The sequence below is a fragment of the Acomys minous genome (assembly GCF_964271855.1).
Source record: "Acomys minous genome assembly, chromosome: 12".
In the NCBI taxonomy this organism is placed as follows: domain Eukaryota; kingdom Metazoa; phylum Chordata; class Mammalia; order Rodentia; family Muridae; genus Acomys; species Acomys minous.
In genome coordinates this window covers 28,165,255-28,453,612 of record NC_140493.1, presented here as the reverse complement: position 1 = coordinate 28,453,612, position 288,358 = coordinate 28,165,255, and the positions used below count along the sequence as shown (strand labels likewise).

The window sequence follows — 288,358 nt, the reverse complement described above, 5'->3', positions numbered from 1 at the left end:
CCCTTCTCTTTCCTCAGTGGTAGAAGACATGCTTAGTCCTGCTGTGACTTGATGTGCCAAGATAATGTGCTACCAAAAAGAGGGGGGCCCTCCCCCTTCTCCAAGGAGAAAGCGATGTGGGAATGGGGGGGGAGGGGGTGTGAGGTTGGGACTGGGAGGGAAGGATGGAGGAGGCTGTCATCAGACTGTCAAATGAGTAAATAAACAAATCAGTGGGGAAAATGTTTCTAAAAAGAAATAGAAACCTAGCACAAAGCAACATACACAGATTTCCTAGGACAGCAGATAATAACATCAGTCAATTATGTTTTCTGTAGATAGAGATCAAAGTAGTGAATTTTGATAACTGTCACATCTGACATTTTACTTTACTATAGTCCACAACAAATTTAAGATCCTTGGCATAAATTGATAACCAAGTCTGTTGTCTCTCACCAAACTCTCACTTTAAGACAGGACTCTAAAAAATAAAATAAAATAAAATAAAAATTAAAAAAAAAAAGACAGGACTCTAGATCATCAAATTATTAGAAGACTATCCCACACCTCTCATTAAGAACAAAAAGTCTGTAGCTTATGGCTGTATTTTTCTCTCTCCTTTGAACACATTCATGATGATTACATTTTGAATTATGTAAGTTAAACAAAGCTTCTCTGTATATGTTATATAAAGCAAAGATCTATGAAATAAAAAGTTCATCTGTGATATTGTGAGCAGTTTGTATATTCTTTTGTCACTGAGCACTAATGTATGGGTGGAAAACTGAACTGACTTAAAATTTGTCCAAGTATGTTATGAAACTTTGATATATCCTCAGTTCCTTTCAGTCTCAGGAACAATTTATAACCATGTTCAAAAGGCATATGAAGCTCTATTTATAACAGCTGTTGTTTTTCCTATTAATGCATTTTAAATTGGCTTCTTTCTCTAGACTGACAACTTCATTACAGATCAGATTGTTGGGGATTTGACTACAAAAGGAACTCTGAATAATTATCATACTATACTACCTCTGAGAAAAGGTTACACTTCTCATAAACCCTTCTAAGCACAGGTAGTGTATAGTTCCTACGTGTTTTCGACTATATTGAAAATTCACTCACATCATGGGCAATCCAGCGATTAAGGATTTTGTTTTGTCAGATACATTCTTGCTAGCAAGTAGCTCTTTGTCCCTTAAACCTTGAGATGCCCATTCAGAAATAAAGAGACTACAGTAGCATAATATTATACATATATTAGATTATATATAAAAATGTAATCTTCTATATAACTGATTACCTTGGAACTATTACATGTACAGAAATCATTTTTTGGCACGCACATAGCTGCAATAAGACTAGGCACCTCCCCTCCTATTAAGGCTGGACAAGGCAACCCAGTATGAGGAAAAAGGTCCCAGAAACAGGCAAAAGAGTCAGAGACAGCCCTTGCTCGCTATATCAGGAGTCCCACAAGAAGATCAAGCTACACAACCAGAACATATCTGCAGCAGGCCTAGGTCAGACCCATGCAGTGTCTCTCTGTGAGCCCCTATGAGCCCTGGTTAGTTGGTTCTGTGGTTTTGTTGTGGTGTCCTTGACCCCTCTGGAGCCTACAATCCTTTCTCCTCCTCTTACGCAGGATTCTTTGAGCTCTGCCTAACCTTTGACTGTGGGTCTCTTCATGTGTTTCCATAGTTGTTGGATGATGCCTCTGTTATGACGATCAGAATGTCCTGTTTTAAAACCTCCAACTTAACAAGTGAGGCATGTAAAATGGTGTTTGGCCTAATGGAGACCAAAAGAAAATATCAAGCTGTTGGAATTAATCAGTAAAGAACATGGATTCAGAAGAGCTGTAAAAAGGAAACAGCTCCTCCAAGCTAAACCTGGAAGACACTCACGTAACAATGAAAAAAATTAAAGCTCATTTGTGAACAGCTTACTATCCATATGCATAATCAGTATGTAATGACTTTAGCTATATTGGCAGTCTAGTCTAGGACACAGCCTAACGTGGAAGGGTAGGAAGAATTCAGGGGCTGGAAAGTGAATCAGGGGTGTGTGTGTATGTGTGTGTGTGTTGTATGCTGGGGGCACACTTGCACACTTTCAGGTGTACATGCATATACGTGTGGAGGCCAAAGGAGCCTCTGGGCTCATCCTCATGTGCACTATCCACCTCCTTTACACAAAGTATTTCTGTGCCTTACACTTCACACATTAGGCTGGATGGCCCGTGACCCCAAGGATCTTCCTCTTGCCTCTTCCTTAGCAGTAGAACTGCAGACACAAACCAATGTGTCCAACATCATGCTTTCCATTTTTAATAAGTCTTTATATAGTCCCTACTAGCCAAGTCCTGAAATATTAGTGCCTACCATTATCATCCTAAAGTTAGTCTCTGCACCACTATTGCATTACTCTCCCATGCTGTAAGACAAAAAATAATAATAATAAAAGTTCAATTTCCTATATCGTGTCCCTTCCTTTCCAAGTACCAACTCAGACAACTTAGAATGGAGAAAGCACTGGATATAGAAATTCAATATGTTTGCTGCTGTATTCCCAGCACCTAGCACAGTGTTTGTGATATGGCAGATGTGAGATACTTGTTACAATTTAATTTTCTGATTTTAAAATGATTTTTGTGTAAGAATATCCTACTAATTGCCATTCCTTCCAAGCCAAATGTAAAATTGCTTCCAGAAAGGAGGTGATGGATTATCAATAATAAGCAAGACTTGAATTACATTCTTGTTTCTTGAGCTTATTTCACAGAGGAGGTGCCAGGAAGCAAAAACAAAACAAAACAAAACAAAGAAAAAAAAGAAAAGGCTTACATGCTGTGAAAATTCCCTGAGCTGTTAAAAGAAGGACCAGGCCACAGGCAGTCCCAGGCTTTCAAATCCCTGGATAAAGGGCTTTCCTCTTGCCTCATTAAATTTCCCTTTGTTAAGTTACCTGACCTACTGAATAAACAATCCCATTTATTGTTCCTAATCATTTCTGAATTTAAAGAGTATTTCCATCATCTTGACCTTTTCTAACTTGCAGCTGAAATATTATATAAATCTTCACTTGCCGCAAACACTGGGAAGGAACAATTTTAAAGCTAAGACAGCTGACTTTTCCCCAAGAAATGCAAATTTCATCCCAGGTTATTAATGTTGAAGATGAAAAATACAATTCAATTCCATTTTCTATGTACTCAATTTTCTGAGGTGACCTAGAAAAAATGAGAAATTATTAAACTCTGGAGGAAACTCCAGAAGAGAAACTTATACCAAGATAATTTGTCTTCCAAATGCAAACATCACACTATTACTCTCTTAAAAGATTTCCTTTTGAATACAGCATTTTGATTGCAGTAGGAAAAGGCATCTGAAACTCATTAGAGTAGTTTTCTAACTTCTGAATGTTTGGTTCATTCCCAATGTAAAACGTATTACTGTGGCAAAGCGTTTGTCTTACTGAGAAAATTCCCCAAGAGAAAACTTACTTGGCCAGTACTGCTCTGGCCACTTAGTGTTTCCAGAGTCACTGTACTATATACATAAACCCTGACACGTCATGTGTAGATCTGACGTTTCTTTGACATTTTAAGATGGGAAGCTATTGTGTGACTGGCGTGGCTTTTCTCACTTCTCTCCATGCAATCTTCTGATGCCAATCATTGAACCTCACAATAATAATGATGCAATGGTTTTTTTTTTTTTCATTTCTTGTTGTTGTGTTACCTGCTAGCGATCAACTAGGTTCAAGTTGAGTGTCAGATGTCTTGTCAATGGAGGAAATAAAGTATGGCTTTGCCAATCTTGAGAAATCAGACCCTGGAATGTCCTCAAGTTCAACCTCTCCAATTCTCGTTGTAGACTTAGGGAAACTGAATTAGATGTCCAAAACCTTAAGGGAACTTTCTTCCCAATGGTGAAAATATTCCTTTTGGGTTTTGTTTTGTTTTGTTTTGTTTTTTGTTTGTTTGTTTGTTTGATTGATTGATTGATTGATTGATTTTTTTCAAGACAGGGTTTCTCTGTAGCCTTAGCTATCCTGGACTTGCTTTGTAGACCAGGCTGGCCTCGAACTCACAGAGATCCATCCATGACTGCCTCTGCCTCCCTGAATGTTGGGATTAAAGGTGAGTGTTACCATGCCCAGCTGAAAAATAATCTTTTTTTACATATACATTCATATTATTACACATATATACAATAAACTACCTATTAGCAAGAAGAACCATGACACAATCAGGAATTATATAAATGTTACATTCTTAGCGTTTTTGGCTATTTATATTTGACAGCCTTGAAGAAAACATCTTTCCTACCTTGGTGCATCTAAAATTCTGAATGTAGATCAATCTCCATTACATCTTGTCATTATCAACTTAAAACATCTATCTAGACCTAAAAGCATCTTAACCCCTAAACAACTAAGCTTCATTGTAAAACTAAGCTAGTTGAAAAAAAATCTTTAAGCAACACCTAATGATTCAAACAGCAAATAGTGATTCCTAAACCAACTTTCTGTCTCCTAGTAAGTTTTAAAATGATGACTTTTATTTCCTCATACATTTAATATATGGAAAGTATCTCCACAACAAGAAATGTGTGCAAACACAACAGGAACTGCTTGGTTTTATTTCATTAAATCACGATTGACACATTTCTCAATAATTTACATTAAACACAACTGTTTAGTTTCCAGGTCAACTGTGGCAGTTCTAGCACACCAGCAAGCGGTGGTTCTGATCTTGTCAGTATTCTAAGTTGGGCTGGGAGGACAAATGAAGTCTCAGAACTGAATGTTTGGAGATTTCTCCAAATAATCTCCAACAGTGCTATGGAAGAGAGGTTGTACAGAAAGTTAATAAACAAATAATGTCTCGGTGATATTTCTCTTACATAACATATAAACAGAAATGATTAAGATAAAAATACAGCTAATCTTTGTCACTGAATTGTCTCTTAGCCTGAATTATCAGTAATGGCTCATCTTTTCTAGAGCTCAGGAAAACTTGAGCCCACACAGCCCTTGGATACTTGACTGACTTGCATATCTGTGCAACACACACACACACACACACACACACACACACACACACACACACACACACATGCATGCACATACACAAACACACAAAACTAGTCCAAGGCATTATGAGATAGGAACTCAGATAATGCTGAAGAGCAATGGGTCCTTCACTCATCCATCACTCTTCATATTCACGGCATGCATGTTCAGTATTTATTGCACAACAATACAGTAGGAAATACATGGTCTTAAGGAGGATTGTTTCTCTGCCTTTAGAAAGTTCAAGGCATGAATGCATAAAATGCAAACATGGAAAAGCAACATGAGTGAAAATCACCTGTGGTAGCAAAGTGAGAGAGAACAGCAACTATTCCTGAGGAAGCCGCAAAGGGCAGCAGGAAGGAGACAAGCTCTACATTCTGAGGTTAATATTGAAAAGAACTTCCTCCAGAAAAGAAAGACAGTACAGAGTAATTACTCAGTAGATGGTTTTTTTTTTAACTCAGTAAGATAATGTTGTGAAGGGCATTAATTTGAATAGGGATAAAAACTAAATTGAAAATATAGGTTAAAGATAACTTGGAAAACATTTTATTAACATATTTAGGGATGATTTTTCTTTCAAATCTGCTCTCGTATATTCAGGTGGGGAAGAAATCAACTAAAAAAGAAAGGCAGGTGCCTTTCAAGATGTCATTTTTAGGGCTTATTGGGGCCTTTAACCCCTTTCCTTCCTTCACAGTGACCGCTACCAACACACTGACTAGGGCCTTGAAAGAACTTTCTTTTTTTTTTTTTTTTTTTTATTCTTTTTTTTTTTTACATTTTTTTCTCCTTTATTAATTTATTCTTGTTACATCTCAATGGTTATCCCATCCCTTGTATCCTCCTATTCTTCCCTCCCTCCCATTTTCCCCTTATTCCCCTCCCCTATGACTGTTCCTTTCACACTGACTGGGGCCTTGAAACCTCTCTCAACACATTGATTAGACCTTGAAATTAGCCTCATCAAGTTGCAAGATGGTTATACTTACTCTGGATACAGCATTTTCACACAACAGAGCTAAAAAAACACAAGAATATCTTTTCTTTCTTTGCTTTATAAAAAGTGAAAAAATTCCATAACCTCGCAGTAAATATTTGTCATTTCTCATGACTTAGATCTTAGCTATGTGATTATTATTTCTAATTAATAGTGAAAGGAAGTAGAATCTGCATGATTAGAGTGGGCTAATTAAGACTTATCTATTTGGCATTGAAAAACATTGCCTCCAAAGACCAAACCAAAATCTGGAGTTTGCTCATTAATAAGAAAGACAAAGGAAGAAGACTATAAGGTGATTAACAGAGAGTATTTGTAAGGCAATTTGAATTTTTTTAATTAAATAACAGTATGATAATGAGAAATATTTCAGAGGACAGACTGTCCCTAGAATGTGTGGTGATAAAATGAGCAGATAGGAGATTTCTCCATTGATTTTTCGCTGAACTAAAATTTTCCCTTTTCAATAAGTCTTCAAATTAAAAATTGAAAAGTAGGAATCATACCTGGATGCACTTTATTGAGAAGCCACTTTGTATAAAAGTTAATTTCCTTGATACAATTTATCTAATTCTGTTATGTTGCAAGCCCCTGTGAGTGTGTATGAGTGTGTTGTGTCTGTGTGTGTGTGTATGAGAGAGAGAGAGAGAGAGAGAGAGAGAGAGAGAGAGAAATATTCAACACATACATCTACTTGCCCCAGATAGGAAGCCCACAGCCGACCAACGTATGAATACCACCGAAATCCAACTTGGAGAATCAATGAGTTTCATTGTGGTTACTTACAAGAGCAGAAATGACTCAGAGACAGCTGCATTACCAAAGCCCACCCCAGCAAGGTGACTGGACACTTGAAGTACACAGCACACCCTGCAGGTAGCTCAACGGACTGGAGACTGTCCTTTCCAGAAGTCCCAGTTGCCCTAAATATATTCCAAGCCGTCTATCTGCTCATAGAGACCTCTTTACAGACAACTTGGGTAATCTCTGCTTCTTGTTTGCAGTTTGGCTTTTTTGAGAGTAATTCTCATCCATCTTTATTGTTTACTCTTAGGAGGGAGGGACCCAGCGAATCTATTTTAAGTTTTTTTACACTCTGTCTCTTTTTTTAATTCACTTTACATCCTAATTGTAGCCCCCTCCCTCCTCTCCTCCAAGTCCGGCCCTCCCTCCCTCTTCCCCCTAACAACACCCTCAGAAAAGGAGAGGCCCCCCCCCTCCGCCAACCCATCCCAGTACATCAAGTCACATCAGGACTGAGCACATCCTCTTCTTTGGGCCTGGCAAGGCAGCCCTGCCAGGGGGAAGTGACCGAAAAGCATCCAATAGAGTCCTTGTCAGAGACAGCTCCCACTCCCCTTGCTTCCCATTGGCTACATCTATGTAGTAGGCCTAGTTCAAGATTATGCATGGTCCTTGGTTGGAGCTTCACTGGTCCCAGGTGAGTTGGCTATGCTGGTCTTCTTGCGGAGCTCCTGTCCCCTCCAGGTCCTTCTATTGTAGGTTTTGAACTTTTTTCAAACCTACTTTACTTGGTGTTCTTTAATGCTTATGCCTCCCTTCCAACGCACTTCCCTTAGATAGGAGAGAAAAGAGGTTAATGGGAGAAAGAGAAGTAGACCTTTTTAGACTCAGTTCCATGGTGTGATTCCACTGTTGTCGACAGGATTCCAGTGGACCCATTAAACAGCAAACCAGCAACTCAACAAAAGTGACTGCAACCACAGCTGCGGGAACCCGGAACCTCGGAGCGTTCACTGAAGCAATTCTCTCTACGAGCATCTCAAAATAGAGTGATGAACAGCAAGACCAAATAAAAGAAACAACTACTTCTTGTTTAGGATATATATATATATATCCTCTCAGAGTTTGTAGTAGGATGTTAGGATGTTTATCAGCTGGCAGAGACCATGCCTCATCAAGAGGTGGTTCATTTTCCAGTGGACAAACATCACCTGTTTTCTCACAAGTCTGTTTTCAGTGGAAAAACACCACACAACCTTACACAAGTCTGCTTCGCATCCCATACTTGGGATCAAAACCCTTGCCTGTCTCTTTGGTTCTGCACAGCATGAAGTAAAAATTGGTTCAGCTGTATCTTTCCACGATCACATTCTTTCTCATCACTTCAAAGAAACAGTGAAGCCAACTGGTCATGGCCTAAGAGTTCTGAAGCCTTGAGCCAAAATAAGTCTTTCCTCTTTCTAAATTATTTACCTTTTGTTTTGTCACAGTGACAAAAAGTCTAACCAATTGGATACAATAAATATAAAGATTTAATGTATATAATTTAAGGAATTTGATGTCTATACAGAGCTTTGAATTGACCCTGATTTTCCCAGAAGTTTTGTGGGATTTGTTTTATGCCTAAGTCTGTGATCAATGCTCTAGGTTTCTGTTTATAGAAAAAAAAAATACAAACCAAAAATCCCTTCTTTTCTACATAGGCAGCCAGTTATCTTCCCACTGTCTTTACATCTACTAATAATCATTTTCCTAAGTATTTTTAACACATTTTTATTGAAAATTAAAAATAATTCCTATTACATCTCATTTTCTATCCCATCCCATGCATCCTCCCATTCCTCCCTCCCTCCCACTTTCACCCCAATCCCCCTTCCCTATGACTGTGGCTGTGGGGGACCTCCTCCCCCTGAATATGGTGCTAGGGTATCAAGTCTTTTCTTGGTAGTCCTCTATCCTTCTTCCGAGTGCCATTGGGCCTCCCCCACAAAGGGACATGGCCAAATATGGGGCACCAGAGATCCTGTGAAAGTCAGTCCCCAGTCTCCACTTAGCTGTGGAGAATGTTCTGTCCCTTGGCTAGATCTGGGTAGGGGTTTGATGATGACTGCCCGTTTTGTCCATGGTTGGTGCCTTAGATCAAGCAGAATCCCTGGGCTCAGATCTAGCCATCATAATGTTCTTCTTGTAGGTTTCTAGGACCCTCTGGGTCCCCCTACTTGCCTATCCTCTATATTTTCCTCATCTAGAGTCTCAATAGGATGTCCTCACCTCCATCCCCATTTCCTGGTAGGTGCAGACTTTCATGGGACCTGTCCCTTGGGCTAGTGTCCGGTAATAAGTGAGTATATACCATTTGACTCTTTCTGCTTCTGGGTTAGCTCACTCATTATGATCATTTCTAGTTCAATCCATTTGTCCACAAATTTTGGAAAATCCTTGTTTTTAATAGCTGAGTAATATTCCATCATGTATATGTACCACAGTTTCTTTATCCATTCTTCTACTGAGGGGCACTTAGGCTGTTTCCATGTTCTGGCGATTATGAATAAGGCTGCTATGAACATGGTTGAGCAAATTTTCTTGTTGTGTGCTGGAGCATCTTCTGGGTATACTCCTAGGAGTGGAATAGCTGGGTCTTGAGGAAGCCCTATTCCCATTTTTCTGAGATAGCACCAGATAGATTTCCAAAGTGGCTGTACTAGTTTGCATTCCCACCAGCAATGAAGGAGTGTTCCTCTCTCTCCACATCCTCGCCAGCATGTGTTGTCACTTGAATGTTTGATTTTAGCCATTCTAATGGGTGTAAGATGGCATTTTCCTAAGTATTTAATCAACTTTTAATGATATCTAGCGTACCTTTCATGTTAGACATTATATCTTTATTTATAGCTCAATCAGGTTTCTTCTTACATTTTTTTTTAGTTTTTACTGATCATTATTAGTTTTCCTGAGTTTATATCTTCACTAGTTCCAAAATCTCTTGTTTGAGAGACTTTACTGATAATTTTCTTCTGTCCTTTAGAAGTTATACTTTCAATTTGTTCACACAGTAGGTAAAAATTTTAATGCCAGGTGTTTTAGGTTTTTTGGTTGGTTGGTTGGTTGGTTGGTTGGTGGGTGGGTGGGTGGGTTGGTGGGTTGGTTGGTTTGGTTTTTTGAAACAGGGTTTCTCTGTGTAGCCTTGGCTGTCCTGGACATGATCACAGCTCAAATCAGGTTCCTGCAGCCACAGTACATTGCCTTCAACAATCTAGTTCTGCTGTGCAACCAAGTGTAGTAGTTGTAGCCTGGGTGTTTTGCTAATCCCTAGGACCATTCATTACCACTGACTCATAATAAGACAGCTTACATCTGCTGTTGGGAATTGCATTTTACTGTTTCAGGTGTTTCTCATTGCTGGTCATCATTCAGGGCCAATTTTGGCTCAGTTCATCTGGGAGGTTGTTAAGATAACTCTCTTATCTACTGTTCTGTTTCTGCCTCAAAGTCCCACACTAGTATCAAAACAGTTATTCTAAACCAAGTTTGATCTCCTTAGTCTTATATGGAGTCATAGGCAAATCAATAATTATTTTTCATTTTTTAATACAGGGTTTCTCTGGGTAGCCCTGGCTGTCCTGGGCTCACCTGCTTCTACCTGCCAAGTGCTGGGGCTAAAGGTGTGCGGCACCATACCCAGCCAAAGCAATAATTTTTAAGCCTTCTTATTTAAGTCCCTACTGCCCTTCATCTTTCTTTTTTTATCATTATTTTCAATACAAAGCCTAAATATTATGCAGGGAAAAATAAGCAGTAGAGATAGAAGAAATATATAAAAGCCCTAGAATAAAAAGCAAAGCAGTAAACTCCTGAGCACTGTATTTGCTTATAGAATCTTTCCAGGAAGGACCCAAGAAGAGAGAAAACAAGAGCTAAGAATAGTGATTGGCCACCTCGCTCTCATGCCTGTGTATGTAAGTGGCTGGGCTGTCCACACCTGCCCTGACTGTTGATAAAAATGGGTCTGAGAAATACTGCTTTTGTCAAGAGTTGAAAAACTGAAGGAAAAAAAGTTCCTTAATCTCTCAATAATCCTCTGTGCCCTGCTGTTAAAGAAGATGCCAAGGAAAAGAATGCTTCTAAAAATGATTTCAAGATTAGAAAGGACTTTTCAGGAGCACATGTGATGTTCTCAGGAGAACGTGGGGAGTCGTGTTGTATCTTTTTTTTTTTTAAGGATAAGTAAGAAGAATCTGGCTGAGATGAAAAGACAATTGAATCAGAGTCAAAGAAAAATGAGCTATGAAATAGTCTCAAATATAGTGATGAGCTACACTGGAAAATATTGCTATTAATCAATTCATCCTTGCATATTCCTGTAATCACTTCTTACCCAGAATATACTATTCTTCTGTTATGCAATATTTGATAGCAATATTTCTAGTGTTTTATTAGGATTTTACAGTTATGATCTTTTCATTTGATAGGGCTTTGTTTCCCTTCTTGTGCAAGTTTCTGGTTTGGATATAGTTATGCAGATTTAGAAAAGAATTATAATTTTTTTTACATTTCCTGCACATTGTAACAGTTTAAATAGCATAGAAATCATTCCTTGATGTAACAGAATTTGGAAATGTTTTATCTGCAGATTGTGGAAACTGGGGTTTTTGTCATTTTCTCAATTCTCTTCTTAGTTTTATGCTTCATACTTTTATTATTGCTTTGGCTAAGCCTTGGGTAACTATTTTCCCTGAAATTCATTCATTTAGTCAAATTAACAAAACTTTCAGCACAGAGCTATGAAAACTATTTTCTTATCATTTGAATTTTTAACACAGTCTGAGATTATTTTCTCCTTTCTTTTTCAGGATATTGTGTATTATTTTTCTTCTTTCTATAGGAAGCAGAGCAGTTTGATTAAATCTAGTTTTATATAGCACTACCCCCCCCCCTTTAAAACCCCTCAGTCAAGCCAGACATCTACATTTACTCTCCAGTTGTGGGCAAAATATTTCAAAATATGAACACAATTCAAACAAGAAAATATCTTCATTCTCTACGTAATTAGGAATTTCAGCTCCTAGCCTCTGGTGTTTTATAGGGAAAGAAAATCAACCATCAGTATAGAGAAAGCACTTTCTACTTGAAAAGAATCATCAAGTCTCCATACTTCTTACTTTAATGTTCTCCCAGGAATGGAAATGTATTGGGGACTTTCCAAAACCCCACTTAGCTGACAGTCAGTACAAATCTGCTCTCTTAAGTAGAGATTCAGGATATGAGCTTTTATAATTGAAGTTCTATAACTAAGGAATATGAAGAAAGGACATATGTTTGATGATACAATATTATACTCACCAAGAAAAAGATATTTCTATTTAGGAATTTTCTAACTAAACCAAATGTAATAAAAGTGGGAGGGTTCTAATAATTCTGAATTGTGCTCTTTTGTGATATTTTGGGGTAAAACTGCTTTTCTAATAGCAGTTCATATAGTCTTATTTGGTTTAACTATGACAGCATCAGCTTTACCTCACCATCTAGCCAATACTAGAAACAAGTCAATTTATGAAGAGAAAAGGTATTTTTTGGCTCATGGCTATGGAAGTTTCAGTTTGGATTACAGTGGTTCTCAACCTTCCTAATGCTGTGACCTTTAATACAGTTCTTCATGTCGTGATGACTGCATTATAAAAATTATTTCATTGTAACTTCTTAACTGCAATTTTGCTACCATTATGAATTATAATGTAAATACCTGATATGCAAGATATCTGATATGCGACCCCTGAAGGAGTTGTGACCCATGTGTTGAGAAACGCTGGGCTAAGGCTTGGCTTAGGGCCTATGGCAAGACAGCATACAACCGAGATAACACGGTGTGGCAAACCTCCTCACCTTAAAGCTCAGGGGCAGTGAGAAGCAAGAGGCTGGAGCCCCACAGTCCACTTCAGGAGGATGCCAATGGCCTAAAGACCTCCCACTGGCCTCGGGCTATTCTACCTCCCCATAGCACCAAGTTGGATCTCAAGTGGTTTTGCTCATGAATCTTTGAATTACATCTTTTCAAACCACAGCAACGAATAGACAGTCTTACTTATAAGCATGTTTAAATGGTGTTTGCGTGTGTACAAAGTTGATTTTAGTACGAGCTAACACTTCTTTTTTTTTTAATATTTTGTTAATTTATTCATATTACATCTCAATGGTTATCCCGTCCCCTGTATCCTCTCATTCCTCCCTCCCTCCCATTTTCCCCTTACTCCCCTCCCCTGGTGGTACTCAGAGGAAGGATAGCAGGCTACCAAGAAGAGACTTGATACCCTATGAGCTGACACTTCTTTACACCAAACTTATCAACAAAAGTAGAGAAACTTCTATCTTTTTTAAGTTTTATTTATATTATTTAAGAATATGAAGTTTTCAATAGTTAAAGCAGCTCTCTTGAGGCTTCTGTTGGCCCAGTGTAACAAGTTCCCTATCTCAAACTAATGAAATTTATTATCCCTAAAGAGTTTTTCCCAGTAATTTTTCAGAGAAGAATCTGAGATCCCCAGCTCTAGAATGGAAGGAGCAGACTGTTTCTGGAACTTCTCCATCTTCTTCTCATTATACAATCAATTCTCTACATGATTCTGCTTTTATTTAATTTTTTTAACTTAAAATAGATTCTTCTCCCCAGCAATACATCCCAAGATAGTTTCCCCTTCCAACGTGCCTCTCACTCACACCCACCCACACTGACACTCACCCACCCACCCACACCCACCCACACACACCCACACACCCACACACTCACACACATACACACACCGACACTCACCCACCCACCCACACCCACACCCACCCCATCTCCATTCCCCTGGAGAAACACTGGACAAGGCAACCCAATAGGAGGAAAAGAAAGCCATGAGCAGGCAAAAAAAAAAAAAAAAAAAAAAAAAAAAAAAAAACTCAGAGAAACCCCCACTCCCACAGTTAGGAGTCTAACAAAAGCACTAAGCTAACCACCATAACATATAAGCAGAGGACCCAGTACAGACCATATAGGTCCCATGTTTGTCATACCAGTCTCTACAAGCCCAAATGAGGCCTGCTTAGTTGATTCAGTGGGTCGTGTTCTCCTAGTGTCCTCCGTCCCCTCTAACTCCTACAATACTTCCTCCCCCCTCTTCTACAGGATTTCCCCAAGCTCTGAGGGGAGGGACCTGATAGAGATATCCAGTTTAGACTCGATCTGGCTGTGGGTCTCTGGCTGTGGGTCTCTGCACTCACTCACCTCTGCTGCTAGGGGAAGCCTCTCTGGTAATGACTGGACAAGGCACTAATCTATAGATATAGCAGAATACGATTAGGAATTATTTCACTCATTTTTTTTTTTTTGCCAGTCCTATTTGGTTTTACCCTAGGTCTCTGAGCCACACAGTGCCTGGTTCCTGACCATCCAGGCAGGTATCGTAGGGCATGGGTCTCAAGTTAAACCGGACAATGCTTGGTCACTCCCACAAGTTCTGCCCTACCATTGTCCTAGCACATCTCGCAGGACGATGGTTTTGTAGCTGGGTTGGTACTCATATTTTCCTCCCAGTAGACCGCATAATACCTTCAGGCATCAAAAAAGCTAGAACGTAGGGGGACGAAGGCTCCATGCAGACACCAGCTGGACATCCCTGTGAGCTCTGTGGATATTGCCCTTGGCAATGGGGCCCTGTTGTGAGTTTTCTGAGAGTGATCTTCTGTCCTGGCATCAGTCTGGGTGATGTGTGGATCCCCATGGGACCCGCATCAGCCAAGAACTAGAATGAATGCAACCCTGGCACACCACCGGAAGTCTTGTCTGCCTACAAAAATGGGTAGTCCAGATTCCGCATCCTCCATTACTAGAGGTTATCCTCATAGATTCCAATATGTTTTTAACCTCATACCAATTATCTCCTTCCATTTGATCCTTCATCTTTCCTTCAAAATCCCATGATCAGAGAGAGTGCTTCAAATTTGTTTAAGTCCCCAAGTGAGGTTTTTGTTGTTGTTGTTGTTGTTGTTGTTGTTACATCACTTCCAGACATATGCTGTTGTGTTGCATTTTAAAGACAGATGGCAAAAATCATAAGAGCACACCATGTTCCTAGCTCTGCCTCCCTCTGAAGCATCAGTTCTCACTGATGGGCAAAAGGAAAAGCATTAAATGAAGAAAGCTAAAATGTTTCGTGCGTGGAAAAAAAATGTCTTGATATGCTCTCACATCAAGGAAGTTCTCCTAACGACCGTGGTATAAAGCAGAGACACAACTACAGTGTTCTAAATAGAGTTGGCCTATTTCTTCAGAATAGAAATTTCAACTAGTTGCCGTGAATCTATGGAGCCATCTTAGTTAATCTGGCTGCCCACTAGCACTGCTTATGGAACATGGCTCCTAAAGTGACAGATTTAGACTTAGAGCATCACCTGTGATCACTCCCTCTTAACTTCTCTCACCTCCACCTTAAAGCCATTACAGCTATTGGGTAAGTACCCTCTCCCCTCCAAAGCTTCCAAAACTCTCCCTGTGAGACTTATCAAGCTTCACTTGATCCCCAGAGCCCTGTGGTGCTATATAGTCTTTTTAACTGCAAGAAATTTTTCTTCAACAAATCCCTTTGCTGCATCTACTTACAACCTTTGCAAGGACACATACGTCATTGGCATCTTCAGCGTTTATTCTTTTGTAAAGACTTATTTATTTATTATATATACAGTATTCTTTTTTGCAGGTCAGAAAAGGGCACCAGATCTCATTATAGATGGTTGTGAGCCACCATGTGGTGGCTGGGAATTGAACTTGGGACCTTGGAAAGAGCATCTAACCTCTCAGCCAGCGCTCCAGCACTTCAGCATTTATTCTAACCAGGACCCATTTTTATCTTGACTCCTCCATCTCAGAGTAAAAGAAGACATTTACCCCAACCACACAAGGCCAAGGCCATCAAAGTGTACTACACTAACTTGTACAGAGACATATGAGCATGAATTTACAGAGACATACATAAATATACCATGTATGTGTGCATATATGCTGATGAGTGAAAGTAATAGTACTGGAAGGATAGTATAATTAGGCATGAGAAGCAAATATTGAATGAAAGTTGAAATTGCAAGACGAAATAAAAAACCAACTAAAGAAAAGTCATTAAATGAATAAGAAAAAAGTGGAGGAGATGGAGAGCTGAGAAAATAATAGAAGCAAGAATATAGAGTATATAGAGTGGAAGCAAAAATATTGATCCTGTGACCACAAGAGTATTAGAATATACTAATAGCCAGTCATCTTTAATGTTTTATTGTCTGATGTTCCACGTTCTTGAACCTGTTGTATTACTAGGGATCTTTAGACAAAGTTTCCAGCTGTTTCTTGAAAAATCATATATAATATGTAGAACAGAGAAATTAAGAACTCAGAAGCATTACACACAAGCCAAATCAAACTTTCTTTTAAATTGCTTCTTTTTTGTTTGTTGGTTTTTTGTTTTGGGGGGAGGTTTGTTTGTTTTGGGGGTTGGGGGTTTTTTTTTGTTTTGATTTTTTTGTTTTTGTTTTTGTTTTGTTTTATTTTGTTTTGAAACAGGGTTTCTTTGTATAACACCGTGACTGGACTTGCTTTGTAGACCAGGCTGGCCTTGAACCCACAGAGATCCACTTGCCTCTGCCTCCCAAGCACTGGGATTAAAGTCATGCGCCTCTTATGTACCTCTTTTGTTTTCTCAAATCAAAAGAATCTTCTCTGCAGTTTACTAACTCTGCATTTTTGCTTGCCAAAGTGCTCTCATTTTCATGTTCAGTGTGAAACAGAGTCATCTCAAAATCTTACAAATGTAACAAAAGAAATAATTGACAGTAAGTAAGCATATACTCCATAACAAAATCTTAGGTGGGAAGATAGAATTTAAATCACAGATAGACACGTTCTCTTGTGGCCCCAAATCAGTTCCCTTCAGGCTATGTGGTCCTCTCTATTTATGCAGCTTTCTTCCCTTGGGTGTAGACAGGCCTTTGGCCTTGTGGGATATGGTAAAGCTGGCAGGCTACCATTCTCTTAATGAGGTTACATTAAATGACAAAAGGGGATGGGATATCACATCCATGATACTTCTCTTAGTTAACTGGGACAAGTCTCTAGGTAAGCTAACAACCCCAGAAACAAATTGACTTAAGCCTCTTTAGACTCTAGACAAGGAACCAAGAAATCTCCTCCTCCTCAAGTCTAAAGTCCTAATTCAGAAATTATGGGTTAATAACATGTGTTGTGCTACTGTAGTTTCATGCACCTCCAGAGCCTGAGGCTGGAGCATCATGTCAGGGCAGTGCTGTGTGACACAGTGAGATTCTTCCCTAAGAAGCTATTTCCCATTTCTGCTGGAGTTGGGTAAAGCATTTAGTAAAATTGGGTTGAGAAAAAAAAAATTGTCCTTATTGTCTGACTTTCTGTGAGTCTCTTGCTTACAGCCCTGATGGTTTTATATTCCTACTAGTTGAGTCATGTATCTGCTCAAAAGCTAGAAGGCTGGGTATCGCATGTCCTTCCATTCTCTGAGAAATGACTGGCTGGGCTGCCATTTTTCCTGGAAATGACTTCTCGGACCAAGCTGTATCTTTTCAGAGGCCTGAACAGTATTTCTGTTTTCTGAGAACTTACTTGGTAGCAGGAAGATTTTATTTCTTTTTTTCCTGAGGAACAAAACTTACGATGGTCCCAAGCACTACCTTTGGTGTGGAAGCCCAAGGTTGTTCAAGGCTGGTAACTTTCTAATGGTTTTGTTTGTTCTGATATGAAGCATCGGCTTCCAAATACTCCAGTCAAGATCTTACTGTTAATTATTTTTATCAGCTTTGTATGATACACATTTCCTCAATCAAGCAACCACCTGGGACTTTCCACTTTCCTAGCATTGGGATCACTGATAGCCCAGCTTTTCTGAGTCCTGGGCATCAGACTCAGGTTAGCATGCTTGCTCAGCAAGAACTTTACTGACTGAGACATGTCTCCATTCTCTTGGATCTTACTTCTTTTATACAGTGCCTGTGATGTTAGAAGCAAAGGGACCTTTTTAAGGATGGTCCCCATGTACCAAAAGTAGTGGAAATTGAACATTTCCATTCAAACAGAAAGATCCTTCAGTGAGTGTTAACATTTGCATATCACAGACAGGAGTAGAAAAAGCAACTGAAGTACAACTGGAAGGAACAAATCTTTACTAGAAAGTGTTAGAAAGGATTTGCTGCATTCTAAAACAGGATGGCTGGGATGCTTCTCCATATGTCATTAAGAGGAATGCACATATCCCCAGTATTACATCAAGTCACATATGGAGACAGGCCTTGAAATAATTCTTGGCAGTAAAAGCAAGATATAGCAAAATTCACTCACCAAGTTGTCAACCAAAGATTTAAATAATAAATGCTTTAAACATCTCACTGTAATTGTATATGTCCTTCATAAAAGTTAAATGTCTTATTATATCAAAATGTTTGGTGTTTTTATAACACCAGCATTGTCACTATTATACTACAATTTGTATTAAAATACTGTATAATGAAATGGTTAATCACCTTGAGTATTTAGAGCCCTACAAATCTGTAATGGAATTCAGTACACCCATTTTATTAGCAAGAGAGTTATGAGATGAATCACATGGTGCTCAAAATACATGCAGCGCACAAGAAGGAAAAAAGTTAAGAAGCTAAGAAGAGAGAGAAAGAGAGCCATCTGATGATGCAGTTAAATATGTATCAAGATGGCATTGGAAAGTCAAATGTAGATCATTAAGCCATACATATTTCACTAGATATAAGCCATGAGATTCAGGCAGACCTACCTAGAGGCTAATATGAGACCAGGCTTAGGTATTACTTTAAAATTCCTACTCAAAAGAAATCCTGGTATCCTGGGGGCAATGTATCATTTCTAAACATTCATGAAAAGGAGAGAACATGGGTTTCTTATTACTTAGAAACAAATGTAGAAAAATCCTCTTTAAAAGAAATCCTGGTATCCTAAAAATAAAATGTACCTTCTTTAAATACTCATGGAAAGGATCCTATGTGAGTTATAAACAATTCTTTCAATTATTTTTCTACAGCAAATTCAATAGAAAACAACTTCATTATCTTATATTATTCTTTAAATTCAGCTAATAGACTAACATCAAAATACAGTACAGTAAAATTAATTTTAAGGTAGTAATTATGGGGTTGTGGCTCTAGGGTGAGAAACAACACACATGTAAATAAATTCTAACTTTGTGTAACACTTTTAAGTCCACGGATATTCTTACTACCAAGGCTAGGTCAAGGAAGACTATTCCTCCTCATTTCAGAAAGTGGGGACTTTTAATAGACTCAGTTACTTCCCAGCACAGTGTAGACGGGAAGTGAGGCTGGAACTCTGCTCTCTGTTGACTCAGTGCCCTTTTTACAGCACAACTATGAAATGCACTGAATATCAAAGACTCAGAGAACCAGGAAAGCGCTCCAGCCCCTACCATTCTCATGCTTAGAAACCATTTCCCACAACCTTAGTTTGATACACGTTAAATCAGAATGGGAAGTGCTGACCAAGCTGTCTCCCTGTGCGCTAATAACTTGGACACTTTATACCAAATATAATTCTTAAAACGCAGCTCACCTATCCATCATAAAACTAACAATAATGCTTTTATTTTCACAGCACTTTATATTTCTCAAAGGTTTTATATATATGATAGTTTCTAGGTCCCTGAAGAAATCTGCCCAGAAAAGCAAAACAATTTGCTTATGCAAATGAGATGCTAATAAAGTATTCCCTTTGCAAGAACTGCAGATAAATAGGAGACAACAAAAATCTCACCATGTGTGCTCTAAAACAAGACCTTGCACAAAAACAACCTTAATGTGGTGGACTTTTATAAATTTATCCACATCACGTGGAAATTAGGCTTCTATGAGAGAATATCATGACATCCTATATGACAAAGGTCACCATTTTGCAAACTGGCATTTCATACACATAACAGGAGAAATGGTAAAGGTGAGCCAAATTAACAGGGAAAGGGGCTAAATAAACTATGTTCCAACCTCAAAAAGAATAAATTGTCCTTCCAGTTTCATAATTCTATATTGCTATTTTTAAATGCAGCCCACAAGTAACTGCAAAAAAAAATCTGGTTTTAAGGAAAATATGTGTTCTGTTTTTAAATTATAGAATGTTCTGGTTTCCAGAAGATGCAAATATTTAGCCTGTTAATAATTAAGTTTCTGTGCTTCCTGTGGGAAGTTAATATAGGAATAAGAGGTGATGGTATGAAATTCAACAGTTACTTAAATTGAGCAGCTCAGCATGAAAATTACCTTTTTACATTTTATTATCTAATATAGCTCTGGATATAGTAATGACTTTAGGATGAATATAGAAAACATCTCATTTGAATCTAATATTTTGATCCTAGCACCTCAGCTCCAACCAAGAAAATAATATGATCACCCTCAGAGAGTTCATGCAGAGCAAAACTTAGCCAATCTTAACTAATGTTTTCTGGAAATGGTGCGTGGGGCGCAGCCCCTCTTCCGTTATTCGGGCAGTCTGCATCTCGTGACAGTACTCTGCTTTTCCTCCAGACAAGGCAAAGGATGCTTCTTCAGCGTCTGGCCCAACATACAGCCATGTCTTTACAGCAATCACTCTGCTAAAACCATGACCTCCCACACGAAACAAGATAAATAATTTCTTTTTTGATAAATCAGGACAGCAATAAGGCTTGTTTTTAAACTAATTATTCTCGGAGGGGGAAAGATGGCTCAGTGGTTAAGGACACTGACTGCTCCTCCAGAGATCCTGAGTTCAATTCCCAGCTACCACATGGTCACTCACAACCATCCATAATGTGATCTGATGCCTTCTTCTGACCTACAGGTGTATGTGCAGACAGAGCACTGTATACATAATAAGTAAATAAATAAAATCTTTTTTTTAAAAAAACTAATTATTCTCTGCAGTGGAAACGGAAGTGTTATTCATTTGCTATTCAGAAGATAGGCTCATTTTATTAGGCTAGAATAATGGCTTCGTGCTTAAACATCTGAGGGGAAAGGGGAGGAGAACGGGGAGGAGCAGAGGACAGAAAGCTGTGGTCAGGATGTGTTGTATGTGAGAAGGATTTATTTTCAATTTAAAAAAAAAACCTTGTAGAGTGAATCTCTAACTGCCAGCAAGGATTCATGACCATACCATCAATACTCCCCGGAGATGGGGGCCTAACCAGACACAAATATCGCTGGATTCTCTTCTTGTTATCTCTTCCTGCTTTATTCCACAAACACTGAAAAACAACTATGTAATTAAAGGACACCTTGATGGAAAATTCAATAGGTTTTAGGAATAACAGAAATATTTGTATTATCATTTTGAGATTATAATTACATAATTTTTCCCTTTCTTTTCCCCTTCCAAACCCTCCCATGTACCACTCCTGTTTATCTCTCAAACTCACGGCCTATTTTTTTTTTCATTAATTGTTGTTATGTACATATTTTTATAGGCATATTTATCCCTAAATACATAAATACAACCTGTTCACTGTGCTTAATTTTACATTTTTGTGTTTTCAGGGATAACCCAGCTGGTTATTCAATAACAAATCTAATATGTTTATTTCAGTGTCTGAGAACATAAACAAAAGCTTATAGAAATACACTTGACTCATTTTCTACGCCAGATAGTGTGGTGACATACGCTGCCACCGCTCAATCTAAATGCAGATTGTGCTTCTATGGTAACCTAAAAATGAATGCTTTTGCTTCTGTTGCTCCTGGGATAGGTGATGAGGACCCAGGGCCAGACAGAGCATCACTGTTTACATGGCTCCCTGGTGGAAATACTTGAATCACAATAACAACAAGGCTAGTAACAATTGCTTAGACTTTGTTCTTTTTCAAATTTGAATTTAGAAATGTATCCGCATCTTTTGAATTATAATGGTGTATATAAGTCTTCCAAGTATTCCCTTATAACATTCTGAATTCCTTCGTCCCTTGTAATGTTTCCCTGTTCACCTCTGATTCGGTTAATTTAGCTCATCTGTTTCTTCCTTTTGGTTAATTAGGCCAAGTGTGTGTTGATTTTATTCATTTTCTCAAAGAGCCAGCTTCTAGATTCACTGATTGCGTTGTTTCCTTTATTTCTATCTCATTAATTTCTGCTTTGTTATTTCTTTCTGTCTACTGTATTTGGGTTTATTTTTTCTGAATTTTCCAATTTCATAAATTGCACCATTAGCTCATTTGTTTGTGTTCTTTCTTATTTTAATGTAAAAAACTTAGCACTATAAATTTCCCTAATAGGACTGCCTTTATTGTGTACCAGAGGTTGTGTTGTGCTGTGTTTTCATTTTCATTTAGTTCTGGAAATTTTTATTTATTTATTTATTTATTTTACTTTTTCTTTGACTCTTTTTACATGGAGTCTTGTTGTTGTTGTTGTGGTTGTGGTTGTTGTTGTTGTTTTAAAGAAAGAATCAGACCCTGAAAAACAGGTTTGTCCTTGAAATATTAATATTTTAGGAGGCAGATTAGCAAACAAACTAGGAAGTTTCCTGATTCCTAAGTACTAGAGTGGAATTTGACAAAGAAGTGCCTGAGAACTACCCTCTCCTCTCAAGCGAAGAGGACAGCAACTAAAGATAACAGAGAAAGGGCCCAAGGATGTGCTTCAGTCAGTAAAGCACCTGCCTTGCAAGCACATGGACCTGAGTTCAATTCCCCAGAGCACAAGTGAAAAGGCAAGATGCTAATTCCCAGCAGCTAAACCCATCTGCCTGAACCTGCATGATCCATGTTTATTGATAAATTCTGTCTCATAAAAAGAAGTTGAGAGCAATTGAGGAAAACGTTTCGTATCAACTTCTGCCCTCTGAAGACACGCGTGAGTGAGCACCCACACAAAGATAATAAAGAAATGCTTGTCGCATGTTTATCTTATGCTCTTTTTTGAGAGTTCCAGGGTCTCTGACCTAATGGAAAATAGAGGCGAGCTGGGTATGGCTGCTCACGTGTCTTTCATGGCATGTTTCTTTTAGTTGCTGGGCAGCATAATGCCCAGTGGGAATCCCTCACACTAGAAATATGTTTATACTGGCAGATGCCTTTGTGACGACTGACTAATTCATCGCCATTTTATCTCACTACTCTGACCCTGGGAGCCTGGTCTTATGCTTTCTGTAGCATCCTAAGAGGACCCCAGCTTGGGCCAGCCCCTCATTCTTCAGGTAGAATACACAGTTTCAATATACCACTCATGGTAAGAAACAAGTCCAAAGGGTTGCTTATAGATCCAGAGCAAGAAGAATATTACGCCTCTGCTCCTGGGCATGATAAAAATAGAACATGAACTACTTTAAGTTCACAGACAAATGCCCAAGTGATTCACGGGAAGGAAGCCGTGGGAGAGGAAGGAGCTCTGTCTGCCTCAGTTTTTGATCTCTGGCCATAAGTCTGAGGTATTTTGGAATTGTACCAGAGCTGAAAAATTGTATCAGTGATAACTGTGCCTTGCTCCCGGTACAGGAAGGTAAGGCTTATATTCCAGATTCCCAGGAATGAGTTTCGTTGTAACTGAAGGTCTATCTTTAAAGTGCCTCTTCTCTCCCACCTCTTTTTAAATTACATTTATGCGTTGTGTGTTTGCTTGGGTGGGTGTAGGTGTGTGTGGGTATGGATGCGGGTGCCAGGATGTACCTGTGGAGATCAGAGGACAAGTTGAGGAGGCTGGGTCCTCTCCTTCTACCCTGCGGGTGTCCAGAATAGTGTTCAGTAGGCGTGGCAGGTCAGTCTACCCAACGAGCCATCACTCCAGTCCTGCCTCTTCATTTTCGTTCATTCCTGACGTATTTTTCACATGACTGGAAGATGCGCTGAGTCACTCTATGAAAGTAACTGCCACCTCCAATCCATAGTCTTTAAACACAGGGGACTCTTAAGCTATTAGAGACTCTAATATGTTGGTTTTAGAACTGAGGTTAGAGTACTAGGCAAGACTTGTCTGAAATTTTACAAATCAAGGTTAAATAGAGCCTTGATCCATATTTATAGTAATCTGCCATCCTGGAGCTACTTTCTAGTCCCAGTCTTTTCCTAAAACTGGTTCTTTTCTAACATTTAAAAAACACATATTCAGGGGGAGGAGGTCCCCCTCAGACACAGACTTAGGGGAGGGGAGTAGGGGGGAAGTGGGAGGAAGGGAGGAGTGGGAGGATACATGGGATGGGCTAACAACTGAGATGTAATATGTATAAATTAATAAAAATGTATTTAAAAAAAACACATATTTAATATAATTTTCAAAAAATATATATGGACAATTTGCTAGCATTTATTTATACATTTTATTATAGACATAATCAAACATGTGTGCATATATAAATATTTAATTTTTTTCTAAATGTTTCTTTTTGGATTTTTCTTTTTAAAACCGATTTTGGAATTTGTTATTTTAATTTCCTGTATGTGAGAGTTTTGATGCAAGTATCATGTGAACCATGTACATGCCTGGTCCCTGTGGAAGTCAGATGGAAACATTAGATCCTCTGGAATTAGAGTTGCATATGGTTATGAACCACTTTGTCAGTGCTGGGAATGTAACCCAGGTCTTCTTCAAGAGTAGTAAGGGCTCTTAAGCACTGAGCCACTACTCCAGTACCCGCCTGTGGAGTTCCTAAGGAAATAATAAAAGTATTTTATTTTAAATACTTTTATTTAAAGCATTTAAATTTAAAAGCATAAATTTACAAGCTTAGAATTTTTTAACTTAGAATTTTTGATCATATTGATCATTGTTTAATATAGGTTAAGAGAAAATTTGACAGTGGAGGTTGAAAATATTTGAATCAGTCTTTAATCATTTCAGACATGATTTCAAGAGTCATGGAAGAATGAATTTGCCCACCCTGGCTACAGAGAGTATAGGCACTGGTAGTGCACATCTGAGTCAACACAATTCTTTCTATAGGACTTCGTGTTTGCTGAATTTATGGTCGAGACTGTAGAAAAAAGAGAATGAAGCGCCCTTTATAATCCACCTCCCCTAGCCATCATCTGTTAAGTCACTAAAGACCCACCCAGCACTGTTAGAAACAAACCTGATGGCCAAATCTAATCACTTATCCATACAAGGAAGGCAAAGTGACTTATCTAAGGGCCTCAGTAAGGAAAGAAGCTAGAACAAAATTCAGTGCCTCTCTCTCTAATCAAGGACCATGACCCATGTAATCGCTCTTACTGCAACGTCCTATAAAAGGGGAGAATGAAGGAAGATGTGCTGTGTGCATCATTACCCAGTTTATTTTGCTTAAGTTCAAATTATTTCAAACAAGTCTCAATCACTTTGCCTGTTAGTTAACTTTACATCACTGTGACAAGTAACCTACTGAAAAACTAACGTAAGGAAAGATTTATTTTGGCCAATGGTAAAAGGCAATAGTTCTCAATCTGGAGGTTGTTAACGTCTTTGCGGGTAGAATGACCCTTTCACAGGGGTTGCCTAAGACCATCGGAAAACACAGATATTTACATTATGATTTGTAACAGAAGCAAAATTAGGGTTAGGAAGTAGCAACAAAAATGATTGTATGGATATGGGTCATCGGAACGTGAGGAACTGTATTAAAGGGTTACAGCATAAGGAAAGTTGCGAACCACTGGTGTAAAAAGACTTCAGAATATGACGGCAAGCAAGCATGGCAGCACAGCTCCCTGGGGAAGGGCAGCGGTGTGGGGGAGAGCCGGACTTGGTGCACCGGGAAACAACCAACTCTTATTCCTTTAAAATACAAAGTTGAAAATAGATTCTACTTTCATACAATGCATCGCAACCATAGTTCCCCTCCCTCCGTTCCTCCCAGCTCCTCTTCACCTCCTATCTCCCTCGGATCCAGTCCGCTTCTTTTTCCCTTCAGAAAGGAGTGGGCCTCCAAGAGGCAATAAGCAAACATGACAAAATGAGATAAAATAAGACAAGGCAAAAGCGTTCATATCGAGGCTGAACAAGACAACCCAAACAGGAGAAAAAAGAGTCCCAAGAGCAGGCAGAAAAGTTAGAGAACCCCCGTCTCCAACTGTTAGTCTCCAACTACAAAAACACTAAGCTAATAGCCAGAAGGCATACTCAGAGGGCCCGGTGCAGGCCCATACAGGCCCCGTGCTTGCTGCTTCAGTCTCCATCGGCCCAGGTAAGCCCTGCTTAGAGAATTCAGTGGGCCGTGTTCTGCTGGTGTCCGCCTAAAGCACGTCCTTTTTGTCTGTTTGTTCGTTTTTTGTTTTTCAAGTCAGGGTTTCTCTGTGCAGCCTTGGCTGTCCTGGACTCGCTTTGTAGACCAGGCTGGCCGCGAACTCACAGCCATCCACCTGCCTCTGCCTCCCAAGTGCTAGGATTAAAGGCATGCGCCACCACGCCTGGCTCTAAAGGAAGTTCTTATCACTGGATGCGGACTGTGACCATCTTCCCTTTGACAAAGTCCCAGTTATTCTATCCAAATGGAATGGAAGCACTTGCTGTCCATTTTCATCTTCTCAGGTCAAATACTTAGGATCACCATGTGTTGTACTTATTAGACTCACAAATCTTTTCATTTTTAAATATCCATGCATGTGGGTATGCATGTTCTTCAGGTTTGTGAAGATATGATTACTAATGATCTCAGAAACAGAAGTGGCCCAAAGAACAAAATATAATAATATTAATAATACATACAGATATGTATATGTAGAACATATACACATCAAATGCCTGTGTTATTAGCATTTGGGAGGCTGAGGAAAATTTGAGGACAAGTTTATCAACACAGTAAAACTTTATCTTAAAAAGTGACAGGTACTAGCCAAGTGTGGTGATGCACATCCTTAATCCCAGCATTTGGGAGGAGGTGCAAGTGGACCTCTGTGAGTTCGATGCTAACCGTCTACAAAGGAAGTTCCAGCACAGTCAGCGGTATACACAGAAGCCCTGTCTCAAAACACGCAAACAAACAAAAGTAACAGGAACTATCCAGAGAAGCAAGGATGACAAATGTTGTCTCGTTGAAACTTTTGTTTCTTGTATATTTACCATTATTCAGTAAATTCTGACATTGTAGAAAAAATGACAGCAATGACAAAAAATTTTAAAATCATTTAGTTTATGTAAATTCCTTGTATAAAACAATGGCAAATCTGTGTTGAATGAATCAATCTGTTCAATTGAAAATTTTTATTGGGTTACTATTTTTGGCCAGTATTGCAGATGTATCATTTAATAACAAAAACATTTCTTTCCTCATGGATGTAGATAATGCTGTAGATCATAAATAAACAGGAAAGAGGATAAGAATAAAGGGTAGAAGATACAACCTGGTGACTTATGCTTTAGTGAATATATTATATTATATTATATTATATTATATTATATTATATTATATTATATTATATTATATTATAATAATGCCCCTGTGTTAAAGTGTAGGTCCCCAGCATAGAACTATCCAGAGGTGGTAAGCTCTTTAGAAATGAGACTCAGTACAAGCTCTTTAGGTCACTGAGTCAATGGTTTTATTTCATACCCTTGAAGGACAATGGTAAGATCTCATTTTCTTCTTTCTTTCTTTCTCCCTCCCTCCCTTCCTTTATTTCTTTCATTTACTCCTTAGTTTTTGGTTTTGCTTCCTGGCTTATGAGGCAAGCAGTTTGATCCTGTCTCCTCTTTATCATTATCACCTGGAAATCTTAGAAACTGGACTGAGACCTCCAAAACCATGAGTCTGAGTAAAGCTTTTCTCTTTATAAGCTAATCATGTTAAGTATTTCATTGTAGTAACATAAATCTAACTGTTCAGTAAGCTTATGGTGTTTCTCCCAAATTTTCCCAATAAAACCTACTGCAAATCTTCAAATGAGAGTAAATTGCAGGGGAAAGGGTATAAGGAGGAAGGTGTGGCTATAAAATATTCCGTTTTCATTATGTACAAGCTGAATATAAACACAGTATATAATCACTGCTGAAAAACCATTGTGTGGTTAAAGTGCATAGACTGAGCTCAAGAAACAGATGAAGAAAGATCAAGAAAATCCTCATCCATTTCTCAGCTTCTCTGTTATAAAGTAATAGAATAATTGAATATATATGCAATTTGAATTGTGATGACTGAATGTAATTGAGGAAAGACAGAATTGGGGTGAATGCAAGACACTGATCACAGTGGTGCGCCGTAGCTACTCAGCTGGGTAAGGTAGGAAGTACGCACGAGAGCACTGGGCTTGCAATGAGAGTGAGGACAGTTAGCACGCTTTTCCGAGAGGTTGTAGAATCGCCTGAGTCATTTTCAGGAGCAGCACATTCCTCAGGAATAACAAGATCAATGACAAAAATGGATATGGAAGCTGTGAGTATGAAAGATTCCAGGAAAAGAGTGCTGGAGAGGACAAGGTCAGGATGTGTAGAGAAAAGTGTAACACACATTTTTAAAATTGTATGCCTCAAACCTCCAGCTACAGGGATCATAACTGACAGACTAACCCAGATACTATTTGTCAAGGCATATTACTACAACGTATGAAAGCCGTATTTCTATGGGCTTCTTCTGGTCAATGACTGCGCACAGGAGGGATATTAAGGCAGGAAGATATAATCAGTCTTGTGGTCCTCACACTCTCTTGGTTCCCTCTACATTGTTTCCTCGTGGCTATTCATATTAAGTCCTGGCTTTGCTTCTTTTGTGAGGACCCAGATCAGCACAGCAAAGTGTCAGCCGTGAAAATCCTCACCTGGGTTTTAAAACAGTAGTAGAGAAGGCTAAATACTTAACTACTAAGCAGACTTTTTTTTAAGTCCTTGTAAGCATGTTAAGTCTCTCTTGCAAGGTTTCTAACAAACCTGGATGTACAAAATGTCTCAGGTATTCCAGGAGCAGTACACATATTAACTAGCATAACCCTCTCTACATCCCTGAATAAGTAGCATCGCCTCTCGAATTTGGAAAACTGAGCTCTCACAAGATAGAAAATGAACAAGGCCAAGTGAATGGTGAATGTCAATTAGACTTGAAGTCTAAGGTTGTCAAGCTCCGAAATCCTGTGCATTTTTAATCATTAACATGTGATGGAAAGCACATATAGAACATTTGAATGCCTAAAATGACACACATATGTGTTCTGTGAAAGACTCTGGGGATCAGAAAACATATCTCTTCAGGGATAAGAAGAAAACCTAAATCTTTGAAGTTTTTGAATAACTTTTGGAGCAGGGCAAGAAGAAATAATATTTCTGTATTAGAATATTATCGTGTAATGGTCAAATGGGGTTTTATAAATTTTGCTACTCACACAAGGCTGCCATTAGCAAAGCTTCAGTTCCCTGTTTAATGTAATCAGATCAAGGCCAGTAATAGAACTAACGTGATGTAAAATTAAATATACCAGTAGGAGCTAGGTTTTTAGTTAAGCTGAATTATGGAAATAAAATAATTTTTATTTTAATTGGAACTTTCTTTAATTGGAAGAAAATCTAGGGGAATGTTCAATAATTGATACTGAGGATCCATTGAGAACAATCATCCTGCTAGATTAAATACATAAAAGAAAAATTTGGCTTTGGAAATTGACATGACAGTGCACATACATTTAAACCTTCTATATAGACTCAAAAATATATTCTATTCATGTCTAGAAGCTAACTTTGTATGGTCAACAGCAATTTCTATAATAAATGTTAGAGTATTTATTTTTATTATCTTTTTACTCAGCAGATTATTGGAAGCTTATAACATGTTAAGTACTATAATACTGTCAGTTGTTCAGGCATTAGGCCCATGAAAGCTACAACCCTGGATTTGTGACTTGTTGGTACATGCTACACAACAATGGGATATGGTGAGTATGTCACAGCATATGTTGAAAACAGGAAAATCTCTCCTATTTTCTGCTCTTGGATAGATAACAAGGCCCAGTATCTCAAAGAATAATAACCTAATCATTTGAACAAAAACTGCCCCATTCAAATTAGAATTACCGCACAGCTCACCCACAATAAGCATCACTGAATATCTGCTGTAGACAAATGTCTTTTAAACCATTAATATAATGTAAAACACACATTGAAAACTAGATAGCAGTAATCCCTTCAGAGAGAAAGAAATAGAAAGCAACAGCCCAGGAATCATTACCCGCATATCAGATTATTACAGTTTCTCAAAATCCATAGGTAAGACAGAGGAAGCTGGTGGGGAGGGGGTGTCTTATATAAGCTACCTGTTTACACAGGGCCCTGTGAAAACCATTTCAGGTTCTATGAGAAAGTTTTTTCACAACAAGTTATGCAGGGTCTTACTACCTTCAGCAGCTGGAACAGATACAGGCCAGGGGTTACTATATTAATACCAAAGCTGAAATGGATACATTTAAAAGCACTTTTATATTCCCCTCCAGAAATATTCACAATGCTCAAATTTTAAGTGAGACTTTGTTTTTGCCTCACTCAAATACAAAAAAAAAAAAATGACATTGGAAATGTAAAGCTAGCACTTGTAAATGCTCTGTTACTCAGTCAGTGAAACAGACTGTGGGCTCAAAGCTACAAGAGGAGGTTAAGAGTCTTCCCTGGGAAGTCAAGTTCAAAAGCCACACCCATGTGCCATGCTCCTGACTCAGTGCAGTCGTCAGTAGCTGTCCATTTCTGGGGATGCTCCCTGGCTTCTGTCTTGCCTAAATAGGATATATGTCTTTAGGGCATTATTATGCTATTTTAGTTTTTTTTTTTTTTAATCACATCGTCTTTCTTCTATAGAAGAAAAGTCTTGCTGACATAAATGTTTGATTAGAAGCTTTCATACACTGCAGTATGGCGTGTTCCCTCTCAGCTGGATCTCATGAAATATACATCAAACAGGTTCTTTGTGCAGCACAAAGCAAATTTCAAAACCTCTCTCCAAATACAATAGTAACAACTTTAGACTTTTACTAATTCCTGTAATGAGCTACAGAAGGCAGTTGTGACAGCCCATGGATGTGTATATGAAAAGTTAGTGTTTGCAATAAATCTATTCTGCAGTCTTGTCCCTTCCAAAGGAAAAAAAAAAGTCATAAATTGTCGGCCTTTTCCCAACTAGCCAAATAACAGACATATAATTGGGGCAATTTTCAATCATTTAACTTGTAAGAATTGGTTAAGCAGTTCTTTGTAAAAAGTATTTTGTCAATTCTTTGAGAATTCCACACATTGTATTTTAATCACATAATATCCTCCTCTTTCTTCGTCCCACAGATCCACCCTTCCTCATTCATACCCACCTAACTTTGTCATCTTCACTCATTTTTTAAACCATTGAGTCCAATTAGTGGTATCTATATACTCGTGAGTGTGTGGTCATCTCCTGGAACTTGTTAGACCTGCCAGGGCCAAATGCTTAAAATAAGTTAACTCTCTCTCTCTCATTTGGAAGCTGTCCATTACCAACATGCCATTTCTTCAGCTAGGAATGGGATCTGGTACGTACTTCACCCTCCATACTGGAATTTTATCCGGCTTGAGTTCACACAGATCTTGCTCCTACTGTCACAACCACTGTGACATGATACATTCAACTGCCATATTAGGTCTGAAAAAATACTGTTCCCTTGTGGTCATAAACCTCTCTGTCTTCTCCCCCTTCCACAATGATCTCCGAGCCTTTGGAGGAGAGGGCATAATATAGATGCCCCATTTATTGCTGAGTACTTCAAGTCACATGTTCTCTGCTCCTTAAAAAGCTTTTGGTCACTGTATTAATGCAGAAAGAAGCATTATGATGAGGGCTGAGGGATCTATTAGTGTATAAATATAACGAGAGGTTCCTAGGAGTCAGTCCAATACTATGTTCTATTTGCAGAGTACTAGTAGTAGGTTTCCTGAGGACCTATGACTCTTCTATTTATAATAGCCAGGAAATGAAATCAGCCTAAATGTCCATCAATAAATGACTGGATTATAAAATGGGGTAAATTTACATAATGTAATATCATTCAGCTCTTAAGAAAAATGTAATTCGTGGAGCTAGAAATAACCATTGTGAGTAGAGAAACCCAAGAAGACGGATGTTACAGATTTTCTCTCATTTTTGTATGTTAGCTTTGAATCTTTGGGTATTTCTGTTTTGCTTGAAATATCCGTAAGGTCTGGAAGTTAGTAAAGGAGCTTTCAAGGGAAGAAAGAAACAGAGCCATGATACAGAGGGAAAGGAGAGAATAACTGAACAGGAAGAGTTAAGCGTGAGGAATAATAAGAGGATTGGGTAGAAGAGAGATTACAAGGAGGGGCAACTGAAATTAAAAGTCTTCTGGAAAAGTCATACGAACGACTACTACTTCTGAACTTCCTAAATTATAAGCATGTGCATATATGAAGAGTTTCAACAAGATTTTACTATAATGGGGCAACAGTACCTCTTATAGATACCACAGGCTAACAAATAAAAGCCCAAGGTCAGAAATGTGTTAACTTTATTAGACTGTTTGCTGGTGAGACCCCTCAACAATACAAGTGTTAGGGTCCTGGTGATCTGCTGAAGAAATGGCCCCAAGGCAGTAGGCGGAAACAAAGAGCCTTTTTATTCTAGCGTGCTAGGATCGCCTCTCTCCTCTAGAGGGCGACCCTGAAATGAGCATGCAGGCTCAATTATAGACAGTTGGAGGGATGTACGACAAGCTTTAATTGATTGGTCAGAACTGAGTCAGATTATAAGAGGGGATTCAGGATTGGCTGTTTGGTTACTGGGGACTTTTTTAAGTCACTGAGGTTTTGGCTCTTACTTAAGAGTTGGCCTTTAATTTGATTGGATGAGGCCAGTTATTTTCTTTACCAAGGCCATGAAGTAATAAAAACATGATATCTAGTCATTTTGTTCTGTAAGCTGATTAGCTACTCATGAGCTGTCCATAACTTGCGGTTTTTCAAGGAATTGTTAGGAACTTGGCCTAGTTAGGCAGAGTGAAAACACTGAAGCTTGTCATGGCATTGGTCTAGTCAAACAAACTGGGGTCTTTGGGGGAGGGGGTTGGGGTCCCTGAGGGAGGGTCCCTTGACAAGCTTTTTACAGTATTTTTGGTATCCCTTAAAAATATGAGTTCACATTAGGAAAGGGAAATAAAGTGGATAGTTATCGATGGGAAGGCTGGAATGGAAGGATCAAGTGGGGGAGGGAATGGGTTGTTGTGGGAATACAGGAAAAGACAGCTAAAATTAAGGGCCAGTTGAGTAGTATAGAAACCTAATAGAGTAGAAATTTTCTAAAATATATACACATATGAATACAATATAAATGAAATTGTCAAATAATAGAGGAAACAAAGTCCAAACTGGCCTACTTTTGCTACCAAAGTTTCCAGTATCAGGAAGTTGTTGGCCAAGGAGGCCCCACTGGGATTCCCAATCAACCCAGGCTATTGCCAAGACTATAGGTTGTTCTCCACAGACACACAGGAAGGCCCTATTGCTGAAGGTAACACCCACACAACTCATTGAAGATAAAGATGTCCAATTGTGACTACATAAAGCCTTCACCCCTTTGTTCCAGTGTCTCTGGTAAAAGAACATACTCTTCATGCTTTCAAAAGAGAAATGTAAGCACCAGTCCAGCCACAAATCCTTTTTCTACAATGATGTACTGCCTGCAAGATATGATAAGGCAATGGTGAGACAAAACCTGTGCATGTAACCAACCAGTAAGTGATTTGACTTGATTAAAGACTAATCCACAAGATGGAGCCCATACCTGACACTGCTTTGGTAACCAAGAGCCTAAGACTAGATAACCCATGGACCTAACATAAAACAAATTAATACTGGTCTAAAATCAAGAAACCAATGTAATGATAAAAATGACTCCTAATAATATTCTGCTGTACTCATGGATGACTACCTTGTTCAGCTATCGTCAGAGAATCCTCCTCCTACAGCACATGGGAACAAAATAGAAACCCACAGCCAGACATTATGAAGAGAGTGGAACACTCAGCCCTAAGTGGGATGTCTCTATCACGTTCCTCCTCTTGGATCTCAGGGAACATGTGGAAGAGGAGGCAGAAAGTGTAAGAGCCGGAAGGAACGGAGGACACCAAGGAAACAAGACCATCTATCAACATGAGCAAAGCCCATATGAACTCACAGAGACTGAAGCACCATGCACAGGGCCTGAATAGATATAGATATAGATATAGATATAGATATAGATATAGATATAGATATAGATATAGAGTGGCTTCTAGTTCAGTGTTTTTATGGGATTCCTGAGTGTGCACACCACTGGGTCTACGGTTCTTGTACCTTCTCTTGGGCTCTTACTTCTGTTGATTTATCTTGTCAAACTTCGGTATGATAGGCTTTGGGGGGAGGGGATTGTTATATTTTATTTTGCTAATTTTTAAATAAATAAAAACCTAGCCATTAGGGTAAATATTAACAACTGAACTGTTACTTAGATGTGCTGGGAGTACAAAAATCAGTTTTCTCCAGTAGAGTGACAGTAGGTATTACAACCACTCCAGGACAGGTTTTGTGTTCAGGAGTAGTTAACCAATATAGAACAGAATCCACATTTGTTGTGTGCTATTATTTGCTTACAGTTTGGTGGGGCTTTTGTTTGTTTGGTTGGTTTCTGGGAGTGATTTTATTTTGTTTTATTGGTTTGAGGGGTTTGTTGTTGTATTGGGAGTTTGTTTGTTTGTTTTTGTGTACTTGTTGTTCTCTTGTTTTTTGAGACAGAACTGGTGAATAAGGTGAATTTCTTGTTTTTTGAGACAGAATTGGGTGCATAGGGGAGGATAGAGTACCTGAAAGGACTTAGGAAAGGAAAAGAATGTGATGAAAATATATTTAAGCTTATTGTTTTAAATAATAAAATATAATGACAAAGAACATGAATGTAAGACCCTATTGGTGAAGACTTCATATACTTAAATTATAAAAACAACCAGAAATTTAGCTTGCATTAACCTAGAAGCTTTATCTCCACTGAAAAGCTTTCATTGTGCTAGAAGGTGTTGTGCACACTACCAAAGAAGAAAAGAAATCATCAGTCTTATCCAGATGTGAATCCTTTGAACTATAATAATGATCTTCCTGGCAAGGTATGTTCATTGGTGCAGTAGTGGCATGAAGCAGAATCTCACTCAAGGGTTAAGACCAAAAAATAACTTGACATAACATGAAGACAGAGATGCCAACCATTTTATCCCAGTTAGTTATTATGTATGCTTATTTGGCTGACCAGTCGTAGGCTCCATTGAAGACTCGATGTTTCAGCCAAAGCTACAAGTTTCTTCAAAAACATCCTAGGGAACTGTTGTCATAATCTCCAGAGGTGTTATCTCCAGTAACCTAGTGGAAATCTAACAACGTATTGATCAGGCATATGACCTCCAAAATTAGTGATTTTTATGTTAATTAGAAAAAATGTTGATTTTGTTCTGACAGATTGTCCAATACCATAGTTGATTTTGAAAGGCTTACCAAGGACAGTTTGCAGCATGATATCTATTTCCTCAGCTACAAATCTCTTTTGGCATTGATATTTGTATAGGCATTTTAAACACTAGTTTCAGCTTCCTTCTCAGTGTAAGGACCCTGAACTCTAAAAACACTCTGGCCTGAGAGCTACTGTAATATTATGACAAATCTGCTGAGCATGTGCTTTCAATGGTGACAGATTATGGACTGAGACTTTCTGGGCTGTCTCAGAAGTTATTTCATCTGAGATCTGCTCTTAATCTAACTGCTTCTACTCATCATCATTTTCACTAACCTATGCATTGACTTCCCCCTTCTTCACTGACGAAACCAAGCAGCATCGCATTTCTTATAGTCACAATTCTAGCCTTATTTTATTGAATTAACAAAAACAATCCCAACGGATTCACACTACAGTCACATTTATTCATATTATTTGGGGGAAACTAATTCTCAGATCTCACTTGGAAAGCCAGGAACATGTGATTTAATAAATTCTGTAGGTGATTTTGATACATGTTAGTTTGATAACTGTCCCAATGCCTGGAGGCATTATAGACTGACACAATATAGCAGAGAAAAGGGTGTGCTGTTAGTATCTGGTAGGAAGGGGTCATAGATTCTGACAAACAGCATATAATGCAGACCATCCTTCAAAGCACAGACTACAGAGCACAAAATTTCAATAATGTTGAGTTTAAGGATGCCTGTTTGAGTTGGTGGTGGTGGCGCACACCTTTAATCCCAGCACTCGGGAGGCAGAGGCAGGCAGATCTCTGTGAGTTCGAGGCCAGCCTGGTCTATAAAGTGAGTCCAGGACAGCCAGGGCTACACAGAGAAACCCTGTCTTGAAAAAAGGAAAGAAAAAAAGAAAACAAAAGAATGCCTGCTTGAGTTCAGCTGACATGTTTCCATCCTAATAATTTGTTGTCTTTGTCTGCTTTTTGTTGTTTTCTTTTGTTATATTTGTTTGTTTGTTTTCTTGATAAACATTATAACTAAAACAGGCTTGAGAAAGGAAAAAGGTTATTTCTGCTTATAGGCTACAAAAAGGTGTGTTTCTGCTTATGGAAGGGAACCAGGTTGGGAGCAGAAGACAAGAACCTGGAAACAGGAACTGAGGTGAGACCATGGAGTCCCTAAGACTGTCTCAGCTTGCTTTCTTCTGCATCCAGGGTTAGCACTGCCTACAACGGGCTTGGCCCTCCCACTTCACTCATTCATCAACAAAATGTTTCACAGATGTGCCTTCGGGTTTATCCAATGAAGACAGTTCCTTAATTGAGGCGCCCTCTCCTTAGCTGACTCTAATTTGTATCAAACTGACAAAAAGAAACCATCCTGATTATCAACTATGTAAGAAATCATAGACATGTGTCTTGTCAATCACCTTCTTAATATATAATATTATCTATCTTACTTATTATATTTTGTTTATGAATATATAGATACAAATATTATCATAGATATATTTTTATGTTTTGTTGCCCTTTGGAGAAGTACAAACCATCACAATATGAACTATCTGTGTTCCAAATGACTATTTAAATTTCAGTTCAAAAAACACAGTTTAGGATCATATATCAGCATAGCTGGAGGAGAAAGGTCGTACATTAAGAAACTGTTTATTTTTTTTTTAAAAATCTGGTAAGTGGGCTTACATAGAGTATAGGATTGGATAAGGACTAAGAATTCTTAAAGTGTCAGTTTTCTGTAAATATTATGATATTCTTACAGATTGGACATACTGATGTTCTCTGGTAATCAAAATCGAAATACGTAAGAGCCATTACAGAATGATGAACAAAAGATTAGGAATTAAAAAAGATATGTGATGTTCCCAGAATCCCATCATAGAAGATGTGGAGGAGAAAAGATGGTAGATCCAGGGACCAGAAATTCTGCTGTAATACTGTATTTCCTAGGAATAAAAGAGATTGCTACAGCCATGGTACCGTATCAATATGGCTGCTGAAACAAGACCTGAATAATAATAAAATCAAGACCATGTTAAGACAAAAGGGCAAACAGTCTCATAAAGACCCACCTCTAGACCAAAAACAAAAAACAAAACCAAACAAAACCTACAAGAGCTAATGACTGCTGAGAGAGAGAGAATTAGCCTCTTCCAGGGATGAGCCCCCTAACTGGGGAATCCAATACAAAGTTATGTACATGAGCCACACTGGATGGACTCAGAAAATTGTAGTTATATATATACAATACAATACAATATATATACAATACAATATATATATATATATATAGTGACAATATATATATATATATATATATATATATATATATATATATAGTAACAATAATGATCAAAAGAGGCCATCAATTTGAGCGGGATACGTAGAGATGGGAGGATTTAGAGGGCAGATAAAGGATGAAGTGATGTAATTATATTTTAATTTGAATTTTTAATTAAAATATACACAGATACGTTAAAAAAAAGAATGAAGTCAGAAACCTTCCAGTTATCTATGTTTTGGGGGGGCTAAGGGACATTCCTTTTCACTAAAATAGTAAGGAACACACTCTAGTGTTGGGACTATCAATGTTGCTAAGAAGTTCCATCATTTTCCATAGGTCTATAAGATAGTAGGAAGTGTTTCATGGAAACTGACTCCTTAGTGTCAGTTTGAGAAACAGGGCCATAATACAGTATATAAAACTGTGACAAAAATAAACAGCAAGGATGACAGCCAAGAAGACATGACTGCAAGAGTTGTGATAGTGGCTGATACACTATGGTGACCTTGGATACACGATAAATAAATAAGGGTCCAACAAGAATACTTCTTAACACCAGCAACAGAAATCAAAGCTTCTCAAGGATATTGCTACTATAATGCTGTTATTATTATGCCGTGCCAGTGTCCAAATCTGAGCTGTTTCTCAACTCTATCACTTTGAAGGCTATCTTCCTAATCTTTCTCCAAGAGTAATTTATGCATATATAGTTATATATTTATTATACATAGAAAATGGGAAATACCTAGATAATCTTTAAAGAGGGGCATCTGAGAATGTGATGGTGCAACAGACCTTAGAGATGCTATACTCAGACCGAAACCTCCTGGTCCATGCTGTCATCCCCTCCAAATGCTGTGGGGCTGGTGTTTGGAATCAACAGCTTCCCCCCACTCAAAGTGCAGATCCCTTAGGCTGGGCCTTGAACTCCTGGTACCTTCTAGGATTTCCCAAAACCCTAGGACATAAATAAATAATGCTGCTTCCTCCATTGTTGAGGTAATACTGAGGCCATTCCTCACAGTTCTTTTTAAAAAACTCCCCAAAGATTTAAGCCTTAATCATTTATACATCACAGGTAATCCATTATTTCCTTCCCTTTTTGGCTTTTTCTCCTTTCTCAATTTCCATAGCTTCTGTAGAAATCTGTGGAACCACTTCCTAAGATAAAACATGTGTCCGTATATCACTGTTTCAATATCTGTTGTTGGGTTTAAAAAAAAAGATCCTTCCTTGAAGAAAAAAAAAACTTCTGCATTGTGTAATATAAAAGATGTCTCATTTTTTTAAAGGAAAGTTTCCTGGAACATAATCAGAAATACATGGAACCATTTCAAGGTCTAAAAGCAAAGATTTTAGGTGAAAATCTCATAGGCTACGTAGACATTGTATCAAACATTTACAAGATTAGTTATAGTTAAATATAGGGATCTCAGTCTCTTTTCACCTTTGAAATTGTCAAATTGCAGTGCTGTTTAGCACAGGAAAATCAGAAAGCATTCCAGGAACTATTCTGAATTTGAACGGGCTTTTTTGGGGGGAGCAGGAGGATCGCTGTGCTTCCTGCAAGTGTTACCTTCAATTATCTTAGGGGGTATGTCATTATCTGTGGAAAGTGTCATTGTTCTGATGGGCTTTTTCCAGCCAACGGAGAATGGAGGTGACTTTAAATTTTCATTAGCTTCATCATGCCTCGCCCAGCTTGTCATCCTACTTGCCTGCTATTAGAGAGCAATTACTTGATGAGCTCCTTTAGAGAAGAGAAAATGCTAAAACGATGCTCATTTAGAGGCAACTGAAAATCTGATCTCATTTCAGAGGCAGGGTTTCTGCTCTGCAGAAGAAACCACTATTTTCAGGAGAACACCAGAGAAAGATGGAGCCACTCCATGTAAATGGGAAGAAGCCAGCTGCTGCAGGATCAAACAATGTAAAAACATGCCTCGATGGCAATTTCCCTCAAAACATCTCGTATCTGCCGTCCCATAGTTAACATGAATAATTCTTTCATTGATTTTTAGAGAATTTTTAACTACCTTAAACATTAAAATGACAAGACCACATTTGATGAATAAAAATAATTAAATCATGCCTTTGACCTGAACCTACTTAAAACAGACTTATTTAAGTTAGTAACACTCTGTTTAAAATTATTGTTATTGTTGTTGTTGTTGTTGTTGTTGTTGTTATTTTAGTTTTAAATCTCTTTCTGTTGTTCCTGGAGAATGTAACTCAATGATTTATTACTGAATTTTGTACATAGCATAATAAGTGAGAACAGATAATCCAAATAACTGTAGAGACCAAAACCAAAACCTGTAAAGGAGACACCACAGCATCTGCACAGGTGACAAAATATTCCTCCACCAAGTGGCTCAAACTTCAGGGAAATCCGTCTAAGCATTTGCTGTTTGTTTCATCTTTCCTGGGAGACTCAGAATTAAATCATACTAGAATGCAGTGAATCATCACCAAAATTTGGAGATTCTAAACCAGAGAAGAGAATGAAAAGGGAGCTGAGCTAGAGACACAGAATAAGTAATGTGAACACAGTATTTACCATTGGTGGGCAGCTAGAGTCTAAATTCTCACGCCATTAAAAAAAAATTCCACTACAATGTGATCACACAGTCTGTCTTCTCCCAATACTTATATTCAACCAGAGGCAAGAAGGGCCTTTCCACTTAGTATAGGATTTCTGAGACAATGTCTCATTCTAAATGTTGCTTTTTTGAGGCAGTGTTCCAAAACCTCAGTGTTAGTATAGACTGCTAATTTTATCGATAGCTTTAGGCAAGCTGGAGGGAAGGAAGTGACTGCACATCTGTTCCCACTACAATGCCAGCTTTCCTTCCTGACACTGAGTTGTCAGTGAGCAGAGAGTGGGAGTGCTTAAATAGGGTACCATGCAGACGAATCAAAGATAGCTGCTTACAAATAAATGCACCCCTTCTCATATAGCCTCATTTTATTAGAAAATACAGTGAATTGCCTGTGGTATTCTGCTTTATTTTTTTAAAAAACTTTTTTTTCCTTATGATCCATGTATATACTTACTTTTTGTTTGTACTTGACACAAAACATTGTACATATTTATGAGACAGAGAATTACTTGCTCCATATACAATGTATAACATGATTGAATCAGTGTGATCAGTATGTTCATCTCTTTCAAGCATGTACAATTTCCTTGAGCTGGAAATAAGTGACTAATTCTAGCTATTTTGTACTATATAGTAAATTGCTGTAGACTATGGTTACCTCGGTCTGCAGTCAAACTAATTGTTTATCCTTGAAATAAACAAGCAGTTCTATCTGGTACCAATTTATTTTTATTTCACACTGGCTTCAGAAATGGACATCTGTAATTGATTATCTATTTTTCTTTGAGATTAAACATAAGCATAAGCTGAGTAGAAAAGATCGAACGCCACCATTGTGAAGAGTAACCTTGATTTTTTTTTAACATGACAGATCCAGAATGACCCAGGAGCTAAAACTCTGGAAGAAATTGTGAAGGAGTTTCTAGGTTGACTTAGATAAGAAGGAGCAAGCTAAGCTAAATGCAGGCAGTGCTATTTTATGGGCTCTGGTCCTTGGATGAATTAAGAGGACAAACATGACAGGGTACTCAACTCTGCTCCCTGACCACAGACACAACGTGACCTAAATAAACCTCCTGCCCAATCTCTATCTCAATGGATTGTGCCTTCAACTGTGAGCCAAAATAAGCCCTCCTTCCTTAAATTACATCACTGACTATTTTGTTGCAGCAGCAGGGAAGTAAGTAAAGCAACCACCATCAACGTATTCCTGGGCCACTTGAAGCAAGAGGACTAACTTATTTTTACAGATAAAATTTAATTTGAAGCCTTTGAGATCAAAGAGGATGATGGGCATCAGAGAACCTCCTTATGGAGATTACTTCAAATGTGGCAAACAAGCCACTGGGCAAAATGTCCTTGTTTCTACCACAGACAGAATTCTGCCTTAAAAAAGGCAAGCTTGGATGCAGGCAGAGATGATGGCCAAACTCTGCTAACACAGGATAAATAAGTCCTCAACAGTTCCTGCCTCACAAATATGTCTGTCAGATATTTTGGGCCAGAAGGCTGAAGAAAATGTTCCAATGTTATAGAGAGTTTTGGGTGACTATTCAGGTAGAAAACTGTCTCTGTCATCTTCTTATTTGGAAAGCTACTAACCTGCACTCCTGGAATACTCAGATAATCAAGTTTATTCCTTCTCAAGTCACTCATGGAGTTGAAAACCAGGTAATTTGGTTTTACAATGAAGCTTAGTTGTTTAGGGGTTAAGATGCTTTTAGATATAGATAGATGTTTAAAGTTGATAGTGATGAGATATGATAGATATTGATTTACATTCATAATTTTAGACACACCAAGATAGGAAAGATGTTTTTTTCAAGACTGTCAAATACAAATATCCAAAATACTGGGAATGTAACAATTATAAAATTCCTGATTGTGTCATGGTTATTCTTGCTACAGGTAGTTTATTGTATATATGTGGAATAATATAAATTACATGTAAAAAATGTTTTTAGAAAATAAATATATATGAAGTTTAAAAATAAATAAAATAAAAATATAAAAAATTTAATTTGGAAGTTATAGATTTTATTACTTTCCTTTAAAGTTGTTTTAAATTGACACTACTATTGCCCTTAGTAAAGATATTTTAAAATATCACAATGCTAACTTGTCATGCAATGTTTCCTATTTACATATATCTAATCAATAACAATACACACACATATATATGTGTATATGGGTATATATGTATATACATATATATCTTTTGGCATTTGTCACTAAGTGGTCATATTGTTCCTACTGTATACTATTTCAACACAACATTTTTCTATAAGCTACGTATGACTATCATATTTTTCTCTCTGTATACAACAAAACTAAATTATTTAAGGATCTTATTTCATGTACCTCTAAGAAGTAAAGCTCAGTGACACTAACAGTCAAAGCAATTCCGGCTGTCATCTAAACCTCAATCTCTGATGCACATAAGGACAAACATGAGAAAGGACCATGGAATGAAATGCCTAATAGAAAGCTGTCAGATTTTATATACTTTGGCCTTGATTCGACAAATTAAACAAGAAAAAAATTTTTCTTTAGTCTATAAGCAAAGGAATATTTCTTCTTTTACTCAGAGCCCAAAAGAAAAGGAAGAAAACTCCACAGAATGATATAAATATGATTTTAGAAGAGAATGAGTCATGTCTTCCATGGACAAAGGGACTATAGGGTACACACATAGGAAGAGAGCCAAAAATAGCACTGAATTTTGCACTTATTTATGAAGCGTCCATATTGTTCTATTTGACTTCCTTTATACTTTGAAATAAATAATATCCGAAGAAACCAAACTCAAAAAATATGAACTAACTTAATTCAGTAAAGGGTCTGGAGAGATGGTTCCGAGGTAAGAGCACTTACTACTCTTGTAGAAAACCCAGGTTGAGTTCCTAGAACCCACATTGTAGCTCAGGACTACCCAGTTCCAGGGGGCCTGATATTGACTGTAAACGCTTGGATGTGAAAAAAAAGGAAATGTAAATAATAGTATAGATAAGTGGAGCTATCTGGTATGGCTAGAAAATGAAGTATATATTAGAAGAAAAAAGAAATAATGGCTGGAGCTAGGAAAATTCACTACAACCATCTAGCCATGAACTGTTTACATAATACATATGGACTTCATGCGTGTGCACTGAGCCATTTTTGCACTTTAACTGAGAACGGCAAGCTGAGGAGCAGAAGGAAGCAATGATGAAGGAAATAACGTGAAGGCCAAATAGACAGAGTACGGGCAAAGAGATGAGTTGGAAAAAATGCAGCAATTTGTCAAGTTGTGCTGAGGAGGACTTGGATTAGAGGGACAGCGGCTTGAAGTGATCGCTCAGAGGAACTTTGGATAAAGATATTCACTCTAGGCTGCACTACAGGCGTTATCAATCTCTCCTCTCCCATCCTACAACACTTTGTTTATATCAAAATGTGTTTTGATCTATCTGGAGGGCTGAGATTTCTTTTCATGGATCCACTTCAGTAATCATAATATCTGGTACTGATATTTTTTTTAAAAATCATCTCTTAGATGTTATAGTTAGTTACTTTTATACTCCAGACATTAAGATATTTCTATTGGCTTCTCTCACCAGGCATCCTCATTAGAGTGACATTGTCTTTAAGCCCTGTGTGGCAATCCCTGATGCACCTCTGTGGTACCCAGGGAAGACAGGGTAGCTGCTTCCTTAAGATCATCCAACTTTTGGATGATTACCCCAAATGCTTCTTTGTGGGAACAGACAATGTGGGCTCCGAGCAGACGCAGCAGATCCGCATGTTCCTGCGAGGGAAAGTCGTGGTGCTGATGACCAAGAATACCATCCTGCACAAAGGCCATCGTGGGCCACCTGGAAAACTAACCCAGCTCTGGAGAAACTGCTACATCATATCCGGGGGAATGTGGGCTTTGTGTTCTCCAAGGAGGATCTCACCGAAATTAGGGACATGCTGCTAGCTGATGAGGTACCGGCTGCTGCCCGTGCTGGTGCCATCTACCCTTGTGAGGTCACTGTCTCAGGTCAGAACATGGGTCTGGGGCCCAAGAAGACCTTGTTGTCCCAGGCTTTGGGCATCACCACTAGAATCTCCAGAGGTACTGGAGCTGAAATTCTGAGCGATGTGCCACTGATAAAAACTGGGGACAAAGTAGGAGCCAGCGAAGCCACGGGGCTGAACATGCTGAGCATCTCCCTCTTCCCCCTTCTCCTTTGGGCCGATCATCCAGCAGGTGTCTGACAATGGCAGCATTTATATAAGCCTGAAGTGCTTGACATCACCAAGCAGACTCTGCACTCTGGCTTCCTAGAGGGTGTTCAAAATGTCGCCAGCGTCTGTCTGCAGATTGGTTATCCGACTGTCACCTCTCAGTGACACGCTCTACTGTCAATGGGTATAAGAGGTCCTGGCTTTCTCTGTGGAGACTGACTATACCTTCCCTCTTGCTGAGAAGATCAAGCTCTTTTTTTTTTTTTTTTTTTTTTTTTGCTGATCCATCTGCACTTGGATCTGCCCCTGTGGCTGCAGCCACCATTGCTTCTCCTGCAGCCGCTGTAGGCCCAGCCACAGCTGAAGCCAAGGAAGAGTTGGAGAAATCAAATAAGGATATGGGATTTGGTCTCTTTGACTAATAACCTCTCAAAGCAACCAATTCAGCCAGATTAATTTGGGAAACATGAAAATAAAGGCTTACTTCTCTCTCTCTCTCTTTTAAAGATACTGCTATCGAAGTATAATGCTTACTTTTACATATTAAGTTAGTTAAGCTATAGTAAAATTTTTTAACTAAACATTAAAATTGTTGTGAGGATAATTTTACATGATTAACATTTATGGGCAGATAACATTATGAAAGGGAAATTATTACTTCAACAGAAAAAATGGGCCTCAGTCACTTGAAAGACTATAAAGGCACCAAGCACAGAATTGTGATGTCTCCAAGGAAAAATAATTCTGACTCAAGACTGAAGCATCAGCTTCTGCTCAAGACTTTATGTCCTAAAGATCTTATATTTGTCAGCTTTTAGCTGATTCCTTGAGAGGAATATGTATGTTTTGTCTTTCTATATATATGTGTGTACTTATTTATAAGTTGTTTTCATTGAAGGACAGTAGAAAAATGGGATGAATGTTCAACAGATAAGAATTAACAGATAAAGTCATTTACAAAGACTACAGAGGAAATGGGATAATATAGGTTAAAAAAATGGCTTTATTTCACAACATATTAAATTCAGATATATGGGAAAGTCCAGCAGAGATGCAGAGAAAACAAAAATAAAAGACTTAAATTCATAAGAGAAATTATCAGTCCAAATATATGACTGAATCATAATATAGCTTCTCTGTTCCTATAAAATACATATTGTATAAATATATATGTTAAAAAATAAATAAAATAAAATACATACTGTAGTAAAGCAGAGATTTATACCCTATAGCCCATATATAAAAGCTATCTAGCTGTAGTTATTGTCTAAACATAACTTACCTTCAAAGTTATTCCAACCAAAACATAAAATTTCTCTTGTAAAGACAACCCAGTGTCTTCATATCTAATGCAATTTCTCCTTAGGTAAATAACATCTCAGGGTAGAGACGCAAATCTCCTGTCAGGGTTCCAGTAATTCTGCCTGCCCTGCGACAGAGTAGATACAAGGTGGGACAATAGGCTGTGGACAGAGGGCAGTTGTTTTCAGTTCTGCACAAGTTGACCTCTCAGCTTTGCCTGACACCCACAGAGACACAGAAGGCACCATTGACTATGATGAGCTTTTTGGTGCTGATAAGTGACCTAGACCTGCTTATGACGGATATATCTAAAATGGAGTAAGAGTGAAATGACTCAGTAGCTGTAGGGCTCTTCACTTATTTCACGTTACTTATTTATATAAACGTGATGCCTTCGGACAGGCTAGAGTCAGAAGAAAGATCGGAAACAGTCATCTCACAAAGGGTCATCCTCCAGGACCTTCAAAGCAGAAGCTTTGTCTGATGACAATTTTTTTTTTCACCCACTGAACAGTCCTAGCTCCTTCAGAAAACCATGCCATGGCTTTTCAACCACAGGGGGGTGGCAAACCTGTCACCGCCATGATGTTCTGCCCAAGCACCAGGCACAAAGCCACCACGGACTGACCCCTCTGAAGCTGAACGTAATCTCTGAATGAGTCAAAAGAGCCTTCTTCTGAAAGGCAATGGATTTCTGAGCCCCCAAGCCTGTGCTTCTTTTTGGGAAAGATGCTAAACTGGGAGTGAAATGTCTATCAAACAACACTGATGAGAAGAGGAAATTGGGGGCAATGTTAGAGGAACAAAAATAGTGAGCTTGATTCTTCCTCCTTTGAAGGGTTTCCAGATTGACTAATGGAAAACTTCCGCTGAGGATTAAACCTAGTGCTCATGAATGAGAATTAAGCATTCTAGCACTATTATCCCCACCCATATAAAAAATTTAAATCCAGCAGCTGTTCTGCATAGGACTCATCTTGGTGAGGGCATTTCCAACAGAGCCATGGATACAGAAGCCAGAATAGAGGGGTTAAAAGACATCTAAGAAGAAAGTGTAAGTGTTAGATGTGGCTTACTGGATTAATGTTTGTTGGAGAAACAGAGACTTTAAGGGAGGTAAAGTCCAAAGAAAAGGTATGTATGGGTGTTTGAAATATTTGAAGCCTTTTAAAAATACTGCATGCTTGAGCTTATTGGTAGTTCAGGAAGAAGCCAGTTTTGTTTTTGTTGTTGTTGTTTTGTTTTGTTTTTAATATCTAAAAGCAGCCATAACATGTAAAAACAGAGGACAGAAGAGATGAAGCACAGTAATCTGTAGTTCATAGTCTGAAGAAAAGAAAGAAAATATAGTTTACCAAGATGAGAGATGCATGTAATCCCAACACTCAGGAGGCCGAGGAAGGAGGGCTGAGTTTGAGGTCAACCTGTCCTATGGTGGGGATCAGAGGAAGCTGTTGACATGGGCACAGCCTCAGACCTAGGGAGTGGCAAAGCCATTTTTGGTCAGGCTCAGAATGGCAAAGCCTATATCTGGTCCAAGAATAATTATGTACAAGTGATTGGCCAGTTTGTGCAAAAACTAGCAATTACAGCTTCCTCTTTCAGGATGTTTGTTTACAGCCTGAGATTGCTCCTGAAAAACCTCCCACTGAGATTATCTATCCCTCCTCACTGTGTCTGAGGTGGCCAGGTGCACAGATAGCTAATCCCTTCATCAGAGTGTACACAGCCCACCTGATCCTAGCTTTTCCATGCATGCCTTTGTCCTTTCTTCCTGCCGTCACCGCCCACAATCAGGTCAAGGTGCAAAGCTTTGCATGACACAGCACTGTGGAGAGGCCCCGCCTAGGCTACACAGAGAGGCACTGTATCAACAAACATGATGTTTGAGGTCATTTTTGTGTGTATGGCATTTCTCTGCTTTGTTTTTCTAAGGTCTTCTTGTGCCTTGAAGAAGGGTGCTGAGCTCAGAGCAAACTGGAGAGACAACCGATCCAAAATGAACACATGACTTCCTGACAAGGAGCCTCTGCTCCAGTTATTGAAAGAAAGGTAAATGAGTTAGAAAATGGCCGCACGTGCGGTATACTTGTTGGAATCACATAGGTAACTGTGGGGCTCATAGTCTATGCCTCGAGGGGAGTTGGCATGGAACCAGCAAGAGGATGGAAATCTCAAACTTGAGACTTAAAATCTCATCCCCAGAACAGAAGGTGTGGGACAAAGCTCTCCTGTCTTTGTGCCTGCCTCAGGAACACATGACACAACCTCGGGTTGGTTACAGGTGGTCGGTCACTTGGAGTTTGTCACCTGTTAACCCTTTCCCCATGTAAATAGGGCATCACCAGCATCCTAGTCGCAGCCAATGAAAGGGATTCATCTTCAAAGCCCCCTCCCCACTGCCCAAGGTGTATAAGTCCCTGTTTCACATGGAATAAAGAGAGTGTGTGTGTGTGTGTGCGCGCGCGCACACACACACACACACACACACGAGCATACCATCTGCTTCCAAAAAGATCATTTGAGACTGGCTATTTACTATGAGCTGTAGCACTGGGGAAAGAAAGGTCCCCTTCCACCACCACCACCACCACCACCACCACCACCACCACCATCATCCCAAGAATTCATCGCTGGACTTCTGGGCTTGCCTGCTGGTCAGGCAGTTGCTGAGGAACTACCATGGCCACCATTGGATCTTGCCTGCGCCCTGCCCCCTAACCGCCACTCCCCCACCTACCCCAAGCCCCCACATTTCTCTGCCTTTTGTCAGTGGTTTATAGCAAGCCTCGGCTGCTGCTGTTTGTGCCATTTGTGTCCATCTACTGCAGTGAGCTGTTGCTGTTCCTAACAAGTAGGTTCCAGGTGTAAAGCAAGTGCTTAGCCTAAGAGCCTAACAGCAGCAAGTCTGCTCCTACAGCAGCTCGACTTGCCTGAGTCAGGCCATTGGTGCCCAGCTCTGTTTTGAAGCCCTGAGGTCCCCTGAGGTCCCCTCTGCCACCTGGCCCGGGGGCCAGCAGGCCAGCTAAAAGAGCAATAACACTTACTGCGGAGAAAATCTTCTTTTCCTGGCTGGACAGGAAATCCTGTGACACAGACCTCCTTTGTTCTGTGCTCCACCCATTCCCAGGCGGAGCCCAATATTCCTGAAAGAAGGGGAACTTGGGACACTGAGGCCAGAGACTCATAGGACTGGGGCCTTGCATTGGAGATGTGTGCTCTTCCACCTAGGTGCCCTGCGGCCTCCCGGGAGACGCAGAACCACAGATAGATAACATGTGCTGAAGGAGTTGCCTTCAAGGCTGTATCTGAAAATTTGAAATTTATTGGCTTGGAAGGAAAACATATTTCCTGAATATGTGCAGCACTATAGGTTCAACTTCCTTTGTCTGTAATGCTACCTCTAGGAACTCATTGTGATGAAATATGTAATGTTTGTTTATATTATTTGTAATGGGACAAAAAAATCTTTAAAAACAACTATTAAGACCTGGAGAATTATGTAAGTATTACATTCCCATATGATGGTCATTTTTAATATAATAGATAAGAAAGTTATCCTTATATACTTGGTGAGAAATGTAGGCTATAAAACTTTATAAAATGTTTTCTCTTTGAAGGTAGACAATTTTTAGACAGTGAATTCTAAAAGCTTGATACATGTACATGTAAATCATTAGTGTTTATTTAATTTTTGTTTCGAGGCAGCATGTTGATATGTACCTCAGACTGTCCTTCTACATGTCATCTTCCTGCCTCTGCCTCACACGTGCTGGTACTGAAAGCACACCTACCATATGTATATATTTCACTTACTAAAAAAAAAAAAAAACTCATCTATCATGAAAATAATTTACCAAGTAACAAAAATCTTTATCATACAACTAACAATTTAATACTAAAGAGTTGGAAAGAAAAAAATACTTAAACAAAAACTGAGAGCACTTATGCAAGGAGACAAACAAGTAAGTATAAAAATACAAAATGTAACTTGAAATAGGCTAGAAATATGCTAATCTAGGCCTAGAGAGACATTTTGATAGATATTGGATCCCCAGAACCCACTTAAAGTTGCATGCAAACACTACATCAGATGGGAGGAAGAAACAGGAAAATTTCTGGACACTTATTGGCCAGTTAACCTGGGATAACACAAGACCCCATCTTAAGGTCAACAAAGGTTGGGAAACCAGCAGATGTCATCCCTGGCCACCACACATGTACATGCAATTGCATACCCCTACACACACATGGATATGCACACACACATAAACAACTCTTATCCAATATTAATTATGTGGGTTTTTAAAAATTATGTATTCAGGAGAAGCATGAGAGAATAAATAAAATATCAGAAGTGGTAAGGTTAGGGTAAAACATTTGAGTTTTTCTTCTAATTTGCTAAAAAAAAAAACTGTCTGATGAATATAATAAAATAGCAAAGCAGTTTAAAACTTGAGATGGGGGAAAAAAACAGAAGGGTGATTAAGATATTGAACTACAGAGAAATCTAAGAACCAAGGAATGATGGGTAAGGTTAAGGATGAGCCTTCTCTGCACACGAGGAGAACAACTGACTGAGGCTGAGGCCCATAAGACAAAGAGGGCAGGATGACCTCCATAATGGGGGATCCTGGGAGAATACCCAAGTTGTTTCCTGGATTCCAAGGGAAACAGGAGATTGAGAACAGCTCCCAAAAGATACCGTGGAGCCAGGAAAAGGCAAGGGACAATTCCACAGCAACAAAAGTTGAAAATGTTTCAGCAGATGTGGGTTAAAAGGCTTAAAATCATTGTGTGTGATGTGTATTCCCAACTTACCCAAAGCAGAATAGAATCTGCCAATCCTGGAAGCTATTCCATGACCAGGAATGTCAATAAAACTCATCACCATCATTGTGAAAGTTTAGCTTTATATTTATTGAGTTTCATAAGTAGTAGAGGCACACCTTCAATAATAGAGCTGGCCCCACCAAATTAAAACAGTATACATAAACATTGCATGTCACAAAACAGAGCTAAGTAAATCACAGAAAGTCCTTAAAGCTGTATTCAGACACAGAAGTGATGTTCGAATTTGGTGCTTTGCCATAAAATCACTAAACAATGACTTAATCTTGAGATCTTTTTTTCCCCCAGAGGAAGCATAATACAGAGCTAAGACGGCCAAGAAGGAAACAGGAAGGCCTCTGCGAGCTGGCACATTACAGTTCTACTTACTGGTTGACATAAATACTCATGTACACGGTGCCTGCCTCCGTGTTTGGGGCTTATGAGAGAGATACACACTGAATCTGAGTGACGAGCACTAAAGGACAAGGACCGGGAAAATGTGAGCGATCGTGTCAACTAATCACCTTCCATTCTTTGTGGAAACGCAGGACGTTCTTGATTTCCACACCAGCTTCAGTTGCCATCCCCAGCACCAACTGCAATGGGTATGAGAAATTTCTAGGGTGTTCCAAACAGACGCCAGTAATGATAGTCACCATGCTGCTGGGCTCCAGTATCCCTGGTCTGGATGAGTCCAGCAGACTTTTGCAGAACTCAAGAATATTGTAGAGGTCCCAGGCATCAGAGTCTGGTCTAGTCATCCTGGGCCTCACCAACCTTTTGGACACAAAGGACTGGCAGAGAATATACTGGTTCCTCCTCTTTAGCTCATCCTCTAGAAAAGTGATGGCTGCCAAGGCCCTGTGGTCTTCCCATTTTAGGATGTACAGTGTGTCGACCACAATCTTGGGTATGATAAGAAAAAACTTAGCACTCGTGGCTAGTTTCTGTATGACTGAAAGATGTTCACAGAGGGCCCTGGGGTCAGGGAACAGGTAAGGGGTCAACACTGACCGAGTCTGGGGGCCTCGGAGGGTCTTCTCGAGCAACGCCACTTCACGCTGAAGCCAGAGCTGGACTATGTCTTTGGAAAACCTGATTCTTGCCGTCGCTCTTGGAAGCTGCTGAGATGCATTTTCTGACCTCTCAACGGTACTGCTCACAAAGACACGCAGCTTGGAATCAAACCTCAAAAACTGTCCCGGGAGTCTGGTGGCAAAGTGACCAAAACTTCTGAGGAAACAGATACGCACAATGACTTCCTCCAGGCTAGTGAGTGGAGGCGGATCCTGTCCTATGCCTGCACTATCCTGGGACGCCTTAGAAGGACACTGCTGGAACAGGGCAATGTCTTCCGGGAGCTGAAGGTACGTGGGGGACTGTGGCCACTGGCAGCTCTGCAGCAAGTCCTGGAGATGGTGAGACAGGCCGAGGCCTGGATGCTGAAGGTCTCCCACTGAGGGCAGCAGGTTCAGCAGCACACAGAGGTGGTCCCACAAGCTAAAGACACTCCTCCAGTGTGACAAGAGGAGGCTGTGATTGCTGCGGAGCCAGCTCAGGATCACCTTGATGGTAGGCAACAGTCCCTCTGCAGAAAGAATGTCCAGTTTCCATTGAGTGGTCCGGAGATTGTTCTGGCCAATGGAGGGTTTCTGCTCCCAAGAGGAACCTATGTGGAACTCTGTCTCAGGAAAGCTGCTCATCTCACCTTCGGTGCCCAGAGAATTGCTGACAGAAGGGTTTGGCTCAGTCTGATGTGTCGGAACATTGTGACTAACAACAGGAGCCAAGGACAAGCCATGATTCCCTTGGAGTTTTTGGCCCAAAGGAGCCTGCAGGCTAGAAGAAATGGTTGTTTTCAAGAGATCAAGGAAGCTGCCTGGGGCTACATAGGCCTTCAGCTTCTTTCTAGAACAAGAAGCTTTAGGTTTGGATGTACCTCCACTTTTCTGAATTGCATCTGAACTCAAAGAGCCACTACCTTCTTCGTCGGTTCCATCTGACTGGGATGTTTCACTGCTGGCGTCCGATTGGACCCGGGAACTCAAGGATGAGTTTTCCTCTTCTTCCGTCTCATCTGAGTCACAGCAGGAGTGAAAACTGGCCTCACTCTCTCCAGAAATACCAGACCACCTGTGGCTTTTCTGAGAGTTGCTGTTCTGGAGGCCAGGAGATGGAAAATCTGGATATGCCTTTCCAGGCTCTTTCTCCCAGCAAGCACCACCGGGAGAAACCTCTTCCGGAGTCAACTTCCTCTTCTGCAGCTCAGCCTGGATTCGTGCGTTCACGTGCTGGACTAGATACGAGAAAAGCGTCAAGGTGAAGACGACAGCCGGCTTTTGCTGTTTCGAGCCTGACTTTCTCAGACTGTGCACGTTCATGAGGCAAAGAACCACCATGTGGAAGATGAGGAAATCCGGGAGAAACAGGTAGCCCTTAGGAGGCTTGTCTTCCGTGGGAGCCTGGGACAGGCCAGATTGATACGGCCGATAGGAAAGACAGAGACGGAAGTCCTCCAGAACCAGTTGGCACAAGGCTATCAGCCTTGCAGCTTTGAATTTTCTCTTAGGCTGCAGGAGGCTCTGAAGGTAGAGGAAACTAACCAGAAGCCGTTTGTTGTCCCAACACTGTCTCTGGCTATGGGACAGTTTCCTTCCCTGGTACCTCTTCAAACAGCTGTACCTCTTTCCTGCATGATCATAGAGCCTTTTGAGGTTCCACGCTGCTCCTTTAAAAGGCACTTCAGAATGGAGGCAACGCTGATAATAGTATGTAGCTTCAAGGTCATAATACTTGCTCCCCACGAGAGCGCCCAGTTGGTTGAAGGGCATTCCCATATGCGGGGCCACTGACAAGGCTCTGTAGTAGCATCTCTCAGCCAGGCTCTTGGTGGCCAGGTCTAGGAACTCATGCTGATAGCGGAACAAATCTCCCAGGTAGAGTAGACAGCGATGACAGGCCATGCGGGCCCATGAAGCCTCTTCTGTTGACGTGGGTCCCACTTTCTTACAGCCAATCAAATGGACGGCACTGTGAGGCCAGTCTATGTAGCCCTGTAACCTCAGCTCATAGTGGCCCTGAAGGAACAGGAAGAGATGCTCGTAGAACTTGAGGCCAGCCTTCAAGTGAGCCTGCAGGGGCCCCGCCCAGTGTTGGAAAGTGTCCACTTGTTTCCTATTGGTCCTCATGAGCAGCATGACAACATCCGAGTAGATTTTCCTCCATAAGAGCTCTTCTGCCTTCCTACCATAAACCACCGGATGCAGGAACATAAGTTTAATGCAGGCTTGCTGAACCATCTCTCTGAGAGCCAGGATGTGTGGCTTGAACACCTCTTTGTGAGCATTTTCTTTTTGAAGGAAAAAATCAAGCCGCTGAGCTGCCAAGCAGACTTCCTCGTAGAGGAGTCTGGCCCTCAGGGTTTCGTCCTGGTCTTTCTCCATGAGGCTGGATTCTTTTTGGGGTGATGCTTATAGGGTTTCCTGAGAAAAGATTAAAAACTACCTATTAGTATTCACCAACACAGATGGAAATTACTGCCCACCAAAGCAATGAAGTCGAAGGGGATGCTTTCATTCTCTTGCTTATAAAAACATTGAGTTTCATGTTCTTTACCTGGAAACCCTCTGCATAATTATATTTCCTTGGAAGTTATTCTTCTCAACACTCAGCCTACATGAAGAAGGGGTCCCTTCCAAACGTATCTCTAATAAAGGAAAGTCAGAAGCATGTGTATCGATATTAACCTAAACAATCTCAGATTAATGAATTGCTTATGTGCATGTCTATATGAGGGATGTTGGGTTTAGAAAATTATAATTACATAGACTTAGAGAAATAAGAATAACTTGAAAAAAGTGGAATGCAAAATAATATAACCATAACTTACAAATATAAAATATTGATCAGATCCCACTGAAACGCCTTAGTTTATGTAACTTAAAAATATTACCTTTGGACAGCCCATGAGAGGATGCTTAAGTCTTGCTCAGAAGGGGAAATAGAATAGACAGCAGGAGTGGTTGGAGAAAGATAACAAGAGGAGTGGGAGCATAGAGAGAAATGGGGGGGGGGGGTGGAGAACACACCCAGGGAGCATGGGGAAGGGAGGACAGAGGACCAAAAGAGGGAATAAAAACCATGGATGGTGGCATCTCTGTGACAAGCTGAAGACCTAAGACAGGACTTCTTCTGGAAGGACACAGGGGTGACTCTAGCTGAGGCTCCTAGATTCAGGTGTCATGGAGACTGTAGAGAACACTAGACAGGACTCCTAGTGGAGGGAGGGGGAAACCAACCCACACACAAAGAAAAATCAACCCAAAATTTACCCTGCCTACAAGTAGTGCAGGGATACAGATAGAGCAGAGATTGAGAGAATGTCTAACGAATGCCTGCCCCAACCTGAAACCCACTCCGTAGAAAAGAGCCAACCCCTGACACCATTGAAAATACTCTGCTAGGTTACCAAGAAGAGACTTGATACCCTATGAACATATACAGGGGGAGGTAATCCCCCTCAGTCACAGTCATAGGAGAGGGGAATAAGGGGGAAATGGGAGGGAGGGAAGAATGGGAGGATACAAGGGATGGGATAACCATTGAGATGTAACAAGAATAAATAAAAAAAATTTTAAAAAGAAAAAAATAAATAAAAGTAAAGAAAAAAAAGAAAATACTCTGCTATGCTCACAGGCAGAAGCCTAGCATAACTGTCCTCTGAGAGGCTCCACCAGCAGCAGATTAAAATGGGTGCTGACACTCACAGCCAAACATTGGGTCAAGCACAGGGGGTGGAGTGAAAAAGTGGGGGGGATGAATAGAAAGGACCTGGAGGTGACAGGAGCGCCACCGGAAGGCCACAGAGCCAACTAACCAGGGTCCAGAGTGGCTTGCGGAGACTGAATCACCAATCAAGGACCATACATAGACTGGACCTATATGCCCTCGACAGATGTAGCAGATGGGTAGCTCAGGCTTCATGTAGGTCCCCTAGTAAGCGGAGCAGGAGCTGACTCTATCTTGGACTCTGTTGCCTGCTTTTTGATCATTTCCTCCTGGTGGGATGCCTCGGCAGGCCACAGGGGAAAAGGATAAAAGGATACCCTCAGCCCTAATGCAACTTGATGAGCTGGGGTGGGTTGGTGGAGGGGTGCTCTTTTTGAGGAATAAGGGAAGGGGGTGGATGAAGAGGAGGGAAGGGGCTATAATTGGGATGTAAATTGAATGAATAAATAAATAAATTTTAAAACTATTACCTTTGAATGACTGACGTAGAGAAGCATTCGTGATTAAACACATGTTCTTAATCTAAAGCTATGAGGGCTGGGCTGATGATGCACACCTGTGATCCCAGCGCCCTTGGAGCCTGCGGTATAGGCATAGCACTCACAAGAGCAGCCTGGCAAGCTTAGCAAGGCCCTGACTCAGAATAAGAAGAAACAAAGGGCACTAGGTACATAGCTCAGTTCTTACCCTATTGTGTACAAGGCACTACATCCAATCCTCAGAAGTGCAGGGGGGGAGGGGAAGGAGGGGGAGAGCGAGAGAGGGGGTGGGAAGGAAGGGGGGAAGGGAAGGAGAGGGAGCGAGAGAAACAAAGAAGAAAAGAGCTAACTGGGCAACATGTTTAACTGCGTAACTAAATAACTTTGGATGTCAAGCAAACCAGATTGATTGGATGCATGCACTATACTGTCCACACAGAAGGATAGAGCCAGGACAGCACACGGAAGGATTTTTGTGTCTATGAGAGGAAGGTGCAATGTGGACAAATAAGAGAAAATGATTGTGTAGAAATGCAATAAAGAGGCCAGAAATTGACCAAGCAGCACCACAGCCTGGCAAAACATCCAGAGCCGCACAGACGCTTTCCCTGGGTAGGGAAATAAGGGCTCTTTTGTTTTTTCCCCCATTCTGACCCAAGGGCTGGGAGCAGGGGGAGGGGGTTGAGGTGAGGAATCTAGAGAAAACAGACCTACAATCTGCAATAGATTACTGTCTCTCCCTCCCTCTCTACCACCTCCCTCCCTCCCTCCCTCCCCGATTTCTCTACCTTCCTCTTTTCTTCCTGCAAAACATAATTTGGCTAAAAAATTATATTAAACTATTTTTTTAAAAAACAGTTCTAAGATATCTTCAAGATTTTACCTAAATAAGTTGCTCTGTTAGGAAGGTAAAGAAGCCATGAATAAAATATCAATGGACAACAAAGAAAGTAAGTTTTCTAAACATGAGGGTCCCTAATTTAATTTAGGAAAACTGTACTTCAGCATGTCCAGACAAGGAAGAAAAGTCATCAGCTTTAGTCTAGTTTTTCAGTTTTAAGAAAGTTGAAATAATACTTACAGACACTGCTTTTTCTGCTAAATTCTGCAAACCACAGCATAACGCCTTGCCCGTGGATCACTGCAGACATTGAGTTCCTCACCCATATGGTGCACAGAAACACTAGCGCTCCACGCAGGCAGGTATGAATCCTTGGAACTCAACTATAATTTCTCTCAAATATTTCCAAGCCAAGTAATTACTGAGGGTTGCTCCTTTTCACCTGGGTGGGTGTGAATCAAACCTGTCTGCTACACCACTCACTCTCACCCTGAAGGTTACGTCTGACTCTTCCTTGCAGAACCTTTCCTCCTTTGCAGACTTCAAGAACAGTTTCCCAGCAGGCATACTAACAGGAGGCAATGGGACACAGCTGTTCCTCCTAAAGCCACGGGCAGTGATAATTGCCCAAAGCTGATGTCTCCTCATCTAAAACTTGTGAAGTCCCAGGGTCTTCATTATAAAATGAATAAAAATTAAATGCCTTCAGTAAAATGAATCGAGACAAGACTCTCATAACCCACCTTTGAGCTCACCAGTAGGCTGAACTAGAGTGGATATCTGCTCAGCCTTCTGGCTTCCTAGGCCTCAATTTCACCCATAAGGCTCCCGGTCTCTTTTAGATACAGAACGTAGCATAGACCCCATATTATCTCTGCGTAGCTGGCATAGGCTGGATTCACAGGAGGTCTGACTTAGGATGCCTACTTGGGTAGGTAAGGCAGGATCAGAAATGACCCAGACAACAGAAAGACAGCAGGACAGACAGAAAATAGAAATTAAGTTAGAAAAGTATCATATAGCCAGGCATGATGATGCACAGCTATAATCACAGTACTAGGGAAACTGAGGCAAAACAACTGACAGACAGAGGCCAGCCTGATCTGTATAGCGACCTCAAGGCTAACCTGGGTTATGTGGTGAGAACTTGTCTTAGAAAATCTATTATACTTCCATAAACTAACAATGAAAAATACAAAAATGAGGTTAGGAAAATATTCTATGTATATCCTGAAGGAGAGATAAACCTGTTTTTTAGGATCCCAAGTGTGGGATGATGAACAGTCTTGTGAAAGGACAGGTGAGGTTAATCCACTAGAAGACTGACCACCTCATGTGGGGAGCTTGATTGTTGCCAGCTGAAAAGATCCCGTGAACAGACTCTGGGAGGAGATATATAAATGAGCCCAGAACTGGAGGCGGGGCCTTTGGAGACTTGGGATAGTTTTGGCTGTTCATCGCTGCACTTCGAGACACTCCTAGAGAGAACCACTCGAGGGAAGGCTTCGGGGCTCCGGCTCCTGCTGAGGTTCTGGGTTCTGGTTACTCCAGGTTCCAACAGAAGAAATCCTGCAGATTGTGCCAGGAGAATCGTTCCTTGGAACTGATATCCTTACGGTTTTGTTATTGTGTTCCTTAATCCTCTTTCCCTATTGTTTTGGTTATAAGTGACATATGCTTGGTTAATAAGTTGTAATAAAATATATTGGATAAGAAAACTGAGCCTACAATATCCAGCATGGTAACTCACGTCTGTATTCCTTGTACTTGGGAGGAGATGGAAATGTCAGTAGTTTAAGACCAGTTTCAGCTACATACCCTAATTCAAGGACATTCTGTGACACTTGAAAGAAAAAAAGCCAAATACTTCTGTTTATAATAGATTGCCAAGAAATGAAACAATTGTGAAAACATTAACAGAAAATAAATACAAATTTATATCCGAAGAGCTATAAAATGTTGAAATGAATTAAAGAATTATATAAATGGAAATAAACTCATCTTATTAATCATGAGGTTTAATATTATAAGAAGGCGATAATCTACAAATTGTTTTCTAGATCTCATACAATCCCTATTAAAAATCCTTGCTAATATTCCTGCAATAATTCTAAGGCACACTACTATCAATATGAAAGGGGTCACTATATATGGTTATGGATATAGTACACTGATAGAGCACTCGCCTAGCATGGCAAAACCCTGAGATCTCCAGCGTCTCCTCCTCTGCCTCTCAAGAGGAAGGAAGAGGAGAGAAACTAAGAAAATAGTGAGCTTACAATTACTATTTTAAAACTTGCAAAAAATGCTATAGTAATTAATGAAAAAGAAAAGTGAAGAAATAAAAGCTTATATTTAAAAATCTGTTGATTTCAGCAAGAATGTCAGATAAATCAGTGACGAAAGAACCGTCTTTTCAACAAATGGCCCTGGAATAACTGGGTATCCGCTTTCACAAGGATGGAGCTGGGCACCACGTCTTAGATCCTACGCAAAAAGAATCAAAATGGATCACAGACTCACATACGGGATGAAACTTTAAAACTGTGTGAGTGAAGCTGAGGAGAAAATATGTCACGCTGAGTTAGGCAGAGTCTTCTTGGACATGCCAAGAGATGAGATCATACCCAGCTCTCCCAAGGATGCTCCCATGAAACTAAACACCCCACACTCTGTCCTCAGGGAAGAGGGTTTATCGTCACCTTGATAGAAAGACTACAGTTAATCGCTGCCAGGTGTTCTGTATTTCAGTGTGGCCGCAAGAAGTGTGTACCTGACTTAGGGATGTGTAAATGTCCTGGATACTTCAGGAAAGCCACTCTGGTCACTTGAAATGTCCTTCTCTAGCACTGCAGAGACTACTTAGTCCTACAGAGAGTGCAAATGTTTTCTTTGTTTGTAGGCATTTAAAATAACACAGAAAACAACAAGCTGGAGCCAGGCCAGAGAGATCACTTAGCAGGTGAAAGTACTTAATACACAAGCTTGGAAGCCCAACTTTGATCCACAGAATGCACTAAGGGACTGATTCCACAGAGTGGTCATATGATCTGCACATAAGCATGGTGGGACATGTGCACCTGCACACACATATCACATACACATACACAATGATGATAAATAAAATAAAATTTAAAAGAATAAAGTTTTTAAGTGCCTGGAAACCTCACACATATATTATACATTTATAATACATTGTAATTTCTATATAGTTTTAAACACTATACCAAAAAGTCTTTTCCACAAATACCAGATATCTTGTTTTTTAAATTTTGAATATTTTGTTTTAATATTTAAATTTTCCTACATATAATACATATAACTTTTAAAGCCATTTGTAATTGAGGGCAAAGCAGTTATAAGCCTTTTCAAAAATATTAGAAAAGAATATGTTTCACGCCTTTAGAGTAAAGAAGATATTGTTAAATAAGATCCAATATTCCAAATGCGCTGACTGAAAACAAAAAAAATTGATGTATTTCATTACACTAAAATCAAGAACATATTTTACAAAAGCATTAAGTTAAAAATGTGTTAATAAAAATATTTGTAATATTTTAATAAAATCCCAACATCAAGAATATTAATTGGGGAGCGGAATGGAGATATTGTTCAGTGGTTAAGAGCAATGGCTGTTCTTCAGAGGACCTGGGTTCGATTCCCAGTACCTTAATGGAACCTCACACCCGTCTGGAAGTCCAGTTCCAGGATATGTTCTGTCCTCTTCTGGCCTCCAGGAGCCCTGCATATATACACACATGTGGTGCACAGAGACATATATGCATGCAAAACACCCATACACACACACAAAAAAAATAGACAAATCTGAAAATTAACTCTAAAGCCAAAAGCAGCAGTGCATGTCTGTAATCCAGAAGTCAGAGCATAGAGAGAAAAGAGTCAGCTGTTCAAGGTCAGCTTCCCCTATGCAGTGAGCTTGAGGCAAACCTGGCTTACCTGAGACCCTGTCTCAAAAAGAGGAGGAGGAGGAGGAGGAAGGAACAAATGTCAGCAAATAATTGGAAATGTTCAGTCTTTAGTAGCTGGATTTGCAAATTAAAAATGCCATGAAGTACAAGGCGTCTCATCCAGCTGTAAAGCACGAAACAGCTGCCAAAAGGAGAGCATTTGTGTGTTATGGATATAATCTATTTCAAGATGTTTGGGCTTAACTCACTCTGTGTACCTTACTAGGCAGCATCTTCAGGTTTGGACTCACACAGAAGGCTCCTGCAGCTGCACACCGTTTAACAAGAGAAAAAAAAAAATATCCCTAGCAGCACTCACTGTCTGTAATAGATGAGAGCAAAACAAACAAAAAGTCCAAAACTAGAAACAATCTAATTGTGTATCAACAGTGAACTGAATAAATTATAATATATGCACACATTACCTTGTAAACATAAATGAGCCAGCCACACTACACCCACTCACATGGACGTAGCACACAAAGATAACATTGGGCAGAAGCAGCCATCCATAGAACACAGAAAAATATAATAGTATGAGACTAAGACCCAAATGGGCAATACTGAAAAACATATTTCTTATGGATACCCACTCTACCAAATCAGAAAAAAATACGGAAGTACATTGTCCACTTTAGAAAGCATGTATGTATAGTGTATGGCTTTGTACATTTTGTATGCAGATTTGATCACATAAAATCTAAAGTTTATATAAAAGACCAAATACCAAGTATATAACATGCTTTATGGGTGTGTGTGTGTGTTTGTGTGTGTGTGTGTGTATGTGTGTGTGAGCAAACACACACTCATGCATCCATGGGTGTGAATACAGGTGCACACATGCCATAGTAAGTTTGTGTAGATCATTGGACAAACTCAGGTTTTGGTTCTTTGTTTCCTATCTTGTTTTAAACGGCCTCTTTGCTAGTTTTCTGATGCACACACCCACAGGCTTCCAGAAACTCTGACGTCTTTGTCTCCAGTCTCCCCTAGGAGGAGCACTAAGGCTCTTACTCTACAGGTTCAGCTTTCCATGAGTACTGGGGATTTGAACTCGTGTCATCATGCATGTTTAGCAATCACTTTTTTACCCACTGAGCCATCTCTGTGGTCGATGGATCTTGTATCCTTAGAAGATGGCTACATTTACTATAGATAACTTGAATAAGATTGAATACTAAGAAATGGTTTTCTATTTTAAACAATCAATTGTGTTCACTAAAAATGACCAAAATTATCAAAAACAATTTTCTTTATTGAGTTAGCAATAGCAAAGGTAAAAGAAAAATTAAAAATAATCTTTCTCAAATAATCTTTCAAATTATGCTCAATGGTGCCCAGATGATGCAAATGAGATAGACATGGTCAGCCAGCTGTCCATAAAGGAAGTATAAAAGCCTCGGGCCCACTGCTGCCTTTTGTTCTGTGAATAGTATATAAAAACATTTTTTCTAATTTATTTTTCTCCGAATTTCATTGCCAATATTCATGCTGTAGTCATGATTCACTCTTATATGAATTTTAAGTTTCTGTCTTTTTTTTTATAAAGTATATTTCTGTTAAATGGACATCGCCTATGACAAAAATCTAATAAAATGACCAATTTAAATGAAACTCTCATAAATGATGGCACAATATTTCAGCAACTGAGCTCTAGAATAAGACTTTAGACTAAAACCAACCCCTCCTTTTCCCCCATGATGACTCACTAACCTATTCTCAGAGGCTGCTTACCAGACTGCTAATTCTATCACAGAGAAACCTCACACACTAGTATACTTTGATTCCCAAAGAAGCCGATTAGGAGCTGGCGAGATGGCCCAGTGGTTAAGACCCACATGACAACTCACAACTATCTGTAACTCCATCCAGTTCCACAGGGTCTGACATTCTCACAGAGACATACAGACAGGCAAACCACCCATGCACATGAAAATTAAAAAAAATAATAAACTAAAGAAGCCAGTAAAACCAGGTATGAATTCAAGAAAAGCTAAGAAGGGATTTTGTTTTTAAACACAGAGCCTTGTATATAGCCCAGCCTGGTCTTGAATTAGTGATCTTTCTGCCTCCTGAGTGCAAGAATTAGATATGTCCACAAGCACATCCAATAAAATACTTCATTATAAGACTCTAAGAATAAGTCAGCTGTCTGATCAAATAAAGATCTTCCAGCTGTGGACAGGGTTCAAGCAGAGATTATCCCCTTTTGCACACCATAGATGAGTTTGGCTTGTGGGTGGGAGGCTGACTTAAATGAACGCTAATATTCTTTTTTTTGGCCATTTAACTGTTTTTATTCATAGAGATTATTTATAAGAACCAGCCTTTACATAACTGTGAGGAAGTCCACGTATGGTTCTTGTCTCTATAACTTGTATTTTTCCCAGAATTTGTCACTTGGCAGAGTGAACAGTTGGGAAGGACAGCTGGACATGAAGTATACAGAGGGAAAGGAAAGTCTGAAACTACACCATACACAAAGACACACAGGAACAGAAAGGCAAGGTGTAACACGCTTCTGCCTTTCACTCCCTCCCTACAGGGAAAGCAGGCATCCTTCCCCAGCCAGCAGCCTCCTTTAAGACCAAACCTTCCTTTTTTTCCCATGATGACTCATTAAACCTATTCTCAGACACTGCTTACCAAACTGCTATCAGTGTACCAGTGTATCTAAAACTAAAATTGCCTTTTCTCTGTCTTCATTTTGGTCAAATAATAAGACAAATATTTTCCTTCATTACATCCCTTCTGTTGCACTGGATGATAGAACAACCACAGTCAAACCTGGACAGGATGGATCTGGAGCACACATGCCATCTAAATAAACTCTGCCTTTGTTTTAAAACAGCCTGGATGAGGAAAGGAAATTGCAAGTTGAGTCCAAGGCAGGAATGGCACCATCAAGCAACAGCGTGTTGACAGAGGAGCGTATATGATCATTGTCTGACGGCTTTGCTTCAGTCACGGCAAGCTTCAAGGACAGGCATCTTCTGTGCAGTATGAGACAAGTCTGAACTTTGCTGTCAGTGACAAGGTTAGAACAGCGCGCCTCCCACACACGAAATGAATCAGACACAGGGAGCCTGGTTACCCCAGAACTCAAAGTACTTCAGGAAGCTGCAGTAACTCTTTCAAATACAGGGAGAAATTTTTAAAAGAGGAGGACTGGGAAAGAAGCAGCTAATAATATATCTACAGCAGTGAAAACTCTTGATGTTTACTTTAATGCATTTAATGCCATTGATAATGTTGCAACAATGGCGAGAACTTCAAATGCCTGAGAGGAGGAAAAAATTGAGTTAATTACAGTTTGTGTCAGAAATACTGTCATATGCTGCAATTGTTATGCCTGGCATGCATCAAAATTTCAAAGTGTAAGACTCAGTGACAAGTGTGAAACAAATAATACAACAAATTGAAAAATTGAAGTGAGCACTGATAACAAAAACTGAAACTGAAAACTCTTGTAGGGTGTACGGCACGATGCCAAACTCCCCGGAGATGCTAGCATTGCCGGTGTGCCTGGCATTGTCTGCGCAAACAGTCGAGAACGGTTGACTTCGTAGAATGAAACTGTCAAAAGCTCAGAGGAAACAGGAGCAGATTGGATAAGGACAGAAGACAGTCCAAAATCATGATCTTGGAGAACTTTCTTTTTTATCTTATATCACCTGGTTCTAGGTTACAATTCACACAGTTACCAACTTTGGAAAGCAAAAGGACTAGGCATGGTCTCTAAAGTAGCCTTTGACTTCAGGGTACTATCCAAGCAAGGGTAAGCCCTGCAACCAATTAGGGGGCCCAAAAATAATGGGTGCAGGTAAATGAAACAACTACTGGTTACTTTCTCATCTTTGGTCACATTCTGAAAATGAGCAGCTCTCCCTGATCATCATCATCATCATCATCATCATCATCATCATCGTTATCACTCAATAACATAGCAACAGCAGAAGCAGCAGTGGCCACAGCTGGTTATAAATATGTGGTTTTCCCCTCCCAACATTAATGTATCAAAAACTCAGCCAGTGTGGGAGTTGTGGTAAAAAACCCTCTGCATTTTTTTCGAGCAAGGCTGGTAATTTTAATGCAAAACAAGTCTAGGTGATATAATACAAAGAAAGCAGTTTTGAAAAAAGGAGGGGTAGAGGGCTGCCTGCAAGAGATAAATAATATGTTACTGAGAAGCAATGCCATGAGGAGTGAAGAACAGAGGATGGAAAGGGCAGTGGTGTAGCCCACACGGCAACAGTGACATCTCCACTCAGAGTTAACGCTTCCTTCAATCCCGAAATTTAACAGGAGAAACATAAGACTTATAAAAATGGAGTTGCCAGCTTACACCGCAGAGGGAAGCTGAGTAAATGAGCTGAATTAAGTAAGAATTTGAAGTAAAAAAAAAAAAAAAAAAAAAAAAGGAAAATTAAACAATATATTTAAATCCTCAGAGAAAGGAGGAAATTAGGAACAAGAAGCAAGAACAGTCTCAGCAGGCAACATCTGGAGACACTGGACATGAAAATGTAGTGTTTGAAATAAACACTTCTACAGGGATTTGGCCCCAGGACAAGATGGCACTATAAAAGAGGTACTTCAGCAGTGGTGAGATGCTGTGGCAGGTGAAAGTACTTGTCAACAAGCCTAATGGCCTGAGTTTGATCCCTGGGCCCCACATGATGGAAGGAGAGAACCAAGTCATACAAGTTGTCTGCTGACCTCCACACACAAGCCATGACACATGTATGCCTACACACACACACACACACACACACACACACACACACACACACAACGATAAATGTAACTTTTAAAATTTCTTAAAAGATGGACTTCAGAAATACAGAGTGGAGTGAATGAGATCTGTCTAATACCATTTCTACAAGTGAGAAGCAATGATTAGTGAAACAGCACTACATCTTCGCCAGAAGTTTGTGTGCATATAATTCGCTGAGCATAAGTTAAACAGTAGTGCTGAATGGAGGTAGGGGGCGGGGAACACACAGATAAAGGTCTCGCAGAGAACGAGGATGCGCTCTGCTGTGAAAAAGGGCGTCGTGATCTCAGTTCTCTGCCTCAGGGGTCCAAAGTCGAGTTTTGGGAGGAAAAAAATCTATTTAAAAGAACTGCAAAGAAGGAAAGAAGGAACCACACAAAATAATAATTGTCTTCGTGCTGGGTACATTTTGATATGCTTTCCCATAATTTTAGAATTTGCTGTAAATTGGTATTTATAATACTCAAGTTAAAAAAAGAAAAAAAGGAATACCTCCCTCTTGAAAGCAGTGGACCTACTGAGATAATCTGACCTTAATCCTTTATTCATTTACAGTATTAGACAGATTTTTTCCTAGCTATGAGTTAGATGACACAAAGGACATCTGACATGGTGCCATTTGAAGACATTCATCCTTAAGATAACAATACAGGCCTGCCAGTCAGTAAATGTCATCAGGAAGAAAAGAAAAAAGGTTATCTTCAGTTAAATTATCTACACTTTTAGAATTTGATGTATCCATGGCTGAATTAACTTGTCAACAATTCCTTACAAATCCCTATTGCTTTTTCAATCAGGCTAATGATGACTCACCTTTGATTACTGAATCAAGTTCCCTAATATTTATTCTCTAGACATAAATGAAAATTAGAAAAACCCTAATCTGCATTTTGACACATGCAAAACTGTTAAATGTTGTATTTTAAATTTGTAAGACTTAAAGTTAAAACATCACCCTGCCTTTCAAAAGCTCCCATGTGAAACTTTTTCTGAGGCTCTTCCGTCCTCACACTCTCCCTGCACCTGGAACATAAATCTGTGGTTGTACATACCGTGCTACACCACGAAATGTTTGTGCATACGTTCTGTAGTATTGAATATCCACAACCCTAGTGTTTGGCACAATGCCTGTCTATAAGAAATCAACAAATTGTTGAATACATAAAAATGGGAAATGTCCACAAATATTCTGTGAACCACAGTTAGCTACACTTGGATAATAGTGGAACTCAAAACACCATTAGCACTAGCATAGACAACCTCAAAACTTGATCAACAGGTGAGATCTTGGCCCCAGCTCAAGACCTACTGAGTCAGAGACCACAAAGAGGGGTGCCATCAATCCATTGTTAGCAAGTTCCCCCTGGACTCTGATACACACAACTTATACACATTGGCCAGAAAAAAAAAAATCATGAAGAAAGGGACAGATGTCTTAATGCAGCCCTTAAAAAGCCACACATGGGATCCTGAGATGATAGTTCAGAAGGTAAAACCACTCCCCACCAAGGCCTATGACCTGAGATGAATCCCTGAGACCCACAGGGTAGGAGGTAGACTACACACTCACACACACACACACACACACACACACACACACACACACACACACACTAATAAAATTAAGTTCAAATCCTAATCTATTTTTTCAGAAGTCATGCTTTCTGGTTTTCTGTGTTCATATGTTAGTCATTCCTAGCAGCCTGGAGGACTGCTTTTTCTTCTTCCCTACACCTCCATGCTGAAGTCTCTGGAATCACGTCTCTAGTCTCAAATCTCTATTCACTCTGTGTCCTAGGTATTGTTTGTATGATAGCAACCCCATTTATTTCTCCAGTGCTTACTTATCTGAAAGCACCTTGTGTCAATCTGCCTTCTCGGTACCTCTACTTAAACGCCTATTACAATATCACTTATCTTTACCACCCAACTGACCACTCTGTATTTGGCACCATCTGGGTCACTTTATCTGCTACTACATAACATTTATCCTCAAATTCAGCGGCTTTAAAAATGCATGCATTCATTTTCTCACAGTTCTGTGGGCCAGGAATCTGGGCTAGCTAAAATGGGGGGGACCTCCCTCAGTGCTGTGATCAAGACTCAACTGAAAAAGAATTGCCTCCAAAACTCTTTGAGCTGTCAACACATTTCCTTGACGAGTGTTGGGGTGAGGGCTTGAATTCCTTGCCATTTGAAGCTGTCCCCCAAAACCAGCAAGAGAAACAGTCTTGTAGGAAGGTGGAAGTCAGTCTGTTCTGCAAGCTACTCACAGGCCAGGCATCTCATCACTTTTTCTCTCATCTACCCATTGGAAGTTAACCCCTTAGTGGGTGTCACCATTAAGAAGCTTTCAGATTCAAGGACATTAGAACTGCTCAATACGTTTTACAGCCTACCTATCAACTGCCTTAAGAATGTTCCATAGGGGTAGATACAGAGCTATGAATGAATTATCTTTTCTACTTTAAGGCAAGCCTGCTAAAAGAGGTGAGGCTACTAACTTTTGTCAAATGAGCCTAACTAGTCAGAGACTCATTTAAATTTGAACTTATTGGCTCCAAACTATTCCTCCAGATCTGTGATCTTTGCATCTGTATGATTGAAATCTTACGCTGAATTTACCATGTGTCTCCTTAATCTCCACTTTTTCCTGATATTGCTTACACTTTTGTGACTAAACCCATTATGTTGTTATTTTTCAATAGCTAGTAGTGTCTATGGTCTCAGATATAATAGACCTAGGTGTTCGCAAACCACAGTTACTCACTTTTAACGTAGCAGTAACTCGATGTTAGTGATTGTCACTGTTGACATGGTAAAACGGCACTCAAGTGAATTAACAAACATCTGCTTTTGTCGCAGATCCTGGCTCCTCCAGGCCTCGTTGCGTTCCTCCATTAAATAAGATTGCTGAAGTAGAAGCCTCTAGGAGGCTCTTTGCCTTGTATAGCACTGTGAGGTGCTGAGAGTGGAAATGGACAGGAAATTCCACTAAGACCCTTTGCTCTTCACACTCCCTCTTCTGGTGAGGTAGCCAGCATAGTTAGGGAGATTCACCCCCAAGGCTTTCTAAAGTTATTTACTGAATCAACAGAATTTCAGGCAGATGTTTCCTATGTCCTTATGCCCTTTAGAAGAAAAGAAAAAAGTCTGGCATGTGAACTGAACAGGGAGATGAACATCAAGCTCTCTCCTTTCTCATTGTTTCCAGTTCTCCCTTTCATCTCCTCCCTGCCTCTCAATTTACTAAAGCTGTGAACTGAGAGATCAACATGACTCAGGCCTGCCCTCACCGCCACTTTGAACTATTCTTCTCTGAAATGCATATAAGTCAAATAAAAAAAAATGAATTATAAAATGAAAGGACTGCTACTGCATTTATCCCTCTAGTATTTCCCCTATTTAATCTTTTAAAATATTTGTCACAGAAACCTTACATGTTATCGGTCCAAGCTGGCCGTTTGTAGTTAAAATAAAATCCAGTTTTAATAGACTCAATTCAGCCTCACTGAAAGGGATATTAATTTTGGATTTTCCAAACTGATTGAGGGCTTTTTTTTAATTTGATCAGCTATTATACGTAGTTTATTTTTTTTAAAAGATTTATTAAAGAAAGATATATTTATGAAGCTAAACTACTGCGATATAAATTAAGCTCTGGAAGTGATGTTCACGCGAGAGTGTTTCCATTCAACTCAATATTATATAACATCACACAAGCAGGGGATTCTCATGCTTGAGTCGTTACCCACCCAGGCAGTCCAGGAAAACAAGTATCAAAGTACAGTCTGGCTAGGGCTGTGTGAACATCCAAGTGAAGCCCAGGGTCAGTAATTAGAGTTTTCTTCATACAGCAGATGCTCAATGATCACTGAATATCTGAAAAACAAAAAGATGAGAGAAGCCAGACATCAAGGGATTTACAGTCTAGAGAACTGAGAGTATTATGTCTTATTTCCATATGTTTTCCTAGAGTGGCTATGCAGCAAGCTATGAGAAACAAAGAAACTGAGAGAATGTCTGTAAGACAAGGGCTTTTCATTCAAATAAATTAGCTGTATGCTGTGCCATGTGGAATACAATGGAAGTTCATAGCAGAGATAGTTTTTCCTGAGCTCAGATGCCACTGGATCTTGATGTCGGAAGTAGGAGGCAGGGAGTGAAAGCATGAAATCACTGTGTACAAGCTTAAAGACTTGAGTTCAGTCCTCAGGACCCACTTCTGCAAGTAGTCTTATGATCTTCACGTACTTACTACAGTATGAGCGCACATGCACGCACACACATATATGCACACAGGCATGCATGCATGCATGCAGATGCAGAGGCACACATGCACACATATATACACTTGCATGCACATGCATGCATGCACACAGACATACACTTGCACATGCACACACGCATATGCACACACACGCACATGCACACATGCATGAACTCATGCATACACACACTCACAGATACACAGATGCACACACATGCCCTGCACCCACACACACATGCACACACACACATGCACACACACACACAACGTCCACACACATGCACCTATGCACACACAAATAAAAAGTAAATAACTATAATTATTATAAGCAGAAAAGTGGAAAGACAGAATCCACAAACACAGAATCTCATTGGCAAAGTCAGGGAGGGTGATTGATCAAAAATAGGATGTAAGGGATAAATAAATGAGGCATAAGAAGTACAAATAAACACGATATAAGAGATGAAAGTCTTTACCAAATTCCACTCAAATGTTTGGAGGGGTTTTCCCCCTACCTGTAGGATGTATAAAATGTTCCCTTGAAACCGGGCATGGTAGTGTATGCCTATAGTCCCAGTACTCGGGAGGTAGAGGCAGGCAGATCCCTGTGAGTTCAAAGCCAGACTGGTCTACAAAGTGAGCCCAGGACATCCAAGGCTGTCCTGTCTCAAAAAAACGCTGCCTCAAAAACAACAACAAAAAAAAATACAATAAACACAAACAAAGTGTCCGTTGAATAAAAAACATTCAGGGAAAGGTCTCCATTCTAGGCAATTCTGGAAAAGTATATGAAGACTAGTGTTCTAAGTAACACGTTTGCCAGGGCTGCAATAATTAAGAGGCCCAGACTCAGTGGGTTTAGCAACAGAAGTAAATTCCTCTCACTTCTAGTGATGGCACAGCTGAGAATAGAGGCTGGGATTTCTTCTAGGGCTCTTCTTTTCGTTTCCTTGTGTCCCCTGGGCCATGTTTCCCTGCATCGTCACATAATCTTCCTTCAGGGTCACCTGGCCTCTTTTTAAACATGGGACCTTTGATTATGGATTATGTCTATGATAATCTTTATCAATATTGTTAAAGATTCTGTCTTAAAATGGAGTCACATTCTGAGATAACGCAGGTCAGGGATTCAGCACATGAACTAGAGGAAGGAGACACAATTTAGGAGACACAGACATGTTAACACTGAGCTAAGAGCAGAACACCGTAATCATACAACAAGATAGTATGCAAAAAGGTCATTCAAGAGATTTACAGGTATGAGGTAATTTCACAGATATAATAATGGAAAATTTTAAAGTAAAAATGGCGCATGCAAAGAAAACCCTGCAAAGGTAAAATGCAGTGTTAGAAAAGTATAGCCCTGATTTCTCTGTGTTCTTCACTCTAGTAACTGTAAATGGTCACATGCTAGACTTGGTGGCTATTATGGATATTTACACCAAATTGGAACATCCCATACTGTAGGGGAGAGAAGAGCTCATAAGGCCCAGGAATCTTACAAAACTTTAAAAAGTTAAGGAAGGTCAGAAAATTGCAAGATTTGCAGGGCCTCTCCCCTATCCCCATGCTAAAAGAACAGTAAACAACTTCTGAGGAGAAGAGACCCCCTTCAGTGCAGCTGCCTACAGACTGTGCAATGAGCTTCTCAGGACGAATTCAGGTGATGCAGCCACCCTCAGGACAAAGGAGCCCCAGTAAACTCGCTGGTTCACCAAGCTGGTGAATCGAATTGTTCTTCATCTACCATCAGAGGCCTATCTGGGATGGATGGACATTTCATTCACTTTTCCCCAGGGAAGGTCACAGAGGAAAGCAAGTGTCTTCTCCAAAGAGAGCTCGTATAATTGGTGACCAAGCCCGATCCGCACTCAGTGTTATCTCCACCATCACGCTCTGCACAAAACAATCACCATTTCAGTGATCACGTTTGTTTGTTTCTTTCTTTTAACCTTTACTTTTGTACAAGACTTCGAAATTTGCATCACTTTGAGACAGATAAACTCTATGATTACAGGTAAAAGTCTGAATGTACTGTCTAGACCGGCATAGTATGATTTATATCTTCTAGCCACGTGTGCCTAAATAAATTTAACTTACTAAGTTTTAACCAACCTAAAAAGTCTAGCCCTTCGGTATCACTGGCTGCATTCCAAATACTTGACTGCCTACAGGTGGCTAGAAGCTACCACGGTAGACGGTGTAGCCAGAGAATAGATTGCCATCCTGCAATTCCTCTTGGGCAATCCCAGTCCAGCATATTAGAGAAGACATATATACATTTCTTCTAGAAAGTCTGGTGAAGCTTAGCCGTGAAGCTGTTTTCAAACAACAGGTGATGGCTCGTTTCTACTACAAATGCACATATTCATGGCAAAAAGAAAAAAAAAAGTCTCTCTCAAAAATACTTGTTGTAAATCTCAACTTTGCACTAAACTTTATTCAGATAAGGCTCAAGGTTTGTGGAGAGTCAAAAGGTATAAAGACACATTGCTGATACTAATTAATATGAATTATGTTGAGTAATCTCAAATGATCCAGTTTTAATTATCGATTATCCCCAAAACTCTCCCTTTCTGAAGAAACTCTGAATTTTCTCCCACATCTAAGATACTGTGGACATGCCTGAATATTTCATCTCAGTGTTTAAACATTGATGAGGAATTCGTCTGCCCATATGTAAATCTTAAGACAAGAATTCACAACAGCAAAAAAAAAAAAAGCAGCTTTCCCTAAATTCACAAAGAACTGCATTATAATATGCAAACTACAAAATTGCTCGCCTTTTTATTTTAGCAATGACAAAACTTGATGAGGTTCTGTTTGTAGAGAATAGGTATCCTGAGAGCTTTTAAGGCACACAGGAGCAGAGAGCTCTGAGTGGCATGGGCCTCGAGAACAAGCCCACAATCCCAGGTAGAATACATCTCAGTGGTAACCCCGGAAGCCGCAGAGAGGGTTTTCTAAACTACAGGACTCCATAACTTCTCCTCAAAACTATTAAGTCGGAATATCTGCTGGCAGAATATCGGTCTCCCCATTTTTATAAGTTCCTGGGATTCTTCTTCTCCTACTAAAATTTAAGGCAAACATAAGCTATGAGATAAAATGTAAAGCCCATGTGCTTGGTGTATAGTCTGTAGGGAGCGACTATTAGTCATTCTGGCTAGAACAGTTCCATACAAGGCAAGGAAGAGCATCATTTACAAAACAGATAGCATGAAGTATTTTGTGGCTACTTTCTCTTATTCTGAAAGTGGAATGCTGACAGCATTTTCAATTACAATTAGGACGTCAGAAAGTTCCTCACTCTGAAGAGTTACCTAACCTACACACACAAGTACGTGCTCTTCCTGAACACATAGGATGAAGGAAAACAACTTCTGACAGCAATATTTTAAGTCTTCTGATTTTAGAGCCTGCGCTTTACTATCTTGCATTTTCCCCCACTATAAAAACCAGATGGTACCATAGTTTGAGCAGGACCCCAGGACCCAGATTCGCCCGTCCTAATGTTCTTCTTGTAGGTTTCCAGGACCCTCTGGATCCTTCTATTTCCCCATTCTCTCATGCTTCTTTCATCTATGGCAGCAGCCAAGGAAAATATAGGCAGTAAACTTCGAACCCCTACTCAGACCTAGCCGATGGACAGGACATTCTCCACCGCTGAGTGGAGAGTGAGGTCTGACTTTCATACAAACTCTGGTGCCCCATTTTTGGCCACGTCCCCTTGATGGGGAGGCCTGGTGACACTCAGAGGAAGGATAACATGTCACCAAAAAGAGACTCGATACCCTATGAGCATATACAGGGGGAGGAGGTCCCCCTCAGTCACAGACATAGGGGAGGGGAGTACGGGGGAAGCGAGAAGGAGGGAGGAATGGGAGGATACAAGGGATGGGCTAACAATTGAGATGTAATATGAATAAATTAATAAAATATTAATTTTTTTAAAAACCAGATGGTAAAGAAGTGTGACCTAAAACCATATCTAAGGAATTGAAGCTACAAGTGAAAGGCTAACAATTAGTAAAAGGCATTAGAATTTGAAAACATTAGTCTATTCTTTTCAAAAGGAAAACAAGGTGGACACTCTGGTTCAGTCCTAGAATCCCAGCAGTTCGGAAGCAGAGACAGGAAGATCACCATAAATTCAAGCCCCATTTGGCATATATAGTGATTTCCAGGTCTGCCTATGCTCCACAGTGAGACTCTACCAAAAAAAAAAAAAAAAAAAAAAAAAAAAAAGAGTGACACTTAGGAAGGAGAATAGTAGTAGGAAGTAGCCCATGTACCAAGCGAATCTGTTGGTTTTATTTAATATTTGACAAATTTATTTAATTAATTACATTGATCTTGCCCATTGATTATAATGTGCAGAATGCCCTGGAATTGAGGGGGAAATGACATATACGTCTTTGTACATCATCAAGAGTTTAAAGGAATGTGAACGAAGAGCGACTTCCCATACTGAGCATCTACCGTGTGACCTACTGTGTGCTGGGCACTCACCTGTACCTCTTTTACAGACTTCAAGCACTTCATAAGCCTGGTGAATGCAAAAACTGAGCCTGCCTTGCGCCAACGCCAAGGAGTCAACTCAGAAGCAAACCCCAGAGAATCTCTATTACACCTTGAGATACTGCTGGGTCTGAGTCACCATTTCCTTTCCTCCAGGGAGGGATGGAAAAAGTGCTTAGAAACGAACTACTTTCCAGCCGCTAGATCATTTTACGTGGCAAGTGCCCGCAGTGTTGCTGACACAGCCTGGAGCCCTGTGTGTGATAAAGCAGCGTGTTTTGTTCCCCCGTTTTAGGAAGCAGCAGCCCCTCTCCGTCGGCCCATCGCTGTCTAAGTCAAGTGAACCGATGACAGGTGTAGGCTGTGGGACTCATTCTCCTCTTTTTTAATCCTGGCAAGAGGATCTATCGCCCATCCAAAAAGATATTCAGTCCCTGAAAACACGATTTTAACGCTTCATCAAAGCTCGCGGAAGCCTGAGGATGTTCTGGACGTTAGCCAATTAGGTGCGTCTGCAGGATGTCTGCGCTCCCTTTCAGTCAGCTAGCCTTCACTGTCTAGGTTCTTTCATCTCTTGCTAAACAGGAGCAGATGAGCCTGGGGCAGCAAATAGGATCTAAAAAGAACAGGCTTTGCATCCTCTGAAAGCCAACTGCTTTAACAGACACGGCACATCAGAGAGGCTGTCCCACTCTGGACAGTTTATACTGAATGCTATTAAGCACAGCCCAGCATAAAACAATGGGGATAACCAGAGAAAATTACCCATGAGGGAGAAAATAACATCTTCTTCTTTCTCTTATTCCGTGTCTTTTTTAAGTAGGTTATTTTCTCAAATAATATATCCTGAGTATGGTTTCCTCTCCCTCTACTTCTCCTTCCCACCTCCTCTCCCATCCAGATCCACTCCCTCTGTCTCTCATTAGAAAAAGACTTCTAAAGGATAATAATAAAATATAATAATATAAAAGAAACACTATCACATTGGAGTTGGACAAGACAAACCTTAGAGCACCAAAGACGGCGTAAGAATCAGAGGTCCATTTGTTCACACACTTAGGAATCCCTTAAAATCACTGAGCTGGAACGCATAACATATATGCAGAGGCCCTGGCACAGACCTGTGCAGGCTCTCGGTATGCTGCCTCAGTTTCTGTGAGTTCATCTGAGCCTTGCTCATGTCAATTTAGAGGGCCTTATTTTCTCGGTGTCCTCCTTCCCCTCTGGCTCTTACAATCTTTCTGCCTCCTCTTCCAAGGGGTTTTCTGAGCCCTGAGGGGAGGATTTTTAGCCTGTCCTTTTAATAAGTACAATAACCATTGAGTTACTTTTTTAACATCACCCCCTCTTAGACCATGAAACCCACAAAGATCACAAAAAAAAAATCACATTCATTTCTCATACTTTGGTCGATATCTGGCCTAGCACATGGTAGAAGTTTTTAAAAGTCCAGTGCATAAATGAGAGTGAATCAATGTTCCTGCTCGCTTTCTGTACATCCCGGTTTGGGTTTACTTTGTTTGATTTTCAGAATGTCAGCTTTATCTTTCAGGAACTGTCCCCTATAAACACTTCTAGAGTTTTCTCTCTTCAGTATTATTCTCTGGCTCTCAGAGTTATAAGCTTCCTTTAATGCCTGGCAGAGAAAGCCCTTATATAGCTCCTCACTCACCAGGGAATGAATTCGTCCTTGCATTAATGCACCTATCCAGCCCAGTCTCTGGTCTGACCTTCCTGTCTGTCTTTAGCCAGTATATCCTTCCAGGCACAGAAGCAGACTCTAGATCAGTGAGTCTGTAAATACCCCTGATGTGTCTGATCCCCCGTATTTCCCTTTTCCTCCAGGCCCTTTTCTGCCATCTCATCATTGAAGTGCTGGCTCAGGAATCAGCCCAAACAAAATCTCTCTCCACTCATTAAAAAGACTGCACTTGCAACCTTCTCACGGTGCTCACACCACACACTGCTAAGCTGAATTACCGTCGAAGCCAAAATGGAGATAGACCTTGGAATCATATCCGTAGCACCCCTAAGATAAATTCCCACAGCAGTTTGAACAAGAGTGTCCATCTGGGGTCTCTGAGTATTTAGACACCATTGAGTGGAACAATTTGAACAATTTGAAAAGAATACAAAGATTAGATGTGTGGCCTTGTCGGAGAAGGTGGAGCCCTTTTTTGCGGAAGTGTGTCACTGGGGGTGGGCTTTGAGATTTCTCTCTCTCTCTCTCTCTCTCTCTCTCTCTCTCTCTCTCTCTCTCTTCTCTCCTCTCCTCTTCTCCCCCCATCGCCTGTGGGTCTGGATGTAGAACTCCACTACCTCTCAGCACCATTCCCTCTACGCCTCTTACCAGGCTTTTTGCCATGATGATAATAAATTAAGCCTCTGAAACTGTAAGCAAGCCCCCAGTTAAATGTTTTATTTTATAAGAGTTGCTTTGACCTTGGTGTCTCTTCTTCATAATAGAACAATGACTAAGATACTGTCCTACCATGGCATCACACACATACACACACATACACACACACACACACACACACACACACACACACACACACACTCATACCAACTGTTTTGGATGAAGGGCTAAATAAAAAGAATTTTACAGAAGTTCAAAATACTGCACTTCCTACTTTTCCTGCCATCCTACACTGAGCACAAGACAGGTGTTGCTTTTTAAGCATGCGTTAAAAGTGAAAAAAAGAAAGAAATAGTTGTCCAAGAAGTAGATAAAGAAAAGAGACCACCAAGGCAAATAAACATTGAGGACTGAGGAACAGATGCTAAGACTCAAAACAGATTGAAGAAAAAGATAGTCCATATTATCATCAAAAAAAAATACAATTTTAAGGTGACTGATGGTTTGCAAGGACTTAGTGATTTTTTTTCTCACTTATTCAGTAAGTATTTGTTGTAGGTTACTAGACACACACACACAAAAAAAAATTCTAAGTTCCAGTTTCAGACAGGTCACATTTTTCTCTCGGCACACTACACTAAACAATTAGATGTAAAATACAGTGAAAACCCTTTTTTTTTTTTTTGTAAGCTAATTCTTAAAACTAATAAAAGCACACAATTGTTGAAAGGAATTTTTCCCTAATTTTTTCCAGTCTTAACAAAATCCTCAGCTGTCTGGGCAATTCTTTACTAAAAAAAATTGCTTTAAGGCCAGACATGATGGTGCATGCCATTATTCCCAGCACTTGGGAAGCCGAGAGGCAGGGGGGCTCTCTATGAGTTCAAGGACAGCCTGGCCTATATGGGGAATTCTAAGATATCCAGCTCTACATAATTAAAAAACTTTGCCTCAAAAAAAGAAAGAAAGAAAGAGAAGGGGAGGGAGGGAAGAAAAGGAAGGGAAGGGAAGGGAAGGGAAGGGAAGGGAAGGGAAGGGAAGGGAAGGGAAGGGAGAGAAGTCTTTTAAAATAACCATTTCTGCTTAAGAACAGGTCCATTGAAGTCATATGGATTTGCATCAGACACTACTATTAAATATACACAACAAAATACTATTCACCTATGAGAAACAAGGAAATCTTGAAGTTTGCAGGCAAATGGATGAAACTAAAAAAAAAAAATAATCCTAAATGAGGTAACCCAGACCCAGTGATATATACTCACTTATAAGCGGATATTAGCCCAACATAGATGACCTCTGAGAGACTCCACACAGTGGGCGATCAGGACAGATACTGGGACATGCAGCTAGACTCAGGCTGAAGAACTGTGAATTGTATGAAAGAGTTTGGGGATAGAAAGGGGGAGTTATCAGGAGCTCCACAAGGAAACAATCAAGGCTGGTAGATCTGGACCCAGGGGACCTGAACAAACTGAGGAACCAACAAAGGGCATTGCAAGCAGGGGACCTAGACCCCCATTCAGATATAGCCAACAGACAGCTCATTCTCCATGAGAGGCAAGGGGCACAGGACTACCTCTGACAAGAACTCTGGTGCCTGAGATTTGATCTCTGCCCCTTAAGGGAGAGGTCCTGTGTGAACACAGAGGAAATAATACAGGCTATCCAGATGGGACATGATAAGCTGTGGTCAGACTCTGGGGAAGAAGAACCCCATCTGTCCGAGGTCTAAGGGAGGGGAATATAGCAGAAAAGGGAGAGAGGGTGGGAACAGGAAGATGGGAAGGGGATTATAATCAGGATGTAATGTGAATAAATTATAATAGTAAAAAAATCAGTGTAATTGTTTTTATTTCCTCTGATGAGGGGATGAGGTGAGAGTCATACCCAAGCTTTACAAATACATGACTTGGGCTGAGCCCAGAGTGTTTCTGTCTAACTATCCCTAGGCCTAGGCCTGGAAGCTTCTAGCCTCCATACAATCTACTCTTCTGTAAGACCAGACTTTGAAGGCTTCAACTTCCAGCCTCCGTCTGCTAACCTAAGCCTAGAATGTTTTCAGCCTCTGAGACTTATAGCTGAATAATCTTACACTAATTAGTTCTTTCTGGACTCTGGCTGGTGGGTTTAACTTAGCTGTTATGGATCAAAACTCCTTTCCAAGCTGAATGATTCCAACTGGCTTCTCTTGGCCTTATGCTGAATTACTCTGCTTTGGAAAACTGCCTCTGAACTCCACAAACTGAACTGCATGAACGCAACTGCATTCAAATGAACGGCACTGAACTGTACTGTACTCCTGAACTCTACCGTACTGTCTGTAACGAATTCCCCTGCTTTCTCTTCGCACTGCTCTTAAGTAGCTTTTCTTTCCTGTCCGTTTTCCTGAGAGGTAGGCATATTCTACCTCTGACTCATTCTGTCAAATCTTTTTCTGATTCATCGCTTTGTCTGCCCCTCAATTAGATGTCATTGTTTGGGATTAAAGGTGTGTATTAAATTTCAGCCAGAGTGGCTAATGGTGTCCATTCCAGTCAGAGGAATTAAAGGAGTGCGCTAAGGATATGTTTATAATCCAGCTGGATCACACAGACATAGGCCTTTGGATGTGATCCCTTGCCAGAACAGCCATGTTACTGGATTAAAATTTCTCTGCAATGGATAGGGGAAAGACCACAAGGCCTAAACCCTACACAAAGAACTACAGGCAACTGAGAAAGTCTGAGAGTGGGAAAAAAAATGATCTTCCCCAGGGAAAAGCATACCGATTGGTTATCTGATACCGAGTGATCAGCCCTGAAAACACACAAGGATAACGCATTATACAGCCTGAGCAGGTTATATTTAGGAATATATATAATATATATATATATGCATGTAGCAAAAATTAATTTTAAAAAAGATGTCATGAATTTGAAAGAGAGAAGGAAGGGGTATATGTGAGAGACTGGGGAGGAGGAAAGAAAGGGAGAAAATAATGTCATTATAATATCAGAAGTAAAAGAAATTATGTTTTTAACTAAAAACAAACATTTAGTCCTTCGTTTTCAATTGCAGAGGCAAGTAAGATATTGAGCATGTATATCAGAGATGTCTATGAAGGGAAAATTAGAGCAAGCATGAGCTTATGCAAAATAGCATGGCCATGTTTGAACTCAGCGCACTAGTGCTCTAGAGAGCACACTCACTGCGGTGTGGTCAGTGCTCTTCTTAGATCCACCTGCTCCTACTCATTTTATCTGCCCAGCTAAAAGTGTCTCTGTTTAGCACCAAAGTTTGCAGTAAGTTAACATCCTCAGAGGCCTCCAAATGAAACTGTTTTCATTGGTGAAATATGATAGCAGTCTCTAATTCCATTTTGTTTTAAAGGAGTCTATACTGAATCTCACTACAAGCAAACGGTTCCTTCTGAACTCATTGCCCCATGTATTTGTCTCTGGCTTCATTTCTTGCTGGATGTCTCTGCTGTAGAAAAGGCCTTGTGAGATGACTTTCATGTGTCCAAGTTGGTAGAAAATTGGATTGGTTTTCATGCTGGAAACCAGCTGTGAACCAATAAAAATGGAAATCTACACAGCATAGAGAAAATGGGGACTCCAAAGACAAGGGATAGAAATGAATGTACGGTATTAGGTTTCACGGTTTGCAAGACTAAATACCAAATGTAAAAAGCACAGTGTCAGAAATAAAGACCTTTATCACTGCTCAGCAAGTAGGGGGAATGTCCAATATTGACTCAGAATGTTACAATAAATATAAGACAAATCATATACAAGTTAAAAAAGTGAGTATCTTATTTTTTTTAACTTTTACTTGTAGATCTACTAAAAAGTAAAGTAAGGGTATGTCTTGGGAATAATTAAGGATGCTGCAGTTACAGTCATTGTCAGTAACAGCAGTAGTTCCTATTGAGGAGAAACAGGAACACCAATGGCTTTGCTTGACAACACCTTCGTTTTTAAATGAGCAGGTTTTGTGGACCTTTGTAACTATTCTAAAACCTCTGTGTATATGGATCTTTTTTTAAACTATTGACAGTGTTGCCCAGAATTGTTAGAGATTTAATACTGACCTTGCTGAGTTTCACAAGGCTCTAAAGAGGTGCTTTTTCTGTCTAACTCATTGAGCAAATATTTAAAACCGATTACATGCAGGCATTACACTGGCACACAGTTTCCAGTTCCAAAGTGCTATTGTCACATGTGATAATTACAAAGTGATGAGACAGTGACTGCTCAGATTTGTGCTTCTGTCACTCGAGAAATACCTGGGCCTCACAGCACTTGGACAAAAGCATTGGGATCTTACTTCACCACAGAGACCTGGAAAAGAACCTCTTCCTTATTGTAAAAGCCGAGAAAGCCACGTATTGCCCCCATCCGTTGAATTCCTCCACTGAGACACACACAGAAATTAGGATGCTTACCTTGTTTTTTGGACGAGGTGTGTTTTCCGGTTAAAGTAATTGTTCTGTAGGTGACTGTGGCTGTTGGTGACAGAAGCAAAGCTAGCAATGCTGCAGGCTGCAGGACTGCAGAGAAGCAGGGCCCCCTGAAGACTACATGGGAGTTTACATAGCTAAAGAGAGAAGGGAAAGTATGTTTGATAAAAAAGAACAGCAAGTAAAAAGGGCTCTGAAAAGGTATTTATTTACAAAAAGAATCTGTACTTTTTTAATGAGATACCGACTCGGCCAGGGATCAGGAGACAGGGTTGTAAAAATTTAAGTTAGTGCACTCTGTCTACTCAGTGGCAAGTGGGACTCCTATGTGTCAGAGTAAGGAAATACTAGGGCCTGGAGACATTTCCAAGCTCACACACAAACACAGAGACTTTATTTATGTGGGGAAACCATGTTATCAAGTCTGTTCCACTAGGGTTGAATACCCTACAGGCAAGGGGAAGCATTTCCTTTGAAATAATGAAAATCTGTTCAGTCTCAACATCAACATTTTCTTTCTCTTTCTTTCTATTTCTTTTCTTAGAAATGCTATCCTTGCTGACAAGAGACAAAAAAAAAATACAAACAAGCTTAGTTCTGCGTGATTGATGGAGCCGTGTAGATAGATGGATGTGTGCATATTCATTTATACAATTAATTTATCAAAAAGCATATAATTAATTTTCAAAGCACAACTCTGTGTCAACGATCTGAAAAATGCTGGAGTCAAAATAGACATGGTGAAGCCATTAAGACTTCAATCCATTTTGAGAATTGATTTGTCCTTATTGAAAGTGGCCAATCCTCACAAAGACAATAGTTAAATATATTTGAGATAAAAAGAACTCTAAGCCATGATGAACAAGAAAAACCAAAACCAGACCAAAACCCTACTCAGGTGTGAGTTTATCCTGGAAGAGAGGAATGGCCATTTGGCATCGTTATTCGCAGGTAACTGAATTAGGTAGCCCCATAGTCAGATTAAGATTAACTCCTAGCTGTTTTAAGTGAGTTCAGAGGAAGCATCCCAAATTCTGAGCAATTGGTTTTCTTAAGCCTACCTAACAACAGAATCATCTATAACAGTCTCCCTCGGATTTACTGAGTTCAGCATCTATAGAGCAGTGTGTGTTTTGACCAATTTTCTCTCATAATTGACATGAACAGGAAATTTAGAAGTCAATTTTTTGAAATCCCACTTTCCTAAATATTAACTGCTCCAAGTTCAAACAGTGAAGGAACCCTTACTGTTATTTTATTGTGTGGTAAGTAAGAAAAGTGATAGGCTATGAGACACAATTCTTGTCCTCAATAAGCTCGCAGGAATAAGAAGATGAGAACTTGGGAAACAAGATGAGACACAGTATTGATTTCCTGGTATAAACAAGACATTTGCTGAGTTTGTTTGATGTGAACCATGTCTAGGTAACATAACAATAACCTTGTAAAGCAGATGTTTTGAATTGAGTCTGGTTGCACTAAAGGAGATAAAAGCAATTCATTAAGATGGGATGAATTCTGAGAGGTGACTTCATTAAATAGTCTGGGAAACAGTTCACTCACACCCCCAGTAGCCCAATTGTAAGAAATGTTCTTTCCCAGGACTCTCCCTCCCTGGAGAAGGAGAGAATTTTTAGAATATTATTGCTATTTCATTGAAAAGGAAAGCATTGGCAAAAAACTCACAAAAGGAAAGGGCACTCAAAACTGTAGGAAGATGAGCCAAATCAAGTTTTCTGATTTCTGATTTTATCCCCCAAATGAGTTCTAAGGCCTACTGTTACCCATTTGGAGAGGTTTATGAGTCTCTCATTTGCCACAAGAGACAACTGAAGGACCTTTATGTTGTTGGGTATCCACCAGCAAAGACTGCTCAGACATCAGTTTAAGTCAATAGAAAGTCTTTAATAACCATCCAGGATCCCAGAATAACCTTTCTCAGGGTGAGGTTTTAAGCACACAATCTATAGCCTCGGTTGAAGAACTTCAGTTAACAAGAACAGGTAGCCAGAAACAGAACAACAGAAGCCAAAAGGGAAGGTTAGTGCATTCAGAGACTTTCCTATAACTATGCACTTTGATAGGCTAGTTCTGTGCATTCAGGTTTCGGCAGATGGCGTTGTCACGTGCTGAGTTTTACAGCTTAAGTGGCATTTCCATCATGGAGTAAATTATGCTACAGTCTGGGGACCCTGTTTTTTTTTTAACTTTATTAATTTATTCTTGTTACATCTCAATGGTTATCCGATCCCTTGTATTCTCCCATTCTTCCCTCCCTCCCATTTCCCCCTTATTCCCCTCCCCTATGACCGTTCCTGAGGGGGATTACCTCCCCCTGTAAATGTTCATAGGGTATCAAGTCTCTTCTTGGTAACCTGCTGTCCTTCCCCTGAGTGCCACCAGGTCTCCCCCTCCAGGGGACATGGTCAAAGTTGAGGCACCAGAGTATGTGAGAAAGTAATATCCCACTCTCCACTCTACCGTGGAGAGTGTTCTGTCCATTGTCTAGATCTGGGTAGGGGTTTAAGGTTTACTGCCTGTATTGTCACCTTCCATTGTCCTTCTATATCACCACATGCTTACACTGGCTACCGACATGAGTTACCAGTGCCATCACACTTACCTGTACTATAGTACATGTGTGTTCCATAAAACTGCGCCCACTGTACCAAAACCTTCTCAAAGAAAATAACTTGTAGGGGAGCGGTGTCCAAAAGTAGAATATACTTCAACTCTCTGCCTTCAGCTCCCTATAAGCATATCCCTGAAAGCACAGCCAGCAAAGTGTTTAGTTGACCAAGTCAGGTCTTTCCTTTTCTCTGCTCAAAAACATTTAAGTCTCTCATTTCATTCAAGTTTTGAGACAGCACAGGAGGTCCAAATAATCTGTTCACTCGTTAGTCACCATCCCACAACGACACCTCTTCAGCCTGCTGTTGCTATCTTTTCTCCTGCCGTAGCCTGACTACTTTAATATAACAAGCAGGCTTGCAAGTCAGGTCCTTAGCAGGATTCTTTCATGCTGCACGGTGCTTTCTCTGGATCTAACTATAGCTCTCTCTCTCTCTCTCTCTCTCTCTCTCTCTCTCTCTCTCTCTCTCTCTCTCACACACTCTCTCCCTCCCTCCCCATCCCTCCCTCCCTCTCCCTCCCTCCCTCCCTCTCTCTTCTTCCCTCCCTCCCTCCCTCTCCCTCCCTCCCTCTCCCTCCCTCCCTCCCTCTCCCTCCCTCCCTCCCTCCCTCCCTCCCTCCCTCTCTCTTCTTCCCTCCCTCCCTCCCTCCCTCCCTCCCTCTCCTTCCCTCCCTCCATTCCTTTATTCCTAGCAGCATCTCATGAGGACTTCTCAGTGGGATCTTCTTTATCCACATCACCTAAAATTACAGCCTTTCCCACCACTTCCTCTTCTCCTCTCTGTTCTTTCTCTTCTGTAGCGAGTTACTGTCTGGCCACCTCAGCCTGCGCATCTGCAATCTCGGCCCATCCATACAAACCTCCCCTAAACAATGTCAGCTCCCGACACCCTCCTCTTTCTGAAATCTCCCAGGTTGGACTGTGCACCTATGATTTGTACTGATGCTTGCTTACTGTACGTGACAATATTTTTAACCTATTATACTTTTGTTTTTCTTTTTGTTGTTGTTGTTTCCTTGCCAATAAATCTATATATTCCTGGAACAAGAATTGTTTGTTATTGTTTTTGTCAGCTGGTTTTTTTTTAAGCAGTGTCTCACTGTTAGCCCTGGTTAGCCTAAAATTCTCTCAGTTGACTGGGCTGGCCTTGAAGTCATTGAGAGCTGTCAGTTTCTGCCTGGGATTAAAAATATACACAAACACATCTGGTCCAAAGCAATAATCCTTTTGTGTAGTCTCTCATAGTTCTAACGACAAAGCATGTTTTGATTTCAATAAGTTTTTTAAGGAGTGAACAATAGTAGTAATTACCACTAAGAATGATTGACAGGTGCCAGGGCAAGGAGCCTACAGATAGCATGATATCTGAAAATAAGATTCAGGTAGCTCACACATGATCAAAGATGCCTAAGATGGAGAATAAGAATAAAGCAGCGCCTATTAAACTCCACAATTCACAATCTATTCCTCTATCACTGTCCCAAATTAATTACTTCTGTTTGTTAAGTACCGACTGTGGGCCTGGGTATAGCAAGCACTTCACGGGTTAGTTCACACTCAGAAAAACACTGTTGAAAAGTAGCATCAATTTTGCTTCATGAATGAGAAGAACACAGCTTTGGGGGTTCTACCACCTGACTAATGACTCGCACTCGGCAGTGGAAGCAGTGACGGCTCAGCTACCCAATTGCACTCACTGCGCATGCGCTGTCTGGCAGACCAGCGCCCTGTTTAAACGACTAGGCTCTGAGGTCTCTTTGCTTTATCATATCTGGGTTATAAAGTCCTTATTCAGTGAGCTTATAATCACAAAAGCTGCGCCATTTGGAGTCAGCACCTCCCTTTTAGCCTATTTTCATGGACTGGTACTAAATTGCAGGAGAAAACAATTGACAGGTGATGACAACGGAATCCCCTTTGGCTTTGACAGGATTCATTTTCTACCAGCGTTTGCACACTTGGGTGTGAGAGAGACAGAGTCTGTGAAAACCAGGAAGAACGCTAAAGAGGTGACTCTTCCTCTATAGATTTTTTTAAAAGATGGCCGTTGGACAGTACAAAGCTTGCTCAAAGAGTGCTCCCAAGTGGCATGAGTAACCAACCTCACTGAAGCTTTCTAAAGCCTGCTTTCCAAAAATTGTTAAGCCATCTTTTAAATGCCATAAATAGTTTTTTAAAAATTATAAGTATGCATGCATGAATATTTATTCTTTGAAGATGCCGCACGAACATGATCAGGTCCACTCCTCACACCCTCCGCGAAGTCCCACCACTACTCTACGTCACGCCTCCCTCCCAACCTCATGTCTCCTTTTTATAATTTTCATTTACTTATTATTTTGACCCACTATGTCCAATTATTGCTGCCCATATGTGCAGGGTGTGGAATCATCCACTGAGGGATGGAGATCCTACCAATGGCCACACTCCAAAAGAAAAGAAACCATCTTCACAGCTGTGCGCTCACAATTAACTCTCCTCAGCGCTTTGAACTGTAATGCAACTCTGCATCAATCACTACCCATTGCAGTAAGAAGCTTCTCTGACCAAGGACGGACAAGCAAAAATCTATGAGTATAAGCATAAATATTTAGAAGGCAGTATGACAACAAAACTACTTAGAAAAACATCAATAGTTTCTTCCTGAGAGCCCTTGAGTCCCCTAGCCGTGGATTTGACAATGTTTAAAGCACATAGGTTCCTTTCTGTGGAGCAGGTCTCAAATCAGTTCAAAAGAGCAGTTACTCCTATAAGCAGTCTGGTCACTATTACACCAGTAGGTACATATTACCTGGCGAGTTAGTATTGTTGACATCAGAGTCCATACATGAGTGGGACCAACTGAGGTCTTTTGTCCTCTAGAAGCCAGAATAGAACACTCTGACCTCTGAACGTTAACTAGTAAGGAGAGTTTCTTGGTCAGTTCAAGACTGATTGTGAGCTGCAACTAACTAAAGTGTGTGGTGTCTTCAGCAATAAGTCTTATTAGATAGCTATAGTGGACGACCAACAGCAATAGCCATAGCTTGAAATGTTTTGGGTGTTTCTTGGCATTTTTAATTCACAGGGCGCGAACGTGTACCAGACAATGAAGGTTTTGCTTAAGAGACCATATCTTCTAGAACCAGACTTGTTATTTGTTCACTAATGTAGAGTACTCCTTTTTAAACCTCCTTTTATCATGTATGTATACTTTTTTATTATTTTTTATTTTCTTTTTCATTCCCTTTACATCCTGGCCATAGCCCTATCCCTCCTCTCCTCGCACTCCACACTCTCTCCCTCTCCCCACTCTCGCCTCCCCTATTTCTCAGGAAAGGGGAGCCCCCTTCCCATCTCCCCACAGCTCATCAAGTCACAGTAAGACTGCGTGTGTCCTCTTCTCCTGTGGCCTACCAAGGCAGTCCCACCATGGGGGACTGATCAAAAAGCTGGCATCAGAGTCCATATTAGAGAGAGAGCACCCACTCTACTTACTAGAGGACCCATATAAACCCTGAGCTGCCCATTGGCTACATCTGTGTAGAGGGGCCTACACAGGTCCAGCCCATGCATGGTCCTTGGTGGTACCTCAGTCTTAGAAAGCCCCTCTGGGCCCTTGGTTCTGTGGGTCTACTTGTGGAGCTCCTGTCTCTTCAGGTCCTTTTCTGTACACCCCATTACCACTTCTTCATAAGACTCCCTACACATCATCCAATGCTTGGCTGCAAGTCTCAGCATCTGTTTTGAACCGCTGCTGGGTCAGCCTCTCAGAGGACAAATCTGCTAGGTTATTCTCTGCAAGCATAGCAGAGTATCATTAATAGTGTCAGGGGTTGGACCTCTCCCATGGGGTAGGTCTTGGGTTGGTCCAGGTATTGGTTGGACATCCCATCCATCTCTGCTCTGTCTGCTCTATCTTGATCCTTGCATGTCTTGTAGACAGGGTATATTTTGGGTCCAAGTTTTTGTGGGTGGGTTGCTATTAGCTTGCCTCTACTAGGAGTCTTGTCTAGTTAGATGGTGTCTTCTTCAAACACTATGGCCCTTGCCACAGAGTCTATGCCAGAGTCCCCCTCATATACTCCCAGGAGCCGGCCCTGACTTAGGCCTCCAGCTTGTCACAGGCATGCCCTAGCTCACAGTTTCACTTCTCTGCAGGCTTTCTGTCCTCCAAACCCTTCTCTCAGCAGGTCAGATATCCATCCCATTTCTCCCTGCAGTCCCTCTCCTACATCATTCCCCCTCTTCAACCTGTGCCTCTCCCTTTTCTATTTCTCTTTACGAGTGATACTTGACATCCTCCCTTGGAACCTCTTTGTTATTTCTCTTCATTGGGTTTAATGCATTGAAGTATGTTTCTCCTGTATTGTATGGCTAAAGTCCACTTATAAGTGAGTGCATACCATATGTGTCTTTCTGTATCTGGGTTACCTCACCCAGAATGATCTTATCTAGTTCCATACATTTCCATGAAAATTTCATGATGTCTTTGTTTTTAATAGCTGAGTAGTATTCCATTGTGTAAATGTATCACAGTTTCTTTATCCATTCTCTGATTAAGGGACGTCTAGGTTGTTTCCAGACTCTGGCTATTGTGAATAAAACTTCTATGATCATAGCTAAACAAGTGTTTTGTGTGTGTGTGTGTGTGTGTGTGTGTGTGTGTGTGTGTGTGTAATAACATACATGTATATGTAAAAATTAAAAATGTTTAATTAATTAAAAAGGAATAAAGAAATCATCCATTTCCTTTAGATTTTCCAATTTTGTATAATACAAGCTTTTGAAGTAAGGCCTAGGGAGTTTTTGGATTTCCTCCATGTCTGTTGTAATATCCCTCTTTTCATTTCTAATTTTATTGACTTAGATATGCTCCCTCTGACTTTTAGTTAGTTTGGCTAATGGTTTGTCTGTTTTGTTGATTTTCTTAAAGAACCAGCTCTTGGTTTTGTTGATTCTATGTATTCTTCTCTTTGTTTCTAATTTATTGATTTCAGCGATGAGTTTGATTATTTCCTGCCATTTACTCCTCTTTGGCATGCTTGCTTCTTTTTGTTCTAGAGCTTTCACATGCAATGTTCAGTTGCTAGTATGGATCTCTCCAACTTCTTTATGAAGGCTCTAAGTGCTCTTAGCACTGCTTTTATTGTGTCCCATAAGTTTGGGTATGTTATGCCTTCCCCTTCATTTAATTCTTGTTTTCTCCATCTATGAAAGTTTTGCTGAGTATTGTAGTCTGGGTTGGCATCTGTGGTCTCTTAGTGTCTGGCTTTCATAGCTCTATTAAGAAGTCAATGTAATTCTGGTAGGTTTGCCCTTATATGTGACTTGGCCATTTTCTCTTGCAGGTTTTACTATTCTTCCTTTGTATTGTACACTTAATGTTTTGATTATTATTGGTGGGAGGATTTTCTTTTCTGGTCCAATCTATTTGGTGTTCTGTAAGCTTCTTATATGTTTATGTGCATCTCTTTCCTTAGGTTGGGGAAGTTTTCTTCTATGATTTTATTGAAAATGTTTTCTGGGCCATGGAGCTTAGAGTCTTCTCCTTCTTCTATTCCTATTATTCTTAACTTTGGTCTTTTCATAGTGTCCCAGCCCTCTTGGATGTTTTGTTTCAGGAACTTTTTAGATTTAACATAATTTCTTTGACTGATGTATTTATTTCTTCAATCATATCTTCTACCCCTAATGGTCTCTCTTCCATCTCTTGCACTCTGTTGGTGATGCTTGTGTCTACAGTCCCTGTTCTCTCCCCTAAGTTTTCCATTCCCAGAATTGCCTCAGATTGTGTTTTCTTTGTTGCTTCTATTTCCATTTTTAGGTCTTGAGCAGTTTTATTCATTTGCTTCTACTGTTTGAATGTATTTCCTGCATTTCTTTAAGGGATTTATCCAATTCCTTCATCTGTTTGAATGCATTTTCCTTTATTTCTTTGAGGTATTTATCTTCCTCCTTTAAGGCCTCTATCATTTTCTTGAGCTTCACATGTGATGGTATCTTCAGGGCTTGCTGTGGTAGGATAGCTGGTTTCAGGCGGTGTCAAATTGCCCTGGTTTTTGGTACCTGTGTTCTTATGCTGACCTCTAGCCATCTGGTGTTAGCAGGCCTTGGTCCCTCTGCTGGCCTTGTCCCAGGTGGGTCTGGCAGATCAGGAGTCAGCGGGGGAGAGTGCTCTAAGCTAAATGTTGCTTGGCCCAACACAGGCCTTCTCAGGATGGAGGACAAAGGGGGTTATGTCCTGAGTATAGCTCACCTCTGCTGGCTCTGTTGGCTCTTTGCTGTATGTGTCCCAGGTGGGTCAGGCAGATGAGATCAGCACCAGGGAGGGCTCTAAGCTGAATGTTGCTCACCTGACAAGAGCCTCCTCAGGATGGAAGATGGTGAGAAAGGTATGTATACATTTTAACTAGCTTACAATTAGTAAAGTTTCATAAGGCCTCTTTATTTAGCCTCATTGTTGGTGCTTTTGTGTGCCTGGGAGAATCAGGGGACAAAATTCAAATTCTACACTTAAGAATCCAGAACCCAGGCTTCCTTCAAAAGAAGACTACTTTGGAAATAGAATAAACAGACTAATAATAAAGGTGGATTTGCTGTGGAGACTGATGACTCCAGGGAGAATCAGGAGCCTGGGTCACGCTCCCCAGCACAGTTCTGGATTTCATGGCTGCCTTGACTCCCCTGTGCAATAAATTAGCAAAGCCAGCAGCTCCTTCTCCACCAGGAACACTTTCATCCTGCTGAGCTTTGCTTTCGCATTTGCGTTGTTTGTCTAGGTGTTTGGGTGGGTGGGTTTTGCTTTGCTTTGCTGTGCTTTGTTTCAAGGAAAAACTTCAACTCAGCACTTTGATCCTTACCAAGCCAGTGTTTTGATACTACCAGAGAGACAGAATATGTTTTATCCCTGTAGTCACAGCCCTTAGGTTTCTAGCATGTTCTGTGGGCACCTTCCCACCACCACTCGGCCCCAGCCAACCTCAACCTGCCAGCGTGTAAGAGCCCTAGACTGAAAGCGTAAGTCTTTCTGAGCCCTCGCCGTCTTCTGAAGCTTCATTCCCCCCCTCCTCCAGTATAAAACAGTCATGAGAATCCTCCTTAATTTGAGAAAATGCTTTGTGCATTTTTTTTAGCATCTATATTTCAACTTTTTGTGACCAATTTTTACATCTAATTCTACAGAAGCAGGTAAGGCTTTTCAAAATTACATCTGTAATCACAAGGGAAAAAAATTGGGGAGGATGCATAGAGGGGAAGAGTGAGGAAATGAGCCGATAATAAGTGGAGAAGGGAGGGGGAAGGAGGGGAGAAATAAAAACCAGGGAGGGCTTTGGTTTTCCTTTCCTGCTGCTGGAGGCCAGTTGATTTTTGTTGTTCTCTCCTGCCATCTAGTGGTTGCTGCGGAGTAATGCCTAAATCACAAACCTTTTTCGTTATTATCATTTGAGAATTTCAGATATGTACATACTCACCTATCTCTCCCCTCTCCTATACTCCTGAGACCCTCTGTTCACACCACTCATAACTGGTTTCTCTTCTAGCTTTGTTTTTTTTATGGTTTTTAAAACACACTAAGTTTAGTTGGTGTTATCCAGTGTTTATCTTTGCAACAAGTCCTGTGCCATTCTGTTGGTGACTGCTCCATGTTTGTCCTTGTCAACAGGAAGCCATATCTTAAAAAATAAAGATGAATTTGGAAAAATCACGGATTTCTCTGATCTGGCATCATTCAGTGGCCAAGTTCTCTCTCAAAAAAAAATGTCGTATTTTGAAATTCTAGTCGGTTCACTAATATCTTTTTTAAGTATTGAATAATATTTATAACTGCTTGTTGAAGGTATTCTCAAACAAAACAGTTGAATAAAACAATAAAATAATTGTAGCTTCTGAGTCAAGAGACTACAAATCAAAAACATGCCCTACCCCTTTAAAAAGTTATATAGACAGAAACACACATATTTTATATGATCGCTTATACTACATTTCAAAGTTTCTTTTAAAATAACTTATTTTAAAATTGACAAAATTGGGAAATTTTGTAGAGGAGGCTACACTTTATTTGATACATGATTGGCAAGGCACTAAAGGACGATAATACACGGGCAGAGGAATTTGCTGCTTCAAAGGTCTCCAGGCAGACCCAGAGTCTTTCTATATAGCACAGGCTTGCCTTGAACCTGAGATCTTCCTGCCTAGAGCCCTCTGAGTGCTAGAATTACAGGCATTCACCACAATGCCTATGTAACTTCAAAACCTTTCTCTGAAAATAGAAAAGAAAAGAGAAAAAAAAAAGGTCTCTGTGATCACCAGCACTGTAAGTGGCTCTGCTGAAAAGTCAGCAAGTTAGAGTAGGGTGCAGTATTTCAGGGTGCTTTGTTACAAGGCACAGTGAGTTTTGCGTGGTGCTGTGTGTGTGTTGAAGAGTGCAGTGTTTCAAGGTGCAGTATTGTAGGGTGTAGTGTTTCACGGTACAACATTGCAGGGCGCTGGTGTTGCAGAGTGCAGTGTTTCAAGGTGCAGGGTTGCAGGGTGCTGTGTTGTAGGGTGCAGGGTTGTACGGTCTTCTGTTTCAGGGTGCAGTGTTCCATGGTACAGTGTTGCAAGGAGCTGTGTTTCTGGGTGCAGTGTTTCAGCATGCAGTGTTGTAAGGTGCTGTGTTGTAAGGCTCTATGTTTCAGGGTGCAGTGTTGTAGGGTATAATGCTGTAGGGTGCACCGTTGCAAAATGCTGTGTTTCTGGGTACAGTGTTTCAGCATACAGTGTTGTAAGGTACTGTATTACAGGGTCCTGTGCTGTAGGGTGCAGTGTTGTATGGTTCAGTGTTGCAGGGTGCTGTACTGTAGGGTGCAATGTTGTAGGCTGCAGTGTTGCAGGTTGCTGCTGTGTTGCAGAGTGCAGCTGCTGCCTCTTGCTTACTATGAACATGACAGAGCAGTGCAGAAGTAGCTAAAGGATCAGGAACAAAGCTGCCTGTGAGATAAGGAAGTTTTTACAAGAGTTGGACACCTACTACCTGCTGTGAGAAGCCTGCATTTTAAAATCAGAAACAATGCTTCTTTATATTCAAAGGGAGGAGAAAACACAAGGAAAGCTCTGTGTAAGAAGTAATAAGCTACACGCATGGCTGGCTTTCTGGAAAAGAATTTTTCAGTGGTATAAAACAGACCCAGGTTCAGACATATGGATGACAAGTCCAGAGACAAGAAGTGGCAAGAGGAAGCAAGGAAGTCCAGGTATGTTTTGAAAAGTAGAAAAAGGAATGTACAAGTATTGACCTCAATCTTCAAAACTCACCGTGCAATTCTTTTTAAAATGTAACTCACACATACAGATGCATCTGTATTTCCTAGGTCAGAAGAAACTGTTATTGATCTGTTGTCTTCCTGGGGTCTCCAGGTAGGTGAAATGGGAAAATCAAGTGTATGTAACAAGGTCATCTGTGCACACACTCCCCCACTAACTAGATTTCTCCAAGGTCTGCTGCCTGGTGCCAGGCTGAGCTCGTGACACTGTTTCCTTTCTGCTTTCCTTCCATATTCTTCCAACACTCTGAACCTCCCATCCACTATGGCCTTTCTATAGTATTTGTTCTTTCCTACTCCTATCCAAGGATCTTTGAGGCAGCAATTTTTCTACTGGCATACTATTATCTTTTGGGTTGGTTGTGTTTCGTTTGTTTTGTTTTGTTTTGTTTTGTTTGCCTCTTTTCAAGTTCTTATATGAAGGAGCAACGCTAGTCGGAGTTTAAAGTAAACCCCCAAGTGGTTACATTATACAAGCTCTGTCATCTTTAATCTTTGCCCGAATTAAAGTGACGACAAGAGACAGAAGGAAAATTCTACTCATTGACAGGAAATCGTCACTTAAGCGTCAGACAGCCACAAGCACTTTAACCCCTATGAACCTTCAGTTGGTTGTCCTTGGTCCAGCAGAAGCTGCCATACATCCTTGCACCTGTCACCCTGTAGCTGACCGGCTTCTGCATGTCCTGGGTGCTCAGCTGCAGTGCCACTGTGGACTGTTTTCTTTTAAAATGTGACCACCAATGAGCGCTTGGATCGTAGTTAGGGACGTCTGTCATACTTCATAGCCGACATTCTACTTTTGGTCTGTCAAATAAACTGTTTTATAAAGAGGATTTCACAATTATTCTCCATGTTTGTTTGTTAATTAACTGTTTTCTTTTTCTAGAGTAAAAATGCCATAGCAGTGTGTTCTCTGAAAGCATGTTTGTCGCCCAACAGGAAGCACATGAGTGACTAGCTGAAGGAAGCTTGATAAAGAACTATCAGTGCGGTGACTGTCGCTTGCCCTCTGCTTTTGGGGGATAATATTCAGGGGGGTAGTAACTAAGGAGTGTGAAAACACAACTAGAAACCAGAGAGCCTAAGTGAAGAAGGCCTAGGTCACAAGTGCACGCACCTCCCTGCAGTGGAGGCACACTAGCCTTTGGGCTCCCTTTGTGTGAAAAGCCTTGTTTCCACTTCCCTCCCTTCTGAACCCCCAAAAGAAACTGAGCAGCCCCTCCAGATCAGTCTCGGGGCCACAGATTAGAGTGGTCTACAGAGGCACTGAGAACTGCTGCAGGATATGACCACACCCAGTATCCTGAGAGGGTCTGAGCGGGATCCTAACAATCCGAGTGCATCTTGCTTGGGAATGCAAACGCGAACAAATCTGCTTTTACAAGTTGGAGGGCTAGAGAGTTGACTCAGCTGCCGTTAAGAGCACTTACTGCCCTCGCAGATGAACCAGAGTTCCATTTTCTTTTCTTTTATTTAAATAATTTATTCAGATTACATCTCAATTGTTGTCCCCTCACTTGTATCTCCCCTTTCCCTCTCCTCCCCTCTTTCACCCTATTCCCCTCCCCTAGGCCTGTGACAGAAGGGGACCTCCTCCCCCATATGATCACAGCCTACCCGGTCTCATCCAGGTAGCCTGCTTCCCCAGTACACACCGGTAGCTGACAATTATCTGTAGCTCCGGTTCCAGGTGATCTGGCACCCTCTTCTGGCCTCTGCAGATAGGCCATGCGCTTGGTGCACTTACAAGCAGCTAAAAAACAAGTTTGCGTTTCCCTGGAGACAAACTTTCACCCAGAAGTAGACTAAAGGCACCTGCTTCCCAGACCGGTACAAACGAGCAAGACTCGCTGGCTGCGAGGAACAAGTGTCTGGTTGTGCGGTGCATTAAGGGCGTAATGAAGACCTCTTAGAAAAAACTACAACTGTAGGAGTTCGAGTCGGAGGAGGAAGGGAGCCGACATTAGAGGGTGGCGCGGGCAGCTCATCCATGTTTGATCACCCTTTGCAGAACCTCTTGAGGAGCATCACACACCCTGTCGTTCAGCTCTCCGCATCTCACAGCACAGAGCAAGGAACTCCTCTCTTCCTACGCCAAACTCACTCAGGCCAGTGTAAGCATCCTCTACGAGGTCACCGAGCTTCCGCGGCCAGACACGTATGCAGACGTGGAGAAACGGAAAAGAAACGTGGAAGGAAAAAGATGATCAGCTACAAACACAAAGAGCTAAGGCGATGGAGTCTGGGCTAAGTTGATCAAAATGCTTCCTAAATGGCTGCTCTGCCGTAACAATCGTCCGCTTTGATGGGCGTCTTTGAACTATCTGTGTTAGTAAAGTAGTTAAAAAATGAAATAGACGCACATGCCAGGAAAGGAGAAAGTCAAAATCTATGTAATCTGTCTGAGTAATGCAAAACCTAAGGAGATGACACCTAAATACTAAAAAAAAAAAAAAAAAAAAAAAAACTCAAAATGATTACTCTCCTTCCTGCACCCTAAATCATGGCCCAGAAATTGGAAGATACGAGAAGATGCATTTCCAAGTGACAGCAATCCTTATGAAATACTAATCAATGGGCTTTTGTTTCTCAAATATTAAATCTGTCCAGATAGTAGGGATCTGAAACTATCGATAAAACCAAAAAAAAAAAAAAAGTGATTTTTAACTATTTGTATTCGCTCACTCACATTAGTGATCTGCAATCAACTTAAGGTCTCCATAGCAGCTGACATTACAGTATAATGCCACTGTCGTGTGAGCTGCAGAACAGAAGACGTTCCTTGTTTCTCCCCTCCTGCACTGGAAACTCTCAATGAGACAGGAAGTGAGGATGCATGTAAAGGTATTGGGTACCAAGCCTCGTGGCATAAGTTCAATTCCTGATCCATTTGGTAGCGAGAACAGACTCTAGTAAAGTGTGTTCCGACCTTCACATACATGTACATACACACACACACACACACACACACACACACACACACACACACACCACAGATGAAACTTTATTGAAGGTCTGTTGCTCCAGAGATAAGTGACGAAATAGCACTGATCTGTGTCCTCAGCCACAGTTTAAATGTGTGGTCTTTTCAGAGAAGCCACGATTGTCCAGACTTCCTAAATTAGCCTTGGTGGCCAACCTGGTGTGGTTGCCTAATATTCTCAAGGGGTGCCCACCAATAAAAACCCTTTGTGTGGTTAATCCATAACAAAGGGAGTTCCAATAGAACTGTTTTTTAAAAATCACCTTTCAAAAGCATCTGGAAGTATACTCTGGAGAGCATCACTTAGAGTCAACTTTGGAAAGGATTCAGTGAAAAGTGCACCCTATGGGGACTCAAACACTGATCTGCATTACCCAACAAGCTTCACTGCAGTTCACCTGAAGCCCTTGTTCCTTAGCTCTGTGTTTAAGCTGAACAGCATGGAATAAAACAACTGGAAAATGACCCTTCCTCTGCATGATTATTCACAGGCTGATGTTCACAGGCAAGTTTGTTCTGAGACCAAAGGCAATTAAGTGGACAGGAAGTTAATTCTGCCTCACGAAGGAACCAATTCATATGACGGCTAATTATGTCCTTTAGAGTGAAGGCGGAACCTTTTGCTGTTCCGTTATCGTACTTACTGAATGAAAGTGACTACTGTTTTCTATAGCAGGACTCACTCGTACTAGGTGGACTCAGATATAGTGACACTTGCTTTTGAGTATGAACACTAAAAAGAAAAAGAAAAAAGCTCTTAAAGATTGACTCGCCTATCTGGTAGGGTGCCGTGGAAATGGAGTTTGTACTTAAATTAGGTTGGGGTTTGGAAGACTATTGACTGTTCGCAGACTTCAGTTTCTTCTTCTGTGAAAGGAGAAATATACACATTCGGGCGGGTAGCTAAAATGAGAGAACTTTCTTCCCCATCACAAAGAATAAGCCAGATGCAAATTAAAGGTGAGACTTGGAGCTCCCCTGGTCCCTCTGCCATTGCCCATGGTCACAGGGTTCTCAGCTGTCCCTGCCCCTGTTCCCTCTCTCATCACGGCACTTTGTCACCACCCTCATATTTACGTGTGTGTTTCCCAGTTCCTAGTGCTCACTCAAGATACTGGTGCAGCTGTAACCCATCTACCCCAAGTAAAACTCCACATCTGTCTTCATAGGCACAGAATACTTACTGCTAATCAAAAAAAAAAAAAAAATCTACGTATGTACACTGAACTATTCAGATACCCAATGGGGCATCTGAGTTTTCAGGAAATGTCACTGAGTCTCACTATCTGGGTGGGGCTCCCTGCCCCTCCTACTTTGGTTCCAAGTTTTCTACTTGCTCCCAAACCCCACCTGCACACATTCTCTTCCCACAGACGCACTTGATGATCTTTAGAGAATGCCCATCTGGACACACGAACGGGCTGTGGTCAAGATGGAACAGATCTGGTATGCACATGTGTACAGAACTGAACATGTAGGATTGAACATGCTATGTGGGAACCTGTCCCTGGAAGCAGCCGTCTCTCCTCTCTTAAAAAACAACTGGCCATCTGTAATTCTTTATCTAGGGGTGAGATGATGTGGAATTTCCTGGTCTGTGTTAGATGTAGATACAATGCTCTCATATGGTGTCACCCTCACTCCAGAAAGAGATAACTCTGTGTGTGTGTGTGTGTGTGTGTGTGTGTGTGTGTGTGTGTGTTGTCTTGTTTTCCATTTCCTAAGCTATATGGACAGAGGCTAATGTTTACTTTATAAATTTTCTGTAAATTACATAAGTACTTTTCTTTCATGTTTAAGATTATTTTTCATACGGTATCTTTTGATCATGGTCTCCTCCTCAACTCCTTTCAGATCTTCCTTGCCTACACCCACCCAACTTTAGGCATCCTCTCTCTCTCTTTCTCTCTCTCTCTCTCTCTCTCTCTCTCTCTCTCTCTCTCTTTCAAAAAAACTTTATAATTCTCTCACTCTCTTTGAAAAAACATTATGCAAAAGATGAAGTAGAAAGAGTGTAAGAGGCAGAGGTGACAGATGACTCCGAGAAAGCAGTGTCCTCTGTATATAACAGGATGGTGGTTGGCTAAAATGAGAGAAGGGGGCACTATGTATGGACTACATGATTTTTGAGCCACACCTTGGGTCATGGAAGCCACATGTAATCTCCCGTCCCACTTGAGTGAGAAGTGAAGCTCAGTTTTCCTCAGTCAGACTTCTCCAGCACACAGCAAGCTTGCCCTTGATTCCCCCTGCACCGCTGGCCTCCTTTTCTCTGTACTCTGCTTTCTTCACCCCAAATCGTCACTCATGCCCTATTTTCTCCACAGGATTGTGGGTGCCAGGGTGACCTCCGCACCTGCAAGACTCACCTTCCCCTACCCGGGGCATCCTCCGAAGGCATCATCACGACAGGACTAATGCACATATGAATGCACATAGTCTGTGGCAGCGTGTACAAGAATTGTACAAACTTAAGCTAGAAAAAAACCCCAGCACTGAGAAGGGAAAGTGGGCAGGAAGCTACATTATAGCGTAGGGGTGGCGGGTTGGGGGGGGCACGATTTTCAATTCTTATCTGCTAGGAAAGGGAACATCAGGTTTCTCCAATGGAGTCATTGGGTATATCAGCCACACTCCAGGGCAGTCCAACAAAAAATAATAATAATAATAACTCTATGGGGGTTTTGTTTGTTTGATTGTTTGCTTGCTTACTTGCTTTTTGTGGGCTTTTGTTTTGGAGTTGGTTTGTTGGTTTATTTATTTGTTTATCTCATTTGGGTTTGTTGGTTGGTTGGTTGGTTTTTAGTTTGGGTTTTTTTGTTTGTTTGTTTGTTTGTTTTCTAGAAGCAAATTTAATTTTATTTGATGGTGTGGGTTTTTTTTTTAAACAAACAATTGCCAAAATAATGAGGTTGATTTAATAAACACAACTAATATTTCACAGTTCTATTATGTGGACAAAGAAAAAAACATGAGATTGTTATAGAATGCCTTTTTGTTTATTCTTTTTATCAGATATTTTATTGGAATGTGGCATATACAGAACACTAGATAATCAGATTATCTCTCTGAACCATGATTTCACTTTCATTTTTTAAGGACAGTCTGGATGGACCTTTCCTAAGGTGTGGAGAGGGTGTGTGACACAGGCATCCTGGTCCTCCACCCTCCACAACCTGATGAGTTACCACTATTACTATGGAAAATCCACCTGCCCTCATGGGCTTTCTTATCTAATTAGCGTCTCATAATATTTTTATAAAGGCTAATGCATGCATGTGCATAAATCCTGGTTCAGGTAAGAAAATCCTCTGCGGTGATTATTGCCGGAACCTCCTTGAACTACCCTGCTACGTCTTCAGCCTCTTCTCATGCTACGTCTCTACCTTTCAGTCTGTGCCACAGCCAGAACTCTGGGTGCAAGGCTTACCTCCAGCATGGCATGGTGCCTAGCCCATCCGCTCTAACAGCTGAGCCCTTCCTTTTCACTTTTCTTGGTTTTAGTTATCCTTTGTTCTCAGTTTCCAATTATATCTTAAGACAAGACTTCACAGACCCTCCAAGCCCAGAACATCTATCTGCACCCAAAGCAAACAGTACTCGGCATGAACACGCGTATTTTCTTGAAGTAGCTTACTTTCTGCATTTATCTCAGTTGTACCTGGCTGTAAATCCTTTGGAAGCAGGGAGCACCTCTCCATCACAGCCCTACTTGCTGTATCAGACACATGCTCCACAGATGCCTCCTCAATAAAATATCAAAAGCAAAGAAAGTAGACAAAACAAAAGACACATTTACCACTCGCACACATTTTTAACACTGAACATAAATATTGTTTAAACTCTGGTCCACCCCTCTTGTCTTAAATGGTAGCATCTCAAAATGATTTTTTTAGTTGTTTAAATTTGCATTAAGTTTTAATAATTATTAAATTGTCCCAGTATAATCTTTAAATTTATTTTATATATTTTTATTAATTTATTCATATTACATCTCTATTGTTATCCCATCCCTTGTATCCTCCCATTCCTTCCTCCCTCCCGCTTTCCCTCTACTCCCTTCCCCTATGACTATGACTGAGGGGGATAAATTTATTTTTTATATTAATGTGATGGATTTAGCTCAGTTGGGCTGTAGTCATATGGTGGAGGAGGAGGTCCCCTTCTATCAGAGGTCTAGGGGAGGAGAATAGGACAGAAGAGGGAGGGAGAGTGGGAATAGGAAGACACAAGTGAGGGGATAACAATCGTGATGTAATCTGAAAAAATTATAATAATTGTTTTTAAATGCTATCCCACAGGCACGACCAGCTATCCCCTGGGTGGTTCAAAATGGGTTTTAAGACCTTCTTTGGCCCTGACCATGCTGCAAGCTTGATGAAGAGGATGCAAATGGAAGTCTTCCCAGATGAGCAAACCCTCTGCTCTTCCTCGACCTCTGCTGTGTGCACACTGTGCACAGCCAACCCTTCCCGCTAGGGTCTTCAGAGAGGAACTAGGATGATGTTTCCTTTTAGTGCATTTCATGTCACTTGGAACTTCATATGTGCTTCCCTGGAGGCGGCAAAGAGACCCCTGAACATCCAAGGAGTTGCGCCTCAGGACTCAGAACACTGATCTCTCCAACCTTTCTTTTAAATCTCTCATAGTCACTTGCTTACCAAGGACTGTTGAGTTCATCTCCTTAATATCCACTAAGCCTGCTTACTTTTCTGCATCACCATGGTCTCAACAGTGATCTTTGCAGTCCATCCCTTAAAGCAGTGGTTCTCAACCTACACAATGCTGCAACCATTTAATAAAGCTGCTTGTGTTGTGATGACCCCAACCACAAAACTGTTTTTGTTACTACTTCATAACTGTAATTTTGCTACTGCTGTAAATCATAATATAAATGTCTGTGTTTTCCGATGGTCTTAGGCAACCCCTGTTAAAGGGTTGTTCTACCTCCCCCTCAAAGGGGTTACAACAACTTGCGATTGAGAACCTTAAAGTGTATAGCAAGAAACACACACATACACACACACACACACATACACACACACACACACACACACACACACACACACACACACACCAAGTGAAGCCCTTTACTCATTCCTATGTGCCCTAAGGAGAAAGACAAGCAACCATCCTCCAATACAAAAGAACTTTGCACCTTTTGCTCATCACCCACACTGCATCTCTCCTCCACACCCCTGCTCATCACCCACACTCCATCTCCCCTCCACACCCCTGCTCATCACCCACCCTGCATCTCCCCTCCACACCCCTGCTCATCACCCACCCTGCATCTCCCCTCCACACCCCTGCTCATCACCCATACTCCATCTCCCCTCCACACCCCTGCTCATCACCCACACTGTATCTCCCCTCCACACCCCTGCTCATCACCCACCCTGAATCTCCCCTCCACACCCCTGCTCATCACCCACCCTGCATCTCCCCTCCACACCCCTGCTCATCACCCACACTGTATCTCCCCTCCACACCCCTGCTCATCACCCACACTGCATCTCCCCTCCACACCCCTGCTCATCACCCACCCTGCATCTCCCCTCCACACCCCTGCTCATCACCCACACTGCATCTCCCCTCCACACCCCTGCTCATCACCCACACTGCATCTCCCCTCCACACCCCTGCTCATCACCCACACTGCATCTCCCCTCCACACCCCTGCTCATCACCCACACTGTATCTCCCCTCCACACCCCTGCTCATCACCCACACTGCATCTCCCCTCCACACCCCTGCTCATCACCCACACTGCATCTCCCCTCCACACCCCTGCTCATCACCCACACTGTATCTCCCCTCCACACCCCTGCTCATCACCCACACTGTATCTCCCCTCCACACCCCTGCTCATCACCCATACTGTATCTCCCCTCCACACCCCTGCTCATCACCCACACTGTATCTCCCCTCCACACCCCTGCTCATCACCCACACTGCATCTCCCCTCCACACCCCTGCTCATCACCCACACTGTATCTCCCCTCCACACCCCTGCTCATCACCCACACTGCATCTCCCCTCCACACCCCTGCTCATCACCCACACTGCATCTCCCCTCCACACCCCTGCTCATCACCCACACTGTATCTCCCCTCCACACCCCTGCTCATCACCCACACTGTATCTCCCCTCCACACCCCTGCTCATCACCCACACTGCATCTCCCCTCCACACCCCTGCTCATCACCCACACTGCATCTCCCCTCCACACCCCTGCTCATCACCCACACTGCATCTCCCCTCCACACCCCTGCTCATCACCCACACTGCATCTCCCCTCCACACCCCTGCATTATCCCTTCTTTAGATGCCCTGCCACCTCATCTGCTCCCTACCAATTCTGTGTATGTTTGTCTTCAACTTGGTCTTCATGGTAATGGCTCAGAAAACCTTATCTAGACTTTCATACGACTATGGATTTCCCAAAGATAATTTCTACATCCCAATTCTTTATAGGAAAGATAACATCCTCCTTTTTCAGGAACTAATTTTCATTTCATCCTTAACTACCACTTGAGTGTGTATAGTAAAAAGTCATTCCGTAGTATTCGTTGCCTACGAAAATAAAAGGAACCTTGGCCTCATCTTCTCTCTACTGCTGAGAAAATAGGAAATGGATCTTATCATGTTTCTCCACTACATTTACCAAACAAAAACCAAATTGCTCCTCTGATGCAGTAATTAACTCACCTTGATAATATACACATTATAGCAAGGTTACATTTTACAATTAGTCTGAAAAGACCTGGGTTTCCCCAGGTTCCTAGCACATAACAGAATTGCCTGATGGGAAAGCCGGAGCATGCCGTGCAGTGTTCAGGAAACGGACAGTTAGCCTGAGCGCTGGTGGCCCCCTGAAGCTGGCCTAGTGAGGCATAAGGCTCATGTGATGATGGAACCAAGCTGTGCGGGTCAGGTTCTGGAGCACTCTCTTATGTCTATGTGAGCATATCGGGCTTTTCAGGCCCCCTGCTTCCTCGTCTGCTAGTGGAATTATACATGGGAATTCTTCACACTGTTGTAGAGAGAGGGTGAGGAGTAACATCTGTGCAGGACACCACAGGCAGGTAATGATTAGTGATCAACCCTGCAGCCACTACCCCGTGTGGGTACTCAGTCGAGCTGTTTGTTTTAGTTCCAATGCATGAAACCTGCATCTTCTTTTTGAGGTGCACCATTCCAAGCATTTTTAAGCAGCTTGAGCCACCTTACAATAGCGCTTGTGGTTTTCAACTGCATCTCTAGTTTACAGACAAAAAGATGGACAATCTAAGGACCTACATGACCTGCCCAAGACCACACGTAGAACCAAAACCTAAACCCACACATTTTATCTACGAATCAGACCTGTGGATCCAAACCTCTCTGCCATCACACTTAATAAGTCAGCCTCCCTGTGTCTGAACCATTTCTCAAAGTGTTTCCTGAATCTCTTCCCATTTAATGATGACAATGCTCCTGAAGAGACCCAGTGGAAAGAGGCCTCCCATGGAGTTTGATGGCGAAAGAAAAGGTGAGCTTGGCACTTACAAGTTCCATGTGGATTCACTGGCTTTTTTCTTGGGGAAGCCAGTTGATCTCTGTGAGTCTCGTTCTCCACATCTGGAACATAATTAAATCATGCAACCTTTATTAGTTCTTCTGAGTCTACCAAAAAAAAAAAAAAAAAAAAAAAAAACTCCTCATTCTAAAATGTATATTTTCACTCTTTTAAAGTATTTAACTCTATCAGCTCCCCTCCAAAAGTCAGCAATTCCTTAATTCACTAGACAAAAGTTTACTTCCTAGCATATGAATCTATTCCAAGATTAATTTTCAGTCAATACTTTAGTCTGTACATCCAAATCACATCTGCATCTTTTCACCTAATTCCAGCATTTGAAAACAAAGTGTCAACACCTGCGGCATTAAACTAGGCTCAAAACATCTAAAAATGCATAAAGGCATCCAACTGCACTCCATATATACATGCAATCATAATTTGCTAATGTATAGTAAGGTACCAATAAAAGAAAATATAAAATGAATCCTTGGAAAAGGTCTGTCCTGGAATTATAAAGTTAACCACAAGAGGGCAGGGTTGGCTCAGTTCTGGAGTTCACGGCTTTCAAAACATTGGAAGGGATACACATCTGCATGACAGATGGGAGTATAAATTAGAAGAAGAAAAAAAAAACCTCAAAAATAGCATAGGTTCGTTTTCAAGAATAGTAAGAATACTCACCACATGTCGACTTGTGTTCAACCGGATGAGATGCTTTTGTAAAGTATGAGCCTTAAACTCATAAACAAACATACAAAAGAAATAGTCCTTCCAACACTCGAAAATATCTTCTAAAAGTGAGAATAGCTGAATTTGAGGCAAGGAGGCAAGACAGGGTTTCTCTATGTAGCCTTGGCTGTCCTGGACTTGCTTGTAGACCAGGCTGGCCTCACAAAGACCCACCTGCCTCTGCCTCCCCAAGTGCTGGGATTACAAGCGCCAGTCACTGTGCCCGGCTTATATCCCAAAATTTTAGTGTTATAAATTTAGTTAAATAAGTAAATTGGCTATAATGCAAGCAAGATGGTTGTGTAGCAATCCACTAAATATGGCATAGTAAACAAAAGGCAAAGAATGAGATATTTGATTTATTCTGGGTTGAAGGCATACAAAAATCACAATTTTGTATTCTGCATATCCAGAAAGAAGTGTACAAAATGAAAACAGAAAGGTAGGAAGGTAGATTTTTCACTAATTTCTTATTTCTGGAATCATTACAGAGTCTTATTTGTACCATGCAGTTTAATCTCTTTCTGTAGAATACAATGTATGTAAAATAGCATACATGCGCGCGCGCGTGTGTGTGTGTGTGTGTGTGTGTGTGTGTGTGTCCGTCCTTCTTCAGTAAACTCAGCTGCATCTTTAATATTGTAAATTAATTGGAGCATGATCCACGCAGGCAGGCCATCACTGTGAAGAAACACAGGGGCCAAGGGCATCCCTCACTCTTCAAACAGCAGGCACAGAGCGTCCAAGTGTCATAGGCACAGCATGCGGGGACTGAGATTCAAATGCAGGTAAAACACAGAGCTTCTCTCTGGGCAATTAATGGCTCATACAGATCACAACCACAGGAAAATGTGGCCGAGTCATATATTTACTGCTCTGATACAGGAATTTCAAAAGGACCTTTGTGTTCACCAGCTTTCTGTTGTAACAAATAACCTAAGGAGAATCAGTTACATAGAGTAAGGTGATTTGGGAACAAAACTGGGGAAAGTTGATTCAACCCATCGGTTTAGGCATGTTGGCAAAGCAGGACACGCCAGCAGGAGTATGTAGCAGAACAAAATCCCATCTACGTCATAGCTAGGAGGAAAAGGAGGGCGGGATAAAGAAGACCCACAGCCCCCTCTAATGGCGTGTCCCCTGTGACATAAAGACTTCCCATCAGGCCATATTGCTCTTCTTCACCCTCTTCCTAGACTTTGGCTTCCTCATCCCACCTCTCAGAATTTGGTTAAGATATTTTACATGTGTTGTAGTTTGAATGTTTTCCCCCTCAGGATTACAGTTTTAAACACTTTGCCTCTGCAACAACTCAGGTGCCTCATGGATATGACAGAAGACGCCGCCTAACTGGAGAATGTAAATAAGACTTGTGGAGTGGAGCTGCAAGTGATGCCCACTTCTGGTTCACATCCTAGTTCTCAGCTTCTGGAAGTATCGAGACATGAACAGGTCCAGGTGTAAGTTCCCAGCATGCCCTGCTCTGAATTGTGAACCAAAATAACTTCTTCTCCCATTAGCTTGCTTCTGTTGGGTAGTTGGTCACAGCAATCAGAAAGGTTAACTCAACAGTGTGCCCTGCTCCTGTTCTCTGAACCCATGAGACTGCAGGAGAGCTTGGGGAGCAAAGGGGTGCACTCTGTGTGCAACTGAGCTCACCAAGGAATATTGGTAAGATTGTGTCTTTGACCTGGGAGTGGGGGACATGAAACTATCTTCAAAGCACTGAGATTCTTATTCATTCATTGATTTGTTAAATGTCCTTTGAGATATACTGAATTCCAGGAAAGAAATGAAGGCCAGCCAGAAAATAAAAGACAACTCTTGCTCTGTAGAAATCAGAGGCTTGTGCTCACTATAGTCAAGTAATCATACAGAGACCATATGTCAGAGTACCAAGGATGCCTCTAGACCATTTGAGAGTGACCAGCAAAGCAGATACTGTGTTATTCTAGAAAGAATGATAGATTACAAAAAAATAGGCAACAAGAGAAACTTTAGATACCTAACTATATCTAAGGACAAATAAGAGCAGAAGACAAGATCGACGGTGAATAAAAACCAAGGTCAACCAAAAACCCTGATAAGATGCTTAGATAGTCCTAATGGTCCTAATGGTGATCAACTGACATTGATACATTTCAAGTATGGAACTAATGTAATCAAACTCTTATTTTAAAGTGATTGCTCAAATCTTATTTCGGAGAATGGATTGAAGAAAGATGGATGAGGTGACATTTGACTACATTACATTAACACTGATGCTAAGATACCTACAGGCACGAGGGATGCACAGCTAACACTTTCATCGCATCAATCTGAGATAATATGTAGTTAGAGAACACACTAGCACATTGGGGGGAAAGCAGCCATACGATAACAGAAGGAATATATAAACCTTGCTCTACCAAGAATAAAAGTGTTTACTGGAACTATCTTATGGAAGAAAGTAAGGATAAGGAAGTTGTGTAACGTATTAAAGACGCATAGCTAGTAAGTGACAGAATCCAGAATGAGAGCTAAGTTACTCTGGCTTTCAAATCAGGGGACCCCGAACCCCAACTCTATGTTGCCCCTCTGGATTTCTACTTAGAAAGATGCAGACAAAAATCCAGATATATGAGTCCAAGAGTACAAGTACCATTTAAACGTTCAACTCTATGATTCCATCGCTTTTCAGTCATTGGCCAGCCTATAGGACCAGCGCTAATCCACAGCAAGACTGACAGCAGGAGGCAAAAAAATGCGATGTAGCCCTGCAGGTCTCTGAGATTACTTGATTTCCATTCCCATTAACTGGCAGCCTGAGCCACATTATTTGGGATAATTAACTATGCGTCTCTAAGGAATACGCCTGTTCCTCCTCTTTTGCCTTTTTGATATAAGAATGAGTCTAGGAGAAAGGATAAAATATCTCCATGGAAATGAACCTTCTGTCTCATTTCCTACAATAAGGCCATCTTTCATTTTTTTTCTCTCTCTATCCCTCTCTCATCTTCCTCCACCTTGATAATGTCATCGTTTTCATATGATTTCTGAGGATAAGGAGCTCTGAGGAACTTGTATTAAGCAATTACCCCAGGGATCAGCAAGTACAAGCCCGTGATATTTACTTAAAATTCTCAATTTGGTGGATATGTCAAGGTCTTTATAAACAATACTGACTTTTTCCAGGTTAGCAAATTAGTACCGTGTCCAGAATAATCATTCCCAAAAGGAGAATGACATGTCCTTATATTCCACTCCCTTCACTGGTGACAAGTGCCATTTCAAGCAATTTGTAAAATAAATTCCTAAGACTGCATGGGAATAATGCCTAGGCAGCTTTACCATGAGGTAAGAAAAACAGGAAAAAGAAAAGAAAGAACGAAAAGAAGAAAATGATTGTGTGATATGAACGTTGTAAAAGAAAAGAGGGGGTCTATCTATCCTGAAGATCAGCACTGAAGAACTATCTCAATTTTTGATAGATTTTTATAAACAGTATTTTATAACACAATAGTATGAAGAAAGGAGGACACTGGTAAGCCTGGTGACCACAGAGACAGCTCATGTGCAGTCCTTTCAGAGGAGATGCAGATAATGAAATCTAGGAACTAAGAACTTGAGTATTCATATGGCAGATTTTTTTCCTTAGCAAACAAAAGACACCAATTTAACTCTTTAATCTAATAAAAAGAGAACTTTCCCAAAAAAAAAATCCAGTCTTGGCTTTATTTAGTTTTATATCCAGAATAATTAAAAGCAGTGACTTAAACAGAATGTTGAACCAGTGTTGGCAGTAACATTATTCATGATAGCTAAAAACGTAGAAGCGACCAATTAGCTACCTCCAGATAAATGCATAGAAGTGCAGTATAAAACGCAATGGCCTAGCACACAGACATAAAAAGGAAAACAATTTTCTGACACATAGAGCATAGATGGGTCTCTTGAGTAGTACGCCACTGAAATAAACCAAACACAGAAAATACGTTGTGGTTCCACTAGGAGCAGCAAGTCCAGAGAGAGACAACAGAATAGATGCTAAGCTAAATTAGGACAGGGGAGGGGGGGGAAACACTGGTTATTGGGTTCAGGGATATTTATTAGGGATAATGTAACTTGGGCATATAGATAGGGGTGATGCTTACACACCATTGGGATCATAGCTGATGCCACTCAAGTGTACACTTCCCAGCAAATACTGTGTATTTTATCACAGCATCATCTAGAAAGAAGCCTATCTAGTCTTAAACTAAAAATACTTTGATTCTGCATAGTGTGGTAAAGAGAGCCCAGGGTTCCAAACTAAAATAAAATAAAGTATTAAAGAAATTGTTTTCTTTCTTTCTTTCTTTCTTTTAATTAGTGGGCTCCCATTGAATTTTCAAGAAACTATGGAGCTTCCTTTGGGGAAATCACTATGAAGAAAACATAAAGCACACTGTTGTGGGAAATTTGGAGGCAACATTAGTGATATCCAGAAGACCCATCGCTGGGTTTGCTTTGGAGATCAGTCATCTTGCGGTAACACCACAGCTGAGCTTAAGGTCAGCGTGGGCAATGGATCCCTTAGGCTTGTGTATTTGAACACTTGGGTCCCCAGTGCTGGCACTATTTGGTGGGAAAGTCTATAAAATCTTTTCGTCTTGAGCAGAGTTATGCGAGGTATAGCAGCATGGCTGTAGGAATGGGGACACAGGACTATATAGGCCACTTCAGTTCTAGCCCAAACTCTGTGCTCCTTGATCCATCAAGATGACGCATCCCAGTCATATGCTCCTGCTGCCATGAACTTCCCCACCAGGACAGACTCGCACAATCTCAAACCAGGAGCCAAAATAAAGCCTCTTTCCTGCCTTGTTCCTGTTAGATACTTTATCATAAAAGAGGTGAGAAAAGTAATTAATAGAGTACCAGCCAAAGGAAGAGGATTCTCACTGACATGTGACGTTCGAGTTAGGCTGAGGTCCTCGAGAAACAAAAGCAAAACAAAGCAAAACAAAACAAAAATCACAAATAGGATCTCAGAACAAAGGGACACCTGTCCTTAGGCCAAAGGCATATTGGTGAGGCCTGAGCTTTACTATGCTCAGTGCCTGTCTCGCAGCCCCCATCAGGCATGGGGAACCCGGAATAAAGTCAGTGCAAACGATAAGGCGTCAAACACTGTAGCTCATCTCATTGCAATACAGTCCTGTTAATAAGCTATTGCATTCATCTTTAAGGTTATTTTGAGACTTGCCTGCACACAGCTGTCTTTTTCTCCCCCAAGGAAAACTTAATAACATCCTTTCGGTGCGAAAAGAGGTTTTTTTGTATCCAGTTATAATTTGAAAAGGAACAACTAAAATTACACATGTTGAAATAATATAGGAAATAAACTCCCCTTTATTACTGGTTACAAAGTTCTATTTTTATACTACTATTTAGTGTGTAGTAGTTCTAAGATGGGTAGCATTTTTATAGAGTTAGTACAAATTGGTACTTTTTAATCCTGGTTTTAAAACTTCAAAAGAATGAAATATTTTAAATAACAATTCTCTTTAGCTTCCAATGCATTAAATACCCAGCATGCATACTGGTGCATTCTTACCAAATCAAATAGCAAAAAGAATATTTGAACATGAACCTTTTCTTTTACACGTCTATTAAATATACAAATAGCAAACGCAAATGTACACAACAGAGGATAATGAGAGAGGTAATTTGAACGGTATATTTGAACTTTTCCAAGAAAAGTCCTTTTAGGGTTTTCTGACTATACGGCACCACAAAGTCAAGCGGCATGTATAACTCAGTCCCGTCTGTCGGCAGCACTGGAGCATCCCCAAGTCTAAATATAGTATTGTGTTTTATTCGGAGTTCATGTTCCTTCTACCACACAGTCTAACAAATCTAGCCCGACAGATTGGAGTTTTCCACAACAACATCCACCTCCCGAGGCACAACGGTCCACTTTCATTGCCCTGCTGATCCCGCCGTCATTTATCTGTGTTTGATACTTTTCTTCCTGAATTAAGACAAACACCACAGTGCGGATGGCTAAGCAGCCCTTTTATCACTTTCTGTTTGTAATGCAGCCACCGCAGTGCCAACTTGCTCCACAGCACAAGGTTAAGACTAAACTTAAAGGAAGCGCCTCAAACTAAATGTGATCACCAAAAGATACATTTTTATCTTTCACGATTTGCCCTTCTATACTTGTGATTACATATGATCCATAACTATATGCCAGAAATTCTCTCTCTAGCTTGGATTTTCAATGCTCTGACCAGCAATGATAATAGGCGGTACTGTAAGAGCCGCGCCATTGTTAAGATATTAAAAAATGGTGGGTAGCCGGGCGTGGTGGCGCACGCCTTTAATCCCAGCACTCGGGAGGCAGAGGCAGGTGGATCGCTGTGAGTTTGAGGCCAGCCTGGTCTACAAAGCGAGTCCAGAACAGCCAAGGCTACGCAGAGAAACCCCGTCTCAGAAAAAAAAAAAAAAAAAAAAAAAAAAAAAAAAAAAGATGGGTTCAGGCAGATTTCTATAGCAATGGTTTTACTTTGATGAGTTTCTCACATCTATTGTAAGTCACATTAAATTTCCATTTAGTGAAGAAATATAAAAGTTCTTTTTAGAGCTTGTATTATTGAAGTTAATAATCATATATATGTTAGTGAATGCTAGTAAGTAAATAAGACATTTATTTTGGTATAGCAAACATTAATAAAGTGATGGAAAGAAAAATATATACTCTATGATTTTCTAATAAAAGAATAAATGACTATATCTGGGAACATCTTGTGGCATCACATCTGGGTCTGCTGACCCATGCCAATGCGGCAGAGTTTTGCTGCTTCTGCTTGATCGTGCTGCTGCTACTGATTCGTGTTGCTGTTTGGTGCTCACTACTTGACTGGACTGCTGGTGTCCTAACAGAGTGGAACTGGCCCAAGGAGCTATGTCTAAAGAGGTCCACACCCTCCACCCCTATAAACCTTTGTTCTCTCCTACCACTGGCCAGTGGGTTGGAAGGGAGGTAGAAGCCTTTAAGAACCCTAAATAAAGTAGGTTGTTTGTTTTTTTTAATCTAAGCCTACAAAAGACTAGCCTGAGCACTCTGCAGTTAACACGGTTAGATTACTGGATGGGTGAACAAGAAAAAAACAAACAAACCAACAAAGATCCAGATCACAGACAACTTTACTAGGTAAAACATTTATCAACAATGGAAGACCATGATAAACCATCAGAATGTTACAAACCAGAAGCAACAGGACCGACTGTAGGAGGGTGGGGGAGGTGCCGGCACCGCCAGAGAAATGGCAAGGAGACATCGAGATTAATTTTAAGGATATAAAGGAAAAGACCAGGAGATGATACCTCACTTAAATAAAAAGAGTGAATTATTTAAAATAACAGCATGAAGCATTATTAGAAGACAAGGAATACCCCATACATATTATACTTTATACTAAACACTTTTCTAATTTAATAGAGATTTTTTTTTTCAATGTGTTATTTGATGATGACTCATGAGAATAAGGGACAGTTCACATCCTATGTGACTAAAAACATGAAAATGTTATTTTTATGATATAATACACTTTGTTGATACTCAGAAAATGTTACATTTAAAAAATAAGGTATAGCCATTTGACTATTGAAAACTAATGTTATTTAGGACAGTGTAAGTAAAAAATATTTTCATATAGCATTAGTGAAAGTAAAAACTGATGGGAAGAAGATGCAATCATCCAGGGGGAAACTGCTACTAGTGAGATTTGATGTTTGTCTTTGAATTTGAACTAATAAATTTTAACTTTATAGGAGGATGCAAAACAGAGCTGTGTGTTCTGTAATGAACTCTGCCTAATAATAAGCCCACAATTTATCTGTCAAGTAACCCACTCATTTCCCGATCCTTTTATCTCCCTCCTCTATAAAACAATAACTAAACTAACTTCCTGAATAAACGGACAAGTGGCCATAGAAAACAGAGGAGAAACGTGGTATGTGTGTACTGTTAAATATCTATACATATGTATTAAATATAGATTACCTAATAATGTATGTGTACATATACATGTGATGGTATAACGAGCACAAGATTAAAAACACATCAATCTTTGAAATATCTCAAAAGTGTGTAGCATAAACAAGGGAGATCCACAAAGGAAAGCTATCAGAACTCCAAAATGTCCACTTAAGAAAGAGGGAACAGGCTGGAGAGATGGCTCAGAGGTTAAGCACACTGACTGCTCTTCTGGAGGTCCTGAGTTCAAGTCCCAGCAACCACATGGTGGCTCACAACCATCTATAACGTGATCTGGCCTGATGTACATGCAGACAGAGCACTGTATATATAACAATAAATAATAATAGAAAAAAAAAGAAAGAGGGAGGACCCACACCAGGGAAGACTGATCTCCTGGAACACACATAGACAAAGGGCAGTGTCCTTCCCTCAACAGGCTAGTCTAGGTACCCACACCTAGTCTCTGCCACAGCTGTGGCCAGATGTGAGTCTTAGTCTGTGTTTACACGGCATTCACATTGGAAAATGAGTATGAGGGTAGGTGAGCCAACGCATCTCCTTTGTCTGTATTAGAGAATGTATCCTCACTCACAAAGGGGCGCCACACATACGGAAAAAGTAAGTCTTAGTGGCCATATGGGTTCTTAGCCCAGAAATCTTGCTCTCTAGATCCATGCAAAGAAATTATCAGGAGGCCCCCTCTCATTTCTCATGTATTATTGAAGAACCCATGCCCTTCTGCATACACACAAAAATAATCATATTAGTCCAATTGGATTAGTTCAATGCATATCATTTGTAAAGCCCTTGGGGGGGAAATGGCAAATACTTTCCTTTGTTTTCAGAAAATCTGATTGAAGCAGATCATACATATGTTTGCAAAGGATAAAGAACCAGATTAATTTAAATATGGAAAGCTACAGGGAGCATTAGTCATGGGCATTATTTTGCTAACAAAGGCTACCAGAAAAAAAATTAAAATAAAAAATCCTTGATGGGTAGCTTTGGTGCATTAAAATATAACCTAATTGACAGTCCTTACATAATAAATCCTAAAGTAAATTTATTTATAAAATCAAATTCTATATTAGCATCTACAAATACCAAGTCCCATGGTGAATTTAGTTATAAAATTAAGCTCTAATGTGAGAAAAATATGTGGCAGAATAAAATAAAGGATAAAATTTGTACAATGAATTATACAAAATATTCTGACTATTCCTTTATCTATTCTGGTATTTCTTTTGTTTGTAAAAAAAATTTTTAATTAAATCTTAAATCTTGTATTTGTTATTAAGTTAACCACTAAAAATAAAATATTGTTATCAGAGCTGTGCAAGAATTACAAAATATTAATTTGCTCAGACATGGGCCAAGTCTGACTTCTCTTACTGTGCAGGAATATTTGTTGTGATGCTTTTATTGTAACTGTGCTTCACACACGTTTCAAATCTTCATGAAAAAAAAATGAAAGTATTCTTTATCAAAGTTCCATGTCCCATTATAGACCATTTTCTCCAGAACACAGATAAAGAATATTTTTCACCCTACTTAACCGGGAAATACAATATTGCTAAGTCTCAAGAGGCGAAGACACTGGATTTCCATCTATACTGACTGACATTTTCAAAAGTCTCTGTTCCCCATGCCTTCCAAATAAACGCTGCTCACAACATGAAAGAAAAGGATCAGAAAGAAATAAGGACTGAAGGGAGAAAATGGAGGCAGGATGACAGGCTCATTAAAATGTGCAGAATGCCTCTCCAACTCCCTCGAGAAGGCTGCCATCGTGAAGTAATCGCTGACGAACAGGGAAAGAGTGGGCTCCAGCGGGGGCCTTCTATTGCACCCAAGAAGTTGGTGATTATATCCTAGAAATGTGACCCTATGAAAGGCCAGCTTCTTTGTTGCTTAATAGAGTTCACTGAAAATGCTTGTCTCCAAAATGAGATTTCTCCCGTATTCACTGTGCAGCATGGAAGTCTTGACAGGATGAGCAGGGGGCCATTTCTCCTAATCAAGGGGGGACGTGAACCCCTGGGGGTGGAAGATTGCAAGCAATCAGGACCAACAGTTACAGGGAAAAAAAAGCCATTGCCTTCTGCTCCATTGTCAAGTGGGCATAAAAGGAAGGGTGGGAGAAGCTGCTGAAATTTGGTAGAAATGAGGGATAATAGGGCAGACGGACCCATTTGTCTTACTAATTATCCCATTTCAGTCACCAAGGATCTGGGAAATATTCCCTTGCTGCCTGGGAAGCCTATTTATGAAGCATGTTTAACTCTTAATTAAAATCCCCCATTTTCTCATCCTGTTAGTTCAAAAATCATATGAATGTGATTAATATGAAGACACAATCAAGGCTTTCCGAATTGTATGGAGTACAGTGTCTTGACCCTTGGTGCAGCTGAGGAATAGTAAAGGCAACGTGGGTGAAACTGGCCAGGCCAAGGCTGCATCTGAGGAAGGGCCTTTGGGAAAACATCTCTAACACCGTTTCCAGATGGGGGTATATTCCTCATGGTCTCTGGTTTAAATATAGTTTGCTTATATTTTTTAAATAAAAGTAAAATAGTAGAAAATCAGACTTTGTGATTTCTTTCATTTTGGGTAAGCTATATATTTGAAATATATATTAAAATGATTATATATAATGGTATATATATATAAAACAAAGATTTTACATATTATATTATATTACATATATATATAGATATAGATATATAGATATATATCAATGATTAGAAAAGTACTTCAGTATTAATACTGGCTACATTTATAACAGGATCAATAAAAGTGGAATTTGAAAGAGGGATGAAGGCAGACTATCTCTATTTTAATACTCCCCCCCGCCAAAAAAAAAAATTGTATTCATGGGGAACACAGCTAAATTAGAGTATTTTCCTTGCATTTATGCGACCCTATGTTCAATATCAAGCATATACATTTGTGTGTATGTGTGCTGTGCATGTGTGTGTAAAGGTAAGTTTTAACTGTGGTTATTCCACAGTTGGGTTTTGGCTAAAGCTGTAAAACAAAACTAAATCCCAAACAAGTTAAATAAAAAGGAATTCTAAGATGAAGCTTTACCAGTGCAGGTTTCTCCCATATCCAAAGCTCCTCTGAAGCTAGGTTTAGCATGCTGAATGACTGTCTTGGGACTTGTGCTCACTAAGGCAATCAGTGTTTACCCTGTGTTGTAGTTTGGATGTGTAAGTCCACATGCCAAAGGCTCACTCTCTGGCTTGGTAGTATCTAGGAGGCGGTGGCAGTCTTTGAGAAGTGAGGTCCAAGTGTTTCTCTATCACAGAACACACATTATATATATATATATATATATATATATATATATATATATATATATATATATATGTCTTACTTTCTTTTGATGGCCTCATTTTCTTCCAGTCCTCACACTTAAGCCTATATTAAAATAAATTTACCAATTATCTCCACTATCTCTGCGTGCGCACACACACGCACACGCACATAGAAGTACTCTCCTAGTAGGAGATCTTAAATCATATTAGCACGTGACCTCCAAAATAATTATGGAACCTCTGCTCATTCTTCCTTACTACACTCCCCAGCCACTACCAAGTGAGCTTTATCATGGGCTCTGGCTGTAATGTGCGACTCCACCACAGGCACAAGGCAATGGGACCAGCTTGCCAAGAACTTAAGTTTCCACACCTTAAGCCAATACAAGCCTTTTTGTTATCTCCTGGTATTCCTTACAGCAACCCGAAACTGACTAACACATCTTGACTTCCTAAAATGTTCCTGAGGCAAAATTAAAAGGAGGCCTCCCAATGGTCCTTAACTGTTTATAATATGCCAGTCTTATCAAGGGGTAAAAATCGGGACCCAGTGTCATCATGATGCTACCTCTATAATTGGTGTGATTTCTCCGCTATACCTATAAAAGCACCCTTATTTATAAGATTTAAGAGGAAAACACTATGTTTCTTAAAGTAAACATTCCACAATCATATCTACCGAAACAGTATGCTGAATAGTTCAGCATGTAAGAACCTAGGAAGGCCAGCTCGCTTCCTAGCCATACTAGCTACTTGTGTGGTAATAGAAAACCCTGACAAAGAGCAACTTAGGGAAAGGGGGATTTATTTGGCTCTGACCAGAAGTGGCAGAGTACATCTTGATAACAAAGGTAGGTTGGCATGTACATGAGGCTGGCCTGGCAGCCAGGAAGCTGGCTGATCACACAAGAGTCAGAGAAAGAACACAAAGTGGGGCCAATTTGTTAACTTCAAAGCCTTTTCCACCTCCTAAAAGTTCTACAGCTTACCCAATAGCCCTTCCAACTAGAGACCACAAGTTCAAATACATGAGGCCTTGGAGGACAATTCAAATTACCACACTGAAATAGACCAAAGCATGCCCAACAAAACTCATGGAACACTTGCAGAAAAGGCTAAGGAACTATGTAAAACCATTCTTGATTGTGAGGTTTTTGTTGTTGTTGCTGCTTGTTTATTTGTTTGTTTTTGTTTGTTTTTCCATCTGACAGTAACTCTGGACTTCATGAGCCATCAAGTCAGTACCTTCCTGTAGATTGCAGTCATTGGTTAGAAGTGGGTTCTCCCTAGTTCCTGTACTCTTTTTTTTTTAATACATTTATTTTATTTCACATGTATAAGACAACCCTACATACAGCAGGGAGAACCATGTGACAGTTGTGAGTTCTGTAAATGTTACATTCATAGTGGTTTGCCTATTTGTATTTGTCCAGCTTGAAGTAAATGTCTTTCCTGTCTTGTTGGGTCTAAGTTTCCGAATGAAATTCAGTATCTATCCTATCTCAACTCTGATGACTTAACTTCTTTATCTTGGTCTAAAAAGATCTTATCCCCTTAACCAACTAAACTTGATTGTAAAACTATAACTCTCTGGCCTTCAATGCCCTTCACAGGCTTCAACGTTATAGAGTGTGTCGGGTGACTGTTGAGGCAGTAAACCATCTAAGTCAATTTGCTCATTTCGGAAGCTGCTAACCTGCACTGCTGGTTCACTCAGGAATTGAAGTTCTATTCCTTCTCGAGTTCCCCTACTCTTAAGTCAAGAATGGTGTGCGTAGTAGATGGGTCAGAAAGCGTTAGGAGCCCAGGCCAGGCCTCCAGGCGTTGACCCTGTCCTCTCTCCAGGGTTAAGAAGCGAGTCCATCCCATGTCACCTGCTGCTTCACAAGAAGGCCAAATTGCCCCAAATGTCTGAAGTCCTTTTAACTGAATCCATTATACTAATATCTAACAATTAGGAATTGAGCCTCGTGTAATATGCTTGATGCCCTCGCTTCAAGGCAATAATTGCTGAAAGAGTGAGTTGTATAAACCTGTTTCCTACCATGTTGGTTGATGTGACACCCCCCCCCCCAATCCTAATGCAACCACCAGGCAGGGCTTTTTATACTGAAGGTTGAACAAATTATCTTTTGTGAAAGGCAGATTGAGGACTCTGGCTGCCAATCTTCTTTCCCAAACTGCTACATGTCCACTTCATAGGACATCCAAGAAAAACTCAAGCTGAAGGAAGTAAGGGTCCCTAAAATCACACTAGAGGAATAAATAAATCCAAACGGAAAGGGGAGATTATCAAGAGCTCCCTACCAAGCCAATGGCAAGAAAGCCCCGCCTCTTTATGTCAGCATACCCTCAAAGTGTGACATCCAAATGCCAACAGTGGGAGTTTCTGTGCCCAGGGCAAGAATTTCAAAGGAACTATGGTTAGGAGGGTTTCACAAACAAGGGGTGAACGATGCTTGCAGTATATGAAATGTTGGGAGGTACTGCAGGAGGCTGTATCTGGTGACCCCACCATGGAAATTTCCATTCAGATGGAAATTCCAGCACCATAGGATTACTTCTAATATTGGTATAATAGCCCAAGCAGCCTTCTGAAGCCAGACTTACATTTTGCAGCTTTCTCCTCCTTTCTTCCTAATAATGAGCCACAATCTCTGGTCTTTTCATTTCACCCCATTTGCCCCTCAGGGCAACATACTGTAAACCATAAATCTGCTCCATGAAAACACAGAATTTCATAATCCACTTTTCCAATGTTTTAAACCATGCCATCACTTTAGGAAGAATAGTAATAATCTCTTCATTTTACATGAGACTAATATGTAGTGTGAAACAATCAACCAAAGAGCAAGTCTTTCTTTTCCACATATTTTATTTGGTTTTCAGTGAAATAGGATCTCATATATTCTGGCATTAAGCTCACTAAGTCTCTGAGGATGACCTGGGACTTCTGATTCTCTTGTTCTCTCCCCCTGAGCCATGAGACCATGGGCTGCACCACCAATGCTTGGTTTATGAGGGGATGGGGTCAACCCCAGGGCTTTTTTGCATTAGGCACTCAACTAAGCTATATCCTAGGCTCAGATGAAAGTTTACTATAATTATGAGTACACAGTAAACCTATGAAGGCAAGGTTTTTATTTCTCCCCATTTATTAATTTCAATTGATGTATTTGGTCAATGGAAGAAAATGCTTTGCATTTATATTATGTAATTTTGTGGGGGGGGGAATGAATCTTGAACTAAAGGTTTAAAATAGAACTGTTTCAATAGTAAGAAAAATAACCTCCAAGGCACTGAGGATAAAATAATAGATAATATCTAGAGCCAGTTTCCACCTCCAGTTCAGCTAGTCAGAAGTATGCTCTAGCAAAAGATTCTATCGCACGCCAGGCCTGACCACCAGTGGCAGGTTAAACCTGCTGACAGAGACAAGGCTTATAATGCCTCTCCCTGATAAAGGGCCTAAATCAGAACACATGAAGAACTGCTACAGAACACTCGTGTACACACAGAGAGAGAGAGAGAGAGAGAGAGAGAGAGAGAGAGAGAGAGAGAGAGAGAGAGAGAGCAAACTGTGTATGAACAGGAACTTCACAAGAACACATTTCCAAATAGGAAAACGGGTCCTCGTTATTATTAGTCATGACAGCAATACAAATGACAGTGTCCTGTTATCCCACAACACGCCCCGCAGAATGTCCAAAACAAAACCAAGTGTCGCCACTAAATAGCTGAACTCTCAGGTGCTGCAGATGGGAATCAAGTCAGGTCTATCAGAAGATGGATGGCAGCGTCAGCCAGCCTTGCGTCTTAGAGCTTTGCTGAAACCCAAGTGCTAGGCATTTGTGCATATAATCACCAAGTGACAGGTGAACTTGTCCATTGTACTATGAAAAGCACCCTCAGATTAAGAGAAAACAAAAACAAAAACAGCCGGGCATGGTGGTGGATGCCTCTAATCCCAGCACTCGAGGAGGCAAAGGCAGGCAGATCTCTGTGAGTTTGAGGCCAGCCTGGTCTACAAATCGAGTTCTAGGACAGCCAAGGCTACACAGAGGAACCCTGTCTCAGAATTAAAAAAAAAAAAAATAAGTTCCTCTATAGTAAAAAGTGCCAATGAATTATAGTATATTTATATGAAGGAATACTACACAGCAATGTCTGTGAGTAAACAATAGCTGCACCCTTTCACATGAATTGATTCCATGTAGCTCATATGGCAGAAGTGAGCTATGAAGACTGGCCCTTTAATGGGTCCACTCTGTGAACGAGAGAAACAAATTTCCAGCCTTTATAAGTCAAGGTAGTAGTTAATGTTGGAGAAGACTTACTGGGAGAAGGCGAACAGGAGGCCTCTGGCTGCTGGTAAAAAGTTTACGTGGGAGCTGCCTGCATGAGTTTCTCCATCCTCTAAACCTTACTTACACTTTCTTCATGTAGTCACACTTCAAAAATAGCTAACACACACCATGATAAAATAGCGCCTTTACCATCAGAATGGCTTTTTACAGCTAACAATCTGTTTTCATATATGTCGCCCTGTTAATGTTTCTGTGATACACTAGCTTGCTCACACATTAACCGAAGTTCAATATGAGGTGAGGACTGTGTTAGGTGTTAGAATACAGCAAGAACAGATTCTCTAAACCACGCCCCCATGCCCCGCCCCCCACCCCCCACCACCACGCAGCTGTAGCAGTAACACTGGCTCCTCCCCTTGTGTGCCAAACATAGTAGCTTCCCACATTCCTGTACCCTGACTAACGTCCAGGAAACAAAGATCCTCATATCATGTTTACTTTCTTCTTAGCACATTGTGCCTCAATTAAAGAAAAATATACAGATACTAGTGAAGGAAAAAGTTAAAATTCTCTTCCTGGTTCTGAATGTAACCGGCAAGATCGCGAAGGAAGCACGACTTACTTAATCCCCAGCGATTTCCTCAGCCACCTCCAAGAATTAGATACATTAAACTGACAGGCAGGAATATAGCCACACCAATCCTAAACCAACGTGTGCTTTTATTTAATTGTTTCACACATTAATACCTAATAGCTTAAGCTTATTTCTAAAGCTCAAGAAAGTTTAGCTTTTAAAATAAAAATACCACTCTGGAAAAATACAGGAAGGTTAAAATAAATATTTCTGGGAAAAAAGGTTATGCTTCCATGTGTTAAAGTACTGATTTTTATAGATGTATTAGTCTCCTTCGATCTAATGCTTAATACCACATGTGACCATTTATATCAGTGGTTGGGTTGTTTATATAAGTGACATTTTCAAAAGCATATGAATATGTTTTGTAAACCCACAGGATTTTTACCGATTCCCAATGCAGTAATTTCTGTTTGACATTTAGGTATTTCTTTCTCTTTGCCCTGTGGTGACCTTGCATTGATTTTTTTTTTAACCAGGTTTGTCCTATTCTTAACATATATGTATCTTCTACTGTAAGTTTAGAACCCCTTGAAACAAAATGGCAGTCGATAATCAGCACTCTATGAAATGACCTGCCTTAATTCGATCCTTCTACATCCTCGGCCAACCCTGGATGGAGACTGGACAGTTGTGGCCTCCCCCCAGGCCAGGCAGCTTGGAAACGCCATGCTTGGGAGGAGCATTGTTCAGGATCCTGAGGGAAAGCACACCGAGCTTTACTTTACAGTTTACAAGGACAAGGGAGATGACACTCTCCTGTCTCAGAGACATTTGAACATTACACAGTACACAATAATGGGTGGTGTGTGTGTGTGTGTGTGTGTGTGTGTGTGTGTGTGTGTGTGTGTGTCTTTGTTTACTTCTGGTTTGTTTGTTTGCCTGTTTTGTTTTTGTTTTTGTTTTTGTTTTAATAAAGAAAAAGTGAAAGAAGTCAGAGTTGGTGGGTGGGGAAATGGGGGAGGATCTGGGAGAACCTGGAGGAAGGGAAAACCATAATCATATTATATTGTATGAAAACTAAATATTTTCAATAAATAAGAACTTAGAAGAACTCGAATACCTATGCATGTGTGTCATATCAGAAGTGAAAGTAGGAACTGAAAGCTTTGGGTAACAGAAGCACTCTACCAGGAGCTGGCGTTTAAACAGATAGTAAAATCAACGGGGGGGGGGGGGGGGGTGAGGACAGGAGGGGGGAGGGGGAGGGCAGGGGGGGCAGTGGCTGTAAACTGAACGGAAATCACGTGGTTGAAGTCATCTACTCCCTTCCGGGCTTAAAGCAGGAGATCTTTATTGCTTGTCCCTCCACCCTACAGGCAGCTAGTTTACAGACTCTGGAGTGGCTCAGTGGCAGCCTCCGCCTGTGCTCAGTTGCCCCAGTCTGCTGGGACACTCTTGCAAGATCTGAGGGCCAGGGCTGAGGGCCGCTGGAGCGCGCACTCCTTCCGGTGTCACACCGGTACTTCGGTGGTAAATTCAGAGTAACAGACCCGAGCTGCCGCTGCAATCTAACTTCACTTATAATGAAGCTCATCTACGCATCCATGACTTTCTTGAGTCTTTCCCAGTTGATACAATATGGAAAGGAGACTTAGTATGGTCCACCAATTACCTTCAAGTGTTAATGTAAAGACATGTCTTTGTTTTTCTTTTTGTTGTTGTTGTTGTTGTTTGGTTTGGTTTGGTTTTAATAATTTAATTAATTTATTCAGAATTCAACTCAATTGTTATCCCATCACTTGTATCCTCCTGTTCCTCCCTCCCTCCCGCTTTCACCCTGTTGCCCTCCCCTAGGTCTATGACCCAGGGGGACCTCCTCCCTCACTATATGGTCATAGGCTATCAAGTCTCATCTTGGCAGCCTGCCTATTCTTTCTCTGAGTACCACCCGGCTTCCCAAGACATGCCTTTGTTTCCTGCTGCCTGTCATAACTTGAAGAAGTGACCAGGCGTGGTGGCTCACGCCTGTAATTCCAGCTCTCTCGGGGAGGCAGAGGCAGGCAGACCGCTATGAGTTCAAGGCCAGCCTGGTCTACAAAGAGTCCAGGACAGCCAAGGCTACACAGAGAAACCCTGTCTCAAAGGTCAAAAACAACAACAACAAAACCCAAACAAATGCTTAGTCACCAGGGTGTGGCACTATTTGAAAATACTTAGAAGGAGTACGGGGTGGAGCTTTATTGAAGTAGGGGGTGGAGCCTTATGGAAGTAGGTGTGGCTTCCTCAGATAAAGTGTGTCACTTGGGGGTGAGCTTTTGAGGTTTCAAAAGCCCAGGACAGGTCCACTGCCCCCTCTTTCCCCTCCCCTCCCTCTTTCTCCCTTCCCCTCCTCTTCCCTCCTCTACCTCTCCCTTTCTCCCCCTCAGCCTGGGAACCAGGATGACAGGACAAAGCTTTCAGCTCCAGCGCCCTGTGTGCTACCATAACAGTAATGGACTACACTTCAGAAACTGTAAGTGAGCCCCCCCCCCAGTCAAATGCTTTCGTCATAAGTGTCTCTTCACAGCAATAGAACAGCGACCAACACATTGCCTCACAAAATGGTGGCAAATTCAAATTCAGCATGGTGGTTAAAAAAAAAAAAGTGAAGAGGAACGTAACAGTGGAGAGGCAGCTGGAACACAGGCTTTAAAAGATATTTTATACTGTTATTGTTACAATACACTGTGCACAGGTTTATTTGAGTACTGGGATTTAATGCATCCTACAGCACAATACTTAAGTATAAAAAGGATTTGGATTTAAATTCCTATTGGGAAATGATCTATAACCTTTAGTTGGTAATTCTAATTAAATGAAATTCATCCTTTGTATGGACAGTATATAGCTGATATTGACTCGAAGGTTACTTAAGTGAGGAACTAAATGTAGAGGATTTACTACTTGCTGCCCAGATATCCATGGCTACTAGCATTTTTAGTGAAAGACTCATTGTCATTATAAGGTACAATATTTCAGGTAATCACTGGTTTAGCAGTGCTCAATTGCAGCCCTCAAGACGCATTTAAAAATTTGAAAATATATAAACTAAGACACACACCCCTCACCTCCAGCTTCTAATTCCGCGTCGCTGTAGCAAGGCCCAAGTATCTGTATTTACTTCAGGTTCCAGGATAATTTGGAGGCAAAACCACAATCAAGAACACATCACTGAACACTACTTTTAGATTCATTAAGGTAAGCTTTCCTTAAAAAGCATGGCAGCTGAGCTGGAGTTTGCCACCTCTGCACCTCTGCCTCCACGACCACGAGGGAATAGGAATAGTGTCCTTGTTCAAATGAGACACTATGAGAAGGCCTGGCTCGCAGCCAAGATAATCATACACAATGCAAATTTCAATGGAGGGAACCAGGCAAAGTGATCAAAAGTAACTATATATTACATAGCCCACATTTCAATCACACAAAGGAGCCAGAGGTCATGGTGTTGCCATCAGTCAGAAACCAAGATGAAAAGGAGGAGAAAAATATATATATATCAGTGACTACATGGATGTTCAGAGCAAACAGCTGATGAGTGAGAGGGAAGGCAGAGAGGAGCTGGAGGCTCCCAGAGCGGGAAGGCAAGGCAGATGGTCAGAAGCTGAGGCACAGCAGCAGGAGCCAGGTGATCTGCAAGTAAGATGAGCTGAAGAACTGGTATCAGGTACCAGCAAAAGGGAGCGCTTGGTTCCAAGGCAATCTTCCGTCCCTGATGGGAAGCTTCTTACAGGCTTCCTGCTGTAGCAGAAACCAGTCTACGCCTGTAGACAGAAGCAAGAAAGTGCATGAAAATGGAGAAGGCAAAGCCGAGGGGAGCAGGAATAGTATAAAGTCTCTCGGGAAAATATAGATACCCAACAAGACACAAAGCCACCAAAAAAAAAAAAATCATATTTATTACTCAAACTGAAGCTTACATGCAAAAAAAAAATTATGATGCATGCCCAAAGTATGTTTGCATAATGTATATTTTTAGAAGAAAATGGAAAGAGTAATTTCATTCGTGGATTCATCTATTCATTTTGATGAGATGCCAATGACTGAATTCCTTTGGTTGTCAAGCCCCACAGCAGAATCTGTAATGATCATATTGTCTAATAGAGGATAAGATTCATCCTAGTATGACGCAGGGAGTCTTAAGCAACGGGTAATACTAGGTCACCAGGAAAACTTCTCTCTGGAAGTAAAGCATTAAATAGCTCACCAGAAATAATGAGACCATAATATGATCCACTTTGGATAAGTACAATGCACAAAGGCACAATGGTGGGGTCAGAGGAGGATTTTGTGGAGAAGTAATTCAGTATGGCTTCTGTATATGTTGCACGGTAAAGAAGAATGGAACGTTCAGACTATAGAAAAAAAAAAAGAACCATAAATGGCAGGCCTTGTTAAAATGTGGGCTATTGAAGAAAAATAAGGGGTGTGAAGGCAGATGGAAAGGTGGCAGAAAGGAGGCTGGAAGGAGTAATAAGAAGTGGGTGACCATGACCAAAACATAGTGTATACAATATTATTGAGAAATAAATAAAATTCTACAATGAAAAATAAAATTTGAAAAATATATGGATGCTAAGTAGGACACACAAACTCAAGCATACACATACCATGCAAGTGACAGGAACATTTATAGTTAACAATACACTTCAGAGCATAGGACACAGACAGCAAATTCCTAAGTGGAACCTCAGTAGCACAGGAAATAGGTCCAAGGTTGACAAATGGAGTTACATGAAATTTTAAAGCTTAAATGCTGCAAAAGAAAGTATCAACAGAATAAATAGCCTATAGAAGGAGAGAGAAAAACTGTCAGCAGTACTCAAGACAGAAAGTTAATACTTGGACTTTACAAAGAACTGGAAAAATGAAACTCCAAACAAACAGAACATCCAAACAATAAAGTGGCCAATTGTTAGAACAGACAGTTCTCAAAAGAAAAACTACTAATAGCTGGTAAGCATGCTCAAAGGTGTTCAATAACTAACCTTCAAACAAATGTGGACTCAACTTATTTTAAAGATTCCATTTCATCCCAGCCAAAATGGCCATCACTAACAAAAAAAAAAAGAAAGAAAGAAAGAAAAAAGAAAAAGAATGGCAGCAAATGGCATTGAGGACATGGGAAGAGAAGAACACTTATTCACTGTGTGTAAACTTGTAAACTTTGTAACCACTGTGTAACTCAAAGTGGAAGGTCCTCCAAAAATCTAATAATAGAACTACCATATGATAGAGTTTTACCACTCCCAGGCACATACCCAAAGGGCTCCACATCCTACCACAGAGATACTTGCATAACCATGGCCAGGTATAATTTTTAGCGGAGATGAAAACTGTGCTACTTTCAGGGGCAGAAGGTTCTTTCCCAGGAATTTCAGGTAGCCTTCCACTCGGAAATAATGTGATCACATTTTAAGACACATTGATGGAATCAATTTTCAATAAGTACCTACTGTATTCAAGTGATAATAACAGAGAATATAAGAATCATCTGAATGCTTTTATATAATAATTTGGAGGAAAACACAATGCAAGGCAAGGCCTTGCAGCATTGAGGTATCAAATACTCAACATGACACAAACAACCATTACTTTCTGTGCCAGGCACTGTGCATGGTAGCAGAAACATGACACAAAACAGATATTGCCTAACAATAAGAACTCCCAAACATCCTTTTTCTTAAGTCCCTCAATTCTTAGTCTCTCTAGCAATGGGGTATCCAAATTAGTCACAAGGGAAGTGTGTTAAACTTCTAAAAATGCTGCTGGGCAGTTGTGGTGAACACCTTTAACCACAGCACTTACTCGGGAGGCAGAGCCAGGGATCTCTGTGAATTTGAGTCCAGCCTGGTCTACAGAGTGAGTTCCAGGACAGCCACAGCCACACACACACACACACACACACACACACACACACAAAAAAAAAAAAAAAAAAAAAAAAAAAATTCTAAATATGCACATTTTAAAGCCATGTCACTCACAGAGCCTTGTTTATCACAGTTTACTTTTTAAAACTCACAGCTGTCTTTGCCAGGGTCTCTTTCAAATGTTGGCATCTGTATCATCTGAAGTGTTCTTAACATCTGTGTTTCCTTATCAGTCACACTGAAAACTAAGCTGATGCTCTAACACCATACAACACTTCCTGAACAACTTTTATAACTACAGCTAATCTGTAAAATAATACCCTGATCTCTTGTGTCTATAGCTTAGAAATTTGCTACTGTGATGATTTCTTTCTCAACAGTCACCCTCAAAGGATTACTGGCTTGCAACACCTTACAGAAAATTATTAGAGACATTCATCCCAATTGGGGGAGAGTCTATTTCTCCTTTTTATAAAACTACTACACTGTCTGCATCCACCTCTTTGCCCAAAACCTCATAGTATGATCGAACGTGATGATAACAGAAAGCTGTTACAATTACACAGCAGGATCAACAATCAATGATGAAATTTCATATTCAAACACAGTTCTCAAGTATTGACCCCCAGCCTGACTGAGTCTCCTTTGAGGTCCAGCCGTCAGCTCAAAACATCCCTTGTGGTGCTTGATTATTACTTAATATATTGTATAAACAAAGAAAAACTGATCATTTCTCCTAACCCCATCCCAATTATCCCTACAATGAGGCCCCACCTAAGGAGCTGTATACCTAATCATTCAACTGTTCGGGCCAATTAGTCTGACACTTAGAGGCTAAAATGGCATTTTGCACTTTTCATTAGGGCACCAGGTTTTTGAAGGCAGGAATGCTAATTACTTTGTAATTTGCTATATTTTTAACAACTAGATGCCAAATAACAGCCACTCAATAAACACTGACTCTTCCAATTTCCATAGCACCACCCTCCTGAAAAAAAAATTGAGATTATAATTTAATTACAATACTTCTCCCTTCTTTTTCCTTCTTCCAAACCCTCCCAAAATCCCCTCCCCACTCTTTCTTCAAAATTGTGACACCACCTTTCTATTTATAGAACCGTCAACAGTATTCTTAGGTATGCTAATATGATTGCAGACAATTTGTGAATATTTTGTTTCTTTACGTATAAAATGAGACAAATTAAACAATCTATAAATTCCCTATCCATGCAAAAAAGTGTACAACTGTGTATGCCTGCAGAGTTGACTTAAACTACAGAATATTCCTTTTCCACTCAGTCTATTGTGTAATGTCCATTTGTCTCCCCCTTTATTGTTGTATCTAATAATATACATGTAGTTCCGGCTCACAGAGTACTTTCATTTCTGCTGCTTCCTTTGACCTTCACATGAAACTCTTGGAACACCATACTATTTCTACCTCACAGGTGAAGGTCTATACACTCAGAGAGGTTATATGATTTCTTCAAATTCACCATGTACCTCATTTCATTTAACAAATCTATTATTAGTAAAGCATATTAGCTAATATTTCAAATTTTTATAATCATGATGTGTGCCAGGAATTGCTTCAACTAATATTAATGTGTATATAGATAGATAGATATGTAGATATATGGCTTAAGGAATTCTAACACTATTTTTTTCAATCTTCATAAGGGTTTTTAGAAGACTCTAAGCCAACACATCTTTAAGAGGGTTTCTGCCCATTTATTTGAGTCTTGCAGTGGCAAGTCTTTATAGTCAACTTGAATGGATTTGGCATCATCTAGGAAGCAGACCTCTGGACAAGTCTGTAAGGGAGTTTCCAGAGACATTTAACTAAGGGAAGACTCACCCTGAATAAGAACATCACTTTTTCATGGTCTGGGGTGCAAGACTGAATAAAAAGGAGAAAGCAGTCTGAAAACAAATGTTCATCTCTCTGCTTGCTAGCTGCAGACACAATGTGGCCAGCCCCCTCACCTGCCTACCAGTGTGCTTTCTCTGTTTCAGTAGTATCCTCTCAAAATGTGAGCCAAATACATCCTCCCTTCTGTGAGTTTTCTTCTTGGGTATCACATCATAGCAATGAGAAAAGTCATAGCAAATAATACAAGTACTGAAAAGACCCATGAGACCAAAAGTACTCCCTTCTCAATACAAGAGTCCTGACTATTTCTCCAACTTCTACATTGCTTTGAATAAATGAGTGCCAGAAAGCTGCTGCAATGAGTAAAAATATAGAATAATTTTAAAGGCTTAACTACAAGTTAGCATGCCAGTATGGACAGAGGAAATTCCACAGACTTCCACCTCTAGGTGAAACGCTACAGGTACTCAGTTTTATCCAATCTCAAGTGGCTAGCTCTGGAAACATATACATACAAAAACACTAAATTGACTTAGTAGGGTTATATACATGTGTGTATACATACATATATATATATACACATATACATATATACATGTAATAATAATAAAGAATAATAAAGAAGAGATTATGAGTTTGGGAGAGAGAGGAAGAACAGTATAGCTACTATACCATGCATGAAACTCTCCAAAATTAAAGTTAAATAAAAGTAAATAAAGATTTAGATTCAAGTTAAGCTCCGAGTATTTGTTATATCCTCAATTACAAAAAAAAAAAATCCTTTTATACCCATGCACTATGTTGCCTAGGAATGAGGAACACAGCCCCCGTTGGTTGCCCTCTGCCATGGTTCCGCAGTATAATCAGCCCTGCGTCCACTCTGATGAAAAGCATTCCTACCACAGTTTCCCTTCGAATCTCTCCATTTCTAGTCTGCTTAAGCCTAGTCTGAATAGTCTGCCCAGGAGCTGCTCGTGAGCACATATTCACCTTCATACTTCTGCGCATCGCAGCTTACACCCCAACCCTCACACCCAACATACCACACTGTATGTTTTTAAAGTTTCAATCTTCTGTATAAGCGTTCAGTGATGTTTGCTTTCAAACGGTTGGAATCTATGTTTTAAGGGTCAAGCCGATTCACTTTACAACTAATCACCTGGATTTCTATTGTACTTTTTCCCCCCTAACTCCACAATGATGTTTAAAGGACGCACAGGCAGTTCAAGGAACACAATATCTGGTGCAGACACTCTGAAAGTGTGGGCTGTAGACAGAGGAAACCAAAATTCCAAGGGCACCGACTGGAGGAGAACCTGAGCCAAGCTAATGGAAATATGGTACAACCAGCAATTTTAACCAAAAGTCATGGTGGGAGTTCGCAGTCATCCTCTAAAAGCCAATAGAAGATTAAATTCAAAGGCCAGAACCTCAGTGGAGTGGAGTGATTGGGGCAAGGTGCATACTAGGGTCTATTAATGTCAAGATTTAAAAGGAAAGAGGGAGATGAGGGAAGGTGAGAGGTGGGCAGGGAAGGAGAAAGGGGTTTATTTAACCGGTCCATGGATAGAGCCCTAGGCACTATGATGCTATCCAGAGGGAGGCAGGTAAACCAAGACAGGAACAGCCGTCCTTGCAGAATACTCTCCCTGCAGGGGGCCCAAATGCTGAATAAAGAGTAAGCAACAACAAAACAAAACAAGAAAAGCAAGAAATCCACCCAGAAGTCTTTAGCTAGCTAGCCGTGGTGATGCCCTCGACCCCTTCTTAGCTTACAGGAGGAGGAGCATAACTTGAAAGTTTTTGATGGACTACCTGGAACTGTATTTCTGGTGGAAGCAAGCATCTTCCTACTGTTCTCTTAAGGATCTTACCTTTCCAGAAAGACAGGTAGGGAAGTTGATGCTTAGTTTTATATCTGGACTCACAAATTAAAAACATAATTTCTCTCCAGCCTCCTAAGTCTTTTCAGCATTTCCTAAAAACAGCACAAATTCTGTTTCCATTTCCCTAGATATCAAAGAAATTAATTTGTTGTTGTTGTTGCTGCTGCTGCTCCTGCTGCTGCTGCTGCTGCTGTTAACGCTATTGTCTCCTAAGAGCCAGAAAGTAAACGGCCATGCATGTCCCTAGTTCAGAAATCAGAACCTTTAGACAGATACCTTGCTTGGAAGATGTAGGCAAGGTAATTGGTGAACTTAGAAAGGGCCTGCAGCAGCGGGTTTGTCTCCAGTTGGGAGTGCTGTCTCCTTAGGTGATCCCCAGCAACCTCTGACAGTGAGAGGAATTTTTCCAAAGACAGGCTATCCTAATGGCCACCTTAGGTCCATGCTGCGGTTTCTGGGTTTTTACAGCTCCAACTCCCGGCATCAGAATACTCTTGCCCTAGGCCCCAGCCGCCCCCCAGGACTTCAGTGCCGCCCTGCAGTACACCCATCTCCCGCCCTAGATGGGGCTCCCCCAACTGGCGGGAACCGGAGGCACTGCAGTGCGACACTCTGCAAGGAGCTGAATCTGAAGCCCCGGCTTGAGATCTACACAGGCCCTGGTGACAGTGGCCTCTTGACTTTCAGTTTGTGAGCCCCAGAGCAGGACCCTGAGGGTAATCGGTCCTCTGGACGCCAGCGTCTTTGCGCCCCCACCTACCCGTGCCGAATCTCCAGTCTCCAGCGCCCGTCTCCACGTGTTCCGAAGCCCCAGGTGCCGCTGCGCTGGCTCCAGAAGGCAAGGGGCCGAGGGGCCCAGAGCGCGCGGGCTGCCGCCGCACCACGTGCGCTAACGGGACTGGCGCGGGTGGAGCGGGCCGGGTCAGGCTCCTCCACCCCCACCGCAAACCCGCTGCCACGCGCCCTGTCGCCGTCCCGCAGCAAGGGCCGGCCCAAGCCTCGCGGGCGCGCGGGGACACCTTCTGGACAGCGCTATGGACACGGTCTGCAAAGGAAACGGTAAGATGAGCGCTTTGGTGTCCTTGCCTGTGGGAACGGGAGGACAACCAATGCCTTGGGTTCAATGGGGGCAGAGGGGACCCTAGAATCACCCCTTCCATTCAAGGAGCCGACCAGGGTGTTCTGGACAAACTCAAGGAGGTCATGGGAAATTGGACACAGGGGTGTTCTCCAAAGAGGGACACCAAGGCTAAAAGTGGCTCTGCCTGATTGGTTATTGAAACGATCTGAATGAAATTTGCAACAGTCAGGTTAGTTAGGCCAGCATGTTGGCCATCAGTTTTGGGTGTCTCTTGACTAACGCTTCTCAGAAGCCAGGCTTGGAAGAAATGAAGAGAAGATTCATTCAGTAAAGAGGTGTCTCCAACAGGCCTCTGAGGGACGGATCCTTTCCAAGTCCCCAGTGTTCATGTCTGTGTTTCCTAGGTGATTTATTTTTTCCATAAAGATTATCCGAGGTGAAAAAAGATGAATCTGGATTTCGTTGCTATGCTGTTGAAGAGACAGAACATCTCATAACGGGTGGTGTCAACACCTTATAACGGGAGTGAGTTGTAGAACCAACCAAATGAAGGAGTATGCAACCTTAAACTGGCGTGAGTCCTCCTGACACCTAAAACTTCAAATGAAGAAGCCGCTCAGGGGGATACTTCTCTCCTTGTGTTTTTATCTTCTCCGGTGCAGTAGAGCCAAGCGAGAGGCTCCCCCACAGATTCTCAAAGTCCTCCTCAGTGCCTTGCTTGGTGACCACAGAGCACGGGTAACTCCACTCCCGCAAACTTGAACCCGTGCAGCTCAGAATCTGTACCCTAGATTCTGTGGCAGCAATGCCAGCCCGGTATTTAACCAGGTATATTTGAGAAAAAAAAAGAAAAGAAATCAAGCAGGTTTTCTGTGCCAGTTTTTCTCCAGTTGGCATTGAAAGAACAACACATTTGTCACTTTTGAAAGCAGCATATTACTGTAATGGAAATTTTTGTTACTTTGACAAGGGCACTATTTAAATGAAAGTACACGTACAGCACATTGTTCTATTTTAAGTTGTATTTCATTAACTTGATGGGGACCTTATAGCTATAATCCTCAAGGTAATATCTTAATAAAACCAAACAACCAGATATATTGGGCCACTCTGAAAAAATATTAGGTCCCAATTTCTTATTTGTGTGTGTGTGTGTGTGTGTGTGTGTGTGTGTGTGTGTGTACACATGCATCTGTACTTGGGTCCAAGCATCTCATGGAGTTCCTAGGGCAACTTTTAGGTGTTGGCTCTCTCCTACTTTATGGGTTTGGGTGAAGTTCAGGTTAGTAGGCTTAGAGGCAAGCAACTTTACCTGCTAGGACACCTCACAGTCCCCAGCCTTTTAATTTTATAGATGAGCAACTGAGGCTGACAGAAAAAGTCGTCACCGAAGGTGGAATAATTAACCAATGGACAGTTTCAAGCCAGCAATGCCCTAAAGTCCAGACACGGAGGCATATATTTCTGTAAGTGAGTGGTTTTACAAAGTAGTGGTGATTTGCTGAGCTTAGTCAGAACTAAAAGAGATGTGTGACTCCAAAGGCACAACATGAGGGTAAACTCTGAGATGGCAGCATTGTGCATCTTGATCATGATGGTTACACAAACCTATACACATGACAAAATGTCAGATCATCAGCACATTACACCAATACCAATGTCCTGATTCTGATGTCTTGCTATAGCTTTATAAAATATAGCTCTTGGGGAAAAAAATGGATGGAGTACCTCTTTTGTGGTACCTCTTTCTACATTCTTTGCTATTTCCTATGAATCTGTAATTATTTCACAATAAAAGCCTTTCTTTAAGATTATTTTACAAGTACATCAAATTCCAAACATTGCCTATGTTTATAAATCCAATCATCCACAAAAACGTCATTTAATATATATGTGCTCTCTTAAGTATTTACAATATACTTAAAATATTTGTTATACATGAACTAATATTTGCATTCTTCCTTACTGTTATTGTTAAGGACAAACCTTTTATCTATAAGCTATTGTACTTTCTTGTAAAATACACACTTTAAGCATTTCTACTCATGCAGTGTACTAGCATATCCCAATTTAACAGTATCTCAGTATCGTATTGTATACTAATTTCAGTGTTCTTTTTTTTTTTTTAAGAGGAAATGAGGAGCAAATAATCCTTGAAATGCTTCCTGTGTAAAATTAGCAGCCTAATGTTTTTCTTTCCTCTTTTTTTTTTTCTGTTTAAAATTAATAAGATCCTCAGTCTATAATTCTTACTCTATCTTAACAAAATATTTTCTGAGCCCCAGGCTAAATGCATAGCCACCACCTTGCAAAATTAATAGGAGGGGACATAGTGTTTTATAGAAAGAAGCTGTGCTTATAAATGCTATTCTCTTTAAGAAAAATCAGGAATGTAAATCAAATTTGAGCTTTAAGATCTATCCTTTTAATGGAATTTCTACTTTGAAGGTTGACCACCAGCAGAAGAAGCCTCACAGTATACTAATATAATCTTTTATTTTTTCGAGACAGGGTTTCCCTGGGTAGCCTTGGCTGCCCTGGACTCACTTGTTAGACCAGGCTGGCCTCAAGCTCACAGCAATCCATCTGCCTCTGCCTCCCGAGTGCTGGGATTAAAGGTGTGCGCCACCATGCCCAGCAGTAATATAATCTTAAAACAGTCCTATAGACTAAGTTCTTAGCACTGCTAAACAAGTCTCTATACAGGCTTTCTGCATAGAAAATGATCTCTAAGAATGTCAGATTTACTGGTATCCTTTATAATTGTCATGACTGCTGGATATATGCTACTGCATCTACTTAATATTATTTAAACCCACTATGTTTTTCATTAGACTTTATCTAAAGAATGGAACCAACACAATATTAGGGTTTCATAATTTTTCATCTGGTCTCGCAAAGAGCCTAGTTGTGCCCAAAGGAGTTCTGTGCTAGGACAGCCCTTACCAGCATTAGAAAGGCTCAAGGATCTTTGTATTGAAATCAACTTAGAACTCACATAATCACAGTGTATCTCCTGGCACCCAAACAGAGGCTCTCGGTACTGATACCATGTAGGGCTTCACAGATGCCTCCCTGAAGTGCATATGCCTTCCCACATGTCCCAAGATGACTGCCTATGAGCCAGATTCATTTTTCAAATGCAGTTACTTCATTTTAAAAATCAGAAAGACATTTACTTATAAAAATTGAAAGTAAAACTTTTAAAAAATCAAAGGAATTTGCTTTTAGAAATCAAAAATTTTAGCTTCACAGGCCTGGCAAGTTCTAGTAAGGGTTTCTTACAGATGATGTCTACTGCTTTTATGCTAATGGAACACTGACAAGTGAACTCAGCTCACTTGTATTGACTGTCTTAAACAAAGACATCTGAGTTTTTTGACTTATGCCCTAAACCACCTCCCAGATGTGTGAGTCCTAATCTGATCTGGAGATACAGGAATAAAAGTAAAGTGAATTAGTCATGGTCCAAGACATTTCTTTGAACAAAAGCCATCTCTAAACACCAATGTTTTCTTTCCTTAATGCTCAGAAAGCACTTTCTAAATTATCAGTTAAAATTTTAAACACAAAATATTTAAATGTCATGCACAAATATTTAAATTAAAATTTAAACATATTAAATTTTAATTTAATAATTTAAATAAATATGAATTAAATATAAAATATTTTACTATTATTAAAATAAACATATTTAAGTCTCAACCATTTTAGAAGCTCTTCCTTTTCTAGCTTTTGAAAAAGAAAAATTAGATGTTTCCTTTCTGTATTTGATTTTTTGAGGGTGTAAGAGGCACCTTTCTCTTCTCCAGAGTTCTTTAGGGATGTTCACAGTGGCACTATGATTCTGTTCTTTGGTTAAAAGATGCCACTATAAAGCCTGGCCTATCATTTGGCTGTCAAATGAACTAAGTGTTTTCATAGTGGTATCCATCCTAAGTCTTACTTACCACTTATAACCTTTGTTCTGCAGTTTTTACTTTGGAAATTCTTTCTTGTTTCCTTCAAATATAATTAAAATGATCAGTTTTTTGTTTTTTTAATATTTTGATAAGACATAGTTAAAATTTGTTTCTACTCTTGCTTGGCACTCTAAAATTAAGTCTTACTGGATCACATGTTCCTGGAACCAAAACTCTGGATTTTTTTTCAATTATTCACAGTTTTATTAGCATCAATAACATTTATTATCATAATACTTGGCTTACATATTAAACTATCTAAACATCACTCTGGTACTAGGATGAGATAGACAGTGTAAAATAATAATATCATAAGTGGTCCTCTAAGTTGAAACAGAAAAAGCAAAGACAATAAGAAGTTATCTATTTCTCAAAAAATGAATATATAAGATATGAATTTAATTTCAAAGGAGAACATTCTTTCTTATTCCCCAAAGAAAATGATGAACTTTTGATGACCCAACCAAAGACAGTTTGCTGAGTTAAAACCATAAAAATCATGTTAGGTTCAACCTACTAACAGCGCACTTCTTTCCCTGGGGCAGAGTGAAGTATTTTGTAGCATGAATGAAGAAAGGGTAGAGGGAAATATTAACCAGTCTTCTCCCTACTTTCTTGGTTTAACTCGTGCCCAGGAAAACTCAATTTGTAATTTCACACCATTAATACACATTAAACTAACTCTAAAAGGCATAGAATAATAGTCTGAGTGAGCAGGTGCTATTAAAGCTAATGACCTTTTAATGCATTTATTAAAATGATGCATGCTTTTGAAAGGGCCATTATGTTTCCATAAGATAGAAGGTGGTAGACTTATAAACTTTATGTTATTTAAATGAACATCCTTCCATATTCAGTTGGTTCTTGTCATATTAAAGAGAGAGGTGGCTACTCTAAAGTTATTTCTTTTTTCTAATTAGTTCTTTTATATTTTGAGAATATAATATAATTACATTTCTCCTTTCCATTTCCTCCCTCCAAGCCTTCCTATATGCTCTTTCTTATTCTCTTCCAAATTCATGGCCTCTTTTTCAATAGCTGTTGTTATATAAATATATGTATATGTGTGTGTATACATAAGTACAACCTGACCAGACTGTAGAATTTTACTTGTATGTACGTTTCAGGACTGATCATTCATTACTGGATAATCAAATAGGGTGCTCCTACCTGCAAAAAGATTTCTCTCACTTTCAGCAGCCTTAGTGGCCGATGATTCTTTGTGTACAGTTAAGGATTAACATGGTTACTGATGTTGTAACTGCATGTTTGGGCAGTCATGTTACTGAAACTTTACAGGTATAGCGTCTAACATTCCTAGGAGACACAATCTCACAGTAAACAACTCTCTGGCTCTTACAGTCTTTCCACACACACACACACACACCCTGCAATAATACCAGAAATTCTCTCATCTGGGTCGGCAGTGTTCCCTTCTGAAGCTAAAGACTGCATAACAAATACTAGTCACAAGAAGGCCCTCTTTTAAATTGTTGGTCAGGATTGCTCAAGAAAGCCTGCAAAATATTATAGCCTATTGATGTTGCCCTTGGTTTCCCCACACCCCCTGGGGCAGGTAAGATACATTCTATTGCTGAAGATACCATGTACTTCAGATATAGGACCCAGGGGCCCTTAAATTTAAGCTGACCTGAAAGGTCCCTGCCTGACGACTAGCTTTCATGGCACCAGACTGCATCAGGTAAGCTTCCAATGTAGGGAAGCAAATAACTGTTCTGCCCAGATATGATGTTTATGAACCACAGCAACCACCATCACAGCATGATAACCTGCAGAAAGTGTGCAATCGTGGCACACATACCCTGGAAGTAGCCAACAGCTCTCTTATTGGACTTAGAATTCACTCAACAAGAAAGAAGCCACTCCTGGTGCTAGAAACCTAGCAAGGCTAATGAAGTCATGGATCTTAAAGGAGTACTCAAAAAATGACACTAAGCCAACATAATCCTTAACTACATTTTCAATATTTGTCCTTATACCCATAGAGAAGTATAGTCCTCAACCCACATTAAGAGAACTTCTCTTTCCAACAAATGAAGACCATTACAAAAAAAACAAACAAACAAACAAAAAACCTATAACCACTTAGAATGCAAAGTTATTTAATCCAGTCCAAACTAATATGTCTACAACATAGCTCTCACATCTAAGGTTTTTATTATTAAAAAATACTTTTGTCATATAAAATACTCTGATCGTGTCTTCCTCTTTTCCATCTTTTCCCAGATCATTGCTACCTCTTCACCCATCCAACTCTTTTGTGTTTTATGGGTTTTGTTTTTATGTCTGTGTTTCTTGTGATTTTTTTTCTTCATTGCTGTATGTTTGTTTTTATTTTCCTGCTTGTTTTCTATTTTTATTTCTTAACTCTAACCTAAGGAAATGCTTCTAGTACCTCTTGTGTTGTGGTGGCTTCTGTGTTCTGTCCATGGTGCTGAACCAATCTTTCTCTTTAAGAGCACACCACACACACACACACACACACACACACACACACACACACACACACACACACACACTGTAGAAGTAAACAATGAAGAAGGGAAGAGTCATTTTCCTCATGATCAACATATATATATCTCGAGGTGATGGTGCCACACATCTTTAATCCCAGCAGAGGCAGAGACAGAGGGTATCTGAATTGAGTTTGAAGCCAGCCTGGTCTACAGAGTATGTTCTAGGACAGCCAGGGATACACAGAAAAAACCTGTCTAGAACAAAACAAAACAAAAATCACAATTAGAACTTAGAAATTCATATATTGGGCAACTTTGTAATTAGCATAGAAGATTATATGAAAACATTATTAATTTTTGTATTTGAAGAATTTGGAAAGGGAACAAAACATTTCACCTTGGTATTTTCATCTTTTTATTCTTATTTAATTCACAAAGCTGTAGTATGTCAATAACTTTGATAGTCATTGACTTCTGTTTATTTACAAGAAACTATTCAGTTTCTATTTTGAGAGGTCAATACTTTGAGCATTGTTTATACAATTTCAAACAAGACAAAGTCATACAACTTCTAGTAGTGAGACATAATATGTATTCCTTTTTATATGCCTGCATCAGAATACTTATGATCAGTTTCACATTAATTCAGTAAGACAAATAGTTCTGAGGGTTGCAAGTGATTTTAACATGTGGTGCTTGGTACCAAGAAGCCAAGAATTAATAACTGTTGTACATATACTGAAAATAAGACAATACCATAAGGGAGTACATGTCACCAAAACTTAGCATCTGAGGGACGGAGGTAGTTCGGTATTTATACTGATTTATTATCTCTATTCCCTAACTCAGTTGCTAACACATAGTGTTCTGTTCTTATTTTTTGCATAAATTAGAATCTGAATGAAAGAATAAGTACCAAAAGAATAGTTGGTGGCACTGATCATCTGACCCCAACTTACAGGTATCTCCTTTAGAGGGAACATGCACTCATCAATTGCCAAGTTAGGAATTTATATATTTTATTCTGTTTTTCTCAATGTATTAAAATATTAAGAGTAAAAAATAAAAATAAAAAATAAAATAAATAAAATAAAATATTAAGAGTAAAATTAGATGTGGTTTTATTAGTGTATATTAAATTCCACACACTTGGTGTGTTTTCTCTATACTAGTTCCTTTCACATACATACAACTATTGTCATCGTTTTCTTCATATATGGGAAGTTAGCTCACTTGCTTAAATAATCCAGCAAACACATAAGAATGAAAAGTTTTATTAAATGCCTAATAACGAGTTTTTAAACAACCATTATCCCAAAATCTCAGCCAACTTTAGCATATGAGTGCCTTTTCAATTTTTATATCACTATCAAAACTGAAGCTCTTCAAAAGTCTACCTCTCATGACCAGCTTATGACAAGTTGCTTATGCACAGGCACACTACTGTTCTAAGGTACCTAGGGTTACCATGGGAAATAGAGAAAGAAAACAATACCATGGAAAATAAGTCATGCTCAATGCCCTCAGTTAGCAATGTTTCCTGATGCTCCACTAGGGGAAGAAATCTCCAACAATGTATTCTCGCCTAGGATGGCCAGTCACAGATTGAGAAGAATCTTCTACAAAGGAAAATATTTTCTACTTTTCAATCAGACTTATATTAAACATTTGAACCCATCAGCCAATTCTAACTTACACATAAAACTAATTTACAGAAGTATCATTAATAAGCCCACCAATTATTTTTGTGGTTTCCAAGTGATTGATATTTTCATCTTTATGTTTCCTTTTTTTTTTAGAATAAAACTTGCAAATCTAGCATCTCTTTTGAGTTTGCACTGTTAATCATCACTGAACCGTGACCAGAAAACTCGCCAATTATCTTTTTATTTTACAATTTTTTAATTAAATATTTTACATATACATTTATATTGTTACACATATATACAATAAACTACCTACAGCAAGAAGAACCACGAAACAATCCGGAATTATAAAAATGTTACATTCATAGTGTTTTGGCTATTTGTGTTTGGCAGCCTTGAAGAAAGCATCTTTCCTATCTTGGTGAGTCTGAAATTCTAAATGTAAATCCATATCTAACATATCACATCATTATCAATTTAAAACATCTAACTAGACCTAAAAACAGCTTAACCCCTAAACAACTAAGCTTAATTGTAAGACTAAACTATCTGGTCTTTAACCACATCAGAGACTTGAGAAGGAATAAAATTAATTACAGGAGTGCAGGTTGGCAGCTTCCCAGATGAGAAGATGACAGAGACAGTTTGATGCCTCAGCAGGTACCCAAAATTCTCTACAATGTTGGCGCAACATCTTCAGCCTTCTGGCTCAATATATCTGACAGACATATTTGTGAGGCAGGAACTATTGAGGACTTGCTTACCGTGTCTTGGCAGAGTTTGCCTGTCGACTCTGCCTGCATCCAAGCTTGGCCATTTTTAGGCAGAATTCTGTCTGTGGTAGAAATGGCATTTTTCCCAGTGGCTTGTTTGCCACATTTGAAGCCATCCCCATAAGGAGGTTCTTTGAGGCTCCTCATCTTCTCTGAGGTAGGCTGAGTGTTGCCAGAAGTTAACCTGTCTCATTGTAAATGAATCTTTAAAATAATTTTTTTTAATCCTTAAATGCCATATTCTGCATGTCTCAGGTTTTCAAAGACCTTATCTAACTAAAATAAACTCAAAAGTAACAATATTTTCTTTTTAAAATATATTTTATTAATTTATTCATATTACATCTCAATTGCTATCCCATCCCTTGTATCCTCCCATTCCTCCCTCCATCCCATTTTCCCCTTACTCCCTTCCCCTATGACTGTGACTTGGGGGGACCTCTTCCCCCTGCATATGTTCATAGGGTATCAAGTTTCTTCTTGGTAACCTGCTATCCTTCCTCTGAGTGCCACCAGGCCTCCGAATCCAGGGGACGTGGTCAAATATGGGGCACCAGAGTTCATGTGAAAGTCAGACCTCACTCTCCACTCAACTGTGAAGAATGTCCTGCCCATTGGGTAGATCTGGGTAGGGGTTCAAAGTTTACTGCATTTATTGTCCTTGGCTGGTGCCATAGTTTGAGCACCCTTGGGCCTAGATCCACCTGTCATAATGTTCTTCTTGTAGGTTTCTAGGACCCTCTGGATCCTTCTATTTCCCCATTCTCCCATGCTTCTCTCACCTAGAGTCCCAATAGAATGTCCTCCCCTCTGTCCCACTTTCCTGGTAACTGAAGACATTCATGGGACCTGCCCCTTGGGCTAGTGTCCAGATATAAGTGAGTATATACCATTTGACTCTTTCTGCTTTTGGGTTAACTCACTCATTATGATCATTTCTAGTTCAATCCATTTGTCCACAAATTTCAGGAATTCCTTGTTTTTAATAGCTGAGAAGTATTCCATAGTGTAAATGTACCACAGTTTCTTTATCCATTCTTCTACTGAGGGACACTTACGCTGTTTCCATGTTCTGGCTATTATGAATAAGGCTACTATGAACATGGTTGAGCATATGTCCTTGTTGTGTGCTGGAACATCTTCTGCGTATATTCTAAGGAGTGGAATATCCGGGTCTTGAGGAAGCCCTATTCCCAATTTTCTGATATAGCGCCAGATAGATTTCCAAAGTGGGTGTACTAGTTTGCATTCCCAACAGCAATGAAGGAGTGTTCCTCTCTCTCCACATCCTCGCCAGCATGTGGTGTCACTTGAATTTTTGAACTTTGCCATTCTGATGGGTGTAAGATGGAATCTCAGAGTTGTTTTGATTTGCATTTCCCTGATGACTAAGGAGGTTGAGCATTTCTTTAAGTGTTTCTCAGCCATTCAATATTCCTCTGTTGAGAATTCTCTGTTTAGTTCTGAGCCCCATTTCTCAATTGGGTTATTTGGTTTGGTGGTGTTTAATTTCTTGAGTTCTTTATATATTTTGGATATTAGACCTTTGTCAGATGTAGAGTTGGTGAAGATCTCTTCCCAGTCTGTAGGCTGTCGCTTCGTTCTGTTGACAGTGTCTTCTGCCTTACAGAAGCTTCTCAGACTCATGAGGTCCCATTTATTAATTGTTGACCTTAATGCCTGGGCCGTTGGTGTTCTGCTCCGGAAGTTGTCTCCTGTGCCAATGTGTTCCAGGCTCTTCCCACTTTTTCTTCTAACTGACTTAGTGTCTCTAGTTTTATGTTGAGGTCTTTGATCCACTTGGATTTGAGTTTTGGGCATGGTGACAAATATGGGTCTAATTGCATTTTAACAATATTTTCTTTAAGGAGTACTAGGGGAAAGGAATCTGTAGACAAGTTATACTAAGCATGTAAAAGTCTTACCCCTTATAAACTAGCACTCTGACATCCAGTTACGGAACTCAAAATTGAAGCAATAACTAAAGTAACTACTGATAAAAGTACTGTGTGCACTAGGGGTACCTCATTTTCCTCATTGCAAAAGGCAAAAGACAATCTAATTATCCTTGGTGAAATTGTGATGATGCTATATATTCAATGAAGTGGTTGATATGTTTTTCATGTACTTAGTTGTCCTGTATGTGAATAAATATCCACAGAAACTTGTCACATATATGTATGTATATATGTATGTATGTATGTATATATGTATGTTTATGTACATATATACATACACATATATAAAATGTGTGTGCGTATGTGTGTGTGATATGATAGCTCCATCACTTTCTCTAAAAGGGTTTTCCTGGTCATTGACCAGTATATTTTGTTGACTAATTACCACATATAAAGAGAGGAAAAAGAATATTAGTCATATGAGCACTGAGAAAGGAACCTAAGAAAAGTACTTTGAAGCCGAAAAGTTTGAGATCAGATATTAATAACTTGCTAAAATATATTATGTTTACATATAAATATTATATGGATAGCTATTTTGTTTCAGGTTCTTTTTTTTTTTTTTTTTCATTTCATGGTGCTAACTTTTTCACAGCATTTTTCCATTATGTTGTCTTTTATATGTATTTCACTGTCCTTAGAAACTGTTTTCCTGACTGCTTTTACACATGTCATTGACAAATTTTGCTGGCCAAGGAGAAAAAAAATGATAGAAAATTTCAAAAATTCATTCTTGGCTTTCTTAATGCACACTTAAAGTAAACAAAAATACAATGCCTGTGATATGTGCCTCTTATAAATGAAACCAATAACAATGTGACAACAAATCTGTCTGGATTTACATCCATCATGTGGCTTGTTTTGCTAAAATACAAAGGAGGAATCATCTCCTGGGCCTAACTTGCCTAGGTACTCCAGCTGCAAGCTTTGTCAGAGAGCATAAGTGTTCTCCGAGCATGCAGAAATGAAAACTGCAAATTTAGCATTAGCATTCTACTAAGAGCAAGGAGGGAAGGCACTATAAATCAATACATCTCTCTCTGGTATCCAATTAGAGGGGAGACATGGCCAACTTGAATTCTTTAAAGCAAATCTCCATCCATTGCCCCAGAACTAAGACTTTTTTTTTATGAGACAGACTCTCACTATGTAGTCTCAGCTGGCCTAGAACTTTACTATGCAGAGCAGGCTAGCCTTGAACTCCCAGAGATCCACCTGCCTCTGCCATCCAAGTACTAAAATTAAAGGCATTCACCACCACACCTGGCAGGTAAAATAGTCATTTTTTAAAAAATAACTTCTCCTTTTTAATAGGTAAGTTTGCTTGCGATCATGAGTAAAAAAAATATTTGTTTTGATATGAGTTATTATATTATCAAAGATTTGTCATAATGTCATAAGTTTAAAGAAAATAGGGTAACTGGACATTGTTTTATAAAATGTTGCTGGTTTTTCAAAGTTTAGTTTTGAAGTTAAAAGAAAGTCTGGAGAAAATTGAAATTTTCAAGTGAGCATTTAAACAGTGAAGAACTTATACTGTCTCACTTTTCTCAAAAAAAAAAAAAAAAAAAAAAAAAAACAACGAATCATGGAACTTAACAATTTATTCCGAATTTTCATTAGAGTGGAAAGCAGCTTTGCTTCCATCAAACCACATAAAACTACATTCTGTCACCTTCGCTGTCATTATCCTTGATCTGACTGACAGGGCAGAGCTGCATGTAGTCATTTCCACACTCAGCAGATTGAAAGCAGCTGGGAATTGAGTTTCAGTAAGTGTCTACTCTGAATTTATTCCAGGTTATATGGTTTGCTATTGCAAGCTCTGTCTTAGAAAGTAACTGGGAACTAATTCCCAATTTAAAATCATTTATCCCAAGAGAAGTGTACTGCAGTAAGTTAGCTGTTTTGAAGGTATACAGGTGAACATTTCTGCAGCGCTCGAGAGTTTAGCCACGTTTTCCTTCTTCGGAATTAGCATAGTTCAGAATATATTTCTGTTCCTAACTGGAACTCTTGTACTGTATTTTTCTACTTAATTATCTAGTGTTTACATTTTGAAACTACTGAATGTGAATATAATAGTCTACTTTGGAACTTGTGGGAGACTCTTGTAGACAAAACTGAATTTAAACATGTTTACAGGTCCCAGGGCTACCTGGCATCAGGGAGACCCTAAGTTAAGCTCTAACAAAGAGGACAAGCTGTCGACCAATGCCCTCGGACCACTGTGTAGTAAGACTCATGTTTCCCAGACACCCAGAAATCTATTCTGAAATGATGGTGGTTACTCCTACTCAGTTAAGACATCTCTAATAACAGAAAGCCATCAAATGTTCTCTGTGCTCCATTCCTCATCTCCACCTGGTACCTCAACCTTATGAGTTACATGAATATAATAACAAACAATTGCAGCATGGTGTTCCTACTGTGGGAAATAAGCAAGAGCTGCACATGCGAATCAGTTAGAATCACAGTAGGCAGCAAATAGTTCTAGCCGTTAGCCAAGGTGCAGAGCCACCTACTGAGAAAGAATGCTTTTTCTCCACAATCTTAGGATTCCCTTGGAATTGCTTTTTCCCTGCTCCAAAATCAGGTACAGAAAATGCAGGTACGTCTTTACAGCAACGCAGTAAATGACATTTCAAGACTAACACACCAATCCCACTATATAGTACGGTAAGTAAAATGCACAGGAGTATGACTATATCTAGCCTCAAGAGTGTGACACAAGATGCCTTACCTGAGTGTTAATGGATTTGGAGTCAGATCTTAAAAAGCAAAATTATTTCCTTTCTTTTATAGGCTTAAAGGGTGTTAAATTTTATTTTTTCCAGATCGAAATATATTCTGTGTCTAAATATTAAAAGCAGTGTTTGAAAAACAAGCAAACAAAAAAAAGCCAGCATTTGAGTTATTCAGCAATATTGATCCTCCTGTCTCTGAGGCCCATCTCAGCCCGAAGTTTGCAAGACATCTAAGACAGTTTCCTCACACAGGAAAAAGACGAGGCTGGACTATGGCTTCAGGGTTCATAAAAGAATCCAACAGATGATGCCCATTCAAGGCTCTAAAAGGGTCCCTGACACTTATTTTAACACCTGTTCTTTAGCTTATTACTCTTAACATTAAAACATCTGCTAGCCTTAACAATGGGTATGAAAAAAACTTCTATGATTTTATTGGGTTTCTAAATAGTTGTTTAATCTGTGTTTTCATGTGTGTGATGGTGTCGTGTGGAACTTACATACCTACCTCTGGGCATCTGCTCTCTCCTAATATGTGAGTCCAGGGCTCGAACCCTTGGCATCAAGAGCCCTCACCCACTGAACCATGCCCCCCAGCCCTTTGTGTTGCTTTTAAGATGCAGATTAATTCAAAGCTTTGCTGAAACAACAAAGAGAAGCAAAAGTCCTTGATGTGGCGTCCCACAGATAGTCTTAATACTAGGACCCCAGATTCTAAGTGGCTCAACTACAGCTTATTAAATTCACAACAGACTTAAAATTATTTGCATTTGCTACAGTGTTTCCAATGATAACAGTCTAGCCCACGAGTGCTTAATTAATAATGCCAGTAAAAGTTTTCCTAAGGTGATAAATATGAGTCTAAGATGCATGTAGAAGTGGGAAGGAGGAAAAAAGATACTTCAAAATTCATTTTATCTGCTTTATTACTAATTTCTTATTCATTATCAAAATTGTACACATTATGGCAAAAACATAATTCAGTGAAAAATAAGGAAGATTTTCATTCTTAATCTTAAATTACATGCTACATTTTTACACCCATGTTATTATTTAATAAATATCTTCAAAAGAAGCTATGGCAGTAATGACTCTCAATTTTTGTAGAGGAGTGTACAGTCCTTATTTTTGTAAGTGAATATTTATAAAGTAACCAGAGAGTCTTCTGTGCACATCAACTATGTTATAGCCCTGAATCAGCTACGCATTCTTGCAAGAACCATAAACCCTATTTCACAAAAAAAATAAAAAAAATAAAAAAGGTGCTATAAACCCTACCAAAGTCGACTACTTCCATTTTATTTCATATTTTTACATTTTTAGAAGTTTATGAAACATGCAGAGCAAAACTCATCTGAAGTTTCTCCAATGCTGCCATCACACTTAAGTCATTTTAGGGAGAAACGCTGTAGGCCTAATTCATAGAGTGGAAAATTAAACTGTAGTGGACCTTAGAACCCTCTGGAGCATTCCTGTAAGAACGTGCCAAGGAAGGGCTCCTGCTAGCTTCAGTGAGCATCCTTCCACCCCACCCCCGACTGAAAAAGCACTTTGAGGTGGAGGTTGCATACACTGCTCAGAACACACCTCTGAATGAATGTCCATGTGTACATATTCCTTCTCCTTCTAATGGCGAGCATGAATAATGAATACGGGGCCTATGAAATAATGCACCTAGATAGCCTCCCTCTCTCTTTAGATTATACTGCTCCCATAAGAAGGAAGGCAGTGCTTCTAAAACCACAGCCTGAGATCACACATTGACATAAAATATTCATACCTTTTTTGTTTTAATTTTCATACCTTGTCGTGGCACTATAAATTGGGAAGAGCAAATAATTTTAACTATGAAATAGTCCTTCAGGCAGAACTTAACCTGTTTCACATGTAGTTTTGATGCTATTATTAATGTAGTATTATTGGTATGTTCATATACACATGTGTTGGCTATAGCCTGTAACTGAATAATAAAAGAGAAAGCTAGTCACCACATCGTAAGAAGAATACATTTGTGCTCTGCCCACAGTTGTATTAGTATCACGGATCTTTGTTTTACTTAAGCCTAGGTCTTTACCTTTAAACTAGTAACATCTGTGATGGTGATGACAAGCGTGCATCAGTTAATAAGGTTAAAGACCCCATATTGCACACACACAAATGGAATTCACACCTTAAATCCAGATCTAGGATGAGGGGGTCAGTTAATACTACTTGCACAAAGACAGTCATCATAAAACAACAGAGATTTATTTAATCTAACACATAAATGCCCAAATGGAAACTTGGAAGTCAATTAATGTATTCTTCCGTTTTAAATAACACCTGCCTAGTGTTTTCCTTGAATAAATAGGAGAAGAAAACTATAGAGAGGAAAGTGCCAACCAAAAGTGGCTTACACTGCAATGTATGGATCTACATTTCTCAACTTACATCCCAGACATTAAAACATACAGTGCTTGTGTAAAACTGATATGATATAAAATCAGAAAAAACAATAAGATGTTTCCCTATTAAAAATCCAATGCTTTGATATGCTTTATGCAACACTATAAATGCAATCTATTCAATCAGATTTTTTAGTTATTTATGCCAGACCCAATAAATATTTTCAATTTCATACATCAGTTGCTTTATAGAGCTAAATACATCATGGAAACAAGTTTGAATTCTGAAGTTTAGTAACATTTTTGTTCTGTTTCCAGTGTCTCTCCTTTTGTAGGCACATACATGTCTGCCATGTGGATAGACTGTAAGTCCATTCGTACTTAATATTTAGTGTAACTAAATAAATACATATATTTACTATTACTTATAAAATATAATAACAAAAGTCAAGAGAAAATTTAAATTATAAGCTCCCGAGATTAGGTTACCAGCTCAAACTTTTCCCCTATTGATCTTCTGTTGGACTACAGGTTTGGAAATAAAATACTTACCGTTCAGTGTTGCCTTGCCCCAGTCCGAATGGCAGCCATCTTGTAATCTTCTAAAACATATTCATCTCAAGCTGACTGGCCTGGAAGCGAAGGATATCAGTTTGCCATTTTTAAATTATATTGTGAAAATGAGGATTTTTTTTGCTTTTATTCTTGTTGTAAAACTATAGGGTGACACTCTCCTCAAAACCAAACCTTACCCTACCACGTTTACATACAGACGAACTTGCTCAAATTACACTATACTCTGGGGCTTGGGTTTTAGAGAAAGCATGGGAGGACAATGAAAATAATGATAATTTGGATAAAATATCTTAGAAAGTTCCTTAAATTACCCATTAAGTTCACCACAGTCGTGACACATCCTCAATTTCTTACCAGCCTAAGCTGGAAAGCTGCCACTACCAAAGTCTCTGGCTTTCTCTGCTTCCGTTTCCAGCTCCACGTCTCTCCCTAGCCTTCTTCCACCCTGAACAACTGCTTCCTGTTTTCTTCCTCCTCCATCTCCTCCTCTTCCTCCTCATTCTCTTCCTTCTCTCCCTTCCTCTTGACAAAATTCTGCTGCTTTGCCAAAAAGCCCGTTAGCCTCCTTGGATTCAAAAGGCCTATGGAATCAGGCCAGGTCTCACCCAGAGTCAGAAAAACTCCCAGAATGAACCTAAACTTTGGCGTTCAAGTGTAAGCATTGAACATTACTCTTACCAAAGACTCCATTTTCTACAAACAATTTCAACACCTGGGGCCTCCTTTTCCTTATCAGATGTAGGCTGTAACACTCATCTCAAGCAACACTGAAGTGCTCGATGGGCGAGCCATTTGTTTAGCTTGGCATAGTGTTTATCAGTAAATGACAGCTTTAATATCAGTACTTAGAATAATACTTCTTTAAGGCTTTTGTTAAAGCAAACAACCAGCGCTGAAGAAGTTTGATGAATTGCACACCTTTGAACTACATCAAGGAGAGTTTAAACAGTGTAACACACGGTCTCAGCCTCTGTGGTATGGATATTTGACTTTATGTTAAAATTGGCACACTCTTGTTTTGTTTTTTTGTTTTGTTTTGAGACAGGGTTTCTCTGTGTAGCCTTGACTGTCCTGGACTCACTTTGTAGACCAGGCTGGCCTCGAACTCACAGCGATCCGCCTGCCTCTGCCTCCCGAGTGCTGGGATTAAAGGCATGTGCCACCACACCCAGCCCAAAATTGGCACACTCTTACGCATACCAAATTCAGGAAAAGCAGACCCAGCCTAGCCTCTTCTGTGTTCTATTTTCCTTGCCCTATACTGCATTGGTCAACCTATTCTGCCATTCAAAGAAAACTTACAAGCAAAACGAATACAATACACATTTATTATCCTCTATGAATACTAATTTTTTTAACTATCAAACTGTTTCATCTAACAGAAAACAGATGTGCTAAAATGCTTTGTTTGAGCTCACTTTAAGGGAACAAAGAAAGAAATACAAAATTTGTTTAGCGATTTTGCTCATTCATCCTATTTTAGGGAGGTATAGAGGTTTGTGGTATTACTTAAGACACAAATTATCCCAATTTCTTCTAGTGCTTTCTGGTTGGCAGTAGTGACATGATCTTTGTACTTTAGTTAAGGGGTGCAGGTCATTGGGAATCAACTTCAGTAAGCTCCAAACACATATCCAAGAGCAGCTACATCCTCTCAGCCTCTGTCGTATGAGACAATGGATTTGATATGAAAGTTGAGATGCTCATATTTAAACCAATTCCAGATAAAATGAGGCATTCACCATTAAATAAAATGACTAGGTAAACAGAGGCCACTGGGATTAAGACGGCAGGGCAGAAGAGAAGGGATCCCCTATGGGGGCTATTGCGTTTCCTAAAGGCTGTAATTGCTTAGAAGAATGTAATGTCTCCAAAATTATCTAATTAGTTAACATGACGCTGTGTGTTAAAGAAAATGCTACATTTTAAATAACTAATTTTGAGCCTTGGCCCTCATTTGAAAAAAAAAAAGTCTCATTTCCCAGGAGACATTTGGTGATTTGGAAATATTTCTGACTTGGTCACTATTTAGCTGAGTTTGGGGGAAGTGCTTGCTAATGAGCAGAAGCTGGAAATTCTCCTGAACATCCTCCAACGTGGAGAAGAGCCTCACAGACAGGTATTGTTCAGCTCAGTGAGATTATCACACCGAGATTCAGGGCCTCGGAATGAAGGCGTGGAGTCTCAGAGGACGTGTCCTGTTACTGGACTTCTCACTTCCAATCCCCGTTCTGTCCCTGCAGTTGGCATAGTGCTCTCCACTTAGAAGCATGGCAGGAGTAGCCATCTTGTTTGTTTGTTTGTTTGTGGCAGGGTTTCTCTGTGTAGCATTGGCTGTCCTAGACTCACTTTGTAGACCAGGCTGGCCTCGAACTCACAGAGATCTGCCTGCTTCTCCATGCTCCTATTTACAGAGTGTGCTGTGGGCACTCGGTTTCCAGTGGGAGATTTAATGTGCTTTGGAAACGTAGCAAGAAATATGGGAGCTCTCAGTAAACAGAATTTGTGGAAAAGTTGAACAGCAGGCATCTTGCCTCTCCCCCAAATCCAAATGCCTTTAGTGGATCCAAAATTGGAGGAGGCGTGAATAAAACTACTTTGTACTTTAAAATAGATGTGTTCGGGGAGAATTGGTACAGTGCCTTCAGCACATGAAATTTTCACTGCTACATGGGCGCTGATTTAGAAATGTGATGAAGTGTGAAGAGATTGCACCAGCATGAGAAGTCAGTTATAATTTTTTAAAAATGAAAAATAGTTTCATGGAACATGTACATGGATACACGTCAGCTGACATAGGCTGAAGACTCTCTTTGTCACAAAGCCGGTGACTTTTCTTACCTTCTCAGATACATCAACAGAGAACTTTCCATTAATTTTCTTGCATTAATTAGATTATTTGGAGGGAGAATTGAGCCTGTCACTTTTAAACCAATCTTTCTCTTTTAAATCAATTTTATTCCTTCTCAAGTCTCTGACGGAGTTGAAGACCAGATAGTTTAGTTTTACAATTAAGCTTAGTTGTTTAGGAGTTAAGATGTTTTTAAGTCTAGATAGATGTTGTAAATTAATAACAATGAGATATGATAGATATTGATTTACATTCAGAATTTTAAGTGTACCAAGATAGAAAAGATAGTTTCTTCAAAGTTGCCAAATACAAATAGCCAAAACACTAAGAATATAACATTTATATAATTCTTGATTGTCTCATGGTTCTTCCTATAGTTTATTGTATATATGTATAATAATGTAAATGTATATGTAAATATAAAGAAAATTAATTTTTTAAATCCATGCCAAAATGGAAAAAAACATAGTGAAAAGTGGGCATTAAAAGTGCATTTTTAAATAAATAAACACGACATTCTGGAAAAAATAATAATCCAGTCAAAATAAGAAATACATATTCTTTTAAACCCACAAAACAGACTTCCAACCATTTAAAACCTTTGGTTGGGGGTAAAATCTATTAGAAAACTCTACAAATTAACCTTTGTAAATATTACTGCCAATACATGGAGTGTGCTGTCCAGTATAATGACATATGTCATGTGCTCACTGAGAACGTGACATGTGGCTCAACTCAACCGAATCCTGTTTTGAAGTATTGGCTCCCCAGAAACATTTATTGATTTTTTTAAAATATTGATTTCATGTTGAAATGAAATTTTTGAGTTAAGTTAAAATACATACTACAATTAATTTTTTTTTTACAATAGAGTACCTTTTTTTCTAGGCATGATACAAGACTGAATGTTAAGCAATACATTGGGAAGCAGTGTAAGATGCCATTAATCAGCAAACATCTTTCTTTAAATTAGGGCCATTGTACAAATAATTAATTTACTTAAATTTTCAAACTTTTTCTTTATTGTTGATATGTATGTGATTTACAGTGGCCAGAAAATACCATGATTAGCACTGTGCAAAATGAGTAATGGCCCATTGAATTAGCTCAAGTAATCATACTATGTTTTTATTAGTCTTATTAATAATAACCATGATACTATTTGGATACATATCATATGCTAATCACTTGGGTTTTTTTGCTATATCTAACGCTTTTTAAATTATGTGTGTGTGAGTGTGTGTGCATGCATGTGGAGCCCAGAGGAAAACTGTCATCCTCAGAAATAGTGTCTATCACCCCAAAAGAGCATCTCTCATTGGCCCAGAGCTCACCAATTAGCATATCTTAACCAGCCAGTGAGCCCAGGGAAATATATTCTCATTTGAGACATAGGAAGTAACTAGTGTGTACAGCAAGATATTAGATAACAGCTGTCAACCCTGGTTGGAGTCCTTGAGATAAGATATAATACTAACATATCTAACTGCACAGTTCAGAGAAAGTTTATTGCATGCTTATCTTTTTGGTGTAGGTAGTTAAAGAAACAAACGTTACACTAGCTTGCCACCTGTCCGCATAGCACCGATATAAATCATGTATTAAAGCTAAAAACACATTTTTTTTCTCTAAAATGTCTAGGGACTGTCTACTGTGGCTCATTCAGTACAATGCCTGGCATGCACTAAAAGCTCTGAGTTCGATTACCCATACTGCATAAACCAGGTATGACTGGGCGTAGCTGTGACCCTACCAGTTGGTAAGGTAGAGCCAGGAGGATCAGAAGTTAAAACTCATTCTCAACAACCTATCAAGTTTGCAGCCAGCCTGGACTACTGACGACATTCTCTGAAAATATGTAACTAAGACAATTTTCCTCCCAACCTAACCAGAATGCCTTCTTAACTTTCTAATGTGCAAACGACATGTAAGTTTGGGTTTTATTTTACACTTGGAATCAACATGGGAAAATAACTATACATTGTTTTTTATTAAAAATAAGCCAAGTCAAGTGATTTATGCCCAAATGTGTCTCAGAATTAGGTACATATAATGCAGTCACTTGCCAGTGATATTTGGATAATTGGCTATTTGGTGAAAAACATTATAAAACCCTTTTCTCTCCTCCCTACATTTATATCTCCGCACGGCAAATGTAGTTGGGATTTGATCAATAGCCATTTAAAAACAACAGACTTGAAAAATCATTTTTAAAAACTATGTGCATTTTGAATATAATAATTCTAAATATTTATTTTGGGCCTTCTTACACTGACAATTCACCAGATTGCTCTTGATTGACAATGCAAAAAAGCAGTAAGATTTTGGTGGGGGAGGGGATGAAACAAAGTGAAAACCAGAAATAGAAGAGAAGAGCTGAATGGAGAGCGTTAACGTGGCAAGCAGGACTAAAGAGCTCCTGCGGACCCCGTGCTTGGGTTGTGATGAGCAAATTTGTTTTTGTTCTCTGTGTGCAGAAGAAAAAAAATGCAAATTGGACCAGTGTGAAATACAGAACTGCTTTTGCCAGTTCTGGACTCCTTGCCGGAACAGAACAATACAAATACAAGCAGTGAAATGCAACAAAAGCGATACTTTGAAAACCCTTTACCATGGTCACATGGAAAACTTGAACTAGGTAATGTCAAAAAGGAGTTTCACGGGTACTAATGCACACAAGAGGCAGCAGGTTGCCATGTTGTTTGTCACCGCCTACATGGTTAGCAGGAAACATCCCTGACTATTTGTTTTCCTATTGTCAAACTAGACACCTATTATAGACTTAAGGAAAATCACCCTTCAAAGGGTGACCTTATTCACACTATTGAGAGAATCAGATCTAATGATCACTAATGAGAGAGCACATTTCTTTCTTACTTATTGGAAACACAAGGGTATGAAAACACAGATGATCTTGATTGACCCTGAAGTCACCAAGGTGCTCTATGTCAGTGAGGTTGCCTTACCAAATGTTAAACTATTAAGCTGAAAAGAAACCAAGTGGGTAAACGCAAAAGATTATTCTAGGAAGTGAACCTAAAGCCTTGAGCCTTATGTATGCAAGGTAAGTGTTTTACCACTGGCCTAAATCTCCAGCACCACAGTTCTTAAGAAAGTGCCCTATGTATGCAGTCACAGAAGCCTATAATCCCAGCTACTTAAGACAGTGAGACAGGAGGGCCAGGACTTCAAACCCAGGTAACAGAATAATATTACCTCTCACAAAACAAAACAAAATAAATAAATAAATAAACAAACAGAAACAAAATCATAAGCTGCTCTCAGATTGGAGTGTATGCAAGTGAGTGCACTGTTTTAATGAGTGATGTCATTGATTCTTTTTTAAATGATTTATTATTTATTTTTATCTTATGTGAACTGGTGTTTTGTCTGCATGTATGTATGTCTGTGTAAGGGTGTTGGACCCCCTGGAGCTGGAGTTATAGGCAGCTGTAAGGCGCCTCTCTCCGGCCCCAGCATTCCTTCTAACCTCCAAATAAAAAGAAGTTTCTAACCCATGTGAGCAGGAAAAGTCTATCTAACTTCAGCCACTTGCCTTATTTATTTATAGAATTGCTACCTACGAATACGTGTGTGTGTGTGTGTGTGTGTGTGTGTGTGTGTGTGTGTGTGTGTGTGTCTTTGTTTTTCTGAGATGGGCCCTCATATAGCCCAGGCAGACCTGGGAATTTAAGCAGAGGATGACCTCCTGGCTTTACTTTCTGAGTGCTAGGATTACAGGCATGCACCATCACCTCTGTAGGGGCTTTTGATTTTTCTTTTACTTTTACTTTTCTTTCCTTCCTTCCTTTCTTCATTCATTCTTTCCTTCCTACTTTTTCTTCCTTCTTTTCTTTTCTTTTTTCTTTTTCCTTTTTTCTTTTCTTGTGTGGCCAGGAATCAAATGAAGATCCTTGCAAAGAATAGGCAAGCACTCACCTACAGCCTCAGCATCCTAAACAAATTTAAAACACTAGTTTTGTTGACTTATTTTTTTTGCCAGACTAATTTCTCTTACATTAGATAGTCTCCCTTTGTCATTGTGAATTGAAAAATCATAGTCTTTGTAGAAACAGGTTTGACAATCCTAAAGAAACCAGATAGAAGAAAAAGAAATAGGACAAGCAAAGGCCTTTCTCATGACTTTCTGGCTTTAATTTAAAAGTAAGATGAAATAAGCCCTTTCCTCTCCAAGTTGTTTTTGGTTACAAAGCTTACCACGACAAGAGAAAACAAACTAACTCCAGAACTTGGTACCCAGACTAGGGAGCAAGGCTAGGCTGGGGCAAACCTGACCATGCTGTTTCGGGGAAGGGTGGTAGAGGTGTTTGGAACATTGGGCTGAAAGAGCTAGGTTTGAGAACCTAGCATGTGCCACACACATTCCACTCGTAATTGAGATATTAGATCTAATCTCCAAACTCCATAAAGGGCAGTGTGATGGGCTATTCTCAAATCATTTCTTGGAATGTGCTAGAGTGCCATAAAGAGATTTGGGGAAGGGAAAACCCAGTGAATAAAGAGTGAATGCTAAGGCAGTTCCTTCCAGTATCATCAGACTAAATGGAGGATAAAATTGTGATACAAAAAAAAAAAAATAGAGGAAGATTCCTCATTTAAACTAATACTATTCAAAATTCAGGGCATCACATTTGGAATCCATTTAAAGAAGATAGATTCTGGTATTTAAAGTTATTGAGCATAAAATTTTATCAACAAATAAACAAGGCTTAGAAAGATGCAAAGAACTAGAAATGTTTATTAATCTCTTTGAAGGGCTGCTGCAATTCAATCATGTGGATGCCTCCCAGCTGGCAAGAAACCAGGATTGCTCAAAGGTCTCAGATTGAAAAGCCTCACACAGCTCTCTAGGCAAGAAGTTTGGCAGCGGTGCTGAAAAAACCACAAAGACAGAATCCCAAATATTTATCATACGATTTGTATTCTGCAGCCATTTCCAGTCTCAATGATAACAGTGGAAACCATGAAGTCAGAGTGCGGGAACAGAATGCTTGAGCAAGGACGTACACACTGAGCCCAGCACAGAAGATCGGCTGGCAGCCCTTTTCTTGCTAATCATTAAGTCAGACAATTCACCTTTGGGCAAAAACACAACCGGAAAACCTTGGTTTTAAAGAATAACCACAATGGCATTTTCTGCTTCAATCTCCTATGTGAACAAACTACCCCCCTTCATATTTCTTTAATTACAGAGGACTAAGTGGTCTGTGGCAAATAATAATAATAATAATAATAATAATAATAATAATAATAATAATAATAGAACTACGGCCAAAGCAAATGAAGAAAGGGTTGTGTTTACTAATGCTAGCTTTATTATTTATAGAAACAGCAATGCCCTGTGGGAAAGGGATTCAAAAGATTCAGCTAAGAACTATTTTTTAACGATGTAATTTTCATATGATCACAACTTTTAACTTGGAAAAATTAACACATTTCAGGTTAATTAGTATTACTTTTGTCATATTTTTGTGTGAATTTATTCTTGCTTTATCTTAAAAGATAGTTTATAATTGGAAGTGGGTCTCTATACTAATATTAAATGATTCATGTGTTCATCCTATGTTAAAATAATTATAATTGAATATCTAATTTAAAATTATCACCAACCCACCCCCAAAACCAAACTACCCACCTCACAGCATGGCTTAGTATTTGAGTAACATTCACCGTTCACTCTATTTTCTATGGCCACATAACAGCCCAAACGTTGCTTGGGTCCCATGCAAAGGAGTCAAATAAAATTAAGAAATTATACTTATTTCATTTATCATGGTAAATTGATTATGTTTCTCCCAACATTTACTGGGATTCTTGGTAAATAGCAAAGATTCAATTTATATTTGTGGAATAAATAAAAATCACTTATTTACAAAAAAGTACTGGATTCAAGGTATAAGATTTATATTTAGTAAAAGTGTAACTGTTAGCCAATTCCTAGGGACAAATGTCAGGGACACTGACTTCATCTTGATTGTATTTAAAGATGGATAGCCTTCTTTACTTAAGACAATTTTTTCAAATATCCAATTTGTCATAATTAAAAGGCAACAAACAAACCAACAAAAAAACCCAAAAGATTCTTACCTCCAATTATTCTTTATTTTCCTTTTTTCCACATTCTCTTCCTATAGAGGTATTTATAAACTTAAGGATTTGTGGATAAGACTATTGTCATGAGAGTAGATAGAAATAAAAATAGTAATTTAGATGTGAAACTTCTGGGTGTTTACAATGGCCACCACAAGCACACTGACTTTAGCAAATTCACACATCTATACTTAGTATCCCAAGCATTGGAGCACTGACTGCTCTCAAAGAATACTTAAAGTAGACTTGTAGTGTGAATTTTTCTAATGTTACTTGCCTTGGTAACTATTCCTTATTTTTCCAAGTTTCAAAATAGGTCTATTTAAACCATATAAATGTGTACATATATATACATATATATGAAAATACTACACTAGCCTGAGTTTATTATGACAAAAAATTTTAATTAAATGCTAGAATCTTTAAATAACCCCTTGTCTAGGACTGATTTCTATTTTAATACTAAACTTCTAATAAGCAATAGGAGAAAAGAGGAGGAAAATCCATAACAAGGAATCAGGGGAATAGTTTTTCAAAGCATATTCTTTGAATTCTCACTCAAGAGAATTGAACCCATTAAAAATGAAGCCAAGATTAATATTTTATAATACACAAGAAAAAATATATGTATTTTCTGAGGCAGAAGCTTTTCAAGTTATACCAATTTGGAAATCATTATTTTCACTTGCTTACTTAAAAATTCTTTTGAATTGCTATTCAACTCATGTGAGAAGCCCCAAAGCGAACTTGGCTTCTGATTATCATATCATGCACGTGGCTCTATTTTTCCACCGTAATATACAACCATGCAAGAATACAGACCGTAATTTTAAACAGAAATCATTTTCTCCTATCTTAATCTCAGGAAACAAGGATAAGCTTCCTGGCTTGAGGAAGTGCGGTTGTCTAATGAGTGCATTTGAAGAGCAAGAGAAACTAGCCATGGGCTGCGGGTGGGAAGCAGGGGTTGTAAAGAGAGCTCCAGGGAGAGGGAGCCTTTGTGAGAGGCCACGGTGTGATGCCAGGGCTAGCTCAGGAGGGCATACGCATAGATTTTTATCCCCAATGCACTGGAAAGCATAGAAAGGGTTTACTTGGATCTGACTGAGCCACAGTAGACCAAGGGTGGCCAATTGTGCACCTGAAAAAAAAACATTTGGGTCATAATTTAAGAATATAGTCTAGTAGACAAGTCTGGGAGGCCAGGGGAAGATTGGGGAAGAAAGAGACATGGAGAAATGAAGTCATTTAAAGGTAATTAGGAGGTACGAAAAATGGCACAATTCTTTGTAGAAGACAAAAGAGCTAGTAGAACTACCAAGGTCCCTGGGTTTGCATGGTGAAACCATTTCTTACCTTAGAATATACAGAAGGAAGATCCACCTGCAGAGGAAGGGTCATAAATTCAGCTAGGAATAGAGTGCATTTGCGGGCCTTTTTGGGACATATAAGCCAAGATAGCCAAGTGGATTGTGGGAAATGCTGTAATAGATGCATGTATTATAGAATTTATAGATGCTCTGCCTATAAATAGTCATTGAAGAAATTGAAAAGAGAAGCATTACCTAGAGAGAAAAGGTAGGACAAATGAATGAAAAGGCATTATCAATGTTTAAAGAATGGGCTAAGCACACGCTGAAAAGTAGGAGAAAATCAGAAGATGGAGTATATATTTGGAAGAAAAAAAAAAAAGGATTAGCGCTTACTCCAAATGCTGATCAGAAGTCAGGACTCCTGTAGAAACTAACCATGAGAGTAACCACACAGAGGGAATCTGTGACTTAGGGCAAGACCTGCCAGCTAAAAATAGCCAATCCTCGAGTGAAGTGTCATAGGGCAGATGGTCTACCCAGCTCACCCTTCATCGCAGAAGTGTGCTGCTAGGGGAAGAGGAGTGAGCCAGCAGGACTCGAACTCAGGGAGGTTGAGACCATTAGTGAAGCGCCTGTTTCACCAGAGAATGTTCCACCATGTTTAAATCCTGGTATGAAATGTCCAATGGAAACATACGTTGAAGGAAACCTAGTAACAGCTCGCAGCCAACAATGTGCTTACAGTACACTGGGAGTTCCCCTCTGCTCTTTATGTATATTAGTCCTGCCAGTGCTCAGAAAAGCACAGATATGATTATCCTACTTTAAAGACAAGGAAATAAAGCCCCAAGGAAGGGCTAACCGATCGGATACTTTCCCTTACAAGGCATGAAAGGATGGGACTCAATTTTCAGGCATAAAAATTTCCCTCGCCAGGGGGGAACAAAACTAACAACGAGGGGAAATAGGAGCAAGAGGCAGGCAAATTTACAGGACTGGAAGTAGGAGATGGAAAGTTCTTCTGTTCCTTCTAGTTTGTCTGTCAACCAGTGGCTAAGGGCACCTGCATGAGGAGCAGTCATAGGCTGAGGAAAAGTTCCAACAGACTCCGAAGTGAACAGGAAGTAACACTGTAACACTGATTGCACATAGTAAAACGGTTGCCACCTGTCCCACGAGCATCTGGAGAGCAAGAGCAAGCAACACTGTGTGTTCAGTGGGCCATGGGGTTCCTTCTGCGCAGCTGCAAGTGGCCATGTTAAGTCTAGCTGAGAAAGTTCTGGGAGCTGGGGTGTTGAGACACAGAGGACCAAACAGACAAGGGCTTGGAAGATGGGGTAGATCCATTGAATTCGCACTTATTTTCAGATTCCTCAAAAGGATAGTGTGTTTATATTTAATCAAGCAAGCAAGTAGTGAATAAGTTACACCCATATTTTTGGGGGGAAAAGGGGAGATCTTAATGTGCGTGTTGATGGCTACGCTCTGCGCTCCCTACTTAATCTTTCTATGAAACTGTAACAGCTCTAAAAACATCAACTTAAAAATATCAAGCCTGTTAATTTTATGCAAACAGACACTCGAGAACAGATAAAATAAGGGCTGTCTGGAGATTGTCATTATCATTTTATAAGGATCTAGCTCACTGAGTAGCTAAAATTGAATCCTATAGCTAATTTTCTTCAGGGTTATTAATAATTGGGAGAGGGGGAAAAGAAGGGAAGGAAAAATAGCCCTTAGTGGAATCCTGAACTTGTATAAGTTTCTGTGTATGTGTTAGATAGTTCAATATTTGCAAAAAAAACTTATAAAATAAACAGCATATGCATTTTACAAATAAAGCTACAGATTTAGGAATGCTAACTTGTCTGATATAGCTCATGGCAGAGCAGAAGAAACCACTGCCTAATGAGGAGGAACACTTCCTCACTCTCCCACAGGCTAGTACTCACAGATATACAGTTATATAGCCTTACATTTTAAAAGCTTTCCTGAAACAATGCTGACAAAGTTTGAATGTGCTATGATTTCCTTACAAACCTAGACGTCAAGTGAAAATTCATCAGTGGACCAATAGGTGGCAGTATAACATGGTCCTCTTAGAGTTTTTAAACAATTTTAATTTTTTTTTTAACTTAAAAAAAAAAAAACTCAAATAGTTAGCAAAAACTGATTGAGACACTACACACTGTACTCAGTCAAGACTCTGAGACAGATAGACTCTTTTTTCCCCCAAAGATTACAGACAGTAAGGGATGGCTCAAGAAACTCAAAGCTTCTGTCTACCTCAGCAGATTTTTTTTTTTGCAAAGTAGGAAGAAACGAGGAAGAGGAAAGGGGCCAAAGGAAAAGGAATAAAAAGAGAGGTAGAGGAACAGAAGGAGACAGGGAAAAACAGGCAAGAGGAGATGGGAGAATGGAGGTGGAGAAGGAAAAGGGAGGAGGAGGAGAAAGGGGAAGGAAAGGGGGAGGAGGAAATTCATGAAGTAAAGAGAACCCTCAAGAAACCAGAATCGAACCTCTTAATCCCTCAAAACTCATCTCAAAATTTAGCCCTAGTTGCCTCAGCTCCCAGTCTAACTTAAAACCCTGCCAAGCCCCCTTGGCATCTACCTGACACAGTGCCAACCAACTTCTCGGATGGTCTGTCACAGTTATGCCAACACTTCCGTTAGACCCTAAAGAACAGGAGACACAGGCTCCGTCCGAGTAGGAGCATCAATACCACAGCTAGACGAGAGGACGGATGTGTGGCCCTTCACCATCCCTTCTATTTAACCCCTCCTTAACTGTCTTTGGTAGGGATGGCTTGTCAACCTCTTTTCCAATGTGAAACTCCATGTCGCTCCTCTGGCATAACAATCCATGCAGGGATCACTAAGAATGAAGATCTTCAAGATGAGACAAATGTGAAACAAACAAGCAGGAGGCAGCAGTGGTAGAGCACTGAGCGGAGGGTGAGCGGATAGCTAGGAAGCTCTAACCATATGCCAGGCATAAACACTAGACTTGTCGAATCCTTCTAACAGTATTACGAGCTAATTACTATTATTAAGTCTATTTTATAGGTGTGAAAATGAAACTGAGAGAACTTAATTTGCTCAAAGACATTAACTGGAGTAACGAAGTCTTCCTTTTCAACGAACCCGCACTTATACCCTGCTGAGTCCTAGGGGCTCCTTAAACAACTCCAGTCAGGTGGCACAGTCAGAAGAAGGCAAACAATTGACTCTAGTCCAGGGCCCTCGCATCTTTCATGTACCACTCATCACAAACCTCTATGCAGACTAGGAAACTCATTTCCCTCTCCTGCTGCCTCTTGAATGAGCATCACAGGTGAGGGCGGCCAGTAGCTGGCCTTCTTAATATAAAAACAGACACTATCCCTAATTCAAGGTCATTTCTCCAGTCTTAATTTTATTAGCTCTTTACCAGGCAGCTCATCCTAGAGTTTTTTTTTTTTTTCTACTACAGCTACCACCAGGGTCAGGGGGAGGAAGCCATGATGGACCATCCAGGCTTCTCAGCAGTAGCCTCAATGGTGTGTCTGCAGTGGACAGGCCTGAGAGCCCTATCTCAGGTCACTGCCAGTCAGAGAACCAGTGGAGGTGAATGACTTCTTGGGAACACAAGGGGCACTCCAGGCCATGGTAGCCATCAAAGCATCCAGGCCCAACGGCATCCACAGACCCCGCCCCCCCAAATGCCATAGGTTACTCAGAGTTTTATTCTCATTTTGACGTTGTTTTGTTCCACAATAAATAAGCCTGAAGAACAGAAGAAAAAGAGAGCTAACAGGAAGGACTGTGGGATCATAAATATTAGGCCAATGAAATAATGAACAACCTTAGTCTTTTATTTAGAGCTAATTTTTTCGGATGATGAAATATCAATATCTGTAAAATTATTAGTTATTTCTTTCAAATGATTTTTTTTCCTTTGACTACACAGCTTCCTAGAAGTGGACACGTGGAGAGCTGAGACAACATAGGCCAGATTCCCGTATCTAGGTTTATTTTCTTAAAGATTTTTTTCTGCAGTAGCTTGGAGAGGAGATAGGTCACAGCAAAGCCGTTTGTTTACTCACTAGGTCACAAGATGACAGGAATGAAGAAAAATGGTTGACAACAATAGCACAGCCGTTTTCGGGAATAAAGCAGCAATGGAGATTGCCCTCAGCATTACACCGCAGAGGTGCACTTGGCTCTCAGTTCTCTCCCGGGTCTCTCCGGAACAGCTCCCCCAGGCTCCCACCTCCACCACCTTCCTTGTCTCTCCAGGCCGACAAACAGCTCCCTAACTCCCCAGGCTCCTGCAACAGCTGTCATAGCAGTTAGCCACTAGGGGCACTCTGTTCTGTTTTGCAAGAACACTATAGTCTTTTGAGTAGAAATTTCCAAATTAGCCGCCCGTTCCCCCCGCCCCACCCCCCCACCCCCCCACCCCCCCACCGCCCCCCGCCGTCCCCTCTCTCGCCCCGCCATCTTCTAGCAGAGGAGGGGGCCGGAGGGGGTGGGAAGAAGAACAGAATTATTTTTAAAAGGGTGTTTACTAGAAAGCGGATGGTGGTAAAAGTGAAAAATCAAAGACTTGGATTATATTAAGGAAAACAAATCCTTAATGTAGCTCAGCTCTAGCTATACGTCTGCTTCCTGAGAAGGCACTAGAAATGCCTTTTCTAAGCCTAGACTGTATATGGGTGCCAAATCTATTCTCGGGGCCCCTAGATGAGGTACCTGACAGATATGAAAAGTCTTGGCCTCCTCCCTTCATCTCCTGCCTGGGAAGCTTTGCTGCTGAGTCAGGGGACTCTCCTCTGCCCTTTCTCATAGCTCCAGACTCTCAAGACAGGAAGGTCTGCCCCCTCAGGCCCAGAACTCCACATCTGGATTCAGGCCTTCCGGTGCCTACCTCATAGATGACTTCCTGTGCCCTTTCAGTGAATCTTCGAAGCCCACGGATTGCCTAGTCATCAGAGGCAGTTCATTAGGGAAATGTCCAGACTCGGCCTTCTCCCACCTGGATGCCCAGCTTTATACTCAGCCATTCCGAGCATCTAATTTTCAGTCATTTGAATCCATTGTCCCAATCAGTGTACACCTGCTTGTCTCACCTTGCGTTCCCACTTCGTTTAATACAGCCGCCGTTCCTATGTTTTGGCTAGCTTTTTTTTTTTTACCCTATTTTTGCAAATGGACAAAAGGCCACCAACATCAGATAGCATGACATGAGAAGCTACCTCACATCTGAGTCCCCCATTAGACAGGCAGAAAGAAAAAAAAAAAAAAAATATATATATATATATATATATATATATATATATATATATATATATATATATTACATCCTCTGTGCCTCTAAGTCCCCAGGCCCGAACCTCTGCCTCTTCACATGGACTTTCACTCAATTTCCATCCTTCACTTAGAAGCATCTCTAACTGAAAACTCATTTGCAGAGCCTAGATAATTGGCACGCTCCAAACCCAATGACTGTTCGTGCCACGCTGCCTCAGGTTACCCACTCCCCTCTGCCCCAAGTACTCTCTGGGCCCACTCCTGAGGGAGTGATCTTGCACAATCCTAACCATTACAGCTTACATCATCTAAATGCCTTAACCATAGCTTAACAATAACACACATACAATAAGAGGAGAGTGGATCACTCACACAAGCTCTTACAGGAAAACAGGCAGCTCTCTCCCTGGTAAGAAAAATATGGGTCTCCACCCCACCACAAAAAAAAATCCCAGGATGCCCCAGAATGCAGTTTCTTTTCTTCATGACGTGTTGTAAAGCACGTCAGCTGCTCCTTGTTGCTGTGCAGATTCCCCACCATCGGGTCACCCAGAGAGACGGCAGCCAGCGCTTGCTTGCTTGCTCGCACAGCTGATAGGATTAGGAGACCGCGCTTTGTCAGCCGCGATTGAGTCCAAGGCAGCCCCAGCGTACGCAGGTGAGATGTGAGGGAAAGGGAATGAAATATATAGGACCGTGAGGTGTGTAGGATTGTGTGCTGCGAACGTTTCTCTCTAGCAGTGCATCCATATTGTCTTTTCTATGAAGTTTTCAGTCTGGGGGAGGTGGGGGTCTGTGTCAATAAAAACCTGTCCTTTCTCACTCATCTGACTTCATCAGTGGGCCACTTACATGTCACAGGGTTTTTGTGAGACTCGTTTAAGATTATATTATGTGAGAGGGCTCAGGAAATGTAAAGTTCTCTGCATATTAAAAGTATAGATCATTCAATTGCAATGTTCACATAAAGAATTCCTAAATCTGGGAAGTAAGTATATAAACTTTGCTTTCCTTCCAATCCATAACACCTTATTTCCTAGAGTTCTTGCCAGGCTTAGGTAAGTATATTATTTAAAATCTCTCAAGGTTCAAACCTTCCAAAGCAATTGATATTTTTTAAAAAATCCAAGAAACACTTTTTTTCTTCTTCCAGAAAAATGTCACAAAATCTAAAAACAGGACAATAACATGTTTAAGCATAAAATGAAAATGCTTCATAATAATGGGCAAGTGAAATATGAATATCTTAAACTATATTAGATTATATCTCTTTGATGCTATAATCCAAATGTTACATTTCTCCTAATGATGAGAAACACTTGAATGAAATTAAAGGCAACAAAGATGTGATTATTTGTAAAAACTTGCCTTCTAGAACAGCAGAAAAACAGGGCTTGGTTTCCAAAAGTACACAGCTAAGAGCCATCTGAACAGTAAGCCATCAGCCTTTCCCTCAGTAAGGTTGCTATGGTGACAGCAAGGCTACTGCACAGCCTCTCAATGCCTGCACTTCTGCAGTAAAAGCTTTCACTGAACACATGTTGGATTTTTTTTTTAGGCACACATCCCATCATTCAATACAAAGACATATTGGAGGCAGCTTTATCCGAGTCATTTGCTAAACACAAGTTGTATCTGTGTTCTTCACCCGATACCAGTGGGCCCTAGATGGGGTTGTGGGATTCACAAATTTAGGCGCACTCATTCGTTGGCAGTCATGCACTGGTGCTACTGTGTGGAAGAAATCATGCCAGGTACTGCCTACAATCCATGATGAAGACAAGTGAGTGAACGGGTTCTGAAATAGGACCGTGACAGCTCTCCTAGGGTAAGCACAGGTGCCCTGGAGGGACCGGGGAGGGTTCCTGGAAAAAACTGTCTAAAACTAAACTTACTGTCTCTCAGAGTGGAGGAGGATGGGTGGGTCGAGTGCCAGCAACATAATCAGGGGACCAGCAGTGCGCAAGAGTCTAGAGGGAAAAGACCCTGAAGTCTCCAGAGAACTACAGTTTGAGCAACAACCATTTGACACGGAGGGAGAGCAGCTGTCGAGGAGGGCAGGGGGCACCTGTGGAGAGGGAGTGGTAACCCACAGCAGGCAGAACTTGAAAAGCTTAGGTGCCGTCTTGGGGTGTTGAGTACCACCTGCAGGAAAACGAGGAGTTCTTAAGGAGTTTAGTGGAGGTGCACTGTTTGACTTAGCTTTGCATAAAACAGGGGGGGGTGGAGGGTGGAGGGGGCGGGCTGAAAATTAGCACCGTGGCCAAACACTTTCTTAGCAAGAGTGTCTAACCTGATTTAACAACTTTAACAAGCACAAGGCCTTCTGTTTCAGTCTTCAACGCTACCAAAACAACAAGCAAACAGCACCAAAACAAACATTCAAACCAAGTAAATTCAAGGAGTCTGTGAGGAATTTGTTTTCCAGAAAAGCGTGTGTGTGTGTGTGTGTGTGTGTGTGTGTGTGTGTGTGTGTGTGTGTGTGTGTGTAAACCAACCTAATTGGGTAGAAAAGGATATAGGTGCAACTGGAAACAGCAACATCAGTTGGCGTGCTACTGAAACAACTCAGAGCGACAGGATTCCCAAAGAAGATACCAAATGATAGAGAGTGAGGATGACCAGTGGACAAGAGAGTGGTCACACGCACGACCTGTGACTGACCAGGGTAGCATTGAGCGAGGCTTCCGTCACTGTAGATGGCCACACTGGTCACCATAGCAGCACGGAAAAGCAAGAGAGGAGTTTGGAGGACAATGCCAAAACTGCCTCTGAGATTCTGGTCTAAATAACTCTGTGGACAGTTTCTGCTGTTAGGGCCCCCACGACCCATTTTCGGTTCTCGCGGAGGGAATGCAGAAGGAACTCTCAGTGCCCATAGTTCATTCCTAGCTCAACACCTACAAACCTGGGCACATAATTTTAGAAAGAAGAAGCTGTATGAATCCTCTTGGGCTGCTCCGTGGCCAAATGAATTTCAGAAAGGATGAACTAAAAGAGGTTTACAAAGGATGAGGTAGTCACCTGTTCTGTCCCCAGAGAATCCCAAGATTATGTCTCTGTTAAGTAGATGAAAACGGGATAAGGGTTTGTGGAATGCAACCTCTTGGGGTTTTAGGAAGCTAACAAATTGATTCCACTAATCCCGCCCCGCCCCCCCCCCTCCAACTTCAGGATTTCTGTGAACTCAGTGCGTTCCCGGCTTTCAGAGTTAGCATTCAAAGGAATGCAAACAGGATGGCGGAACTTGAACTACATTACCCATAATCACAGTCTTTGCACACAGACCCTGGAGTGTCAGGATGAGACTGATTTCTCCTCTTGCTGCTGCCACCTAGAATATTCTCTACCCCAGTAAGGCGTGTGTAAGTCACTTTACATGGAAAAGTCCATCGCCGAATAAGATTTGAGCATAACATAACAAGACTGTCAACCGTTCTGTCCTTGGTAGACATTTTGAGCTCCTTAAACATGTTTGTCTGCACCGCAATTGCATTTTCTGCCTGTCACATAAAAGATACCTGCAGATTTTGGACCACCTGGAACTAACCTAGCCGCCCCGTTGGAAGGTTCTGCGTTCTCAGTTGGACACAGCTGTTTTGTTTTCCTCATTTATCCCTCCCAGCTGCCCTTCAGAGGGGTATTATTATTCCTCCCGTTAATAAGGGCCAGCTTGAAGAAGAGGCTCAGCTGGAAGGGACTGGCGTCCTGGCCTTCATCTTGATTTCCGGAGTACGGGTGTGTTGTCCCCGCTCTGCGTCCCTACACCACTTTGTAGTCAAGACAGTACTTGTAGAACTAGGGCTGAGTCTGCATGCTCTGTCTCTCCAGCTCCTGCCTCCTGGTGTCAGCTGGGTTGCCCTGCTACCTTAGGCCCTCCTGCCCTGCCGCAAACCCCTCCAAGGAGAACCGCAGCCTTGAGAGTCCTGGAACCCAGCAGCTGTAGCGTTGTCTTGGCTGGGTTTCGGGAACAGAGGACCACCACCACCTCTCGGGCGGGGTCTTTGTAGAGAATCATTGTACTGACTTAAAACCTAGAGGTCACGGAGGGACAGCGAGTGGGGAGGGTGACTTTCCCTCTTTCTCCATCTTGGCCATCTGATGTCACAGCTTTTCTCAGCCTCTCTATTCGACTTGCACACCCCACCCCACCCCCCCACCCCCGCACCACCCCTTGCCCCCCCCAACCCCGGACCAGGGAACACCTCTGAGCTGGCGACACTGTGAAAAACAAAACAAAACAAAACCTCCTCCTGCCCGCAGTGGGTCGAGCTAGGCCCTAAAGGGAAAGGTGCTGAGAGCGGGACGTGGCGGGCGACCTGGTGGGTGCGGCGCTCTGAGGTGCCAGACAGCTGTTCCGGGCCTCAGGTGAAGGCGGAGACCGGGAGGCGCCTCCGGAGCGGCGGGCACCACGTGCCCGGCGCGGCGGGGCGGGGCGGGGTGGCGGGCGCGCCCTCGGAGCTGAGCGCGACCGCTGACGGGGACGCGGCGAACCCGCAGCGCCACGGCTCGCAGCCTGGGGCTCAGTGCAGTCTCCTCCCTCGCTCAGTGCTCACAGGTGCCTCCTCCTGGACGGCGGCGGCGGAGGCGGCGAGCGGAGCCCGGAGCAAGTGTGGAGATGGGGCCTCTCCGAGAGAGCAAGGTAAGGGGACCGGGTGTGCGTGTGGGCACGGTGACAGGGTCCGAGGGCGCTTCAGTAAAAGACAAGGTGGGTACAGCTTGCCTATTAGAGAGCTAGGTGAGAGATGGACCCTGGCGTCCAGAGTCCAAGCAATGAAGGGAAAGAGGTACTGGGTACATCAGGAAAGCAGAGGGTCATCCGACGGTTATGGGATGTGGCAGATGGGGAGCTGGCACTACAGGAAGAGATTTGGGGGATTAATATGAGGATTTAAAAGATTGACTTTAGAGGGTTAATCCTAGCTCCTGACGCTATGACTTGAGGTGAAGCTTTTAGCTGGTGTCATGTGTTTGCCTGAGTGTGTGATATGCAGAAGGAATTTGGTGTGTTCGTGACTGAGAAATAAAGACTGCAGCGTGACAGTGACCCAGCTCAAGAGTCTGCAGTGTGCCAAGCAGAGTGGCTGGCGTGGGATATCTGCTGGGTGACTGATGGGCTGGACAGATCCAGAGGCTGGGTGTGGCTTGCAGCCCCAGGATGGCATGGATGCCTGAGCCAAGTTCCGGGCAGCTGCAAGGGGTTTTCCCTGTGGAGGCTTCGCTGAGGTGTTGACTTTGGCCTTGACCCTTCCTGGTAAGCTTAGGAAATAAGCAGGAGGTCATGTTGGGAAAATGGCATTTGCGACGTTAGCCAAAGCCCTCTTTCGGTTACAGAGGCTGGAATGAGCTATGGAATTTTTGCAAAAAAAAAAAAAAAAAAAAAAAAAAAAAAAAAACTTTTCCTGAGAATTGAGTTGAACAAGGCGGAGTAGTGGTGACCCTGATGGAGCTCTGCCTGAAATTCTGTCTTCCAGATAATGCTCAGCCTTCACCTCTCTCAGCCTCAGTTTCCCTGTCTATGCAGATGAATTTCAATAAATTATGTTGCTGATTGGGCTGTAAAGATCCATTAAATGAGCTAGTAGTGGAGACAGAACAATTTTTATAGCATTTCTTTATTTGTGTGGGGGAGGTACCATGGGTGCCACGGCATATGTGGCAGTCAGTGCAAAACTTGCAGGAGTCCTCTTCTTCCTCTTCTTCCACCATGTCAGTCCCAGCGATTGAGCTCAGAGATTGGCTATAAGCACCTTTACCTACTGAGCCATCTTGGCTGTCAAGAAAAGGGACTTTTAAATTGAAAATATTATCAAAATATTTTCCTCGTGCATTTTTAAAACCAAAGCATGACCAGCTGTTAAAAATGCATTTTAAAATAGAGAAAATGTTCTTCTCATGGTCATCCTTTTGGAAAAACAAAAGCTAGATGTGATGCAAAAGGTGGAGCCATTTTCCTGGGTGTTGGATGTGTTTGCTTTTCTGTTGGCAGCAAGCCTTGTGTACCAGGATATTAATGAATAATTAAGACCCTGTCCGGAAGAGGAGGGATTTTAAAGATAAGTGTGTGTGTGTGTGTGTGTGTGTGTGTGTGTGTGTGTGTGTGTTAACCATTAGAAAAGAATTGTTCTAGGTATACAGGTCTAGTGTGTGAGGAGACAAAAAAAAGAAGTGAAATTGTTAGCTAATTCAGGAATAACACAAGAATCTGAAAACAAAACAAAAAGCCAATAAGCTGGGGCACATGCGGAGAGCCTTTGAGAGCCTCAAACTTGAATGTGGTAGAAAAAGACAGAAAGAGAAGGTGAAGGAGGAATGGCCTGGAGAGGGCTGTGTGTGTGTGTGTGTGTGTGTGTGTGTGTGTGTGTGTCTGTCAGTCTATCTTGTAGACTTGCAGTTGTGCTATTCATAGCATCAAAACAGAGCTTAGTTCATCCACTGAGATACAGGCTGCTGGGCTGTTCTGGGAGGGCTCAGTGCTCAGAAATATGACCTCTCAGAAACTGAGCCTTGCAGGAGCAGAGAGAGAAAATGACTGTTTTCTTTTGGCTTTCCCATGTGGAGAAGGAGCGGAGAGTGCAGCATCAGGAGAAGGAGATTTCCAGAAGCCGGATTCCCAGGCTGATTCTTCGGCCCCATCTGCCTCAGCAGCCACAGAGCAAGGTTTCCCCAGCCTCCGAGTCTCCCTTTTCGGAGGAAGAAAGCAGAGAGTTCAACCCCAGCAGCTCTGGACGCTCAGCCAGGACGATTAGCAGCAACAGCCTCTGCTCAGGTACACTAACATTGTGCGGGAAGATGTGGCGTGCAGGCAGACCATAGCTGAGCCCTCTCAGCAAGAACTGGGCTTCTCCCATCCCCTTGACACATGCACTAACCCTTTCTGGCTGTTGTAAGCTACCAATACAGCAGTTTTCTATAGTTTGGCCCAGTTAAATTTCTTATCATTTAGAATGTAAAATTCAACTTCTTCTTTCTATTACTTTAAAGTGAGGTGTTTTTTTTTTAATCTAGAAACTATATTAGTTTGGGTTTTATACTAGCAATCTCTGTAATTCTATGTACTTCTGATTATAAAATACCCCTAATAAAACAACTTCTAACAAATGAAGTCAAGGCCATGGAGGACTATACTGCAGGCCTGGCCTTGTGGAAGAAAACATATGCTTATTACCAGCCAGACCTGATTCCCCGGATGGGCCAGAATCCCAGACCTACCACTTAGATGCTTAAGCCTGGTGAACCTCAATTGTCACAGGCATAAAATGGAACAGTAAATACTGTTTGAGGATTCTTTATCTGAAATGCTTGAGATCTAAAATGTTTGCAGTTTTAGAGTTTTCAAATTTTGGACTGTGTGTGTGTGTGTGTGTGTGTGTGGCACACACACACACACATACACACATACACACACACACACACACACATATACACAGCCCAAGGCATTTTTTTTCATGTGGCTATCTTTTGTATGTAATCTGTTACCTGTACTTAGATATGTATTCTTTTTCTACTCATGACCCATGGCCTTATGAAAAATTCCACATTTTATAGCATTTGGGATCTGGGTTATTTCTATTATAGACACCTAACTGTACCCCTTATATAGAGTTGCTGAAAGACTCAATGGGACCAAGTGTATCCATAGTACAGAGCGCCACTTATAGAGGTCTTTAATATCTGATGGTTCTTAATGCTGTGAACTATGGTTGATTCTTTAGCATATAACTAAGTTTTTTTTTTTTTTTTTGGCTTTGTTTGTTTTTAAAGACAGAAGCATCTTTTAAAGACACAGATTCTTTCATAGCTGCTCAAATACCATGGGTACCAGTAACAACCCTGTGGTACTGAAGCATGTAACTTAAAAAGACATGTGGTTTTTTTCTTGTTGTTTTTTCAGGAATATTAGGAATTTGAGTAAAATTTAAAGGAATGTCTGTCTTATAAAAGATGTTTTGTAATGCATAAAATTTTCAAATTTACCAAAAGAACATGTATACAATGGGTGAATGACTCTCTATGCTATGACCAGTGCTCTAACTTAGCAGGATACAGCATTCCACTCCATTTAAAACAGAATTTCACTTGCCAAGTATCTTGATAAATGCCTCTTCAGACTTACAGCATACATCCACAAAATGACTCCATCCTGTACATAAGTTACATTTTAGACATTAGCTGTCTACTGTTTAAGTGTTTCTTCTCTACAAAGCCCCAAACCTCTGCTTCATTCTTTAAAAAGGGGGGGGGGGGGAGGGGCTGGAGAGATGACTCAGTGGTTAAGAGCGCCCCCTGCTCTTCCAGAGGTCCTGAGTTCAATTCCCAGCAACCACATGGTGGCTCACAACCATCTTAGGATGGGATCTGATGCCCTCTTCTGCAGATAACGCACTCATATGCAATAAATATAATAAACGAAAGAAAAGAAAAAAAGACATACCCCACAGTGTTATATTCTGAAATGTATTTTCTTCCATTGGAATGAACAAATGTGTAGTTAAAAGAAAACTCACTATTTAGTACTCTCTTGAAATGAGGAGGATGACTGTAAAGCTAGTGGACCCATGGTTATTTACTTCAACACCATTATGGGGCTTGGAGTTCACTCTGATTGATTGTGCATAGGGCATGACTCTCAGCTTTGTGTGTATAACTGGACTCCACACTTCTCTCTTATAGTCTTTTCACATCCTAACATTCTCTGTGACTGACTTCAGGTAAGTATTTGTCAAAAGATAAGCAGTTAGTCAAAAACCACAGAAAAGTGAACAAGTACATATTACAAAATAAATACGGATTACAAAGGCTAACCAATAAAACTGTTAATTTTGGTCATGAGTCCATCTCTCCCATACTCATTTCCGGAATCATCCCTTCTTCCCTGAAGACCTGTCTCTCATGAAGACCATAATGGTAGACATGAAAATCGAAAGGAGATATCGATTCTTTCACCGTTAGCTAGCTGAGAATTGAGTGGCAGACACGTATAATTATGGGTGTCCACAAACCGGCCTTGCGATCCTTAGCCTTGCGCCTCATCTCCAGATTGGGATTCCTTCAACTCTGAGTCCCTCCCTCATCTCTCTCTCCAGCATCCAATTCCCCAAGGTTTGGGCCTGATGCCTTCCCCTGTCTTATTTTCCTGTCCTGCGCTGCACTGATGAGCTCCACAAAGGCTTCTGAGTGCTGCGCTGACTGAAATTGACAGCAGCAAGGCCTTTGGGGCATGTTAATGATGCTTTAGGAGGTCAGTCGGGCGGGTGGAAAATAAATGGGTTTGGTTCTATGGGGAGCACTAATGCTGCAGGCAGTGAGGTAGAGAATGTAAAACACATCCAGCCAGCAGGGGGAATCGCTGGTTTTAACCCAGACCCTGGAACGGGGAGACCAGAATACCGGCTGCCTAGTCAGAGCGGTCCAACCAGACAGCAAAACACAAACGTTGACACTAGTTTAAAAATGCCATTCACTATCTGCCACAATGAATCCACCCGAACACTTAACAGTGGTCAGCCATCAAAGCCTCCAGTCTTGTATGAACCTCTCAATACTGATATACATTCATTCTAAGTTCTCCAAAAGGGACCACTGAGGAGTTAAAGGAATTCTAAAATTTGCATCTGAAAATATAGAAAAAGGTGTGACTCAAGCATCCTTCCTGAAACTTCATTTGCAAATCATATTTTCTTTTCCCAGATTTGGTGTCAATGACATTAATTGCAACAGCATCCCCTGTTCTAAGCTATTCAGTTTTTGAAAGATAATAAGTTTACAAGATAATAAGTTTATATACAGCTACAGTTACTTGATATAAAAGATTATCGCTTATTTTTAAAGACTGCCATTTTGTATGAAAACAAATAGTTTCATAGTAGATGGTCCTTGTACTTCTACAAAACACTGAGAACTTTGTTATTGTTTTCTCTACTCCCACTACATGTTTTTCTCCTAATTTTGTTGATCGGTGAAATGAAAAGCCTGACCCTATTTCCAAAGTGACCTGCTCACCTTTACCTAGGTTCCCTTTTCTCTCCCCGGCCCCACTACCTTCCTGCTTTCCTCCTAGGGGAGCCTTCGCAAAGAGCATTGGACGACCAGATAAGAATATGCTAATTTGCATGTTGTGTCCATCTTGTCTTGGAGGGAAGGAGTTAGGTATGACCTCTCTCCGATCATTTGGGGCGTGTCCCCAAAGAGTTTTTCTCTGAGTGGCTGCTTGTGGGCAGGGTCTCCGAAGCTGAACACCTGCTTTGCATCTCATCAGCACTCAAAGTGTTCATACATGGGCATCGCTCTAGAGCTAAGATGGCGCCTTCAGGACAGTTCGTAGCCTCTCTTAGGCTTTGACTGTGGTTGGAGATAGCTAAGGCTGGGCTCCATTTTCTATACTGCAGATCGGATATTGTGGATTCTCAGCTTTAGGCAAATATTACACAGGAATCACAGTTAATATTGTTGGTATGGATAAAGCATCTGCTTTCACGTGCCCCTATTCAAGCTAGCGTTTTGCTTCATTTAGCACATGGCTTTGGCATAACACCACCATTTCTGTGCCCAGGCAGTCTTCCTTGTTTCTAGCATCCTCACAAGAAGTGGTAAAGCCCACAGTGGCCATTTGTGTTTTGGGTGTGGCCTTTTGGATCTAGGCTTCTGTTCATTTGGGGAGAGGTGCGTTTAATTCCTTTATTGTAATTTTTTCTATACATTATTTCTTTTATTTTTCTAGGTGATAATATAATGTCACCATTTACCCCTTCCCTTTCCTCCCTACAATTCCTCCCACATTCCCCTCCTTGTTCTTCAAATTTTGGTTTTTAGGTTTTGGGCTTTTGTTTTTGTTGCTGTTGATTTTGGTGGGGGGGGGGGAGGGTATTGTGGTATTTTGTTGTTGTTGTTGTTGTTGTTTTGGTTAATGACTTGTCATTTTATCCTGACCCTGGCCACTATCTGCAAAGCTGGTGACTTAGGTGAGTGTTTGGCACAGCCATCAGTCACCTGCCATAGTTAGCAGCCTGCTGTGCATTCCTCCTTGCTTAGTTGAGGCAATAATTACCCCTGAGAATTGGAGGCAGATGGACTGCTGAGCTATAAGCTACTTCTCCATGGGGTGCCTTGTAAACATGGCAGGTGGAACAGATTATGAGTATAGAACACTGGTGTTTTTTTATGGGAGACCAGTAATCTCTCAGAATTATCATGATTCTGATGTGCACGTGGAAATGAGATACATGAGCAAGTTTACGAGGTCTGCTAAAGAAAAGCTATACCGAAGAGGCAGATTCAGACATGGCTCTGCCATCTAATCTCAAGTGAGGTCTTTGCAGAAAGTATTTGAGTCTTTTTTTTTTTTTTTTAACAGTGGCTTGGGTGAAATCTTTGACGGGCTCTGACCTCGAGGTAATCATTGTTACTGTTTGTGGCAGAACAATTAAGGCAAATTATAACCTGACTAACACTGCTGGAGCATGACAAAGCCTTGAGAAATTTGCCAGGCCTTGCGAGGCAGAAATATTTCTGCTTTGCTTTTTGTCTGGCCTGAGGAAACTCAGCATCTGGATAGAGTGAAGCTTTGAACATAATGATTAGAACTGAGATGGCCTGCCTCAAGTGACATAAGCTGCAATACCAACTGTTACTGCCCTTGAGTGACTGCCAACCTGCTGCAAACTGAAAGACAAAGACCCTCAGAGCTGAATAGCACTCACATGAGTTTGGGACCTAGACACTATGGCACTGTGGCATAGTACATATTTCAAGGTCATAGCTTCTTCAGCCACATAAGTACATATATACCTAGTGTTAATAGGCTGTAAGTGTTGGAGATATAGGTAGCATTTCTTTGGAAATGCTATTAGAAACAGAAAGTAATAAGAACAAACTTTTTCCACTCAGTTAAAAACATATCTTTAGCCATGGGGACCGGTGAATGTAATCACACTGAAGGAACTGAACCACATGTAAGGGTATAACACTGTGGCCGGCCTGAAGAACCTTACATCCGAAAGCGTTCGCCATTATGACACTTTCAGTTTATGTTGCTTATCTGCTGCTTTAAAGTCCCCAGTAAAACTAGACTTGTTTAAAATGTAGACATTTGGGCTTCTTGCTAAACCTGTCATCCTGGAACCTGCAAGCCTGGGAATCTGCATCTTATAGGCTTACCGGATTATTCTCATGTATGCCAAAGTCTCACCTCATAGGTTTATAGGTCTTTGTCATGTGGGTGTATGTAGGCACAGGGGGTGGGGGGGGGTAACGCCCAAAAGCACACTATAAAGTGCATAAATATCAAAGACGGCGGAACTGGTGACCACTGGCTATGGGGCAAAACAAATGCCTTAGTATAGCCAAGAACTATAGTTTAGACAAACTTCACGGCCTTAGTCTTAGCAATAATACTTGTATTTATATCATAGGTTTAACTTGTGCCCAACCGGTAGAAAAATAAAGGAGGGAAGAAAGGATTTTATTTCTTTATTTTCCTACGTAATCCACTCTCTGTATGTACTGTCTGTACCTACACTTTGTAGTCCCTTGTTTTCTTTCTTTGAGATGAGAATGCCGAGTAGTAGCCTGCAAGTGAGTGTATGGGGCGCACCTAGAACAAAGCCTGGACACAGTGTCTACAGTGAAAGAAGCGAAGGAAGAAAAACCGATGCCTGCCTGAGTGTACTAGGAAATCCGTCACTTTACATGTTTCTGGCAACACAGATTTATCCAGGAAGCGTTCGCTGGATGCTTGCTGAGGATGAGGAGTTGTGCTAAGACCACAAGAGTGAATGCAGCACAGGCATTAGAAAGACCATTCGCTTTACTATCTTAGCTCAGACGCCTAAACAATAGGATAAGAAATCTTTGATGTGTGACCCCTCAACTGTTCCCTTTACTTGCCCGTGTAATGTCCCCGTCCATTTAACCCACATCCATGTGCACTCCTGCCCTATTTGACCTCCTTCCTCCACTCACTGTCAACGCTGGCCTCTCACATTTCCTAAGCCCAACATTTCAAAGAAGTAACATTACTTAGCATGCTGTACCGGATAAACATATATTTTTTTGGAATCAGCAGACCTCACTAAAAGCATGAAATGAGATAGGGAGGAGCTTTGACTAGATGAGGAAAGGCTTGTATACCATGCAAAAAAAAAAAAAAAAAACTTGAAATGTGAAATTAAGTGTCCATACAGGAACCAGATCAATGACATAAACTGACAAAAGACACTGGAGGGGACTTTAAAACTAGACGGTATTATGATACTTCTACAGGCATCCAGACTATTAATAATACAGCTCTGTAACTCTCTGTGTAGGCCAGATACCTTGTGTCAATGGGCAGCTATGGCTCATGGGCTGCGGTTTTGCAGTTCTCAAATATCTTGCAAAACCAATAAAGGGTTTCCAGCAGGAAGGCGTTATGGCCAGTTTCCTAGTTTCGGAAGCTCGGTCGGTCTCCGTGGTGGACAGTAGATGGAAGGGCCATGAGATAAGATCTGGCCTGCCTTCATCGCCACTGCAGCTGTACAAGCAACAACGAGCCAAATGATGGGTCCACACCTTAGAACCACAGTAAGTAGGTCTTGGATACCAATTGCAAGTGGAAGGGAGAGGAGAGAACTTATCTGGACCTCTACTAAATGGGCACAGTGGAATAGCAGAATTGGGAAGAAGGGAGAAGCGGGGTTAATTGTTCAGATTAGACTTCATCGCGTTTAAGGAAAGCACAATTTGAAGATGGCAACAGTGGTGGAATTCCATAAGTGGGTGTGTGGAGAAGGAAGTTTAGGGGACCATGAATAGAACGCCATCAGGGGAAACAGGCAGAAATGGAAGTCGATGACACCATCACGACGACCAAGACTGTGTTGAGAGAGAAGCAAAGATTCAGAGCAACGGTGTCTCTGATCCCACAGGAAGGGGAGTTTTCAGAGGAAAGGGACAACCAGATTCAGATCCCACAGCAAGAGTAGAAAAAGGGAGGCTATGGCTGGAGACTGTGGCTTACTGGTCAAGAGCAAGTACTGCTCTTGCAGAGAAACCAAGTTAAGTTTCCAGAACCCACAGCTCAAAATTGCCTATAACTCTGGCTCTTGTCCAAGATGAAAAATAAGACTCGGCAGCGTATGCCCAAACTCAGTCTGAGCCCCATGCTGTACTCACCCCATCCCAGCAGAGCCCACCTCCTTCCCTTTGGCCTGTTCTTGTTGGTTTCTCTGGGTTCTTCCTCTTCAATAACAGACTTCTGTCTTCCTTGTGCTTGCCTGTGGGGGATGGGACTCCCATGGAACACTAGCCCGGCTCTCAGAATTCTAGAAGACCTTTGAATCCTAAGATTTCCTTCTATTTATTTAGGGGGAGGGATTCTAAAGCTTAGTAAAGTCTTAAAAAAAAAAAGGATTTTAATTTAGTTAAAAACTGATGAAAGAACGTTCCTTATTAAATGTGGAAGGGCATCTATCGGAGTAGATAGGGCTTCGTTTCTAAAATTTGTTTTGTTGTGCTTCTTACCAGGCTGTTCCCATTTGTTGAGTAAATATGTGAAAAGCCTGTGTGTTGTAGGAGAGGCACTGTTCTAGCCACGAAACTGCAGCACTGACAGGTGTATCCTAGCCAGTGCCCACCCCTGCCATTGCTTGTCAACATGCAGAGAGCCCTTGACCTTGCGCCACTGGCTGATGAGACGGTGGTCTACTAAGGACCATCTTTTATCTAAACCATTCTTCTGTAGATGCAAATTTTTGTCTCTAAAACTGAATTCCAAAAGTCTGGGTTTTGTTTTATGACCGTCGTAGGAATTAGACTACTTAGGAGCATGTTTCTTCTCTCATTCTCCTTTTTCCTTTTCCTCTTTTTTTTTTTTTTTAATAGTAAGCTGATTGTATACCTCAGTAGTAGAGCACCAATTTAACATGAGCAAGGCCAGATTTCTCTCTCCATCCTTAGCACCCACCAACATAAGCATGTATTAGGTCTGGAAAGAGGTCTCAGGGGTTAGGAGTCCTTGCTGCTCTTCCAAAGGCCCTGAGTTAGATTCCCAGCGACCACATCAGGAGACTCACAACCATCAATAACTCCAGCTCCAGGGATCCACACCTCCGGCCTCTGCAGGCATCTGCACTCATATCCACACTCCCACATACACACAGATACACTCGCACATAATTAAAAAATAAAATAATCATTAACAAAAGTAAATATGATACATATCATATACATTACCCAAAAACCTTTTTTTTCCCTCCATACAGAAGTCTCAAGTATTTCAGATGGTGACCTATACAAAGAACATTCCAGTTTTCCTCCTTTCTTCCATTTTATACCTTGCATTATTTTTGACCACTGCTGTCCTCAGATCTCTGGTATGAGAAGGACCAGAAGGAGGGTGGGAAATACATTGCTACCACACAGTTTGCTGTGATCCAGGCAACCCCAGGAAGGTTTAGAGCTTCTTAAACATTGAGTTACGGAGACGGAGAACTGGCTTCCTCTTTTCCTATTCTTCTAGGCCTTCCTGCTTCCCACACAATTCCACCTATTTAAAAAACACGTAGGTGGAGTGGTTTTTTTTTTTTATGGAAAACAAAATAAACGACCTGAACCTTTGAACAAGCCATTACCTAGAAGCTGTAAGTAAACTGCCGTTGCTAAAGAGAAGGAAATTCAGCAAGCTCTGTTGCTACCTAAAGCAGTGGTCCTCAACTTGTGGGTTGCAACTCCTTTGGCTTGGGCTACCTTTTCATAGGGTTGGCCTAAGACCATTGGAAAGCATGGATAGTTATATCACAATTCGTAATGGTAGCAAAATTATAGTTATGGAGTAGCAAAAAAAAAAAAAGGCAATTTTATCGTTGGGGGTCACCACCACATGAGGAACTGTATTTAAGGGTTGCAGCACTGGAAAATTTGAGAATCACTGGCCTAAAGTTTTTGTGACAGCTGGATGCAGCACCCCCCTGCAAGCTCACCTGCCTAACCAGTTTCCCAGTAGTTTAACCCCTTTCTCCCTCCAGATCATCTGTGTGTCCCCTCATACTACATTAAATGTTTTGCCTTGGTATTTTCCTTCCAGATTCCTCTTCCAGGGACAAGTTAAGGAACTTGAGTCTTGGGGAGGAAACCAGAGCACAGGCCCTTCTTTTGTACAATGCCCTTGGTCCTCCATCTGAGAAAATGAACAGACTTCCTCCTGTACAGTCCCCCATCCTGCCCAGTAATTCACCCAGGGACTTTTAAGGGAGAACCTCAGGCTCCAATCTAGCTCAGAAATCCTGGGAATGTTCACATGTGAGATGATTATTTTTGTCTCCAAGAAACAAAGGAAGCATCCACTACATAGTTACCCCAATCTCCACTTGTTCTGGGAGACACCGGTTCCATGGCTGAGGGGTAGGCTGTTCGTCTGAGTTACTTAGACTAAGCCATGGCCATCAACCCTAGCAAAGTTCCCTCCGGCCCCACCTTTCTGTAGCTACTGTCCCCGTTCCTCTCCTTTTCTTCCCAGGGACGTGCCAACAGAACTCTTGTCTCAACAATTTGCCCCCAGCCAGTGAGTGAGTGGCCATGCCACTCACACTCCGTGTGCCGCCTTTTCACTTGGCCTCCCAGCGATGCTCCACACTGGGCTCCCTTTTTTTGGCTTTTATACCCCTCTCTCCCCAGTGGAGCCTGTGCCTGCCAGGTCATTCCTGAGCCTCCCTGTCTTGTCTTCCTGACTTACCTCAGGGCTTTTCTCTTCTCTGTGTCTTTGTGTCCCTGTCCTGTGGAGCGTGGTCATTTTCAGCCCATCCTTGAACTTCAGGCTCAGTCACATGCCTGTTCCACGTCTCCATGCCATGTTGAATCCTTCCCTCAATTTTGCCACAGCAAAATCTGATTTTTACCTCAATATTGACATACTCATTAAACTCATTTTTCTCCATCCAGTGATGAGCCGCCATATTACCACTTCAAGGAAAAATATAGAATAAGACCTTATTTCTTTTCCATTTTCATTGTCATAAATAAGTGTTTTCCAAATATATCTCAAATACATCTACTTTTCTTTTTTTTCTTTCTTTCTTTCTTTTTTTTTTTTAACTGTTACCATCCCAATCAAGCCACATTGCTCTTGGTTGGTGCTTCCGTTGTTGCCTCTGGCCCTAAAGCAGGCAGGACGCACAGGGATGAAGGACACTCTGGCCTTGCCTGTAGGGATTCAGACCACAGCTTTACTCAATCACTAATTACAAGCTTGGGAAGGTGCTACTCTTGTATGTGCCCAGGAAATCGCACTGACAATACTGAGTAAGGATATCTGTTAAGTAAGTAAGTAAATTAGTAAAGATCTGTCTTAAGTAAAGTGCTCAAAACAGTACTTAGTACTTACTATCTAGATGTGTTATCACCAACCTAGCCTGCTCTTCATTAGCACAAAGCAGACTTTGTCATTTCACTCTTAATGAGTTGAGATACTTGAGGGGAGCTTAACAGTTCCTACAGCCTTGCGTCTACGTGGTGGGCTCCAGCCTCCCTTCAACCTCAGTGCCACCTGTTGTCCCCCATCAGCCTCCGGCAACTTTTCTTAAGGTGCCATATCCTTTACCTATCTATTCTTTAATAAGTCTAATACATTTTGGACTCTCTCTCTCTCTCTCTCTCTCTCTCTCTCTCTCTCTCTCTCTCTCTCTCCCCCCCTCTCTCTCTCTCACACACACACACACATTTCCTCCCTCCCTCCCGCCTCCTTCCTTTTTCTCTCCCTCCTTCCCTCCCTCTCTTTCTTTCATCTGTATCTCAACTCAAATTATCTCTTTAGGAGCAGTCTATGACAAGCCATGTCATGAGGCTCATCCTATATAATGCCATCCAGTGTGCTTCGTTCATAGTACATCACACTCCTAAGTACCATCTTTACATATTTTCCTCTTACTTATCTGCTGTCTGTCCTTACTACCACAGTGCAAACCTTGAAGGGAAATCTCTGAGTCGTGGCCACCCATGGATTCTATATAGAAGGCCCAGAACACTAGGAAATCAGTGGTAGTTATCAGAGAGGATGGATGGATGGATGGATGAGGGTATTATTTCTCAACACTGGACACAAGATAATAATTATACTTTGTATAATTTGGGAACAAAATTAGTGTAGTGTGTTATACACTTGTGAGTTCTTACTATGAAAATATGCTAATGTTGGCTGACTAGGTAAAAGATAGACTGCAAAAGTGCTTTTTGTGCAAATCACTCCATGGTTGGAGGCAAGAACACTGCCTTCACAGAAATATGGAAGTATTTTTCTTGCCTCAAATTTTTGTGGTCTGCTTATTATGGGATGACTTTCTAACAGATTTCTTTGTCTGTTTTTAATTTGAGCATGTTGAGAACTGCTGATGTTTCTTCTCAGAACAGGCTCAAGTAGAAAAGAAAGGAAAGAAAAGAAAAGAAAAGATGGCACATGATGACTTTTAACAGATACATGTTTTTCATACAGCTCTGAGTCACTACTTAGTCTCTGTAACTAGGAAGTTCTTCTCAGAGGCCCAGGTCCTCCGATCTAACACATTGTTAGAATTATAGGATAGACATGAGTATGCTACTTTCCTGCCTCACCTATGTCCCTTCAGTGTATGGTGTGTGGTTAGATTCCACACAGTTCATATTAACCACGAGTTTAAGCTGTGATGTTTTAGATGCAGCAAGTGTATTAGCATCATTTGGCACATAGTAGGTATTCAATAACTGTTGAATGAATGGCAATCAATGATTCTTTGTGAGAAGAAAGCAGACCTCCATATTGTTCCAAATAAGGCTTCTTTACAATGACAGCGACCCCCCCTTAACTTACGCAACTGAACACTGAGCGGCACGCACAAGTAATCAATGTCTCAGGACATTTGGGTGCAAAAGTCATGCTTACTTCTGACTGATGTTAAATTTAAATGTGTTGTTCTGGGATTGTTTAGTTAAACATTTTGGACAGCAAATGAGATCAGCTCTGGACAGCTCTGAGATCATCTGTATTCAAACAAAGGCCAGGAGGTTTCAACATATACTTCTTAGTTTCTGACAGGATATTTTATTTCTTATTTCTAAGAGTTGGTGAGGTTTTTGTTGTCATTGTTGTTTTGGTTTGGTTTGCTCTAGTTTGATTGAATTTAGGTTGTGGTTGTTGTTGTTGTTGTTGTTGTTGTTGGGGTTTTTGTTTGTTTTGGTTTTGGTTTTCTAAGGCAGGTTTCCCTATGTAGCCCTGGCTGTCCTGGAACTCACTCTATAGACCAGCCTGGCCTTGAACTTAGAAATTCGCCTGCTTTTACCTCTCAGTTGGTGGAATTAAAGGCCTGTGATACCACACCTGGCCCCAAGAGCTGGTGTCCTAGTGTTGTAAAATTCTAACAATTCTATGTAAAAAGACATTCAAGTAGGGCTTGTTCATTGTAGTTGCTACCAAGTGTGTTTGGTGACACTGGTTGCTAGACATCCTTGTTAAATAACAGAAACTTATATACTATCCATACATACATGTAAACATTTTGATGAAGTTAAGATTTTAAAAGTATAAATTAACTTGCCAAAATATTAAGTTCTTTCAAATTTCTATGTAAAAACAGTAGAAACATATTAAAATGACTGATTTCCTAAAAATTATAATAAAATAATAGCTACTATCTAACCTTGGCACTGAACTTTGTAATGAATTCCAGATAAATTTAATAAAAATTAAAAAGAAAACTATAGTAATCTAGAAAATAGTGTGGGTCTTCATTTAGTTGATTTTAAAATATAAATATATATTCTAAGTATGTACAAAAATTATTGAAAGAAAACACAAATGAAAATATGTAGAGATTTGACAAAACATGTTTTCATGTTTAAAACATTATGAAGGTAAAGGCTAAGATAGTGATTTAATGCCATGTATACATAATATACTGATACTTTAAGAAAAGTCTGATTACTAAAATAGAAAAGACATGAGCAAATCATGAGGTACAGAAAGAAGGCCAACAAACAAATATGTGAAATACATGAAGCTTTAGTAACAAAAAAAATGCAAATTATGACATCAAACATCATGTGTAAGTATTAATTTGAGAAATTATAAGCAAAAGAAATTCATTATTGTCAGGAATTTAGTGCGAGTCTAGAGTACAGAAATATAAACTTTCTCTAAGTTCGTGGAAACTGCAATATTTCTATTATACATACATCCTACATACTAATAAGATTTGGCTAAAAATACATCTGTAAGATGTAAAAGCAATTTTAACAACAGTGAGAAAAATAGAAGCGTACAGTATGCTATAAATTGAAAATGGTCTTTAAAAATCTTACCTATTTTGAATAGACTCATTTAAAATAACACTTGAAAGAATTAAATAGATAGACCTGGTGGCACTGAGGAGGCAGAGGAAGACAGATCTCTGTGAGTTCAAGACTAGACTAGCCTACATGGAGGGTTTCTGGCCAGCCAGGACTAAATAGTGAGAACCAGTCCCCACCCCACCCCCAAATAAAAATAAACAAGAAATTAATTATTTCAAAACTTTTAAAAGCATACTTAAAATTAGCCTCATTAATGCTCATTGTCAATTTCATCCAGGTTAAATTGTGGTTGCTAATTTGTTGCATCTAGTCACTGTTACTTGTTTTCAAGTAAATCTCTGGACATTTGCCAAGTGTCTCTCTAAAGGTCTTAATACTATTTGGGGAAGCAACCATGGAAGGGTTGCAACAAATGCTGTCTGCCCAGCGAAGTGGAAAGCATTCACTAACTAGCTTGCTTTTTTACAAAATTTGATACAAGGAAGTAAACAGACACCTTTGAAACAATTACGGATATTTCCGTGTTGTGTACCATTATGTTAATTCTGTGAGTGATTTAAATAGTTCTGTGATTGCCTCAGAAAATGCTTGCATGCTTTCATACGTGGTACTAAGGCACTTTTAAGTTTACAAGCCCTCAGAACTAGACTTGACCTTTAGGCTGAACTTTGCCAACCACTGACTTATCTCTCTATTTTGGAAGATGGGTATTATCTTTAAAGTGTTGGTTAGGTGTAGGGACAATTTCATATGTGTATGAAGAATACTTGACAGACAGTCCTTTCCTCTGGCGACGGCTGTAGTGTGGGAGACCCTGTACTTGGCAGACAAGTGCCTATCATTGAGATACATCCCTCCTTTCCTCTCACATGCCTTCAGAGGGTGCTTAACGATTGACAGCACAGCATGGATGATTCTAAGTGGCTACACTTGGGGCAATGCCTGTTCTTACTGTAAATTCTTAGCTCTTTGTCTATGACTTCATTCACTAAGTTCATTGCCTAATTAAATTATTTCATTAGACATTGTATAAAAGTAGTTTTCTATCATCCTGCCTACTTTCCTTAGCCAAAGTGCTTTTGTAGAAAGAAAAAGAACTTCCCAAACCATTAAAGACTGACAAGTTCACGGAATGAAATATAAGGTTTATTGCTCACTTTTTGCAGTCAGTATGGCTGATGATTCTTTGCTTTTAATGGACAGTTTTTGTTTGAGTCAGGATCTCGTTTAGTCTAAGCTGGGATCAAACTTACTATATAGGCAAGCCTCGCCTTAAACTTCTCATCCTCCTGCCTCTCCCTCCGGAACGCTAGGATCACAGACTTTCACCACCAGGCCTGGAGGATGCAGTGCTGTGAGTCGAACCCAGGGCTTCGTGCATCCTGGACAACCACTGAGCTATACCGCAGTCCCTGATACACAATATCCCACGTGCATCACTTCCAGTGACTTCCGGGGTATCAGAGATTTGAGGAATGAAAAGGACCTCTCTCTCTCTCTCTCTCTCTCTGCTTATTTTAATTTTGTGTGTGTGAAAATTAATTCATAGTTTTTTATATGACTATATATATACTATATGACTTTTTTATATGACTAGCAATCATTTCTACTTACTACCCTTTTTGGTGCTCAAGTCACCCATCTTGTTAGTATTCCATACCTTCTCGCTGTTATCAAGTTCCAGGTGAAACCGCTCCTGGTATAGTAATAGGATTGTCTATTGATATTTATTAAAAATTTTTATAAACAGCAAGCAAGTAAAGCATATTTGTTGTTGTGCTTTTTAATCTAATGAATCAAATAGACCAAATTGTTCTTTTTTTTTTCTGGGCAACTATTACAAAAAGCATTCTTGATTATGTATTTACTTATTTGTACTGAGTACTAATTTTAGAATTGTAAAATGCTATTAAAAATTCTAACATCAACATGATTTTTTATTTTCTTTAATTTCATAAAATCCCATAGAACATTCAAAGTGAGATTAAAATTATTTTATAAAATACATAGACATACTTTTTTTTTATACTTGTAGGCAGTCATCTAATTTTAACTATGCTGCATGTCCCCAGAAAGGAAAATGGCTCTCCCTACCCAATTCAGCTTTTCAACATGGAGGCAATAGAATTATCTTTGCTCCCAGTTTTCCCCAGATGTCTTTACAGGCCTTAAGGACTTTCTCTCCCAATCAACAGTGTAGAAACTACTCTATAGGTCTATTTCTATATTTGTTACTGTTCTTTATATGGACAGAAACTTCCAAGGGTTCCCAAGACCCTTAGGAGTTTCCCCCTGCTCTTAATAAACAAATGAACAATCGCAATCCCACCACCACCACAAGTACCTCTGGCAATCCTCTTGTCTCTGCCTCTACCTCCAGATTGCTGAGATTAAAGGCATGTGCCACCATGCCTTAATCTCTTAAGTGCTCTAATTTTAGATATGCAACATCAAGGTTGGTCGACTCATTTCTTAATATATAAATTAAACAGAAATTTAAATTTTTTCTACCTCATTGCAGGTGGTGATCACTTAGGTATAGTCTTGGCGGGATTGGTTTGACCTAACTTTTACCAGCGGCTATCCTGGACCCATAGAGTTGGGAATTCAAATCACTGACTGCAGAAGGAAATTACCCCACACTTGTAAATTAATCTCCTTGTGCAAAGTAGCCCTGGTTCTTGAAAATATGGGCTCTGTGCTTGTTAGTTTTTATTGCCAATCTGATGAAACCTAGAGTCACGCAGGAAGGGTGAACCTCAACTAAAGACTGCCTGGATCAGAGTAGCCTAGGAACATTTTCTTGATTGCTAATCGATGGAGGTGGGGCCCGTTCCTAAGCAGGTGGTGCTGCTGGGTTGGATAAGAAAACCAGCTGAGCATGAGCCAGTGAGCGGGCGAGTCAGCAAGCAATCTTTTCCCATATTTTCTGCCTGAATTCCTGTGCTGACTTTTTTCAATGGCCCACTGGCATGGAAGTGTAAGCTAAAATAAACCCTTCCCTCCCCTAAGTTGTTTTTGCTCATGGTTTTTATCAAGCACCCTAGAATAGACATACTTACCATGAATCAAAGGAAATATAAACATTCCGTTACATAATAGCACTCACACACACACTCTCTCTCTGTCTCTCTGTGTCTCTCTTTCTCTGTCTCTGTCTCTGTCTCTGTCTCTGTCTCTGTCTCTCTGTCTCTCTCTGTGTCTCTCTCTCTCTCTCTCTCTCTCTCTCTCTCTCTCTCGTGTGTGTGTGTGTGTGTGTGTGTGTGTGTGTGTGTGTGTGTGTTTCAATCTCTCTGTGTCTCTGTGTCTCTGTCTCTCTGTCTCTGTCTCTCTCTCTCTCTCTCTCTCTCTCTCTCTCTTTCTCTCCTTGAAGCCATAGTGCTCTGACCTATAACAAGCATTCCTCCAGCAATCTGAATCTCTAACGACTTGTTCCATTTCCTGCCTAGAAATGGTTCCTCTCATTTCTATTATTTATAAATGTTTGCCATTAATAATTTCTTCATATTAACATGAGCAATAAATGTTGCAATTATAAATACCATGATCTTCAATTTATAGATTATACAGGCAATTTAGCAGTGGGAAACAGAAGGTTTCCTCCACTTAATAAGTTTGGGGATCTAAAGCTACATTTCTTTTTTAAAAATATTTGTTATTTTAATTTTATGTGTATAAATGTTTAGCATACACACACACACACACACACACACACACACACACACACACGTACCATGTGTTTGCCTGGCACCCATAGAGATCAGAAGAAGGCATCAGATCCTCTGAAACTAGAGTTAAAGACAATTGTGAACGGTCATGTGGGTGCTGGGAATATAACCCGGGTCTTCTACAAGAGCAGCAAGTGTTCTTACCCGCTGAGCTACCTCTCTAATCCCCGGAAGCTACATCTTCTAATGTGTGCTTGACCTTATTGTCAGTTATCAACTGTAGGATTGAATATAAACCTCCAAGGAGCAGCAGCTGGGCTTTGCCAGTCTTAGATTATCGTTGTCAATGACAACTGAGAATACCTTGTACGGAGTTCTGAAAGCGAGCGTTGTCTTCTCCCACACTGGTAAGGGCAGCAGAGTAGCCGCAGAAGGCCTAGAAAGGATAACTGCTTCCTCAGTGCTGCATGGAGGAAATCCCGCAGGCACCTGGGTGACCAGGTGATTCTTTGGCACATAAAGTTCTAAGTCTGTGGCAAAAATAATAGGTCTGCTTTTTCATAGTTGCATTCCTTTGTTAGTGTTGGTTCCACTAGACAAATCAGACAAAGAGCCCAAGCCACTGTGAGCACCTATTGATTTTTTTTTTTTTTTTTTGCATGTGCAACTACTCAGACTTCTCAGTTGAGACAAAGTGTACAAATGCGGTGATATATACAAATTCCCTTGGCTTCTTTGTAAGTTGAGTGAGGATCAAAGTGGGTACAGTAACCGTGAGCCTCTTCAGTGCCAGAATTTGATACATATGTGTTAAGAAAATCCCTGTCTCTCATTGCTACTGTTTCTGCAACCGTGGTAGTTATTAAATGCTTGAACTCAAAGCTCAAGATTGATGTATATACTTACCTTCTCAATCTCATCTCCTGAAGGTATAGGCTGTAAATTCTGACGACAAGTGACCATAGACTCCAGGTGAAATACACCTACTGCCCCTCCCACAATAATACCAGTTTCACATCCTAATGTTGTTGTTGTTGTTGTTTGTTTGGTTGTTGTTTTGTTTTTTCAAGACCAGGTTTCTCTGTATAGACTTGGCTGTCCTGGACTCACTTTGTAGACCAGGCTGGCCTCAAACTCACAGAGATTCGCTTGCCTCTGCCTGCCAGAGCTCTGGGATTACCTTACCTGACTAACATCCTAAATTTTATCTAGACTATCATCGCACTTAAAGTGTGTGAAATGACAGATACTGAAAAAAAAATGCTCTGTAGATGCTTTCCTTTTTACTCCAGAAAGATGTAATAGAACCAAGCAAAATATGTTTGTTTGATTTCTATTTATTTAACACACAATTTCAAAAGCTTTTATCAACACTCTTTTTCCCAACTAGAGATCTCTTAATTTTATCACTATAATTCTGGGCACTTTCAGAAAGAAAAAAAAAAAAGACATTCTAAAGCATAGGTTTTTTTTTAATCTGGATGCAGTATCTTTCCAAAAAAAAATAATTGATGTGTCTGATTCACAAGCAAATAATTGTAAAGGCATCAGCAATTTTGAGTGCTCTGACTACATTCATTTTGGGTTTATCCCTATTTGAAATAGGAAAAGTTTCTGTGGAAAAATGTGCAGATATATTAGTTGCTGGAGTCTGACCGGGTACTCAGATATGCACCCTGAAAGGCAAGCTCCGCTGAAACAAGAGCACACAAATAGAGGGGAAGGCATAGAGAGCACGTGATGACTAGGCGAACAGTGGCAGCCCAGAGAGGGGCTCACCTCTGGAACACAGGAACACAGTCAGGAAGGATATAGCACATTTGCAGGCACAGTGTGCTAACAACAACCACTCATTTCTAGAAACAGATTGTAAAGGTTCCCATAAACAGTAATGTGTCCAAAAGTTTGGGGAAAAAAAAAGCAAGAAAAACACATTATCTTAAAGTGCCAAGTTCATTTTGTTCCAGGGACTCAGATATTTCATAATAAAAACTGAAGTGGAAGCCAGAAAATGGAGCAATGGCAACTTCTTTGTAGACAAAGCCTAGCACAGTTCATGCAGTCCTTGTATTTTCTTCAGCCCGAGTTACATTCAGTCCTTATTCCAGCTGTGCAGCCCCTATAGTAGACGGCAAATCACTCTGGCTACCCTAACAGTCAAAAAAAAAAAAAAAACAGCTCTAAGATTACTAGTGGTATGAATCATTTTGTAGTCTTTGGTTTAATTGGTAAAGTGGGTTCTGATATCAAAATAATTTCATTTATTAAAAAAATATTGAGTAACGAAAATTTACTATTTTGCTGAATATGCATACTTCAAAGTAACATTAATTTGGTCCTAAATTATCATTAAAGCTTAAATGCATAAACCATCCATCTTAAATACTCCAATAAATGAGGAAAGCATTTTTAAGAGACAACAATGTGAGTTTTCTGTTTGCTTAATGGGTACGGGCACAGATCAGCTCATCACATATACATTAGCTTAAAATAATGACCTCAGTTATATTTAGCTGTATTGAAACTTAGCGTTTATTTTTCCAGTTTACTAAAGGTAGTAATAGATCTGTTTGGACCATTTTTTTGGCTGGATATATGTGTTTTTTTTTTTAATGGGGGAATCTCTTTCTGCTTCTTTAACCTTCTAAAGTCAAAGTCTTTCTGAAAATTCTGTGAACCAGGCGATGGGCTGTATGATCAAAAGCTCGGGTAATGTCAGAAATATTCAAATAATTTTACTTTCCTAACCAAAACAACTCTGAAAAGTGCATGCTAATTATCTTAAGTTTTTCTTCTGAATTCTGTGGTACTTACCCCACCCAAAACACCTGAGAATAGCAAGGCACAAGGGCATACACCGCTAGCCCCAGTGCTTGGGAGGCAGATGGAGATGGATTTCGGTGAGTTCCAGTCCAGCCAGGCCACATAGTGAGATTCTGTTCCAACACTGAAACAAATAAGCAAAATCCCAAACTTAAAGTCTGTGGACATCTGTGAGCTAAAATGATACCATATAAAATAGTCAAGGAGGTGCGCACTTTGTTTCCCAAAAATGCACGTTACAGAAGTCTTTATGATCAAAAGACTTAGAAAGGTATACGTACTGGCTGGTTTATGTCAACTTAACACAAGGGAGAGTCATCGGAGAGAAAGGAGCTGCAGCTGAGAAAGATGGCTCTATAAGGTCCAGCAATTTCTCAATTAGTGATCAATAAGGGAGGGGCCCAGTCTATTGTGGGTGGGGCCATCCCTGGCCTGGTAGTTCTGGGTTTTCTAAGCAGGCTGAGCAGGCCAGCAAGCAGCACTTCCTCCATGCCATCTGCATCTGCTCCTGCTCCTCTTCCTGCCTTGGGTTCTTGTCCTGGCTTCCTTCAATAAGGAACAGCAATATGGAAGTGTAAGCTAATAAACCTTTTCCTCTCCAGCTTGCTTTTGGGTCACGGTGTTTCATTTCAGCAATAGAAGCCCTAACTAAGATAGTATATATTTAAAGTATTTCCTTAAAATAGTATTTTCTTTGCCGATGTGTGTGGCCAAAATATGGAAAAGCAAAAGAAGGGTCCTAATAGGAGAGTCATGCCCAGTTTACTCGGTCTTAGAAGCAACTCACTCATGAGCATGTATGTGCCTGGCACACCGCACAGCTGGCTTCCCTATCGTAACTCAACACTCATTGATTTCTGTCTCCTAGATGACACAGGTTGTCCCAGTAGCCAGTCGGTATCCCCTGTGAAGACTCCCTCAGACACAGGGCACAGTCCCGTTGGCTTTTGCCCTGGGAGCGATGAAGATTTTACCAGGAAGAAATGCAGGATTGGAATGGTTGGTGAGGGAAATGTCCAGCCAGCTCGTTATAAAAAAGACTCAAAGGGAGGTGTTGTGAAGCCAGGTAAGTGCCCTTACTGTTCATATTTTTTATTTATTTTTTTTTGAGATTACAATATCATTAAATCATTTTCTTCTTCCCTTTCTTTGCCCCAACCCCTCCCAAATCCTCCTCTTTGCTCCTTCTCAAATTCATGGCCTCTTTTTTTTTCATTAATTGTTGTTATATGTACAAATATGTATCTACATACATATGTTTCTAAGTACATAAATGCAGTCTGCTTAGTCTGTTTACTATTACTTGTACATATGTTTTCAGGATAACCATTTGGTATTGAATAGTGAATTGATGTGCTCTTCCTTTGGGGAGATAAAGTTCAGTAAAAAAAAGATTTTCCCAGGAACTTGCCTATCAAGTCAGAAATGACTCCAGCTGGGCATGGTGGTGCACACCTGTAATCTCAGCACTCAGAAAGGCAAAAGCAGGCAAATGTCTGTGAGTCTAAGGCCAGCCGGGTCTACAAAGCAAGTCTAGGACAGCCAGGGCTACACAGAGAAACCCTGTCTCGAAAACCCAAAAGAGAGGGAGGCGGGGAAATGAAAAGAGAAAGAGAGAAAGAGAGAAAGAGAGAAAGAAAGAAAGAAAGAAAGAAAGAAAGAAAGAAAGAAAGAAAGAAAGAAAAAGAAAAGAGGAATGACTCATGTACCCAGGACCCGGAAACATTTATAAAGAAGGTACCGTGTAGACTATTTAACGAAATACCTGCTAGGAGTTAAGTGCAGTGTGTAACCATCATAGATAGATGTATTTGTTTTCTAAGAAAGCAAGTTGGAAACATATAAGCTGGATGGTTTAACAGACATTTAAACTCTATAAATCAGTCCTGAGTTATATTATGAATAAATTACAAAATAAAAAGAGACTACTTGATATTTCTAAAGTGACAACACATGGGAAGAGATATTTATATTGATGCCAATCCCTACAGTTAGGCTTAATTGCTTAACCAGCTAATTTACTTCCTTTTAGATATTTAAAGTGTAACGTGTTTACATGTAGATGCATCTGTATTTCAATAATTATAGAATATTAAATACTGTAAGGTGACATGCAGATAGCTATTGCAATGATGGAGTTGCCATGTGCTTAAAAGGTAAATTCTCAGAACCTACCATCTATAAATATTATGTGTATCTCAAAAGTACAAACAAAAAATGACATAAGAATTTAACACCCATGGCTGTACTGCTCACACACGCGCCCACGCGCACACACACACACACACACACACACACACACACCTGACAAGTCTTCCACCTTAGCTAACCTAATTAAGATCATCACTCACAGCATGCCTAGCATCTCAGGTGGTTCTAGATCTCGTCAAGCTAAGAATTGAGACTCACCATTATAGAGACAGGGTCCAAATATCTTATGTCCGTCTATTTAAATTGTATTATTTAGTTGCTTTTATTCTGTTTAACTGTTGTGCACATAGCACCATTTTTTAATCCAAAAATGGGTTGGTCCCCCAAAAGGATACCTTAAATCCTTTAGCAGGTGCTCTTAGTCCTGCACGCCCCAGGCCCTGGAATCCACTAACCACTCTCTTTTTCTGTCGATTTGTATTGTCTCAGGCAACAAAATGGTACATGTACCCTGTCACATATGACTTTCACTTAGAATAACATCTTCAGGACTCATTAATCTAGTGTATATTGATATTTTTCCTTTTTAATGTTCCATTGTGTGTAAATTCTCATTGTGAAATAACAGTTTAATCTCAAACAGCACTTTGAGATTTACCAAAAAAGTGAATGCGTGAGGTGCTGGAGAGATGGCTCAGTGGTTAAGAGCATTTGCTGCTCTTCCAGAGGACCTGAGTTCAATTCTCAGGACCCACACAGTAGCTCACAACTGTCAGAAACTCTGGTTCCAGAAGATCTGGCACCCTCACACAGATAAATCTGCAGGAAAAACATCAATGTGCATAACAATAAATCTTTTTTTAAAAATCTATGCGTAAACAGTATTGAGAGTTCCCATGGGTTTCCTCACTGCCTTCAACTTCTCCTCTGGTTAACACTTAATCAAGCATTCTGCTATGCCCCATTTTCTTATCCTCTCATAAGTTGGACATTTGGACTGTGTCTATAATTTAACTATTATGCATAATGGTGCCATGCATTTTTGTTTACATGTTTCTGTGTGAACATGTTCTCAGTTCCATCAGATATATAGCAAAGGGTAAAAGTGCTAGGTCAGGTGGTGACTCTGTACTAACATTTTAATGAACTGCCAGATTCACTTCCAACATGGCTGAAACATTTGTCTTTCCCCCCAGCAATGTCTGAGGGATCTAGCAACTTTGGTTGTAGACTATCTCTATTTAAAAACAATAGTCTTTTTTTTTTCCTTCTTGGTCTTTGTCTATTATGTGTCATCATCACGACAGAATACCTGAGATTGGGTGATACAGAAAGAAATTTATTGCTTATGATTTGGAACTCTAGGGAGTTCAAAGTGGGGAGCTGGGGCCTTTCTAGCTGGGTTAGAATATGGTGGAGGGTAGCAAATACAGAAGACAGGTAGCATATTGGCCAGGTCTCTCTCATCTCTTATAGGCCATCGTAGGGTTGCTTGTGTACCTACAGTCCATAAGAAATGACCTTGTACACAAAATATCCCGTACCGTCTCAACATCTTCTTGGATCTAGTTTAATAGGATATATAAATCCGGATTTAATGACCCTAATCCAAAGGTGATGCTAGAGACAAACCTCTTGATTTCATTGATCCTAGGCATAAATAACACCTAAGCAATCCTTTGTCGATCTTTTGACTTGTACTAAAGGAATCCTTCAATGTTCTCACTCAACTACAATCTCAAAAGTTGTCATTGCGAGAGCACTTGCCGGTTGTGAACGGAGCCCAATTCTGTACAGCGAGCTCCTCGTATGAGAGGAATCTGCACGGTGGCCTACATTTGTCTCTGAACTTCTGGCTGAGTAAAACTGTCCATCTCATCAGTGTAGAGAGAGGAAATCCAGGAAGCAAGGCCCCAGGATGACTCCTACAGTTTATAAAATGCGGAGACAAAGGTCGTTAAAGCGCAGGAAGGTCCTGCTCTCGGGTTTAAGTTGAGCCACCTGCTTCTCCACAGCCCCCGCCAGACACAAGCCAAAGCTGACCTTTAGCTCTAGCTGTGTGTTCTATTTCAAAATAGACAATTCATTAAAACCAATGCAGGTTTACTAAAATAGCAAGCAATTAGTGGCTATCCCTCGGGGGCCTCGGGGACTCTAAGATTAAGTAACCAAAGCCCATCTACTTTTAGGTTCTGTTGCTCTAGATTTGGGGACACCATTGTCCCTACCTCAAAAAGCAGTCCCCGAAATGTCCCTGAGCTCAGTGGCAAAGAACAAATAATGGCCACTGGCCTTGTGGTGTACACAGAGCAGAGAGCGCTGCCAGGGGCTTGCAGGAAGGCCTTGGAAAGGTGAATAACAATCAAGCAAGCTTGCCCTTTGCCAACGGAGCCCTGAGGTGCTTCCTGCCAGGCAGGAACTCCTTCTGGAAACTTCTGGGAGGCCATCTGTCATTTTGGCTTCTGTTGCTTACTAACTATGCAGATTTAATTAAAAGTTGTATCAAAGAGCAAAGCGAAGCATTCCTACAGTGCTGTTGGATGGTGATTCTCCTTTCCAGTTTTTCTTTTATTCCAGTTTTGGCAAAATGTTGGAGGATGCATCTGTGTTTGTCATGAGCTAAGTATCCAGTGGGTTCTTCAGCGGGAAACGGACTGTGTCCTTTGTACAATGAGGTCAGTGTGAGGGAGCAGGAAGGTGATGAACAAGTGTGACCCCATTTTGAGGGAGTTTGTAATCCAAGGCAGAGCACGGTATGATAAGTCTGAGTGACAGCACGGATCAAAAGGAAAGGAATGGAAGCCTCCCTCCCTCCCTGGTGGCTATTGGAGGAATATCCTATTGCCTGTGTGTGGTGTACTGTCAGGATTTAAAACTATTTTACCCATAAGTGAAAGCCATAACTGGTTTGTTGCAAGTCCATTATTATATTTCAGAGCCACTTGCAGTTGTTGGTTCACTACTTGAGAATATCTTAACCTAAGGAAGAAAAGGACCCACTGTCATTATTTTACAAACTGAAGTATTAAATCCTTTATCCACACACTGCCTAGAAAGATGGGGGGGTGGGGGGAGTCACAATTACACAGCTTAAACAAATAGGAATAGTGAGAGGAAAATCCACTAGAGGCAGTGGAAGGGATAAGAGTGAGTGGTTGGGGCTACAATGCTGGGAAAGAAATCTACCTAGAAGCTGAAATGTTGAAATCTGCATTTGAAAGATGCCGCTGTATCTCCTTGGCCTTGGCATCAGATATCACCCGCTATTGAAATTAGAGACCTGGCTGGCTGAACTATAATAACCTCAAAACAATGGCCCGGGATTGGTTACTTCGGGGTATGGGGGAGTGGAAGGAGAGGGAAACAAAACACAATTATCCCCCCCCCACCCCGCCCCGAATCTTGAGGCATTTGCTAGAAAACCCAGGGGGTACCAACTAGGTTAATTACTAGTCGGCCCTTGTTGCCTTAATAGAGCCCCTTTGTACAGTGCACCCCAGATGTGTTCCTGGTCGGTTCTACTTCAGGGCTAATTCACTGAAGTGAAATAACTGCCTGGCCACTTACCTGAGTCCACTCTTACAAACCTCAGCTGCCAGACTACCAGCCTCAGCCCCGGGAGTCGGTACACCAGGTGCAGCTCTTCCTGGTGCCACTTTGGAATTAGAATTCCTCTTCGTTGTGTAGGCCAAGTGGGCCTTGAACACACAGCAATCCTTCTGCCTTTGCCTCCCGAGTGTTGAGGTACCAGGCCACCACAGTGAGTTTCTAAGAGTTTATAACTGCCATCTGTTTTGTTGTTGTTCTTTTGGGTTTTTTGTTTTTGTTTTTCAAAACAATTTTAATTACAGTTTCCCCTCCCCCAACTTCACCCACATCTCCCTCCCCTCCCCTCCTATCCAAATCCACACTCTTTCTTTCTCCCTCTCATTAGAAAACAGGCAACTTGGTGCAGTGGCTGGCAGAGAGGTGGTTTGGCGCATGCCTGTAATCCCAGCACTCAGGGAGGAAGAGGCAAGTGGATTTCTGTGAGTTCGAGGCCAGCCTGGGCTACAAAGCATGTCCAGGACAGCCAAGGCTACACAGAGAAACCCTGTCTCAAAAAACTAAAAAGAGAAAAAGAATAAGGAAGAAAGAAAAGAAGCAGGCATTTAGAAATAATAGCAAAATAAGATAAAATAAAAACAAAACAAACGGGAATGGGACAAAGTGAACAAACAAAACAGAAGAAAATGCATAAGAAACACATGTAGATGGAGAAACACACACATTTGCACACATAGAAATCCCATAAAACAAAAGCAAAAACAAAAAAAAGAAATCCCATAAAACATAAAACCAACCGGAAACCAAAAAATACACACAAAAAGACCAGTAAGGTGAAAACAAACAAACAAACAAAAACCCCGAAAAGCATTATGAGACAAAGAACCTCCAAAAATGCTATTGAGTTTGTTCTGTGGTGTCCATCTATTGCTGGACACGGGGCCTGCCCTTAAAGAGCACTTTGCATCCCCAGTGAGTGTTGTAGAAAATATATTTTTCCTTTGCAAGAGGAAATGACAGATAACTTCCAGGTTAGGGATGGGTGCATGTGTCTAGTTCCCCTCTCAGTGCTGGGACTTACCTGCCTTACACCTGCGCAGGCTCTGTGCGTGCTGCCACAGTCTCTGTAAGCTTATATGAGTCTGGAGCCTGTCGTGTTTAGAAGTATTTGTTTCCTTGGTGTCTCCCATCCCTTCTGGATCTGATGGGAAGGACTTGATGAAGATATTGTAAGTAGTGTTCATTTAGGACTGGGTTTTGCAAGGTCTCTCATTCTCTGCACATTGGTCTATTGATGGTGTCTGCATTGTTCTGCCCTATTGCCGTCAGGAGCTTTCTTAATGATGGCTGAGCAAGAAACTGACCTATGAGTATAGCAGAATGTTATTAGGAATCATCCTACTGCTATATTCCTTTAGCAGAATAGAAGTGTTTGCCTTTCCCCTAGGTCCATGATCTATCTAGTCTTAGGGCCTTGACAACCCAAGCAGTGTCAGGGATGGGCCTTAAACCCAACGTAGGCTGGTTACCCCCACAGGCTTTGTGCCGTTATTGCACCAGCGTTTCTTACAGATAGGTCTCCATTGTAGGTCCAAAGGTTTGCAGCTGGGTTGCTATTTACCTTTCTCCTTTGGTAGTCTACAGAATTCCTTCCAGTCCCATGAACACTCGTCAGCACGGGTGAAGGCTCTAGGTAGGCACTGGCTCGACTTTCCATGTTCTCTGACAGGGAGTTGATTTCCTCACATCTTGTCAGGCATCAGCAAAATACTCCAGCAGCAAAGCGCAGCCTCAAGTATGGACTGCAATCTGCTTCTGACATTGAGATAAACAGGTGGAAACCCTTGAAAGGATGTATTAGATTTACTCTGGGGCGTGGGTGGCATTCTGAGATTTGGCTGGATATCAGTAAAGCCAATGGTAAGAAAAGCTGAGCGCCTTACTGAGTAGTCACTGTCCTTGGCATAACTCAGAAGCACTCGACTCATTTAATTCTAACGTCGGGACAGAACAAAGCGAAACAAAACAAGAAAAACAGATGTTATTATCTTACATTTCGCAGTTAGGGACAATAAAACACAAAGATGTTTAGTAGCTCACCCCAGGTCACAAGAGCTTATAAATGGATTTCAGGTGGGTTACCCATATTTATTGCTTTTAACCCTTACAGAAGTTGTAAGGTCCACCTCCGAAATTTGTAATTTTAAATTGAGTAGAGCAGTGTGGCAATTAAGAAAGATGTACTGGTATAAGATAATGTATTTACTATCCCTAAAAACTCTTATTAGTTATTTTAATTTACCTGTTACAGACATGGGTAGATGGTGCTGACTGTGGCTGATGACAGTGTGACATAAGTTACATTCAAAAGGTTGACTACAAACTGTTTTGAGGAATACCAGTAAAACAAATAATGGAGATCGGATGTAAACATCAAAGGAATGTGAAGGCCCTAAGTTATTTCCACTTAATGATGAGTGAAGCCATTCTTTATGAAATTTGTTGCTATGAATAAGAATTACACCATCCCAAGATATGCATATACATATATGTATGGAGAAGCAGACATACAGAATATGAAGATATATATTATATATGTCTATATATGATATATAATTGATAGATGATATTAAATATAGATAAATAGATGAGGGAGGGGATATGAATATGGAAGTGGTTGGTGGTGGAATTCAGACTCATCCATTTGTTAGATGGCCTGGTTCGTTTGTACCGCCAACTTAACATGGCCCAAAGTTGGCTGGGAAGGGGGAACCTTCTCCCCAGAATAAGAATTCCCTGAATCAGATTGGCCTGTGTCAGTGTCTGTGAGAGATGACCTTTATTCATGAGTGGTATAGGAGAGGGGACTCAGCTCCCGGTGGGCAGTCCCATCCACAGGCTGCTGGGCCTAGGATATATAAGCCAGGCCAGCTCGGCACGAGCCAGAGGGCAAGGCAGGAAGTAGCAATCCTCCAGGTTCCTAACCTGACTTCTTCCCTGAAGCTGCTTTTGGTCCAATGTTTTTTATCAGAGCAAAAGAATGAAGTTGGAACATTAGACAAGCACTCTCCCTAATTTTTTTTTTATTAATTTATTCTTGTTACATCTCAATGGTTATCCCATCCCTTGTATCCTCCCATTCCTTCCTCCCTCCCATTTTCCCCTTACTCCCCTCCCCTATGACCATGACTGAGCGGGACCTCCTCCCCTTGTATATGCTCATAGGGTATCAAGTCTCTTCTTGGTAGCCTGCTATCCTTCCTCTGAGTGTCACCAGGTCTAATGAAGATCATTGCTTTGTCCAAGAGGGCATTTGAAGTTATTATAAAACAGGACTCCAAAGGCGTCTTGCTGATAAAAAAATGTTCACACGGAATACAGCAGATAATGCCCTATGGTGGGCAGCTTCACAGACTAACTCAGCAGGACCAAAACAGCAGCATCCAGCATGAATGTAATGGGCGTACTTAAGTGTTTATCTCTGTGGCTGGTTTACATGTTTACTCTCATGCCTTTCTTCCATCTGTGCCTTTGATGACATACTCAATCAAAATAATGGTGCCAAATGGGACTTAATGGGCTTCCCCTAAGAACTGGCGAATCATAATCCTCTTCTCAGAGGCAACTGCTGTCCAAATCCCAGCCTCCCAGGATTTATTGCATGGCCAGTGTTGTCAGTCACTGAGTTGAGGGTCTGCCGGATGCTCACTACTTACTATAATGTGTGGAGGAAGCCATGTAGGCCAGTCATACTTGGAGGAAGCTACAGCTGACTGACTAAGCCCACCCTTGAGCATTCTCATCCATTCCCAGCGTGACAGACATAAACCCGGGGAGCATCTTTCATATGCAAACTCATAAATCTAGAGCTATAAATCATGCACATGTGGCTTTAGGTTGGGCTTCTTATTTTCTCCGTACTGGAGAAACACTTACTGAAGACTATCTGCAAAGAAGGAGGAATACTTGAGGGATCTTACCTGCTTGGTAAAAATACATGGTTATAATCGCTTAGAGCCAGTCCCACATCCTGAAGTAACAAGACAGGAGGGTTATGTATTAATTCAGGTTCTCTAAAGGAATGCTCTGATACAATGGACAATAAATTCATATGTGTGTGTGTACACATATAGTGCGTGTTCATATATATGTCCATGTATATATTCATATATATACATATATATACATACATGTATATATATTAGAGTGGCTTACAGGCTGTGATCTAGTAGTCTATCAATAACTATCTCCTGATGGAAAAGGCAAAGATCTGGTAGTTGTTCTGTCCAGTAGTCCCAGTCTGGAGGTCCAGGAAACTCCTAGAGAGCCACCAGTTTTCTGCCTATGTTGGAATCCTTAAGAAGTAGGCTCTAGCACCAACAATGGGATGGCTTGCATTGATGAATTTGCCAGTGAGAGTGAGGCCAAGCTTGAAGGCTCCTTGTGAAGGAATTATAGGCTCAGATAGGGGTACCAATGACCTGAGTTTATTGTTTTCTTCACTAGGACATTTGTAGTATAGCATGTGGTTGTGCCTGTACAATGGTTTACAAAAATGTATGTATTTGGCAACACAGTCCGTTGCCTTGGGCAATTCACGTAGTAAACTTCTTCTACCACGTGACCTGGATCAGGGAGCCATTAAATGGCATCAGTAAATAAGCTGTCTGGCACCAACCAAGGGTTAGCTCTGGAACGTGGCTGCAATATGCTTGGTAGAATACTTGTAGTGTTACATAAAGGCGTTGCATCACCTTACATGAGAGTTTAAAGGGAGGGAACCCTCGGTTCACCATGCAATTAAGAAGAGGTCTCTGCGGGGCCCAGGTTTGCCACCTGGCTATATGCACTCACCAGCTCATCCATCCTTTCAGTCCATACTTACGAAGTAGTTTTAATGTATGGACAGCGTTCTTGTTAAGTGAATGGAGACGGGGAAAGAATGAGTGTGGCGTCTGCTCTCGTGTTCCCCACTTTAAGCGTGAGGACGTAGCTCAAACAGAAGCACATAGTGAGGTAGGTTCAGGTGTGAGAATAACACAAGGTTATTCCCACGCAGTCGTGAGAAGAACGCCAGGTTACCCTGGGTGGCCACCAGGAGAGGCGGGGAGATGCCTTGAGATGAAAATCCTAGCCTGTTCCTTCCAGCTTGGGGGTTGCATGGGTAGTTGACAGCGTGGCGAGTGAGGAAGGGGAAAGAGTATAGCGGGTGAGGTCTGTGTTGTCAAGAGTCCCGGGAGGCCATTTCAGGGCTACAAAAGAGGATATGTGGTTTGATCGATGTCTTTGAGATGCCTCACGTAACTCTGTGGAGCTTGAGTTACCTAGGAGCGAAACTGAACAGGATATAAAATTCAGATGGCTTAAGCTAGGACGGAGATAAGCAGCCAAGCACAGCATATATGACTTAACATGAGCCTCTCATTTTCTTACTATGCTTGCCAATGCCAGTGAGCTTCAGATATATGAAGTCATAAATAATGAGTGATGTTGAACTTATAGTTTTAACTAAAAGTATGCTGTCTTGTTGATTTAGATACAGTACTTTCTATATAACATATTATATGTGATATATAATGTTTTAGACGGGGTCTCATTATGTAGTCCTGGCTGACCTGGAACTTTGTACATAGACTAGGCTAGTCTATGTACATAGACACGTCTGCCTGCTTCTGATTCGCACGTGCTGGAGTTACAAGCATGCCCTATCATGCCCAACTGCTTATATTTTATTTCAAAGTTTTGCTCGGTTGCTTTCATCTCTTGAGCTACATTTTTACTTTTTTAGATCAAGTCATCTTCACTTCAACCTAATTTCTTTAAGTTAAGGCAATTTTGAATCAGTGTCTTGCACTCTCATCACTTGTTTTTATAACCTTATATTTATTGTGAGGGTATTTAGTTTTTATTAACCCCAAATATGCTAGTTAAGTCTACACTGGTATTTCTTTGTCTCTTGCAGAATAGCACGTTAGGTATCTGGGTGATCCAGGCTGATAGGCAGCTGGGTTGCCATAACAGTTATTTCCTCCTTCAGTGGCCATGTTGCCTGCAATGTACCAGGCAGGAGGAAAGGGCAAAGGGAGCACAGAGGCACCTGGTCATCTTAAGATCAGAAGAAAAAAGTGTTATGTGTCATTTCTAATTATATCCCAGAACAACTTAGTCAACAGGGACACCTGTTACCACAGAAGAAGAGACCAGGACTGCAGAGATAGCTATAAGTAAATAACAACAACAACAAAAAAGATATCACAGTGGTTCCTACATAGCAGAAGGACAGCTGGTTTTTCTCTTATCCTGTAGGTATCTGAGTGTCCTTCACTACCAAGAGCTATTCAGTGTCTGATATCACATAGCAAGAGGTGTAGGGTTTCATGATCTCTACAACCAATCACTGATAGCGTTGCTATCCACGTGATTTTTGAAATGTGCAGGGTATCATTCCTTAGGAATAATTAGAAAAAGAGTTTCTTGCCTACACCTGAGCTGAACAAGGACAACAATGGGCATGCAAAAGTGGACGCAGAAAGACCACGAGGGGTAGCTAAGGAATGCTGGGGAAAGAGGGAGTGACAGTGTTCTTCCCCAGGAAAAAGCACACATACTGGCTATCCAAACCAAACAGTCGTCTCTGAAAACATGCATGCAAGTAACATTATGCAGACCAAGCAGGTTATATTTAGAAATCTGTGAATACACACTACACACACACACACACACACACGCACGCACGCATGCACACACACACACACACACACACTGACAATTAATAGAAAAAAAGAGGTGTTGATGTTATTTTTATAAAACAGTTCAAGGCCATGAATTTGAAGGAAAACAAAGTGGGATGTATGGGAAGGTTTGCAGGAAGGAAAGGAAAAAGGAAATTATGTGACTAAATTATAACCTCAACAAATTTTTTTTAAAAATGGCTTTTTAAAAAAATATCTCATATCTAAGATTCTCATTTGATTTTAAGAAATCTCATCAGATGAGCTCTGAAAGCGTCCAGAGTCAGTACAGACTTGGGCCATTTCAGACTGATGTGTGGTTTTCAAATGGCACTTTCTGTTCAAAGAAGGTAATTATGAGAGCCCTACAATAAGAGGCTTGGGGAAGGCGCAGTGGAAAAAGATTCCTCCTCCTTCGGGAGGTAATTGTGGGAGGAGGTACTCTACATAGTTAGACGTTGAAGTAGGGAGCACTCTAGGTCAGCGTGGGGCAGGTGGGGGAGGGCTAGCAGAAGGGAGGTTATAATGTCGAGAAATGTCTTCTCTTTTTTTTTTTTTTCTCGGTTGTTTGGGGGAAATAATAAATACTTAGCTGTTTCTCAGTGCTGTGGGGTCATAAATGATGTGAGGCACATAGCAGAGCATACACAGTGCCTGAGCCCCACATGGCGCTGGCAAACAAATGCGCACACACACCCCCATCTTTGCAATTGTCAGCATCAGCACTGGGCAGGATCCTGTGCTACAGTGGAAAGCCTTTGCCTGGCAACCAGTATTTCCTCAGTGGACAGTCACTTTCATTGGAACCCACAAAATGGCAGCCGTTTGCAAATTACACACTTTCCAGGCATCTGAGTACCGCTCTTCCACTGGGCCTCTGTTGTCTGTAGTGTCTTGGCAAGAGTCATTCTAACTGCCAGGAGGTAGTGGCACAATCCTTTAATCCCAGCACTTAGGAGGCAGAGGCAGGTGGATCTCTGAATCCGAGGCCAGCCTGGTCTACAGAGTGAGTTCCAGGACAGCCAGAGCTACACAGAGAGACCCTGTCTCAAAAAAAAAAAAAAAAGTTCAAAGAAAAAAGAATCCTCCTAATTTCAGAGAGCATTCTGATGGAATTGTCTACTTCAGGAAAGCTCCTACTTGGAAAGACTGTTCCTACATTTGCCCCCAGACAGCCCTGAAATCCGTTTTCTCCTTCTCAGAACAACAGAGCTCCTCTGCTCCTCTCTGCCTGGCAGCACGGTGAAGTGACCAGCATACTTAAATAGCTGTAATTCATGAAGTGCCCAAGCTTTTCCCTCAGAATGTCACATGCTTGCCATTGAATTTAGAGCTCTGTGGGTGCTTGGTGTCATTTCTAGCTTACTCGCTCGGGCATTATAATCAAAATGTGGGAGATGGTTACATGTCCTGTACCAGCATTGCCAAGGGATTAGCAATGACTGTTGTGCAAGCATTGGCTTCCATTTGACAATTTGGTATTTCTGCAAATGCTTTGTGTCCATTCATAAGGGCGATGCTTTCATTTGAAATGCTGCAGTCACCAGGGAGAAGGCTCCGTGCTCTTCCCTGATAGGCCAGTTCTCCCTCTGCCTCCTGTTGCTATGGTGCCCAGCAGAGTAACTTCCTTGCCCTGCACATGTAGGAGGCTCTGTCTCCATGGATACCCCCACTCTGAGACTGTACTCTACTGAGAGATGAGCTGCACACACTGTATTTGTGCAAAAGACATATCCCAGCCTGTGGTGGGAGGCTGATTTCAGAAGCAGTGTTTGCCATGAAAGTCTATGGAGCTTTCTTTCTTAGTAAGTAGTGTTAGTCACAGTAAGTAAATGATTATATTGAATCACAGTGTGTGTGTGTGTGTGTGTGTGTGTGTGTGTGTGTGTGTGTGTGTGTAAAGCTAATTGTAGTAGGATAAAAATTATAGTAAAAACAAAGTTTAATTCTGCCATTTAGCTATTCGATAATACAGGGTCAATAATATGAAAGTTTTTTTTTCTTTAATGCCTACATATGTCATTTTAATTCCCTTAGTCTTCTGTGAGTCTGTGTATGTGAACTAATGCCAAAAAATAAGTTTAAAATGACTCTGGGTAACTATATTTTGACATATTCTTCTCACTCTGAGCATTGCATGGTGCATTTGTAAATAGCGAGTGTGGCATTACCAGTGTCTGAGCTAGGGGAATAGACAAGCACGGCCACAATTACTGCTAATTGGCACCTCACACAGTTTGCAGTGGGCCTCTGTGAAGGTGAGATGTGATGCATTCATTATCAAGAGAGAGTCAGCTTCTGTGATTAGTGGAAGAGATGCCCATGTCTGCTGTTTAGCTATGAAAAATATTCAGGGCACGTCTGTCTACTTTAATTTGCTTTTTTTTTTTTTTTCATGGCATCCAGTAGAAATTTGGAAAGTCCTCATATCCATGGGTTGGGGTGGAAGGTCTTTTTATTTGCATAGTTCCTCTTTGTTGTACATCCCAGGAACATAAGCATTGAGTTCCCACTGTTGTAAGACATGTGAGTCATCTGGAAGTGCCTTTCATCTGCAGGGCACATGAGTAATGCCTGTGGTGTTAGAATTTATTACTAAAAAAAAATTAGAGTGGCTATTCATATGGTTACTCTGACTCTAGTTAGTCTTAAAACTGGAAAATTAAGATTTTTAGAATGTCTTCAATAGACATGTGGCATATAGTGAAATGAAAAGCAAAAATGAGCTATGAAGTATAAGATGATATTTAGTGAAAAAAAGTGAACACAGAGCATTGTGCTAGATTATGAAGTTATTTTGTTTTCTATAATTCGTGGCCATTCAAGCAACAGACATACTGTTTGGTTTCATCTTTTCCAATAGTTAGTCATTAAATGGTGGTTGCCCCAAATGGCAGAAGGCCCCATCCTATGAAAGCATGAATGTGCTGATGACTATTATGTTCCCAACTGGTCCCATAAGTCAAGCGTTAGGTCATTAGTTACTGTTTGATAAAAACCATTTCCATCCATTGATACAGCAGTGAGCAAGTCTGTTTATGATAAACTTTGCAGAAAGCATTAGCTTGGTAACCTGGAAGTCCTGTCTGTGACATTGTCCTCAAAGTATTCACTTCATTAATACAAGACGCCATATCTCTTTTTCAACGTATCTAATGAGCTCTCTTTCTTTTTAGCTTTGAAAATAAGGTCTCTCTCTCTCTCTCTCTCTCTCTCTCTCTCTCTCTCTCTCTCTCTCTCTCTCCCTCTCTCTTTACCCCCTCTCTCCCTTTCTCTCTGTTTCTCAGTCTGCCTCTCTTTGTCTCTGTCTCTCTTTCTCTCTGTGTGTAGCCTTATTCATAATAGCCAGAACTTGGAAACAACCTACGTGTCCCTCAACAGAAGAATGGATAAAGAAACTGTGGTACATTTACACTATGGAATACTACTCAGCTATTAAAAACAAGGAATTTCCAAAATTTGTGGACAAATGGATTGAACTAGAAATTGTCATAATGAGTGAGTTCACACAGAAGCAAAAAGAGCTAAATGGTATATACTCACTTATATCGAGACACTAGCCCAAGGTGTACGTCCCCATGAAAAACTGTACCTACCAGAATAATGGGTAAGAGGGGAGGACATCCTATTGAATCTTTAGGTGTGAGAAGCCTGGGAGAAAGAGGAAATGGAAGGATCCAGTGGGTCCTGGAAAACTACAGGCGAGTCTGGGCCCTGGGGTCCTCCGCAAACTGTGGCAACAGCCAAGGAAAAAATAGGCAGTAAAAACCTTGAACCCCTACCCGGACTAGCCGATGGACATTCTCCACTGTTGAGTGGAGAAGAAGATCTAACTCTCACACAAACTCTGGTGCCCCATATTTGATCATGTCCCTTGGATGGAGATGCCTGGTGGCACTCAGAGGAAAGATAATAGGTCACCAAGGAGAGACTTGATACCGTATGAGCATATTCAGGGGGAGGAGATCCCCCTCAGACACAGACATAGGGGAGGGGAGTAGGGGGGGGAAGTGGGAGGAAGGGAGGGATGGGAGGATACATGGGATGGGCTAACAACTGAGATGTAATATGTATAAATTAATAAAAATGTATTAAAAAAAAAAAAAAAAAAATTTGACCTCAAAATGTATTGGTCTTTTACCTAAAATATGCATACAAAAATAGTTCCAATTAACTAAGATTCTTTGAAGATTTAGCATCCTATGGCATACAAGAAATATGAGGTGGTGTTAATAGTGTGATTGCTGTAACCATAGTCATCATGATTTTACATCACAGAACAGTCAAGGAAGGGTTGAGATAACAACTTGAAAAGTGATTTTTTTTTCCAGCCTCTTAATTGTACTAAAATCCTACATACACTTGGAATTTTAAAGGGAGTTGTAAGTTTCAATGTAAATAAAAGAAAGTAACCATGCCAAACCATGCCAACCATGAGATATTTAGACTTTTGTCCACTTCAAATATGTTGCTTTCTGTTTTGATAGTTACACACGCAGAGCAGAACACTTTCCAATTAATTTCGTGGCTGCTAACAGAGGCTGTTCAGGCTACTACAGTATGCCAGCATGGTGACTGAAGCTAAGCCATCGCACTATCCAGCTCACATTTATGAAACAAACTGAAGAATGTGACCATTAACATCTAGGCTTGAGTTTTTCAATCTCACTTCCTGAAAAGATTTCCATTCGGGGTTTAGTGGATAAAGTCCTTTGAAGAAAGAGTAATTGAGTTAAGTTGAAAGGTCAGGGATGATGGGAGAGAGAGGGATGGTAAATAACTGATTAATCTATATAAAAATAGGCCCCATGCTGGGATTTTTTTTCTTTTCAACTAATTCTGTATGACATTCAAGCAAAAAAAAAAAATCAAATAAATAAGTGGAATGAAAAAGAGAACTCAGTGCCATATGCACAGAGCCTGCTGGTGTCTATTTTAAAGCAATAAAGAGTTGACCTAGATTATACGTTGCAACTTTATTTTTATTTTGCCATTTTAATTTCTACTTTTCTTTCTTGCATATTCTCTTCCTTCCATCTGTTTGCCCTGGAAAGAATGTGGCATGTGTAAAAAGTACTATACCACCAGCTCAGTTAAATAGGAAAAAGGGTGGAGTCGGGGCTCCAGAGGTAAGGAGCTCAGAAGCAATGTAGACCCACACACTCCACCTACATTTTTGCTGAGCAATTTTACATGCACATCACTCAGACAATCTGGTAAAAAAAAAAAAAGCCTCTTTTCTAGTGTTCCAAGAGAACAATCAAATCTTTAACGTCATCCCTACTAACAAAGCAACTTTCAGCTCTATTCTATTGCTCTGTAAGTGGGGGTGGGGTGGGGGGAAATGCCCTTGTTTTTCTCATTGTGTGTTCACGTGCTTGGGCGGTTTGTCACAGTTTGTGTGTTAGGTCTTTGTGCTGCTGTCATGTCATTAGTTGACCCCTGGGAGCACTAGGTGGTCTTGCTTAACAGCTCTGTATGCCGAGACCTTAGCCGTTCACGTGGAGGGGTGTTCCCTTGGCTGATGCAGCGGTGACACTGCTCGTGGAAACCAGATAGCCCTGAGTCTGCTTTCCTGTGCTCACCTCAGCTACTAAGATAAGCAGCTCTACAGGCCTGTTCCAGGAAGATCTGATTTCTGCCCAAGACTAGGAGCAGGCCTGGCTGTTCTTGAGCAGTGGAGGCTATGCCTAAACCTGACACCGGTCTTCAGCCTGACAGCCAACGCTTTTCTTCCTGAGCAGTAGTGGATGTGTGGGATCCCAGCCACAGGCTCAGAAGAGAGTTCATAGAGAGAGATGGTTTGGGATCTGCAGGGTGCACCAGTGTCTTCATGCTGCCCAGCCCAAAGCAGCAGACCTAGGAGGGGTTTTGCCTGTGCCCTGAGATTTGGCTAGAGTTCTGCAGCGTAGCATTTCTACCATCAGTCTCAGGCACCGTTTATCAGAACTGAACCCAGCTCCACATCAGTGTTGCCCACCAAAATATTAGCTATTATGGACTCTGTGTTATATTTAATTGGTAGTTTTACATTGTTCTTTTTTGTTGTTTGTTTGTTTGTTTGTTTGTTTGTTGAGACAGGGTTTCTCTGTGCAGCCTTGGCTGTCCTGGACTCGATTTGTAGACCAGGCTGGCCTCGAACTCACAGCAATCCTCCGGTCTGCCCTGCCCTGAATGCTGGTTAAAGGTGTGCACTACCATGCCCAACTTTTAGATTGTTCTTTATTGAGATAACACGAACCATCTTTTCCTTTCCTCCCTTGCCCTGCCTTTCACCTGCCCACCCTCTTTCTTGTTTCTGACAGTCATTTCACTGCATTTTGTTCTTTCGCTTAATCACTTTATTATGTTTTCTCTTAGATTTTGCTGGTTCTCTTCTTTTTTTCTAAAGTGTTGCCCATGATGTGTGCATAGAAAAGAGAATATATGAGTGAGCTAGACAGCATGACAGCAAACTGTTTCCATTTGAAGATGGCCTGACTGCTCTTCCCAGATTCCATTCTCTACCTCACAGCAGGAGTGACCACTATACCAAGATGTGGTTTTGTTTTGTCTTGTTTTCATTTCCTTACACTTAAAGATAATTTTACCTCCTTGAATACATAGTCCTGAAAATATGATAGAACTTAAAGGTACAGTGTTTAAACCCTAAAGCAATTTTTTTCTTTACTTTTGTGTTCTTCATTGCAAAGTACCTTGTACTGAATAGGTTTTCAAGGGATGCTCGTAAATAGACATGACTGAGGTAGGAGGTATTTTTGTGTTTCTCGATGGCAAAGTAGTATTGACTGACTCTAGTGGGTGTGGTCCTTTGGAAGCTAGTTTTATCTCTTCAGGGTGCTTGTAAATGTAAGGCACAAGAATGGCACATCAAATCTGATTGCTTGGGGGCATTTTCACACTGGCATTTCCAAACCCTGCTTACCTTCCTTTTGCTGCAATGCCAACATTCTCCAGTGGCCTTTTAGAACGTAGCCTTAATTGTTTGCAAGGCCCTGCTTTGTTTCTCTGTTCCCTTTTGATTTCTCATAAAGCGGCGCGCAGTGGAATGGGAAGGAGTGGGGAGGCCAGAGAACGCTGAGTACACTTGAATTTGAAAGTTAACTTGTCCAGGGGGTGGGGCTGAGTAGCTGGGCAGGCAAAGGCTTGGCCTGAGAACGCGTGCTCGGTGCCAGCTGTCACTGAGAGTGAGGTACCTGGGGATGGTCCTACTAATGCAGTCCATAGACAGGCAGGGCGTCATCTGATGGTGAGTACCCTTCATTCTCCTTAAAAGCTATAAGCCTCGTTAGGATAAGTAGAAAGCCCTTTTAGAGGGGAGGAAGGGACAAACGGGACCGGGGAGGGGGGGGAGGGGTTGGGGGGGAGGGGGAAGGTGCCCAGAAGCCTGACACTCTTAGGAGCTTGCCCCGAGGAGTGGTTTCCGACTCATAGACAGTGATGCGAGGTGCAGGAGATAGAACTACCTTCCCTTCCTTGCCTGTCCCCGAGCTCCAGGAAGAATACAGCACAGCGTCCCAGGCACGCGTCCCCTCAGAACTGCAGCTTCCTTTCGGTTCTGCCAGAGGAGGAACGTAGAAAGGAAAGAGTTGCTGACCGTGGAAGCTCAGAGCATACAGTGGCCAGCAACATGATTTCCCATCATTCTTTGTACCTGGCAGCACCCTCTCCCGCCCAGAGACACGGTAATCTTTAGCAATGGATCAGCATCGTACCCTGAACAGGTGTCACAGGGTGAGAGAGAGAGACCCACGGCCCCCGCCTTGTACTTATTTTCTTTCGAGGCCTTTCCATGGGCTACCATCTCCCTGTTGGCAGCAAGGCCCTCCCCTGGAAATATTCTGCATGACTTCGCTGTCCCCACCTCTCCTCTTTTCCACTTTAAGCAGGTGTCAGAATCCAAGCAACCACCCTGAGGGCTTGCGTTTCTCCAATACTCTATACAGATGTCAGGATTTTCCCAGCTTATTTGTTTTACTTTTATTGGGGTCCAATGTCCATGAAGTCTGCCCCTGGGGGTAAATCCAGCATTGAGCTTTGAACACCTTAAACAATACACATTGAATTACTCCATTTTTTTTTTTTTTAAAAAGTAGCTCCTCAGGCTGCATGCCAGATAGTCTTTCCATTTACTGACTGAAATAATTTGCATTTGTTGGGCTTTCTGCCCTTCAGTTCAGGTTTATGCATATCTCTTCTTGGCTGTTCTTTTATGCACGCTGCAGTGCAGCCAACTGTGCGGTACAAGAGAGTGGTTTTTAACGTTTAACTTGTCTTGTTAAATCTTTTTTGTTGTTGTTGTTCACCAGGAATTTTACATGATTTTTGTTGTTGTTGTTGTTGTTGTTGTTGGCACTATGAAGTTAGTTTTGTCAACTTATAAGCAATGAGTAAAGAGGCCCCACACTCGCCTCCTTCTCCTCTGACATGCTCTCCTTCTCCTAACTGGACCAGTTGCCCTGGTTTCTGTCTGGCCCCACCCCCAGCCCCTGCTCCAGATCCAGATCCTGCTGTCACGTGTCTGCATACAGCATAGCTTGCTTCCTATCACCGCCTTGTTCACAAACTGCCCTCACTATGGCCTGCACCCCTCTTTCCAAAGCGTAGCTTTCCCTACTCTCGTGCCTCGCTGCAATGCCTCCCCTGCCTGCTGTATTCCCAGCGGCCCGAACACCTGCCCTGCTTCCCTTCTGCCACACCTTAGCTCGCCCTGTTCCTGTTACCAAGTTCCCTTCCCTTGTTGCTTTCTGCTTCATGTTCCAGGCCCGTCTCGGGTAGCATCTTCCCGGTCGTCCTCCTCGCTCTCTCCAAGCATTCCTTCCTCTGCTGTGTGCTTTGTGCCCTCTGTGTGTATGTGTGCTGCACTCATCACGCAGCCCCGACCCCTGCGATCCTGTGTGCTAGAACTTGGTTCTCCATGCTGCTGCCCTACGCTGAGCTGTATAGAGTGTAGAAGGCACAGCCCATACTTGGCAGTGAGCCAAATTGAATGTCATCGTCCTGGAATCCAGCTGTGAGATCTTTGTGAGTTGTGATGGTCAGGTCCCGATGTGGCAGGAATGCAGACTCAGAGTCAGACAAGGCAGCTAGCTCTGTGACTTGGGGAGATGAGGAGACGCGCTATCACCTCTCAGAACTTCAGTTCCCTCGTCCTTGCTCTTTCTAGGATTAGACGGATGAAAAGAAACACCAGGTGCCAGGTTCTTGAGCAAGAAAGTTCTGAGGACACAGAGCTTATAATAGCATGTTACCTACCACTGTCATTTCCTGTCTGTGATCCCTTCAAGGCATGTGTAACTATATTCTGCTGTCAGCACTGTGCCTTCCACATTTCTGTTTACATCATCAATTAAGCACATTAAAGGAGATAAGGACAAGGATAGAGCAGGGTGACATACTGCCAGAGAATTCCCTCGGGGTTGATGGGCAGTCCATTAGTGAGGCTCCTCTGGGTACCAAAGCGTGCTGTCACCCAGCGCACATGGCAGCTTTGTTTGTCAGAGTGTCCTAAATATTTGTATCAAATGTCTACCGAATTCCAGGCATGTGCTTTATATGGCAATCATGACCCTGTCAGAAAACAGGAATGTTTTCTTATATGTGGCTCTCCAGGAACTACTGCTGGCTCTTTTTTGTTCATATGGTACTTTTTTCTACAATTTATGGTGATCAACACCAATGTCAATAGAGTGTGAGTTTTCACAATTTGTCTCTTCATCTACAGCCTGCGTATTTTCCCCATTTCCTACTTACCACCACTCTGTAATTTCACACACACACACACACGTGCACACACACACACACACACACACACACACACACACACACACGTAGTATTGCTGAAAGTGATCACATCCCTAAGTGTTTCCAGTGCCTTTCCTCCAACACTCCACCAAACATTTTTTTAAGTTTACTGCATCCCAGGCACCACTGGGGATGCAGTGAGGAATAAGATGGAAGACCTTTCCAGTCACATGCTGAAAACTCAGAACTGAGATTGGGAAAGATGGATGGAGGTAACCATGAAAGGAGTATTGATTGATATGTCATAAATAACATCAGTCTATCCACTCACCCTGAAGGCAGCATAGAAAAAAGATTTTTTAATTTGGTCATAACCCCTTCCTGGAGACATCACTGAATCCCAACAACAAAGGAATTTTTAGTGCTGCAGAAATTGTCAGGGTAACTGTACTTCCTATGAGCAAAACTGCAGCACTGGTCTCCATTTGACCATGCAATATTGTGACCGCTTATGAGCTGGTTAGGAACACAAAGGAGGAGCACCCACTCTCTTCCCAAAGGAGGTAAAGGTCAAGGGTCAACTGAGGCCTGAAGAACAGGTACTGGTTAGACAAGCCTGAAGGGAAAGGAAACCATCCTGGCAGTAGAAGCAGTATTGGGTAAAAACTTGGCATCACAGGTCATGATAAAGATAGTGAATTTTTGTCTCAAGGACACAGGTGACATGGAAGACCTTAAGAAGGGAATTATCTAAGGAGATTTGTGATCTGGGGCAGGCAGTTGGGAAGGCGGAATATCTGAGGCCACATCCAACCAACAGTTGCTCATAGTCTGGACATTGCAATTAAAAAAAAAATGGTGGGTTCCACCAAACATTAGGTGGAGTTCAGAGAATCCTACTGAAAAGATGGGGGAAGCATTGGAGGAGCCAGAGGGGTCAAGGACACTACAAGAAACCCCACAGAATCAACAAACTCTGACTCATAAGGGCTCACTGAGACTGAACAAGCCTGTATGGGTCTGAGCAAGGCCCTCAGTATATATTTTACAGTTGTGTGGTTTGGTGTTTTGTGGGACTCCCACCAGTCAGAGCAAAGGCTGTCTCTGACTCATTTGCCTGCTTTCAGGACCCCTTCCTCCTACTGGGCAGCCTTAATATGAGGGGAGGTACCTAGTGTTAATGTAACTTGATATGCCACATTCACTTGATATCCTGGGGTGGCCTGCCCTTTTCTGAAGGGAAATGGCGAGGCGTGGATGAGGAGGAAGGAAGAGGGGGGTGGGGGCGGGGCAGATGGAGGAGAAACTACCATCGGGATGTAACATATGAGAGAGTAAATTAATAACACAAAGAAGAAAAAATGGAGGTTTCAGGGAGAGCACACAGGATGAGAAGAAGCAGACAGATCGGCATGCGAGGTTGAGCCGCTGACTACAGTACGCGGTGGCGCATTAAGAACAGGACCCTGCTATTGAGTCAACGCACGGTCGATCACCCAGGCCACTCGTAAAAGAAAGAAAGAAAAAAGTGTGGATGATGGCACGGTGACATCTTCATTGGAAAATTTCCATCATCAAATAAGGGGATAATAAGAACATAAGTCCAAGATGGAGATGGTACAGGAGACGCTGTTGCGGGGCTCCCCTCAGCACACTATTAAAAACACCTCATCTGATTGGTATCCAGGTACTGGCAATTCTTTTAAAAATATATTCATGTCACCCTGTCTGAGTATGCAGGCTCATTCCTGTTATGCAAGAATTCCTAGGAAAGCCATTTAGTGGTGTGGACATTGCTAAGCTTGGCCCCACGTGGGAGCAACAGCCTAGGGAGGATGATGATGGAGAATCCTTGCTGTGCCCTTAAGGAAAACATCACGGCATTTAATGCCCTCTGCAGCCCCAAGTGAAAGGAATCCCTTAGCTCCTTTACTTGGCATGAGGAAACTGAGGCACAGTGAGGTTAAGCAATTGCTTAAGGTCACACTGTCATTAAATGGGAGAATAGAACCTGCTGGTTCAAACACACTCAAGCAGAGCGGGCTTGACAGTTGCATGAAACACAGTCAGTTTGAGTCAATACCGTGCCAAGTAAGAACTCATTAAAATTTCACATTTTAGAATGTAAATGTGTAAAAACAGTTCCAAAAATATATACTATAGTGTTTAACTATATTTGAAATAACAGTCAAGCCTTCTGTCCCATTCTGTCAGAGGCAGCCTCCGAGAAAACTGCCTCTGGAGTCATCTCAGGCCAGGAGTGCATCAGAGCAGTGGCTCTGGAGTTTCTGTACCTGGAGGGCTTGTTAGTGCCCCGCCTCTAAGTGATGTAACTCCACAAAGACCATTCTCAGTGAGTCAGAAGCATGTTTCCAGGTGATGTCAGTGCATCCTCCAGGAACCACGCCATAATTAGGACAGTCACGGGTGACTTTTAGAACAGAGGCTGGTCTAAAATTGGTGCCATTGTCACCTGACCTGCTCTGCAAGGAGTTATTTAACTTCCCAAAGGCATGTCAGTACAGCATCTCATGGATGCTCCGTCAGTAACTCACGGATGCTTACCTGGCAGTCTCTTTACTTTGGCAAGGTGTTTTCTGACAGACTTTTATATGGTGGCTTTATCCTTTGAAAAAAAATAAAACCAAAGCAGCAAAGCCTTCACTTAGAAATCAGACCTTTCACTCACGTTCAGTTTAAACCCAGTACTTGGCCTGAAAAGAAGGGTTAGTGGCACACACCTCTTTCTCTTTTTCCCTTCCGTGTGATAGGGATTGTTCCCTCAGAGAGATTGTGTGCAAAATTGAGTTAATGCAGTTCCTTTCTTACATGGACTGACTTGGCTCCTTGTCAAGGCAAGCGGCAGAGTCATGGAAACACAGATGAGGCCACCAGGGCATTAGAAACATCTTGATGCTTTGAGAACAAACAGCATAAGAAGTACCATAGTAGGCAACATGACCACAGCCATTTTGGACTTGAAAATCGGGATAGAGGGCAGAGCACATAGGTTGTGCTGTTGCAATTTTGCTCTGCTTTGTTTTCTGAGCTCTTTGCTCTCTGTCATGAGATGGAAGTGGGTATAATGACAGGTTCCCTGTAGGACATTTCTTTTTGCCTAGGGATCTGTCATGCACATTGGTTGGTTCTAGATTTTTGTGGGGAAGCGTTGTATCCCTGGAAATGCAAATAAGTATCCATTTGAAAACTCCAGGGGTTGGGGGTGTGTATCAGCTAACAGAGTGCTTACTTGGCATGACCAAAGCACAAGGTTCAACCCCACTCACCCCATACAGCAGGGCATGGCAGGGCTGTGATCCTGGCAGGTAGAAGGACTAGGTTCAGAAGTTCCGGATCATCCTCAGGTACACACTGAGCTCAGGGCAGCCTGAGCTGCATGAGATCTGTCTCCGAGAACAAAACAAAACAAATAAAAGAAAATTTTAAAACTAGCTAATAAATCCATTTCATTTTCTCATAAATAGGAGACTGAATTAATAAAGTTTTGCATAAATTGTACAATGAAATATTAAGTAGGAATAAAATTAATTCAGTACAATTATTTGGAGACTCTTGAATATTGTCCCCTAAGATTATACATCTGATGATGATCTGCTCATTAATTACAAAAAGAAAAACATGTAAATGCTGAACAGGAGACAAGATCGGGAGAACTAGTGTTGGCATCTGGGTTTTGTGGCAAGTTATGGCAGTGGTTTCTACATTTGTTAAAATGCTAAGCATAAAGAAATAAAGCATGCAAAAAATAAAAATATAAAATAAAATAAAAAGAAATAAAGCATGTGTGCATTAATAACTGTATGTAACTACATCAGGGTTAGTTTCACATGAACCGATGATGTCAAGATCCAAAGATTATGTTTAAACCATTCTATACCTCTGAGATTCATAATAAAAAAAGAAATTAAGAAATAGATTTAAAATATTTTTAAAAACTAAAGAAATTTAAAAAGAAATAGGTCTTATAATACAGGGAGAATACTAAAAGGTCACTCTTCCACAGAGAAATGACATGTTTGGTTTCCACACAGCAGTGTGACTGAAGCCTTTGCCTCTCTGGTTCCCATCTTGCCTGTCATTCAGTTAATACACAATGACCAGAAAGGTGCTGCATCCGAAGACTATTAGAAGCGTCAGCAGAACGCTAGGGCAGGGTTGTGGTGGTGGTGTGACAGGTATAGGGAAAACAGGCACATCTTTTCTTTGGCATCCATTGCTCTGAGAAAGGTGTTTCATGTTTCCTCAGAGAAGAGTCTAGGAAGGACCCCTATGTCAAATGAGAGCATCTCCTAACTTTACCAGTCCCGGGCTTTAGTCCCATGATGACTCAGGAGGATTTTAAAGCTCACCTTTCTCCAAGTCACCACTGTGGCCTTGTGAGTGTTGTCTCTGCTTCTTCTCATGTTACTTCCGCCATACTCAGCTGCTCCTCCTCATGTCTGCTCTGGCTGCTATGGTCTCCGGTAGACACACATACTTTAAAAAAGCTGGCTAGTTCTGTGTTCCCACTTCCTAATGTCCTAATCCTTTAGCTAGAAATAGTCTGCGTTTTTCTCTTCGTGAAAATTACATCCCTAGTAAGATATCTGTCTCTTTCCCACACAAAGAGCATGTATCAACCTGATATTTTTAGGCAAGAAAAAAACCTAAAGGCATGAAAATATGAGCTAGTGACTTCTTGGCCTTGGTGAACTCTTGGTTTCCACCGGGTGCTCATGGAGCAGACTCCTCCAGAAGGTTTTGCCAAATGGGTTTTCATTGTTTAGTTTCTCACAACAGTAAAGAGTTCAGTCAACCAATACAGCTGAGAACTAAGGATTCACACAATTGCTTCTACTGTAAAGGCAAATGGAGTCTTTACTGTCCTCTGCCAGACCATCTGCTGTTTGTTTCTGCGTGTGTCTATTCTGAATTCTCCTTGCGCATTCACACGCCATGACAGCTCCTCACCCGCTGAGTTCCTGCTCCATGTCCTTCGCCTGATGGCTGCTTCCATACAGGTTGAGATCCAGATGTGATTTAGAGAGGGTGGTTATAAGAAGAAAATTAAGATACGAGCAATATTCTGACATGGACACCATTTTGTTTACCCACACAACATGCGTAGTCCCGAGAACTTGGTAGGACACATCCTATGGTAACCTTCCCTTCGGGGATGAATGCAAAGCACAGAGAGGCTGTGAACTTTTCTCAAAGCCACATAGCTAGTGTACGTGGCTATTTATAAAAAGAAAAAAAAAACCAGATTCATGAGGACTGAACATACAGGTGATAAAAAGAAGTAGTAATCCTCAAGCCACAATGAAAAGACATCAAGATGTGGGAACGGGAGCCTGGTTGAGCCAAGTGTTATAATAACACTAGCCTGTTCAGTGGTGTGAGGGTACCATGTGATGCTCCTGGGGATCTCAAGGGAATAAGCCTGTGTGAAACGCCACTATTTGGGTGGCTTGTGGACTGAGTTGCTCTCATTACTGCTCTGGATGGGGAGGAGGAGGTTGAGCGTGCACACTAGACTTGAGAGTTTGTGCCCTGGATATTACTCACCAGCAGAGGCAAGGATGAGGGGAGACATTTAAGGCTGTTAGATTTCTGAGTTGACTTGTAAACATGCTCACGTACAGCCATGAGAAGCTATTTCAGAATCCTGGTGGACGCCTCGGCGCGGTGAGTTGTAAATTATGCCATCTTATTTCCAGCAAGTGGGAGTTTTTCTTCCATTGAGATCTAGCAATACAAGCTGACTGTACCCCTGTCCTCACAAGACAAGCAGGGATAAAGAGGGAGCGCCAAGAAATATGTCTACCGTTGTTGTTGTTCTTGTTCTTGTTGATCTGTCTTGTATTCTGGACTTAAAGCCACAGCCCTGCCCTGACGTTTTACTGTTGCCAGCATCTTGTCCGCATTCTCCTCCTCCATTCCCTGGCCCCCTACATGGCACTCTGCTTTTACTCATTGCTGGCACCTTGGTGCTGCTCTTCCCTGATTTAGATTTTCCTGCCAGACACTCAGAGAAGCCATCTCTTTTGGCTAAACACTAGATGAACACTTCTTAAACAGAAGCGACATCCTTTTCAGCTAGCTTTGTTAAAGGGCCAGAGACTCCACTCAGCCCAGCAAACTGATGGGTGAAAAAATAAACGAGTAACATGCAAGTCAGGAAATTACTTCAGTAAAGAGTACCGTTGTGACCAGGTCCCCAAGGTAAGCAGTTAGAATGAAATCCATTACCACTGTGTGTGGGACTCTTCCAAAAGGTGTGGGATGAGGGGGCACACTCCTGGAGCCCAGCTATCATCAGTCCTGTCGCCTATGCTGAATCCAAAAGAGAGGTAACTTTAGAGACCTATTTGAGGGTCCTTTTTTCTGCTGGGTATCTCTGCCATAGGTACATGAGCCACCTCAAAGGAATGCTTTTACAGGCCAATGCAAATCTAGTATATGCTAGTGCGCTAGATAGCAAGTTGTCTCCCCTTGCTGAACAGTGCCTGGCACCTGCGGTTGCGTACTGGACATCCCTTCTCAGGATCGCGAAGGCCTAAAACCACGGTTCAAGGGTCAACTGCAAAGTGTCATACTAACTTTGCATCCCAAGATTTTTATGAGTTTGCCTGGAAGTGGCCCAGCTTTGAAACACCTATGACAAGTGTGTGTGTGTGTGTGTGTGTGTGTGTGAGAGAGAGAGAGAGAGAGAGAGAGAGAGAGAGAGAGAGAGAGCTATTTGTTCACCAATAAAGTGGGGGGTGAAGATATGAATGGTATTAGTAAACAATTGTGGGAATTCATGTGCAGCTTACAAAGAAATGACAGCAAGGCCAGGTATACAGCAAGCACTCAATACATTTTCATGATCATTTCAGTAGAACCGTAACTACAGTACAAGGATCAAAAGATATCGCAGACAACATGATGCCTACCCGTGGGAAAGATCCACAATAAGTACTGTACTGAACTCAGTTATCTCCTATAATCACTTGATAAAAAGGTAGTTTCCCCCTAGAATTGCACAATAAAGATCTCCCAGAACAAAAGTATATGGTGTGTGCATGTGTACAACACAGTTTCTAAAGATGGAAGATTCTGAAACAGGTTACTCTAAAAAGCTGTAGAATTGCCCTTGGGTCTGAGTCTTGTTTTCAGAGCAATCCAGGAAGAGTGCTAGCAGGTTTACTCTATAGCACCCGGAGCCCTGGCCAGGTGGCCTTCAAGGCCTAAGAATGTAAGGGAGAAGGGATCTGAAAATAGTCTCTAAAAGAGCTACCAGGTCATGGGCAGCGCTGCCCAGTTCATCCCCTTCCCTGTGTGGCTCAGCTACCTGTTCCTGGCAGGTGTACAGACAACACACCTGTTGAACGAGAGTGAATGAGAGACCCATAAACACGGCAAAAAGAAAGCTCAACAAAGGAGGGAAAGCGAATACTTTCTAACCAAAGGCACTGCCTCTAACTAGATTCTTAGTGTTGGTTAAGATTTAAAACTCCCTCTTAGTCTTTAGGTTCTCTCTCTCTCTCTCTCTCTCTCTCTCTCTCTCTCTCTCTCTCTCACACACACACACACACACACACACACACACTTAAAGGTTAGTATATTATTTACTTAGTAAATGTTTGTTGAACATTTGTCCTCCTACATGTCAGGCTCTGCTGTAGGAAAGAGGATAATAGTTCTAACCTCGTACTGCAAGGAGAAAATGAGTTTGTATATACAATATCCTCAATACATCCATTCATATTCTTAGTGTTAATGCGTTACCATATTTCAGTATGCATGCACTCGCCGTGGAGCTTAACAGTTGTGCATTTTTCTAGGCCACGCCCATTGGTATTCCAGCTCTGAAGGTGTAAGAGGAAGGATTTAGGAATGCGCATTTTTAATAGCTGTCGCGCCTGACTGCGGCCCATGGAATGAAACTCCAATAATCAAGAGAAGTGGACCTTTCTCTTCATGCGCTGCGCAATTTCCAAATGAACGTGTAGAGCCTGGATTCAAAAGTCTCTTGACCCCAGCGCCCTCGCAATGCTGCATTCAATGTCATGACTACTTGTAAAATAAAACATTGCGTACGTCCTCACACTTGTATTTTTGTGTTAAGGGTAATATGCACATGGCCAGGAAACCAGGTGACTTAAGATGATAGTAAAGTGAAAATATGTTTGTGTTTGTGCTTTCCCAAGTTACTTCGTGATACCCAAGGGAGGCCGCAATTGACAGATCATTGTTGTCCCTTGAGAAAATGTTCTAGAATATGGTGAACTGCATGGGATTTTAAGATTTGCTTACACAAAAGCAGATGCCCCATACCTCCTATCCTGCCTCTTGATTTTATCTAACAACAGGTTCTCAAGCTCTTCTCACTTCTACACTCTTTCTCTTTCTCTTCGCCTGATTGCGGTGTTCTAGATAGCTGCTCTACTTCCTGATTTAGCCTCTCTCTCTCTCTCTCTCTCTCTCTCTCTCTCTCTCTCTCTCTCTCGTTTGTTTGTTTTTCGAGACAAGGTTTCTCTGTGTAGCCTTGGCTGTTCTGGACTTGCTTTGTAGACCAGGCAGGCCTCGAACTCACAACGATCCACTTGCCTCTGCCTCCAAGTGCTGGGATTAAAAGCGTGCACCACCACCGCCTGGCAGCCAACTCACTCTTTTTTTTTTTTTAATTTATTTATTCAGATTACATCTCAATTGTTTTTCCCTCACTTGTATCCTCCTGTTCCTTCCTCCCTCCCGCTTTCACCCTATTCCCCTCCCCTAGGTCTGTGACCGAAGGGGACCTCCTCCCCCACCGTAGGGTCACAGGCCATCAAGTCTCATCTTGGTAGCCTGGAAGAAATTCAGGAAAAACACAGCCACTCACTCTTAATGGCTGTTTTTCAGGTGCTCCTGTGCAACATAAAACTGACGGAGTCCAACTTTGTTTTCTGTGCGTATAGTATCAACACACACTCTTCCTGACTCTATTCGTTTTCACAAGCCCTTGATAGAGTGCATACCTTCAGACATTGTCCCAGCTTGATAAATGCAAAGTGTCTCGTTTTCACCCATATTCTTAATGTTTGAAGTGAAATTATGTAGCTTGTCATGTACAGTAATTGGTTTTTTCTTGTCATATCTTCTTATGCCATTTGCTCATCTTTTATTGGTTTTTCTTTCCCCAATTTATATAAGTTTTCAGTGAAATTAAGGAAATTAGCCTCTCATCCTATGATATATGTTTCTTCTCAGCTTGTCATTTATCTTTAGCTTTTACGTTTTCCTATTAGAAGTTTTATTTTAATGCACATTATGTCTAAATACTTTGCATTTGGACGTTTTTGCTTCTAAGTTCTATATTCAAGTATATGTGGGTGCTCTACCAATTGAGTGTCAATCATAATGGAAGTAAATACTGGCAACTTTTAAAAAAACATTACTGTTTCAAAATACAAAAAAAGCCTTTGCCTTTAGTGGATTTGATCACAAGTCCCTTTTCTGACTGACACTTGCAGTAGTCTTAGACGACTGAACAGCCCAAATGCTCTGTTTGGCTGTGGGACACTTCTCAGATGCCATCTGGGGCTAAGCACCCCCAAAGCCTTAACAAGTAAGAGTAGCCCCACCAAATGGGCTTTAGGGGCTTCTGTAATGTCTGAGGTAACTGTGTGTACACTGCTCCAGCTCTCCCTTGAAGAGTGTGCTTGGCTTCAGTGAAAGTGACTCCTCTATCCTCCCCAGAGGACAGCCTTAAAGAGAATAACTTGTATTTGTGGTTGGGGAGGGATTTGAACTGGGGATGTAGATGCTTAGCCTGAGTTAATCAGATAACTGCAATGGCAAAGGAGAGCAGAAGACTTGCTGGTGGTTTCGAAGGACCGTCGGTTCTTACTAGGTAGTAAGATTACCATGTGCTAAAGTGCCTAAGGTCCTTATAAGTGTCCCCAAAGCAGCCCAGAATGTAGCATCCTAAAGACCCAAACACAAGTGTGGCTTTAAGAGTAAGTTTAGTTTTTCAGCTTGGGCTGAAACTGTTTCCCTGTTCTTCCCTAATTCCATGGCCTTGACCCCTATGCACCTGAGTGCTTTTAACTCAGCATTACAAAGGAAGAAGAGTAACACTTCTCTAAAGAGCCTAGCAGTGGTACCAAACAAGCAGGCAAACAAAATACCCACCAGATCTTTTGGATGTAGCTGTTTTGCTACCTAAAAATCTCCTTCTGCTGCTGACCCTTGGTCACCAGGAATTTGTCTTCACAAAGGTCACCACAAGTCCAGGGCCACCAATGCAGGTGACCACAGATGAGTGACAAAAAAAACAGTTTTGATGAGGATAACTTAGATACACAAAGCTTTTTAGTTCCTCTGGGCCTTTCAGTCCCAATTTTTCAATAAGCAAGTCATTTTCTAGTGCTCTGTCGGAATATTTCCATTGACATCAGAGGATTTTCCAGTTGGGTACCTACCCAGGCTGATGAGGCAAATACTCTCTTGGGTACAAAACTGCTACAGGCCAGTGCTATTTCCAAATCCCTGTGGAAATGGAGCGTGTATTGTGAGTCTTTCAGTTGATTATATCCTTTGTCTCAAAATTCTGCTAGGAATTTAATGAGATCAGTTAAACAAGTATGTGAATCTATATGATCAAGTATATCCATTAATATTAGCTATATTTAAGAGCAAGACCAGGCAACCTTGAGCCTTGACATCAGCCTTGACTTACTAGTTGTGTCAACGTGTGCCCCTCCCTGCTGTAAAAGTGATTTCATGACACCTGTCTCTAACTCATAGAGTCTGTGTTATTATGAGAAATAGGCTGTTATGTGAAGGTGTTTGGGATAGTTCCTGGTACAAAGTATTTGCTTCTAATAACAGGAAAAAAAGATGTAAATGGAAAACTATTTACTTATTAATATGAGCTATATATCAAAGATTTTACTATATTAAGAGAAAAGGGAGCCTACATAACAGTGTTTTGAGTGTGAATGCTGCATAGTATATAGCATATAATTTATAGCAAAAGGTTAAGTGTGAATGCTGAATAGTATATAGCAAAGGGTTATATTTGTGGATGAACTTATAGACTTATTTTTCTTCCCCTTGCTTACTATTTTCTAAATGTTCTTTAAAAAAAGAAATACGTAGTAAATAGAAGCTACATTTTTAATCCCAGCAGAATAAAAACAGTGGTTAGTACTTATGTATACCTTACTCTGTGTCAACCACGCCTATAATGTTGCTCGAGGAAACTGAGGCATGAAGGGGAAATAATTTTTTTTAGCATTCTCATATAGACAGAAGAGGTGATATGTGAGCTGGCACAACCCAAGCCACCTGACTTAAGTTCTATGATTCGGGTGAGGTGCTCTCTGCTAAAACACAAAGGAGCTACCATGAGCTACAAAGTCTGCAGCAGTGCCCTGTGGCATACACTGAAGATGACAATAGAGTGCCCCTTCCTCCTCATAATTTCATTACCAACTAATACATAAATGGCAAGTCCAGATCTCTAGGCTTTTTCTTCTTTTGCTTAGTGAATTGGCTGGGCATATCAGATGACTTTTAAAATTAGCTTTCTTAGCTAAGTCATAGTAGCATGGAGAATCAACTGGATTCTCCCATCCGTTCAGGAGTTCAAGGCCATTCCTGACAACACAGTACCCATCTCAAACTAAACTAAAACCTCAAAGAAAAGTTCATTGATCTTATACCATGTTCACCAAGTTGTAAATTTTGTAAAATGTGTGTGTGTGTGTGTGTGTGTGCGTGTGCGTGTGTGTGTGTGTGTGTGTGTGTATGTGTGTGTGTGTGTATGTGTGTGTGTGTATGTGTGTGTGTGTGTGTGTGTGTGTGTGTGTGTACATGTATGTCCACCAGAGGACAACTTTGTGGAGTTGATTGTCTCCTTCCACTTCCACATGGGTTCCAGGAATCAAACTCATGTCACCAGTCTTGTGCAGCGACTTCAAGTTTGTGTTCCAAGTGCTTTTATCCACTGAGCCATCTCACGAGCCCCCAAATAATAAATATTTTTTAAATACCATTAGTTGAAGTAGGTGTGACATAGCATGCGCATAATTTCACTACCATGTTATTCAAATGGTTTGAGTATACCTGCAACAATGGGCCACCCTGAAGGTGGCTCCTAATCTCTTGCAGATATGCAGAAGATAAGATGGAATGTACTGGAACAAAGAGACCTTAGGCTCGGAAGATATTTAAGAGTCAATATATTGAGTTCCGGTAGCAATAAAAAGGTTAAACCAAGTTAACCCCTTAGTTTGAAGACATGACTACAAGAGATCAAAAGCATCCTAGATTTTTAGTTAAATTCTGGATTTTCAGTCGCTGTTTCTGCTCTAGAATTTGTTTTTATGCAGGCAGTTAATGCAACTCATGACTTCTTGCAAGTCTTTTAAGAAATGAAAACTGGGTGTTTCCAAGTAATGATTTCACATTTGAAAGTAATACCTTAAGCCCGGAGGTCATAACCACAAGACATATCTTTGAAAACTGCCTATCTTTTGTCACTTAGTAACCAGCCTGATGATGTGCTGGCAGGCAAAGCTGGGGAATTAGGCTGTCAGGAATAGTGTGTTGCCAGGCTATGCCACCAATCAGCTGTCTTTGAGATCGTCAAACGCTAAGTGTAGCCAGTGTGTTATGCAGAAGCAACTAATTAAGTTCCCAGAGATTTGAAAGTGTGTGTTGCCATTAAGAGAGATTCCACCATGCATAAGGAATTGCTGGTCTGGCTCCCAGTGAATTGTCGCTGTACTCTGCTAAGAACTGGGAATGAGAGTTGTTTAGCTAAAAGGTCACTCATGACTCATTTCCAAAAGAAGCTAGGCGTCCTGGGGGTCCTGGAAGCTCGAGAAAAGTCCTGCTATGATCCACTGTTCCCCTTCACTTCCCTAGAAAACCTGCGGAAATAATTCCGTTATTGAGCTGCGGCAACTATGTCTTTTTTATCAGAATGAGTTTACGTGACTCCAACACACAGCATGCTGTTACAGCTACACAGCCCAACTCGCCCTTGTTCCCACATCATTTATCTTTGTAAACTGACAATCCTACCTCAAAGCCCAAATCCCAGATTTCTGTCTCACGGATCACGTTACTGTCAACTCTGTTTGGAAATGGTAACTTTCTGTTTTGGTTAAGATTCCGTCCCTAAATATATGCCTAGACATTGAAACATCTGTCCTAGAAAGCCATGCCTGTAATCACACAGTGTTGCCCCTGGAGCCAGGGCCGCTCTTGACTCCTTCTAGCCGGTTGAGTACAGAATAGAGGTGCCAAGTTCAACTACCAGGAGCTGACGCAACAACTCCAAGATAAACTTCTGAGGAAAACTACTTTTGCCCTGATCAGAGCTCTTCCATTTGCTTACACTTTGGGTGGTGTGAGTTGTTGATAAGAGTCGTCCAGGGGCGGTTGGGATTCCTAGGCCTTCTTGGGCCATTGTTTATATAGTCTGCTGGAGATTGGCTCTCGGAGAAACCATCTGTCTGTCCTTCTGTGCTAGCCTGTTTATGAAATGGTGCCTGTGCCTGCGCTTTCTCCTGTCTGCCCCGAGGAAAGCACAAAGCTTTTGTAAGCTCTGGAATATCTTGGCACTCGCGCGTGCCACCGTTAGAGCATGCAGCTCAGGAAGCTGGGACCTGGGAGGCAGGGCGCCCGCCCGGCCGCCTGGCCTTGGCTTGCATTTCCTTCATGCCTCTTTCTCTCTCTCCCCCCTGTTGTTTTTCAGGCAGTGAAGCAGATTTTAGCTCCTCGAGCAGCACAGGCAGCATCTCGGCTCCTGAGGTCCACATGTCCACAACAGGAAACAAGCGAGCTTCTTTCTCACGCAAGTAGGCACCGACTCGTCTATAATTTCCAAGCTTTATGCAGGCGACGTCTTGTCCGTACGGTTCTGTGGAACCACCTGGACTCTTGAGTTCGTTATTAGTACTGAGGTTTAGTCCACAGGGACGTGCCACTGGTGGCTTCCTTGCTTCACCTACTGTCCTCCTGTGACCTGGCCTGCTCTCCCTGCCCCCAGCTATCTCTCATGCAGACCTTGGCTCTGTGCCCTCCTCCCTCCATCCCTTGCTCCTTTCCCGACTCACCTGTGCGTGCACTGGGAAATTAAGCTTTGCGCCCAGCCCGCCCCTCATGACCCTATCATTTTCTAGCCACTTACAAAGCCTCTAGCTTCCCTTATATGAAGGAGATATTTAGTTGGGAAGAAATGCAGGGGGAAAAAAGTGTAAGTTCATAGATGTGGGTAGCCACCCTTGCCAGAGGCAGCGCAAAGCAGCTGGATGTGTGCCCTCTGGAGTCAGGCCTTGTCTGTCCTGGCCTTACACCAGGACCACCCTCTACAGGCTGCACGGCCCTGAACAAAGGCATCATTTCTCTATACTTCTGCTTCTTGTCTGCAAAACAGTTACTGGAAGGCCTAGGGCTTCTGTTTAGGACAGTGTGTGACATGTGGTAGGCATAGTAAATTGCTCACCTTTGACACTGGGAGCAGAGGATTATGGGAAAGTGCATGGAAAGGCTCACAGTTAGTGGGAGGAGTTTCTACCCATGAATAGTGTCCTTAGCCCTCAACAGGTACTTACTGAGCATCAATTGCAAGAGAGTAAATAGAAATCAGTGAAAGTCATTACCAGTCTAGTTATGTACAAAAATAACACAAGGGTAAATTTGTGTGTGTGTGTGTGTGTGTGTGTGTGTGTGTGTGTGTGTGTGTGTGTGTGTCTGTGTAGTGACACAGGAAAATATAGAGTGCAGTGGGCATGTGTTCTGTGTTTGATGAGTGCGTTCCAGGACCTCAGTGATGAAGTGAGCTCCATCAGGGACTGAAAAGGAGTGATGGAGTGACAGCACCCCCCACCCCCCCAGGGCACATCTTCTGACTTTAGTAAGTCACATCACTGTCCTGGGCCACTGCATTCAAAAATTATTAATAGTGTATGTCTCAGGCCCTGTGCAAATATTTCCTATTTTTCCTGGTGACTGATGTTTGTAAAAGGAGCCTAAGGAGACCCCAGTGCACAGTTTCATGCTAAAAGTAAATCCAGACAAACCTGTGAGAAAAGCATAGGGTCCAGGGGAAATAAAGACTGTTATTCTGTCCCGCGCCTTTGTCCTTTGGTTCTGGAGTGCCTCTGGGATCCCAGGGGAAGGATATGAAAGTTCTTAGTATAGATAAGTCTTTCCCTGAATACTGACACATCCCCACGGTGAAAGGTATCAAAGAAAATGAACCCAGAAGGCAATTTTATTGTGCATTTCAAAAGAACTTGGGTTTGTAGTGAGATTTCAAGATGTCAGTAACATGGAGAGTTCAGAGAAAACATTCTAGTCTCAAGTTCAGAATTTTGTGAAAAGCAATCAAAAATTGATGTAGTAAATATAAAACGATTGGTGCAAATCAAATATACAAATCAGATATACAAGAATTATTTGGGGGAGGTTAGTTTATTTTTTTTCTTATCTCATTATTTGTATTTTTACCTGCATGAGTTTATGTGCACCGTGTGGGTGCAGGTGCCCATGGCCTAGAACTGGAATTACCAGCAATTTTGAGGTGCATGATGTGGGTAATGTGAGGTAAACCCAGGCCATCTGTAAGAGCAGTAATGTCTCCTAACCCTTGATCCATCTTTCTAGCCCCACAGCAGAATCTTTTATGGTCAAGCAACAGATGTCAATGTTTTTAACAATTTGTTCTTAGAAACTGATATTGGTTCCTCACTTTTTTTGCTTGTTTGTTTGTTTGTTTGGATTTTCAAGACAGAGTTTGTCGGTGTAGCCTTGCCTGTCCTGGACTCACTCTGTAGACCAGGCTGACTTCAAACTCACAGAGATCTGCCTGCCTCTGCCTCCCAAGTGCTGGGATTAAAGGCTTGTCCGATGCACTCGCAGAGTGACATCAGTAAATCTCAGTGATGAACTATCTTAGGCTTGCTATGTAATCTCTGTGTTCAACAAGACCAAGCATCAAGGCCAACTCTAAGTGGGCTGGCTATCCACACCAGACTGTGTAGCAGAATCAGATGTGTAACTAATTGCTTCCTGCTGTAGCTGGGAAAGTGCTGGGATGTGAGGGAAGGGTGGATGTTCTGAAAACACTTTTGACAGGTGATTTTCTTAAATAACAAAGCTTTAGAGGCTTGCAAGTCAGCTAACTCATTATCCAACTCTGGTGCTATTTGAGGAAGTCTTATTTAATCCATCTAAAAATGATGGAATAGTGAGATGTGGGTGGTTTGGAATTAGCATCAAATACACTGTTGCTTATTAGGTATATTATTCTAGCTTTGTTTCCTACTCAGGAAAATAAATAGCAGCAGTATCACTGAGTTAAGAAAGCTGATATAGTTCATTACATCGCAAAGTCCAGACCTTGGTTACAAACAGGAGAGGTATATTTATAAAATAAAATGAACATGCTGCTTCTACTACTGAGCTGCAGAGCAAATTGCCACAGAGCAGCTGGCCTGAACAATAGACAACCAGTTACTTACCACTTTAAGGACTTTAGCTCAAGATCGGGTATGGTTGGTGTCTTCTTGAGCCTCTGCTTGGCTTGAAGATGCCCAACCTCCCTGTATCCTTACATCATCGTTGCTCTGAACACATGGGTGTCCAAATTCTCCCTTATTATAAGGGCACCAATTAAATTGAATAAGGGACTAGCACAACTGCCTAATTTCGACTTTAATTACCTCTTTAAAAGTCTCATTTCCAAATGCAATTGCATTCTGAAGTCTGGGGGGATTAGGGCCCAAGTGTATGAACTTGGGATAGTGACAGTGATACAGTTAAGTCCAAAACAACGACAATAGTGGATGATGACAATGAGGATGAGGATGAGGATGAGGATGAAGAAAAAATGATGGGATGGAGGTGGCAAAACTACCTGAAAGGGTCCATGGCTAGGGCATAGAGATCCCTTGGACTCTGGTGAGGTTTGTACTTGTTCTTCTACATTTCTCTGTTCTGGTATTCAGAGGTGTGGGGTGAGCAGAATTTTCTCTTTTCCATGTATTACATTGTTCATCCCTGCGAAACCAAGGAATTTAGGGGGGGGGGCAAGCATTGGGCTTGCTTCTCTGTGGCCATTACAAACATGGACTCCCAGCTTCTCCTTTGAAAATGATGACAGTCATCGATGGTGTTCATGTCCATATCTGTCAACCTTTGAAGTGAAGTAAATGAAAGGGGAAACAGTGATAGCTTTAAACATAAAGGTTTTTTTTTAAATTAGGTTTTAAGGACATGAAATTCATGTCCTGAAACATGTATGAAGTCTTGATTATGAGTTTTATAAGGCTTGAGTAATATTCTACAGCTTGAGGAGTCTTTCTTTGCTTTCTTCCATATATGAGATGAGTCTTAAGAAATCACCTCATGTAATGCTTGCCATAGACCGTGTATCTCAACACTTTGTTACAAGGTGAATGGACGAATGCTCGTGCAGATTGGCCAGACAGTATTCAAATGACACCTGTTTACAAGACCGAGTTTATTCCATTTCTATAAGGAGGGAAACATCACTGCTAAGGAATTTTAAAAGTTCCAGCTCTGAACCCCAGCTCAGCTGTACTTTCTTGCATTTCTCTTCCCCAAGCCACAGTGACACATGTGTAAGTGGGACGCCATGATTGCACCAGTCTACCAGGATGAAATCCAAGCATTCACAAAGTATGTGGAACAGCACCAGTGACACTGAAGGCTGTCACAGATGGTTAATGGAGAATAACACTCCCCGGGTCAAAGTTATGGATAGCTCTTTATATTCCCTCATCTCTGGCAAGAGTTAACCTTCCATGTTTTCTTGTAGTCAGATTGAGCAATACAGTTGCCAGTGCCAGGCATGGAAGCGAAGCACAGAGAGGAAACTCCGAGCCAGAGGACATGTTCCTCTCAGCTACTCGTGAAGTTCTTCCCACTCTTGGGCTGCTGCAGTTGGCTTGTCACCCCGCCATCAGCCCATCTGTTTCACATAAAGTGTCTCCTTCCTTGTGAGAAGGGAGTGAGTCTGTTTGGAGGACTTCAAGAGGAAAGGCCTTTTAAATTTAGAATTTGGTGGGTTCATCAGTGTGCAGTATACTTGGTTGGCAGCAAGTTGAGATCGCATTTGAATTTAAATGTGATTAAATGTGAGTGTTGGGCTCATGAGCACTAGCACTCTTTTTTTTTTAACATACATTTCTTTCTCACTGAAATGCTCCAACAGGACAGAACCAGACTTACAACTCCAGATAGAAGAGGGTCTCAGACAGCAATGCTGCTGTATGAAAAGAATCTTCTTCATGTTAATTTTCCTGCAAAACCAAGCCATACTCCTGACAGAGCACGTTTAAGTAATTTCAGTGTTCTCTGGGTGCTTTCCAACTTTACTGGATATCAAATCTCTGGAACCAGATTAGCAGGAAAAATCTAAACAAGCTGATCCTGTAATACTAGCCTAGAGCTGAGTGAAACTTCTGGAATAAACTTTCATACCCTACCAATTTGACAAAGTCAGGTCCCATGCGATACAGATTGGCATTCAAACAAACTTGTTATATAATAAAAGATGACCTTAAATTACTGAATTTTCCACGTCTACCTCCCAAGTCCTGGCGTTACAGGGGTATACCACATCAGGCTAGACTCTCAAACCAACTCTGTGAGAAAGGCATGATGTTTGTGTGCTGTGTGATGTGTGGTATGCGTGTATGATATGTGTGTGTGCAGGGTGTATGTGTGTTGGATCATGTCTGTATGATGTTGTATGTGTGTTGTATATATTATGTCTATATGATGTGGTGTGTGTGTGTGGTGTATGTGTGTTGTGTGTATTATGTCTATATGATGTGTATGTGAGTGTGTGTGGTGTATGTGTGTTGTGTATTATGTCTGTATGATGTGTATGTGAGTGTGTGTGGTGTATGTGTGTTGTGTGTTTAAAGTGATTTTCTTAAATTTTTAATAAATGGCAGCACAGGACTCAAACCCAGCTAATTCATTTCAACAATCATGCTGGACAGCAAAAATTACAGGTTCAAAAATGCCAAGGTGAAAACAAGCACAGATCCTTCAAGAAGCTACATCACTTGTAAAATTGGGGTATTTAGGAGGACGGCTTGGAAGGAATGCTGAACTGGACCTGAACACCATCGTAAGGACTCTAGGCTTCACTGTGGTGACAGTGGGAACGTACTGAAGGTCTTGGAGCAAGGCAATAGTATTCCAGCTCCTCACTAGAAAGGCATTGGCCTCCTGCAGGAGGGAGCAAGGCCAAATAGAAACTGTTTGAAAGAACAGGAGGGGGAGGGGGTCTTTGTATTCATGATACAAGGAAGACAAATATCAAGTGGCTGGAGACCGTGCTGTTCGTGAGGACCACATCAGTGGCCATCCTGCCACGGTCCACTCCAGGGATCAGATTTCCTTAGCAGTGACCAGCTCTAGGAAGGAGCAAGGGAACCCCTTAGCACCTTCAGCCACACAGATTCTAATTAGCATATGGAATGCGCTTCTTTCAGCCGAGGCCCCCACGGGCGGAGCAATGGAGCATCGTCCCACAAGTCTGGCAACAGCCCACCATCCCCAAGGGAAAAGGACCTTGTGTCTATGCTGTGCAGGACCCCACTGAGCCCCAGTAACGCCCACCCTACCTATGCCCCTTCCTCTCCAAGTAGCAGCAACTCTGGCTCTTACAAAGGCAGTGACTGCAGCCCAGTCATGAGGTGAGTCCCATTCGCTTCCTAATGTGTGCTGCTTAATTTATCCTGTCTGGGTCTTTTCTTTAAAGATGGAAAAAATATATAACTCTTGATTCCCATTATAGATTCTGCTTTAATCTGTAATAAGACACTTTTCCTTCTCATGGTTAGCTAATCCCTTAAGGGTTGATGCAGAAAGAACACAAACCACAAGTTAACACACCACCCAACAGTCTGATCAGTCACTGGATAGGGAGGGGAAATGGCACAGTGGCACGGGGCTGTTCCCATCACCTAGGCACAGGGAGGAATTGTGCTGGTTTTCATTTGTTCATTAAATGCTTATTCAGTAGCGGGGCCTATGTTCAACACAAGAGAACAGAGTGACAAAAAGAAACGGCTCTCAGGCTCACTGCCAAAGGAGGGGGTAAAACTCCCTAATAACAAAAATCTAGCTTATTCTGCAACTATCTGTTGTTATATGACTATTAATATGTAAGAGGTGAGGCAGGGGTTCAGTTCAGGATAGAGTGATGAGAGAGGCCACACTAACACAATAAAACTGAAGTGATACCTAAACAGTGAGTAAGGAGTTACTAGGAGGTCGGGAGGGGTGGGGAGGAGGAAGAAGGGTTGGCATAGCCCGAGGGGCTAGAGGGGAAGGCTTGGAGAGTTGGGAACGGAACCTGGGCCATATTGGGCAGAGTGTAGGGCACAGGGGCAGGCAGCAGGGGGCTTGACTTGAGTCCAGAGTTAGAGGAGAGCCTGGCAGCCCTCCGCAGCCCTGCTCCTCTCCAGCATCCCTATTCTTATTAATCAGCTCTCTCCCGCCCTCCCGGGCTGGGATGCCCAGCCTTAGCCAGGCCTGAGAAGGCCAAGATTCCAGCCGGGCTGTGTTTGCAGAACACTGAGTGCTTCTCCACGAAACACACTGGGAAGAGTGGAGTGGCCTTGTTCCCGCTGAACAAGGAACTTTCCACTCTCACCAAATCAGCACACATACACTGGCACTGACTTCAGAACAATCTGAATCCAACCTAGTAATAAGCAAGGTCTTCAGTTAGGGGCAAATTGTGAGGCAAGTTAGGTCACCTTGCTCTCTTTCTTCTCTCCCGATTGCCCACTCTCACCCACACTGCTCTTTAATGCAGCAGCGCGTTTATCCGAACCGATAGCCCAGGCCTGGAGACAGGCATGCACTACCTCATATGAAATCATTCCTAAGCCTTAGAGAACCTCCCTGCACTGCCCCAGCCTTCCACAAACACACATACACCTCAGTCTTCCACGCAACAAAAAACGCTGAGATTGGCCAGTGGGTTAGTTACCTCTTCTGCGGCAACTCCAGCACCGTGCTGCCGTTCTACTCTAGCTGCCAACAGCATGCCCGTTGGGCTGCTAGAGCACAGTGCCATAGATTGGGTGACTGTGGACACAAACACAAGCTAGGTGTTCACTCAGCTCTGGAGAGTGAGTCAGAAATGGTGCCAACATGGTCAAGTTCTTGGGGGGCTGGGGGGCTCACTTCTGTGCTGGAGATACCTCTTTATTGAATCTTCACAAAGAAGAAAATGATCTACAGAGCTCTCTGGAGTCCTTTTAACGATTGTATTGGTATATATTAGTGGTATAAAGTAACATTTTCATTGAGACTTCTACACATCCGTATAATACACTTGTATTTACTCATTTCCTTTATCTTCCAGAGATCCACTTAAGGATCTCCGATAAGTATTAATCCCGTCACAAAGAACCATGCTCATTATGTCTTAATTACCTCCCAATTTGAGGGGGAGGTGTGTACAGACATTCAGTATATTACCCTCCTTTTCTTTTCATAGAAAAGGAAACAAGAGCAAAAAGTAACATCTTGTTACTTGAATTATTTCAGGAGGTCTGGAAGATACATGTCTTGTGGAGAAAATCACGGTGTCAAGCCCCCGAACCCGGAACAGTACTTGACCCCTCTGCAGCAGAAGGAGGTCACAGTGAGGCACCTGAGGACAAAGCTGAAGGAGTCTGAACGCCGACTTCACGAGAGGTAAATCTGGGCTTCCCACACTGGGAGACTTAACATGGTTCCGTCTTTGCAGAGGGTGGCATATGAACCAATACTACACGGAAAAATGAAAACCAAAGCTGTTCCATTAAGAATTTCACTCTTCAAACAGATTCACTTTACAATTGCTTTTGCTGTTGCAGTGCAGGAGTTCGTGGTTGCTGGTAGGTTAGAGGGATCCTGTCTCCTGAGTATGCTCACTTTTGCCATCGAGAATTGGGTGTGTACATGACTATTTTTAAAAGACAGAGACACGTGTGGCAACAATCCTCTGCTTCCAGCAGAACAGGTCACAGTGGCCCCATCAAGCCCCGATAGTGTCTGGAGAGCGTGGATGGCTGCTGCATGCACTGTAACTCCTGCCAGCTAGTTCTATGCTGAAGGAAGCGCTTCATTATTCTTGGGCTGTCTTTAAGGCTTAAGGGCCAAGAAGGAGGGGGGGGCGGGGGGCAGGGGAGTAGAAAGCAAAACAGCCTGTGTCTAGATCTTACCACAGACAGGAGAAAAAAAAAAACTTGACATGTTGGGAGCAAGCCAGATTTTCTGCTTTTTGGTTTCCTCTTGGGACAACTTGAGACAAAGTGACTACCAGACATACACTAGCTGTAACTAGGGAGCTGCGTCTGTGCTTGCATTATCTGGGAACTTGACTATTTCCATCCTCCTCCTCCTCCGCCTTTGCCATGGGCAGGAGACAGTAAACAACTTGTGACTTAATTTGACTCTTCACCTGGCTGAAAGAGACCTGGGACCCAAGCTCCACCTCCTGGGTGAACTTTGTGGACTAGTGTGATTTATGAAAAGCCCAGGGGAAGTTTTGAGTCCTGATAAGAGAAAGTATAAGAAAGCAGCAAAACTTGATAAAATTGCCAAGCCTAAACTTAAAGAAGCAAAACTAGATGAAGATGTAGATTGCTTGACCTTTGTATTCACAAGTAACATGTGGGTATATATTTACACTGATTTTGAAGAAATTATATGTAAGAATTTCTTGGCAAGGTTTTAAAATAGGCTATTGTAAACATCTTATATTCACCTCAGCATAAAGCAGATTGCTTGTGCTCTTTTCTGAGATGAGAGAGACTAGGAAACTTGCAGAGCTCTTCTTCACCCTATAATTAGCATTTTATTGTTTAAAATCCATCAGCAGACTATAAGGACAGTTGTACCAGGCTATAAGGGATCTTTCAGCGTCTCTCTAATCAGTTCCTCCACAACTTCACATATGTTATGAAGGAGTGAACTACAGAGTTAGAAGTAGGCTGAGAAACTAATAGTAAGGTAGCAAGTACTAAGTTTGGTGTAGATGATCATGCTAATGAAGTACTCAGTAGTCCTTGCTCCACAGTGAGTATTCAAAAAAAAACAAAACAAAAACAAAAAACAAAAAAAACAACCAATGGCAGCTATAGTGATTCTAATTCTGGCTACTATTATTAACTTAGCTGTTTTTACAATTAAAGTGGGGCAGTTCCTTAGCCACTACTTGCCAAAAGAAAAAGAAAAAGAAAGAAAGAAAAAAAGAAAAAGTCTGAAACTGCTTTAACTTCTTAACTTCACACCCTTTGGCTGGGGTCAATTGCTGTCTAGTGTCTGTTGTCGACTGTGCTTGTAACTTTGCCGGCCTTTCCTGTAGGGAATCTGAAATCATGGAGCTCAAGTCTCAGCTGGCTCGAATGAGGGAAGACTGGATTGAAGAAGAGTGCCACAGAGTGGAGGCTCAGCTGGCACTCAAGGAAGCCAGAAAAGAGATTAAACAGCTCAAACAGGTGATTGAGACCATGAGGAGCAGCCTGGCTGACAAAGACAAAGGCATCCAGAAATACTTTGTGGACATAAACATCCAAAACAAGAAGCTGGAGTCCCTGCTTCAGAGCATGGAGATGGCGCATAATAGTTCCCTGAGGGATGAACTGTGTCTCGACTTCCCCTGCGAGTCCCCAGAGAAAAGTTTACCCCTGAGCACCACGTTTGACAAGATGGCAGACGGGTTATCTCTGGAAGAACAGGTAACAGAGGAAGGTGCCGACAGTGAGCTTCTGGTGGGAGACAGCATGGCCGAGGGCACAGATTTGTTAGATGAGATGGTGACCGCCACCACCACAGAGTCTGGCGACCTGGAGTTTGTTCATTCCACGCCAAGGCCACTGGCCCTCAAGGCTCTCCCCTTGGTGAGCCAGGAAGAGGGCAGAGTGGTGGTGGAGCAAGCGGTGCAGACCGATGTGGTTCCGTTCAGCCCTGGCATCTCCGAGCTCATTCAGAGCGTGCTAAAGCTGCAGGACTCCTGGGCCACAAGCTCGGCGTCCCCAGATGAATCTGGAGCTGACTCAATGGGAAGCTTCTCAGAATCCATCTCTGCCTTAATGCTTGATTTAACTCCAACAAGTCCCAACTCAGCCATCCTTCTGTCTCCTGTGGAGATTCCATTCAGCAAGGCAGCTATGGAAGCCCGTGCAAATCGCCTCATGAAAGAGCTAGATTTTGCAGCCTGTACAGAAGAAAGGTTGGACAACATCCTCTCGCTGCCTCAGGGTGGTGTTGTGAGGCAGTACTGGAGCAGCAGTTTCTTGGTGGATCTTCTGGCTGTGGCTGCCCCTGTAGTGCCCACTGTCCTGTGGGCGTTCAGTACTCAGAGGGGGGGTACAGATCCTGTCTACAACATTGGAGCCTTGCTCCGGGGCTGCTGTGTGGTGGCCCTACACTCACTACGCCGCACAGCTTTCCACATGAAAACCTAGTTAGTTATTACTGTGTGCCAATGTGTCCGCGTGAGCAACACCAGGCGGATCAGTGGAAGTCTCTATTCTGTCGTTTTCGCTCTTCTCTATTTCGTTTGCACTATAGTCAGTTGAAGCCCGTTCACTGTTTAAAACCAGAGGTATCTTCCAAGGCATGGAAACCTGGTTCCGGTAGATGTCCCACCAGAGTGGTGTAGAAAGCATGCTTACGCCCCTGCCGTGTTGTCTGAGGTACCCGTTCTTATACCAGTGGTTCAGGAAGAGAAAATGCAGTCTGCACTTTCACTACAGCCTAAGGCTGGCATGTTATCTCCTTGCTTTGCTTTGTGCCGTTTCAAATGTGTAATTGTTCCAGCATTCCAATGGTCTTGTGCATAGCAGGGGACTGTAACCAAAAATAAAAATGTATTTGTGTAATCGGTTCAAAGAAGACTTGAATAGCTCTTTATTGTCTTTCTTGGGGTTCATAAGGTTTGAGTGTTTGAATTGCTTTTTTTTTTTTAATGTAGCTTCAAAGTCTTAAAAGGCTCATTTGCTCTTAAACCTGTCAGTTGATGAAACTATGTAAATTTACACGGTACTAACTTATTTTTTGCTTATTATATATAGTGGTTTTTTGAAACTGTTTGTACCCACATACTTCAGCATGAAAATAAAGATTAGTGTTTCCATTTAAATGTTTATGCCTCCTATAATTTTCAGTTTACTAATACACAAGACCAAATAAGTAGAGCAAAGGGAAGGGAATAGACATATGGGGACATATAATCCATGGGAGTGCTTTGGGTTTAATGTCAATCCAATGAGGACATATTAACGGACTTTAAGCATAACAATGACATCTGCTTATTTTTTTAAACTAACTTCTGGGTATAGGGTGCCCTGTAGTTGGAGAGGAGTGGGAACAAGGGCCAAGTACTATTTTCATGGTGCAGATGAGAGACCAGCTTGACCGTTGAAACAGATAAAGTGACTAAGCTGAATAAATATAGAAATAGGTGAGAGGGGACGAAGAGTAAAGGGAAAAGGGATAAATTAAAGATAACTCAAAGATTTCTAGCTTGAGCAACTACATCAGTGAGTACCATTTGCTAAAAATGAAGAATTCAAGAGAACCAAGTTCAGCTGAGAAAAAAAAAGCCTGTGATGTCTACTAAAATAGCTATGTGGCGATAGCAAGTAAGTGACTGCATATATACATACGGAGATATCAGAAACTGCCAGGGCTAGTTATACAAGTGGGGCTCCTTCACTCTGAACAGCATTTAAAAACACAGAACAGATGGAATCATCCAAGAAATGGGAAAGAAGGCCAAATACTAAGTCCTGTCTTACTCCTACATTTAGACAGAAGTGAGAAATGATGAGAGGCTGCCCGAGAGATGAGGAAAACTGGGTGAATGGAGTAACTAGAGTAGAGTGTCAAAACTCTGAGGAAGATGCATAACGTGAAAGCAATAATGTGTTCTCAGGCTCTGACAGCAAAGTCTTAATGACTGTCATTTCACCTTTATGGGAGATAGGAATGCAAGCTGGAGTGGACCAGCTAAAATAATGAATAGAAACCCAGACCTAGCCTGTCCACGCCATCACTACACTCCCAGACCTTGTTCCAGATGGACACCAAGTCCACTCACCCCAAACCACCTCCACCTGCATCAAGCACGCTCCCTATGGTTTCAATCAGCTCCCTTAGTGGCCTTGTCTAGTGTCTAGTGAGTGCCCCCAGAATCAAGCCACCTCTGTTGTCTCCACACTTTTACTCCTAGATCTGGTCACACAGATCCTGTACCAGCCCCACCTGAGGCAGGCCAGAATCACACACAAGCAATGAAAGAAGGCCATAAGCCCAGCTCATTATCACAAAAACCTAACTACTGTGAAAGGCCAAGATAAGAGGTGCCCCCCGAAACCACTATAGGAATGTCTTATAGAACTGTCCGCCAATGAGAATTATACAGATGAGCTCTAGGAGAGAGATTTAAAAGAATAGTCATAAACATAAAAGAATTCATGAAGATTTTTGAAGATATAAACAAATATCTTCATGAACTTAAAGAGGATAGGAATAAATTCCTGAAAGATGTTATAAAAATATGAATACACAGCTGACTGGGATGATAAACACAATTTAGGATTTGAAAACTGAATGCAGTAAAAAGATGAGTACTGAAAAGAGCTCTGTGAAGATGGAATGAAAAAACAAGCAAACAAGCAAACCCTCAATAATCCAAGCAGAAAGAAAGCCATACAAGAAGACTTGGCATGTGTGTACAACCCCACTCCACAGGTTGACTGCTACGCTATTCATAAGAGCTAGAAAATAGAAGCCACCTAAATGTCCTTCAACTGACAATAATGAAAATGTGGGACATATACATAATGGAAATCTATTCAACTGTGGAGAGATGAAATCATGTAACTTTCAGGCAAATGAAGGAAATTAGAAAATAGACTTAGTGATGTAGCACAGACCCCAAAACAAACACTGCATGTTCTATCTTATTTGTGGATCTTAGCTCCAAATCTTCAGAGAGGAGTATATCAGCTGAGGTAACTGCAGAAGCCAGGGCAGTAAAGAGTCCGTGGGGGTGGGAATAAGGACTTTTAGAGACATAGATGCTATGTAGGGGGAAATGGGACAAAAACATGGGAGGAGTGTAATGAGGGGGCAGTAGGAACAATATAACACTATTTGAAAAAGCCATAGGTATATATGTATACTTAAATATATATACATATATATACATATACATATATACATACATGTGTTTGTATCATTACATGTGCATACATACACATATATAATTTTAATGGAGTTATGCATACATATAGGATAAAAATATTCTCCCAAGACAGCAATAGACTATCTAACAAAAAGTACAGTGCCAGGCATGGAAACTTCTCTTCAAGTTGTTAGGAGAGTACACACACACACACACACACACACCCCTTACTGGTGTGATGTGTATATGTGTATACATGTAGTAATTAATGAAGAGGTCAAGAATTTTAAAATGGGAAGAAATGAAGAGGGGGAAAGGTGGAAATTATGTAAATGCACTTCCTCGTGTACGAAATTCTCAACAGCAAAAAGGTGAATGAAAAAAGTGGAAATAAGAGTGTGCACCTAATTTGCTGTTATTTGCTTGAAGGGAGGTAGAAAAATGTACAACAGCTACAAGGAGATAGGAAGTTCAGAGTTTAATTAGTGAGTAATTCACTCAAGGGAAAGAAACGGGCGACAGAAAGAGTTAACTGCGGAAAGGAAGTCTCGAGAAGACCCTGCCAGGACACGTGATGAAGCGAGCTCTCTATAGAACCTATCTACTAGAATGTACTTATGGGCGGCAGACATATTTGTGCTTACGCAGTAACTTATCTTGCAGTTCTAGTCAGCAGTAAAGGGATTCGGGTGAAGCAGAAGGGAAACTATTCAGGGACATGAATGCTCGGAAGTGTCCCAAAATAATGAGTGATTATTCTGACTCATGGTTGAGTCACTTTCTTTCCTGTGGTCCAGCCCAGACTAAAAACCTGGATACCGGTTGCTTCCTTGAGGTCCCTCCTTTTGTTTATTTTTAGTCATTGCTAAATTAAGACATTTTTACTTTAAACATTATAAACCTGTTCGTGGTACCTGCTTGTTACCTTCACAGACCGGAACTCCACATTGCTATCAACTCAAGATGGATCTAGGACTCCCAAGAAGAAAGATCTTCACGAACCACACAGTTGTTAGCAAATTGGAAGCAGATGGTCACCAGCAGCAAACTTCTCCCTGCCTCAAGTGTCTTGCATCCTTCATAGAATTTAAAAGCTTCAAAGGAAGCAGTTCCTTTGACACCCTAAGCCCTGCATAGCCTATGCACAGTCAAACTGTCGCAAAGGTGAAAGGGGATCCTGCAGCAGGTCTGTCTTTTCTTCTTCCTTGCCTCTTTCCCATCCTCCTCCTCCTGCTTTAGAATGTCAGCATGTAGTCTGTGGAAAATTCCTGCTTTTATCCAGACCAGTCTCCTGAATGACTTCCTTGAAACAAAAAAGGATAGAGCATGCTTGCTTTCTGGAAGCCCAAGCCGTGGCCTCGTTTTGTGAACAAGATGATCTGATCCTGAAGATTGAAGCTCCGTGGAGTTGCTTTCAGTAATTTGGGTGCCTGTGATGTACACGCAGGAAAATGGAAACAAAAAGAACAATTCCACTTATTGCACAAACTGCCATCACATCAAAGCAAATGTTAAGCACTTCCTAAGGTTATGTGAGCAAACATTTCAATTTATAAGAAAAGATTTTTCCCAAAGGGATATGCTGACCTTTCCAAGCGGGGTGGGGGAGGGGGGTGGGGGTGTATGCACAATGTGCTCAGATGCCAAGCGGTCTGACATTTGTGGCAGAAGGAAGTCTGTGATTTGCATTTGTCATAGGCTCCACCCAAGCAGTTGGGTCTGTGCTTCTCCCTTGATGGTTTTCTTTTTTAAAAAGTTTGGCGTAGTTTTCAAACTTCCATTTTGGCTCAGTGAGTACTTACACAATTCATGTATTCCTAATCTCATTCAATATAATAAGCAGCAACTTAGGAAAATAAATTTATAGCAAACAAATTTTGAGACAATGTCCACAAACTCCTAGCTGACTGAAAAAAAAAAAAAAAGAAAAAAAGGTATAGTAAGTCCAAATACAACGAAATAGGTTTACATCAGTGAATTAATTTTAAGCCAGAGAACATGGTGGCACACACCTTTAATCCCAGAACTTGGAGGCAGAGGCAGGTAGACGTACAATTTCCAGGACAGCCTGGTCTACATAGCGAGTTCCAAGAGAGTCAGGACTACACAGAGAAACCCTGTCTCAAAAAATGATTAGTGGCAGTAGCAGTAGTAGTATCATTATTTTTAAACCACTAGAAATGTATTCTGCTATAACTACCAATTTTGCCTGTCATGGCTGTAACAATGATTCTAACAAAAATTCTAAGTAACTTTGAAACCCAAATAATATTCAGAAGAATTTTGTTTTAAGATCGAAGTACATAAAATTCAAGTTTGTTAAAGGCATATCCATTAAAAAAGCATTTTGAACAAGAAAAACCCAATATATAAAACATACTCCCAAGCATGAAGCGTTTGGAATGACAGTGTGGGACCTTGCCATCTGCCTTCACCCATCTCCTACCACAGAGAGGGCGTAGCATCTGGAACAGTTTGAAAACCACTTTACCATATGAAAACTGTCAGCTTATGCAAGACTTCATCTGGAAACTCTCTGGTTAGTACTATTCTTACCAGTGTATTGGCCAGTGTTCTATAGGTTTAACTGTGAAGAGGACTCATTACCTCCCACTCAGAGAACAGAGGCCATAAATGCAAGCATCTGGGACCACAGTGACATAAACGGATGTAAAATTCAGCATAGACTCAACTTGTACATATTAGAGCAGACATCACAGCGTCTTTAAAATGTCCAGCCTTCCTCTGAATCAAACTTTCCTACACTAAACAAAGGTCCTTTACAATCTTAAACTAACATTTAATGTTTCTCCACAAGCACATCATGTCAGGTTTACTTAAGTTTATGGAGAAAATGAAACCAGTTTTAATCATTTCTCTATCTCCCCTAGAATGCAGTATATTAGGTATGTGAGAGGCAGGGCTTTCAAAATATCAGCCATGTACTACTTTGATCCATAAGGGTTCCTCCATACTTCACTTAACACTACAATAACATGCTGATTTAACAGTTATTTATTTATTTATTTATTTATTTATTTATTTATTTTGGCATTTTGAGACAAGGCCTCACTCTGTAGCCCAAGCTAGCCTTGAATTTGTGTTCCTCTCACCTTAACCTATTAAGTGTTCAGGTCATAAGCATCCACCACCACGATGTTTTGAAAAGTGTATTCTCATTCTCCAGACATGGTGACACATGCCTTTAATCTCAGCACTTGGGAGGTGGTGGCAGGCAGATTTTAGAACTCTGTGAGCTCAGGACTATGAGGTGAACCCCATACAAATGAGACTCTATCCCAAAAAAGAAAGTAGAATTCTCACTTTACCTAGCAATGGTGTTGTTTTTCTGCTACAAAATAAGCAGTTTTATTCAACAAAAATCAACAAGCATAGAAGCAACAACTGTGGAGTTAAGAATTCAAGCTATAGAATAGATAAGAGCCCCACCTGCCCTCAACACCCTTCCATCCCCTCCTTGTGGATCCCAAAGACCAACCCTGTTGATACTCCCCCCCACCCCACCACCAGCACCCATTCCGTGCCCCCTGCCCCTACATGGGCTGATATCCCCTGCTCAGATGGAGGCCAGGCCGGCCACAACAGGTGCAGGCCATTCCAGTCAGAAGAACAGAAGGCCCCTGTCAGACCAAAGGCCACGCTAGCTGCCACAGGTGCAGGCCCCAATTCTGCTGAAGACTACCTACTGGACCAGAGGTCATCCCAGCCATCAGAATTACATATCACAAAAACCAGAAAACCAAACAAAAAACAGAAACCAAGGGAAAAAACACTACCCACCAAAAACAAACTCAGAAATTGGGACATAGACCTATAGTCATTCCAAACCCAAATGCCTAGATGCCAATATAGATGCCAACACAGTCAACAACAGCCAAGGCAATATGGTACCACTAGAGCCCAGCTATCATACTGCAACATTCATGAATATTCAACAGAAGAACAAGAAGATGATCATAAAACAAACTTTATGAAGATAATATAGGTCCTTAAAGAGAAAATGGATAAATTCCTTAAAGAAATCCAGGAAAATACAAACGTAAATTCCTCAAAGAAGCCAGAATAACAAACAATCGGAAGAAATGAATAAAACTGTTAAAGATGACCAAGAAAAACAAACAGGTGAAGGAAATGAATAAAACTGTTCAAGATCTGAAAATAGAAATAGAATAAAGAAACACAAACTGAAGGAATTCCAGAGATGGAAAATCTGGGTAAGCAAAAAGAACTACAGATGCAAACATCACCAACAGAATACAAGAGATAGAAGAGAGAATCTCAGGTGTTGAAGATCGAGAAAAGAAATAGATACATTGGTCAAAGAAAATGTTAAATCTAAAATTTTTCCTGACATGAAACATCCAGGAAAGCTGGGGCACTATAAAAAGACCACATATAAGAATAATAGGAATAGAGGAAGAATTCTAGCTCAAAGGTCCAGAAAATATTTTTAACAAAATCATAGAAGAAAACTTTACTAACCTAAAGAAGGACATGCCTATCAAGGTGCAAGAAGCTTATAGACCACCAAAGAGATTGGACTAAAAAAAAAAAAAAGAAGAAGAAGAAGAAGAAGTCCCCTAGTCACATAATAATCAAAGCACTGAACACACAGAACAACGAAAGATTAGAGGTTGTAAGAGAAAAAGGTCAAGTAACATATAAAGATAGACCCATTAGAATTGCACCCAACTTCTCAATGGAGACTCTAAAAGCCAGAAGGGTCTGGACAGATGTCATGCAGACTCTAAGAGACTACAGATGTCAGCCCAGACTACTATACCCAGCAAAACTTTCGATCACCATAGAGAAAAGAAGATAGTTTATTACAAGGTCAAATTTAAACAATATATATCCACAAATACAGCCCTACAGAAGGTACTAAAAGCAAAGGGATTAACTATACCTATGAAAACACAGGAAATAGAACTTCACATCAGCAAAACCAAAAGGGAAGTGTGTTTGGCGCACACACACACACACACACACACACACACACACACACACACACACACACTACCACCACTGCCAAGAACAAAATAACAGGAATTAACAATCATTGGCCATTGATATCTCTCAATTCAATTGACTCAATTAGCTAATAAAATGGCAAAGACTAACAAAACAGATGCAGAAACAGGACCCATCCTTCTTCTGCATACAAGAAACACACCTCAACATCAAAGATAAATACCACCTCAGGATAAAGGACTGGGAAAAGCAAATGGCCCCAAGGTGCAAACAGTGTACCTATTCTAACATCTATCAAATAAACTTCCAAACAAAATGAATTACAAAAGATGGAGAACACTTCATATTCATCAAAGGAAAAGTTCACCAAGATGACATCTCAATTCTTCACATCTAGGCCCAAAACACAAAGGTACACACATTTGTAAAGGAAACACTATGAAAACTTAAATTGCAAACTGAACCACATGCATTAATAGTGGGAAACTTCAGTCCTCAACTCTTACCAAGGGACAGGTCATCCAGAAAAAGAACTAAACTGAGGAATAATGAACCTAACAAACATTATGAACCAAATAGCCCTAACATATGTACAAAACATTTTACCCAAAATAATACACCTTCTTCCCAGCACCTCACAGAACTTTCTCTAAAACTGACCACATACTTAGGTCACAAAGCAAGTTTCAAGATGTACAAGAAAACTAAAATAAGCCCCTGCATCCTATTAGACCACCATGGATTTCAACAACAGAAAGAAAGCCTATAAACTCATGGAAACTGAGAAACTCTACACTGAATGAATACTAGGCAAAGGTAGAAATAATAAAAGAAATTAAAGACTTCCTAGAATTCAATGAAAACAAATGTACAACATATGTTATGTCCCAATGAAAGTGGTATGAGGAGGAAAGTTCAGAGCACTACATTCCTTCACAAAACAAAAACAAAACAAAACAAACAAAACAAAGTGATCTCCTACTAGCACCTTAATAGCCCACTTGAAAGCTCTAGCACAAAAAGAAACAAGCTCATTCAAGAGGAGTAGATAGCAGAAAATAATTGAACTGGGGGCTGAAATCAATAAAAAGAAACAAAGAGAACAATACAAAGAGTTGGTTCTTTGAGAAAATCAACAAGGTAACAAACCTTTCTCCAAATTAAAAGAGAGAGAGAATATCCAAATTAACAAAATCAGAAAGGAAAGTGGTGGCTATGACAGACACCAAGGAAATCAAAAGAATCATTAGGTCATACTTCAAAAACTTATACTCTGCCAGGTGTGGTGGCGCACACCTGTAATCCCAGCACTCAGAAGGCAGAGGCAGGTGGATCGCTGTGAGTTCAAGACTAACCTGAATCCAAGACAGCCAAGGCTACACAGAAAAACCCTGTCTCAAAAAGAAAGAAAGAAAAAGAGAAAAAAGCCCTGTACTCCACAAAATTGGAAAAATCTAAAAGAAAGAAGACAATCTTTTGATAGATACCACTTACTAAAGTTAAATTAAGACAAGATAAACAATTTTTAAAGAAGAGCTAATATCAATATTCATCAAACTATTCCACAAAATAGAAACATTGTCAAATTCAGTTTATGAGGCCACAGTCACTCCAATACCCAATCCACACAAAGATTCAACAAAGAGTCTTACAGACTGGGTAGTTTAGGTAAGATTAGCCCCCCCTAAACTCATGGGTTTGAATACTTGGCTTATAAGGAGTGGCCACTATTAGATGTGGCCTTGTTGGACTACTTGTGGCTTTGTTGGAGGAAGTGTATCCCTGTGGAAGCAGGCTTTGAGGGCTCTCAAGTCTGGCCGGTAAGAGACAGTCCTCCTGGCTGTCTGCAAATGAAGATGTAAAACTTTCAGCTCCTCTAGCACTATGTCTGCCTGGGGAATTCCATGCTTCCTGTCATGATAATAGTGAACTAAACCTCTGAAACTCTAAGCCAGTCCCAAGTAAATGGTGTCCTTTATAAGCGTTGCCTTGGTCATAGTATCTATTCACAGTAATAAAACCCTAAGACACAGACTAATTTCCCTCATGAATATTGACCCACAAACACTAAATAAAATACTAGCACACTGAATCCAAGAGTGCATCAAAAAGATTATGCACCACTATCAAGTAAGTTTATCCCAGAGATTCAAAGATGTTCAACCTACAAAATATATCAATATACTCCACCATACAAACAAACTGAAAAAGACCACATGATCACCTCATTAGATACTGAAAAGGCCTCTGACAAAAATCCAACACCCTTCATAATAAAAGTCCTGGAGAGAGTTAAGATACAAGGGTAATACCGCAACATAATATAGGTTATTTACAGCAAGCCTACAGCCAGCATTAAATCAAATGGAGAGAAACTCAAGGCAATTTCACTAAAATCAGGGACAAGACAAGGCTGTCCACTCTCTCAATATCTATTCAATACAGTACTTGAAGTTCTAGCTAGAGCAATAAAACAGTTAAAGGAGATTAAGGGGATAACAAATTGGAAAGGAAGAAATCAAAGTATATATTCACAGATGATATGATACTATAAATAAATGACTGCAAAAATTCTACCAGGGAACTTTTACAGCTGACAAACACCTTCAGTAAAGTGGCTAGTTACAAGATTAACAAACAAAAAAACACCAGCCCTCCTAAATACAAATGGCAAACAAGCCAAGAAAGAAATCAGGGAAGCAACACCCTTAACAATAGATACAAATAATACAAAATATCTTGGAGTAACCCTAACCAAGCAAGTGAAAAGTCCTTTATGACAATAACTTCTCCCATGCTCATGGATCAGTAGGATTAACAGTAAAATGGCCATCTTACAGCAAAAGCAATCTACAGATTCAATACAATTCCCATCAAAATTCCAACACAATTTTTACAGACCTTGAAACAATACTCATCTTCATATGGAGGAACAAAAAAACAAAAACAAACAAACAAAAACCCAGGATAGCTAAGACAACTCTGTACAATAAAAGGACTTCCAGCAGTATCACCATCCCCCATTTCAAGTTCTACTACAAAGCTATAGTAATAATAACAGCATGGTACTGGCATAAAAAGACAGATAGGTTGATCAATGGAATCAAACTGAAGACCCAGATATAAACCCACATATCTATGGACACCTGATGTTTTACAAAGAAGCCAGAAATATACAATGGAAAAAAGAAAGCAACTTCAACAAATGGTGATGGTCTAAGGATATCTACATGTAGAAGAATGCAAATCGATCCATGTCTATCACCCTGAACAAAACTCAAGTTCTAGTGGATCAAAGACCTCAAGATAGAAGAGAAAGTGGAGACTAGCCCTGAATGCACTGGCCTGAGGGACAACTTTCTGAACAGAATACCAATAGCACACGATCTAAGATCAGTCATCAATAAATGGGACCTCATGAAAATGAAGTTACTATAAGGCAAAGGACACGGTCAATAGGATAAAATAGCAGCCTCTGCATGTATGTTAGAATGTGTAGCTTGGTGTTCTTGAAAGACTCAACAGGCATGGGGACTTTCTCTGATTCTTTTGCCTGCTTTTGGGACCCTTTTCCTCCTACTAGGTTGCCTAGTCCAGCCTTAATATCAGAGGATGTGCTTAGTCTTATTAAAACTTGATATGTCGTGTTTGGTTGATATCCCTGAGAGGCCTGCCCTTTTCTGAGGAGATGGGGGAATGTGGGGAGAAGGGCTAGAGAAGAGGAAGGAAGGAAACTGTGGATGGGATGTAATAAATGACAAAAAAAAAAAAAAACAAGTTAAAAATAAAATAAAGAATACAAACTATGTTCTGAATATTTTAACCAGTTAAACTACAGGGTGATAGTTAATAATTTATAAGGAACCAAAACTGACAGAAAATTAAGAAAATATACCATTGACTAAGAACATCTTTTTTGAAAAAAAAAACATTTTTTTTTAATGTTGAATGTTTTCTTGGTCATTCTGCATCTCCACCAAACCCAAAAAAATGGTTATAGATGGTCTACAGAAGAAAGGTCTCTAAGAAGGCATAGTACTGGTTTGCACATGTATGACACTTGTGGCCTTAGCCTTATTAGCATTATGTCCCAATCAAATGAGCTATCTGGAGTTATTTTGCAAATGTGAAATTATGTTAATTCATTCTGCCTTGTCCATATCAGAAGCAAATAAACTCTGAACACTTAATGGTATAGCACCATCAGTTTTGTCATCAAATACAGAAAATAAAACTAAGCTAGTTTTCTTCCAATTTATTAGGTAAGTATTGGAACCCATGCCACCAGCCTCCAAACAATTACAATGCAGTCCTGACAGGCATGTAATTCACTATGTAGACAAAACTATCTTTGAACTCAGAGATCCACTTGCCCCTGTCTCTTAAGTGTTGGGATTAAAGACATATGGTACGATGAACATTTTAAAATAAGATTTTAAGGCAGGCATGGTGACACACACCTTTAATTCCAGCACTCAAGGAGTCCGAGGCAGGCAGATCTCTGTGAGTCTGAGGCCAACCTGGTCTACAAAGTGAGTCAGGACAACCAAAGCTACACAGAAAATTCCTGTGTACATAGAAAAACCCCTAAATAAATAAGCTTTTAGAAAACACAAACCGGTATTATTTCCTATAATTTATTAATCCCATCTTCAGGGAGTTAGAAGTGGGGGAAAACATCTAAAACCTAGTATTTTGGGCAGTTTATAGTGAACTCCAGTTCAAATTTCACCACTAGGAATTCTGATTAATCACTTACATTACCTGCTCTGAAGCTTGCCATTTTATGCCATATTGGTTGAACATGCAGTTGACTTCCTAAGCTTTACCCTCTCAGTATGTAAAATAATGACAGCATTTACTTATGGGATTGCCAGGCAGCTTGTATACAGTTTCTTAGACTTAGTGCTAAGTACATGCATGATACTTAGGTTTCCATCACAACAAAATATCAAGGTGAACAAATGGAGAAAATTTTTACTTTGGCTTACAGTTTTAGAGGTTTTAATCCAGTGTCCTGGTCCCGTTGGCTTTGGTACTGTGGTAAGGTGAAACATCATGAAAAGATAAAGTGGAGGAAATATCCTCATCTGTAGAAACTGAGAAAAAAAAAGAGTGGCCCATCTTCCCAGCATCCCTTTCAATGGCACACCCTCATGAGCAGAATCTGGCAACCAAGCCTTTGTTCAACAGCCATCAGGGGATGGACATTTAAGATCTACATCACATCGTAACTACTGACTTCACCGGAAAGACTGTGGCCAAGTCTAACCAGCCAGCCTCTCCTACCTTCTGCAAGCACCAACAGCCGCCCTGCAGAGACAAGCAGGAAAGGTACCTGTAGGACCTCAGAGAGAAAAGCGCACAGGGCCTCACCACTCCCATTTCTTTTTCAAGTTTTAGAAAAGGTCTAGTTATGTAGCCCAGGCTGGTCATTACTTTAACGCAGTTCTCCTTCAGCCTCCTAGTGTTAAAGGGATGGGCCTGGCCCGCATACCTAGCTAAAAACTACTTGGTACTTACACTTACCAGGTAATACTCTCAGTTAATCCTTAAAACCATCATTTTCATTTAAAAAACAAACAAACTTGCAAACCCAAGACAAAAACTGCTTAATTTTGTACCATCTCTTCAACGCTAAAGTTTTCAAAGCTGCTGTGACCAGATTAATGAGTAAAGAAAACACCTGCAGAATAGCCCTGGAAAAGAGAAGGCTCAGGTTAATTGGGGTTGAGAACATTTTCAGTTTCTCTGCAAAAGCCGCTGCATACAAATTGGCAGTCAGCAACGGGTATGCAAGGGCAGAGACAAATCTCTCAGCATGAGATTGGGTCGCATTTAGGAAATTCCAAAAAAAACCGTGTCTCTTTACAGCCCGACAAGACAGAACATGGCAGGCAGGTATGCAAGGGCAGAGACAAATCTCTCAGCATGAGGTTGGGTTGCACTTAGGAAGTTCAAAAAAAAAAAAGTGTCTCTTTACAGCCGGACAAAACAGAACGTGGCCTCTGGTAAAAACACACCTTAATACCTCCAAAACACACCCAATGGCTATTAACTAAGGGATACTGAGAAGAAAAAGGCAGAAAGAAAATAAAGCAAGAAATAAAAAAGTGGCATATGAAAATCTGGTGGGTCGTGACTGTGATCTCAGCACTAGGGAGGTAAGACAGGAGGATGGCAAGTTACAATTCCAGTTAGCCTGGGCGATGGAGGAAGTTCCTGACCAGTGAAGGGGAGGCAGGGCAGGAGAGAGGGAATACCAAGAAGAAAGGAGGGGGTGGGGGTGAAAAGGAAACCCTCAGTTGTAGTTGTTCCAATGACCTTGGAACAAGTTGTAAATATTCTAAGGAAATAAAGGAGATTACAGGCACACTCAGCTCTTTTTGACGTCATAGCAATTCAAAAACAAAGAGCTAGGTCAAAGGTAGCATCACATTACTGGTGAATCAAATGTACTCTTCAAGGATCTGCCATTTTTGCCAGCCCTCTAATTTCCTTCTGGAAAAGCATAACCTTCCTCCCCTAAGACAACCAACCTGTAGAACAAAGCTCATGCCCCACTCCCCACTTGGCTTCCACTAGAACCATTCACCTCCCATTGCCTTCCACACTTAAAAGGATTTCCTTTGAGCAAAGGAAGAGAGTGTGAAAGTGACAGCAATTGGTAGATTCTAGCAACTATGAACTTGATAGATAAATTTACTTAAGGTAAACCTATCTGCTATATTGGGTTCAGCCCATCCTTTTAGTACACAGATCACTGGTTACGGTTAGGGTTGTACTTGCTGATAGCCTAATCTACATTCGGGTCCTATCACTGTCATCTTTTTGTCAACTACAAATCCTCATCCAGGAACAGCCACTGTTGTGGTCTGAAGTGAGTACTTACCAAACTTGAGAAATCCGCATGAAAATGTTCTCAAATAATCAGTTCAAAATATATGGTCAGACATCACAAAGGGCCAAGAAAGAGTATTCTAGGTAAAATTTAGTAAGAAATGGTTGGATATTAAACATTAATAAACATAAAATGAGCTTTATATTATCTTTGATTATTTACCTCAAACACAGAATTCAGAATATGAGTAGAAGCGTTCAGTGAGCATCTAAAATCCATTATGTTGTGCTGGGCAGTGGTAGCATGTGCCTTTAATCCCAGGACTTGAAAGGCAGATCTGGGAGTTTGAGGCCAGGCTAATCTACAGTGTTTCAGAACAGCCAGGACCACCGAGAAACTATCTCAAAATAACAAAACCAAAACTAGTATGCCTTATCAAAATTAAAAGAATTAAAATAAAAACCATAAACTTACCAGTTAAAGAAGGCAGTTTGCTTTCATGAAGTATCATATGCATTTGATTCCACGAATTTTGTGGGGATCATATATACCCAATTTAAGACAGGTATTTAGATAAAAGTATTTCAGAATTGTTACATAAAAATCTATTTCTTTCTAGTTAATCATATAATCTATAATTTATAAATGCTTTTTGTTTTTTAAAAGCTAAAGAGCCAAGCATAAAAAATTACTTCTCATACTCAAAAAGCATAACTAGAGCATACTTCAATACTTTACGACTGTTGGGGGGAAGCAGTAAAATTAACCTCACTAAAGAAAACCATCCTTTATGAATTCTACATTCATGGACATCATAAAATATCTTCATAAGGAGTAAATAAATAATTTGGAGAGAATAATTACCAAAATTCTAAATAACTCTACCCAATTGAGAGTGCTGAAGAAATAGTAAACACAGTAACTAACAATGTGGTCTGCTGCTCAAAAATTCCTTCAACCATAGTTAAATTCAACTGAATACAATCCTTAGTCTGAAAGCATAGGCTAAGAAACTTTTAAAATTCTCACTGCAAAGTTATTGACTTTACTAAGAATTATTGCCTTAATTGAAATATATTAATAATGTTTAGCCTGTAAGTGTCTATGACATGTTAAAGCCCCATAAATGTTAATTTTGGGCAATAATTTTGAAGACATCTTTAAAGTTTTCAAAGCCACAGAAAATCAGGCAGGTTATATTTCAATGGTGGAAAAAAATTTAATGGTATTTTAAACTGTGAGATGTGTTTTTTCCCCATAAAGCATAATATGCAAATTTTCTTTAAACAAGTCAACCAATATCACAAACAAACAAAAAAAATATGTATAACTTGGTTTGTAATGAATCAGTAATGTTATCTAGTGGAAAAGAATAGGTACCCTGCATTATATTATGTAATATATAAAACAAAACAAAAACACAGAGAAATATTCAAGATTCACTTTTTAAAAATCAATTAAACCTGAAGGCTTTCTGCATTTGAAAATTAATGGCTTTTAAGAAGGATGAACATTGTTAACATCTTGACATCTGTAATGAAAGGGAAGAGCTACTAATTCTAGTTCTTAAGTCACACAAACTTGTCATTGCAGCTGATTTTCAACATTTATACATGCAATATAAATTACAGCTCTGTATAACACTATAATACTGTCCAAAAGAAAATAAGAATATTCAAAATATTTGATAAATAAAATTATTGCATTTAATGTTATCTTCTTGAAAACCCAAATCATCATATTCCTTAATGTAGTACCAAACAATGCCAGTTCAAATTATAGATATGTCAACAGTACATAAAAAAAAATTAAGAAGGGTATAAAACCCTACCTATAGTTTGTTTAATTATGTCAAGTGATCATGGAAACAAGAGTATTAAAATTATTTTATAATTATGCACAATGAATAAAAGCATAATAGCAGAGTACTCTTCCACCATAAAATTATTTACACCCATTTATTCAGCTAGAAACACTAGCTTGAGAGGTACTGGTCTGGTATATTCCACTTGAAATAACTTCTCTACAGCAAACAATTGTCTTATATTTGGAACATGTTGAAGAAAATAACTGTCTCATTATTTTTGTGTTTTGAGTCTTGATTACTAGTAGTTCAAGGTATTGTGGGAGAAGCCTGGTGTCCTGGACGGCTCGATAAACACATTAAGATCAAGTGGTGCACTTGTACTCTGAAAGTTCGCTCCAGTCCACACAGATGCTTGTGGCGCAGGCTGCGGGCCCAGCCCCCTCCCACTGGCACTGGGGCATGAGGGCCAGCCTGTGTTAGGAAAGCTTCACGCCGATTTTGTTTTGCTCCTTCTTCATCAGACGCTGCGCTTCCTTCTCCATTTTCTTCCTTTGCTGTTCTGCTGCTCTCTTCTCTCTGTCTGCAATTTTCTGCTGCCTGAAAAGACATCCATATCTTTATTTTATAAAATACTACACAGATGAAATAGCAAATAAATTATAGGAAGGGTGCCTTTGTACAATCAAGGAATAAATATTTAATGTCTTAATCTCAATTCTCTGAAAATTAAAGATTTTTCAAAAGGAGTATTTCTGGTTATCCTTGGAGGATAACTTTATAAAACAGAAATGTTACCTTTACTGTACAAATGGGCAAAGTGAGGTACAAGGCTAAGAGATTTGCCCAGCCATAATATTTCTACGTACAAGGGCTATGAACCCACATCTTTCCTTCTTCACATTATTTCCACAAAAACTCTCTATTTCTATTTAACCACAGGTCTTGTGTATGTCATGGGGAAATTATCTGAAAAAGTTTGATATTGGAATTAATTCTCTTGTTATTATAATATATGCTTTTAAAAATCAGCCAAGAGATGTTAAGAACACATTGCAAAATGGAAATGAGATTTCAGACATCTACTCAGAACCAAGAAACTTAAAGATTAACATCTGAGCAGCTCCATAAGGCATACAAGTAGGTATTTATCAATTTCACCCTACAACTCCCTGTCTGGTTCTTAGCACAACTCCACTGACTAAAAGTAACACAGCACTCTCTCTTTACCAGCTGCCTTACACAGGAAGGGAGACTGGCCGCAGAATGATGACGGAGCAGAGAGGGGAGGGTGTGAAGAAGTAACTTCACAAGTGTGTGCGGCTGAAGGAAAGCCGAGGTGGGCACAGAGCATTGGACAGGCAGCATCTAGGTCTAAGCAGAACAATCCCACGGGCAGAACTGGAGTATTTTAAGTTGGCAATGGAAAAACTTCTGAGCTTAGAGAGCTTGGAACGCAGATACACTTTCACAATACTCAGTGTCTTCCAAGAGGGAGCAATGACGCAGCCTCCATATCCCGTTGACCACATTTGTGCTGCATTCAGCATGAAGCTTGTCTGTCTATTATTAACTAATAATCTCATTCAATTAAACTGTCATTACAATATAAAACATTATTGTTTTCATTTTTGTTTTATTAAGGGAACAATAGATAGGATTTTTAAAAAGGAGGGTTTTAGAGTAACATTAAGATGTTCTGCTCACGGCTAAAAATTCCATAATATTGTCTTTAAGATTATTAGATTCAAATGAACAGCTCTTTCCTTTGCTGTTGTGCTTCATAAAACTAATAATTAGAGTCCTCCAAATTTTATAAAGCATTCTTTTTGTACCTATTATTTATTTTTTAAAATCAGAATAAAAATGTCTTTTTGATGATTCTTACAACATTATTACTTTAGTTCATAATTTTTTAAATATCCTTTATTAAAGACTCAGTTACACTGTCCAAAGGGAAGTTAAATGCAAAAACTCTTATAATTTTATAAACGTGAGTCCCCTTCCGGGTTAAAAAGGACATACTGAAAACAAGATTTAAGAGAAAAAAAAACAAAACCAAAATTCTAGCTATTTAATTGCACCCTCTGCTGGGTACTCAAGGCTACAAAGATTTACCATCAAAGGCAAGACAAGAAACGAAAAATAAAAGTTCAATTAAGACATCCAAGAAGAAAGTAATTCATTTTTCTATCCATAGGGCAAAAACAACCAAAACTTTAAAATAAAGATTCCATCCCTGTATTTTGGTAATATTTCACATTTTATTTCCTGTCTACTTGTGGGGGCCGACATGTGTACCGTGCGTGTACAAGTGCCCTGAGGCTGGTGAGTGCTGGGAAGAGAACCTGGGCCTGACAAGAGAAGTGCTCTCACCCACATACCAGGTGGAAACTGTCCTCCAGCCCTTTGTATCCGATGCTAAGTGTATAGAGGGCTAAGTCAGATTTACAAGAATCCACATCAGAGACTAAGTCATAGGTCTGCTTTCCACTGTGGTTCCTTTATTTTTGGCTCAGCATAGAAGAACAAGAACTAAGTTTACTACTCACAGAAACACAGAATGAACATCCAAAAAAATTAACAGGCCGGGCGTGGTGGCGCACACCTTTAATCCCAGCACTCGGGAGGCAGAGGCAGGCGGATCTCTGAGTTAGAGGCCAGCCTGGTCTACTAAGTGAGTCCAGGACACCCACGGCCACACAGAGGAACCCTGTCTTAAAAAAAAAAAAAAATTACCTTTAAAACTACTAAATAATATTTACTTTACTGAGGACTGGGTTGCTAGTACAACCTACCTGTTTTATGGGACTTTCATGGACACTAAAAATCAAGATACATGTGAGGATTAAGGGTGCTTGTTAGCTACTTTCATTCAGATATGAAGTTCTGACACTATATTAAATTGTGAAACAATAAAAACAAAGTTAAAACTTCTAATCTAGAACAGTATGTAACCGTGCCTCACATTACACATTAGATATTATGACTACCATGTAGTATGTATGCAAACAACTTTTTTCCCCTGTATACAGGGTTTCTCTTGTAGCTCTGGAGTCCTGAAACTCACTCTGTAGATGAGGCTCACCTCAAACTCAAGAGATCCACCTGCCTCTGCCTCCCGAGTGCTGAGATTAAAGGCGTGCGCCTCCACTGCCTAGCTGCAAACAACTTTTGCCATTAAGATTATTATCCTTTGATTCATTCAGTATTTTAAAATCCTGGTTATCATAGAATAAGATATAAAATCTGAGATTCAGAGCATGTTTAATGAAAAACAAGTTCAGTAAGGTTCAGTGTGGAAAATGGAAACAAACATTTGGCAAAGTAGGCTTTCTTAACCTTCAATACCAGAAACAAATGGACATTTTCTACTCAAAGTATAAGATAAACATCATCCAAATACCTCAGAACTTCTTCTGCTTGCCAGGCTGCATCTTCCTCCTCTTCCCACGCATTGGTATTTTCTTGCCAGGTATCTAAGTCACCTAATTCTGACTACATTAAAAAATAAAGAAAAACTAAGATAGTAAAGAGCTATCATTTCTTTATATAGCAGTTCAAAACCAAAACCAAAAAACAGTACCTTTTAAAAATCTATCTCGGAAAAACCTGTCCTCTTCTTACGGTTCCCTAACTCCACACCAGCCCTACACAGAGCATGATCAAGCTTCGGGTTTGCCAGATCACTGCTAGAACTGAAGGCATCACAATAACGCCATGACTTCCACAGTAGCGCAAGGACGGGTAGCTTTCCACAATGCGGGAACAGTTCTGGGCAACTGGCACAATAGTGGCATGCCTTATGAGGCCAACCAACTGCTGACTGAATTTTTGGTTGGTTTCACAACAGAGAATTCACAGCTGATATAATAAACCTAGTCAAACATCCATGACTGTGAAGGTCATAGACACTAGTAAGTATATTTTCATTCAGTGGCACTTTCTTTTTTCATCCTATAGAGATGTAATAAACCAGGCAAAAATCCATGAAAATGTCACCTTATTTTTTTTTACTGAATTTCTAAAGTAGTAAGAAAAAAACTCCACTAGATATTATTGGGCCATATGTTTCTTATTAGTAGTCTTTGCACTTAAAATATTTGCTCATTTCCCCACTGAAATAATTGAGATAAGACATTTAGAGATTTAATATTATATATTAAAGATTTTTATAATATACAAAACTTTATAATATATTAAAATATATGCAAAGTTTTATATATCTACTAATACAATTCTTTAGTAAAAAATGGCCTAAAGACAAGACAGGTAGGTAAGCATATATAAAAAGTAACTGCATCTGTGACTGGGGAGGCATCTCACAAGGTAAACTGCTTGCTGTACAAGCATGAGCTCATACTTGAGTTTGGACCCTCAACATCCAGGTAAAAACCTGGGCATGGCGGCGTGAGCCTGTAATCCCAGCGGTTAACAAGTGAGACAGGAACATCTCAGAGGTCCACTGCCCAACCAGTCTAACCAACTGGTGAGTTCTAGGTTCAATGATAGACCTTGGCTCTGTAAGAAAATACGGTGGAAAGTCACAGAGAAGATACACAGCATTGATTTCACCTCTCCATGCTTGCATATCTGTATAAACACACAGCACAGACACAGACACACACACACACACACACACACACACTAAATACATCAAAAACATCTAAACCAAGCCAGGAAAAAAGTAAAAACTGATGGAAAAATGTTGATATCCTTAATAAAGAGTTTCCACAATACAAATCATGAATTTAAGAATAAAAATAGAATATTCTATTTGAAAAATACTCTACATTGAAAACCTGTAAGTAGTAGTTAATGGTTACTAGATGAGAGACATTTTCTTCAGTGGTGTAGCTACTGGTAAGGTGTTCATGCTCCTGGAAATTGCCACTATAAATAATCCCTCAGCTAAGCTCTTCATAAGCAACCCTAATACACCTCACTGTGTCCTTTTAAAAATAAGACATGAAAGGGACTGGAGAAATGGCTCAGAGGGTAAGGACACTGACTGCTCTTCCAGAGGTCCTGAGTTCAACTCCCAGCAACCACATGGTGGATCACAGCCGTCTATAATGTGATCTGATGCCCTCTTCTGGCCTGCCGGTGTATATGCATACAGAGCATTGTACGTGTTTCTAATGTTTGTAATTGTGCATATAATCATTTAACACTGTCTCTGCACTATAATCAATCCCTTCTCTTCCCATACCCTGGATAATTAGTACTTATCCTACAAGGAGATCCAAACAGAGTACATAGTTTAAAAAAAAAAAAAAAAAAAGGCCTGAGGGCTGGAGAGACTGCTCAGCAGTTCACAGCACTGTCTGCTCTTCCAGAGTTCAATTCCCAGCAACCACATGGTGGCTCACAACCATCTATACTGAGATCTGATGCCTTCTTCTGGCCTGCAGGCACACATGCAGGCAGCACACCGTATGCATGATAAATAATCAAAAAAAAAAAAGAGAGAGAGAGAGATTTCAAGCAAACCTTTGAAGGTGAGCACACTCATCCTACCAAACCCAGTCAAGTCTGTAGCTGACTACAGACTCAAAGCAGTGACTACTTACAACCTCCCTAGAAGCCCTGAGATAGAATGGCCCAGCTTACCCACCGCTGGAACACTGTGAGATAATGATCATTACTATATCAAATCACTGTATTAGGGTTTATAACTGTTAGCTGGTGTAATCAATTACTCAAAGCATGCTTAGACCTGCGGAGGCATCTAGGTATTTGTGGGATTTTGTTTTCATTTTCGGTTTAAATTCCCAGATCATTCTGATACACTCCCACAATGCTTCCTACTTAGTTCACCATTTTCCTTTTATAAAGTTACACTTAAGTTAAATTCATCTTAATTACATCACACTTCAAATGTAAACTTATTCCATGATGAAAAAATCCATAAGTCAAAACTTACTTTAATCATTTTTGGGGTATTTGTTGCAAATTCTAACTTCTAAATATCATGACAGCTTTTGCCTCTAGCTTGTCTGTGTATAATGGTGCCCTGACCTTAAGTGTTCAATATAACTTGTAATCTTTTAAGATGTTAGGTTGATAAAGCTAAAGATCAGCTTCTCATGAACTTCTAAACCTGTTCGATTCCTTCAGAGTATTTTTCTCTTCTTAAAACAAAAAACGAAAAAAGAAAAAAATTAAATCTAACCCTAGATCTTATGAACATACTTACAGATTGATGAATAAAAGGCATATCTTGTGTAGCCGCCAATCTACTGGAAAAACCTGTACTCCCATCTGGGATACCAAAGTTCAATGGTTCTCTCTTCTTAATGACAATCTGAAAGATAAAATTACAACATGATTACAAGGATATTTCAGATAAACCATACGAGAATAACTGATAGATGTATTCAGTAACGGCTTAAATTGTGCTCTTTCTTCTTTAAAATGTATAATGCAGTAAAAATTAGAACCAAAATTCCCATGCAATTGTAATATAAATTAGTTTCATACTAAGAAAAATTTTATCTCACTTTAAAAAATTCTTTTTTTTTTTTTTTTTTTTAAAGATTTATTTATTTAAGTATACAGTGTTTCACTTTCATGTATGCCTGTCCACCAGAAGAGGGCGCCAGACCTCACTATAGATGGTTGTGAGCCACCATGTGGTTGCTGGGAATTGAACTCAGGACCTTTGGAAGAGCGGGCAGCACTCTTAACCACTGGGCAGCACTCTTCACCACTGAGCCATCTCTCCAGCCCCCTAAAAAATTCTTATCCAGATGAGACTTGATAGACTGAGGTCAGATGATAGGGAGGAGAGCTCCGCATCTCTGAGGACTACAGGAGGGGGAAGGAGGTGAGGAAAGGCGTATAGGAGCAAGAGGTGACAATCAGGATGTAAAGTGAACTGGGCTACAATCAGGATGTAAAGTGAACAAAGTAAAAAATAATAATAAAATCAAAATAAATCATTTTTAAAAAGCTTTATCTTTGTCTTCTCCCTATTTCTCAAGGGTCCCTAAATTATACCTAGGTACTTTTAGGTACTAAATTAACTAATAACATGCCTAATACATCCTACCAAAAGTATACCAACCACATGACAGAATAGCTCTAATGCATTAACTCTTTCTGGCTAACATCATCAGAATATATTTACTTCATATAATATAAATTTCAGAAAAAGTACCATCCATCTAAATTAATGTAGTAAGGCACTATATAACATAGTAAAGTTCAGCAATATATTTCTGTAATACAAGATATACATCAACTGAGAAACTGTAAGTTCTCTTCCTTTTCAATACTAAGTATTTGAACAACACAGTTTAAAAAAGAAAGCAGCTGGATGTGTTGGCGCACACCTGTAATCCTAGCACCCAGGAGGCAGAGGCAAGCAGATCTCTGTTGAGTTCTAGGTCAGCCTGGTGTACAAAGTGAGTCCAGGACACCCACAGACGTTACAGAGAAAAGTCCTGTCTCAAAAAACAAAACAAGGGCTGGAGAGGTGGCTCAGAGGTTATAGGCACTGACTGCTCCTCCAAACATCCTGAGTTCAATTCCCAGCAACCACATGGTGGCTCATAACCATCTATAATGTGATCTGATGCTCTCTGCTGGTCTGCAGGAGTACACGCGGGCAGAGCACTATATACATAATAATAAATAAATCTTAAAAAGAAAAAAGAAAACAATATATATGTGTGTGTGTGTGTGTATATATATATAGAAAAAGGTGGCAAAGAAATACATTAGGAATGTGGAATAATACCTTTATGTTATATAAAATATATGTTTATATACACACACACACAGATGCATAGAATGTTTGCTGTGTTTGAATAACTAATGGAATGCTCAGGGTATTTTCCTGAAATAGGAGAGTAGGATGGGCGGAAAGGACTAACAGTACAGTATTAGAAGGAGAGGACGCAGAACTAACATCATTTACCGTAGTGTAGTGTGAATGACCAGGATGTATGAGCACCATCAAGGAAGAGCAGTATGTGGTACACAAACAAGCAGAAAAAGCTACTGCACAGCTGCTGCTGGGGAGTACAACTGGCTGAGTGAGGAGACAAAGTCAGTCACGTCTCCTTATAAGTCCCTAATATTCTTCTATCTTAAATAAGTACCCACTATCATCTTGATAAAAAGATAGGAAAGCAGCCATTGTGTTCTTATGGTATCTCTGCATCTCTAACTAATCTTGCTGTCAATTCAAAAGGGAGTGAAGTGTAAATGGCTAACAAACTCACAACAATACTAAAACTCGGAACAACTTTACAATATTTTACCATGCACTGGTTACACAAGCTGTACATGGTAATATAATGGGAAATTACCCATTTATAGATACCATCAAACTTGACTTAAACTGTTACTTTATTGGCTTAAGTTTCCCATAGCAGAGACTAACACCTACAAAGAATTTTTGCAAATGGTAGTTATGTTAGCAAACTTGGGTCATGTGAACACATAAAATTCTTGTTTAATATGACAGAAAGCAAAAATGTTAATCATACACAGGCTTTCTAACAAATATAAACTATATACATAGTTTTAACCTCTAGAATCTAAGAAATATTTTAATCTCCAAAAGCACAACTCTTCAACATACTTTCTGAGTCTTCCGTATAGTTGGTGTCATGTCCTTGAAATAGTCAGGTTCCAGCTGTTCCAGAGAGTTCTGCTGCGTCGCCACACTGCCATTCCCTCCTTCAATCTTTACACTTGTGGGTGCATCTTCATCCCAGGAAGTCCACTCCTCCACATCCGTCTACGTGTAATTGATTGGATTGTCACCACAAAGGAGGGGCAGCGTACTGTGTACCTCAGTCTTAACTACAGAGCGGCTTCCTAACGCACCTGCTTCAAACATTCCAGCTGTGCACATCTATGCAATTCAAACCATGCATCAAAACTCTGTCTAGCACAGGCTTCTGAGAACTGAACTAGCACTGCAGGTACAGCCCAGAGAGCGTGGACTGGAACTCTCCACTCAAGCCTAACCAAACTGATTACCTGATTTAAAAAAAAAAAAAAAAATCCAACATTCCCCACAAGGCTGAAGTAAAAGTCTCAAAACATAATATCCAAATGCCCAAGAAACAAGCCAGAAATTTCAATACATAAGGAATCCATGAATATCAAGTCACAAGGAAAGCTAATTGCAAAATGCTATCCCCAAGATGATAGAAACATAGGGTATATCTATAATATTAAATGTTCCATAAAAGTAATACCATACACTTGGAACCAGTGGGGAAATAGATACAAAGAAATAGATAGAATATGAAGGACTAGGAAAAGGTATAGGACTAACAAATAAGAAAACCAGCAGGAATCCCGACCACCAAGTTACTTTGATGCAGTCTGAAAAGCCGTGTTCGGGAGCATATGCTCCATCACAAACTACCTGCTTAGGGACAGACGAATAGTCAACTGTGGTGGGCAAAGTTATTTGGTCTCCACTTAATTTCCTTCCTCTGCCAGATCTGAAAGAAACAGGATATATTTAAGAACCACCAAAATAAGCAAGAGTAAGAAGCATTTCAGATTGTAATTAACTCAGAAGATGGGACTTTTCAATTTTGTAATTATGTCTTAAGTAACAACTGCCCAGAAAGAAAGCAATGATGAAAAAGCATGAGCCAGGAATCTTGTCAAGGTTTCCAAAATCTTAGGTAATGTACCTTTTGAGTTAGGACTCCGAATTACACACACAACTACAGGACTCAGGATGAACTGAAAGCCAGAGACAAAGGCCAGCCAGTCTGAAGCCCTGTGCGCCTCCAGTGCTTCCGGTTCTGTAGGGAAAGCTGGACCCTACTTTAACCGGGGAGGGTTGGTTTATGTTTTATAGATTTATTGGTAAGATTAACTATTCAACTACTTAAAAGTTTGAAAATCAATCTAAATCAACTGATATCTAAGGATTCATAGGAAAATACCACACTAATCAGGTTATACTATAACTCAGTTGTTAACAAGGGCTATGCAATCTATGCTGACCATGGTTTTCAAAGTTACTTTTCTGAGTCTGGTTAGAATTATTCAACTCTTCAGCTACCATATCCTCATCTGTAGGTTGGATATCCACACCTACATTTCTAAGGTTAAGGATTTAACTAAAAGACATAGGTAAAGCAACTGGAACAGCATTGTCTACACAGCAAGACATTAAAACAGGGGAGCTATTACAAACCCATAATCTGAAACTTGTCCCCTTAGATCTATTTGCTAAAGGAGTTGCTTTATAACAAATTCAGAGGTTGTATTTTATTCACTTAAAGGATGAAGAGAGAAGCATTATAATCTATTACAATGCCACAGGTACAGATTTTACAACACATAATCTAGATTCACTTTGACACCTAAGACAAGTTTATCCTATATCCTACTGAAGGGCTGATTTTCTTTACAACTGAATGAACAGTCAATCCTAAGCATATTGACACTGTCAACAGAAATAGTAACAACAAAGTCCTTAATATGAAATCAAATACAATTTCTTATTCTAAACTAATCTACATTGACCAGAATTTTAGAAACTACAGTAAAGACACTATGTATGCTTCGTGACTGTTGTTAGCAATGCCTCCTTTCCCGCTTTCTGGAATCAATACTCACTCCCATCCTGCTTTCCCTCGAAAATGTCTGATCACTCTTCTTCATTCTCTGACTGAACATTTTTTCATCAATCTTTTGGTATTTCACAGATCCTATCATCATCAGGAGCAATTTCAACAGTCAACCACCCCAACTTTTCCATGTTTCCTGAGTTCTCACCTACCAGTGGCCATTTCTACTCCACATAATTTCATCAACATAGTGAGCTCTGAAGAGGGCAGCCTAGCATTATGTGTAACGTCTAAACCTACCACTGAAAAGATAGTTGACTACCATTTACATCCTCTTTTATTCTACCTAATCTTAAATGCATCACTAAGTTTTTCTGGGACTACTTCAGCCAAAAGAAATATCTAACAGTCTAACAGTTCTACTGACTGACAGAAGCTTCTTCCCTTTCTTTGAGACAGTCTCCCAGAAATCCACCTGCCTCTGCCTTCCAAATGCTCACATTAAGGGCATGCGCCATTGCACCTGGCTTCAGTTCCAGGGATTAAGCGGCTGGAACTGATACATGTCCTGAGTTCTTTGTAGCCAATTGAAAAGCTGAGTACACACATATCTTTTCTTTCCCCCTCTAATTTCATTCAGAAAGCTGAGAAAGAAGGAATGCAATTTTGAGGGCAGCCAAGCTACATAGGAACACAGAGGTCAGCCTGGAAAACAGCAATATCCTGTTTCAAAAAAAGAAAACAAACAACAACAACAAAGACGGCAAAAAATAAAAATCATTATTTTTATTTGGAATAAAATACAAAATTTTACTACTGAAATATGTGTGCCGATTCTCAACCTTGAAATCTGATTGAATACTGCCACCCTCATTTTTGTTCTACATTAATTTTGGTGGTATAATTACTTTTAATTACAACCCAAGAACCTAGCTTTGCAAATACGTGTTACCCTAGTGCTGCCCATATAAGCTCCCTGAACTAGGTCAGATTTCAGCAGTGTTCAACAGCTCCTGACCACTGCAGCTCTGCTGCAAAGTGTTTAACCTAGAACACACTTCTGAAGTTGGGGATGAGTCCTGAGGCACCTCAGCACTTGAGAAGCCAAAGCTAGGGTGTGGCCATGTGGTAAGACAGAAGGATTTGCAATCTAAGGATAAGCAAATGAAGCCAAGTAGTTTCTTCTGGCCAATCTGCACACACATACACAAAAGTCAACTGTATTTATAGTTTCTCTGTTGAAAGTTTTTTTAAATACATTTTTATTTTATGTGTCTCTGTACTTCCCCTGTATGCCATGCACTGTGTGCACAGCTGGTATCTGTAGAGGGCAGGCAGAAGAGGGAATTGGATCTCCTGGAACTGGAGTTCAGAGCGCTGTGAGCCACCATGTGGATGCTGGGAAATGAACCCAGCTTCTCTACAACAGCAGCAACCACTTTTAAGCATGGCCATCACTCCAGCCCCTCTCTGTTGAAAGTTTTAAAAATAAATATTAAAAACTACATTTATGCTGGGCGTAGTGGTGCACGCCTACAATCCCAGCACTGGGGAGGCAGAGGCAGGCGGATCTCTGAGTTCGAGGCCAGCCTGCTGTACAAAGCAAGTCCAGGACAGTCAAGGCTACACAGAGAAACCTTGACTTGAGAAACCAAAAAAAAAAAAAAAAAAAAAACCAAAAACAAAACAAAACAAAATTTTTTATAAGGCTAATCATTTAATATATTTAAATGGAAGATGTAAAAATCCAAAGTAACAAAACCACTGAATTCCTTTCTATATCTGTAAAAATGTTTTTAAAAAAGAAATTAATGAATTTTTTAAAAAACATGATAACCAGTTTAAATAAAATATTTCATGTCTTTTCAAGTTAGGAGCTAATCCAAACCAGTGAGGAGACAAATAGGTCAGTCTGAACACAGAAATCACTTACCTGCATATTAATCTCTTTAGAAATGAGAACACTGTTGCTAGGCAGGTACAAACTTTAAATAACCGAAACTGAGTGATGGCCATGGTGAAAACCAAACCCTGTGGGAAAGGCACGTGCACACAAAAACAATGTTATTAGACACATTTTGGAAACATGTTCTTTTTAATTCAAACTGAAAGGTCCTATGCACTAAGAGAAACCTGACATTTTTACCATTCTCTAAAACTACAAATATATCAGTAAATTCTAAGACAATGTAAGTCATATAAACTATTTAAGAAAACAAGTTTTCAGAGTTTTTAATGGTTGTGAGGAATAACTCTCTCCATTCCAAGTCTCTGAAAAATGATTTGTCTAAATTAGTACAAATTTACTTACAATTAAAAAACTCAAAAAGCATAAAATGGTATGCATTAATCCTTTCTATACCTTTTACAATTTGATTCACTTCAACATAGCACAAAAATATTTTCAACATTTTAACCTTTATGTATTTTCATTATGCATATTTCACAGATGGAGAAACGGAACTAAGAAACATGATCAAGGCTTAGCTAGTAAGTTCAACAAACCCGTCTAGTCTAGAGGTTTGCAAATAAAGCCATGTGTTTGAAGACAGACTGGAGCTTGGCCCTACATTTAGTAAGCCCACTAACCCATAGTCTCTGAGAAATAAAAACCAATCACAGCCAAACAAAATTCCCAGTTTTTAAAAACAGTTCATAATGCAGTTTCCTCAACCAAATGAAGTATTACCCTGAGCAGGTTAAAACTTAAAGAGTACGAAGCAGTCTTCCCCTGTAATGACAGGAGGCGGATATAGACACACTAGGAAGCTGAGATCTGTATCTTAGCCAGAGTGGTAGCAATACTATTTGCTTTGTTGGATATATTATTTACATATTATGCCTCAACATAAAAGTTCAACACACAACCAAACAGGAAAGAAAAAAACAAGAAAGCAAGGAAAACACATCAACTGTCATGGGCCCTGACCTTGATTGCTCAGTAGTCACTACCTTGGCAGTTTCTTCTCAAGAAAAATGCAGCTGGTGCTTTCTGTTTCTAGGATTAAGAGTGGCGTGCAGACTACTAAAGGTACAATGGCAAGTTCCACAAGGTTCACTAGCAGTGCTCATGGATTTTTGTGCACAGGAAGACTGTCTATCTTAACTAAATGATTTACTCAATGTCTAAGGCTGAAGGTGGCTCGCTGCTGAAAGGGTGCAAAAACAGTGATTCTAGAAGAAAAGGAAAACAAGAACACATGAACAATTTCCTTCTTCAAGTAATGTATATATTTCTGACAAATATATCCCAAAAATGATTTACTTGGTTTCAAAAATGAAACTAAGTTGACTCTCAAAGTATCTTAGAGATACCAGATGGCTCCTAAGCCTTATTTAATTCCCCAAAGTTGCCCATATTGTTTCCTACTTGCAACAGAGTTGGCTAGGAATGTTTTATTACTTCTTGGTGGAATAAAGTCTTCTTAATTCCTGTGTTTTTTTCACTGCAACAGTTAACATTTTCTCTTTTATTCTACAATAATATCTATATACTGTACCTGCCCTCCACAATACTTCTCTAGAGGAATTCTTTTTTAACCTGGTATGTTCAGTTACCATTTGCAAAGTAAAACTTGAAAGAAATGTTTGATTCCTCACTATAATACCCTTAACAAATGAAACAGTGAATTAAGGTTTCATTTAAAGATGACTCAAAGTAACTGTCAAGAAAAGGAAAAGCAAACGTCCCAAAGAGAGGTTGAGTACAGCATTTACACCTCCACAGGAAAATGGCTGGAACTGGAGAAAGACCATCATGTTGGGCAAAATAAGATAGTCAGAAACACAAAGACAGCATTTCCCTCCCGTTTGTTCAAGTTACATTTCCTAGATTAGAAGACATAAAAATAGATGGGGACCCAAAAAAAGGGGGGGAGACCAGAAGAATAAGAAATAGTAATGGGAGAGAGGAACAAATTACATTGTGTAGAGGAATGAAATATAATGAAACCCAAGATTTTGTACACTATACACTAATACATTAATAAAAATTCAGAGTTAAAGACTATAATACATTTTCAGAAAAATTATTTAAAAGGTAGCTATTAGACTCACGGCACAGAGCACTGGGAGAGGAAATACAGCCAAAGAGATTTCTTGGGGCGGGGAAAACATTTAATATTTTGGGGATGTGCACAGGGTTAGGGTTAGGCTGAGAACTCAATTTCATTCAGAAATTTGGTAGCTACAGCCATTACCTCCTCAAATATCCTTAAGTGCCATTACTCAATAAGTACTCTCACCTTGAATAACTCCAGCAAAAAGTAGAAATAAAATTTCAAGTGTAAGTAGAAAACTAGAGAGCCAGATTACTACTGATTACAGAACAGAATTCTGCCATGGCAATTAGCCAGAACCTGCTTCTTTGAGACCTAAAATTCACTGGGCATCTAGTATGAACCAAACACTAACTGAACATTAGCTAATTGAACCCACTGGACTAATTTCTGATGAAAGTAGATGTTATCATCTTAGTTTCACAGAACAGAAGCAGAGTAAGTGCATGTTAACCAAGTTCCTACAACTGTTTCCATTCAAACCTACATCAATTTAATCTGAAAGCCAAGAAAACCTACTCAGGAACATTCTTAGTAATCAAAGAAGGTATCTTAAGTTCCAGGATAAAATGGGCAACTAGTTGCACTAAAATGGGGGAAATGTAACCGAACTCAAAGTAACACTGTCAATTACACTGATGTGTAGACAAATTTTATTCAGGACATAATACTGTAATTCAATGGGATGAATATACATTAGCACCCTCTATGTAACATATGCTACACTGATACTGGGAAAACACTTCCCTTCACAGAGAAATGCTCTGCTACTCAACTGTCTGGAGTTTCTTTCTCTGTTTACTTTTATTCAAAGGAAAAAGAACCCAGAAAGGAAGGACCCCACCAGTGTGACTCAGTTTGCTGTCTCTAAATCTTCACCCCAGTGACAGCATTAAGTGCTCAAATATTTCTTGAATGAAAAGAAATGAACATTTCTTGGGCCCTTAACTTGTTAAAAATTTAGTTCAATAGTTCCACCACTCCTATTTAACAGACGAGGTCCATAATTGGCCTGAATAACTTAAACAGGTTAAGTCAAGACTGATTGGAAGAGAAGACCCCAAGGCCAGGGTCTCCCCACATATTTCTTTTAAAACGATCCTAATTTTATACATATCACTTCAGTCTGGTTTCTAAAATACCCTATAAATCATCAATTAGGAAAATACTTAAATGGGCTACTTTGCAATTTGGGTGCTTTAAAAATGCTTTCTAGAACTGGGCGATATTGAAATAACCTACTATCAAAATACTCGAATTTCTTTTTTTTTTAAGTGCCTTAAAGCGACTAACAAAATGCAGAAACTTTATATATGCCAGAGGAAGAATTTTGAAGAAATGACGTCTCCATTAAGCAATAAGTGCTCCGTTGTATCAACTTAGAAAGAGGTTACTATAACTGGAGCAAAAGGCATTAAAAAAAAAATCCTGCATGATCAAGTCAATCTTTCCTTTGCTCAGTTATTTTTTCACACCCTGGAGTAGTGATCCATTATACTATAATGCATTACCCAAGCCAGCTGATAATACCCACTAAACGAGTCATCTAGTACTGTACTTCTAAACCTGTATTTTTTTTCCTAAGTCTTTCCATACAAACACTTGCAAGTCCTATGACCTACAGCAGCACATACTCAAATTAGGTCTATAACTCGCTGAAGTTAAAAATCACAACGCTCCCAAATAAAAATCTATCTGAACACAAATACGAAAAACAAGGGGGTCAACAGAAGAGACAAGTAAGCAGAAACAGAAGTGCAGTTTTTGAAAAGCTGGTGGCAGGAAAAGCAAAACAAAAAACAAAAAAAAAACGAACAATCTGTACAACCGGGCCTTCAAATTTGACAACTCTACAACTGTTACCTAGGCGGGTTTAGGTCTCCTGAATGATTCAACGGAAGAGTTTCACAACTACAGTTGATTTTCACTTTCACATTACCCACCTAGAATGTGCTGACGGATAAAAAATCATACCCACTGCACAGATGAGCAAAACAGCACACGCGCGAGCTTTCAGGTTACGCAATCCCACGCCCGGTGGCGGGCGTCCTGTGCGGCGCTCTAAACTGCTGCAGGTGGGAGCTGGGTGGGCAGGGATTTGGATGTTGGGCAAACAGGGCCCGAGAGGTGCGAGGCCCGTGGAGGGAAGGCAGGACGCCGGCACATTGCCCTTGGGGAAGACCGAACACGGGGGCTTTTCCGGGTCGGCGGCTCACAGGCCGCTCTCCCATGCGTGTGCGCTGGCACGGCGACGGGGTGCACGGCCAAGCCGGTTCCCAGCCACGCTGGGCTCTCCCCCGCAGGTCACCCTGACCCGGAAACAGTACCCCCAGAGTGCTGGCCCGGCGTGCGAGAGGTCGAGGTAGAGGGCCGAAGAGGAAGGAAGGCGGGAGGGCAGGAAGTACGGGACGACCCAGAGAGTGACCGGGAGAGAGCCGCGGGCCGGACCGGGATCAGGAGGCCGAGTGGGTAGAGAAAAGCCCCTCGCGGGCGCGCGCAGGCCGCACACGCGCGCGCGCACACACACACACACACACACACATTCACACACACTCACCTGCCCCTCCCCCTCCCCGCCCTCCCGGCGGAGGCTCCGAGCTGCCGCGGGCCACGCGCGCACACGGGGCGCGCGCGCACGCCGCCGCCGCCGCCGCCGCCGCCGTCTGCCTCGAGCTCGCGCTCGGCCAGCTCAGTCCCAGCTCCGCTCATTCAAAGCCGGGCGCGCGCTCCGTCGCAGCCGCCGTTGCCGCCGCGCAGCCGCCATAGCCGGCCCTTCTTCAGAAGCCCGCCCCGGCCCCGCCCCTAGCCCCGCCCACACCCCCCACCTCTAAGGCCCGACTAGGGCCTGTCTCCCGGCCCTCGCTGCCTTACCCCGCCTCAGATACTTCTGGCCCAATAGAGGATAGGCTACTTCTTTGACGTGCAAGCCGCAAGCCAATGAGAGCAGAGGGGCGTGGCTAGCCGCGGCGGTGCAGAGAAAGCTTGCCCCCTTGGCCTATTATTGTTGATAGCGGTGCTAGTTGGTAGCGCTAAATTCTTGTCCTGGAGTGATTGGGCTTGTGCCACGTTGTGTAGACGAGTGTCTCGCCTGTGGCCAAGCCTGTTTCTGTTCCATCCTTAAACCTGCCTGCCAGATGGGACCAAGGGGACGCTGCATCTGGATTGCGAAACACCGGAGGAGCCGCTCTGTCTCAGAGTGATTTGGATGGGGCTAGGACAGACCCCAGTTACTGCAGCACCTGAGACATTTACAACTCTCTTCCAGATTTTAGCCTGCTCTGCTTAAATCTTAGTTCAATTTTTAACGGTGGAAGTAAGGGGAGGAGGCATTTCCTCTAAGTCCCGCATTGTATCCTGGCCTGCATTCCTGCATCCGGGGCTAGCCATTCTACCAAGCTCTTGTCTTTTTTGTGGTGTTGTCTTGGAATCGGGTATTTTACTGTTGCTTGGTTAGGTTTTTGTTGTTGGTTCTTCTTTTTTTTTTTTTTTTTTTTTTTTTTTTTTACTTTTTATTGTACATATTCATTGTACACGTTAACTATGTTCCATTAAAATGCTTTCACTTAAGGAGACCTTGAACACATGCCCCTCTACTAACCTTTTTTTCCTTCCTCCCACCTCTCCTAGCCCCTGTTCTCCTAAATAGTTTCTCCTCTTTATATACATATATATGTGTGTATATATGCATATTTATGCATATACATATACACATAGAGACATTCTTTTTATGCTTCCATCTTGTATACTAGCTCTGTGCTTAAAACATTTGCCCATTTTAAAGCTTGTGATCAGCCTCCTTTTGGTTTCATTCAGGCTCCCTTTGGGAGAGTCTTCATTGTTTTAAGTTCTCCAGCTGTCGCTGAGCCTGGTGTCCTGACCCTGTTCGAGAGGCTGGAGCAGTCCTGCACTTCCACATTACAACACCGCAACTTCTGGATTTTTACCACCATTAATAGATTTTTATTAATGAGCAGCTGTCCATAGCTGAACACAGTTTATGAAGTCGCATTTATTTCCTAATCAAGTGAGACAAAGACTTGCAGCTCAGCATGGAGTGACAGGCATAATTTGAAAGCACAGACTTTTTGATAATTTTAGCAGATTGTTTTATTAGTCTGACTACTAGAGAATTTTACTTGCTTTCAAAATAATAAATGTCAATATTCTAGAAATTTAAATGTTTTTAAATCACTAATAATTAAGGTTAGTGGCTTAAAGCATCTTTTAAAAAAGCCAGTCCTATTCCTTCTCCATAGTTATGTGGAGAGCAGGGACTGACTCTGACATGAACTCTGGTGCTCCATATTTGATCACCTCCCCTTGGTGGGGAGCCCTGGTGGCACTCAAAGAAAGAATAAGCAGCCTACCAAGATGAGACTTGATAGTGTATGACCATATAGAGGGGGAGGAGGTCCTCCTCGGGTTTAGACCTAGGGGAAGGGAATAGGGTGAAAGTGGGAAGGAGAGCCTGGGAGTGGTGGTGCACGCCTTTAATCCCAGCACTCAGGAGGCAGAGGCAGGCAGATCTCTGTGAGTTCGAGGCCAGCCCAGTCTACAGAGTGAGTCCAGGACAGTCAAGGATACACAGAGAAAACCCAAAAAAAGAAAAGAAAAGAAAAGGAGGGAGGGAGGGAGGAACAGGAGGATACAAGTGATGGGATAACAAGTTGTAATCTGAATAATAAAATTAAAATTAAAAAAAAGTCAGTCCTATTAGGTGAAAATTAACTGTCCAAGAAGCATTTAAATAGTTTCTAGTGCTATATTACAACCAAGAGTAAACTATTGTTTAAAACAGGGAGACCTGAAACCTAAAAGCAATTGTTTGAATTAGCCACGTTTCTTCAGAAGGGGCCTAGATAGAAGTTAGAAAATTCACACATTTTGTCTAAATTTTTTTCTACTAGAAACAGATTAAAGTAAAAAGAGGGATAAGGCCGGACATGGTGGTGTATACCTTTAATCCCAGTACTTAGAAGGTAGGGGCAGGTGGGTTGTTGTGAGTTTGAGGCCAGCGTGGTCTACAAAGTGAATCTAGGGCAGCCAGTGTTACACAGAGAAACCCTGTCTCAAAAAAAAAGGGGGGAGGAGGGAGATAAATTCTCACTCTGTGTCTAGTATTATGGTTTGGTGACATAATACCACTTGGCTCATCCCACATTTACCTGCTACTTTGTGGTTCAAATAATCTTTATCATCTCTGAGCTCAAACGTGTCAATTGCCATACAGCAGTATAGAATACTAATGTGATCTATCTTGTATACGTGTTGGAAACTGGACAACAGTTGAAATTTAACCTTTTCTCAGTGAGAATTAAGTTCAAGTTATAATCATACAAGAAATACTAAAAATGTTAAGACCTGTATTTTCTCTTTTTAAGAAGAATTTACATATACAAAGGATCATCAGCCTATGTACATAAATTGCTGTAGAGGAAAAAATAGTGAAAATACTCCTGTCATGTAGCCAGATATACTCATAAATATCTTGCTCAAAGGAATTATTTTCTCTGCTCACAGGTACAGATCCCATTGCCATAGCAACCATAACTAGTTGCTCTGTAACTGACTGGATTTTATGCAGTGTTATTTGAAACATTAGGGCAGTAAGTCAGCATGAAGTGCAATTTCTGTAATATTTTGGGAGTATGTTTTATCTGAAAAATACAGTGTAGGAAATTTTTCGTTATTCTGCCTATTAGTTAAATTACTTAGAGAGTTTCTTCTACACTTAAGGATATGCTGTGTGCTAAATCCTGACAATACCCTCAACCTGCAGGAACTTCTCTAATAAAGTCAGCACCCGTGGGCAAATAACATTCCTGAGGGTACAGTTTTTCTGTAAGAACTCAATTATTGATTCATATTCATATTTGTGAACTACTATGAATGAGGTAACAGGCATCCAGGCACTTACTGCATGTCCTCTGGTGGGCACTTGCATTTGCTATTATACTGTCTGGAGAGAAATCAGAATAAATAATAAGTAGTGTATCTTTTACTGGGGAATTGGTATCTGGAGCCTACATGAATAAGCAAGTGTGTGCTCTACACCTAAGAGTCCACTGACCATCCACAGAAAGGGTCAAAGCAAAGTATAGGTATTTCTTGCTTAGATGGTTTGGATAATATCTTAGTTTGAGTTACTATTGCTATGATAAACACCATGACCCAAAAGCAAGTTGGAAAGGAAAGGGTTTATTTGGCTTATGCTTCTGCATCTGCAGTTAATCACTGAAGGAAGTCAGGAGAGGAACTCAGGCCAGGAAGCTGGAGACAGGAGCTGATGCAGAGGCCATGGAGGGGTGCTGCTTACTGCCTTGCTCCTCATGGCTTGCTCAGCCTGCACAGATGGCTCCACCCACCATGGGCTGGGCCCTCCCCCACTGATCACTAATTAAGAAAATGCTCCCTTGACTTGCTTCTGGCTGCTGTCTTGAGGTCACAAACAATAAGGTCATCACAGTATCCCAGTGCTGTGCTGATGGTAGTGGAGGTCCAAAGAAAAGTCAGGAGACATCCAGAGATCTGCGACAGCCATGCCTCAGGGTCCAGGTAGGGAAAGACACATAGCTGCCCTCTACCCGCAGAGCACCACCAGGCTCTGCCTACTGCAGTGCCAAGCAGCTCAGGAGCAGGAGGATTCCAGAGACCATCCCAACTCCATGCCACACTACGCTGGTGGGGAAACTTGCCCAAAAGCACAGAGACTTGTCTGCTGCTGCACAGCTGGGTTGACCCGCCAGCCACTGGCACATCCGCTGCTGGAGCCACCACAATGTGCAAGTGTGTGATGGACAGACGGGAGAGAAAGGGAAACAGAACAGTCTGAGCCTCCTGAAGGAAAAGAGCACTAGAGATGAGAGGGAGCACAGGAATAGCCTGTTGTGAGGAGCCAGCCCCACTGCCTGAGCGCCGTGTCAGATCTGTATTCCTCGTCTGGCCAGCTACCTGGGACAACGAGGATGTCCGGGGACACCCCGCAACAGCTGCAGCACCCAAGAGAGCAGGCTCTGGTGTGGAAGCGGAGTGAACTAGCCCTGAGTGTGGGAAAGCTAACCCCCAGCCAGTCATCTGCCATGAGGTGGTTCCGGTGGGAAGGTAGGCGGTGCGATTCACCCCGACACACCCCTGACTGCCTCCTAAGATCAGCTGACTCCAGGGTCATGGGAGTGGGAGAACTGGCCCTGCCCATCACCAGCTGTAGCCCTCCAGAGAGTGGGCCCTGCACCTCGCTGGGCAGCAGCACAGTACAGCTGGCCCTGGTGGACGGGGTGTGCTTGAGCTAGACCAGAGAGTGTGAGTACCAGAGAGCTGGTCCAGTCCCTTGCTGGCTATAGTGCTTGGGAGACCAGGGCCTGGACTGGGCAGCACAGTGGAACTGACTCTGGAGGTGTAAGTTAGGGTAATCTAGCCCCAAGGCCATGAAAACAGAGAGCTGACCCTGCCTCCTGCGGATTACAGCATGGGGTGGTGCTAATTAGGACACTGGGGAAGAAGAGTTACCAATACCCATCTCTGGACTCCACCTGCTGTGACACTGGCCTGCCAGACAAGATGTGTCCGCTAGTGCAAAAGTGGCACGGATGCTGTAGGGTAAACAATCATATTCTGATTGTGTCTCAGGCCTTCACAAGAGGAAATTCAAGTCTGGTATTATAAACCTCCTCAAAATCCTTCAGTTGACTATATCCCATAGGAAGGAACCTACTGTTGTTATTTTTAATAAGTGGCATGTTCTTAAGTTGCTTTCTAAATATTTATGTTTGTACCCCTAGATCTGGGCCTTGGTCAGAAAAGATTCTTTTTGTCCCCAGTGGGCAGAGGTCAATGCAGTACATAGTCAACGTACTGAAAATTAGTACTTCTCTGCCTTAAATGAATCATATCTAACAATACACACACACACACACACACACACACACACACACACACACACACACACATACACAGCACCAAAGCTCAGGAAACATCAAAGAGGAGGGAGCAACAACAACAACTTAAGAACCAGAGAACTGGGGAGAAAGCGCTGTCTTCTGAAGATGACCTATCTGTTGCCTTCAGGAACTCACAGGGCCTGTGGTTACATACACGAAACCTGCTTAAAATAATCCACTCAAAATCGCAGCATAAACGGAAAGGGGTTCATGATGTTTCCGCTCTAGCGTGGCCTCTATTGGTAGCTGATGGCTAAGAGAAGGCGAGTCTTCCTTGCTGTTGGTTGTTGTTGTTGGGGGAGTGACCACTGGCAAGCTGACTACGCTTCCAGTGGATGGCTACACAACCGTGTGTCCGTGGCTAGCATCAACTGCAACAGACAACAAAGAAGATCAAGACAAGGAAGAGGAGGAAGGAAGAAGGAAGTTGGGAAAGGGCCATGTTTAGGAAGTCTACGTAGATAATTATTCTACAGTCTGGGAATTTTGATGAAAAGAATTGTGTGAATATGACCAAAATACATTGTATACTTGAAATACATGAAATTTTCAAAGAACCAATGGAAAAACATTTTTTTAAAATATAGTATTCACAATATAAGGTAACCATACTCCTTTTGTTTTTGATTTTTTGTTTGTTTGTTTGTTTTTTGTCCTATTATTCAAAATGTATCTGGCACCATTAGCCAAAAATAGAGTAGGATGAAAGGCAAAGAGATGCATACTAGTTATGTTTTAAGGGGAGTTCTTAGGATAAGTCACAAGGTTATTTCTGTTTCTATAATTTACTACAAAGGTGGTAGGCATTCTTCACCACAGAGAACTGAGGACTAGTCTTTGCCTAGGTTGGCTAGTGCCCCTCCTAATAGTTATTACTCACATAGTGTTTATTACATTTTAGACAAGTCCTGGTGTAACATGAAGCCCTAATGGCTTACAGAACCAAGGCTTGACATGAGTGGGCAACAACTGTAGAAACGAAAGCAAAGGGATTGGCTATCATTTACTGAAAGCCCACAGCCTATTGGTGTCTATTTATGGACAGCACGTATGATGTCATCAGTTCTCAAGCACTATATGGACACTTTCCATATGTTATGGGTAAAAAGGCTAAAAATAAAGAAAACTGAAACCCTTCTTGAAAACATAGAGATGATAAGTTAAAAATCCATATTGAACAGTAAGTTTGATAGAAACATGTTTTACTAAAAACTTCACATAGAGACGTTTTTCTCTACTTAAAGAAAAGTGAGAGAAAATTAAATGTCAGAAGTAAATCTGGGCCCTAGAGTTAGACCGCCATGGTTTCAGTCCCAGATTGCCGCTCCTAGCCCTGTGGATGTGGGCATTTTTTTTCTTATGCTTTCTAAGGTCCAAGAGCCCTTATCTAGATAAACATGCGGTAACTTTATAGGGTTATCGTAAGAGGCACTCAGCATTGGGCATGACATTTGATAAGCATATGGTCAATCTTCGCTTCATTGTGAAGGCTCATTGAGGTATTTTGGGTGGTGTTTTAGGGGATAAAGAGGAGAAGCTCAGCATGGCGGTGTATTTCTACCATCCCAGGATGCACTGCAGGTAGTGCACTCGGATCTGGAGTCTGAGGACAGCCTTGGGCTCTACCTGAGGATCCCCTCCCAAAGCAAGCACACAAGAAAACAACAACAAACGAGAGATGTGCTGGTCACTGTTAATTGTCAGCTTCTGCATATCTAGAGTCACCTAGGAGGCAACATCTGTGACACACCTGTGTGTGGTTATCTATGTTATGTTAGCCTTGGTGCAAGCCTGTGAGGCTATATATATTGATTACCATAATTGATGTGGGGTGATCCATCTTTTTTAAAAAATTTTTAATGTTTATTTGTTTGCTTGCTTATTTATTTATTTATTTAAAGGTGTGTGTGTGTGTGTGTGTGTGTGTGTGTGTGTGTGTGTGTGTGTGTAGGTGTATGCATACTACTTGAAACTATGGAGATCAAACAACTTGAAGGGGCCTATTCTTTTGTTGTGCCCATTTCGCAAGACCCCCAAAAGACCAACAGGAGATGAAATCTATACAAGCACAAGAGCATCTTTATTTTCGGCTTGAGCTGGGCTCTGATCAGCACCAACAGAATGGTATCCAGAGAAGAGCTGGGGTAATTTATAGGTTCCTTTCCCTCCCAGAGTGCCCACAGCAGGGGAGTTCCAGCCTGGCCAGTGTCTATTGGTTGGGATACGAAAGGGGACATTGTGCTTTTAAAATGATTGGTTGTGAGAGGGCACCAAAAAAACCACAAAGGGTTCTGGTTTGGTTTCCAAGCAACCCTATCTCTTGTGGGTGGGAAAGGAATGCAGCCAGACTGGTTCCTCCCTGGACAGATATGCCTTACTGTGCCTTGTCTCTCCTGTAGGCCTATTTCTTAACCTTTGCTCCTGTCGCCCTGAAATCCAATTTTAATTCTTCTGATCTCTCAATGGAAACTGTTGAGGCTTATGAAAACACAGGGACAGGGCACAGGTATGGCGGTCATGGACAAATGCATCAAAGAAAGGCAGCCTACTGTAGAGTATTGGTGAAGAAAGGCACAGACCTCCTCTACTACAAACCCCGTGGGAAAGGTCTGGACTTTAAGGAGGATTCTTGCCCAACTCTGCTATCAACTTCAGCTCCCACATCCACTGCGGTGGTTTGAATGAGAATGGGCCCCCCTAGGCTCATATATTTGAATACTTGGTCCCTAGCCAGTAGAACTGTTTAGGAAGGATTAGGAGGTGTGGCCTTGTTGGAGGAGGTGTGTCATTTGGGGTGAGCGATGAGTTGTTTTTTTTGTTTTTGTTTTTCCAAGACAGGGTTTCTCTGTGAGGCCTTGCCTATCCTGGACTCACTTTGTAGACCAGGCTGGCCTCAAACTCACAGAGATCTGCCTGCCGCTGCCTCCCTGAGTGCTGGGACTGAAGGCATGTGGCACCACACCCTGCATGAAGACATTTCTAAAATGAATTAACTGAGAGGGAAAACCCACCATCAGTATGGAGATGCCCTCCTGTGGGGAGCCCAGATAGAAAGTATTCAAGGAAACTGCAGCACCTTCCTACCTGTCCACTGCCTTCCTGCTTGTTAACTCCTTCCTTCTTGTCCACTGCCTTCCGGCCTGTCTACCCATTCCTTCCTGTCCACTGCCTTCCTGCCTGTCCACCCCTTCCTGCCTGTCCACTGCCTTCCTGCCTGTCCACTGCCTTCCTGCCTGTCCACCCCTTCCTGCCTGTCCACTGCCTTCCTGCCTGTCCACTGCCTTCCTGCCTGTCCACCCCTTCCTGCCTGTCCACTGCCTTCCTGCCTGTCCACTGCCTTCCTGCCTGTCCACCCCTTCCTGCCTGTCCACCCCTTCCTGCCTGTCCACTGTCTTCCTGCTTGTCCACCCCTTCCTGCCTGTTCACCTCTTCCTGCCTGTCCACCCCTTCCTGCCTGTCCACTGCCTTCCTGCCTGTCCACTGCCTTCCTTCCTGTCCTGTCAGTGCCACACCGTCCAGCGGAAATAAGACACCAACAACCAGACTTCTTCTTGAGATCTTTACTCAGGATTAAGCTCAGTGGGAATGGCCCCGAAGGAGGGAAGAGCCAAGCTTAAGTACAACTCAAGGGCCAATCAGCTTATGCCAGGTGTCACCTCCTCATAGGTCCGGGTCAGAGCAGGACTGCTCGTTATCAGATCACCAGTTACCCTTGCACAGACTTTTGCCATATAAGGACTTGTTTATCTTAGACAGCACTCGCCGTCGGGATGGCGGAAGGCGGAAGCTTGTGCCATGTTAAGGCGTGGCACCTCGCAGCTCTCCACACTGTCCACCCCTTCCTGCCTGTCCACTGCCTTCCTGCTTGTCCACTGCCTTCCTGCCTGTCCACCCCTTCCTGCCTGTCCACCCCTTCCTGCCTGTGCACCTCTTCCCGCCTGTCCACTGCCTTCCTGCCTGTCCACCTCTTCCCACCTGTCCACTGCCTTCCTGCCTGTCCACTGCCTTCCTGCCTGTCCACTGCCTTCCTGCCTGTCCACCTCCTTCCTGCCTGTCCACTGTCTTCCTGTCTGTCCACTGCCTTCCTGCTTGTCCACCCCTTCCTGCCTGTTCACCTCTTCCTGCCTGTCCACTGCCTTCCTGCCTGTCCACCTCCTTCCTGCCTGTCCACTGTCTTCCTGCCTGTCCACTGCCTTCCTGCTTGTCCACCCCTTCCTGCCTGTCCACCTCTTCCTGCCTGTCCACTGCCTTCCTGTCTGTCCACCCCTTCCTGCCTGTCCATCCCTTGCTGGTTGAAGCATCAGTCTGCTGCCATCTCTGCTGTCATCCTCCCGCACCATCAAACTCCTGCTGCTGCTTCCTTTCACCTTCCAGCATGGACTGAAGACCAGCAACTCTCCAGGAATTATCTAGACCTCCAGTGCTAGACTGGCACTGCTGGTTTCTCCGTCCCCCCAGGACACAGTAGCAATTGTGAGCCTACTCAGCTTCCCCACCCTTGGGTGGTTCCAGTCCTCTAGTGAACCCTTCCTAAAATAATACCATGCACCATTCAACCACCTACCTAGGAAGGACTTCTTGAGGTCTACCAAGAGCCCGGCACTGATGAGTACTGGTAAACATGGCTTCAGTTCCCAGGTCCTTTCAAAGAGATGATGGCACAGTATAAAGATGCTATAACAAAAACACAGGTGCTGCAAGGTGCTGGTCCCAGGCAGACACAAAGAGCAGGTCCACATTGGCATGACACTACTTCTCTTGCTTGGGTACTGTTTTACAACCCTGATTCAGCGCCTTTGGTCTTGGATTTTATTTAATCTATTAATTAGCTAATTAATTAATTATTACTTTATTTATTTATTACTTTATTTATTTATTTATTATTTTAAGTCCCAGGAACCTTTTATTGTCTGAATAACTGTGCACAAAACACCAAGCAGAGACGTCCTGAAGGAAGTGATGGCTGTGTTTCACTGGTTTTTTGCCTTTGGTCTTTATCTTCTAAGCACATACACATTCTTTAAATGGTATTAGGAATTTATTTTTATCACAAATTCAATTCAAGTATGTTTTCTCCTCCCTGAGTCTCTTTTAAACAGAAAAATGTGCTGTCTCTCCATGCCCCGCTTGGCCAACATCACCCCACCAAAGGGTTTCAACAGATGGTAACATGATCTTCTGAATCTACTGAACTACAGTCCACCCAGTTACAGGAAACCTGGGAAAGAAATCCTACTAACACTGTTAGTGGTTTCTGAAGGATGAGGATGGTAACTGCAAGTGGCCTTCAGCAAACAGAGGGACATTGGGAAATTGTGAAGAGGCAGATGTTGTTAACAAGATACAAGATACCAGCTCCTTCAATTAAAGCTAGGAGAGCCAGGGGTGGTGGCACACACCTTTAATCCCAGCACTCAGGAGGCAGAGGCAGCGGATTGCTGTGAATTCAAGGCCAGCCTGGTCTACAAAACAAGTCCAGGACAGTCAAAGCTAACACAGAGAAACCCTGTATTAAAAACAAACAAACAAACAAACAAAAAAGCTAAGAGAATGACTCCATCACAGCTGACCCAGTCATGGCTACCGGTCCATTTCTTGCTGCCAGCATGGCTCCTGTTAAGACACCACTAATGAGGCAGGGTGAGTGATGCCAGGAGTTAACTTGTCTTGTTGTCAAAGAATCTTTAGAAATAATAAAACATCTTTAAATGCCATATTCTGTAGATCTCTAAGGCTTTCGAAGACCTTATTTAACTATTTTACCTTACATATCTATGGAATCCTATCTATTAGATCTAGAATACATATTTTTGTGATAAAATTAGACTAGTTTTTTACATGACCATGATTTTTATCAATATACAAAATTCAATACCATTAAATTAAAAAAAATAACCTTATTTGTGAGTAACAATTAAAGCCTTGAGATGACTCAATTCAATAATGAGGAGCATCAAAGAATCTCCTTATGGAGTTGGCTTCAAATGCGGCAAAGCAGCCACTGGAAAAAATATCCTCATTTCTGCCACAGACAGAATTCTGCCTAAAAATAGGCAAGTTTAAATGCAAGCAGAGTTGACGGCCAAACTCTGCCAAGACAGGGTAAGCAAGTCCTCAATAGTTCCTTCCTCACAAATATGTCTGTCAGATATATTGGGCCAGAAGGCTGACGATGATGCTCCACCACTATAGAGAGCTTTGGGTGACTGTTCAAGCAGTAAATTGTCTCAATCATTTTTTTTCATTTTGGAAGCTGCTAACTAGCCTGCACTTCTGATTCACTCAGATATTTAAGTTTTATTCCTTCTCAAATCTCTGATGAAGTTGAAGACCAGATAGTTTAGTCTTTCAATTAAGCTTAATAGGCTAGGGGTTAAGATGTCTTTAGATCAAGATAGATGTTTTAAGTTAATAGAGATGAGATATGATAGATACTGATCTTCATTCAGAAATTTAGACCCAACAAGATAGGAAAGATGTTTACTTCAAGTTTGACAAATATAAATAGCCAAATCACTATGTAACATTTGTATAATTCCTGATTGTCTCATGGTTCTTCCTGTTGCATGTAGTTTATTTTATTCATGTGTAATAATATACATGTATATGTTTAAAAAGAAACATAATAAAAATTATCATAAGGGGGAAAAAGACACCACTAGTGATGGAGTTCCAGGGATCTTCTTTGACCCATACTACAGTTAATCATGGCAAACTGCAAAGCTACCTCCCAACTGTGGAGCCCTGGTTTAATAGCTGCCAAACTCCCTTGGAGCCTGTGGTTTACTCCCACTGGAGAATTTCGAAAACCTTTGAAGACTTGAAAGATACCGCCATCTATGGCACCCATGGTAAAGGTACTACAGCAGTCACCCGCAAGTCACCAGGGGCATTGCTTTCTCTTGTGTTTCTCCATCTTGGCTCCACCCCTTCCAAGAGTCTATTTGTGTTGTTGTTGTTGTTGTTTGTTTGTTTGGTTGGTTGGTTGGTTTATTAAGTCAGGATTTCTCTGTGTAGCCTTGGCTACTACCCTGGACTCTCTTTGTAGACCAGGCTGTCCTCAAACTCACAGAGGTCGGCCTGCCTCTGCCTCCCTTAGTGCTGGGATTACAGTTGTGCACCACCACACCAGACTTATTTGTATTATTTTTAAAGTCTCTTTAAAAATTCTCTCTCTCGGGCTGGAGAGATGGCTCAGAGGTTAAGAGCACTGTCTGCTCTTCTAGAGGTCCTGAGTTCAATTCCCAGCAACCACATGGTGGCTCACAACCATCTATAATGAGATCTGGTGCCCTATTCTGGTGTAAATGCAGGCAAAACACTGTATACTTAATAAATAAATAAATCTTTAAAAAAATTCTCTCTCTGTGCAGTAATACTGTGTGTGTGTGTGTGTGTGTGTGTGTGTGTGTGTGTGTGTTGGGGCGTGGGCAGAGGACAAGTCGAGGAAGTTGGTTCTCTTAACATGTAAGTTCAGGACATTGAACCCAGGCTATCGGGTTGGTGGTAATTGGGTTTTTTTCCCCCCCTCTGAGCCACCAGGCTGAGCCCAGCCTGGCTTGGGCTTTGAGCATGCATTGCAGAGGCATGGCTTTGTTCGGGGCCATCTCATAGCTTGCCAGGAAGGATAAGGAAGAGAGAAGAAGAGCCCAGGAAGGCTGACTCCAGCAGGGGGATGCAATAGGATAAAGCTGGAGGCCCAGGTACAGAGCCCTGTGGCCGCGTCAGAGAGACAGGATGTCTGCTTGAGCGTCAGGATTTGGGTGGGGCTGGGGTAGAGGGAAGAAGCCCTACTTGGCTGGGGAGCCCTGGTTTATCTTTTTTACCTTTCCCCTTCTTGGCCTGGCTTCCTCTCTCAGGTGCCAGCGCCGTAGGCTGTGGCCTTGCAGACGGTCGTTAAGTCTTGGTTCACGCTGTGAGCAGAGGGCAGGAAAAGGGAAGGAAATGAGTCTCCACCACTTTACCAGGGCACTCAGCCTGAGGCTGGCCGACTCTTCACAGCAGCCAGATCCTAGATAGGGAAACTGAGGCTGCAGGAAGTGGAGGGAATTAATGGGACTCTGGTCACTTATGTCCCCACAGTCTACAGCCTCCATGACTATTGATGAAATCCTCCCCCAGGGACCCCAGACCCCCATCCCCAAAGATCCCAGTTGGCTTGACTAGACCAACTCCATGACAGGCTTTAGGTTTTCACTCTGCCTAACTAGGCCAAGTTTCTAACAATTCCTGGAAAAAACGCACATTATGGACAGCTAGCTCATGGGCAGCTAATCAGCTTATAGAACAAGATGACTAGATGCCATGTTTTTATACTTGATGGCCTTGGTAAAGAACACAGCTAGCCCCATCCAATCAAATTAAAGGCCAACTCCTGAGTGAGAGCCAAAACCTCAGTGACTCAAAAAGTCCCCAGTAACCGAACAGCCAATCTAAAATCCTCTCTTACACTCAACTGTCTATAAATTGAGCCTGCCTGCTCATTTCGGGATCGCCCTCTAGAGGAGAGAGGCGATCCTAGCACGCTAGAATTTAAAAAAAAAAAAAAAAAAAAAAAAAAAAAAAAAAAAAAAAAGCTCTGTTTTTGCATACTGCCTTGGGGTCTTTCTTTAGGAGATCACCTGGACCCTAACATTTGGTGGGCCGTAAGGGGATGTCTGAAGACACCCATCCACCCACCCACCCGCGGGCAGGGGAGTGTTTGAGGGGACTCTTTCTTTCCCCAAGCGATCAGTAAGCTTTTGGGTGCACCTGCGTGTCTTGTGTTGCCTTTGTGTCTCTATGTCTGAAAAGCCTCTCAGAGTGCAGGAAAAGGGGCCCAAAGGCACTAAGCGGACTAGTCCTCCAGCCGGGGAAGCCAGAGGACGCTCTACCCCCCGGGGAGAGTCGTCTTGACTCTCCTGGGAGAGTCAGACGTTTGTCATCTAGTTCTTGAACCCGCATCAGATCTCTCTGCCCCGCCCTGAGTGCACAGGGGCCCAGACCCACTGAGCTGAATTTGGATTTTTGCTTTCATTTTCCTTGGAGCACTCTTGTGTGTCTCCTTGTGTGTGCGTGTGTCTTGCCTGCGGTCTTGTTGCTTTGGTTTTTAGAGTTAAAGCACTTAATTATGGTTCAAACTACATCTACTCTCCTCTCTGGTTCCCTTTGATAAACACCTGATCAGCCGTATATTGTCGAAGTCTCAAGACTGTGTCGTTCTGTCTTGCCCTTCTGACCGTTTGTCTGTTTGTGGTCGGCAAGTCAAATTTTGTTTCTATGTCTGTAATATTACTGTCTGTAAATTTGTTTAAATGTTGTTTTACGTTTTTTTTTTTCTGTTTTGTTTACTTTTTGGTTTTTCGAGACAGGGTTTCTCTGTGTAGCCTTGGCTATCCTGAACTCACTTTGTAGACCAGGCTGGCCTCGAACTCACAGAGATCTACCTGCCTCTGCCTCCCGAGTGCTGGGATTAAAGGAGTGCGCCACCATGCCCCGCACGTTTTATATTCGGGGGGGGGGGGGGGAGCCAAACTTCATCTGGTGGCCATTAGTTTTAACCCATTTAAAAGTTTTCCAAAAAAAGAGACAACAAAAACTGATAAACTACCTCTGTCCTTGGAGCCAGCCACTTGTAGATGAAAGTGCCTAAATCAAATTGGCAGCAAGCTCAGGGCTGCCTGAACTCCTAAGGATGTGCTCTGAGCTCGGGCAAGCCCAGAAGCCTGGGCATGGTGAGTACAGGGTCACTGCCCACAATGGGGAGGAATAGGTGGCTGAGCAGTAGGAGCTAATGTGATGGGTCTTTTCGGGGCCTCAATGGGAAGCCGTGACCAGATAAAGCCACCAATAAGGTCCCTTTCAGTCCTAGTCACTCACTGGACTCCTTGAGATGGACTCTGCATAAATTTCACTATGGGGGCTACACATTTGCAGCAGAGGCTTGTGTGTAGACACATCCTAGGCAGGATGACAAACTCAGAAAGCCCTAGCTTCTCTATCCCCTTCCACAAGTTCTGCCTTTAACATTTAACATTTAGGTGTAAGATCCATTTAGAGTTGCACTATAAAAAATGAAATTCATAAAAGCTGTAATATGCTAACCAGACAGGCAACAAGATGCTCCTCCCTTAAAACTGTAGCTTGAAAAGTTAAAAAAGAAAAAAGAAAAAGAAAAGAAAAAGAGTTCTGTTTCACCTCATGTCTGTTTCTGACTGGTTTTAAACGTATGAATTTATGGTGTTCTGTATTTCTTGGTTATAAATTATTGGTTATTGGGTATGGTTAAAAATCTGTAACATCTGTAACAAAAAGTTAACTTAAGCTCATAATTTAGGGTTCGAGACATTCTAAATAACAAATGACATAAGCCGACTAAAGAAACAGGTCTCCAAAGATATTTTAAATTAGAAAAAGAGTCTTGTATAATTTCTGCCCTGTGTTAAAAACCAGACTTATAAGTGATAAGATTTAAAACAATGTTTTTTTTTTCTAATGAAGTATTAGAGTTAAACCTCTATGTGTTCTTATTCAAGAACTTTTCTTGCTGACAGCCAAACTCTGTAGCATGAAAATGATACACTTAGTATTGATTTTAGAAACACTAAATTAACACCATTAAAATTTGGTATTGCCTTATAAACATTACAGTTATGTTCTATGACTTCACTCTTTAAAAAGTTACTTTTATTTTGATATTACAAAGCAGTTTTTAAATGTTTTAATCAGGTATTATATAGTTACTGATTATATTAATTTTACTTTAAAAAAAAACAAACACTTTGTTCGGGATATCAACCTTTTTTATGTTTTATTACCTATAAATCTGACCCAGCTTTGGTTTGATAACCCAGGCACTTAGGCATTAAATGCAATGCTTTTAAGGTGACCTGAGCACAGGTTAAATCCCATCTCCATGGGCATTAAAACAATTCTGAGTTAGCCATAAACATAAATATTTACATTAACAAATTACAGTTATTAGTTCTGCTCAATTAGAGTTTACCTCAGCTTCCCAGGTTACAAACAGACTAGACACCTGGAGAGTTATTGTCTCACATTGCTAAAAACGAGGTCAGTTTCTCTCATGTTCTTCTTCCACAGAAACAGCCTCTCACCTTCCATGCCTGATGGCCAGACTGCCTCTACATGTGTTGCCATGAAAACCACAAGAGCTTGGGTGAGCCAGCTGTCTAGATGGCAGACTGGCTAGTCATCTCTGTCAATCTAATTGATACGTAAATTCATCTAGGTTATCCTTCTCAGGTCTCTGATCATATTGATGGCTAAGCAAAGGTAGTTTGACAGCTAGAAGACATTTAAATCCACTGTTAGTTGGTTAACCAATTCATCAGCTACTTAAAACTACTGGATACTAAGTCTCTTATTTAAAAGACAAACAGATTTGCCTTGCTCACAGACTTCATATTAAAAGATAAACATATTTCAACTATTCTCTCATGTAAATGACTGCTCCCAGTAATCAACTGCCTGTGTCTCCTGGTAAATAACTAGATTTTTTTTTAAATCCCATAAGTTTCTATGAATCTAAAGATATAAAAGTTTTAAGTTATGAGAATTAAAAAAAAAATCTAAAGATCTAAAAAGGTGTTTTAAGGTTGACAAATACAAATTGAAGGGTCTAAAAATATATTTAAAAATTGATAAATGTTAGTTAAGTCTAAAGGGTCTAAAAAGATATTTTAAAATACATAAAATTTTAACATTAATCAATAATGTTCACCGACCACTTATTATTCTGTCACAAACTCAAAAGTCTAGTGCTGCTGTCTTTTAGACACCTGTTAACTGCTTTTTCTAAAATATAGATCTCAATACAATAATAATATTGATAAACTTATATAAGCTTCAAAAAAATTTTAAAAAGTCATAAAAACTGGATCCACCTGCCACAGATCAAATGAACTCCAGATAAGAATACCTACCTGTTTCTAAAAATAAAAACTTTTCCTGGTCTTGGGATTCTTTACCTTCCCCAAATTACTAAAAAAATTTTAATTCTGTCCCTATTCTCTATTTGTCCCAATAGATTTATCACAGATTTATCACTTGGCTCACAGACTCAATCCAGGGATCACCTGTGGACTACAAGCTGCTAAGCTCTGGACTTCATGAAAGCTGATGTTAACCAGTCCAGGTGGCGTGATTGCTCCCTGTCCTTCAACTAGATCATCATATCGGATGCTTCTGATAAATGCCCCATTGCCCACCCTTTTACTAGCATTTCAGCCATAGTTGGCTCCAATAACGATGTCCTAATGTCAGCTGAAAGAAGCTACGAAAGAGACTACATCGCTCCCTATCCCACCTAACAGGCCGAAATGCTGTCAAAAAAAACAAAAAACAAAAAAAACTCTCTTACATAAAGGACAAATGGGCCCTTCGTTCTGTTCCTCCTCAATGACTCAAAAAGTCCCCAGTAACCAAGCAAACAACCAAGCCTGAATCTCCTCCTACACGCCGACTCAATTCTGACCTATAAAAGCTTGTCACAAATTCCTCCAACTGTCTGTGATTGAGCCTCCTTGCTCTTTTCAAGGTCGCCCTCTAGAGGAGAGAGGTGATCATAGCATGCTAGAATGCATACTGCCTTGGGATCTTTCTTCAGCAGATCACCTGAACCCTAATAACTATCTCTCCTCCGTAGGTCCCTGCTCTGTCCTCCTTGAACCAGGCCTGGGCCACAACCACATCTCAGCTATGTGCACATGGCACAGGGGTAACTGATACCTCTGCAGGAGGCCCCAGGCTGCATGGGTCCAAAAGCCCCTTCAGGACCTAGTGGCCACATCAGTTCT

General features: G+C 41.0%; 3 protein-coding genes, 1 long non-coding RNA gene and 1 pseudogene across 23 annotated transcripts; 3 read left to right on the top strand and 2 right to left on the bottom strand.

The window, feature by feature from the left end:
• The first annotated feature begins 43,805 nt into the window (after positions 1-43,805).
• LOC311579590 (large ribosomal subunit protein uL10-like) lies at positions 43,806-44,790 on the top strand (annotated as a pseudogene). Its single transcript has one exon. The product of its transcript is annotated as a large ribosomal subunit protein uL10-like (transcript).
• A 5,776-nt stretch (positions 44,791-50,566) lies between these two features.
• On the bottom strand, positions 50,567-162,171 carry LOC311609705 (nonsense-mediated mRNA decay factor SMG5-like). 12 transcript variants are annotated; one of them, XM_084803005.1, is made up of 8 exons: positions 161,992-162,171; positions 147,606-147,685; positions 103,404-103,475; positions 83,574-83,714; positions 80,936-81,087; positions 69,112-69,238; positions 57,355-57,537; positions 50,567-53,985 (listed from the first exon to the last, which is right to left on the bottom strand). In XM_084803005.1, exon 8 carries the CDS (start codon positions 53,944-53,946, stop codon positions 51,016-51,018), a length of 2,931 nt encoding a protein of 976 aa, XP_084659131.1. In that variant the 5' UTR covers positions 53,947-53,985; positions 57,355-57,537; positions 69,112-69,238; positions 80,936-81,087; positions 83,574-83,714; positions 103,404-103,475; positions 147,606-147,685; positions 161,992-162,171; the 3' UTR covers positions 50,567-51,015. The 12 variants fall into 12 exon arrangements, with proteins under 12 accessions (XP_084659131.1, XP_084659132.1, XP_084659126.1 ...); XM_084803006.1 differs by having other exon boundaries at positions 57,355-57,534; XM_084803000.1 differs by lacking the exon at positions 57,355-57,537.
• SYBU (syntabulin) lies at positions 130,887-237,384 on the top strand. 5 transcript variants are annotated; one of them, XM_084803016.1, is made up of 8 exons: positions 130,887-131,084; positions 167,748-167,840; positions 169,745-169,967; positions 190,850-191,047; positions 225,892-225,994; positions 231,671-231,874; positions 233,742-233,891; positions 235,546-237,366. In XM_084803016.1, the coding sequence occupies exons 2-8, from the start codon at positions 167,817-167,819 to the stop codon at positions 236,645-236,647; spliced, it is 2,004 nt and encodes a 667-aa protein (XP_084659142.1). In that variant the 5' UTR covers positions 130,887-131,084; positions 167,748-167,816; the 3' UTR covers positions 236,648-237,366. The 5 variants fall into 5 exon arrangements, with proteins under 5 accessions (XP_084659142.1, XP_084659140.1, XP_084659141.1 ...); XM_084803014.1 differs by lacking the exon at positions 130,887-131,084 and adding an exon at positions 163,727-163,856 and having other exon boundaries at positions 169,760-169,967; positions 235,546-237,367; XM_084803015.1 differs by lacking the exon at positions 130,887-131,084 and adding an exon at positions 163,727-163,856 and having other exon boundaries at positions 169,763-169,967.
• Positions 237,385-252,635: 15,251 nt separating this feature from the next.
• Positions 252,636-270,409, bottom strand: EBAG9 (estrogen receptor binding site associated antigen 9). Of its 4 annotated transcripts, none has more exons than XM_084803021.1 (7): positions 270,182-270,409; positions 265,500-265,597; positions 262,402-262,480; positions 261,604-261,762; positions 259,210-259,317; positions 256,417-256,508; positions 252,636-253,610 (listed from the first exon to the last, which is right to left on the bottom strand). In XM_084803021.1, the coding sequence occupies exons 2-7, from the start codon at positions 265,580-265,582 to the stop codon at positions 253,490-253,492; spliced, it is 642 nt and encodes a 213-aa protein (XP_084659147.1). In that variant the 5' UTR covers positions 265,583-265,597; positions 270,182-270,409; the 3' UTR covers positions 252,636-253,489. The 4 variants fall into 4 exon arrangements, with proteins under 4 accessions (XP_084659147.1, XP_084659146.1, XP_084659144.1 ...); XM_084803020.1 differs by lacking the exon at positions 270,182-270,409 and adding an exon at positions 269,599-269,739; XM_084803018.1 differs by lacking the exon at positions 270,182-270,409 and adding an exon at positions 269,568-269,738.
• LOC311609709 lies at positions 269,972-288,141 on the top strand. Its single transcript, XR_014783476.1, has 2 exons — positions 269,972-270,089; positions 287,590-288,141. It is a non-coding gene; the product is annotated as an uncharacterized lncRNA (long non-coding RNA).
• Positions 288,142-288,358: the final 217 nt, after the last annotated feature.

Bases quoted from the DNA above. Each gene is read 5' to 3' on its own strand.
- SYBU (XM_084803016.1), top strand. From the start codon at position 167,817: ATGGGGCCTCTCCGAGAGAGCAAG. The intron at 167,841-169,744 runs GTAAGGGGACCG...GTTTTCTTTTGG, and splicing joins GGCCTCTCCGAGAGAGCAAG to CTTTCCCATGTGGAGAAGGA. The intron at 233,892-235,545 runs GTAAATCTGGGC...CCTTTCCTGTAG, and splicing joins GAACGCCGACTTCACGAGAG to GGAATCTGAAATCATGGAGC.
- EBAG9 (XM_084803021.1), bottom strand. From the start codon at position 265,582: ATGGCCATCACTCAGTTTCGGTTATTTAAAGTTTGTACCTGCCTAGCA. The intron at 262,481-265,499 runs GTAAGTGATTTC...TGTTTCTTTCAG, and splicing joins CTAAAGAGATTAATATGCAG to ATCTGGCAGAGGAAGGAAAT. The intron at 256,509-259,209 runs GTAAGTATGTTC...TTTTTAATGTAG, and splicing joins TGCCTTTTATTCATCAATCT to TCAGAATTAGGTGACTTAGA.
- LOC311609705 (XM_084803005.1), bottom strand. From the start codon at position 53,946: ATGGAGAAAGACCAGGACGAAACCCTGAGGGCCAGACTCCTCTACGAG.